Raw genomic sequence first — 288,358 nt, forward strand, 5'->3', positions numbered from 1 at the left:
GTCTAGATACACTGACGGAGGATGATGGGGGTTTGTGCTTTCTACTTAGCAAGAATGAAGTACAGTGCAAACAGCATAGAGAGTCCTGGAGCAAAATTACTCCTCCCCCTACCCTTGCTGCACCCCACAACCTTGGATTTTATTTTACAGTGGGTAAGTTTTAGCAGCAGAGATGCAAGAAGGCTGTTCTCCTGACTGATACTCCGATGACAAGGATGTTTTCCTGGGAAACCACATCTTTGAATGCTTTCTGTCTGAGACAGTCTTAAAAGGGAGGTCCCACTCGCCTTGGCAAAGCTAAGGGCTACCTGCTTCCAATGCTTTCTCTTTAGAAACACGCTATATTTTTACATTTGTTTCATGCAAAAAGCTAATGGATGTGCCAAAGGCAGGGCCAGATGTCATATCTGTGAGATAGGGCGTCCCATCCTAGTTCTGCCACTTCACCTTGTGTGAAGGCACACAGCAGACAGGTAGCATGAGCTTGCTAATAGGATCTGCTTCTTCCAGTGCCCCTACCAGGGGCCTTTTTCAATGTGTTTTGTACTGAATGGATGAGTGCCAGCCTGCACTAATGAGATCTCATGACTATTGCTGGTATCCAAATGGTGTCTTGTCATGAGGCAAGAGAACAATATTCAGATCTTCCTCCATTTGGCACAGAAATTCTGGCATGTAGGCTCCTTGTGCCTCTCTTGCTTAGCCCCAGATATTACTGTGAGATTTTGTAATTGCTGGGGTTGGTTTCATGTATGACACACTAAAACCAAGTAGCATCATCTGGCAGAAGGCAGTAGGCCAAGCAATTCTACAATTTCCAAACAATGCTGTCAGCATTTGCTGGCTTGTTCCAGCAGGATCTGAGACAGAGGTTAGCCCTCTTTTACCCTAGATGCAAGAAACCCAGCCAAAAACCTTGCTAGCTGTTCATTATCCATTTTTGAACGCACAGCCCTGTTGCCACGTTAAAGCACTCCAGCAAAAATGACGTGCCTGAGCATAATAAAATGACTCTGCAAAATGCTTGAAGCCCTTAAGCTACCTTTTAAAATATGCCTTTAGGTACTCTACATATTCAAACATTTCCCAGCTGTTTTGATTAGCTATTGATTAGTGTAGTCATTAAAAACTCTCCTGCTGAGTGTACAATTCGTATGTTTACATGTGTACCAAAATCTCATCAGCTATTACTTGATTATTTATTTTCAGTATTATTCATATTATCAACATATCAGTGTTATACTATAATCACCGCAGTTACTAATCGTGAAGTATACTTACTAATACTCACATCTACAACTTGGCCTTGCAGGTGTATTACCAGCATCCCTGTCACTGACCCAACACTTTCACTTGGGCTACACAGTTTGAACAATCAAGTTAACCCAGGATTACTTCTGTTCAGTTTCTACATTTAAAAATAACCTCCTCTTGGTTGGGGGCCGGGGGGGGGGGGGGGCCGGGGGGGGGGGGGGGGGGGCGGTGGTGGTGTAGTAGTAATCATTTGTTGATTTATGCCAAGAAAACCTTTTGGGCCCACATTCACCCTGCTGGCATTTTTGCCAAGCTGATATTCCTTTAGGGTGTCAGCACATTGCAATACATAACAATTTCTTAATAGCTTTGACATTTCTGACAGTAGCATGAATAAACTGAGTGTGTAGTTGGAGGGCGCGGGATAGCCTACTGCAGTCCAGTCCCTCTTCTCAGTGCTATTGCGCCTTTTTATCTAATGACTCACGTAGAAGTATTTATTGTAGCAGAGACCAGAAAAAACAAGAAATACCCCTCCACCCTGCTTAAGACAGTGACTTTATTACAGTACGAACTTCTCAGGCTTGCACCCCCTTGCATGCTCTCTCTCCACCCTTATAAATCCTTCATTTTTTGCTGCACAGACTGACAAGGTAGAAGAGATACAGAGTGTGCCCATCCAAGCATGGCCTGTGGTTTGGCACTCCTCAAGAGTGAGAGATGGAGGCAAAATCCCTTCCCGAGGGTAGGGCTGGACAAGAACATAGTTCTGCTGCTGCCCTGGTGAATGCTCTCACCCCAGGCAATAATGAAAAAGGCGCGTAATGCTACCACATCTGTATTTTCAACTATCCCACAGATAAACCAGCCCGGCAAAACAGGTTCTCCTGCAATGCTACGTGTCCCCCTGCCTACCTCTCAAATTGCTGAAGGCTTAGGAGCCTGAACCTTCTCAGTACATCCACAAACTCAAAGGATCTTTGCAAGCACTTCAGGAACTCCGCAGACCAAAGCAAAGGTGCTTGCAGGGTCAAATGGGTCTGTGTCTAGTATGTGGTCTAATTCCTGTCTGCAGCAAAGACTCCATAGTAGCTGGCCCCTAATCCCTTCCTGCACTGATGATCTAGGAACATGGAATGCTACAACACTGTGCAACTGGAAGAGAAAAAGGAAAAAACCAAACCTCCAAGGTCTTCATAGCCAGCACATATTCCTGCTTTCTGGGAGACAGCAATTAGGTGATTCCAGATGAAGCAGGCTAAAACATGAAAATAGGACCTTCTTCAGAAGAGTAATGGTACTAATGGATACACATATACACAAGGTCCTGCAAAAAGCTTTGTGCCTGGAAGACTCTCATAAAACTTCATATACCCACACACAGACTAAGAGAGGTAGCTAAATGAGTTGCACTGACTGCAGGAGCGAACAGCAGCCTGTCATCTGGACCTATGTTTTTGTCTACAGCTTTGAATACACAAATGTGTATTTAATACATACCGAAAGCTTGTTTTCTGGGGTGGATTTTTCTTTAAAATCTGTCTATATAACAATAGCTCATCATAAAAGGGAAGAAAGACTGTCCTTCTTGATGTACAGGGGAAGTACAAGAATAAATTTAAGATTCAGATGATGTCCAACTACTACTGCAATAAGAACACAGAACAATAAGAAAATTACTGAATGGAAAGTAATAATCCCATTTCTAATACAAAAACCAGGGCCACACTGAATGATAAAAATAATAATAATAATAAAAAAAAGAACTACCAGCTGTCTGTGCCAATAACCATCATCTTCTGTGCTCATTGAATGAGACAAAAGCCCTTTGGGGACCACAGACACACAGCATTTAATTATGTAATAGGATGTAACCTAGTAAAACGGGAGCGGAAGGACTTACAGAAATCACTGCAATAAATGCCCTCCCTCACCGATATTTGACAGCCTCCAGTAGCCTTTGACACCGCACACCAGCCAGCCTAGCTGCTGGGAAGAAACACCTCTAGAGCAGAGCTGGGCTGGCCCTGGGGGTGCCCACGTGGCTGCGGGCACAGCTGCTGGCTCCAGCGCAAGGTCAGTGCCAGCTGCCTGGGCAGGAGGCACCCGTGTGTCACATCTGCTGCAGTATTTGCAAAAGGAAGTATGAAGTCAAGGATAATGTTTGGCAGCACAAATGAGAGTGCAAGCACCTCTTGGTGATGCAACCTGGCAAAGCCTTACCATACGCTAAAGATAAATTTCAAATGGATTAATATCTTACGGAGAAATGGGAGAAACTTAGTGACCTCAGGGCATGCTTCAAGGCCTTGGTAAACTACTGTATGAAACAAACAAAACTAACTTCTCTGAGAACAAACCAGCCGATCCCTGGGGTAACATGTGGCCTATACATGTATTTAAAGGGAAAGGAAAATGGGCTTTAGCACATCCTTGACTGATACCATGTTTCCTGACAAACCAGCCCTCAGCTTCCTTTGCTGAAAGGCAGTCATGTACAGCAGCGCTGTCATGTGTCCTACTAGAAAAAAAGTCTTTCCAGGCAAGCAACCAGTTCAAGAATTTGAAAGTTTAAGTCATAGCTCTGGAGATGAGACCCGTATCTCCCCACAATTTGGAGGAGATATTACCAGACCATTTCCCATCCTTGGAGTCCTAGCAAGGAAAAACACTTACTTTTGGAAAGCTGATACACTTTATTCTTTGAGAGATGCTATATGTTCTTGGAAATACACATTCTTGGAAAGATAATACACCTTAATGTGATGGCATGGAAAGGGAGTCCAAAGGAGGGAGGGTAGAGCATCATGAAAGTCACTGATCACTGTCTGTCCAAGCACAAGAACACCGTGGCAAGTCAAGAAAAAATCTGATCAGCCATGCAACATAGAAAAGGACAAAATGGGCTACCAGGACAATAAAATTGCGATGCTTCTCTCATATTTCACTTTTTCCTGGGATCACACAATCCAACAGAGGCATGCAAATATCTGCAAGGACCAGAGGTGTAGCGTGGTATATTTGCCCTGCACATTGCTTTTGTGGGTTGGCAGGCTGGGAGTGCAGGTTAGACCCGTGTCTGGGGAACTGTTTCCTATCTAGTGAGCTCCAGTACTGCTTGAACTGGTTATCTTTTCTCTAGGAGACAAATGTCACTGCTAGACCTTGGCTAAATTCACAAGAAGGTCTTAAATATTTCAGCTTCTGAAAGTCAGGGCTCTTACAGGAGGGAGAGCACATGTGCACAGAAAGTGTGGGAAAAAGTGACTCTCTCAGGCTAGCACTAGGATAACTGGTCAGGTATGTCTGTAAATAAAGCAGCTGAAAAGCTTGACATCACAACTTACAGTTGAGAAGTGCAAGGCTCTATCAGCTTCTGGGCTGCAGCAGTATTTAGCAGACTTGAGTCTTCCTCAAGTTAGTTTAGACCTCCCGTTTGCCTATGCCCCGTTCACTGCCTCTGTGCAATGGTTGCTCTGTTGATTCAGTGTGACCCAGAGGAGAAACAGCACTCCAGTTTCACATTTCCAGTCTAAAGAAATCCCATGTTTCCTGTTTGCAGCTTGTTTTATTGCCACATCCCATATTATACCCAATATACGCTGTTGGTAGGTGCTTTGGGAGCAGGTAAGGAAGAGCACAGCCAACAACCAGAAACTTAACATAGGTGAGTACAACACCAAAACACTTTCTAATAAAAATTCTTACTGCAAGGCAGGCACAATTGTTCCCACTTGCTTTTATTCATCCAGCCTACTATGAAAATGGATCATCACCATAGCATAGTGAAATATGGGGAGTTCCCACAACATTACCCCTTACCTGCTCTGCCCATAAAAAGCCCTTTAAGCATTTACCACACTAGCTAGCATATGCATCAAAAAAACGACTACCAAGACTGATCTCCCTAAAGTCAGTCTCCTGCAAAGACAACATGGATTTGGGGCCATTCCCCCTTTGCAAGCACGTGCAACAGAAATGAAGTTAATGTTAGTTATATTGCCACAATCTATACCTAGGATGATACTTCCTGCCTCATAAAATTATGTTCTCCACTTAAGTCCCACTCAGTAAATCTGTTCAATAACCTAAAGGGTTTTCCCTAATGTCTCCATCTGCAAAATCTGGACTTGTACTTCACCCAGCAAGTTCAGTTGCAGTTCAGTGGGTACAGTCAGGTATAGGGTTGCTTAACATATGGTCTCTCAGCTGTAGATCCCAAGGTTTATAATGAGGATGACATGCCTCATCTGCCTCTAGTCCTGAAGAATCTGATCACTTTCTGAATAGCAGAATGCACCCAACACACTTCTGCCATGAAAAAAATAGGTTTATTTTATTTTTTTAATATAAGAGTTGCACAGTAAGCAAAGTAAATACTAGTTGTCATCTGGACACTTGTAGTCACTAACAGTGTTGAAATTATTTTCTCTACTTAATCACACAGCAGCTTTAGCTCATCTGTTGGTCTTGTGGACTTCCAGCGTTTCACTGACCTACCTCATCTTCAAAGAGCAGAGGCGTCCTGCCATCCAAACCTACAGCTGACTATAGGAAGCCCCATTTTGAACTGGCCATTTTCATTCCTTAGGACAAGGACCACACAGCAAAGCAAGCTTTTCCAGACTCCCTACAAGAAAACCAGCTCGTCCCTATCCATCTGTAAATTCCTGTGCTAGCCTAGGTTACAAACATAGGACAAAAGACCCGGCCATCAGGTAGCAAAGGGGCATGCTCACAGCCTTGGGCTGCCATTCAAACCCTTCCTTGACAGCTGGATAAACCCAGCAAGGATTAAGTACACTCAGCAGGGCCAGGAAACTAGCCTGGTCTGTGCGGCTGGTCTCCTCTTCAGTGCTGCTCTGACTTGGTCACAATTATTTCAGGCTTTGTTAACCAGGCGTGGGTCGATTTGACTTGCTCAGCAACAAGCTTAAAAAACAAATAATCCAATTAATGAAAGAAGCAGAGTGTAAAAGTGTTTGGAAAGGGTTAGGAAAACCAGGAGGAGCAGCTGGCACGTCCCTGGTGGGACGTCTCCCTCCAAACAAGGGCGCACAGAGGCCCCTTGTTAGCTCGGCGGGGACAGCAGCGTGGCTGCTCTTTGAACCCCGCAGTCCTCGGGACCGTGACATTTCACTGGGATTCAGAAAGCCAAGGCGGGGGGGACAAAGCCCCACACACCGTGCAGACATTGAGGCTTGCAGTTAAATAGGCTCCAGAGACAAACGCTAACATTTGCAACTGCTGCCCACTTCCGACCCGATGACAAGGTCTCAGCAAGGGCTTATATAAAACTTCCCTCCAGCCCATCAACCCAGCCTTCTTTAGGCAACAATAAAGAAATGTCAGAAGTGATTTAAGAGTATATCTTTAGCCCTGAAATGAGTGTTTGTGCTTAGGCTGAGAGGGGAGAGTGGGAAGAGGAAGATCGAAGAGCGTTCACAATTATTCACAGTGCAGCCGTGGAATATATGCGTAGGGCTATTCATTCAAAATGTTGTCGTTGATAATGGCATTCAGCTGCAGAAATCCCTAAATATCATTTAGAGAGAGAGAGGACGACTGCCCACCGGGAGTGATGAAAATTCAGGGCTTTGGCTCAAATTCCTTGCACCACTGCTCTACTCCTGGCCCTTGCTGTGTATAACCTCGCAGGTAAGAAGCCGTGTGACTGCAACAAACCCCAGTCAATGCTCTCCTTCAGAAAGGGTCATCACAAATATTAACCTGTGCGAATGCAGGGTGAAATCCCCCCAGCCCTGAATAATGGCTCAACTTTGGTGTTTGTGGCCACAGCAGTTTCGAGACATGGCCAGGTCTGTAAGGTTGGCTGTTGAGGCACCGAGGAGAACTCAAGGTCTCCCCCAACAGCTACGTTTGTTCCTGCCAGACCCAAGCAGCCAGGATCATGCCTGCATGCTCCCTACAGTGCTGAGAGAAGAAGAAACAGAGGGCATCAGAGGGGAAACATCTCTCCTTTCTCCACCATGCCCTTGCTTAGGTGTTTGTCTGTCCCTTGGAGCAGGGGCAGAAAAGGTCATCCCTTTTTATCCTGGAGATGTGGGACAGAAATCCTATTCCCTTGCAAGCAACAGCAAACCGACTAATTGTAACTCACAAAGATTTCATCCACAGCACCTCAAGACAAGGCCATGTCACAGAACAAGCAAAACGTATAGAGACAGCAGGACATCAAGGCCAACTGCTCGGGCACTGCAGGATAAGGTTAGTCCTTCTTATCAAAATTCTTGTGCATAAAACCGTTCTCAGACTTTTTGCAGGTTTGTAAATTAGAAACAATAGCCACACTGACAGCAGTAAATCACATACTCCCCAACAACAATTTATGGCATACAAACTCATGAAACATACACACGCCGTCTCTGCCATCCCACCGATGGGGTCTCTGGGACCCCTCTTGCTCCAAACTGTTGATTTCCACCCTGTACAATAATTGATGGCAGAAGCAATGATGTTGCATATCTTTTCTGAAATGCCAGACCAAGCACCGATATCTAGTTCCTAGGAACCATCTTTTTCATAGCAACTGACTCCATGGAGATTTGCTTGCACTGTCAGTTTCCTACAGACAGAACACCAAAGACATCATGGAACATTTTCAAAAACTCTTCCAAAAAAAAGAAAAATCAAGAGAGAGGTAAATGAAATCTAACACTTGTACGAGTTTCCTCAGTGCTGCTAAGTTCTAGATCACCCATTTTCTGAACACCGCTTGTTTGCATGTCATGGTTTGCACGCACTGCTCTTGCAGAGGAGCAGATGTAACGATGGAAAAAGCTGGTGTGCACAGGGACGTACTCAGTTTTCTTTTGAAATCCATTTATCTGTTGTCTTTCGTTTCTTGGATCTCTCAGTGGGCATCAGCCTGAGTTTATGCCCCTGACTCTGTGACCTTCAGAAAGTCCAGCCTTGAAAATGTGAAATAAGCTAAAGAGGGACTTTACTCAAAACTTCCTATAACCAGGCAGAGTTGTTTGGCAAACTGCAGCCCCCACGGTAACACCAATTCCTTCCTCCCCAGCATGTGGAAAGAAACAAACAGAGCAACAGACTGAAAGCAAACAATGACCTCAAATAAACCAAATATATTACCTGAAAATCAGTACTTGTTTCAATTTTCTTACCTATTCTTGTAAACTGAATTTTTATTAGAAGATAAAAGTTACTCATGCATTGAAAGAAAAAAAAAAAAAGAAAAAAAGAAACCTTGTAAACCATTAATTTTGTGAAGACCAAAGAAGTTAATTTTACAGCACCAGAAGCTTTAAAAAGTAATTTCCCCCCAGATCACCGACTGGTTAGCTGGACAGAAACAATTACAGTTAGCACTTGCAGGTTTCTTTAGAGGCTTTCCCATGCAAGGCCACAGAGGAGACAAAGTGAGTTTCTGACAGCATCCTCTTGGGCTTCTGAGCTCCTTTAAGTATCAATGCAGAGTGTATCTACAAGCCACCCCAACTCATGGCAAAGACAGCTCAATGGCAGAAAGCCTGTCAGGAGGACATGGTGGGAGGGGAGCTCAGCACACACAACAGGGGCTGACCAGGACCACTGCCTGAGGCACCCGGGGCCTCAACAGCCACGGCTCACGCCTGGCCAGGGCTCCCAGTACCAGCCCCACCACACCACAGCAAACAGCCAAGGCAGGCAGTGAGCTGCAACACCGGGTGGCACCTAACGTTTAACAGCACAGCTGACCCACCACGCTTACACGCTTCGCTAGCTCGCTCAGGAGGGGAACGCATCACTTTACATGGCGTTTACATTACTTCTCTTACACTGGTGTGAATTAGGATCACCTCCTCAGTACTCCCTGCAAGCACGTTACACAAGCACAACACGCTGGACATGTTTCTCCCTGGTCATAAATATCTCTCAGTTTCTCCCTGGTCATAAATGCCTTTCACTTTATGGTAAGGGACTCACAGAAACTACCAGCACTGAAGAGCATAAGACGAGCCCGGCACAGAGAGCTGAAAGCAGCTTTGGGCTGCTCTGCCTCGGTGAGCTCTCAGTGGAGACGCAGAAAGGGACCGGGATCCAGGCACACCAAAGCTGTAGCCGTAACTCCCCAAAATTAACACCACAGATGCCTCCCTCAGCCTTCCCCTGACCTTAGTTATTCCCTGGCCTTCTGCCTGGGACTCCCAAAGCCCTCCCGGGACGTGACATAAACCATTAGGATTTTGCAAAACCGAGCACTGACCTTAGCAGGCGGCGTGGCATTGCAGGGTGCCGGGTGCAGCAGCCAGGAACATTTCCCTCTCACCTGGTCCTGAGCAGCTCCTGCCCCAGCACATACATCTTCGCAGCACGTATCTGCAGAGCCCTGGGTGCCTCTAGGAGCCCTGAGGAACACGGGCATCCCTCAGCGGGCTGGGAAACCCACAGCCTGCCTGTCACATCTTTCTTGTGTTACTGGATTTGGAAAAGGTTATCGCCTCGTACGTCCCTGTCTCTTCTGACAGAAGCCACCAGCTCTCCAAGCTGCTTGTGGAGCTGTTTACGGAACTCCATCAATGCAAAGGGAGGAGGCCAGAGCTGGCCAACAGCAGCTTGCTTTGCTCAGGCTGGGGGGTGGGCTGGCCGGGCCAGCTGTGGGTGATAATGGGCAGCCAGCAGCTGGGGCCGGGGGTAGTCACCTCTCAGATGCCTCCTGTGGAGCAAGCCCTGGGAGACAGGCTCCTGGTCTTTCTACAGCCACGTGTCCTGTATGTTCAGTAACCCAAGTGACTTTTCAAAGCCGGTTCTGTGAGCTCTGTGTTTCTCAGCTTTCTTTTCTGCAAAAGCTGCTTTTCTTTCTTTTCTTCTGATACCTCACAAGAGCATGTGTGTAATTTAATTTTCATTGTTTGCCCTTCTTTGAAAAGAGCTTTGAGAACCTAAGGTGGAAAATGTCAATTATTAAAGTAGTTTGAAAGCATTTACAGTATTTTCCATAACATAAAACACCCTGAGGAGTTAGCAAGCATAAAATGTAGAGGCTTTCCTCTTACAATTCTTATGGAGATTTAATGCTGGCAATTATAAGAATACAAATGGTATTTCCAGCTTAACTGTGCTTGTGACTAAGCAATTTATTAGAAGTAATTTACTTAATTGGGGATCAAAATGCAGAGCTCACCTTATGATATATGGCTGTGGCACCGGAAGCAAGGGACAGAGCTTAGAGATTTATTTTTCTAATAAGATTTGAAGAGTTCTTTTTTTTTTTTCTTTTAAATGTAACAAAATAGCAGCATTTCTTCTCGAGGTTTGATATCAGAAAAGGATTTAAAATTGCACTGGATCTTCCTGTGGGCCTTCAAGGCATCACAGAAAAAAGATGGCTTTCCTTTGCTATTATATTTCTATATTACTGAGTTTATTTTTAATTGAATTGCTGAAGTGTGGAGTGATGTTTATGCGTGGTCTGTTTTCTGCTTTTTAAAGTGGAAATGAATCCTGAGAAAGTATAGATACAGGCTACTGCACTGCAGAACCTTGTGTCTACATCTTTCGTCCCTTAGGGTACATCTCATTGCTCTGTATGGCCGGAAATGCCCCAGACAACTTGATGCTTGGATGAAATGGCGGAAATGAGGAGTAAAAATGGTCATAGCAGTTCTTCACAGCCTGCACTCCCCAACCCTGACCCATTTGCATGTGCATTCCAATAGAAGCTGAATCCCAGTTATCCTGAGCAGGAGGAAGGGGTGTGGGTGTCCTGCCTGCAGCCCTGCCCCGCAGTCCCCTGCAGTGGCACAGCTGCTGCCACCTCAGTTGCCCTGGGTGGACAGCACTGTTTCCAACATCGGGCTGGCTCACACGCAGCAGAATTAAGTTTCTGAATGCCTTTTAGTGACTGACAGTAGCCTGGAGCTTCAATACTTTCACAGGACAACGGGCACCTTGGTGGCAACCAGCTGAACACCAGAAACACCATCTCTCCCATCCCACTGGAAGTGAGAGGAGGAGAGGGACAGGACAGGGATGAGGAGAAGAGCAAATGCCGGCATTTCTGCCAGTCCACTGGGGTCTGCGTGCCCAGGGAGGCCTTTGCACCACTCTACACCCTCCTTGTATCCACATCACAGGGCTCACAGGTGCAGTCCCCAGCACCTTCCCCCTGCCCCATTCCTCCAGCAGCATCCCGATTTTCCTCTCCCGCTTCCTCATTGCCTTCCCCCACTCTGCCAGCCCCCAGCACCAGGACCCTACAGTCTCTCTCCTTTCCTTCCAACTAAACTCAACCTTGCTGAAACACGGGACAGTCCATCTCTGCAATGCATATCATCCTCCAAGGAAGGTGTTGCCAGCACCTGGATCCACACAAAGAGAGGTTTATACAGGTGCAGCACCACACAGGAGTTTGGGGGACCCTGTGTATTCCCACCCCATGCTGGGATCCCCCATTCCTACACAGGCACTTGGGTATGCAACTCCGTTCCCCCTCTACCAGCTGGATCCCTCCTGGAAATTTTGCCTCGCTGGAGGCACACGGGTCTCTACAAGAACAGTGGGCAAGGAGACCCTAAAGGGGGGCCAAGCCACCACCACTTGACTGGGAGAGAGCAATGTAAACCCTTACACGGTGAGCCTGTGCACAGGGGCACATGCAGGGAGGCTTTTCATGAACTCTGGCAAATACATTTTGAAAGATACATACCAGTAAAGAAAAAACATTAATCCACCCATTAAACGCACTGGTAGTTCTGGCCCCGCTGCATGTTTGGACGCTTCTGCTTGCCAGAGCAGCACTCTGATTTCTGCGTGTTGCCTCCAGAAAAAACCTGCATTTTGAACAGACTTCAGTGCCGAGAGCCAAAGCTGGAGAAGACAAGGATAAGGGCACCACAGAGGGGATGCATTCAGTTGCTGGGAGGCAGCCATGAGGTCTCTACTGTGAAGTGGCTTTTACTGGCATCACCTACTTGCTCTGACACCTGATGCCCTACAGAGCATAAACAGAAAACACATCGGGAAAATAGTCAGGAAGAACAGACAGAAGGCTGTTACTGGGTTTACATTTTCCAGGCCTGATTTGCAGTGAATAGTTGAGCTTTACTGCCAATGTCAGGGGCACTGGGATCCAGAGTGAGACCCGGTATTCTTGGCAAACTGAATTCACAGTGGCAGTGATAGCACCTGGCTCACACTGGAATTACGCAGATAGGGAAAGTACGCTGAAAAAGCCATTTGTATTTCCTGAAAGCTGTGGTCCTCAGCTGCAGATTTCAGCACTGAATCCAGCACTGCTGAAACTTTCAATTAACAAAGAGTACTTTCCTAAAAAGATGACTTTACTCCTCATACAAGGAGCTTTATGCTGATGAATCAATCAGGTTTTACATGAGGTCGTACAGCAATGAAATATATCGCACATCCTGGGAAGACTCAATCCCCACCTACACTGGATTCGAGAAGAACAAAATCCATATGCTGCGCTTCCTACAGACCCAGTTCTGTTCAGTCACCATTCATTCTTGTTTGCAATAACTGCAAGTTCTGCCAAAAAATGGTTCTTAAAATTGATTTCCATTGTGGCAGCCTCTTGGTTTCTGATAGTGGACTGGAGGGTTGCAAATGTCACAGTCCACCTCTATAACATCATAACTTTTAAAGCTGGTTACACTCCTTAAGATTCAAAGCCCTGTGGCTATGAACAGAGCAAACTTCTCCCAAGCATCCACCCTTGTAATTTCCTCATCCCAAATGTGATGGAGGCTGTTCCAGCCTTGCATTTACTGTTTGCTTCATTTATGTTTCAACACAGCATTTGTGGCAGCTCTGTTCTAAATCTGGCATCGGGAATATGGGGCATAGGAGATATGGGTAGATTCAGCCTCATGGCAAAAATAATGAGGACTTCTTGATGCCCATGATAGCTCGCTGTTGTATTTCAAGTGCAAGTGCATCCTCCATCTGTTTTCTTTTTTCCTACAGCAATGTATCTCGAAACAATGAGAGGAAAGCAATACCTGAGCATCGCTGCTTTCTGCTGCAGTCCAAGATCTATAAGAAAACCCAGATGACTTGTTGGCCCTAACTAGCATTGCCTGCATGCCCACAGCTAATGCACTACACATTGAATCGCTCTCAGAGTATACAAACACTCTTCATAGATACTAGTAACTTCTGAGTTTGCTCAAATGCCTTATTAGATTCTCTTCTCAAGCCTGAGTACACTTTTCTTTATGTCTTTTGATTATTATAGAGGCAGACGAGGTCAAAAGTTTCCAAAAGTGACTGCCCAGAACTTACAGAAAAAAACACAATTAAAATCCACTCAAGTTAAAATGGTCACTTCTCAGTGAAAGGCTCAAGCTCTCCATGTATCAGTCACAGAAAAGGGTCTCTTTTCCCATTTCCCACTGTGAACCCTCATTTTTGAGCCTGCCCAGCTGGGACAGCAGGCTCCCAGGCAGACCCCATTCCCACACCATACTCTGCAGGAGATCCAGGGCAAGGGGCTTATCAGCTCTCGCTTGAACATTGCCTCCTGGCAAACCTGAAAAGGCTTATTTTGTCACCTTTTATCCCTCTTTTCCCTGTGGGGAGAACAAATGAAACGGGGACTTGGGGCTTACTGACAAAGCCCAGCTTCTCTACAGTCTCAGGAAACATGGCCATTGCCATCTTCACTGAGAAACACCCAGTGGGTCAAATTTACACAGTGTAAGTTTGGTATCCATCCATTTAAGCCAAGCATGCCAGCATTATGCATTCATTTGGCCCATGAGGTCTCCTCATTCATAAAAAGAAAAAATAGATGCTTGGCTACCCAGTTGCTCTGATTATTTAAAGAAGTTTCTGATGCTGGCAACAGCTACAGCATACATAATTCAGCCTCCGTACCTTTCTCGAACACAAGACAAACACATCAGTGTATTTTATATAAGCCTTCCAGGACATTGGTTATTTCATTTATATGAGGTCAATTTAGATGTAAGTGCTTTAAGCAGCCAAAGCCAAACAATGTTAACCCTCTCGTTGCCTTGCCACCCCAATTACACTTTAAACCTTCTACTGTGTTCTCAACATGCCTTGTTTTCTTCATGTATAAATTGTTTTCAAGCACAGATTACCTTAAGGTTAATAATACATAAGTTAATATTTGATTTCACAGAGTTTGCGAACGGCAGAAATTGAACTCCACTGCCACTTGTTAGGAGTTAACACTAACATGTGCAACCGCACTGCCTTTGGACAGAGCCATGTTGGACTCTTACAACTTGAGGAAGATTTTGCTCTCTGATGCCCGTGCTAGTATTTGTTGGAAAAGGCTTGAGGGTAATTGAGAGCAGAAAACTTGTTCCTTTCTGCTTAAGCACTTGGATGGGATTAGATGTGACATAGCTACATGTGATCTTGCAGAAATCACTTAATTTGTCTGTGCTTTCTGTCCTTATATGCAGAGTCAGGAGTTCATAGTACTGGCTTGCTAAGCCTGCGGTGGTCAGCTGAGAAGATACATTGAACAGTTTCTGGGTAATGATCACAAGCCAGTTAGCTCAGCCCTAGATCACTTTGATTCCTTATACATTTCCTACTTGCAACCTGCAGAGCAAATGATCTCACGGTTTTAAAAGCATGGCCCGCCGCCCCATGCCAGAAAAGCAGTGTCCGCCTTGGGTCCCACGAGTGGGACAAAGACCCGGTGTGTGAGAGACACTGAGCTTTCCCCCTAAAGATCTCCCAGCCAAAGTTCAGATTTCTTTAAATATTTTGCAGGCACATCTTGTTCTGTAACATAGAAGAAGATGATTTGCTTTGCCTATGCCTACACTGGCGGAGCCGGGAGTCAGTCCCTCCCGAGTGTTGAGGTGATGAGCAGGATGGGTTGTGCTGCAGCACACATCTGGTCCACAGGACGTGTGTACCCATCATCACTTTGCACAGAAATTTACAGCCTTTGAAGCCACCACCCTCAGCTTTTCCTTAGACATTGACCTACTACGTGGTAAAAGCTTTCTCTTCTCCTTTTTCTACAAAAGTTTGGCCTATTCATGTAAATCACTACAGAAAGGCCAGCTAGGATCAAAAGATTATGGGCCAAGTCAGTAATGAACTTGGACTGAATCTGGATACCTGAGTAAACTACACCTACCTCTGATGGTGCTCTAACAGTTGTGTTCGGTCATGTCATTGCCTGCCCTCGGCACAGGGGCCATGCCAGCTGGTGAGCATCACACTCAGAGCACCTGAATTTATTCGCCATTTCCAAAGAGATGAGGTTTCCTCTGTTTCATTTACTTGTGCATCACTGCGTGCAGATGGAGGGAAACACAAGGGATCTTACATTTTTGTGTCGGCTGAAACATGTAAGCCCACTAGTTATATTATAAGCAAAAGCTTTGTTAAAAAATGTTGAATTCAGATTGTAATGAGGATTAGATCAAGTGTGGTGAGCTTCCTTTCAGTGAAGTCAGATTTTCAGCTGTTACCAACATAGCCTTTACCCTGCTGTTACCCAAGGCAATGTTTTTAAACAAAAACTGTGCCTTGAAAGTTCTGCATGACAGATGATCTCAAAATGAAGATTTATTTAAGGGTCTGTGACTAAGGTCCATCAGCAAGTGTCTGGTCTTCCAGGTCTGCTGCTAACTCTGTTTGAAAACACCAAACCTTCATACTGAGTCTTGGCCAGATTATCTCCTCTGTCTGTGCTGACATTGCTTACACATATAATATCTCCCTCTTTCTGCCCTTTTATCTTCAAGAGTGAAGGTTACATCCAAGTAGATCATAATTCAATGCAGTCTCTAAATTTTTCTCAAAAATGAAGAACCTTCTCAAACTCTTTTTGAAACAAAAGTGTTTTGACTCTCCGGTCTTGTTCGTTAGCTGCTTCCTCAAGACTTTCAGGGGACAGGTTAGAGGTCTGTGTTCCTTTGCTTTCAGGCTCCATAGTACAGTGGCAACAAAGCTACTCTGCGTGTGGGTGCTGCCCAGATGGAAATGAATAAAGCAGCAGTTTCACTAAAATATTTTACTGATGATAGTTACTGAGCTGCTGCTGCTGTGGTGAACTGAGGCTGTAATACACATCAGCCTTACTTACTGGGTATGTATGTAATGTGTACATATCTATGTCACACAGTAGTAAAGACTATACCCCCTGAAATTTGTCAGCAGCCCTAAGTGCACATTCATTCATTTAATAATATTTTCAGTGGGCCCTGCTAAATCCTGCTTTAACTAACGAGCAAATGAAAATACAATATAGTAAAAATTACAAACTACCATCACAAACAGTACTACCAGTTAGCAGGAAACTCAAGTGGAGGAGGCCCCTGACTAGAAGCAATGGTGAGAGACATGAGCACGTGTAGATATGGAGCATTGCCCATCCCCTATAGACAACTGTGTTCAATACCTATTGTCTTCAAATTAGCGGCTTCCTGGCGGCGCAGTCACCTTTTTTTCTGAACAGATCTTTCCCTGTGGTAAATCCCAGCACTGAATTGGAGTCACACAACACGGTTCACCTCTTGCTTGTGCACTTTGTATTGCCAGCTCTTGGGTGGCGAGAAATTGCTTCTGTCAGGAAAGAGCAGAGGCGGCGGCACTCAGAAATGTTGTGATAAAAAGAGACAGCCAGTGCCCTCTTCAGTGTTTTGTTTTGATACTCTTCAGCTCTCCATTACGCACGGTAAAAAGAGACTGAATACCCTGGATAATGACAAACCTAGATAGTTTTGCTTTTTCTGTCCACTCAGTGTTTCTACTCTGCAGTTCCCGGGATGCTCGTTTCCAAGATCCCAGGTTAGCTCCTAGCCAGCGATGCAGATATATGCCAGCCCACTGCCAGCATCCCTGACCCCGAGCCCCAAGAGGTCCAAGATGGGAGAGCTCAGGTGGGTGCAGTGTGGAGTGGGCTGCGGCCGCTGCTGGGCTTCTGGAAGAGATAGAGCTGCGTTCACACACCACTGCATTTGAGCTAAGTCCTGCCAGGTCCACTCTGGCTCTTTGCCCTTGATACACTTTACCCACAAATTAGATAATTTGTCCATGGAAAATGAGAAATAGATCTATCAGCTTTTTCTTTTGTAAAACTACCACCCTGCAGCAGTAACAATGAAGCATGACCTCTGTGTAGGCGCTGTCGCTGTTACTTCAACACCTTGCCAACCATGTTCCAGGTGCCAACAGCTACATCCCTCAATGAGCTGACGTGGACACCAGAAGCTGAACTTTAGGACGTTTTGCCTGTGAGTATTTCTATCAGCATCTGCAGGTAAGGAGTTCTTGTGGGGAATTCAGCCTTCCACTAGCACCTGGAAACAACACACAGACCCTTAGCAGCAAAACTCCAACATTTAGATGTTTGCCCCCTAGCACCTATGTACCTTTAAACTTCCAGTCCTAAGGTTTTGGTCTTTTGCCCATGACTGTCTGAACAAACAAACTCCAAAAGCCTTATGAAAAGGGTGATGACATTCTGAAACTGTTAACCTGAGTTAATAAGACTCTGGGGTGCTTTTCTGTAGGTCTTCTAGGTGGATATGCTACCAGATTTGCTGTTTGGAGAGACTTTCTGCCAGTCCACTGCATTCTGCCTCACAAGGGATTACCATGGCAAGCCTGAACTTCTGTATTAAGAGAATCAGATTAATTACGGATCATTGTATCTTAGTAACACAGTCATGACTTCTTGATAAACTCTTGATACTGTACTGGTTATTGATATAAGGAAATGATGATAGAATCATGGAATAGGTTGGGTTGGAAGGGACCTTAAAGATCACCTAGTTCCACCCCCCCGCCAGGGGCAGGGACACCCCCCACCAGCCCAGGCTGCTCCCAGCCCCATCCAGCCTGGCCTTGAACGCTGCCAGGGATGGGGCAGCCACAGCTTCTCTGGGCAACCTGTGCCGGTGCCTCACCACCCTCACAGTAAAGAAATTCTTCTTATATCTAAAACCTACCCTCTTCAATTTTAAAGCCATTCCCCCTTGTTCTGTTGCTACAGGCCCTTGTAAAAAATCCTTCTCCAAGTGAGCTGTTACAGTTTCCCTAAGTGCTGAAGCAGAGATTCACAAATAACAGGTAATCAATGTCACTTAAACCCAGGTAATCACTTTCCCTTAAACCAAATGTATTTATGGGATTGTTAGATCAGAAGTAGGCAGGAACTACATGTCTTTCCAACGTGTCCTTTGAACTCAATCTCCTGTATTTATAGTACATTATTTTTTTTCATCAATAATGATCTTAGATAAAACAGTGTATGTTCGCTCATATATGTTATCTACACATGCATATGTTATCTACAGACTTCTGAATACCTAGTGGAATTGCAGATTACCGTTTGCATTCCAGCATCCTTAAATAAGATGCCAGCCCTTTCTGTAATAATCTTGTAAATGCTGTGATCTTGATTGCCTCGACAAAATTTTCTTCTTCAAGTTACCCAAGAATTTTAGGAGACCTGTGTACGGATAAAAATCAGCCATTGTTTGTATCTCATTTGGCCAGGTCACACCTAATGAGTGCTGGTTTAGGAGTCTTTGAGAGCATACGATCAAATTCCTGTACCCAGCTGATCAGAAAGACACCCGTGCTAACCCTCTTGTCATACTTGGACATCCCTCTGCCCAGACGCACAGCCTCCCTCTGTCACTAACCCTCTGACTTCAGGGAAACTGCTGAGGGAATACGATGCTATTCACATGAGTAAAAGCATCACCGCCTGTCTCTTCAAAAGCTATTTTTCCTCTTTAAATCTGACTTGCACCTAACTAATCTGGTATTTATAATCTTTAAAGCTGTGTAGTTTACTCCCGGCTGCTAGTTGTAGTTCTTTTACTACAATGCTGAACTGCACAGGGAGACTGAAAAAAGTTCGGTCAAAAGCCGAGCAAAGCTTCACTTCCCAAAAGAGGAAAAGTGGACATAACTGACAGGCTAGGGCAAAAGGAGCATAGAAATCCCACCAAAAATATGTGGGAGGGAACATATATTTAAAATAGGACCGCCTAATTCAGCTGCTAAATCAGTGTAAGGAGCTCTGTATGTCTGTGTGTGCGGGAGGGAGAGGGAGACAGAGGGAGGGAGAGACAGAGAGGGAGAGAGGAGCAGAGGGAGGGAGGGAGGGAGGGAGAGCAATGTGCCTTTCACAGAGCTGGGAGCTTGATGGGAATGTTTGATTAGCTCCTCTCTGAAAGAGAAAAGGTGTCCAGGCCTCCCTCTGCTGCCTGCCTCTGCTGCTGTAGAATAATGTTGGCTGGAGTTCGGGGTAAAGAAAAGCTTGGAAAAAATAGCACTTTCATACTGTGTGGAGAAAAGGAATAGAAAGTTGCACACCTCGAGTAAGGTAATTCTGATGTCATTTCTCTGCTATATTTATTTATGGGGGAGAGGGGAGAGTTGTTTTTTTGCCTGTTGGTAATAGTTAAATGTACTCACTGCTAAGAAACTCTAGGGACATAGTTTTTTGTTTAGCCTTCCAGCTGTGTGCATAGGGTCAAAGACCTAAGAAAGTGAAGACACAGATGTAAATGAAACTGTACTTTAAATTATATATACTTCATTAGGTATTTATAAAAGCATTAAACCCCTGCTGTTAAAGTGGGCACATATACTCACTGCATGAACAGCAAGGGCTTAACTATTTAATAAAGAATTGTGTAGATTAGTCACACATCGATAGATGTATATATGCCTACTGTTCAAATAGTGTGTAATAGGCAATGCAACTTGTTCCTCGGTTTAAAACAGTTTCGCCTTCAAGACTTCGTCTTTGTTCCTTTGATCAATAGGAAGGTGTGTGTTGTATCATTAATTAGCACTATCTGACACTAGGGAATGCTAATCGCCAAGGTACAAAATGGAAAATGGTACTATTCCAGTGATATGTATGCTTACGGTGTGAACTCCCTTGCTAGAGGGATAGATCCAGATGTATGACCAGTACAGTAGCCTAGATGCTATGTATCCCTTTGTGCTGAGTGCTTGTTTTGCTGGTGAGGCTCCAAAACTGAATAGCATTGTCAAGCCTGCCACAGCCGTTCAGCTCTGCGCAGAGATTAGAGTCTCGGTAAGTCTCTTCAAAATGCAACTTCTCTCAGGCTAGTACAAACATGAACCAAATGCCCCGAGCAAACTTTCAACTCTACTTAATATTTTGTTCCTAGAGTTTATGGGAAATACACCTCATCCAGAGCAAAAAAATTGCAGGTTACAGAGGCAGATCCTCCCTGGAGAACACTCCTTTTCCTCTAACCTCTCCAAAATTTGAACAAAACACCAAAAAGAATCAAGCACACACAAAGAAAAAGTAGTTTAGATAGCTTTTAAAATACACATGACTGAGAACAGCAATGTAGTCATATATACTTACAGCTTGTATTTTACCATATACATCCTAAAGTTAAAAACACCTGGTGTTTGACTACGCTCAAAGAATGTGTTTTCCTGTATCTGTAGTACCATGTTCCTCAGATTTTATTCAGTTTATCACTTGAATGACAGTCACGGCTGTAAGACTGGTCTCTTTCAGAGATGCAAAGGGAGCTCAAGCAAAAATAACTGCATTACACACGCACGTTACTTTTGGAATATTAAATTAGTATCTTATTTTAAAGAGACTTATTTTGCTTGCATGTTTTATCTAATCCTTGAAGTTGCTGGGGTTGTTCTCACTGGGATGACAGAGAAGACTTGCTGTCTTTTTGTTATTCAAGACATAAGAAATATTTTTTTAAAAAAAAAAAGAAAACTTGACTGTCCTGCCACTATAACTGAGTATTGCTTTGTGTTTCCACCTGTAGTAGAACTGTTACGTTCTTAAGTTGCTCACTACTTTATGTAAGACACTTCTCTCCCTAGTAGTATTTTTACACATGCCTAACCACTGGCAGGTTGAGCCAAGTAGTTTTACTAGCTAAACCAGGTTTCCTCACACTTGGGATGCAAGAAAACTATCCCATGTGGATTCTCTTGTGTCTAATAAGAATGAGATCCTACCAAAGTCTTTCCTTTCATGGAGACATTAACAAGGTGTTCCCTTTTCACCGTTACTTACTCCCTTCCACAGAAGTAGTAGTAGTAGGAAATAATCTTCACACTCCTTTTTGTCAAACTTGATTAATTGGAATATAGCTAAAAGGTGACTGCCTGAGCCACAGTGTGAGCAGACAAGCTGAAAAAAATGGGTTAATTACTTCATGTGAAATAACAGAATTATTTATTAATTCTGACCATTGCTTTTTAGAAAACATTGCTAAAAATAAACCACAAGTTTACATAACAGTGGCATCAAAGACTTCACTGTACCTACTCTGCCTGGAGAGTTTTTAACTTTTTCCTTTTCACCTCTGAGCCACAAATAAAGCTCTAGACAGAAAAAACTGCCCAGTAGCTTTACGTACTAACCCAGAACATGCATGTTCGAGTCTCCACTTTACCAAAGGTCTCCTAAATAATAATAGGTAAGTCATTTAGGGCACCTGGCTGAAATAAGCAATTAAAGTGATAGCTCAGTTTACTATCTGCAGCTATGACTGTGTTCCTCCTGCAACATCTTGTGGTTAAACACCTAGAAAAAAGTGCTGCAGCACTCATGAATATGAACTCCCTGTACAGAGGGAATGGCATGGGCATGGGCACACAGTCCCTCACGGAGCAGTGAGGCACATCTTGGCCCATTGCAATGGGTGGGGAGGCACTACCTTTTCTGGATGGGGGGGTGAAAAGCAGTAATCCAATATTTCCTGACAGCCCTGGGGCATGTTCTGGCCCCCTGAAGCTCTGAGGACTCCTCCAGCATGCTGCAACACCAGTTGAGGCTTAGACCTCTCATTCAGGGCTCCCAAAGTGGACATTGAACAGCTGTCAAGTCTTCCTTCTCAAAGCCCATCCATCATACAGGTCGTATCGGTCACTGTTGGAAAACAGAAACACAGAACAAAACAAAAATAAATGCAAAATTGAAGTTTGGGTGGGTTTTGGTTTGTTTGTTTTTTGTTTTTTTTAAGGAGAGAAAAATAATAGTCATAGTATGTGTGGTACATAAAGCCAGGGAGGATGCAGCTACAGCAGCCACAGGTCTGTCCTCCTCACCTTTCTCCTGTGTAGTTTTTTAGGCCAGAGTCAGAGAGAGAAATAGGTGCTTAACACCTACTTAGAGCACTTCAATTCCTCTTTTGAACTTGCTAGGGCACAAGGAGCCCCCTTGTCCCCTTGCTGGCCTGGGGTGCCTGTGCTAGAGCTCAGCTGGGACCTGGGACAATGCAGCCCCTGTTCGGCTGCTGTCACACAGAGACTATAATTATCTCTCTTCTAATGACCAGCCAGGCAAGATAACAGTTTTTATGCTATGTTTAGAAAACAATGTCTTACTACAAATTGACTGTTCATTGGCCTGTAAAAGAGCCTCTCTAACAGTCCCAGAGCAGCTGCCATTCTTTTGCCTCCCTGTTCCTTTATTTGCTGCACATTTCCCACTTGGAAAACTTGGATGAATGCTACTCAGCAGCACAGCCTCCCCCTGCCACAGAAGAGGCCTGGAGAGGTGCAGAAGTGCCTTATGAGTAAATTAAACTCGGACTGTCTGGCTCACCCCAGCCTGCATCGCCCTTGTGAGCCCTCTCAGCCCCCAACGCCAAGGGGCTGCAGGCACTGCTGCGAGTCCTGCGGAGGGGAGCAGCAAGGCTGCCTTTTCCTGGCTCCTGATAATGCCCTGAGGAAAGCAAGCTGCCACAAAAAGTGGGATGTGAAGGGACTTGCTACAGAGAGAAGAGGAGCACGTATTACTGATGGGCTTTTCTTCCAGTGCTGTGGCCCACAGACAAGTCGGGGATCTACTGAAATTACGTAGGCTCCTAAGGCATCTATGGGTAGCTATACTGGCCAGCTGAGACTGCAGCCTCTGTGCATCTGACCCTTGGCAGACACTGGGAGGTATCAGAAGTGGGCAATCCTGACAGCATGGCACTCATGGGTTAGCTACCCAAGTATTTGCTCTGAGCTCTGCAAACATTTTGTACCAAACTGTGCTGGGGCAGCTGTACATTTAGTGGTGTCTGAGGGCTGCTCCCACACCCTCTGCCAGTGCCCTGCCAGCAGAGAGCAGAGCCTGCTCCCTCTCCCTGCAGCCCGCTCACCCTCACCTCTCTTACCACCTTCTCTGAGCTGGCATCTCCGCTCTCCTCTGCAGCAGGACATCGCTGGGTTGCCTTTGGCTACCTTTCCTATTCAGACTCATTTTTCAGCACATGAGCCCCCTGGGAAAAGAAAAAAAAAACAAAAAAAAACCCCCAAAAAACCAGAAAGTGCTGATCAGAAAGAAAATTTCTCAATTACCTGGAATCAGCAATATTTCTCATGAAAATGTATTTTAATTAGAAAAAAATAACACCATCTGCAGCTTCTGCTTTCCTTTTTGAAGCAGAGCACCCAAATCTATAGCTTATATCCCAAACTGGATATATCCCAAACGTTTGCCTTCAGAAGCAGCTTCATTGAAATCATCTAGGTTTAAGCAGTTCTTAACCGGACGAGTTTTATTGTCAGGACTGAACTGGCTTTCTGGCACCCATTAAGTCCATCCTACCTTTGCTTTATCTCCAGAGCTTCAGAGTGCATTAAGAGGTCAATGGCACATTAAGAACATCATCTGCATCAGTTATCCTTAATGCATCTCATTCTACAGGTCATGCCATAGACATAGATATCAAAAATACTCTTAGTACAGTACCAACTTCCATTTTCAAACTGTTTTCAGCCTGTCACCCTGTAAAATAGCTCTGTAAATGTAACACATGTAGCACAGCAGCCAACAGTCTCTCAGCTAGCAGTGGGATTCATCTGAGAAAAAATGCATTAATTGCCAAGTGACAGCTTTACATGCGCCAAAATAACTGGGGAAATTCTGAATGAATTTGTGTAGCTTCATGCAGTCCTTTAATGTCCCCACCAGGATGAGCTGAGGATTTCCAGCACCTCCAGGCTTGTACATAAAACTGTGGAAATTTTTACTTCTCCACAATCATTCGTTTATAGGGAAGTTTGGATGTGGCCATCTGTGTGCTTCTTGATCTCCCTGCCAGGTTCCTTTAGGGATTCAGAAGCCTCCATTCTTTTTATTTTCCCCAGATACTTAGTTCACCCTTAAGTCTGTGGAACAAGGGTGAGACCTAGAGGAAACCTGGCAGCAGCACTGTGTATCCTGGCCCTGGTCACCTTCAGCGAGTCACAGTTAAAGGGTAATGGCTCCGTAACTCCGGGGGCTATTTTCACAGCTGCCAGCCACCTAAGGATGATGGGAACCCACCTTGCTCACCATGGTAGGGGGCCATCATTCTCATCTCTCTTGCAATGCATCTGCAGCACTCCAGCATCTTGCTCCGGGCTTGGTGGAGGAAGTTTTTGGACGTGAAGCATACGAAGAAAGAGATGCTGTTTGGAAATGAGGCTCAATGGGAAGGAGAGGAGTGTCCCGATGAGGGAGGGGAAATGTTAGAGAAGTTTAGAGTAGTTGTGATGGAACAACTTGCTAGCAAAGTCAAATACAGGCATCACACAAGTCAGACAAATCTTTTACCTTGCTTTGGGGGCAGTCTTTCTACCAAAAGCATCTCAAAACATGTGGTAATGTGGGATGTAAGGTCTCAGGCTTCCATGGTCTATGTCATCAATTCTCTATGGTGAAATAAGAAATGCATAAGTTAGGCAATAATTAGATTTGAAGTAGAAGCTCATATGGTAAACCCCTAAAGCAAAAGTACAGAACAAATTTCCTGAGCAGGGAAGTAGATTATGCAATATTGTCGTCTGCAGGTTTAGTTTTGTTTTAAAAACAAAAGACCATAAATTAAAAATTCCTGCTCCCAGTCCATGTGATAAGCAGTTTTCCTTTTTGATCTTGGGCTCTCAGAAACAGAATCCTGTGATTCATCTCTATGCCAAACCAGCAGGTTTTAAAAGCTTCTAATATGCAACATCAGTAAATCAGTGCCAGCCTGGTCCTGAGACACAGTTCTCAACAATTTCTGGCTGCCACTTACACTGTTGTGGTGTCCAGGACTGGGATCTGGAGGCCACTTTCTCTGGCACCATGTTTTGTAGCTCTTCAGGTTCCCTCCTAGGCACATTGACAGGCATGACTTGGGAAGCACAGCCATCCCTCATGCTGTCTGAATAACCCATATGCTAGAGAGCCCGCTCCTGCCAGTTGCCAAGGGCTGCCAAGACATGTGCCATAAGGCTGCACAGCTTGGCCCACACTATGTCAGCCCTGTCACCAGCACCTCCACCAACAGCATGTCTTCAGAAACCCAGCACTACCCATAATAGCCTCCTTCATAATGCTGGCACCCACGCAAACCCACAGCTTGCTTTCATCCCCAAAGCAGCATGGAGTCCCGAGATGTCTTCCGTACTCGTTAAAGAATGGAAACAGTACTCACAGGTCCACAGTTTTCAAATGGCTCCCCACAGGTGAGAGACCTCAGCCTGGACGTGCCTGTTGGGCTACAAGTGGCTGCAGACCTGCCCGGCGGGAGGGGCGCAGCTGCCGCGGCCTGTGACAAAGCCAAGGCAGCAACGGGCACGGGCCAGGGAGGTTAGGCTGGCACACCACCAAGGTGTGAGGCTCCATCCTCACCACAGCCTTTCACCATGAGACCTCGAGGAGCAGGACTCACTGCTGACCCAGGAGGAGGAGACAGGACAGACTTCCAAATCCAAAGATCTCTCTGGAGACAACAGCAGAAAAAGATCCAGCTTATCCACAGATTTATTCATCGACTGCCTGAAGGCTAGACTAGACTAAGGACAAGCTTTTGCTGTGCTCTGTGAGGAGTCTGAGACAGCACAGGTCTGGTGGGTGGCCTTAGGACCCCCTCACAGCTCAGACTAGCAGGACACGAATGCCACCTCCACTAGGAGATCCAGGTGTGCCTTTTGCACCTGGCTGCCACAACAGCTCACGCATATCCTCTGAGCATCCAAGTGGCACTTCTACATCCCATGCCTAAGGAAGAGGGCAGCCTGGATTCCACCTGCAGGGCATGGGATGGGGTGGCCACGCACAAGGTCCTGGGATGTGGGAGTTGAGCATCCTGCCCCTCGGCTGACCCTGCAAGGAAGCAAAGGTTTTGGAGGTTCCAGCAAGGCAGCACTAGATGACTGAGGGCCATAAGGCATTTGAGGGCTGTTTTCTGATTTACCTTTTGTAGCAACCTCCTTTGTAGCGTGGGTTGGTCTTCTCCAAACTAAAGGTATCAGAGAGATATCCAAGAGAGCTGGAGGGAAAGGTTCACAGGAAGGAATAATACAGTTAGTCAGGAAGAAACAGTATTTGTTGAAAATTATAAAATATATGAGGGGGGGTATGTTAAGCAGTGCAAGAAGCATGAGACTATCCCTTTTGCAGAGAACTATAATGCAAAACTGAAACTACTTTCTTAACTTTCTTTCACTGGTTTCCACCACAGGAGCAGATTCCAGCTTACCTTTTAAAAATGCTTTCTACATCTTGCTCGGTGCTTCCTGATTTGCTGAAGGTATTTTGTGTAAGATGCGTCCTTGATTAAGTTGTCATTACTGGACATCGATTAATTTCACCACTTACTGCCTTATTTCAAACCAGTGCCACATGCTATGGTAGTTCCAAATATATGTTTTTAATTACATATATTTTCTGCACACTTATCCAACCAGTCCATGCCTTTGGTATGAGGCATCAGTTGTCACACTAACTGCAGGAGATACTGAACTGATACAGGTTTTATGTGAGATGTATAAATTTATTAGCATGCTTAAGGATCAGTTTTGGTTTTGACCTAGACATGTAATGCAGGTTTGTAGTAAAGGGATACACGTAGCGTTAATAAGCAGAGCATAAACATCCTGAAGTTTCTCTAAATTTCTGCTCCTAAGTTTCTACCAAAAAAAAAAAAAAAAAAAAAAAAAGTGTCAAGTTTTGTTTCAACATGCTACAGAAATTCCAAAAAAAATCCCCAGGGTGATGTGCAGTTTCTTCAGTGCCTTTAACACAAATTCTTCACTTTTAGACCAAATATGTACCTTTGGGGGAATTCTGACACACTATAATAATTCTCAGTTTGCAGGCAGCACAATAGCATGGTTAGTCAGCACTCTTTTCCTTGTGCATCCAACCTGAGAAACCACGTATTGCACTTCAAAAAGTCACTTTGACTTGTTAAAACAATTTGTTGGAAAAAGCAAATGGTGCATTTTCTAAAAAGTGAAAGAAATGTGGCTACAAACCTCATGCCACAAAACTAGCCTAGCAGCTGGGCACCGCTGAATTGCGGGTACTTCCCTTTGCCCTTCAGTTTCTTGGGGGGATCGATGGTACCTGGCTGGGGTCTGGCTGATGTTAAACAGAAGTAGCTAAATTAGAAAGGGGGAAAGAAGTTCTCTGCAACAGTGAGCAAGCTCCAACGTGCAGAAAGAGCATGGGCTTGAGCCTGGGAGTGAGGGGGGCAGATACATGAGCAGACAAGAGCTGTGGTGGGGAGGAGGATGGAGGGAGGGAGTGCTCTGGACAGGGATTCACAGGTTTGAGCTAACAGTGATCCCCAATGAGCCATAAAAGCTGAGGATCAAAATGAAAAGAACCAATGCATGATACATTAACAGAAACCAGGAAAGTACAGCGTAATGACCCTCACAGAAATCATCGCCTGGATAGTCCAAATTATATTTTCTCTGTGAGTGGGTGACACATTCTAAATGTATCTCTTCCTCTGCTGGAAGGGGCAGGTCAGGCCAGCATAATTGATGGTTATCTTGCTGAGACAGATGAAAAAGTATAATCATTGCAGTTTTATTTAGGCTCTGAGAAAGGTCTGGCAAGTTAAATCACACTGTACTTTTAAATAAATTACCTTCTTCTGAAAGAGCTCTGTGGAAAGTAGAGAAATCATTCATCACTGTTACTTCAACCTTATGTTGGTTTAATTTCAGGGCACTGAATGAATACAAAATGAGCAGTGCAGGGCGGCTTGAGTATTTTTATTTGGCTCTAAATTGATGGGTATAACATCTTTTCATTATACCTACCTGAATGGAATTATTTTGGACTACATTCTTCTTGCAAATCTGCATATAAACATTTCTTAAGGCAGCTCTGAAAAAAAGGACTCCTGTGCCCAAAGTGCAACATAGGTAGAATTTAGGCGTCTGAATCCACCCATTCCTCACTTCAATGACTTGAGAGTGACTTGACAGGTACCCCCCAAGAGGTACTGGCTGCCAGCAGCCCCCCAGACCTCTTCTGAGTCAGGGACCTCATGCAGCAGAGCAGGCACCATTTAAAACATGATGTGGCAGCCACAATAATGAAAGCTTTTGTAATGGGGAGCAAGTGGTGAGAAAACAAGAGAAGTTATCATCAGGGATAACTGTATCTGGGCTGTCCGTGGCCTCAGAGAGTTTGAACCCATGCTTCCTTCACCACCAAAGATGTCCCCCCATCACCAGACTCCAGAGCACTAAAGACTGGGACAGCCCACATTCCCCGTGATGAAGCAGGACCCCCTGCAAGCAGGAATACCAAACGTGGCGTCTGAACGAAAGCATGTGAGAAGGGGACCTGACTTGCTGCCTGCCTGGGAGCACAGCAGAGCCAGCATCTGGCTTGACTCCTGGAAGGAGCACGTGTTTCACAGCAGCTTGCTACTGCATAAAAAGTAGAGTGAATTCAGGGAGAGGGAATGTCCTAGGAGCCTACACCCTTGGCTACATCCTACATCTTGGGGTCCCAGGAGCACAGTGGTCTCATTTCAGTAGGGAGGGGAGAATATGCCTGGGCATCCAGGGTGCCCTCAGGCATGGCACCCTCCCTCTCAAAAAAATCTCTTCAATCACTTTGTCGAGTGCCTACAAGGGCTGAGCCCTCTGTTCCCTCCGGGGTCACTCTGAACTCTTGGGGCATCCCCCAGGCAGAGGCCACAGCCTCTGAACTAGCTACCTCTGTAGAGCAGCGTGGTGTAAACCAGCACGTGTTTGAGAAATGGAGCACCGCCCAAGCCCTCAGCACCCATCTCTGAAGCAAAAGGCCTGAAAGACAAGGAAAAACTGTGGCAGCCATGCCCTGCTGCCCAAGGGGTCAGTACCGCGGGGGCAGAGGGCCACCACTGACCGCAGCCACAGAAAGCAGCTGGCAAACAGTCTGTAGGTACTGCCTAGGTGGTAAATAAAATTAGTCAAAACTAATAGCTCTGACTGTAATCCTAATGCTAGCTCAAAAGCGTAAAGTCCAGCATCCCATGCAAACAAGCTCACCCTTGCAAAATAGCACCTTGGATCTTACCTCTTGTTACCCAGCCTGGGATACTTACAGGGCAGTTAAGCCTCTGAAATGAAATGCAGTTATCAACTCGGCTTTTCTGGCTCAGCAGAACTCATTACCTGCCTTTTTAAAGTAAACAGCCACTTAAATATCTTTTTTTTTTTTTTTTTTAATGTACAGACTTTCAGGGCAGCACAGTGCACTGAGGGTACATCATTCCTTCCCTCTGACAAGAAAGGGGGTGAAGCTAAATCACGTGTGACAAGCATGAGCAATATTACCTAGCGCACACCAAAAGCAACAGCTATTGTACTGCCCAGCAAGGTACAATACCACGGGAACAGAGTCCAAGCATTAAGCAAAGAAAGGGTTAAACAATTTTTAATGAGAGACAAAAGAAATCTGAAATATTTTATTCTAGAAGATGCTGATTATCTCTTGTTTATCCAAGCCAGTTTACTCACACCTACACCAAGCCCACTTGGTTTCCCTATAAAGGGCACATATTTAACTCAACCCACAGTGTCTAGAGATCATGTTGTTAACTCCACCCGACTTGCTCGGACAGCTTTCAGACAAAGTCCTCTTCTGTTTTTTTATGGTGCCCGTGCTGCTGCGATATTACAACCCCTTGAGAAGGGGAACAATAACACACACTATTGTGGGACAAAGAGAGTACACAAATTAATTTCTGTGGCACAGGAGATTACAGGAGATAAACTGCTTACATCTGCAGAGACAAAGCACGTGGCACCAGCAAAGAATTTCGGTTTGCACGTGGAATGGAGAGCAGCGCCTTACACCAAAAATCAAGGACTTAAAACCTACACTTCCATCAGAAAATGTTATCGTTTGCCATACAGTGACAGTTTAGATGATTTAAACCATCTGTTTGTTTGTAGCATGTAGCAGCTTTCTCAGCTCTTTCTAAAAGTCAAGCTGCTAATAAAAGGTCAGCATAAAAAATTATACTTTAAATGCAGAAAGAATAGTTTTCTAACTCTATTTCTTCCCTAACATTCAAGGTTTTTCAAGTATTTGTGGTAGAGAAAAAGTAACTGACATTCTTTCAAACAGAACTTTGATTTTAAAAGGTAAAATAGGATCCACACTGGGAAGGAGGTGCTTCTTACTACATTTTTACTTGACTTAGCTGGGATTTAAGCACATGTTAATGTAATGCATATACTTAACTGCTTTTCTGGCATAAGGTAGTCTGAATGATACAGATGGGAAAATGTACTCTGATAAACAAATATCCAGCATAAAATTCCAGAGATTTAATACTGAATGGTCACTAGTTTCCAGTATTGACCAGGGCTGCAAATACTGCATTAATGGAAATCTGGTAAGGAGAAATCTCAGCGAAATCTCACACTCCAGACTAACCCAAAGTTGAAACATCTCTCTTTGTTTTGATGAGATCTATTCATTTGGTAAAGGAACAATAGCTTTGTGTTTAACAGCAAAGATTCATTCTTGATCTACAGATAGAACATCCTCAAACCTCCCAGTGGATCTACACAGACTAAAAAGCCTATTATGTGCATGGATTGGAGCCCTGCATTCCCCTTCCTTCCCAGAGGAACCAAAAACCTCAGTCTTATTCCAGGCTGTTGCTCCTTTTTATCAGTTTGAAGCAGCAGGTGCCATGCTAGCACACAGTATAAGAGATCTCGTACGGCTTAAATCAGGTGACTCCCTATGACTAAACCCAGTGAATGCACACAGACTTCCCACAATGGAAAGCTTGGAGCCTCTAAGCCAGACACTTAATGGTTGGCAGTGTAAATCCTCCAGCACTTTTCTCCATGTGACAGCCCAAGGTCTGAAAGCTACACAACCCCCCGTGAGACTGTTGCCACCAGAGGCATGTCACAGGATGTCTATGCATTTTTCATGGCAAGTTAGTGCCTAATATAGAAATTAATATAGTGGCAAAAATAAGTTTCTTTACTATTATGCTCTATTTCCATCAGGATGCTAATATAAACTGTACCAGCAAAAATAGAGTCCTCAACAAGATGCTTTCGGTGTAACTATGACACAGGAGGACTGTTTTAGGGAGATCACTAAGGAAAGATGTAGTACTACTAGGAAGTCATAGCATTAGTATGTCCTCGCATTTGAAGTTCTCTGACCGCAGCACAGAAGCAAAAAATTGGAGGTGCAGCTGGTCCATGTAAAAAGGGTTATAAATTATATAGGCCTAGAACTGGCTGAACTCAGTTTAGCCTAGCATGCCATTTTAGTCTTCCTCACTCAAGAAGCATGTGGCTTACTTGAAAAAGAAGAGCAATTAAAATAAAAAATGTGGAAACACTGTGTATGAAGACAGATTGCAGACTTTTTTCTCTCTCTCCTGTATCTGCCTTGTCAGCCTGAATTTCTTTCTGGGGCAGCTGAAACCCTGGTTCTGAGTACATGAAATGCTATGTGAAATCTGCCACCGTCATTTTTCCAGGAGGCAGATATCTTGTTTTTCCCTGATCACTTGCAGCTTTAACATTCCATGTATTTTCTTCCTTGATAGCAAGCTAGTTTTTATTTTAGTACAAATCTTCCCATTTATAGGCACGTAATCAGTTTCTTCGAAGACCAAGTTTATTTTGATCCTTGAGTTTTTCCTCTAAAACACACAAATATTTCCCCTTCTCAGGCTTTTTACTCTGATAATTGTCAAGCATCTTGTAGCATTTTAATGACTGAGATTTATTATGAGCATCCAGCCCAGGATTCCCTCAACAATCACCAAATAACTGCAAAAACAGCATGGGAGGTGATGCTGAGGAAGAGCTGAGAGGGGTTATCTCTGATAAGTTTGTGTTCTTGTAGCCTGGTCAAGAGCTTCAGGCATGGCAGGATCAGGAACCACATATGCAAATCCACAAAAAAATCCAGATGTTCTGACAGGATCCTCTTAATCTCAGGTGCTTGTGCGCATGTGCACAGGCACACACACATACATCCTCAGAAAATGGAAGAAAGATTCTTTACACAACATCCTTCAGGATTGAACAGATTTATGTTCCCCCCAACTTTATCACATTACATCATGCATTTTGATGTGCAGGCAATATGATTCTGTGACTATGTCTTAGAAAAGTAGCGAATGACCTTGAATAGCTGTCAGAACATGTCCATACCCATCATGCCCTCTCCTGCCACTGGTTTCAGAAATAAGTATGTGGAATGAAATCTCAGTATCCTAAGGCGAAAGGCAAATCTTGGACAGAAGTAAAACATTAGTCCATGGGAGTGCCACAGCCCATCTGCTCTGGGGACACCAGCTGCTCTACAAAGCATGAGAAAGAGGATGCAGTACGTGAGGACTGTGAAAGGTTAAAGAGTGTGCACAGTTCCTCTTCCCCCATAGTGTCACCTGTGATACCTTCAAATGCATCCTGATGTACTCTTCTTTTCCTTTTCAGTGCTCCTTAGTGACACATCCAGATTTTGCTTTACTCACCATGAAGGCCACAGTCATTGCAACCTTCTTCGGTAAGTACAGTCAACGTGCTGCAATTAGTAGTTTTGTGGGTTTGTACTTTCCTGTCCTGGCTGACCAGTGGCTGCTGGCTTCTTCTCTTCCCTTTGGACGCCATGGATGATGAAGCTTCCAATATCAGGTGGAGTAAGCCTTGGCACAGCTTTTCAGAAACAGGCTACCCAAACTTCTTGACTTTGGCATAGAAACAATAGTAATTACTTGCAGAGATCTCCAAGTCCATGACCATCTACATGCAGTCCGTATCAGATGGCACAACTGGGCCTGAAAAATGTAATCTAAAGAATCCTTCCAAAGAAAATTCAGCTGTTTCTTACATGGGAGCATCCCTATCCAATTTTATTCTGTGTTCTTGCTGTTTCAATGAACAGGAAGGTGCCAAAGGAAAAAGGCTAGAAATGTGTCTTATTTCTTTTCCTCTGGAAGTCAGACGGGATCTTGGTTTTTGGGAATGTGTAGAGACTCCAGAATTTGCAATTCATCTTACACAAACACTCTGGTTGACCAAGGATGATTTCTTAGTGTGCTTTACTTACATGTCTCCCTTTAATGGAAATGCAGCCACCATGTAGCCTAACTGTGCTGTACGACTTTAACTGTGATAATCCCAGGCAATATTCCCTCTAGCCAGGATCCTCAAGTCTGGCAGGGCAGCCATTCTCAGTTCAAATTCATAGCAACCTATGTAGTTCTTCTGCCTTTATTAAGAGACCAAATTACTTTCTCCACATTAAATTATGCCCTAACATTGCATGAGATTGGGCCTTCCCATTTTATTTTACACTGGTTCGCTCCTTTTCTTTCTAACTACGGTTTTGCCTTGGTTACACAGCTGCAGCAGTGACAAGAGGCCCCAATACTGCATCTATACATTGTCCCTTCAGACGCTGTGAGCCCGATTTTTCTTTTGAGCAAGCTCGAGGAGTGATTAAGTCTGCAAACTCTCTGCAACCAGTCTAGGGGAAGGAGAGCATAAAAGAAAGACATAAGACCACTGTTGCATGTACTAGTAAGATTAACTTAACAAATGACGATAGGATCAGCCAACACATTGTAGAGAGAGTTTCAACTCCCTCTGAAAGCTCAGACAAGGGAAAGGTGAATAGGACAGTCAAGATATTGGCAATGAAGTTACTAATTACCCATACTATAGTGCTTATAAAATACACACAGAGAACAAAGAGCTCTTGTATGTCATGCACTTAGCAAGCAAACCTAACGAGGTAAGCTACACACATATATTATGATGTATGTTTTAATGTAACAGTGTATGTGTCTTTTACTATTATACTTTTCAAATCCTAATTCTACTTACTGAAGAAAACCAGTGTCCTTGCTGGGACAGGATACTGGACATGCCACACTAGAACCTCATACGGTCTGTAACACTGCCCAGTATCCTACGCCTGCTACCAGCAGTGAGTGAAATGCCATAGTGCATGATTACAGGATAACTTCCCCACCAGGTTATTAAGAAGGATTTTTCTTTCCCTAACTTCCCAGTTGCTTTATGCACAGAGCATGCTGTCTCACCGACATCTCTATGACACCAATTACAAAGAGTTTCCACTGGTTGTGGAAATCCTGGAGCCTTTTGTGGTTTTCTGGACTACATGGACTAAATGGCATCTTTTGATAACGAGTTCCACAGATGAATGTGTGAGTTGAACTGATCTTTAATCGCCTTCAAAAAATTGCCCCGCAGTAGGTGCCATCTTGCCTGAAGTTAACCAACAAGTAGAAACCTCGCTGTGGCTGAAAACCTTCCCATTTCATTTTTTCAGCCTGTTGATTCAAATTTGGGAAATGTCATGCACAGGAGCTTGTGGTGACTGATGTTGATAGTCCCCCTTTTTCCTGATACTATCTTTTCTTTGTTTCAGGTGTGCTTCTTATGTGTACATATGCAGCTAAGGAAGCCACAAAGAAGATGAAAAAGTCTAAGCTATGTAAGTGGTCCCAGTAGAATTCTTGGCTGCTTTACAGCAGGCATGTCTGATGCATTTAAAAAGTGCAAAGTGAGGTTATATTCTGGTAAATTTTCACAATTGTCTGCAGAGACATTAACAGATTCTTTTGTGGAAATCAGATCACTAAGTGTGAGCTACTGACCGTGTGTAAAAGGGAAATGGTGTACTTCACTACTAGAATGTGTCTTCATATGTCATTAGGTACCACACCAGGATCTAAGCAAGTGCTAAGGTTTTCACAGAGAGAGAGAGATAAATACCTGAAATGGACCTGCTGTAACACAAAGTATTTGTAGCTGATTGGCATGAGACGAGTACTGCATGTCCTATGCAGTAGGATATACACATTTCAGCTATACTGCTGTAAGAGTATTTCTGTCCACAGACTATTTTACTCATTTAACTGACAAACAAACCTGCTGCAAGGTTGTGAACTCACACTTCAACCCCTTACTTAAATTGTACCCAGGAAATAGTTTTAACAATTAAGGACAAGATGATGGGCTGTGGCTGCAGCCTGACATTCTAGATGGCGCAGAGCTATAGGAGCACAGCAGGAGGCTTGGGAAGCACCCTGCCTCGTGTGTGCATAGTCTTTCCTGGTCCTGAATCACAGCCACCTCTTCCCCTACCCGCTCCTTCCCATATGTTAACCACAGCCTGGGTGACTACATTTCTTTCCCCCTCCAGCAAAGTGTCATGATGAGTACTTCCTTCAGAGAAGTAAATGCTGAAGGTCAGAAATATCCTCAGCTTCTTTACTTCATCCTTGGTTACAGCCACATGCCTAGGTATAGGAATTATTACATGTTAGACTGTAGATGCAGAACACATAGACACGTCCTGCATCCCAACACCATTGATATGAAGGTATAAGAGAAGGGCAACCCTGTCACTCAGTTACTCATTGCTTCATGACAAAATCACTCAGCTATGAAAACGTTCAATCTGACTTTACCAAGATTTTACACTCACAGATGTACCCCAGATCGATTGCGATGTCAAGGCGGGGAAGATAATCAATCCAGAATTCATTGCGAAATGCCCTCCTGGATGTCAAGATGTAAAATACCGTGTTTACGGCACAGACATTTATGCTTCCTTTTCCAGTGTGTGCAACGCCGCAATTCACAGGTGAGTGAGTTTAAATGAACAGGGCACTCAGACAAAACTGTGATTTCAGCGTAGGAAGCTCTCAGCTTTTCAAACCCTTTAAAGCTCCCACTGCCTTGTAGGTTTGATTGCAGGCTGCTGTTCTAGTAGAAAACCTGTGAGAAAGACTATGCGCGATGCAATGCATCCAGTTGAAATCCATCATATCTGAAGACATTTCTCAGCCTTTGGAGAAACATCTCAAGATATGCAGACCTTTCATTCATGCATAGAAAATTACTATTGTACTATGATTATTCAAGTGGAAGACAGGGATGGAGTTGCTGCTACTAATAAAACTTCAGAAAAAAATAAGCATCTCACCCATGATGAATACATATAACTCTCATACTTCTGGGATTGGTTTTGGTTCTCCAGATTTGAATTTAACTGTCCTTGACATCAAAGGCTGAGTAATGGGCTTTCCTATCACAGAAAAAAACACTGGGCAAGAAAATCTGTAATACAAATTTTACAGCACAAATTTTGCTGAGTTTTATTAGCCATGCAAAAACGTGCATAAAATTTTAATAGAGAATAGGCAGGATGCATTCAGCTGAAAATGCAGTAAGAGCTTATAAAGTCTAATGGATAATTTGACTTCATTTAGAGTCATTTGAGCTCCTGCAGTGCTTCCAGTTCTGCAAAATAGCTGGGGTCTTGTGTAAAGTTGAGTAGCTGAGGCTTTGGGACTTTATACCTTACCTCTGCACGGCGCAGCACACAGGTTGGCTGCCACCTCCTGGCTGCAGCTCTGCCTGCTCTGCCCCTGGCCGGGGAGATGACTGCCAGGTGACTGGCTTTCAAACAACAAATTCTCCCTTCAGATGCTAGTGCACAATGGAAACTGTTTGTCTCTGCACGCAGAGCTTGTCCCAAAGGGAAGCTGCAAAATACCGACAGAACTGCAATTTCCCCTGTAGCTCAAACGCTGGCTGCCTGCGTTGTTGCAGTGAGGGTTTCAGTTTTCCTTGTTTGCCAGCCAGCCGAGTTTGGCTTTGTGAGCTTAGGAGCTGCATTTCCACAGACAGTGAATTTCCTTTCCTTACAGTTATTTTACCGACAGCTTCTTGCAATCATCAGAGAAAGTTACAGCTCTAACATGTTCTTCACCATTACTCATTTTCCTGTACTGCCAGTCCTACCACCCCTCTAGAGCCAGGGTCGCTTCCTGGTTTGCCTGCTTTCCTAACAATGCCGCAGCAGGCTGCATACACTGGAACTGCATAACTGATACCTCCATTTCTCCCGAGATACTTGTTACTTCATATGTCAAACTCCACTTAATGTACACATGAAGCCTGCCAGGTTTTCTACAGCTTCCAGCAATATTGTGTTCAGTTTACTCCAGGCTGAGGTCAGAACCAAGCTTAGTATTTTGCAGAAAACATATCCTGGAACCCAAAGAAAACAATTCTTTACAGAAGAAAAAGTCAAGCAACTGGGAGGTTTCCCTCAAATTTGTATTTCTGTCACATGGTTGGTCCAAAAACTCCTCTAAGTACCTCTCCCTGTATCTTCAGCCATTCAATCAAGCCTGCAGGAATTTTAACGAAGGCAGTAGCTTGTTCTTGTGTGCAACTAGGTCAACCTTAAACACAGGACCAGTAGATCAGTGGGAAGAGCAAACAGATGCCGACAGCACTTTGTAACAAATGGCTCTTCTCTATGTGGAAGAAGCACATATATTTCTTAGCAGCAGACTCAGTAGTAGAGTCACAGCTCCACCACAGCCCCTGGTTTAAAGGTAAAAGTGAATGTTTCATACCTCTTGCATTGTTGAACAATTTCAAAGTTGTTTTGGCAGAATTTCTTCTTTCAGACACCATGTTTTCCCCTTGCAGTGGTATAATCGACAATGCAGGCGGGAAGATCCTCGTCCAGAAAGTTGCCGGCCACTCCGGTTACCGCGGGAGCTTCTCCAACGGGGTCCGGTCCCTGTCACTGCCACGCTGGAGGGAGTCCTTCCTTGTGTCAGGTACCGTGGTGGAGCGCCAGAGCCGCCAGCCCACCCTGGCTCTCCCCACTGCCCAACCAGCCCGGCAGCAATGGGAGAGCGGAAAGCAGCCCTCTCTTTTTAAAGAGCTGTGCTCAGTTCAGCCCAGTGTGGGTCTGAGCCCACTGCAGGAGGTGACAGGTGGTCTGGATTGACTTTCTGAGGGCACCTTAACTCCTGCTGTTGATGAGTAAAGTTTGAGCCTCAGTACTAACAGGGAGGTCTTCCTATTGCTCTTGGTTCTCCACCCTGGTAAGTAGTGCTGCTAAGGGAACTAACGGGCCCCATTGGCCATTTGAAGCATCCTCAGCCTGCATCCGAGCTCACATCTTCTGAAGCAATGTCTGACTTCTGTCAGCCCAACTCAAGCCACTTATAGCTGTATTTATGCAAGCCCTATATCAAGCAATTCAATTGTTGCATCCCAAGTATGTTATGAATTCTTCCCACCATTCTAAGCCAAAAAGTTTCGATATCTACTCAGTGCAGGGAAAGCCATCTTAAATTAATGCTCATTCCTTTTTTCTCCCCACAGTATATACAGCAGCTCACTTGCATTCAGTGACAATATTCACAGATTTTTTTAATTTCTTTTTAAATAGATTCCCTTTGCATCAGCTTCAGATTGTCTTACACCTACTTGCACTCATTCTACTTGTGTGAAAGGAGAGTCTAATTTACACTGCTTTACATACAATTTCTAAATCCAACTTCTTGGTGCATCCATACAGTAGGTCAGTTCTTGCTGGTCCACACTTTTGGAGGTTTAGGATAGGTACAACCAATAGACATTAGTTAACTATATCACTCCTGTAAAATTCAAAATCTCAAGCAACTGAACAGCCACTAAAAATAAAGAAACGTTCTTTTCATGTGAAAATTTGTGGACAGCAAAGGAGGTCTCAGAAACTGACCAAAACTAACTGTCATCTTCAGTTTGCATTAATATATTTGGATGGACTTTTTACAGCATTCTGCCATGGGTACACCACATTATGTGAAGGATTTATTTTGGATGAGTAGGAATTTCCTGGAATAGCCCAATTGCTACTTGTACTTGTTGTTGTTTTTCCCCCAACAACCAGCACATTGTAATTCTAGTACATAAATGGGAAATAAGGGGTTTTTACCTCAGCAGCTCTCAGTTGTTATCACATAAAACTGTAGGAATTTTTGATTTACAGTAGCAAATCTTTATTATTAATTAATGAGACATTATAAAAGACAGAGAAAGTTACAGGCACATGTAAAAGGAGATGATGAGAAACCTGGGTACGTGTATGATGAGATTTGTCCCTCATGCACTTAATTTTACACATGCTGAGTGCTCTCACTGATGTCAGTGGAACTACTTATTTTATAAACTAGCTCAAGAGTAAATCTAACATAATATATAACATGTATGCTATCATATTTAATCCATAAATAGGAAGTAAAGTGTCACTATACCTAATACAAATGGAATTTTAGAGAGAAATTTGCAAGACTAAAACCCCAGGAAGGTTGTGCTGTTCATCTCAGCAGCCTGAGGCTGAATGCAGACAGATCTCACTCTCAAAAAGAGATGAGTTGGGGTTTTTATTACAATTACGAGTCATAAAAAGACAGAGCTGCATAAAGCATTCCCCAATAAAAATACAAAGTCACCTAAGGCATTAATTTCAGGACAGCTTTAGAGCTTGAACGGAGCCCCCTATTCTCCAGCCAAATTCCCTTTCACAGACCAGACCCGTACACAATACGGTACCCTAGAAACGTGCCTAGTTTATTCCTAGTTAGGATATTGTCACCAAGAGTTTGTGATGTTTAAATTGTGAATGAGCATCTGCATAAAAAAGCACAGAAGCAGAATCCTCAGGAGATGCATGCGATGAAGTGGCTGATTTAGGGGCAGTGGGGAAGGAGTTCTGTGCCGGGGGATTAAAGCAGCCAGCACACCAGGAGGTACGCAAACACGCTGGTATTCGCTTTCAAGCACCGAAATGCCTTGGCACTCAGTTGAATGACTCCATTCAGCCTAGTGGGAGTTTTGCAGTTAGTGGGTTAAGAAAATAGAGTCCTAAACCTTTGGGTTTGCTAGTCACAAACAAGCGTGACAGGGTGAGCAGCCGCCACCCCATAGCTTGTACTTCAATGGCCAGAAGCTGAGGTTTTCAGCCCACATGTAAATCCATTTTTAAGTATGTTAAGCAAACTCCAACCTAGAAGTAACTTTCTCCAGACAGTGAAAAAGACATATTACCATTGCTCCAGAGAGCAGGGCCACATTCAGGTCAGGCCTCAGACCTACCTCTTGGTCACATATGAGATGCAAAATGCTGCTGATCAAAACCTCCAGAGACCAGGAGCAGCCAGCTTCTCCACACCGGTTAATTTGCACAGCAGCAGGCTTCAGGTGTGCATTAGAGATCAGATTAGCACAGAAATATCCTAAATTAAGATCAGATTAATACACCGTTGCTGCATCCATGTACCAACCACTCATATCAGACAATTTTGCCTCTGTTGGGGATAAAAAAATACATTTAGAAATAATCTGCAACCCCATAACATGTCCATCTTTCTACTACAATTGGCAGAAGAACTCCATAATCCTGCTTGGCTCCCAATCTCAGTTTTAGCTCAGGGGGAAGGTGATGTAAAAACCTGCTGCCCTTCTCTTAGGCCAGCTTCTGTGAGAGACCCAAGGGCAAGAAGGAAGCTCTTTCCAGCTTGTCCTTGCATGCAACCTTGCCAGCTCTGGTCTTTGGCCAATCTGTGCTGACTTCAGTGGAGCTGCTCTCAGTTTATACTACTATAAATGAGAAATGGGATAGATCCTTACATCAATGCCTTGTTAGTAACTCTAACTTCTTTATTTAGGGTTTTTTAATGGCATATGAAATTTCAGAGAGGAGTAAAACAAAGGAGATAGAGACATTAAAAGGGACAAAGGACAGTGCCTCTCCAGCTCTATGGCCATCCCTGCACATAGAGGACCAGTTTCTCCGGCATATACCCTTTGTGTGCCATCACAAACAGCCCCCAGTTGCCGGGAGCAGCTGTCTGTTGCAGCTAATTCTGTTCAGTGCTTTTGGTATCTGGATTAATAGCCCAGGATCACAACCGACATGCTCGCAGTGCCACATATACCTTCTTAAAGAGCCCACGTAGGGAATAAAGGAAAGCAAACCTAGCACCACCACCACAACAGGTTTTGCAGGAGGTGGAGGTAGATCTCACCTGAAGCGGTCCAGATGCATAACACAGAACAACATCTTGTAGAGACAGTCACCAGGGCCCAGAAGTCCTACATCCACCAACTCCTAGAGGCCAGAGCAGTCTTCCCTACACTGGGCTTCTCTGCAACACTTTTCATTCAGCGACATATGGCAATATAAAAACTGCCCCACAAAATGGAATTGCATGGCCACATGTACCAATAGAGATGGCATCTGCTGTAGCACTAAAAACATTTGTGGTTCAAATCGTAACTGGGAAACGTACCTCATTGTTTTAAGACAGGACCTTCATTTTAGATTTAAATATAGGTACCATATGTTCCCACACACAAGCACAGCCCACTTTCACTGTTATTACTGCAAAAGACTGTTGCCAGAAATGGCATCTTGCAAAAGTGAGGTCAGTGAAGAATGCTGCGTGCGTGATGAAATGAATCCCACATCAAACATACTTTCTAAGTCAACTGCATAGTCAGGCACTGGAAAAGGGTAGCCAGGGAAGCTGGGGATTTAAGTACAGGTTATGCAGATGTCCTTCAGAAATGGTCTCCTTATGCTTAACACCATTTGAGAGTAAAGAAATGAACTGACTGACTGCTTCAAATCCTTCCCAGGACTGTGTTTTCATGCTTTCTAACTTTTTTTAATAATGCTGGATTTAGGCATTGGTATTTTTAGAGGCATGGTTTTGAGATTCTGCCATCAGACAAAAGAAACCTTCAAGAAAATCAATTGGGCAGCAAGGAAGTGGAGTCTGATTCTGAACACATATGTTAGATGAGAATTTTATTGCAAGAAAACTTAGAATATTTTGTGATGCTTTCTAATGATTTTTTTTTAGAGGGCAAGCCAAGAAGAGGTGTGACATATCCATCAGCTCTTGAATATTCTTCTTCAAAAAGCACAGCTGTTAAATCAGGCAAGTAACAGTGACTGACTTTCCTTTACATCCGTTCACAACTATCTGTTGTAACTTCTTAGTTGTGTAATACAAAGATATAATTATTCAGTCAGCAGTTCACACATCCCTTAGTATCTCATGCATATCCCTTGTGGTATTTTTTTACATTAAGCATATGGAAATTATCCCAGACAATTTCTATTTTTTGGTCATACCAATTTTCACAGACTTCTGTTTCCAAGTTGTTTCCCCCTTGCTTTAAATCTGTTAGTACGATGTTGTACTGATTATGTGAAAGCATTTGAAGTTATACATGTTGACATTCTACTAATGTTACTCATGTTATCTGTTGGGATATTCAGTGTTGAGAATATAATAATAAATAGTAGTATGATCATAATGACACAGATAGCAATGCACAGCAGCTTTATCTAAGGATGATACAATAAGGAACTACTCTGTATAGCCATTTCGGTCAGCATCCTACTCTGTGAGACTCAACTCAGTTTAAATAATTCAGTTTTCAGAGGTTTTCCATCAAGTCTCACACCAGGTGGTAGTTGATATTCAAGTGCACATGAAGCGCCTCTGTCACTGAAATGACGCTTGTTTGTGCCCCCTGTAACAACTGCGTAATGTTCAGACTCTTCCTTGGGGGTGTGAATGAAAAAAAATGAATGTCTTATACTGCTACACACTTGTCTAACACAGCTCTTTCGCTGATTGCTTAGCCTGAGCCTTCCTGAGCTTATCCGTAAAATGTGGTCTAACAAAATGTGCTGTATCTTCTCCCTGAACTCAACTGCCTGTCAGTGGGTGCATCCATCCAAGGCCACACAGAGGTTACTTGGAATCCTGCTCTTCTCCTGTATATTATTGTTTGGTCCTTGGAAGCAAGGTACAGAGCTTTCCTCATCTTTAGGCTTTTACTTGCACAAAGGCAAATTTAAATCTGAAAGCTGTAGTTTTTCAGACTGGATATACATCACTCAAAGCCATGCCTTTAGTTTGCAGTATCTCTGCATTTACAAATAGATACAGAATCATATATATCTTGACCAGGCACACAGAAATTGCTGACCCAGATATCATGTGCTGTTAAAAGGGAGGCAATACCTTAGAAATCTTGTTTACTAAAGCCACATCTCACCATTCCCAAATGTACCCACGCTTGAAGTATCAGCCCAAATGCCTCACACCGGACCAGGGACAATCACAGCCAAGGTAGAGCTCAACAGGCTGCAAGCAGCAATTTCTTCCACCAGTGCTAAAACCCACATTATGTGAGAATCGGTGTAGAAGTGGGGAGCATCATTAAGTCACAACTCAGTCACGCAAACAAAATACTGAGCCTGTTCCTGCAGCAAACCAAAGACACAAGTGGCTTCCTTCACTTTGTTCCTGAATCACTGTGAATTACAACTCTAGGACCTTAGCAACAAAGACTGTATTCATGCAGAGAAAACCCAGGAGGATCAAAGGAGCAAACAATAACTGTTACATCAAACGCAGTGCCTGAGGGATGCCACCGCCTTGCTTTGCCCAGCCCTGTCCCACACATAGCAAAGAGATCTGACGGTCACAGTCCGTCTTCCCAAAGACGCACTTGACCCCCATCAGCCCTCCTTAGCCCTGCCACCTCAGCTGTACTCTGTTGGAAACAGCTTGTTCTTAAGATAAAACCCTCTGTAATATAGTGCTGGGGCCATCTTGTGACAGATGATTCCTACTCCTTTTTTAATTTTAAAAAAGCTACCTTTTTCTTCTCATTTAAATTATAGAGACCACATTGTGCACTTGGATACTTAAACTCATTGCCTGTAGGAAGTAAAGGCAGTCCTTCGAGGATTACACTCACTTTCTACCAGATTAGTGAAAAATGCTGCTTCACATCTGATCAGCTGTCAGAGATGCAGTTTTGGTCCTCATCGCTGGGACACTAGATATTCATAGTGCCTGACATTTCTTTAAATGCTGCTGGTGTTTACAGTGCTTCCCAAATGCTGGCCACAGCAAGAAAAACCTTCCCAAAATTGTTAACTATTCACAGCTGGTAAAACCAAGCAAAATATGTTGTTTTAAAAAAATCATACAAATTTTTAGGAAAGCATTAACCCTGGAGTAATTTCTCAAATAGGTCCACACTGCCAAAATAGCTAGAGAAGAGGAAAAAAAATGGAAGATCAAAATCCTCCAGTACTCATTCACACATAAAAGCAGGGGCAGATTCTGTTGCAGGGTAGCTGTAAATGCACTGTAATAAATGTTCCAAGTACTTTGACGACTTTGGGTCTTAGAAGAAAAAAAAAAAAAGGACCAAAAAAACCCCCTCCCTTTTCCTCCTAAGCCAGTCCGTGGCATTCAGGATGTGGCCCCGTGATGATCTGACAAAGTCAGGCAAGAAAGAACTACATCTGAATGTGAATTAGCGACTGAAATATTGCATGTTAGCTGGTATTCCCCACACACCCTATACACACCATGACCCTGATTCTCAGGACACGCTGCTGCTCAGAGGAAAATTCAACAACATGATGCATTAATCTTATCAGTATTGATTTATTAGTGGTAAAACCTCTTATTTATTGCTTACTTCAGAAATTCTATTGACATTAGCAGGGCAGTAAAAATACCTAAATTTGGTACTAAAAACAGAGTGGGAGTATGCTTTATAGAGGCACCCAGCCATCGCTTTTTCCTCACTTGGTGAGAAAGCTCTGGTTAGACTGACTGACCTACCTAATACCAGGTGAATAGGATGCCTTCCTCTGGGGAAGGATAATTTCTAAAAAAGGAGACTTTAAATTATTTTCTTCCAAAGCTGCCTTTCCTAATGTGCTTGATTTTTCTCAAGAGTCTAAAAAGCCAGAACAAGACCTAAAAGCTTTGAGGAGTGCAGATACCGCTAACGCACCAGAAAAAGCATCAGAACAAGGTATGGGTTGGGATCTCTGTGCTCTTTTATCCGTCCCAGTCTAAACTGCCTGCAGATACCTACGGGAGGCAGTTTGACACTGGTAGCACACAGCTTTACCTCCCCCATCCAGCCGCCTCTCTACAGCCTCTTTCCCACTAAACCAACCCCATTATGTGAGTGCCTGCAACAGTGCTTGAAGGGCATGTGCCAATTCAGAGAAGAAAGGGCAGCCTCATAGTTTAATTTCTGGCTGAGCTTTGGGTGAGCTCAGGTGTCATGAACTTCAAAGACCTGCATTACGGCTCTCGGCAATTTCCTATGCAGGGCATGTGCCGTGCAAACTCTTTGAAGATATTGTGAAGGAGATGGGCGCTCTGCCCACAGGAGCACTGGGAACGCTAGCTCTCAAAAGCCCTCCTCTTGTGTTAAAGGCTCCACCAGAAACCCAGTCAACATGTGCCAAGGCAACATCTTTTCTCTCCTCTTACTACGCTGCTTCCTTGGGGTTTCTCCTAATGCTGTTAGCTCCCAGCAAGGAAGCTCTGCTCTTTGCAGCCTAGGGTATAAAGCTGGCCGATGTGCCTGCTCCCCGTTCCAGCAGCACCACATTGCAGGGGAAGACTCACTGTGCCCTCTGCCTCCTTTCTTTTAGTGCAGCAGCGTGGAGCAGGGCACCGCTCAACCCAGAGCGAGCCATTCATACTGATTTTTTTCAGCTGAGCTGTTTTGTTTTTCTTCTGAGCTCTCTTTCAGCATTATCCCATTAAAACTGTCTGAGATCTGACTTCTTCACTGCCTAGCATTAGGTGGTAATTAATCCACCAGACAGTTTCATGATGATGCTTTCCAAAAGGAAAACATCCAGCAACAAAACACAAGCCTGTGTTGTGCAGCAGTGAATAGACCATTCCCTTTCGGTGTACACAGTGTGTCAGGCCATCCCTAGGGCTGTGGTCAGGGAGGAGAGGAACAAGACTGAGGCGAACATGGAGTATGTTTTAGGGCAGTGTTTTGTAGATAGATGGAGAAAATGACGGTGAAGTACCTTTTTTGAGACGATGACTTGAAAGAACTGCAAGCATGTTAACGATTTTGTATAAGGATATTTAGATGCAAATTTGCAACTAGAATTGTCTCTGTTCTCACAACAGATGATATATTTTAAAAGTAGAAGCAACTGTGAGATGAGTCAAAGTTAGATGAAAAAAGTACCTCCCAGGTGGTGCTCTCCCCAGGTTCCCTCAGCCAAAGCCAGGGCTCTGACCCTACCTGCACTCCCTTCTCTGGCTCTGGCCAGCTCCCTGAATCACATTTACCTAAAAGTTGTCTTTCTGCCAAAAGCATTTCAGTGCTGTGGTGGGCAATGCATGTTTTATTCTGGTCTGTGACTCAGAATGATCATCTTTTATTACCAGATGTCAGTCAATTTCTGTTTATATGGGCTTTCTAGCTACTTAATTACACTGAGAAAAGATGATGGCAAAACAGAAACTGCAACTGGCTGGTTGAACCATGTCTCAGAGGTCTGAGACATCTGTCAGGTTGATAGGTGTTCCTGGCCAAAGCAGAAAAGTCTAGGGGAATCACTAAGGCTGCAACAGGCTGCTGCAAGCACCCTCCGGAGAGCTAATACTGTGTCACACAGGCACCTGTGCTACACAGCCACACAGCAATGAAGGCACTAATGGCTCCACAGATGAGGATGCTTGCAGACATCCTGAGAACATCAGTGTCTGGGCAGCCTTAAACACTGAGCACTGTTAATGATGTGCTTCCGTGTGGGTCACACACCCAGCTGCAGTGATCATGTCAATGTTCCTACAGGGGACACAGTCCGCAAAGAGTATCAGACATCTCCAGCACCGACACCAGCTACACAAATGGCCACCACAACCCCAACCCCAACAACCACGACGACAGACCCTTCCACCACAACGCCAAAGCCAACCACAACACCTACAACAACCAGAACCACAACAGTTGCTTCTGCAGCGAAGACTAGACCTGGACTGCACAGGGTCAGAGATATAGGTCAGTAACATGTATGTCTGCATTGCTTTCCTCCCGACCTACAGCCTTCATAAAACGTAAGGAGCAAGACATGCAGCTGAATATACCATGATTTAATGGACTGTGAAATTCAGCAGTTCAGTGTAGAAATATTTGGAGTGGATTAAAAAATTGATTCTAGCAGACGGGCTGGAGTTAGAGTTGTGCCTTCAAGACACATAAAAAATTAGTGTATCTCACAAACACAAACATGTGAAGATTTTCCGAGATGAGAGTTCATCTGCAGTGAAACTATGGCTGGTCTTTATCTTTATATATAATATACTGGCATATAAATTGATTCATGTGGGAGTAAAAGCTCTCCAACCCTAAATGCTGTCACGATTTTCAGGTATAAGAATCCACAAATAGTTCTTTGATCCACATGTCTGGACTGAGAGTTCAACAAATAGGACAAGAGGCATTGCATTTTAGAATTAATTTTTTGATAACTTTCAATAAGTGAAAGTTGTAACATATTTTTTTGTAATGGCTTTGGGATTTTAAAGATTAAACACTGAAGGAGTTCTTACAATTTTTGAACACCTGGATTTTTTTAATCTTTCCTTCTCCATTTACTCTTATTCATTAACATTGGGAGTTTTTGGTTCAATAGCTGAAAATTAAAATCTCTTATTTTTAGGTTCTAGCAGTATCCACCCAGCATACTCATCTGTGGTAGCTGCAGCATCAAGTAAGTATGGTGAAGTAAGTATGCCACAAGGCACACAGTACAGTGTATTTTAAGGCAGAAATGATTCAATAACCTTTCAAGCCTCAGCAAACTCCATGACTGAATCCAAATCTGGATTTAAACTGAAAAACAGATGCCTGGCCTGAATGTCAGAGATGTTGATCACCCACAGCTCCAGGGAAACCTTTCTAGTGAATATATCTGCGCATTTCAGCCTTGATAAATGCTGGGTTTCACAACACTTGAGACAAAGCTTGTGCTGTTTGAATCATGTTTTCCTATTGCTTCCTTCTGTCTTATGCTCTCCAAGGGAGATTTGTTGTAAGACAAATGATGCAGAGGGCTGTACTGCCATTTAAGCTTAGTGATGAGAGCTCTGAAATGCCGACTTACATTAAACAAATGCTTTTCCAAAAACCTCAGGCTGTGGTTCTGAGCCTGGCATAAGTGTGATGTTATTCCTGGCATGCCACTCGTGTTATTGCCAGCAGAGTGGTAACAGCTCAGAGCTCTGCATCTCAGGCCAGAAGCTCACTCCCGTTCCAGCCCACAGCCTGCAATGCAAGTATTTAGAGGTGTTCTCCTCTACAACGTGTAATTGCTTAGCCGTGTGGTCAAGTAAAAGAGAATATTTTCAAATGTTTGCAAGTTTCTGGCCATGGGGATATGACTGCTTTTGAGTGAAAAGGGAGCCGGGCCTTCATTAGTTTTTATGCTCTGTTGCTATTTCTGAGTGCCTTGAGCTCACCTTTGTTCTCACATACAGAACTGCAGCTGTCCCTGCTGCCAAATAATTCAGAGCCAAGCACATGGCAAGGCAGGTATTTTTTGGGCAACTCAGGTCTTGAAGGAAAGCATCATTAAGTCATATTTAGCCATGAGCCCAGAATAAGGGCAACAGCTGGAAGGGTTAATATTACTGAGTCAGAAGTGCAGGGTTTACAGGGCGCATAATGGCAGGACCTACAGAAGTGCCAACACAATTCAAAGGGGTTTAAATTCAGTGGGAATCTGCATCATTTGGTACCTAATGTGCCTGTAAACCTGGCCCTGCTTGTTGCTTTCTTTTCTATTTCCTATTCCCACAGGCTGAGCACAGAAGATGACATTATCTTCTTTACTAGCAATTAGAAAACCCTCAAAAGGTTCCCTAGTCAGTGAGATGCATGTGGAGGGTAAAGTTCTGGCAACACTGAAATCAGTGGGAAGGTTGTATTTGTCTTTCATAAGACAAAACATTTAGCCAAAAAAAAAGGGTGGGTGTGTGTAAAAATACAAAAAGCACTCACTTTTTCAAGGCTTTCAGCAGTCACTTCATTGCAATTTGGATCCATCTTTCTTCAGAATTTTCTTTACTGATGTTCTAAACATAAATTAACTCTCAAAAGATTAAAGTCATCAGACTTAGGAACAGGTTATTGTGAGCTGAGCGGGTGGTGGAGAACTACTTCTGATTTCATGGACTTCATTTCTAGGACCATGTCCAAGATGTCTGTACTTAGTATCTGGCTTCCTGAATTCTCTTGATGTCTTCTTGATTCTGAAAGAGAAGAACTAGCTAAAAACCCCACAGAAAGTACAAATACAGTTTTGAAGCAATGACCATACACAAAGCAGTTTATCAGTTTGTCTCAGGAGCCTTTAGGACTGCCTCCAATTACTCAGGCCAGAGTTTCTGATGATGCCGTTGGTCTTAACCAGAGTTCGGCTTGACTGGACAAAACCAAACGTTCTCCCATCCGTCCTGGCTCACAGGGACTCACAGATCCACCTCTCACAAGGCATTGGTAGTCTGCCTGCAAAAGACACCTCAAAAGTAAATAGCTTTGAAATAGAGCACAGTCAGAATGAGCACAGCCATGGCTCCTGTTAGCTCAGACTTTTCCATTTCCAGCCACCGGTACTGGCAAATGTTCCCAGCAGCAAAAGAAAAGCAGGACTTGCAGATTAGGGCATTACAGCAGGGGCAAAACTCCTCTGTCCTAGCTCTTGCTGTTCTTCCCCCTTTATCTTCTGTTTGTCAAAGACACGGAAACAGAAAAAATCTGCTCCATTGCAGAACTCCTGCTTTAAAGACTTGACGTGGCAAAACTGCTTAATGAAACCCCCCTGATGCAACAAGCATGACATTTGACAGTTACTCCTATGCCCTACTAGCAAGTGCAGCACTTCACCAGTTCAGTGTGCGGTGAAGGACAGTCCTGAGGGGGAAGCGGCAATGGCAACAGGATTTGAAAGTGGATGCAAACTCTGTCCTGCTCTGCCACTTACCAGTACATGTTTTGATGGCTTTTGCCTCTTTCCAACAGCAGTTAATCAAGTACACTCCCAAGAGCCAAGAACTCACTTGCTCTCCACCATCCCAGCTCTTCAAGTAATCCTTTCTTGCACAGCTGCTTGGATCCTAGATGAGGATTCGGAGTAAATCCAGTGCTTCCATGATCACTGCCATTGTAAGCCATGTCATGATCCTCAGTGCCATGCTGAGGCACCGAGCTGGTAACCAAGCATCAGGCAGTGAGTGCCTGGGCATCCTCAGGCAAGGCGCTACCCTACACTCTCTGCCCACTCAATTCAATCAATGATTGCAGCTCTTTTCAGACAGGAACTCTCAGCTGGGCTCTGCCTACCACCGTACACTCTTTCATCCCCAGCTGCAACGTACTATAATAGTAAAAAGGAAAAAATGTGGAGAAAAAAAAAAAAGGCTGGGGAGACAACGGTAGTGTGTAAGTGCTAGAGAAAGCATTGAAAACTCTCCTCCAGCAGTGCCACACCACTGGGGCTCATGCCTTCAGGAAGCAATGGGTAAGGGCTCCATCCTCACACTAGGGAGAACAGCTAGCATTTATTTTTGGATACTGCCTTCCCCCGGCAAGTCAGCCCTGGCTACTTAGCCCATCAAAAGTGCTGACCAAGTCGCAGAAGGCCAGGCATGTTTTGTGCACAGAGTAGTTGCTCAAATCAGTTACCATCATTTGCAAGGGCCACTCCGAATTGCATTTCTCTCCGCTGTCCCCATCCTTTACTTTCTCCACACCTCTACACGCTCACTACAGGACTTGCTCCCAATCAAGGTTTCTCTACTCCACTGCTTTCATATCTGAGTTGGCTCTTGGGATTTACCTGGTGACTGTCCATCCCCAGTTTATTACAGACTTCTCCTAGTCCTGCCTCAGCCTCCAGCTTGCACAGAGCTCTGCTTTAATGAACACACATTCACGTGCTGCAGGCTCGCTGCCACATCAGATTTGAAGGAAGAACAAGCCTTGCAGACCATGGAAGTGCAGTTCCAACCTTTTCCCCTCTACCACCACTGTGCTTGCCCCAGCCAGCAAAAGCATGGCAGACACCAGCTTACTGCTGGGACAGTGGTAACACACCTCTGTTACCTCTTGTACAGCAAGAGGGAGCAGCCCCAAGGCCAGCACAGTCAAAAGGAGCTTAAAGAGAAAACCACTAACAAAACAAAACCATGGCTAACATGGGTGTGGAGGGTAGGGTTCATTCATTTCAAAAGTGACATAAAATACTTCTGATACTGAGCACATTTCTCTCTTACCCTCTTGTACTCCCTTTCTAGTGACCTTGTAAAGAGTGGTACATACACATTCAGGCTCAGTTGTGGCAAACCCAAAACAAGGCGAGCTCTCAAGCACAGAGTTAATTTTCTTCCACCTCTTTGGCACGTTCCAGTGTCCTGTGTGGAAAGCACGCCCTGCACAGCTCCATATAACACTGCTGCACAGACATTTTCCTCCACAGCCCAAAAACTCAGCCTGGGCTAGCTGTGGTCCATCCGGAGCCAGAGCTACAAGCTGACAGGGTTTAAAAACCTTGCCAGTTTTGGCAGATGAGCCTGTTTCCTTAAACAGGATCTTTTTAGCATCTTTTTGGAGTTTACAAGGTCTCTCACAACAGCTCCTAGAAATGCCATCAAAAGGCTTCCAGTGGTCTGTGAAGGTTCGAGTCTGGGTCAAACACGAGCTATCTGCTGTCACCTGATTTTGCAGTATCAAGTTCCCAAAGAGCAGCAAATCCTGTTTTCAGAGACAACCATTCCAAATGGTCTCATTTATGATACCTTACTGATAGAAATATCTCACTGGCCCCTGTTCAGCATTCACAAGAGTCAGATAGGACATTCCCACTGATTTCACCAGGCTTTGGAATTAATCTTTCTGGGAAAACTAATGAATAAAGGCTTGTTAAAGGATAAGTTTGTTAACAAGCTTCTTAAAATAATTAATGAAATGAAAGGCATGATTAAAGATGTGGTTTTCATCTGCAAATGCTTTGAACCTTTAGTATTTTTGAACAATGGGAATTTAATAACCCAGTCACCTTAAAAAAAGCGTTTTGTGTAGACAGTGGTGAAGACATTTCAGACACATGAATTCTCCCACATAATTTTTGTCATTGTCTCATTATTTACAGTCTGCCTGCTTGATTGTATCCAGTCACTCTCTGCAGAAAGGGTAGAATCTGGTGTGGGGGGCTGTTTTGGGTTTGGAACTTTATTCAGCCTTCCTCACACAACCAGCACAACTGGCTGCTACCGCAACAGAAATAAAACTTTGATAACCAGCGTGAGAGAAGGGAAGTTTTAAGGAAAAGCAAATCACAGTAACTACACACCTTTAAAATGCGACAAGAGACCTGTACAAGTAATATTTCTAACTGAAGGGATCGTTAACTAGGCTAACCTATATGACAGAGAGAGCAAGACAATCCTTTTTTACATGGGCTCAAAATATACCTTTTAACATCTGAGAAAGTATATTAATGAAAAGTCTCTATACATGAACCATTAACTCTGACAGCTATAAAATGAGACTCAGTGAAAAAGCCAGGTAGCAGTAGTCCTGAACCAAACGTGGTATAAATCACACTTTTCCATTTTGATGTCTACTCAGGACAGGTTCAGGCAGCACAAGGAAGAGGACAGAATACAGGTATGTCTTAAATTAATAATAGACTTGGATTCCTAGAATACTAGGAAACCTTGCATTTAAGTTCCATGTACTAACCAATATAATATTTTTAAAGCATTCAGGGGGACATCCACCTCTGCAAGTAACAGGAATATTTTACGACCCAATACAGGTAATTCCTTCTCTAATTGCTCCCTGTAGCTAGTTCCACCACTCACATCTACCAAATCATGCCGTAATGCACTGTTCTTCACTCCAAATCACATTCGTAGCATGGTGCAGTGAAAGCAGATATTACACTGGTTATTGCATGACAATTACGTAACTTTTAGGAAAACAATTAAACAAGGATAATTAAACTTAGAATTGTTCTCAACACAGTATTCTAAAACCATTTATAAAGGTCTTTTATAACATTTACTGTTGCAAAACGAGAGGGGAACTTTGTGTCTGCATTAGTTCGGGGATGAAGGCCTGACCCTGCAAGGAGACGGATATTCAGTCTCCAGGCCCTGAACACGATCAGCATCTCAGGACCCACTACCAGTTGTTCTAGTGCACCAGTGAATAGCTGCAATGTGCAGCACCTACTAACATTTAAACTCTTCAGCTTTTGCCAAACTCTTTCAGCTTTTAAATTCTTTTTTTTTTTTTTTTTTTTTAATCCATACTTTCCATCTTCCTTTTCCATTTGGTTTGAAAACATGTGCAGAAAGATAGTTGGGGGCCACCACATCCCTCGTGATTGTGCGTCTCTCTCCTTGTCTGCTAGCATGTAACCTCTTGCCTCTTTGTCAGATCACGCAGGTATTCAGCGTCAAGAGCCTGTTGCTGCCTTCCGGAGGGCTGCCGGCTCTCCAGCCCACCTGGGTGAGTACGATTGCTAGCAGCAGATTTTCTGCTCTCTCTGATAGTTTTAGCAACCCCAAATTAGCCCTCAAGCAGTACCGCCGATCTTTTCACATGTCCTGGAGGAGGACCAGGGCAAGCCTCCTGCACTGAATGTCAACTAGCAGCTTCCTGAATGCAAAAGGCATAAAGGCACAGCTCAGTAACTGGTGAGCTGTTGTTTCAGGCCGTGGGAATTAACATCTACCACAATGTTTGCAATTTTCCTTATTTGTTAGTCAAAACAAGAAACAAAAAACAACTCTGTGCAGCCTATCAGGTTTTCGATCGAGCTAAGTCTTCTGTTCCTGTTCCCGTTCCCAGGAGCCTCCAGGCTGACTGTGACCATAGAGGTCGCCTTTAATACTGAGGGTAAAACATCACCCGTACTTCCCTTCCTCCCTGGCTGCACAATTCACAATTCACCATCCTTCACCAGCAAGCAGCAGCGCCTTCAGTGGGTGCTCTGCAAGGCCACCAACAACTTCCCAGGGCCCCAGCATGCTCAGACCCCTAATGTCTGGACCAAGAGATGTGCTGGCTAATCCTCAGGCTAGCCGAATTTTGCCAAAGAAGCAGGGCAACATAGTGCTGAGTCTTGTTTACATCAGTTTGACCCCACCTAATTGCTTAAGGCACCTTAAGGTCACCCCAAAGGTGATTACAAAGCACAAATTTCCCATCATGAATGACACTGTTTTCTTCATCACAGAACAAGAAGAAATAAACGCACAAACACATACTTGCCATATTCTCAACGAGTCCTGATCTTTTTTCAGCCCAGGTTTTGGCAGTTCAGATGTCTTGCTTGCAAGCAGCCGATTTTTCTAATAATCAAAGGGAAATTCCTGAACAAGTCCTTGCTTTCTTGGAAAGGAGAGTTTATCTTGATCCTACCAAGCACCCGCAAGCTGCTCTGCAAACAGCAGCGATCAGTTCTGCGGGTTTGGCCGGGCTGTTGAGGAACGTCCCCTCAGCAGCTCAGGCTAGCAAAAGGGTGTGCTGGAAGAACAACCTCCCCGACACACCAATTGCCTGCGCAGCTTCTCGCTTCACATTCTTCAGAAGGTCCCAGCTCTTCCAAGCGCTTCACAAGGCACATTAACTCTCTTGAAATCCCTTATTCACTCAGCCCAGAATTTTTTTCAAGACAATTATATTGAAGAGCTGTGGTGGTGGTGTCTTAGGTTTTTTTTCTTTAAAGACCAGCCTTGGAGTATTTTAAAAGTCAACCCTTTATTTTTATGGGTGTCATCAAGTGGGGGAAAATAATAAAGAAAAAAAAGCTCTTGCAGTATCAATGCAATTTAGAGGAACACATCCAAAAGATCTAAAGAGACATATTTAAAATCATAAAAAAGATTAGTGCTTTGAAGGCAGTGATACGGTGCTCCTAAATATGGCTTGAAGTGTGTACATAAAGGTTTCCAGGTTTACTGATTTCCTTAAGCTCCTCATTGTTAGTAATAATTCACTGTATGAACTGACCTTTCTAAACTGAGTCAGAAATTTGTAATCGCCAGTAATTCCATTAATTTAAGTAATAATTTTTCTTCTCTTTCATGTTTGAAAGCAATGGAAACAGACTCGTGGAAATCTGGATTGAGCCTTTTTGACACAGGTAAATATTTAAAGCATCCAGTAACTAGTTTGGGAATAACTGGTTTCCATCACACACGGGAAAAGCTAAATCTATTCATCAGGCCCACGACACTGCTGATAACAATCTCATTTTAAGGAGTAATTACAGTATTTAAAATGAGACATGAGGCTTACATCTTAGTAGTTAAAATTATTTTGTGCCTGCATCAGTCTCAAGTTCCTGCCTAAAGCAGGAGCAGAACAGATGAGCTCTGGAAAGAGTTGTCAGCTATACTGCAGGAAAGGGGTTCTAGCTATATAAGAAGGTATTTTGGGAATGCCACACTTGTGATCGCAGCCTAGAGCTGAAATCAGCGAAGGAGAGGACAGATTATTCTGATGTCAATGTACTTAGGAAAGACAGTCACATAAGAAAAGGAGGATTTAAACTGAGTGTAAAGAATAATGAGATTCACAGAAGTTTTCTGACATTTTAACCTTAAAAACTGAAAGTATGGAGATAACATTTTTATAATTACTGGTGAGTGAGGGGAGGAAATCTCTACCTTGTAGCAGGTTCAGGTAGCGACAAGACCAAGACTTGTACAACCCTTAATTAGGATTCTACATGTTCAATATTTAAGTGACCACTTTCCCCAGGAACATTTAAAGCAGACTAGACAAAGCACAGGCCAACTCATAACAGGGTACTCTCTCACTAGGGGTTGGAACATCCAATATAAGTTTTGTTGCTGGAGAGAGCCGTGCTGGTGGCCCTTGTAAAGACCATTCCCTTGAACATTCTGCCTGCTTCAAAGCTGAGGCATGACTGATCCTTGCACTGGCTGCAATGAGCAGCGCAGCCCATATGCACTACCTTGCAAATCCAATGTCAGCAGTGGTGTCTGTTGAGTCCAAATTTGCATTGTCCCAAACATGAACAGACCTCCCTTCTTCAGCAGCAGTAGTCTGAGCCAGAGAGAGGAAGCATTTCTATCCTCTGTAGCTTAATCCATCACAGAGCTTATTTAGAAAAAGCTACAGCACTAGGGCCAGGGGTGCAGAGGGATATTTTGAGGCAGAAAATGACAAATTGCATTAAATGCAATGAGAGGCTGGGTGTGGGGGAAGGGATGTTGTATTAATAGTTTCTCAGCAACTGAAGCGCTTGCGTAGACTAGTGTGATAAAGTCTGATGAATTCAGATTGTCACTTCAAAGGAATGGTTTCTGGCATGGATGTAGTCACTGCTGTCTTGCTTAAATGAATGGGAAGTTTAATCAGCACCGACAGCTGTGACAATCAGTGAAGGGAACTTTAATTAGCATGGAGTAGACTGCCCATGCAGCAAGTTGAAATTCCCATGGCAATAACAACATTAAATTAGACTAGCGGAACAGGGAGGCCCATAGAGACTGACCACCTCCCCAATTAGTTGGGGAAGATTATTTGGCCGGTGACCTTATTGTTACACTAAGCACAAATCAGCAAGCTGACCCACAACCTTCAGGAACTGGTAATTGCACTGGCAGATAAAAATGAAAAGTGCTGCATCGCCTACACTTAGGTCTTCCACACCAACAAAGCTCATGTCAGCTCTATGCCTGGGTAAAGAATACTGACTTTATGAGACGAAGATAAAAGCATGAGGCAGATGTATAGGCAGCTTCCCTATACAATTTAGTTGCTAAAATGAATGGCACCTGTTAATATCTAATTTCACTACAGTGTTAAATCCACCTACTTTCTGTTCTGCAAATAAGGAAAGTTGGGGGAACTGCACATATGGGATACCAAGCTGGCATATGTGAGGTATGCGGTGCAGAGGCTGCAGGATGAAGCATGGCTTTGGTGTATTACTGGGGAACTGTTATGTGCCCGTGTATAATAAAGCCTGTACTGGAACATACACAGTCAGGAGGGCAAGGTGCCGACTATTTCAGATTTTAAAGAAAAAATCCCCACAGTCATTCGCATCCATGCTGTTGACAAAGACAGGTTATGTACGGGTCCAAGTCATTGCCTCCATTCTCTTTCTCTCTCTCTCTCTCTCTCTCCATATTGCCCATAACGTCTACATCAGATAAACCCACCATAAGCCAGTTCTGCCAGCAAAAAGAGCCATCTTGCCTGCCAGTCACCCTCTGCCCAGGCACCTGCATGGCTAGGGGGTGAGCTGCCTCAGGGAGCTTGTCCAGTCCATTGCTAACCTTTTTCTTTCTTCCCAGTTTAACTCTCCTCTTTCCCCCTCCTCCTTGCATCCCCCTGACACCAGGCAGGCGCAGGGGCTGGTGGCGAGGCAGAAGCAGGCAGGTTGCATCACCTGAAAAGTGTCTGTGGGACTGTGCCAGCAGGCATTTACACACAGGCAAAGCCAGGGCAAAGAGGTGGCATTGCCAAATCATACTGGCAAGCTTTTTCTCTCCTGGGTTTGGGAAGCTGTGGCTGCTTCTGGAGCGGCAGGGTCACCAGGCACGAGCGCACAGCCCAGGGCTACTTGGCCCTGCAGCCACCTCCTCCAAAATGCTCCCCTGCAGCTCCAGCTCCTTGGCTTCATTTTGCCTGGCTTGCTGAACCATCCTCCTTCACATCTCTCCAAGGAGCAGCCGCGGACACATGCCAGCCGAAGGCCAGAATTCGCTCTCCTCCTCTAACCCCGTCCTGTTTCCCCTCCCTGCACTGCTGCTGCCACTTGTGCCTCCCCAGGCCACACTTGTGCCCCTGCGTGCCTGAAGCCGCTGGGCACTCTCCCATCAAGTATTTTCAGTCAAACTGCTTCTCCGCCACCACTGCCCACAGTGCGTCACACGGCGGAGGGTTTACCGCCTGGGCGCAGCAGCTCACTCGTGCTGCGTGCCCTCCCTCCGGCCGCTGCGCGCCCTTCCTCGGGCCAACGGCAGGTTTGGCCCCGGCAGCCAGACTGTCAGGCCTGAGGCACACCAGAAACACTTGCTGCAGCAGATGTCCCTGGGCAGACAAAATTCCTACAGCGTCCTTCCCTCAAGCATTGTTTAGGGCTTTTGTTTTCCTGCAGGATGCAGGGGCTGTCACCCCTGCTCCAAAAACTTCAGCTGTCCTCAGCCAGGAGCCAGCACCCCGCCTCAGGCAGTGCTGCCCCAGCACCACCAGCCGCCTCTCCCTGCTGGCGTTCCCCCATGCCAGCGGACCTCCTGCGGGCCAGCCGTGCCGCCAGTGGTCTCTTCCCTGTTCCTCGGCTGGGATCTCATCCCAGGTGTGCAGAGGACGAGGAAGACGAGAGGCACAGGCCAGCAACGTGCTGGACAACGGCTCCAGGCAGCAGGGACAAAGCCAGCTGGAGCTGGGCTCACCAGCCCGCTTTCCAGCGGGGCCAGCCTGCTCTGGCAGCACAGGCCGGCTCCACTGACTGTGAGGCATTTGTGGCACCACAGGCAGTGCTGGAGTAGGGAGAGAGCCCCTGTGCCCTGTCCAGAAAGTGTCTGCTCCAAAGCACGGGCAGGAGCATAAGGAGGGCTCTGCATGGCACCACCTGCTCCCAGACAAAAAGCCACACCAGCTCTGCCAGTCACAGCCAGGGAAATTCTCACACAAAGAGATCACTAGCTCTTGCCATAAACAAAGTAGGGCTAGCCTTTGTGCCCTTGGCCTATTTCATTTATACACAACCCCACGGGCCCCTGTATGAGGCCGAGCCCAGCGCTCCAGCTAGCTCAGCGTCCTGTCTCTAGCGACAGGCAGCAGCAGATAGATGCCTGGGGATGAGCAAAGCAGAGGGAAGGCACGCAGCGCTGCTGTTAGCAGGTCTCTTTAGTCCCTGCAGTAGAAACTTACTTCACTGGCAGCTGAATCAAAAAATGAGAAGCCAAAGCAACCTTTCTGTCCTGCAAGGATGCTGCAGTGTGCCATAGCCTCCCAGCAGGGGATCCGGCATCAGGACAGCTTTACATTAAGCACTCTGTAGTTAGACTTAATACAAACTTGGCCACTCAACCAAAACAATGTGCAGCTTTCCGCATGCAGATGGAAGGACTCAGAGTAGTTGTATTTGTCCCTTATGAGGCATGGATCATTAGACATAAACTGGAATGGAAATGGAGGTGATGGAGGGAGCTGAGCTGGTATTTCTCCTCATTTTCTTGATTGTTTTCTGCATTATTATGGCTTGGACATTAATATCTTCAGCAACCAGCTTAGGCAGTGCAGGCACTCAGAGCTGTTACATCTCCTATCATATTTAGGTGGTGACCTTCATTGATGTCCCTTTGCCGCTTGCTCTCTTTACATACACTGATGCTCTCATGCTTGGCTTGCTCATGGTTGGCTGCTGTGGAAAGACAAACCCTGTGGCACCTAGTAACTTCTCATCTTTTTTCTATATTATGCTCACACTTTCTAAACGTACCTTTTTACTGTCTCTCTGAAGCCTGTAGTCTTTCCTCAACTTATTTGGTGATGAAGACTTAAGGAAGTCTTTTTTGGGTTTGGGGTTTTTTTATATATAAAAATTAATATGTAGTTTACAAAAAGAATAAGCCATTCTGATGTTCTTTTGACCAACTACTTCCTTGGTGAGTGTTCCATTTGGGGCTTGTCTGATCATTGCTCGCTCTCCTGTGGATTATCCCAGCTAAATCCCCTTAATCTTGTCATGCTGTACTGAAAAGAAACAGCTCTTTGCCCTTGCTCAGGAAGGAGATACTGTACTGTAGGAGTATCTCACCAGACGTTCAAGTCATGAGTGAAGTTCAGCATTTTCAAACCTTCTGACACCAGCCTGATGATGCCCTGCAAGTCAGTGCATCTCAAAAGGATATAAACTCACGTTCCCAAGGCTGCTACCATCTAAATATCTCAGGTGCAGCCTCAGCTAAAATCCACCAGTGACCCATGAGACTGTTTCTCATGACTTGACTGTAGCACTCTGCCACCATTTACCCCGTTTCTTTTGTGCTTTGCAAAACAACCCAGTCCTCCAGGAGCACCTGAGGAGCTGTAGCTTGCATTGCTTCCCCAGCTGTAATGCGGTGGGGCGAGCCGCTGCCCGCACCTTCCTCTCCAGACCGAGAAGCAACATGCTAAATCTCGTCTGCTTCAGACTTTGTGCAGCTTGTAAAGCACAGGTGAAGCACAGTGAGCCAGCGGGGTGGCAGCACTGGTTCTCTCGGGGCAAAGTGCTGGGAGATCACCACCCTGCACCACGGTCACCAGCCTCCACACTGGAGGAACCCTCTACTTGCCCATGCTGCTCTCAAGCCCTTGCAGCAAGGGGAATGACTCGCAAAGGGAAGTCAAAGTTGGTGCTTGGAGAGATTTTGGTGGCTCTTCCAGAGATGCCTCCACTCTTGTTTTAGTACAGAAGCAATGTAGGTGGAAAAAGATTAGCTCCAAGGATGTGCTCCCCATCCTCATTTCTCTCCCACATCAATCCTCAGGCCAGGGGGGACCCTGCAGCCACCCCATTGCCTGCTTCCTTCCAGAGTGAGGGCAGCCACCAAGCACACACCAATGGAGCCTTTCCTTTCTCTCTCTAGGCTTCAGTTCAAAGGAAGAATTGAATCCAAAGCCGCTGGAGTCCATCTCCCAGGGGAACCCAAGTACGTACTTCACAATTAATTTCATAATTAAGCAATATCATCTTATTAATTACACATTGCTAGAATGTATTCAAATGAAATAGCAAAAGATAAGTTTTCAAGAAAGCCTAAGAAACTCAAGCAATGCATTTTACCCTTGCAGAGGAACAGCAAGCTCTCTGCTGATCCCCCTCATACACATAATTGTTTTTTGCTTCTACAGGGAAGGAAATAACTGCCAAGATTTAGCTTACCTGGGCAGGGAGATGGTGGCTGCTCACCGCTACCTCTTCCCGGGCAGTATCAGCTCCACGTTCCTGGGGTGCAGAGCTTCACTCAAGGACTTTGGTGGTGGAGGACAGCAAACCAGCATGTTGCAGCCAGGGTTAGGTGCGCAAGCCTTGCTGACCAAAGCAGGCTCCCGGGGCTATGCTGAGTGCAGGCACCCTTCCCACAGCAGTAGGTGGGAGGGAAGAAACCACCTGAGCAAGGGACACGGCGCCTGCCACAGCAAGGAAAGAGGAGATGCACAGGGAGCATCAAGGATCCCTCGGTCTGGGGATGGAGGTGTAGGGTCCCCTGCTCTGAAAAGGAAATCTTCTGCAGCCCTTTGCAATTAAAGGCAGATTTGCTCATTAACTCATCTTCAGATGGGGCCCAGAGTAGAAGGAGAAAGAGAAAGCAAACTCTGAGTGGAGAGATGGGGTCATCTGCCGCCTCCCTCATGGGAAGACACCCTGGAGAAGGGGCTTCATCCTCCCACTGGTGCCTGGGTCCTCTCTTACCCATCCTCCAGCAGCTGAATGCCGTCTCTCACAGAACTGGCATTTCAAGGACTCTAAGTTGACTACTGAACCAAATGTCTATATATTCCCATACGGTCCTCCCAATACTTAAAAGTATTTTTTTACCTATCAAAGATGTAAAATACACCTAAAATTTATACAGAAATATGGGAAAGTAGAGAAGGGGAAGGATCTGTGCTACAGACCAAGCTGCCTGCAGGAAAGCAAGGCTCAGTGTAGCAGAGATGCAAGCAAGCACAGCTGTGTTTCCAGCAGTTGAATTTAGATAAGGCACACCAGAATCAAAACTCTCATCCTGCTGATACCTCTAGGACCATAAAAGCTATAACCCAGATCTTGCCTCCCCGCAAATCAGAAAGAGCTTAGCTACCTACAGAGCAACTTTAGCCTGTGCTCTTGCAGAGTCCTACTAATGTCCCGGCACCAAAATACTCCTGCTGTCTCAGTCCTCCCCAGAAATTAAGTCTGTATATAAGTGTATGTAAATCTTTGCATGCCCAGATCCTACTGGCTAACAAACTCCCCACTTTCCACACATAGACTACATGGTGAAGCTCCTTTTGAAGGACAGGAAATTCGGGAAAACTTGGCCGCTAATTGAGGTATTATTTGTTGTGGGTTCCCGGCCTAGCCTCACGATCTGCTGTGAATGAACACGGTTCTCAGTCACGCTTCTATAATTCAGCATTATTAGAATTAGAAAAACAGACAGCTACGGGAGAAAAAATTGAAAGTAATGAGATGGGAGGCAGTTGCATAAGCCAGTAAGAACAATTGGTGCTTTGTAGCCTTTGGGCTACCTAATCATTAAAACACACTATTTTGGACAGTCTGATTGGTAGGAGGCATCATCGGAGGGAAATGAAGAGATGGGGATGACCCGGACGCCAGAGGGGGAAAATGTTAATTAGCGCTCTAGTTAAGCCAAATTTTGATCCCGCTCCTGGTCGCAGTCCAACCGATGAATGTTTTACCACTAACTTGCAGAGACATAAAAGCAAGCTGACAGTGATGAAGACTGCATTCGCAAAGTGCAAAGATGAGGTTCAGCTGTGCAATTAGAGGGAAGAGTTTGTTTAGGTGTAGGCATAGCTTTTCTAGAATACTGCTTTCAGCTCAGAGAGGCATAACACAACAGCACACTGCTGTTAAGCCCACAAAAGTGTTACCAAGGAAAGCCCTGCAGTCTGTGCTCTGCAGGTGGCCAAACCACAAAATCCAAGGGTCACATCTGGCTATACAAACTCTCACCACCTCTGGGCTGTGAATAAAGCGGGCTGAGCCCAAGCCCAGGCTGCAGCTCTGAGGGCACAGGACAGGAGCCGGCTTGCTCCTGCACGGCTGACCTCTCCTCCATAGCCCCCAAACACCACGTTCCCAGATTGACCCCTGGGGACAGCTCCTTGCCCTTTTGTCACCCAGTCAGGCTTGGATGTTGTAGGGGAGAAAATCATGCCAAGGACCATGTTTACTAATAAGTAGGACAGACTTGAGCTGACAGCTGTGACTTGTCCTTGTGAAAGGCTTTTTGGTAGAGTTTGTGCAGCAGGACAAGTCACTGGGCGCACTTTTTAGGCCTTTGCTCCTCACAGGAAGCACAGCTATCAGAAAGGGCTAAACTTTTTTTCTGTTTGTGTGTCTCTTCTCAGATTGCAAGGTTGATTTGTCCTTCTTGATGGATGGGAGCTGGAGCATCGGTAAACGCCGCTTTCAGCTCCAGAAGCAGTTCCTCAGTAACATGGCTCAAGCCCTTAGCATTGGCAGCGCTGGTCCTCTGATGGGCATCATTCAGTACGGGTAAGAGCTTCTTGTGCAGCTGCTCCCCTTGCCGCAGGCCACGACTGCACACTCTGGCAGCTGTAGCTCTGCGGCTGACACACGGTTAAGGTCTCACTCCAGCTTTCACTCAGGAGCCAGATAGCACAGATGGGTCCTACAGCTTTTGTATTGTTGCATATGAAGCAAAAACTGACAGTTGCTCTCATTTCTTCTTCTAGTGATGACCCTTCCACAGAATTTAACCTAAACACTTATGCCAACTCCAAAGACCTAAGAAATGCCATCGAGAAAATCTCACAGAAAGGTGGACTTTCCAACGTGGGTAGGTGATGGGGCTGCTTGCATGTCCTCAGCTCGGGGAGGCTCCAGACCCTGGGTGGTACATACTCCTCACCGGGTGCGGAGGCTGTGACCGAGCAGTGGTCAGCGTTAGAGTACAGCTGGCGAGGGGGTACCACTCCCACCATGACCTGCCTGCGTTGGTCTGAGGCATTGCCACTCTGCCACAAGCAGACAGGATTTACCTTTCTCCTCGTGGGCAGGTGCCCCTGAGCCATCGGGGATCCTTGCTAACCCAGCCTGCCACCCCCAGCCCCTCTGGGGCACAAGGAGGGGGCAGATGGGGCTCTGCACAGGAGGGCTCAGAAGGCACTGGCACCGACAGCAGGAACCTCCCCTCCTGCTCGCACAGACACAGAAACCACTTTCTCCAGCTCTCAACAGGCCTCCAACTCTTTTTTTTTTTTTTTTCCCCCTACCTTTTCATGAGGTATTATCAGGCAGAGTGCTTCCAGACCTGTAACTCATCCTCATCTCTTCTTTTATTCCAGGGAAGGCACTTTCATTTGTTAACAAAAACTTCTTTTTGGATGCTAATGGAAACCGAGGTGGAGCTCCCAACGTGGTTGTAGTGATGGTGGACGGGTGGCCAACTGACCGAGTGGAAGAGGCCTCCAGGCTGGCTAGAGAATCAGGGATCAACATTTTTTTTGTCACTATTGAAGCAGCTGCTGAAAGTGAGAAGCAGAACGTTATCGAACCAAACTTTGTGGACAAGGTACTTACTGGGCTGGGCTATGGCCAAGAAGCTTGGCTCTGACTACATTCTCCAAGCTGTTTCATTTGGGGCATTTCCCTTTCCTTCTTACCACTTACGGTTATTTCTTGTTCTGCTGTCCTGCTTATACCATCTTGAGGTCTCCTGGGCAAAGAGCCAGACAGCAATGCTGAAGTCAGAAAGGGAATGAAGTCTGTCCTGGTTTGAGGCGCATCACAGAGCAAATGGCTTTTTAATGACTAAACGTTGGCACAAATCTGCAGTCCTATCGAGACAAGGTTTTCCAAATATACAGTAGCATGACAAAGCACAGTTGCAGCCTGAGCTTTCCACAAGCCTCCCTCTGTGCATCTCCCACCTGGCAAAGGCTGAGGAGCCCTGTCAGCCTAATGTCACTGTTGCATTTATGAACAGGTCCCATACATGCAAATGTTGGGACACTCCCAACACAGGCACAGCCCAGTTGTTCAGCTATACTGGGTAACTCAAAACATTTTGTTTCCACTGTTGATCTGATGCGGGTTATTTTTCTGTTGTTTGTTTCTGCTGCTATGGACTTCACGGTAGCTCTTGGAAAAAGAGTAAATCCCTGCCCTATGCAGCAAAAAAAGAGAACGCAAGCCTTGAACGTTTTGCATTTGGCACTAACACAGTAGCTGCCTGCTCAACAGTGCTTCAGGGCAACCTGGCACCCGGTTATCACAGGAGGTATCTAACAAGTGCTAGAACAGGCTGGGCTCAGGAAGCTGGGTCGAATTATCTGGTATTTTCAGAAAACAGATTCTCATCAGGGCTGTATCACTCTGCCATGAAATAATCTCCCATGAGTTTCAGAACTGCTCCAGAGCTGCACTGTCTCTGGTCAGCATTTAATTGGATTGCAGTCTCATTTACATGTAGTATTTTTAAAAGGACAAAGCTACAGTGAATCTCTGCAAACCTGCTAGGGACAGAAACGAGAGTGGGCCCAGAAAACAAAGGTAAAGAGGGAGCAGTGACTTGATACTGCTGCATCACAACACTAAAATAACATCAAGAGCAAACAAGATCAGGGCACCGTGAGGAGCCTAGACTGTAACTCCCTTGGAGCTGTTAGGCTTTATGCAAGTCAAGACCAAGCACCAAAAACCAGTGCCTCAGTCTTTCAAAACACTCAGATACACACACACAGAGCTGATCCATAAAGCCTAGCTTAACAAAATATTCTTACCTAGAGGCCAAAGGCATTAGCATTCACAAGGTGCTACAGCCAAGGGCAATTGATCCAGCCTGTCCCCATCACTCCCCCACCCCTTTGCTTGACTTCTCTCACTCCCTCTTCTGTACCACCTCTACTCCCTACCCACACCCACCTGACTTCCACTCACGCTGTAGAAGCCTCTGGCAGATCTACTCCCTACAAGTATTCAGTTTTAAAAATCAGTGTGGGTTGTTGGGTTCTTTTTTTTTTTCACTATTTGGCAGAGCCAGCACAATGGGGAAGCTTTATAAAATTTTTGCATTTTCACCAAAATTGCCCGGGTTTTTTTCTTCTTAGAAGGGTATGAGCCAAGGATAACCCAACTTCAGCCCCAGTTTTCAGTTCAAGATAGCAGGCAAAGGATTCCTTGTTGCCCTAAACAATCGGAGCTGAAGTTGCCACCTGGCAAACACACAGGCTCCCATAATGTCCACTGGAGCCACACTAGCAGCAGCTCGGTGATTTGGATGCTTTTTCTGCAAACAATATAACTCATCTAAAAAAGCTTGACAGGTAGCAACCTTGCTTATTACATTTCTTTCACTACTACAATATCAGCTCCATCCTACAGCTTTAAAAAAAAAAAAAAAAAAAAAGGCAGGAAAAACTGTCTCATTACACAAGTATTTGTGATGTTACGTTGACATCATTTCCCAGGGAAGCAGATGGTCATGGAGAAGAGGCCGGTTCGGACTCCAGCATTGCTCTTTCCAGGAGTCTATACTTACAATTTAGCTACATACTGAAACACACAGACTGAATGTTCATTGCACTCATCCCTGTGTTGCCTTGCAGGCAGTGTGCAGGACAAACGGTTTCTATTCCATCAATGTGCCCAGTTGGTTCAGCCTACACAAGGTGGTGCAGCCCCTAGTGAAGCGGGTCTGCGACACCGATCGGCTGGTTTGCAGCAAGACGTGCCTCAATTCAGCTGACATTGGTTTCGTAATTGACGGCTCCAGCAGCGTTGGCACCAGCAACTTCCGCACAGTTCTCCAGTTTGTAGCCAACATCAGTAAGGAGTTTGAGATTTCGGACACCGACACCCGCATCGGAGCCGTTCAGTACACCTACGAGCAAAGGCTCGAGTTCAGCTTTGACAAGTACAGCACAAAGCAGGACGTGCTGAGCGCTATCAAAAGGATCAGTTACTGGAGTGGTGGGACCAGCACGGGAGCAGCCATCAGCTACGCCTCAGAGCAGCTGTTCAGCAAATCCAAACCCAACAAAAGAAAGATCATGATTCTCATTACAGATGGCAGGTCTTATGACGATGTCAGAGTGCCAGCCATGGCAGCTCACCAAAATGGTAAGCTCTTCTATCACTGCCTGCTCTCCCTACATGCCTCAGCATTCATCCAGGTCAGAGAAATGCAGTTTGCTATGATCTGAATGCACCGGATGAAACTTTATGAAGGAAGAGTAGCACCTCACTCTGGGGTCTTGTTGAGCTCTAGTAAGACCAGCATCTGTTTGATATCTGAATGAGGAACTCGGGGAGGGGGTGGGGGGAGATAATAAAAAATAAATAAATAAAAAAAAATCACAGAAATCTAGCAAAATGCTACTATGTCTGGGAGATCTCAGGGGATTTCAACTGTCAGTAACATATGAAGCCTCCTCTGGCTTTCCAGTCAGGATAGACATACATCTTCCAACACACTTGTAAGATTATTCCATTGAAACAAGAACATGCTCAGGAGCCTATTGTTCAGATCCAGAGCAGAAGCTTTACTATTGTTTAAGCTTTTTTGCTGTTGGCAAAAGGTACTTGCACAAACTAGACATTTCCTCCAATTTGAAAATATCATTTTTATACAGAAAGAGAACACTGCAACTCACTGCCCACATCTTTGTGGCCTAGCAACTACATTTGCAGTATTGGTCTTAAATAAAACCAATTCAATGACAAATAACGCTGTTTCTAAACTCTGGGTTTCTTTCCAGGAGTTATAGCTTACTCCATTGGAATTGCTTGGGCAGCCCAAGACGAACTGGAAGCCATTGCCACAGACCCCGATAAGGAGCATTCCTTCTTTGTGGATGAATTTGACAACCTCTACCGTTTTGTCAACCAGCTCATCCAAAACATTTGCATAGAATTTAATTCCCAGCCACGGAACTGATGGACTTGAGCAAAGCGAGAGCCTTGGGCACCACGCTGAAGGCACACCATGTGCCACAGGAGTAATGCCAGCTCTCAGTTCAAGAAATACTGGAGGTGTTTTTCTCTGGCACTTTCCAGTCAGCAAGGTTGATTCCAGCTCTGTCCCTATGCATGATAACGCTCTGCGTAGACTGTTGATTGGTGTTGTTTTGTTTTGTTTTTTTTCTTTGCAGGCTTCAGAAACTCTGATTTGGATGGATAGTGAAAGAGGCAGTAAACATGGAGGAAATAACTGGACCTGTTTGAAAAGCTGCTTCTGATATAGAGCCCCAGCTTGTCTGATTCCAAACTCTGGGCACACACAAGCTCCTTTAAAATGTACCACCTGCTTCCTGAAGCGGCCAGGTCCCTTTCAGGGGGCAGCCATGCTGCTCAGCTCCTGTGGCAGCAGCACCTCCATGCGGCACTGCCCACCAGATGACAGACACCCAGGTTAAAGCTGAAATACCACTTTTTTAAAAAACTTTTTTTTTTTTGAGGGGGTGGGGAGCACAATACAAGTCAAATTTGAGTACCTTCTTAAAAAAGGGCACTCTCCATACAGCTGTCTTGCCAGTAAGTTAAACTTCAACTAGTGTAAACTCAAGCATTGAGTTTTATCCAAACCCAGAGACTGGAAAGCTGTGGGACCCTACAACTGTTTGTCAACCCCAATAAAGCCCTAAATCCACAAAGCAGCCAACACACAGGAACCGGAATGTACTCTCCTACAGCACTGCATTAATATTTGATTTTGAGAAGTGTCTCACCTCCTTAGCTCCCTTGCTCCGCTCTAACGCAGCTCAAGGCCTGCAGGGCCACAGGAGAGCTTCCAGGGCAGAGGAGACTCTTTGAGAAAAAACTGTGGGTTTAGATTGCTTGCAATTGGAAAAGCATTTGAAACCCATCGCCCTAGCGTTAAACCACAGCTCAGAACAGCTTACGGCAGTCTCGAGTGTGAGGAAAGCTATTCGAGAGCTATTAACAGGATTTAAGAGGGAATTATCTGAAGTTCTGTATTATACACTAGGAAAAGCAGCATTTTCAGCATTTACAGACACCGTCTCCCAAATTTGGGAGAGACGTCTGTTTTATGGATTAATTTCAAGATGAGCCTATTACAGCCCTGGCTTATTCAAAACACATGGTTGTCTCTTAAGTGAAGCACTAGCCATACCACTAGTCAGTAGGGGAGGACAGACACATTAAGAGGGCCAAAAGAATCGCACTTTAATTAGGAAGCAGCAGTTGCTGGTTATGTTTCCATCCAGTATAACATAAGAAAACATGTTAATTAAGCAAAGTAAGCAAAGTTATCAAAGGAAAGGGATGGAGTTTCACAGCCAATAAAAGCATGTGTGTTCCTACACTTTATGGCAATCAAAGCCACACTGCATCAGGTTTGTGGAACTGATAGGAAATAGGGAAGAAATTAAAACTCAAATTTCACATCTTATTCACAAACCAGACTTTTAATAGCATTTATAGTTTTAATAACCGTGACCCAGCATGTTTATTATTCACACAAAAATGTTAATTGAAGTAAATCGCCATAAGGGAGACTCCCTTCTGTCAACAAAAGTAGCACCATCTTTTAAATTGTTATGTTTGGAAATATGACTGCAGCAGCTGAAAAACTACCAATTAAGTAAATGTAATGCAAACTAATGAGAACAGCAGATTCTGCATGATCTCCCTGGTGCAGTAACAGAAGCCAGGCTGGGGTCCTCTCAAGAGGTTATCAAAACCAATCCTGGACAAAACAGCAGTTTCACACAGGAAAAATTCAGACCTTCCTCTTTAGAACAAACATTCAGTTCCAGATTTAACTGAACACCATCAATACAATGCTACCAGTACACAGAAGGCACAGGGCACTGCCAGCATCCAAAAAAGCAAAACAAAGACATGAAATATATTTGTATGCAGGGGTCTTAACATTAATCTGTGGTGCTGCACTTCCACAGCAACAGCCTCTTGGCTTGAAAAAAAGATAAAGACTGAGAATAGAGAGTTAGGTAGAAGCAGAGCAACGCCTGATACCCCCCCCCATCTCCTGACCCACCTCCCTTCACTACCCTTCCGCTGAAAGCAGAGGGATATTACATGGGCTGGACAAAACTCAAGACACACAAACTGAATTTACTGGGGACTTCAGTTCAGACACCAGATTTATTGTCTGAAAACTGTTTGCTTGGTTTTTAATTTGGGGCTAGCTGAGCAAGAGGCCTAAGTCTTAACATTTAGCTACTCTTAATATTGTGGTTTAATTTTTAATGCAACAGCTTACCACCGCATATTGTTTTCCATACTGGGCGCACTCTTGCGGCACGGCAGGCTGGTACTCTGCAGACTCCCCAATGTTTCACTTGTGCTCTGCCAAAAACACAGCACAGACGGCCGAAACATTAGGAACAGTTAGAGCCACATGTGTTCTTTAGGATAAGCATTGTAATTTCTTCCAAAAGCTTAAACCTCAAGCAATGACAGCGAGCTTTTAAATGCTCTTTCACAGGGAAGTTGCACAGCTATCTTCTGTGTCAAGCATTTACAAAGGGCGCTTCAGGGTTTGTTGTTGTTTAAATGGTTTCTCTTAAGTTTACAGAACTCTAGTGTTCGGTTCCCAATGTGCATTTTTATTAACTTCTTGGGATGACCTTGAAATTGCTCGATCTCAAAGACTGAAAGTGGTTTAGTGTTTAATCTGACTCATCTAAACTTAGATGTGCTATTCCTAAACACTGTAAACTTAAGCATAAGCCTCAAAACTTGTAAAAATACACCCTTCCATTAACAAAAGCAAGCACAGAACACACCTCTCTTAACCTTTACCTTTCATAGCAATCAAAATACTTGCTATCTAATTAAGTCTCTAAATACTGTTTTATTAAAAAACAAGATAACTTACGTATAAATCTTCATAAATGTTTGAGGGGGTGTATTTGTTGGAAGAACCAGAACTCCTTCTGTAACATATACAAGCTATTTTGAGCTTATCAATACAAATTGCTGTATCTTTTGCAATAAAATTGTCCCAAAGGCATATGCAGTACATATCATCTCATATGTGGTTATAAAATGCACACTAAATATGCCGTTTATGGCCATTTCCGTTTCTGAAATGCTGCTGAGGTTCTCGCTAGATTATGGAAGACTTAGCAAGGTTGGTAAAGCCCCAGGTTTTTTAATGTCATCCTTTTGGATGCTCAGCTGAAATAAAGTCTAAGAGTGAGCTAGCAGAGGCAGGACCACCAAAATACCTATCAGAGGTAGCAGTCATCGAAGCAGAGTCTAATGGCTGAAAGGCATCAAAATCGTATGTAGCTCCCCAAGCCTGCAAGATCACGTCCTCCTTGGAACCAGACTTGGAAGCTGAAAAGAATTAACATCATCTCTACACACTTTCTGATTCAAAAGAGGGTCTGGATGTCCAGACATTTGATGCTGGGCCACGTTAGTTTCAGATGTCTGTCCAGTGCAGCGGAACCTGCCGTCTGGGTGAGGCATCCAAAAGAGAAGGGCACCAACGGGTTGAACCTTGAGGCAGGCAGGCAGGCAGCCACAGCTGGGACTGCCTGAACTAGTCTCTGGATACACAGCCTAACGTGGGGTGTCGGATCACCCTCTCCCTAGGAAACAAGCATCTTTGCACTCGAGTTGGGCTGGGGCTTACCATTGCTCGGCAATCACGACAGACGTCCATGCTCCGGAAGCCGTGGGAGAGCTCAATGACAGCACCTCTGGCCCCCAGCTCCAGCATTAGCTACTCACATTCCAGGTGAACAACCAAATTCAATTCGAAGTTCAACCACCTCTTCAGAGAGAGGTAACTCAAAAGTCCTGTTCCCAGCAGTACCTTACCTTGCTGGTCCAGAGGTGGGACACTCAGCACCCCTGCTGTCACTGTGCCCCCCCGCACAGGAGGGATCACCTGCTCTGTGCACCCTCCTGCTCCTCACCGCTGCTGCTTTGCAGGTTCAGCAAGAGGAGGGTTTCCCCATGGCGGTTGCTGAATTTTGCTTTTCTGACAGGGGGGCAGGCGAGCTTCCCCCTCCTCCTCATGGTCCTCCCCCCATGGCTCACCAGCACATGAGGGGAACCGTACCAGTAACCAGGAAAAGGTCTGGGGTTAAGCAAGCAGATGGGACCAACCCAATCTAAATGTTCTTAGTGGATTTAACACCCTACCTGTAAACTCCACAGAAAAGTATCCACTTGGTATTATTATCTACACAAATTATCTACTTGGCAAGTCAAAGCAAGCAGTAAATAGCAGAAATATCACATAGACACCAAACACTAAAAGTTAGTCATCTGTGGTATACATACCTTAAAATACTTCATGGTTGAAAAAAAGTCACTCCCTATCATTCTTCTAGTTATTTTTCTCTGCCCACGAGCAACATTACGGAAACAAAAAACCACCACCTTTTCCCATTCCCATTTCAGTTTGAGAAGTCTGAGTAGCAGGTCATCTACATTTGCTAAATCACATTTGCAGGTGTACCTCTATATAGCTGAGCACCGCAAATTCCTCAAAATAGTTTGGGTTTTGTTTTGGGGTTGTTTTCCCCCTTGTTAAAAACTTAAACTGGAGGGCAATACAGGTTTTAGCACTGCATCAGCTACATCACTCACATTCAGCTGTCAGTCATACTGAAAGGCAAGAGACGCTAGTTTTTTCTTAATACCAGTTTCTGATACCCCTTCTCTGATTTCTAATACAAGCTCTGATAATGCAGCTCAAGGACTCCAACACTCACTCATAGAAATGACTTTTTAACCACAAAGAGAAACGGTAGTTGAAAGTTTCACCATACGGCTGAAGAGAATATAGTCACTTTTCTCACACTCAAACCATTATGGAGACGTGTCTTGTTCATAGGCAAACCCGTAAGGATGCTAGGAAGGTCTCCCATGTGGAAGGGTCACTCCTACATCATTCATGAAATCATCTTTCTCCCTGCCTCAGGAATGTTCTGCCTCCAGAGAGTCAGCAGAAGACTGGGGCGAATGCAATTGTATTGTCATTTCACAAAGCAATTCCTCCTTTCCTGTGAGGAGGGAAGACCAGTAGGACTAAATCAGAAAGGTTATTTTACCTACCATGAAGAAGAGATGAGAACTTTGCCTATCCCACCTACAAGCTTAGGAAAAACAGGATGGACTCGCTAACAAGTTGTTCTGCTCAGTGCTGTGTAGGTTCCCATACCACCCCCTCAACAGTGCTGTTCTGAGCATCTTCCTGTAGCAACGCGACTACCATCTGTGGTGTGCGGTTTGCCTCCCTCATCATCTCCCCAAGGGCAGAACCACGTGCTTATTTTTACATTAAATGAATGTTCTCCCCAGGAAGCGCACCATGTCTCGCTGCGATCAATGCGCCGCCGAGACAGCGGCACCGTACCCGCTCTGCGGATCTGTTCAGCCCAGGCACGCAGTCCCCAGTGTCTTCATAAGCGCACAGAAAGATATAGGGTGCCAGCAGTGCCAGGGCAGCAGAGCAGTTCAAAACCAAGACCTATGGGGAACAGAAAAACTGAGACGCTACTGTGAAAGGTAGCACGTCGCAGTGTTCAAAAGGAAGTTCTCATGCAGTTACTTCATGCCCTTCCAAATGCACATCTACTTGTCCTAGTCAGAGCGCGCTCCTCCCCCCCAGTACACACTCTGAGACCACACACGTCTTGGGATAAAGCATGGAATTAGGAACACAATACAAAATGTTGAAAAATAGTATTTATTAGCACCCCATTTACATAATTATATGGTACAAATGACACTTAGTTGCTGCTGTAACATTAAATAAAGCTGCTCTTAAAAACCATTGCTTACTTCTGGAAGTCCACGTGATTTTGCTCAGCACAGGATGCGGGTACAGTATGCAGCTACCCCACTCCACTACTGTCATACCAACACAAATACCGGCATGGTTACCTCGATGTGGTCTCATTTTAAACAGCACACTAACATAAGCAGATCTATATAATTGTAATGACAAAATATTTACTTGACTTACTCAGGAAAGTGAATGTAGCTTTAAATATAACCTATCCAAGAAGTTTCACTAAATATGAATTGCAGTAAAAAGAGAAAATTCAGGGCTGCAATTTTGACACTCAAAAATATATACTGGCGTATTTCAAAATAATCTCTCTCAGAATTTTCTATCTTTTATATTTTAGATATTTATCCAGGATTTTAAACTACCAAATTTTAGTAAGAAGTTTAATATTAAAGTGTTTGAAGAAACATTTTCATTTAAAGAAAAAATTTATACTTTTTATAATAAATGCTTGCTTATCAAATCTTTGGAGAACGAATCACTTTTTTCACTTTTCTCACGTCCCGTGATTAAGAAGCCTTTCTGAAATCATGAAATACATTCAATTTATGGATGCTTACTCCCAAGTAAAACTATTTCCTTCACAAGTTAGAAAACAGAGCATCTCACTTAAAAAAAAATTCACTTTTGTACAACAGTAGCATTTAAACAAGGTAACTAGGTGGTACTGAAATTGTGACACAGCCTTGTACTGAGCCATACACAGAAACTGACAAGCAGACTATTACTCAACAAGAAGGTATTTCTCATTTGGATCCACCACTTTGCAAGACACTTGAAGCCCAGCACTGTTGTTTCAGAGTAGTTATTCAAAACTGCGTGCAAAATCACAACCTCAGAATAATTCTGAAGGGGAGTCTTAATTCCCTTTAGTTGTTTATGTATCAGTCACAGTAGCCTTTTCCTATCAACTATGTGTCATGGAAGTGACCCAGAACAGAAGAGAAGCAACTGTAATTATTGACATTTAAGTGGTTATCACCTGTGGCATCTTCTCCAAAAGAAAACTGACAGGTAACTCTGAGTTCAATAGTTATTCTTGTACAGAAGAGGAAAAAAGTATATTAATATAAGCAACAAAAAAAGCCTTCCAACATATGGTCCAAAAGGCAAAAAAAAAAAGTTTTTTTAACCTGACAGTTTCTTTTAAAAGAAGCCAATTGAAGATATTTATATGAAATACAATACGAAATGAAATGTTGACAATGTCAACAGAAAATCTTACAGCAACAATAGCCTTCTCATCACGGATTTTCTTCTACAAGTTTTTTCAGATGCATGATTCAAGGAATACATAGCACAAGGCCGCTTTTCAGTCTGCTTGAGCTATAAAGGTACAAGAAATTATTAGCTAACATGCTCAGTTTTCATTTCCAGAAAAAGTGCTAACACATATGAGACAGTTTTCAAAACCTATGCATGTTTGTAAATGTCTGACTGCAAGGAAACAATTCTAGGAGCCATACATCTGAAAACAAGCTACATTCAAAAAGCACTATATCTTGATGACAAGAAGAATAAAAAAATAAATTCTTAATGGAAAAATATTAGCTTGAAGTCCATAATTTATCCCTTATACAATGTTTTTGGCTGCTTTTAATAAGTAATCCAAAAATAATGAAAATATTTGGTTTGGCAACAAGTTATCCCTTCCCTTTCAGAACAGTACAAATCCAGCTCCATTAATTTTTTCTCAACTTCCCTGTCCAATCCTACGGTGCGAGGACCAAGAGTTTCTTGAAATAGCAAGGAAGTAATTTTGGGAGCCTGCAGTTCAAACTGAGGGAATGCAAGTAGACTGGGCTCGAGGACCATGTCAACAGAAGGTTTTCAGCAGCTTAAAAACACAGGTGCAGGCATGGTTTAAACGTGGGTGTGATCTCCCAGGATCACAGCATGGCTTGGCAGCATGAGCAGGGCGAAACTAACGCACAGTATAACCCAGACTTGATCAGGAAGAAAGCTGGGCTAAAAAGCATTTGTTATTATGCAGTGTCTTTTTAGCTCAGCCATAGTTTGGATTTTGTCATCTAGCAACAAATTTGACAATGAACCAGCTGAGAACCACAAATTGTGCTGTTCAACTGGGCTTACACCTTCTACAGGGGAATTTAGATTCTCTAAAACATCCTAAATGATACAGCACTTCTTAAGGTCTCACAACAGACTACAGAACAGCAAAATTAAGTTAGCAGGTGGGGTAAGACAGAACTCAGTAGAATTAAAGGAACTGGGAATAAGGAGGTACAAATCTGCTTTTTGGTGGTGGGAGGGGTAGGACTGAAGCTGAAACACCATCACACTTCAAAAAATAGTCTAAGAGAAAATCCATAGTCCTTTATGAAATCAACCCTGCAGTGAGACTTCACTGCAGACGAGATTTTAAGATTTTCAGAAAATATAGCCTAAAGGAGGATTTAAGTGGAAAGTTAATAAACAAGCATCAAAAGAATAGATAACCTGAACAACATTAGGTGCAGGCAGAGTCATCATTAGGAAGGTCTGATGTAAAGCCACCCTCCCTCTTGGGATTAGTCCCATCAGCTGAACCAGAGCACTTGTCTGAGCAAGGAGTATTTACACAAAGGTCATCCTAGTTCCCCCCATTCCCCAGGTGTTTGTTGATTTGTTCTACCGTATATTAATATTATCTTTTACAATATGGGTTATTTCTTGTAAAACACCCCCTCAATAGCTGGACATATGGACACTGTGGTTTCCAGCAGTTTCTCTGCTGCTCAGTAGAAACATTGTGGAGGTTTTGACTAACAGTTTACAGGCCATTCATTTCAGTAACGGTGCCGTCCCTAAGCTTCAAGACACTGATGACACAAGAATCAAGACTGTTCGCCTATTGTAACCCCCTTCAACTGAATACATTGTAAGGTTTAGATAAAATATTCTCATCACCTTCATATCCTTATGGAAAAAGGGAGCTTCCTGAAACATCTGAGTAGGTTTTTCAGGGAAATCTTTGCTTTGCCTCTGTCACTCAATACTAACAGCTATGCCAAGCATCTCTATGATGCTCACAAACAGCAGATGCCCAAGAAAACTCAAATTACCATGTCAAAGACTGCAACATCTCATACAAACTGATTTACCATATGTGTTTTACTATCATATTCCGATTTCTTCATTCTTTAACAGTGTAGTCCAAAACAATTTCTACTACACAGCCATAAATTTCAGAATGTTTTTAGATGCTGTATTACAAGCAGCAACATGTTTTCACAATGACTTTCATGACTTATCAGCTCATCCATTAGAAAACTGAAAGACACATGTGCTAAGTGAGTCACAAATTACCTGGAACCTCTGATCCCATTCACATCCCATTTGTGTGAGAAAGTACTGAAGGATCATTTTTTATAGAATGGGCTATTTAATGTGAAGTGAATCATACAGATGACACTGTATGTAATACATATTAAATATGCAGATTATGACTGAAGGGGAAAAAAAAAGATAATAAAAACGAGAAACAAGCCTGAAATTCTACTCTGCTTCCCAAATTTTTGACTTTGGTTCAATATTAATGAACATCATGAAACAAAGCCTTAGTCCTGCAATTTTGTTTTTAAATAACTGTTTATCTAGAAGCAAAAGAGTAGTACCACTACAGTGTCCGAGGAACTTACGGTCATATAACTAGGTCCCCAACATGAAGACTACGTTACTAGAAGAGTTCCTAGAGTTTAAGTAATATGCTATTACAAATCTTTTGCCATGTCCTCATCTAAAGTGACACAATTTCAAAATCTGAACAATCTCCACTTTGTTCTTTACTTTGACACAAGTGCACAATTTGGAATCCGAATGGATTCTAGATTTTATCCTTCATATAACCTGCACCGAATGGATCAATGAATAAATCTGAAGAATCATTATGGGAAAGCCTCACCACACTTGCTACTCTAACCTTTTAATGTTGTCCTTTGCAATACCATCAGGCTAAACTCTGCACTGCTCCCCAGCCAAATTCTCCTGTGATAACAACAGTCACATGGAGGGCACATCGGTTCTGGCCATTTAACCTACCATCTATCTCCTACAGAGTTCAGCAAATGGTCTCCCTGCTTCCCTCACTGTTCAGCACACAATCCAAATGACCACTGCCTACAAATAATCTCATTTGCAGATCCTCCCATGCTGTAGGAATTACTCCTTAGACTGCAAGCCTGATGCTTTCAGCAAAGAGGACTCCAAGAAGAACACTGCTACGGTCCCTCACAGGGATAACCACAATGGCTCGTTTTTCTTCCTCAACTCAACCCACATTGCTAGGCTTTACCAGGTTTACTAGGTATTTCACACAGGTGTTAAGTAGGCTCCCTAGGACAGTCTGCAAAGACACTGCCAAACCACAGCCTGCAAACGTGTCCAAACGCACATTTTGAAAGGCATTAAAAAAAAAAAAAAATCCCAAACTTGCATATCTAATAGTTCTGCCCATCTTAAAATTTTTGTTTCCTTTGGGATCGACTAATGCTTCTGCCAATCAAACATTGCTCAAACGACACATCAGTTTATGGAATTATGCTGCTCCCCAAAATTACAGCATTAAAATGCAAAGAAGGAAGGGGCGAAAGGGCACACATCTGTGATCAAACAGGTGTAGTGAAAAAGGTCGTGTAACTATGTCCTTTATCTCTTACAGATTTATTCAAAAGGACAAGTTTCTGGTTTCTTTAAATGCACAACTGCAAAATGGTGCTATATGACCTAATCACAAAGCTGTACAGTGAACATCACACACTTACTCAAAACGCATTACATACGGGACTGCTTTAACATAATGTTACTTGAAAATATACCGCCGAAAAAAACCCCATAACCTACAGTATGTGGCATGTAGTTCTAGACATTTCTTGCTAAAGAACATATTTGATCAAAATGAAGGTGAATGAGATCCCAAAATATTCAATGGGTGATCTCTTACAAGTAATAAAATCTTTTACATGGTATGACAAAAGTTTTCTCATTGAGGCACAAAAATAAATGCAGACATGAGAATGTTGTAAGAGTGAAGAGAATGTTTTCCACAATATAATTACATCTAGAGCTTCTTCCAGGCTACTTCAAATAATTTTGTGCAAGCATTTTGGTAACTGAATCAAATATATGAAAGCAAACAGCACAGTAAATAAAATGAGACTATTTAAACCTAGCAGACCGATTTTCAACATACAGAAGGTCTGAAAATTCTCCCATTAAATTAGTTAGTAAAACCAAAATCAGCAGCACACGCTAACATATACAAAAAAATTATATGAGTTAACCATTTAAAAGTGTACCATGTAAATTAGATACGGGAAAAACAGTAATGGTAAAATGCCATATACTGATGTTGCGCAAACATGCTTTTTTTGCAATAATAAGCTTTAGGTCCAGTTTTGCTTACATCTTCAACAGATGTACATATCATATTCATGAAAGTTACCAATTACATTGAACCAGGAAAAACTGCACATAAAAGGGGAAAAAATAAAAATAATTTAGTGCCCTCAGAGATCAAAACTTTGAAGCTTTTAAAACCAGGATAATTATGAAACAGGAATTCAGTATCTAGCTGCAAAAGAATCATATTCTTCACAATATATTGAAAGTGAAGAAGAAACAAAGCTCAAAGTTTTTTAAAATAGTTGGCAAAAACAAAGGAATACAATATAGGTTTGTGAGATGGCAGCCAGAAGACCAGAAGTTTGGTCTTCCTACACAAAAGCATCACGTCACAGAGGGAAAAAACCCCCAACCAAACAAAAGCCACACTTTTAACAGATAACCTTCAGCTACGTCCAACAAATCATGTATGTGGAATGGTGTTATGGGTGTTATGGAGAACTGAGCTAAAAAGCTGAAAACAAAACACAAAAAAAATGTGTAAAAAGAGCGGAGAGAAAAATAGTTTGAAGAAAGTGAAAAGGGAGGCTACAGCTAGAATCACTGCATGCATGCAGGTTCCAAATTACAAAGACAATGAGCAATATGTATAATGGCACAAAACATGGCTTGGAATACTGGCGTGAAGTTACAAAAAGGAAATAGCAAACATAATGTAAATCCTCCTGTCAGTGAGACATTATGTTTGAAAGGAAGCCTCATTGTTTAAAACATACATAAAACCTCACTGGCCAAGACAATATTAAAATGCACAAGTCTACAACCCTGCTTTAGCAAGCAGATGGACTAGATAACCTAAATAATTTTTTCATCCCTAATTCCTAAAATGATGATCAGAAGATCTGACAGGCTCATGCACAATACCCTGCAGTCCTACACTTATGTGAGCAAGTACAGTAAAAAGACATTGACATCAATTATGAAGACCAGCACAAAAATATATATACTCCACAACCTCTTTGTAAGGCTACATTAGTTTTGTTTTGTTTTTTAAAGGCACCTCATCCTCTAGCTATTGCCAGCTTAAAAAAAAAAATAAGAATCACTTTTCAGTTTGAGCATGAGCTCAATAGTGAGAAGAAAACATCTTTCAATTCACATTTGAACAGCCACTTCTTACATTCCAATTGTAATCAGAACGACAGTCTTTAAAACCAAGCATGCTGGCCTATTAGTTTTATGTACAGCAATTTAAACAACTGTAACTACATATTGTACTGTGTAAGCAAAAGCACAACATTCATTTCATACTCACACCATTATCCTTTGTATACACAAACTCAAGAGAACTCTTAATACTAAAACATTAAAATGCACCCATGGAGTCTTCCCTTACTAGACACATTTAATACATGTTTACAGTATATATACACATATATAATATACATAACTTTTAGAACTTTTCAAATAAATCTTTGTAATTTCCTCTTCAAAAAGAAATAAAATAATGACACTGAAAGAATATGAATCAAGTACACAGAACTCTCACAAAGTTGAATGCTCAGTTTTGCAGCCAAGTTTCCCCCTTTCTATCATAACCAAAACACTTTATAAAAACTAAATAATCTGAATTACTATTGCAGTCATCTGTTTCATGGTGAAAGTTCTAATCTTATCTATGGAAATATATTGTGTATCAATATCATGAAGTGACGTATCTGAATATTCTGAGCAATAAAAGGTATTCCAGGATACTTTAGCAGTAACTATTATGCGTCGTAGGCTCAAACAGCATAGGTCAATCTTTTATTCTAAATAACATAAGTTGTTTTAAACTCTGAGATCAGCTTCAAATGTGGTCCCATCCCCAAATGCCACTCTCAAACCAACACAGTCAAACCCTACGTTGGTATCTTCCAACAATTCCTTTTTAAAAAGTGTCAGTTTAAAGGTAAAGATTAATTTATCGTTTCCAGTCTTAACCTCAGGCTGGTATATGGACAAGTTGCATTGGGTTCTTTCCTACTCACATCAGCACCAGAAATCATCTCCAGCAGAAATCCTGCCTTCCATTCACATTAGAGGAAAACACCAACTTCAGGCTTATGAGCAGTAGTAACTCTGATGATGACACGTAATAGAAAAGAATCCACTCACCTTCCTTTAAGAAGGGAAAAAAAAGACTAAATGATCGGATTAAAAGCTCTTTGCCATTCAAATCAGAGCAGCTCTTAACACATAAAGCACATCTGTTGAGTAATTAAAAGAAACACTCATTCTTCAGGTAGCCTAATCAATGGCATAATATACCCAGTGAAGCAGACAAGTTAAGGTCCCGCAAATGATGAAGCTGGGAAATACCTCTAGAAATAGCAGAATCTCTCAGACTGATGGAACTTTGCATAGTTCCAACCTATTGCACTAGCAAGACTCATACAAAGCATCAGGTATTGGTTTAATCTTCAAAAGAAGTATTTCACTGTTATCCTTAATGCCCAGAATAATATCCTTTTTTAGCAGGAACAGAAAGAGGAGATGAACATTTGATAGTTAAATTGTCGGACAGCTTCTTTGGAAAGCTTTGTGATAATTTCTTGTGCCAGATCTTCAAGAATAAACAGCATTATAAATCTGAATAAGTTAAATCTGCTACTACAGTACATACAGACTGCTTCAGTCTGTTGTTAATTGGGACTAGACTAAAGGCTCAGCTTCTAGCCACACACTAATAAAGTCTCTTAAAAATGGTGGGGTTTTTTGCAAACTAAATATTTACTGTATAAGACAGAAGATGTAACAAAAACTTTACTGCATTTTAACTTTAGTAATTTGCTTTCCTTTAATTGCATGTATCTTAGGCTAGCAGCCAGGTGGCTAAGATTAACTATCTGCTACTGCTCTCTGAACAAGATCTACTTTATTAATACCAAAAGGATGACAAAGTGCCTCTCGCATGACACAGTAGTAGGCATGTGAAGTGACACTTCTTCCAGGTGATTTAAGTACATTAAGATTCCTCAATGAGAAGCATTCTAGGAAGTTTCCCTCTTTTCCTACTCCCTGATGCAATTAGACCCCTTCTTTCCAGTACTCCATTTTATTAATAGAGAATACATAGACCTAGTTTCACCCAAGGCCTGCCTGGACGAAAATTCACACCCTCTGAAATAAAAGCATTTCTTTTGTTTTTTAACTATTTGAAACTGAGAGATTCCAAGCTCTCAGCACCAGCTGAGCTCACAGAAACCAGAACAAACGTCAATTTAGAAAACAGCACCCTGCAAAACTAAACACTTACAAACATTCTCTGAATTGTAGGGCAGGATAAGACCACTCATGCCCTCCTCTTTTGTGCAGCTGGTTAAATATATACAAAGCTAGAGTTGAAAGGGAAGCACTCTGTCATACAAACACCTTAGCCAGGGCATCTGCTCCTGCACTGGCAATATAACATTTGGAGGGGTGGAATGCCACATCATGAATGGACTCATCAAACTTTTTGCGATGAGCAGTAAATTCTTGGATGCAGGTCTTGCTTTCAAGATTCCACAAGCGAATGGAACAGTCATGACCTAAAGAAAGGGGAAACAGTTTTCTTTATAATTCTTATCTCTGCCATCATTATGAGAAAAAGAAAATGAAATCTGAATATACTTACTGCCAGACATCAAATACAAGCCATTAGGATCAACAGCTAAACTTGTAACTGCATCTAAGTGAGCTACCATGGAGTGGATCAGTTTTCCTTTGAAAGAAAAGATTTATTATTTAGGTTATTTTCTGTAACTTATTCTGTTACCTGTATTCACTGCTTAAATACTACTACAGCTCATAAATCCAAGATCTTGTCCCATGATTGAATCATTAAAACTATGTAAGAAGTCATTCTTTTAATGTTTACAGTATCAGGAGAGCCACAGTACCAATATCGCCAACTTTGTTAAACCTTTTTTTTAATGTCTGCAAAACCACCACGAAGCTGCAATCACTGTGCATTTTAAATATCTGCCCCTTAAGAGAACTAAGCAAGTTCAGGAGTAAGATATTGACTGGGAAGGAAGGCAGGAGATGAGTATACTAATAAGCAATGAGTATGAACTACATAAGAATATGGGATAATTTTAGTCAACTCAGAGAGAACTAATGTTCTATGACAGGTTTTTATAATTACAGTAATGATTTCATGTTAAAAATAAGCAAACCTTGAGTCAAATGTGCGGTGTTTTGTTGCAGAAGATAATAAACCAGAAAAAACCCCGAACAGCCATTTCCTCTACTATTTATTACTGAACTACAACATTAAACAAATCAGCTATTTTCAGCTTTTTCTTCAGCTTCCATTGGGTCCTTTCACCTCTTCTTATTTAACATACATCTGGGGAGCGGCAAACTTAAAATCAACAAAAACACTGAAAGATCTAAATTTAACTTTTAAGACAGCGTGACCTGGAAGCAGAAGTCACAAACTGAAGATGATCAAGACTCCCAGTCAGAACACCAGATTAACACTACCGTTCCTGTCAAAAACTCCTTTAAACCCTAAAAGATTCATAATAATGCATTTCAGTGTGACTCTCACTACAAAGCAGAAAAAGTATTATAAGCTGTCCAGCTGTTTCTGCAGAATTGAAAGATTTGGAGAAATACAGGGGATCAAATTGAGAACAATGCCTACAAGGGAACTTCTACCTCCAAGCCATCAGAGGCAGAGGTCTTGGAAGCCCTAGAGGAGTGCCAGAGCTTCCTGCCCTCAGATCAAAATAACACAGACAACACAACACAAGAAACATGAACATAAGCTCATAAAGACTTTGAAAAAGCTTCCTTTTATGTTCAATATTGATAACCCCTATACATAAGGCATTTTAATAAAATGGACAGAGAACAATGCAGGCTCCTAATCGTTGTGCCAATAAAGTTTAAGAGGGCTGGCAATCTTTGGGCTCTACTGGTGATGAGAGATTCCTGTTTGGGAGGGTATCAAATTCTTGACATCCCTCAGCATTTCTGTGAATAATATTAATCATAATGAAATTCTGTTTATGTTATACAGCTGCTATGACTAAGACCTGCTGAAAACATGCATACCTGTATTGTTGTCGTAGAATTTGATGTGTCTGTCTTCATGAGCAGTGATACTAATTGGAAGAGTTGGATGGCTGATGACCTTGTTTATCTGACAGGAGGAACTGACTGCTAAGAAAAAACCCACATATATCAATACACGCAAATTGCTAAGTTCTTTGAAAAACTGCTACTAAGAAATAAATATGTAATCAATCTTATTTGCAAAATAGTTCTTACCTTTATATAACGAAAACTCTCAGCTAGCACCTTCTGTAATGTGGTTTACTCTAAAAAACTTCCCAAATTACACACACAAAGAGGCATATATAAACCATATGTGAGTGTGAACACAAATAATGTTGAACAGTTTTAGAGGCACACATCAGGCAAGAATGTAAAGCCAAAACCTGAGTGAAAATACCTTCTTTGCACTTTCCCACCTCCTCTTGACAAGCCAAACTTTTCACAATGTACTGACAGTGTGGAAAGTTAACACTGCAGACAGTGTATGTTTCCTAGCAAACAAGATCCCATGCCCTCACCCTCACAAAGCAAAACCCACATACTATGACTTGATATATATGGAATAAAATTCTTACGAAAGAAAAGGTTGCTAGACTATTCATGAGAGCCATTTTCCTAGCCTTCAAGAATCTTGAAATATCATATATTCACACATAGAGAAAAAAGTCTATTATTTTCATTAAAAATCTAGGCATTGCTGTGATGCACTGACTAGGGCAAGAGTGGTCTTAAAAGGCGTAGATTGCCACAAAACCACAAATAGCCACTCCACAGAACATCAAAATATTTTATTTTATAATAATAACTTTGTATATATTTTAATGATAATAATAATTTATAATAATAATTTGTAATTAAGTGTTATTCTTTCATGTGGGAGTTGAATGTATTTAGTTAAACGGCTGCCAAAGAACACTCACATTATCTAATCAGAATTCTTACTACAATAAATAAAATAGAATACTACTATAGGATTACTTGCTACTAAGGTGGTAAAGACTTCAAGTCACATATGAACCATCAATTAATGTCAGCATCCACAGGACACTAAAATTATGGAAGTGTAAATTAAGGAAAAAATACACAGAAATTAATAAACGTTCCTAAAATTACATGAGACTGCATGTGCTAGCCATCCTCAGTTTTAGAATGCCAAGCAGAGTGAGGCTTATACTGAACAGTGGAGTCCCTAAGTGGTGCTGGTAGGTCATTCTGGGTGACTCATTCTTCCTCTTGCCTAGTTTTTGTAGAATTATTTTTTTTTTAATATGTGTAAGCTTTACAGTACTGTTACATAACTAAAGATACTGAACAGGGACTGCTAGTTGCCATACCGTGGTCTCATTTTCTTAAAAGAATATTACTGAATTACAATAAGGAGGAGGTAGTGAAAAAAAACATAGATTTTTATTTTTTTTTTAAATGTACTTTGCACTGAATAGAAATAACTGATTTAGGACTGTTTTTTTCAGACAAAGATGTGAGAAATCCTGCACAGTAAGAAATAATATAAAGACGAAAGATGTCTCCTTACCTTCCCTCTTACAAAATGACATTTAATTATTTTAAAACAGAGAGGCAAAGCCAATAAAAAGGCTTACTCCCTTTTAAATATATAATTAAATAGTAGAATTCAGTGACACAAAACTTTTAACAAGAAAACTATCAAATTTGAAGAAAAACTGAATTTTTAGATTGTTGTCAGGTTACCATTTTGGCATGAATATGAAACCTCATGCTTCAGCTCATTCTGGTCTCTTTTTCCCTGTGCCAGGATAAAATAATTTACTGATAGCAGGCTCCTTATAGTTTCCTCTAAAACTTCTGATACTGGTCACTTAGATGATCCACGGCATTATATGGGACTTTGTGAATACCCTTCCACCAGAGCTTTGTTTTTCTCCTACACAGAGAACTTCAACCAACTAAAGCCAATTGCAAATGAGCCGAACGTATATAAAACTTAGAAAAGGGATACTTCTGAGGAAAAATAAAAAAGGATCTATACACAGACTCCCAAATTTTTAGTACATTCAGCTTCAGATTTTCCTGATATTACCTCTATCTTGCAATTTTGAACTGAAAACAAGAATGGAAACTGAAGCTGAAAAGATCACTGGGCTGTATTAAAGAAACCTTGTGCTTTCCCTTGCACTATTGTGTACCTTGAAGAGGTACTCAGACAGTGTGGACTCATTTCTTTTACCTGCTTTCAAAAGTATGTGCATTCTCCTGTTACTGAAATACCCATAAGGTCTGCTGTAGTAGTAATAATTTACTGTTACATCTTGAAACACAGCTTGTAATGTAATTCCTGCTATAATTTATCATGACACTGCCAAACTGTTTGGAAACACCAAAAAGACTATCAACAGTATCAGCCTTAAACAAGCAAATTTTTGGAGGGTTTTTGGTTTTTTTCTGATACATACTAGTATCCACGCTTGACTCCAAAGTAAGAATTTGTTGCCGTGTTTCCATGTTAAAAATGCTAGTGTGTCCACTGTTAAATGATGCTACCATGAGGCTTGGGTCACTGCTCACAAGATCTACCGACGAAGGGATTCCCATTTCTAGAAAACAATGCAGAAAGCATTTCTGTAAGGTTTAGTTGGTGTAAAGAAAACAAAACAAACAAACAAAACCAGTAAGCACTTTAATATTAAAAATGCCATGGCTATGAAAGAAATGTTACATTTTAAAATCTGCATTACGCCAATCTAAATAGATTGCCCTGTATGATCGCTATTTTAATCATATTTTTCTGATATTCATACCAACAACATTCTTTCTAAGATGCTGTATCTGGAACTGCAGCTGGACAGAAATCTACTTTGAAATTAAGAAAGTAAGAACTACATGGCCCCTTTTCCTTCCTTTAACTGTAAGAGCAATTCTCAGACAAACCTCCACTGCATCAAGTAAACGACAGAAAACTGAAGCAGTAAAACCATTTACATGACAGATATTAACATTATTATTAGCCTGGGCAAATTCAGACCTTAAAAAAACCCCAAAACCTTCCAGGTGCAAATTTTACAGGCTGACATTGTCAGCATGGTAACTTACATTAATACATTATAAACTTGTATTACAATGCCTTGTCCATCCTGCCTATTATAGTACATATCTGATCTCCTTACACTGTAGCTATCTGAACACTACAGGAGAGAAGGCCAAACCAGCAGAGCTTGGGTACAGAAAATCCCTTAAAATTTTCCTCCTGAAATGTCCTGTTTGTCACCCACTATGTGAAAGAGCACCACCTGCTGCAACAGATGCCAGGAGGAAAAGGAGGAAGAGGTACAGAGACAGACACTGAACATTAAGCAACCTAATGTCCATGGATGCAGATAATGCAGGAATATTATCACCTCTCTCTAAACCTAAGATTCATGGGAGAAACATGTTTCTGGGACACACAACCTCAGGAATGTTGCTCAGGAACAGTGGTACTTATCTACAGGTACTCCAAAAAAGCCAGAAAGGACTGATGTGAGAAGAAAACATACTGTTTCTGAAGTGGCCTTTTCTACTACTGCCATGCCTGCTTATCTGCAGCTTCCTGGCAAGCCTACAGTGGTTAATCTAAAGGACTTAAAATGATGACTGCTAAGGTTCTCACTAAATCACAGGAAAACTCCATTCCAAAGGACCATCTTTGATGGAGAATCTTTGACTTTCACAGCTGGGTTTCATTCCAGTTTGGAATATAAAAAAACCAAGATCAGCTCTGTGAGGCAACACTATGCTGTCTTCCCACCTAATTTAATTTAAAAAAACAAAAACAAAACAAAGAAAAAAAAAAAACCAAACAAAAAAAACCCCAACCACACCACCACTGTCAGGAAGTTTTCAAAGTAGACAGGTAGGCAAGCTGGCAGTGAACCAGTTATGCTTTCCACAGAACCTTGTAGACCTTTGGAAACATAGTACTGCAAGAACTAAAAAGTATGAAACATTTCTATCTTGCTCAGTGTATTTTAACTAACAAGTAGTGGCAGATCTGACCTGCTTTATGCCACAATTCAATAAGCCTGTTCAATGACGCTGAAGTTTATTTTGTCTCAAAGTTGTTCTGAAGAGCCAAGGAACTGTCTTAGTTCATGGGGTTGCCTTTAGGGACAGTGCCAAACTCCCTTAGAGTTAATGGTAACAGGCTCATTCTAGAGCACTTAAGACCACAACTTCAAGAAATTAGGCTCTAAATAGTAGGATTTTGATTTGTGCATGACATTTCAGTAAGTAAACCCAACAGAGTAAGCTTTTTCAACTACCAGTGTTTTAGATGTCTAGAAACAGCTTTTTATTCTGGACAAACCAAAAGCAAGGGTCTAATCGAAACTCAGTTTGAATCCAAACTATGGAGTTGAAACATTACACTCAATGGTTCTAGTAGCATGAGCAGATCATCTGCAACAGTTGGCTTTTAAGATGTATGTGATTGTCTCCTTGCATGGAGGTACCTATTCAGCTCGTGACAAAGAAGCAGGGATCCAAAACTCTTCCCCCCAAAACAGTCAGAAGATAAAAAATCCAGCAAAACAAACGAGAAATATTCCTATTCAGTAGCCAAAACTACAGCAGTCTGAACAGCAATGATTATGAATGTTAAGGTAGGGCAGCTTTCCGTACCTTGACTATCATTAAATATATTGAGAGCTGGAGCAATTTCTGTAGCTTTCCACAAACGTATAGTGCCGTCTGCTGAACAGGACAGCAAACGCTGGTGTGCTCCACTGTAAACCAGACCCCATACTGCATCCGTATGGCCTACAAAAGCACCTCTTAGAACAGAAGGATCTGTGAAAAAACCACAACAAACCACTTTTCAAAAAAGAATTTGAATTAAGTCAACAGCTGTAGCTTGGTCTGTGTTTATGGACCAACTTTAAGAAGGTAGTCCATAAAAATCCCAAGACCAATCAGGTCGTATCAATATAGAATTCTCAGTTATTCTTGCATGAAGATGCTTGAATTCATCAGCATTCAGTCATCCAGTTTACAACTAGATAGAACAGAACAATGTTTCATCAGAAGGGACAGTATCAAAGTTGGCAAAACACATTTTGATTTTAAAATTCCCTTTCAAACAGCCATTAATGGCACATCAGTCCCTTTTTTCCAAAAGCCAACTTAGAGGCCAACCACATCTGAAGCTACGAGAAGTGAAAAATGTTTTAAAACACGGCCACAAGGCTGACACCCACTGTGATCTGGTAAACCTTACCAAACAGGGCCTTTTTAGCTGTTTGCAGACAACATTAACAGCTTTGGTCTCAGACTATACAACCTCTTTCTATCTCAACTTTACAGAGATTTGTCAAAGAAAAGAACATTAAAATAAACATTTGCTGGACTTGCCAAGTATCAAGCTTAGTTCTGTACTTTTCAGCCTAGTGGTTTCTCAAAATTGCAGTGAGATCAAGGCCTTATTTAAGAAAATGACAAATTTATCTTCTCATCAGCCAGCATCAGTATTAAAACAAAAATTTAATTAAAGTAATTGAAGTCAAGTTTCAATTTTCTCTTTTAAATTTTCAAAGAAGCATTAGCTACAAATTATACTATTTTAGCCACGTAACATTGACGTCACTAAATGTATCACTTCACTGGCGTGAGTGACAGCAACATACCGTAAGAGTCATAGGGGTCGATGTTTGGGTTGGTTGTGTTCCAGCCATGGATGAGGCCATCCGTTCCCCCACTGTAACACTGTTCACCATTACTGCTCATCACCACACAGAGCACTGGTCCACTGGAAGAACCCCCACCAAAGAAACATTGACTATTAACATATTCATTATGTGAAAAGCAACGTTAATGAAATCTTCACATTTTCCTCTCAGACACAATTCACTTGCTGCATGGACTGCAACAAAAATCATGCATAGTCAGATCATATGCTACACTTCCTACAAAAAACCTCCACAATATTTGATAGTGTAACTATTAACAGGACAATTTACTCATTATGTACGTGAAATATGAGTGTGTCACACTTCTGAACTATAGGCTTTGTTATTTTGCATAAACAGATTTTTTTCCTTTTCTGAAGTCCTAAAGCTCTTTCATGAAATTGATTCAGTAGATTTAAATTCACTGCAAACGGCTTTACTTTGTAGATGCATATATCTGACAAAATGGCAAGAGCTGCAACGATGAACACAACACATAATGGAATTTGAACTGTATAATCTCTATGTTTTTCTTTTTAAAACTGTGGTGTGCCTAGTTCCAGGCATAAATAATTACACAGAAAGAAGGTGAACATATGCAGATATTTTAAATAACATGGGAATTAAAAGCATCACATGAAATCACTAGTTGACAAGGTGGAAATTACCTTTAAAAAAAATTCTGTGTCTTTAAAACTCATATAATTCTTAAAATATGATTTCTCAGGAAATACTCACTTATGTGCTCTGAAGGTATATATTGGCTCTACATCAAGAGAAGCACTCCTAAATGAAATACAAGAAAATGTTAACATGTCTATGATCTCACACAATGCCTTACAAAAACATGTCAGAATTGCTAAATTCTTAAAGTCACTGCTACATCTTTTTAAGTGTTTCGCCCACAACTCTTAACGAGATTTTTCATATGTCTAGGAATTCTTTCAATTCTTTCAAAATATGATAGGATTTGTTGGTTTGGGTTTTTGTTTTTAAAAAAAAAATCCAAAGTCCACAGCCTCTCACAGTTCAATCAAGCCAGTAAGTACATACACCAATCGTGGGGAAGGAATGGAGGGCCATCAATATCACATGGAATATGTCGTTAAATGTACCAAATCCCTACCACAGCAAAGGAGCTTATGACAACTTGGTTTTGTATCAATGCTGTAGCACAGTTACAAACCACTTCAAAAACTGCTGCTCTGGACTACCAGTCTGGGGGTTGTTCCAGACTGTAGGACGATCCCAGGCTTTTCCCAGTCCTCCTAAAAGGCATGATGTACTCCCTTATCATACTAGCCCCACTATGAATTTGCTCTCATTTCTGCAAATCCCCAGCAACATGCAAGAGAGCGTACAAAGGAACCTAGCAACATCTCAAAGTTTAAAGCTGTACAGACGTTATATGCATACATGTGTATACAAGTATATGCATATATATATAAAAATGCATTTTTATACATTTATGTACACATGCAAGCACATTAATAGGCCACATCCAAATGTTTTGACTAGTAAATTAATTTGTCATGTTATCTACAAAGAAAATATAAAAAAGTGAATGGCTTTCATTTTCACAAGCAGAACACATTCACAAACACACACAGGATTTCCTCTGGCACTCTTTGTCTGCACCCTTCTCTAAGAGCTTCTTTTCCTACTCTTACATTCAAGGAACAATTTCCATTAACTGCAAGGGCCATTCAGTGAAGTGGCATCCAAGGTTATGAAGAAGAAAAAAAAATGTTTCTTGAAACAAAACAAAAAAAATCTTACTTTTTTGCTGGGGCTGTTTTTTGTAAATTCCACATTTTTAATGTATGGTCCTCTGAAGCTGTTATTAAGACTGGTTCAACTGGATGAAAAGCGAGACCTCTTATTCCATCAAAGTGACTTCTTAATGTGAATTTGGGGTTCCAAGTCTTTCTCAATGCATCCTTATTGTTTCCTATCTAATAAAAAAAAAAATGCCAAACTTGTAATTAATGAGGAAGGCACAAGAAAAGGAAAAAAAATCAGAAATTTAGTTTGGCATTTTCAGATGTCAAATTAACTCACACACTTTTCCTAACAACTCGCTCTCGATTAACGTCCATTTAACGATGATCAGACAATGTAAAATGAGAATAATGTATTCCCCAAAAGCAACAAGTAATGTCATGTCCACAGTAATACATTCTGTGCAAATCTGAGATACTCCACGTTTGTTAAGTTACGCAATTTAAAAGCTGAAAAATAACTTTCTGACTGATACTGCTGTGAACTCAGTTCGGTGTTTTAAATTTGATCCATATCCACTGGCTCATTCATTAACACGGGGCCTGACTCAACCAAGCTGTGGTCCCTGAATATCCAAAGTACCACTGACATGGCACGTCTGAAGCAAAGACCTAAGAGAAACAGAGAAATGTCTAGCAGCACAGAAAGGACATGCCTAACTTACTCACCTAAGGCAACCCAAGCTCTGTAATAACGCAAGACAAGTAAAGCTTGCCAGAAAAATTAAAAAGACCAAAAAGAAAAAAAGGGAAAAAAGGACTTGGCTACATACTAAGGATATAACTGGCAAGCAATAAGCTATCATATATACCGACACAATTATTTTGCAATGAATGCATTTTAGCAGATCCAAAAAGAAAGCCCTTAAATAACAGTTATTTCAACATTGCTCCTCTGAACAAATGTTGATGTAAAATGCTGAACAGACTTTTATCACTCTGTCAGTCAACACTGCCACAGTTAAATTTACCCTACCATACCCACTGCTGATGGTGGTTATGGAAAAACAGGAAAACAAATCATTGTAACTCAAATATTGATGATTTCATATGTTGAAAGCTACAGATAATCCCAAATAAATTAGTATCTTTACTGCAAAGGAGAGATGATTGTTTTGAGCCACCTGAAGTATCTACAATTGTATTCTGGAATGGTGGCAGCGGGAGGTTTAAAAACAGAAATGCTTTTTCTGTTTTGTTACTTCTGGATTTAATAATGAAAATGTGCTTCAATTAAGAGGTTCTATAGATTTTAAACAATGAGAAAGAAGTTACAACAAACAACAGGTTTAGTCTCATCGTATTTCTTAGTAATGACTCACTGCCTTGCTCAGGGAGGCAAGTCAGTTTCTTTGCCAGTTTACTGAGCTGAGCTGGCTCAACAAGGGAACAGACAAATGCTTGAGCTGGTGCAAGGATGGGGCAGGACTGTGATTTTAGCAGCTCTGGCAGATGTTCTGCAGATTGGCCAAGTAAGTCTTGACAAAAAGGGTACAAGATGCACAGAGTATTCACATATATCTGGAGAGGCATTTGGTTGCCTCAACACAGGCATGTAATGCCAATTAGGTAGTGGAGGGGGACCCTGCCTGCCCTGCAGCCGCCATACCAGCAGCACAGGTCCTCTGTCACATCTGCGAGACTCACAAAGACACCTCAGATGGCCTAACAGCACATGCCAGTTCTGGCAGGACAATATTCTCCATTTGCTTCTCATTCAGTCAAAGATGTTCTTCCAAAGGAGTCCAAGTTTATAAATTGGGAAGTAGATGGAGGGCAGTCCCAGACAGCAGACCAGCAGCAGAGGTGGAAACAGATCCTAGCTGGGACGCACCACCATCACTCCTCTTCACCCACCAGACCCCCACAAGCTCTCACAAGCTGGGTTACTAACACAGCAGCCAGCCCCTTTCCCTCTCTCCCCACTGAAATACAACAGTGAGGTAGTCTGAGACTTGAAAAGCAGCTGGGGGGCAGGGGGGATGGGTGGGGGTCCGAATATGTTCAACCCCTAAATTAACACCTGATCTGGATTTGCCACTAATAGTAATATTTGTGACTATACAGACAACTTGAAAACTCCAAAGACAGCAATGATATGTAGGTAGGATTATGGACACTTCTCTTGCTCAAAGTTGCAGGAAATCAAGCAAGTCTACTGCAAAGTCCAAAACCTCCAAGGCAGTACATAACATTAAATGTAATTATTTTGTAGTTCAGATACTGCAATGCACAGTACTCAGTCTTTTATAATTTTATGAAGCTTCTTAACCTACCCAGGAAGACTAGGGAAAAAACCAGAACCAACCAAAGTGAACACTTGTTAAAACAACATATAAAGGAAGGAAAAAGAAAAGATAAAACATAAGAGTGTATTGGCTAGCAATCTGGGAAACTTCATGGAAATATCATTTAGACAGTCTAAAAAACTTACCCACAAAAGGAACATTTTCTCTTTCAAGTAATAAACTGATAATCTCCATTACCAAGTGAAAAGCATTCTTTAATTTACACAGAGCCAAAGCAACATGTAAAAAAAAGCCCTGAGAAATGAGGTAGGCTAATGCTGCCATGTTTTAGAACAAAATAATCTAGTAAAAATGTTAGTGGGACAAAAGGGACAAAATAGGAAAGTATCTGCAGCTCTTGAGAGCAAATACATCTAGAGACAGATTCACATGAATCTTTCAACTTTTTCAGTGTCAATTTTGAATCATATGGAGAATAAAAAAGCACACTAAATTTCCACCAATCCTACCCGATTCACATTTGGCAGCTGGAAGAAGGTATGAAGTAGTCCAAAATAAAAACAGATTAAATTATTTTGTAAGTTAAACTTCCAGTGAAATCTGTAGTGGAAAAACTAACCTTTCATTTTGCTTCAATAAAGAGCACAGTGACAAGAGCTAAGAGCTTTGTAAACAATTTTTTCTTTTTTTAATTGTCAACACTAGAAAAAGGTAAGAGCTGAGGGATAAGCATCACTATGAATTCCTGATCACAGGACTTCATAGAAGCATTTAACAAGTGAACAAACAGAAGTTAATATTCTCAACCATGCAGAACAGGATAGAAGTGGATAAAAAATGCTACATTCCGTAAATGAAAGCTCTTAGTTTGGGATATGGAGACATGGACAAACACAATAGTTTATATGAAGACTTGAACAATGAAATCAAGCACTGAAAGCATTCGGGTATTAAGGCCTTGCAGAGATAGTTTAGGTTTGTCATGTCCTCTGACTTTAAACATTCAGCATCTAAGTTTTAGGTGTAACTGTAAAAGAAAGGAAATGTATACATCATCTTACCCCTTTTTGGAGACAAAGTTAGGGAAGATTAGCAAAAAAAATTAAGAGCTGAGCCCAAATTAGGAGATAATGCTAAAATACTGAATTTTAGCAGAGATGTTCTGTATCACTACAATCTTGACGATCCACAACACATCACATGCCCAGAAACTTGCTGTAGTAGCAGAGCATATCTCTGCAGTGTCACTCTCAAAACATGTGTAAACTTCTAACAAGTATGTAATTTATTGTTTTACAAGTACATACAAAGGTAGAACTTCAAAGTAAGGACCTGCAGGTTATTATTTCTGAAATCTCAGATTTGATTTGTGGAAGTAAAATCCCAGATGGTGATTACTTGAGTCAGATCTGCTGAAAAGCAGGATTCCTCCACAATACACAACTCTAAAAAAATCATGTCTGAAATTCCTTAATCTTGACAGAGCTGGGCAATGCAATTTGAAATTCCTTAATCTTGACAGAGCTGGGCAATGCAATTGCAAGATTAATCTGAAGTTGACAGATCACCAAGGAGCAGACAATTAAATACCTAAGTATCTTTTCCCAAGAAATACAGACAAAAATTCTGTATGACTGCAAGGAAGCAATTTTAAGAAACATTTTTCATAAAAAGTGAAAGGAAAAGAAGCCACAGGCTACACAAATAGTCACAGAAGTGTTGGCCACAAGAGCCTCCTAAAAACTCTCTGGGCCAGCTTCCCATTTGAAATGAGACTATTGCCCACACCAGGTACTGTAAGCCAAGTCTTCAAACGTCTTGCAGCAGAAGGATTCCAGTATCTCTGGGCAACTTGCTTTGGTACCACCTCCTATGTAACACTTTTTTCCCTAATGTCCAACCTTGACCTCCTGAGCCATAATTTTCTATTGTCTCCTCTTGTTTTAACACCTGGCAGTATGGAGAAGCTTGGCTCTGTCATCCTTGTAAGCACCCTTCCAGTATCTGTAGGCTGCTATTTGAGCACCCCTTAGCCTCCTAACAACTGAACAGGACTAGCTCCCTTAGCATCTCCTCATCAGTCACATGCTACTGGACTTTCCAATTTCTCTACAACCCTCCTGAAGTGGAGGGGCCCAAAACTGTGTACAGGTATGGCCCCACCAGCCCCACAGAGGGGGCATTAACTTCCCCTCAGTCTGCTGGCCTTGCTACTCCTAATTTTGATTATCGTCACTGGGGTTACAAGTACCCAGCTGTATGACTACCACTAATTACATTTACTGTTAACTATTTGAATAACATGGCAAACAAATAAGAGAGGGGCTTGCACAGAGCTTGAAGGCTGCTGTGTACAGGAAGGACAGATATGTCAAGTAAAAATTCGTGACACCCTCTGTCAGCATAATTTCAACAGGAAAATGTCTTCTGCTGAGCCTACACACACGTAACTTGCATCTGCCTTCTGCAAGTAGACAGTAGGACCTTGAGTTGCCATTAATAACCACTTACATCATAAGTCAGCGAATCTGCCTCATTGGCTACTGTAAGGCCTGCCAGTTCTCCAAGACCCAGCTCATTTTCAAGAGCTTCATCTGTTCCCATAATGAAAGATTTCCCTGAAGAAGGAGGGAATGTTAAAGCTTCCACTGCAAGAAAACAAAATAAAAAAATCCTGAAACATGGTTTTATACAATGCTGATTAATAAAAGCATGTTTCTTACTTCCAAAATACTAAACATCTCTCAAGTAGCTGAGGGCAAAAAGATATAAAAAGATGCATAAAAAGCAGTGGTTCTAAAGATAATCACTGTACTTACCCATCAACAGTATCTTCTGAACATAATACTTACACTTCAGGTATGCACAACTCAAAACAGTAAAAGTAATTAGCCACAGGAGAGAAGACTACACTACCATTCACCCGTATCTACTGCAAACGTAACACAGAAAGCTCAGGCTCTTCCCCAAATCTGCTACAAAACAGGCAAATAGGCTCTGGAGAAGTAGCAAAAATTAAGACAGTTGGTGGGAGCAGCTGGACTCTTCCTTCCTAACACCATATCCACACACATTCAAAAGCATGTCTAGAATGAAGCTGTTGACATGCACTCCAACCTCACAATATGACTGGAAGCTGACAGTTCATCACTTCTTGTAAAATCAGTTTAACTACCAAATAGGTTAGTCAGCACTGAATTCCAGGTTTTTCCTAGCAGTATCCAAACTTAATAGTTCACTTACAGTTCCTATACAATGTCTACAGGAGCTCCAGTCACTGTAACAAACAGATCCATAGGCAGATTCGCTAGGAATGGGAGGATCGAAGGCTAAGAGGAGCACAGCCCACACACACCACACAAGACTGATCAAGTGCAAGATAACTCGAAAGGAGTTGTGCCTTTACCAGCTTCCCTGTACAACGGCTCTCCAAGTCCATACATCACAAAAGGGGGGGGACTGAACAGATGAAAAGGTGTTATATTCTGGACACAAGAGACTTCACTCAATTTTATACATATTTTGTCTCAAATCAAAAGAACTTTTCAGTAAACTACAATTTTTTCCCCTTCTACCTCCATTGTAAATACAAGCCTTGGAAAATACTGTTGCTACCAGGCAGAGAGAAAAGGAAACACCATCTCATTCTCAGTGTCTTATTTAGTATAACAGCACCAACACCAAGTTAAACCCACGCAAACTATGGTTTACAATGAATAGGCTGATCTGTTCAGGCTGCTTCCCTCTTGTCCCAAAGGCAGCAGGTTCAGATGCTATTCAATCCCCCTCCAGTCCAGCTGGACTCACTACTGAGTGTCCTGCTTGCTTTCTATTACTTTTTACATAAAAATAAAAGCCCTTCAAGTTCTGCCACTTGCTTAGGTCTCTTAGTTATTACCTTTTAATCACAAACTTCTCTTACCTTCTTCACCCTGAGGTGTAAACTACCGTTCTCTTTTTTCTCTCTTTTGAATTTACAGTGTAATATTCTACATGCAATACATACTGGGCATAACATTTTAGAAACAAAAAATATCATAGAGTCTCAGATTTATAAAGGAGTAACACAGCTAATAGTTTGTAATACTGAACTTAGACTGATAACAATCAACTGTCCTCTTCTGTTTTTGTGAGAGTCCATCTGAGTCTCCAAATTAAAAACCACATAACTGAAAGGACATGAAAATAGAACGGTGCTAATATGGCTCTCAGTATATGTGAGAAAAGTTGGATAGGAAACACTCAACAAAGAATTCCTCCACTTCTCAAAGCGTTGCTAAGTTACCCCCTTCTTTCATAAAGAAAATCACTGAGCATGTAGGAAATAGAACTACTGAGATCTTCAGTAACTATGCCACACGCCAGGGCTTTTTATGCATCTTAATTATAATTTGGCCAACCTACTTTTTCACACTCATTGAAAGACTGCTAAGTGAAACCCATGTTTTGCTCATTTTTCAAAAGACATATTTACCAGTTAAATAAAAAGCATGATATGATCTTCTACAAATTAATATAGCCTCATACGTTTATTTTATTATGCTACATATTACAACAGCAATTCAAAACGTTGAATCAAATAGATGATTTAGCAACTTTCAGACATAATACTAATGAAGGTAACCACATGCCTCATTGCAAAGATGTGTGGCTTTCCATACTTGGACTCGCCACTATGAGATTATTTTTTTTTAATTTTTGGAACACATTATGGAAATGAATACACCGGCAAGCTCTAAGTTGTTCCATATGATTCACTACATAATCACCGCGTGCATTTAAAAGCTATACCTAGCCACTTCTGTTTACCGGCAGAGCCTCTATCTTTGCGCTTAAAAAAAGAATGCATACATAATGTGTGTGTTTCTGTATGTATATATATACATATACACTTGAAATTATGTTCATGGGGAGAAAACAGATGCTGTTATGTCCCGAGAGTTTATGTTCCACACTTGCCTGGGGACAAATAAAAGTGAGTGACTTAAGAAGCTCATATTACGAAGCCATCAAGTGCCAAATGAGTTTTTACCATCATATTCAAAGGTATTCAGCCAAGACTTTATCTAGGTAGGTGTCTTGACCTTAATAATAGTGACTGGAGGGAATGAAAGGGAATGCCATTTATCACACTTAAGGCAGAACTCATAATGCTGAATCAGTATCTGTAAAGTGCCTGGGAAGTCTTAGGGGATAACCTTTAAGCAGAAGTAACTATAAACATCATTTACAAAGATGTATGCATATTTTTGATATCTACCTTCATCCGTCCTGTTTATCTCATGTTCAATGAGCCTTGAGCTACTGGGCCTAGAAGAAGGTGCAACAGATGGCTGTAATGAAGGAAGGTCATCAACATCTCTCAAGTTTGCAAGCATATCTTGCAGCTTTGACCTGTTGGGCCCTAACCGGAAAAAAAAAAACCAACAAAAAATTAAATGGTTTATGCATAGTTCATGACGGCACCACTTGTATCAGATATGCTACAGCAGCACATGCAACAATGGATCCTACCTTGCATTATAATGTTACCACAGAAAAAATAATGAGCACCTATTTTCAGAAGTAACTAATCATCCAGCATGAAATGAATTTCTTGAAAACAAAGTGATAGAAGCAACTGAGAATTGTGAACACATAATTTTCCCCACATTTATAAACTCAAACTGCTACTTGAATGGGATGCTGAAGAATGCCTCCAACTGAGTCACACTGAATATTAGAATATTTACTTTTCCAAAACAAGAGCTGACATTTGTGAATATTTTAAAATTTTGCATCAGGTACTTTGTGCAGTATATTCTTATGACAACGTGATTATTTTAAATTTATTTGTGCAGTAGTGTAGTATTGTGAACTATATAATACAAAAAGTTATATTAAAATATAAATGCAACTGGATTCACTGGCCTACTTCCTGAAGCTACATATGGTGAAGACCCATGCCCTTCTTGACACTTACCTGTGCTTTGCTCCATCATTTTCCCACATCCCTGTTTTGACTGTTTTATATAGGATTGAGGCTGAAACATATCTTCGGTAGTTTTTCCTGTTGTAAGTTTAATTAAGAATGGGAAAATGTCTTACCCATAGTCCATTATGTTTTCTCCTAGACCAGTAAATAATACAGCTATTTTTAAGCAGCTTTAACACAGAAGTGTACTCTAATATATGTATTCTCTCATAAAACCATTCTATGATTCTATTCTCTTATTACTTCACAGGAGTGTTTACTACAGCCTTGCAAAATCGTAAGTTTACTAATGCAGTTGCAAACTCTACTTTGTCCACCCTAACCATAATGACTGACAATAAACTATATTGTATTTAACTCGTCTGTCACAAAAATATTACTTGATTCAGGAAAACAGTAAGTAGGATTTTGCAAGATTGTTTTACTATAGTATCTGATTTATAAAAACAGTATTTTACTTAGTAGCACTTCAGTGTCTAATCATCACTTATGATGACAATAAAGTCACAGAATCAAACTTTGTACAATTCAATGTCAAGATATTTAGTCCCTTCTTTTTCCCCCAGACTTCCTTCCTCACATTCTTCTTCACTACGTGCAACATCATGAATAGCTGAAAACAGGCTATGATTCTTCCTGGGGTTTCTGCACTGATGCTCTTCCAATGATGGTTTGTCCATGGAAAGATGCTTAATTTCTGTGCTGCAGTAAACCATTTAATCTCCCAAGATCAAACTAATCAAAATCAATCCAAAAGGTACTGTAGAATGTACTGAGCAGTAGTTATCTTCATGAAGGAGCACTGGATGTCCAAGTGCTGCCCTACATCAGGAATTTTTCTCATAAATATATAAAACATGTTCCAATAGTATCTATGTCTATATTAACAATTAAATATTGTTTTATTATAAAAAATAAGAAGCACTCAACAGCTGTTCAAGAGTGTAATTTCAACAGTTTGATTAAATAATTTCTGCTAAGTTAACCCAACAGCTATTTACCCTGAACTACATAGCATGTCTGTGTATTTTAAAAAAAACAGACAAATTACAAAAATCAATTTCACTGAATTTGTGTATTGGTATGCCCTCTCTATCTTAACTACAAAGAAATTTAGAATCAATTCTGTGAAATACGCATACTTTAATTGGTCAGCTCGGCTTCTTTCCAGACTTGCAATTTATTTCCAGTAACTTAGATTATCCCAAAGATGACCAAAACATCACTTGAAAAATTTAAAGTATGGTAGCGATTTACGTTTTTTTGTAAAAAAAAAAAAAAGAAAAAAGAAAAAAAAAAGGAGGTTTAGTTTGTGTATTTGATGGCATAATTTCAGCAATATAACCAACTGCTGAGCAGCAGCTTATCACAGTATCAATACAAAAAGTAACAAAACAAGCCAGCCTCAACGATGTGAGGATCTGACACCTTTTGCATGTCCCTTTAGAAGTGAGAATTTCCTTGGTATTCATAAGCATCTTCCCACAAAGGGAGAAACATCTCTCAAATTTCTTACTAGTCTACATGCAATATTATTAATTTACATCATTCACACATGAATCCAAAATATGGCTAGATGTTTAAAATATAGCTGTGAATACAGTGCTTTATTTTAAACACTTCATCCAAATTCAAGAAGTTTTAAGTTTTACTTATCAAAAAACATTGATTTTACAAAATAGATTTGTATTTCAAGAAAGGTAACAAAAATATAATACAGGGCTAGAAACTGTACTTCAGATACTGATCACAGGTTTTTGTACGAATAACAATATCCAACATTTTTAAAGGCTAGTCCCACAGGTATGAAAGTCAATAATTAAATCCTATGATTTACAAATAAACTGATGGTCAGAGTTGCTTCCTATTTCGAGCCCTGCATAACAAATTATGATGACAGCATGACTTTCATGTTGTAAATGTTAAGTATAAACAGGGGTAGAAATTAACCTGTTTTCTCCCTCTGTCATCTAATAGGACACTCAAGACAGTTTCTGTTTTGGTTTTGGTTTTTTCTTTTATTTATTTACATACCAGACTTTAACTCTTCCTGTGAAACTGGCATGTTTCCAGCTAAGAAAGGGTTCTGAAGTCCTCTATATTAAAGTGTGAACTATTAAACCAATGTATTTTACAATTTAAGTTTCTGAATAACAAAAGTATAATCCATATTCAAAGCAAGGATTTTTCATTAATCCAACACGTGGTTGGAAGAAGTTATATCTAATCCAACTATTTATACGGTAACTTGATTGACTTATTAATTTCAACCCCTGAGAACTGGTGAACAGGAAAGCAGTCAGGAGCAGCAAAGTAAAAGAGTAAGTAATTTTAGGAAAACATTGAAAGAGAGATAGAATTAAGGGTGTGAAAGATGTGAGATTTATGATTTTAAGGTGCAATGTTTTCCACTTACTCTTCACCCCCTTTTTCCCCTTGCGCTCCTTTTTGTATTGTTCCTTGAGTTTGGTTATTACTCCCTGGTCGACATTCCAAGCTTCAGGCATGAGACACTGGTCTTCCTTTTCTAAACAAAGTGAAACAAATGAAACATCCTTTTTCAATAATGTCACCAAGTGATCTCCACTGAAGGAGGTAACAGCTGCTGTCAATGGCATTTTGTCTTTTATTTTAAACAGACAGAAATAGCACCAAGCTTGTGAAAGCTGTAAAACTGCTACTCACATTCCAGTTCTATTTGCTCAGAATTTTATTAACAAAAAATTTCACATGCCTAATTTCAATAACCAAGCACATAGCTGTTCATAAATGTAAGCAACATTAATTATATAATAAATCAGGACACACTTTTTAGCTTTTTCTTTTCTCCAGGGAATTATTATATCTGGAAGCAGCAGCTATGTTACTGGTCAACAAAACTTTACAACTCAGATGTTGCGTTACTACATTTCAAATTTTCATTTCATTGTCCTTGTGCTATGTTGTCATTTACACAAATCAGTAGCACATTTAAATCATTTTGGAACACAGTATACATGTCACCAAGGCTTGAATAAAATCTTAAAGCACTGAAGCCATGAAATTTCACAAAAAGGGGAAGGTGTGAGTTAGCTGTCTTTGAAAAAATACACAAAACATTTCAACATGTCTAATGAAAAAAAAAATCCCCACTTTTATTTTTATAAACATTTCTTAAATTGTTTCCTCTGTGACATGATACAGAGAAGAATTATTCTTCCAATAGTGTGGTATCTGGAGATTTGAACAAAATGTGTTATGTGAGTTCAAATCTTCAAGTCATTTTTCCATATATGGGGAGACTGTACTAAGGCAGCTTCAAAAAATAATTTGCAAGAGGAGGGAGGTAATACAACTTTTTACATATTTGTTTTCATGACCACTACAGCTACAATTTTTCTTGAAATGCATCAGCTTTTTGCTTTGTTTTTATCATTAAAATCTGAAATTAATTCCTTTCAGACCAAGTTTGCTTTGTACATCAATAAACTATTCTGGACCTTTTAAAATACAAACAAGAATAAACTTATCCTCAGACTAACATGCAGAAAGATCATTAAACGTCTGTAGAGGAAGCACACTATCAATCACAGTCTGAAGGAGCCACTATGATTGGACAGAAGATCTAAAACCAGACATGGGTTATTATGGGGACTGACTTGTTAGGAGTTAACTATGCTGAGAAAGACCTAGGGATCCTCCACCAACATCAAACCGAACAAGAGTCAGCAGCACACTGCTGCACTAAAGGCAATCAACCGTCCTGGGCTGTAGTAACAAAAATGTAACTAGGAGGGTGAGGGAAGCGATTATTCCCCTGTTTGGCACTTATACTGGGTAACCTTTAAGTATAATGCTAATTACCTAGTACTGGCGTAGCATAGCGAGTCCAGGGGAACCACTAAGATGGTCAAGGACAAGCTACAAGGAGGGGCTGAGACTACTGCCAGTGTTCAGCGATGGCAGAAGAGGCGTTTGTGCTGCTTACAACTATCAGACGGGCAGGTGTGGAGAAGACACTCTGCTCGGACTTGCATCACAGAAGGACAAAAGGATTTTTTACCGTTAAGGAGAGCCAAATACCAGAATACTGCCCCTGAGAGTTTATGGGAGCTCCCTTCTTGGAAGGTAGTCAAAACTTCACAAGAAGGCAGCCAGAGTAAACTGCTGCACATGGACCTGAGCAGGAGGTTGGACTAGATGATCTCTCCCTCCTGTGAGCCCCAGTCATGATCCTATACTCATGAGTGACAGATTAAATACCCGAAGTCTTGAGGCATTAGTCTTTTTGCAGCAGCTATGAAAAGAGAGAGGTATTACTAAGCTAAAGACTCTAAAAAAGATGGTCTGTGGGCTAAAACATGTCCTCTTCATACATATACCCAAGTAAGTACCACTAATGATCAAAAATTGTGTAAAGAACTCCAAAAAGGTATCAGAAAATCACTCCTGAGACAGGTACATATTCTTTCTAGGACCAGGTTACAAGTTTTAATCATGGTTTTCCTCCGTAGCTAGACAAGATTTTTTGTGCTCCTCCAACAAAAAGTTTAACTAGATTTATATTAGATTGTATTGTTGCCAGGAAAATACTTAATATATTCATTTTCTACAGACTTTCCCAGGATGCTTCCTGCATGTCCCACAGGTTCTCTTCAACTTCACAAGTAGATCCTGAACTACTACCGTGCAAGTGCTTTATAGTTCAAAAATTATCTGAACACTCCTGAGGACCTTTCAAGCCAATGGGTTCCACAGATTACGGCAACTGATCAGTAATGCTTGGGATCCAAAATAGAACAGGGACTCCCTCTGTTTGCTTCTATTCTCACTACACAACATCACTGTTATATGCTACGTTTAACAGTTTCATTTAATCAAAAAATGTTAATCAAATTAACATACGTAATTCATAATGGCAGCTCCCTGATCTTTTATAAAGTTACCATAAAAGACACAGGTTGTGAAACAAGTAACTGAAAAACATGAATATCTAACTCAAAAAAACCCCATTAATATTTCTAGAAATGAAAATACTATTTTCCATGACAATTCAGTTTTAATGTTAGGCTTCTGCTCATTTGTACTCAGCTGTCATCAATGAAAGTAAAAATAGATCCAGAGTGTGAATTTAAGAACAAAAAAAGCTTCTGTTGACTTACTAACATTTTGGTGACAATAACCAACAGCTACACTTACCAAGCACAAACAAATAAATTTTAATATTAAAGAGAAGTATCAGAACAACCTAATAAAAACATTTTTCATAAAAAGAGTAACATTCCTAAATTTGTTTGATCAACAGAATACTGATCAGTACATATAGATACAGAATGCTGTATCTAATAATATTGAAACACATTCTCTCAAGCAGAGAGCCTACACCACACTGAACAATAATCTGGAGTCCAACCAACAGCTGGACACAGCTTCAGCAAAATACAGCATCTTGGAGCTGTAAACTCACGTGAGAACCACAGTGCTATGGCTTCTTTGTCTGTCAAGGTTTCGGTTTCATTATAAAGCTCAATTATTTTCTACTTATCTTCCATAGCTCTCTGTGTCCACTTCTGTTTAAGACTTTCCAGAGCAGCTTTAGGAGGAAACAACTCCCCATCAAGATATTTAACTAGTTCTCTTCCTTATTCTCTTCCCTATGCAGCGGGTTTATGCAGAATAATTATGTCAAGGTAAAGCGGATGATGGCATTTTGGGTTGCAGGACATGAACTCCAAAAGGACAGAGAGTAGTTTGTGAAATGCCTCTCTGACTTGAGGGCTTAAAGATATATTATTCTGATAAATTATTAAAAAAAATCTGAGCAACTGAATAGTTCATATTTCCCAAATTGCTAGCACACAATAAACGTACAGCTAATTCAGTCTTTATGATTCACATTACTCTCTGTATCAAAATAGGAGAGCGCTAAGATGATGAAGTAACTCATGTCGTAATTGTAAAATACAGATTTATCAGAGTCCTTCATTAGCACCGGTCACTGGAAAAGCACACTGAAATTCCACTCATAAAATTCAAATTCTACCTGCCTTATTAATAAAGAAAAGGAAAAAGACAATGACCAGAAGCAGAAACCTTGAAGAATCCTTACATTAAAGCAATATACAGAAAAATGAGAATATTATGTTAAGAAGACTTCAGTCTGCCAATTATTTACTTTAAGAATACTTAAAAAGTGCTGTGATTGTGATAGAGATCTCAATCAATCTATCACTAAAAATATATTCTTAGCACCTTCCCCACCCCCCGGTACAATCCATTAAATTTCCTTACCCCAGTCTGTTCCATCTCCTGAACTTCTTGATTCCCCATCACCTTCATCTGAGGTAACCAAAAAGTCAAACTCTTTCAAAGCTTCTTCTGTGTCTCTGTCTTCACTGCTGTCAGATAGCACTCTTTTTCTTACAATCTGAAAAGTCAGGAAGGAGAGGAAGAAAAGCTGAATTAAGTTACACATGCATCTTTATACTTAGCAGTAGTCTTCTATGCAAAATCCTAACAGGAAGGTGAAGAAGCAGAAAAGTATACATTAATAAGCAAATCTGAAATAAGCATACAGACTTTGCTCAAATTTCTAAGTCAAAATGAAATCTGTCTGTAGATCTTTCTTCCTGTGATCACCAACAATCACTTGATAATGAATCTACACTGACCTAGATTGCTATTTTTTTTTCAATATCAGAAAAGTACAAACTTTCTCTTAATACAGGTTAAAAAACCCACACAAAAGCAACAAAACCCCCCGAATGCTGTAGAAAGGACTTCAGCAAAACCAGACTCACTCTGCTTGTCTGAAAATAGCTTTTTTAACTCCCACCTCTGAAACCACTCTACATGTGGACCAAAAGACAAGTCTAGGAAAAAACCCCAAACATATCTGATGAGCTAATTCGCTTAGCTTTGGCAAAAATAATTCCATCCTGAACAATTCCTCAGATATTACTGTTATTTAAACATGTTTAAACTGCATTTCCCTTTCAAATTCAAAAGCAAATTTGGTTTAAAAAAAATCACCAAATTTTGGTAAAACATATGTTTTAAGGACCTCGTTGTATGCTTTCTGCAATAAATTTACTTTTCCCTCAATAATCAAACTTGATGCTTTGCAGTTATTTGACTAACAAGTTGGTTGATGCAATGATACATGAAATCTGAGGCATAAATTTTACTTCTACAGAGAAAGAAAAATTACATTCATCACAATATTTTGACTCGGAGCCTTGCTAAGGGACAGTTTGAAAAGACCTCAAGTAAGCCAACATCCCACAGTTCATGAGGATGAACGACTGTTTCTTCTAAATACAATGAGCGAATTTCAAAACTAAAAGCAATTCTAAATGTCAAGTTTCATTCCTTCAGCAGGTTTACTGAACATACTGTTCAGTAACATACAGATGATTTTACAAAAGTTTCAGACATTAGCTTACAGCCCATGAATGACAGGAACAAGTTTCCAAAGATCCTTTTTAAAAGCTCTTTTAAAACTGATGGGGTTTTAGGTGTTTATTCTTAGAACTGGTCATAGAAACAATCACATTATCATAACACTTATCTGCTTCAGTCCTCAGAAAACACAACTCATTAAATAAATACTAATTTTGAAAAGAAGATAAAATTGAGAACTGATTGTATAGATCTATTTTATGTGATCATATGGACAAATCATATAGCAAAGTATAGATCATGAGGGAGCTTCAGGTATTCGGCTGAATAATCAATCAAAAACGTCTATTAACCATAAGTTAAAGAGTTCCAGTTATACTTTCTCTTCCTTCCACAAGCTATTTAAAAAGAAATGTGCTATTTCAGTTCTGTACCCTAGAAGGATAAATTTCTAAATGTCCTTTTAAATATCAATAGATTTATAAAAATATTCAAGAAACAACACATTTTTGACATGCAACATGACATACAATACCTTAAAACTAAGCTGATACTGTAAAAAAAGGACATCTGCTATCTTAGAAATTGTGTATCCAATATGTATCAAAAATATTAGGCAGTATAGAACAGCAGAAAGACAATTTTTAAAAAAATTAATCTGTCACTGAAAACTTAAAGCAATGAAGATAGCAAAGCTTAACTTGTTGCACAAACCCAGAAATGCATATGTAATTCCTCTTATGCACACATGCTTGGACAGACCATCATAAAGATGCACTAATGATTTGCACGTGTACATACACAGTCATATACTTTGCATATAGGCATCTCATTAATCTCACTTTTTCTGTTCTTCGTAACTTTTTCAATTATTTTTTCCACTCACTGTTGCGGTATCAATGATTGTTTTCTCTCTTCCTTCAATATCTTCCTCATCTTCCTCATCACTAAAGTCTGCAGCTGCATTTTCAAGAAACTTGAAGGTCTCTAGCAGAGAGGCAGAGTCAGTCAATTCAGGTTTCCTAAACAACAACAACAACCACCACCATGAGTCAAAAGAAATCGTAACAGTCACTTTTGCAATTACCAGTCTGTTCTGTATTATCATGCCCAACAACACATGAGACTCAAATAAGCCTGCAGGTAAAAATGGAATATTACAGATAAAAACGTTTGTGGATTAAATAACTAAACACCCGTAAACTATCTTATTAGAACCAACTCCTCATTCAACTGCAATTACCAGGACAGATGCTTTAATTTTTTATTTCAAAAGCATTTTAAAGCAACATTCATCCGATACATCCCCAAAAGCAACAGCAATAATGATACACCATCACTTAAAGCCACAGCAACAAGGACATGAGTTACAGCTACTAAGTTGGCCTCCCACATGTACATCAGGGTGCAGAAAATCTTTGCTGCTGCGTTCTGATGCTCCTCACCTTGCTGGGAAGCATCAAACTCCAGATCTATTATTCATTAACATTTGAGACACGGTAAATTTGCCACTATAAAACCAGACAATGGGAAAATATAATTGATAACTAAATAACGTTTGCCTAGACATTAACATTAAACAAAGAAAGAGGTGAAGACTAGATAAAATTACAGCTGCACTGGCACAGATTCAGGCACTGCCTCAGAACAGGAAGCGTAAGGGCTGCTTTATTAACAACTGAAGAGGAAGAAGCCAAGAAGCAAGACTGTAACCACTATTAAAACTCTGATGAAAGTACAATTAAAGCAATCCTAAAATTAACAATAGACACCATGTTTTCTGTGCAGAAGATGCACTTCTCCATCAATCCCTCAAAGATCAAGTGCTGGGAAAAAATTACACCCTTTGAATTGTAATGATTACTTCCAGTAAAACCTTGTACATTCTTTGTATGACTTTACAGCAGTAAAGACAAGCTTTATTGTTTTCTTACCTTTAATCAGGAGTCTGTTTTTCATAGTTCATCACTAAATGCACGTCATCTTGATTTTCACAACCACTGAAACAATAGAAGTCTCTCCCTCTCCTTTCATAGTTGTAGCTCTAGATCATCTTGCATAGTCACCCTTAGTATGAGCAAGGGCCTCGCTAGTGCTACATTTTGCTTCTGCTATGACCCATTTCAAAAGGTTCAGTCAACTAACAAGCCTATATAGTTACACCTTTTAAACTCCCTGCAGTGTAAACACCTCCATCCATCACCCACTTACTCCAGTGTTTCCTCGTAACACTTTTCAAAGGTTTAATACAGGAAATATCCAAGGGCAAAAGCTCCAATATGTAATAAGGTGTGATAAGCAGCACCATTCCTTCTTTATGCAGTCTCTGCTCAAGCAGTTCTATGCTTACATGACAATAATTAGTAAGAGTGGCTTCTTCATAGCCCAGATGTCTGGATCTCATTAAGACAATTTGCTGTTCTACCTTTTTTTCATTTACTCATCTTTACAGCCCAAAAATACCAACAGAGATTTCACTTGCCATTAGAAATTCCACATACACAGCACCATAATATCCGTGATGTACAATATGTCTTCGTGGTCACTAGCTTTACTGAGAACACTCCTACCTTCCCATATCTTATCTTAGCTAGGAACAGGATCAAACACGTTTCCAGTCTGCCTTGCTTCCTACAGTATTTTGACCCTCTTGTGACTATGACAAACCTGAAAGCACTCTAGTATTTTTCTTTTTCCTTAAGTAATCACTACTTTTATGGCCTATAATGCCTCATGAATCTGTAGGAATAATGTACATTTTCACAGAATCCTATGGTACCATTATTTTGCCAATTCCAACACACAAATCTTAATAAGACAAAACTTGTAATGTGCTTCACTTGACTAACTTCTTGATTTTCAGCAAATTTTGTGTGTCCTGTTCGACTTCTAGTAGACTGAATCATCCAATCACAACTGTATTTCTAGTTTTTTCCTCTCTATTATGTTGTGTAAAAATCTGCCATGCAAAATCTTGGCTGCTAGTTGTTATTAGCCATTATCAGACAGGCTACAGTAAATGGCAACATATGAACTATGAACATATGAAAACAGAACATAAAATTTTTATCAATTTTGTTATTGATAAATTGTTATATGTTTATAATTGTTATATATTTATATTGATAAATATGTTATATGTTTATAATAACATAAATGAATTTGTTATTACGAGACAGATATCTTTCAACAGTACAAGTATTTGCAGTAATTCATACCTAGATTTGGTTCTGTATTAATTTGATCTTAAATCATGCGCTCTTACTCTGAAGTTCAAAGTGACTACTGAAAAAGGTGGTTATATCTTTTTTAACTGGTCTGAATTCAACTATCATATTAATTATTACATACTTTAGTGGGCAGGATATATACATAATTGTATATCTCTGTGTGCACAGGGAGGTAAAAGACATCTCATGCACTGGAAAACACAGTAGTTTACAACTTATTTCAAAACTCCTGCACTGTACAAAAACGTACAAAGTCAGCATTGCACCACAGAAGATTATTTGTGCTAAGGCACAACTTTCAAGAAAGAATTCATAAGAACCCAAAAAAAGAAAATAGAAGTGATAGAATATTTAAACTATTTAAAGGTTCTACATGGAAAAGAAGCTTCGCACTGACAAACTGGTTGATTTGCTATATTGTACCCCAAAACACTTCAGCAGTCAAATCAAAAGTAACTCAACAATTTAGCTATTTTTCATTTATATACATTTCATCCTTTATCAGCATATAAATATAATATATTTTAGATATTACTGTCAGCATGAATACTTAGGAATACTGTAAAATATACTTAAGAGAATGTCTCGCCTTTTATGTTATGTGCTTTGATGGCAATTTGAAGCTTGCTTGTTTCATTATTTTCCATCTGTTTAGTTCACAAAGCAACATAAAAAGGCAGAAATGGCAAAAGTAAATCCAGAGATAGGGTAGTACAATAAATTACTTTAAATTCCATTTTAGAATAACACACACATTTTCCAGGGCTTTTGTGGTCTAGAATACTTTTCATCAAATTAATGGGTGAGAACAACAGAATGGAGTGCCAAAGCAGGAGACTGATACATTAACTGTAGTATTACAGGCAAGACTATAGCAAGGTTCAGGACCTGTTGAAAATAAAAGGAGACCAAAAACCCAGAAAAGGTCTCAAAAAGGACAATTCCTCTTTAGTGAACTTTCCTAGATCAAAACATTTATAAGAGAGAACATAATTTTCAAAGAGTACAAGAACTGAGAAGTGTTCCCTTTTCCTTCTTCACCAGCCTGTAAAGTTTTCTGTAAAGAAAACTGCTGGGGAAAAAGAATCCAGTAACCCCAGACAGCAGGACCAGCTACAGGGGTATCAAAGCAGAGAGCATAGAGTAAACCAGATTTTGGCAGGACTTCCTCAACCCTGTACTCCTCAGCTGCTTGTTCTGAGTCTCTTTCCCACTGCTCTTTCCTCAATCATACTCTGCAACAGCACCCTTACATGGTTTTCTCCCCAGCACCTAACCTTGCCTTCTTTCCTTGAGGGTTTCATCCCAGTTGACCTACCACTTCCTAACCTCATTTAAATAATAATAATGATAATAACAACAACAACATTTAAGCAATATGACATCTTCTATCAGATACTGATGCTGTTAAACTCTGCCTTACATCCTCCTCTCCAGTAGCCTTATCCAATTAGACAGGAAAGTGTTGGGGGCAGAGAGACTACCTGCTGCTCGTGTCTGCAGATGAATAACTACAGCAGGACCAACTGCTAGTCACAAGTATAGCAAGTACAGCAGGCAGTGCCAGAAAGTAAAATATAGCTACGCTAACACTGCTGGGTCTTCCATCTTACTACTAACGGAGGAGTAGCATGAATATTACTCTTCACACACGGAATCTCTGATCCCCAAAGATAAGAAACTTTTTCCTGTTTAAAACACATAATTCTTGTTACAAATGGGCTGGTAATAAAGTACTTACCTCCCTTAAAGCAACATAAACCTGAAATTAGATAAATATTTTTCTCCTCTGAAGAAGTTGCCAGAATTTTCTGCAGCTGTGACTGCTCTGAAAATCTCATCCTAACTTGTATTTACTTCAGATTTGTCTTAACTCCTTGGCCCCTGTAAGACTAAAAATAATATCATCTTCCCATGAAACTTAAGAAATATGATTTGTGGATATTCCACATGTACTATTTAAAACAAGCATGGCTCTCACTGGGCCTCAGGGAGCCACACAGCCCACTCTTCATTTTCTGCCCTACAGTGACACAGATCAAGACAAGTATTTTGTGTAAAAATTCAGTTGGCCCAGACATTGCAATATGAGCGGCTTTACAAAATGTATAGTGTTCAATTAGCTCTCAACATTAAATATTCAGGATCTTAACATAAATCCAGCTTCTTACTGACTGAAAAGGAGAAACCATAACCTACAGGAAAGGTGAAGTTTTTATGTGGAAACTAAACCAGCACATTGATGGTACCTCTCCTGCTCCAAACATGATTCAGGCATTTCAGATTGCAAAGTCAAGTTTAACTCAGACCAAAGCCACATTACAGACATGTATTTTCTTTGTAACCAACACATTCAGTATTTTTATCATTACCTTTTCCTCTGTTGTTAATGACTCTTGGGTGACTGTGGTCAGGTCCAGGGAGACCTTCATAAACTTCTCCCATGAACTACCCAACCACAAGGGCATTAACTGCCTCGGTCCTACTCGCTCCCCCAAAGGAAGAAGTAGAGGGTTTTTTTGTTTGTTTTATCCAAGACATACACAAGTTATCTTAAATAAAACCAGATTTTATTGATAAATTCAGAAGTAGGAAGAAATACCACAGTAAAATTAAATAAACACAAGTTCAGCTCAGGCTGAGAAACGTTTCTGGGGGCCTGTACAGGAAAAAAAGCCTGTTGTGACCCAGCATTCAAAGAGCCATTCTAGCGTACTCTTTCTTGAGCCATTTTCTTTGGCTCAGTTTCCTCCTGCTACCAAAACATGCTACTGCAAGGTCATAAGTTTTATTAATTCCCCATAGAATTTAGTTTTGTGTTTTAACACAGTCTTTTCAATGCGGCTAGTTGAGTTCTTTCGAACTGGACGTAGTAAATAAACGCATGCAGATTCAAATGTATTCTTTTCTGAGGACTGTCTTTCAGAACAGTTTGCTAAATCTTCAATACTGTGCAAAATCTGTCACAATGCAGCACAGAAAATATCAGACTAATAATGTATAAAACTATGGAACACATAAAATAATCAAAATTTACACACAAGGAACACAAGGCAGGCTAGACTGTCATAACCTTTGAAACCCCTTATGAATTCACACCACACAATGCAAGAACCAGTGCAATACATATTACAACTGGTAAGCAACACTTACAAAATGGTTTGGATGTAAATTGGAATCGCGGAGGAATGCCATTTAAAAAGGAAAGGCCAATTCTCTTACCAAATCTAATCAGATAACTATGTGAAATAAACAAGCTTTTTAAAGAATAGAAATAAAAAATAAATTCAACGTTTGAAGAATCAAAGTAACCTATAAGTTATTTCCCCAGTCACCGCCCCTCTCTTTGCTTCTCCCTTTCCCACCGCACAACTTCTCTGTTTCTTACTCCCCATTCCTTCTGTATCATGAGTCTTACGTGAAATTTCCAAGAAGCATCCCTCAAACCCTTAAGCCATAGATCTGTGCCAATGAAATGAAAACAGTTAACAGTGGTCCATTGGTAATACTTTCTTCACACAAAACCCCAATTAATCTTCCCCCGCTACTGCTGCTTTAATGCATCTGTTAAAAGTGTCCAGGTCTGGCCTAAATCAGTTACCTTTGAAATGCCTGTTAGGTCACTGCAAGATGGAGGCAGGAACAAACAGGTAAAAGGTGAAAAAAATCAGTAAAGGGAATAAGGCAATTAGATCTTGGATTTTTTTCTTTTTGCAATTCAGTATTTTAGTCTCACATACTATTTTGGACATCTTTTTCATGGCAAATGTTACCTCAGGTTTTTAAATTTAGAGATATTTTCCCAAATAAACCATTTTATAAGCTAGTCAACACACAACATTTGTCAGCCAGTATGCAGCATTTTCATTACACGGGTCAGTGTTAATAGGATTTAGAGATGCAGAAGTTATTATTCAAAGCCTTCTGGTACAGAAAGACATTCATTCGCTGAAATGTCAGCTGGAATGGTTTGTTGTACATCAAAAAGATAAGGTCTTCAAAATGTTTAATTTTAATCTTTAAAAACATCTTTGGATTTGCTCTCAAATGTTGAGGTTTGATGCCTTTTTGCTCATGTAAAGTATAAGCAGTGGAAGCCACATGCAGGTCAACAGAAAAAAAACCCTGGGCAGTAGATCAGTTTCAGAGAGAGACTGATATATCATTCAGGATAATTTTTTCTTTTAAAAGTTTCTATTCTCTATTTAAACATAGTTCTAATAACCAAACCCTTAGCAAGAACTTAGATAATTTATCTATATTGGTTTTTACATATACACACATCCCTATATATATGTGTGTGTATATACCTGGTATACCCTCATTCCTTTCCAGTTCTATTCCTTTATTATATTTGCTTCCACTCACATCAAATAGCAGTCAAATACACACCCTGAAGAAGGTAAACTAATTGGACTGTTTAGGTTTCAGTCAGCAAGATAAAGCTATTAAAAATGAGGTAATAAGTGAACCCCAGATACTTAAATTCTTTCACATTTTCAAGGCTACAAGTGACATTTGCAGGCAAGCTTTCATTTTTGTTTCAATTTTCTGGGGGAAAGGACCCATTTCTTTCACTCCAGGTGTTAAGAATTCCAATCATTATTATGAAGTTATTATTTTAGTATCTATTTTTGAGTCCAATCATGCCAAGTGGTACTTATCTTTTGTAATGCAAGTGAGCTGATTGAAGAAACTGAAAACAGATTCTCTTAAATTCCATGACATAAGTGGAAACAGGACTATATTTATCTCAGATTGTCATATTAACATTTCGTTTATGGAATCAGAATCTTGCAGGGTGCATTCAAAATCCACATGATGTCTTGAGTGCTAAAGTTTTCAAAAGGATCTGTACGTCAGCAAATAAATAGGCAATGTAAGAATACAAAGTTTGGCCACAGATGTACCAGCTAGTAACACATATCAGCTGAGGCTACTTCACCTAACAGAGTATGAAGAGAAACCAATTTTGCTTTAAGACTTTCAGACAACAGTAGCTTGTTCATCACTGTATCAAAAGAAGAAAAAAAACCCAAAGGGGGGGGGGGGGGGGGGGGGGGGCTTCTCTGACATCACTGCAGGCCTTTAAGATAAACAAAATTAAGCTGAAAGGTATGAGAGACCAGATGACAATCTTCTAAAACGACTGGAGCTTAGCAAGTTACGTATTGTCTCCTGCAAATAAATATTATTGTCTTGAGTATTTGCACTACACTAACTACTGTATGCTTCTACATACTAAAGCAAACAGCAGCAACTTTATAATAATCAACCCAAACATTCTCACCAGCCTTTCCTATAAAAAGGTTCAACTTGCTGTTGGTACCACAGCACTGAGTGTCCAAACCCCAGCTGTTGAAGTAGGTGTAACTGGTATAACAGACAGCAAGTTATAACTGGTGTAACAGACAACTCATAAAAATCTGTAGAAGATGTAGTGAGCACTCAGCAGAAGAGAAACATCCTCTCTACCCACCACAAAGTACACACTTCACACATCCCTGGGGTCAGAGGAAAAATGCCAGGACTTACCCTTAAAACAATCAAAGGCACTTCCAAAAAATAAAAATGAAATAAAATTTTAAAAGAGAGAGTAGAGAAGTGTGGGCATCTGCTGTTGTCAGTACAGTCACAGGTAGATCTGAGAGATTGCCGAGTAGCAGCAACAAGCACTATACACAGATCAATGGGCTTACACAGAACCTGTGCTAAAATCAAACCATGCTGAGAAGTACAGCAGCTTTTCCATTCTTTTACTGGAATTCTCCCAGTACCAATTTGTTTTGTTCTCTACCACTTTCATTTCACTGAGAAAGTATTGGTTGGTTACCAATGACAGTCAAAACAACGGAAGTTTTGTTTCCTGTTTCTGTTTCCCCCTTCTCTCCTCCCGGAGGGGTAACCATATGGCAGCATAAAAGCATCAAATACTAGGTTTTTTCATTTTCTTTGGGACTTATCACATGAGTGTCCAGTTGTACAGCAGGCCATTCAGCCAATCTGTTCTTTCTGCAATTTACATCGCTATATTGAGAAATCTTTAAGGAATTGTAAAGCTAATGTGCCTTCTATTTTCCTGTTCCTGAAATGCATCATTGTATCCATTTTCCTTCTGTTTTTCACTGTGCTGTTTTCCCCTCTATTGCATATTATCTTCATCACATTCACTCACATTCTTTCCAAACTGCTAATGATTTGTCTTCATTGTTTCTCTCACAAGCTTTCTCTTTATTCAGTTCCCATACTCCACTTCTCACATTCTTCCTTCCATGTAAACATTTTTCTAAGTGTCAGACTTAAAATCCAGTCTCAGCTGGGTCCACAATATTATGCAGTTCTTCCAAGATCAAACAAATCAAATGTTCCATGAGTTGTGTTTTCTCTCTAGCAGAGGTATTCCTTGTTAGACTAGATTAATTTCCATGCATTACATTTTGTCCAGCACTCTGCTCTTCAAATGTAACTAAAACATCTTCAGGCTGACCACTAGCCTCAGCCTTGCTAGAAGACATTTGACATCAATGTTCATTAAATGTTTTGAACCACAAAATTTGCTGAACTGTGCTGGCTCGAGCAGTTCACAGGCTTCTGCAGTGACAGCAAAGCCTTCTCTTTCAAGGAGTTTTACTGTACATGTATAGCCACAGAGCACCTTCCCATCTGCATTTTAATTTGCAACTGTCCCAATTTCTGGTGGTCCTGGCACCCATGCACATAAGTCCTTAAACTTCCTGGTACTGTGCTACAGTTTTGGTCAGTTTCTTGTTCTTCCAGTCTCTCACCATAACTTTCCTCCTCTACCACTACCAAACTGCGGGCACTTGTTCATTGCACGCCTTCCAACCATACAAGCTTTCTGTGGCCCCAGTCCTCGTCTCACTTTACATGCATGCTAGAAATAACAAGAGGCTGCTAAAAGAACTGCCAGTCCTTTTGCCCTCCCAGTAAGCAGCCTAGCACAGGCAAGGTTACTTCGAAGAGTGCCCCTACCTTGACTGTGAGCCAGAATCTAGCTGAGCCACCTAAATTTTTCCCAGTTCTGCCAACCGGTTAGAAAAAAGTTGAATTAAGTTTTCAAACACTAAGTAAGAATTCCAGTTGGGATCAGCAGCAAGATCCACGTGCCTTAAATCTTAGTCACCTATTCGAAGCCAATACTCTTCAAAAAGAAGCTGTTCTATACATGTTTAAGTAATGCTGACAATAGATGAGGCAGTTAACAGGTAAGTATGAGCTATTCAAGAATAACATTTCATCTCATTTCTGATTTTGCATTTGCCATAAAGCAGCACTTCAAAATCGCAGAGGCAAGCAACGATGGAGCTGGGAGCAGGTGAACAGTGCCACATGCCATAGAAACAGTGAGGTTGTCCTGGTTTCTACTGGGATACAGTTAATTTTCTTCTCAATAGCTGGTACAATGCTGTGGTTTGAATTTAGTATGAGAATAATGTTCATAACACATTGATGTTTTTAGTTATTGATAAGTAATGTTTATACTAAGTCATGGACTCTTCAGTTTCATGGGCCCTGCCAGCAAGAAGGCTGGAGGGGCATGGGAAATTGGGAGGGGACACAGCGAGGACAGCTGACCTGAACTAGCCAAAGGGATACTCCATAACACAGATCATCATGCTCAGTATATAAAGCTGGGGGAATAAGGAGGAAGAGGGGAGACATTCGGAATCAACGGCGTTTGCCTTCCCAAGTAACCATTACACGGGATGGAGCTTTGCTTTCCTGGAGATGGCCAAACACTTGCCTGCTGATGGGAAGGGGTAAACCAGCTCCTTGTTTTGCTTTGCTTGCGTGTGCAGCTTTTGCTTTACCTATTGAACTGTCTTTACCTCAAGCCATGAATTTTCTCACTTTTATTCTTCCAGTTCTCTCCCCCATACCACCAGGGGGGAATAAGCAAGTGGCTGCATGGTGCTTATTAGTTGCTGGCCGGAGTTAAACCATGATAGAGGTGTTAACTTTTTACAGTATCTAATAGCACAAGATGATAGAGCTGTTAAATAATAGGCAGTCTCTGCCAGGAAGAAAGCCACAAAATGCTTCCTGCACAGGAAATTGAAAAGGATGGTCTGAAAGCATACTTGAAACACCCAGAAGAATCACAACATTGAAAGCTAGTCCTGTACTGATTGACCAAAGAATTTGAGTCAAATCCCAATCTTTCCCTCTCAGTGAGGGAGAACTCAGCAGACATACACAAACTCAGAATCACCTGTGAAGACTAATGTGATTATGTTGAATAAGATCTGCAGAAAATTCTTCCACTGTAAAACCCTGGAGTCACTTCTTGCACATCATGTTTCAGAATGCTCCCCCTAAGCTTTCTAATACAGTCTGCCATCTTACGCATCACAAGTGAGATGAAAACAGTTTCTCAAAGGATGCAGCCTGACCAGCCTTGCAGCTGGCAAGCTTGCAGAGCCACAATGGAAGGGAGCTCATTTTTCTCCATCAGTAAGTATGCTCAGCGACAGGGTAGACTACAAAGTGTTAAACCTAATATCAGATCTACCTAGAAAGCAAGAAGGCAGGAAATAAATGCAAGTGTATCCAAAACTGCTATATCAAAACCACTGGGCAACCACTTTGTCCATCAAATAACTACCTTATAAATATATCCATCTGTTTCAAAACCAAAGTAAAAATATTTCAATAAATTTTGAAGTGTAAGAGGAGCTTTATTTACCCACTTCCCTTGAAAAGAAGTGACCCCTTCACCAGCAATTGAACTAAAATTGTTATTGTAATCTATCAAGCATTCCTTGTTCTTCAATAACAAAGCTGCTGTACATAAACGACACAGCTTGCCTACTACATAGCAGCACAATATATATTAGTAGCTTGTGGGTTTTCTTATACATGCAAATTTTCCATCTCACTGGAAAATTTCATTTTCATCTGAATTTAATTACATAATAATGAACTTCTGCCCTTACATAACTTGTTGGCCTGAAGTTGCTGCAGCTATCTGCCAAGTATAATGAAATTTTACAAATGCTTTTTAAGAGAGAATGTGTCATATAACAGTATTAGACCTTAGGAGAAAAAAAAAAAAAAGTTGATTTTTGCCACATCAGCTTAGAAAAGGAAAAGAGATGGAGAATCTTTGAGGAATGCTGTGCTTGCTGATGCACCAGAAACTACTGGGAACACTACCTCATGTACTGTTCAAAAACTTTTGCATCACTTTCATAATTTTTCAAGTTCTGTAACTAAAATATCTTAAACAAGAACAGATTGTAGTCCTGAAGCCTCTACACTTAAGTTTCATATGTAACATTTTTTTTATTTATTTATTAAACACTGCATGGAAAAGAGAAGAAAACAGAAAAAAGCCTCTTACATTTTCAATGTTACTTAAAAGCAAAAGTAAGCACAAGCTTTTAGTCTCCATGGCTGACTTTTCATAATATTAGAAAAATTGAAAAAGAGAAACTAATACCTTGCTTTTCAGTCACATTTACACACGTATATCCACTAGTGGAAAATCAAAAACTTACAGGAATCAGATGTTAACAAGTGACTTTGTTTTTCAGATCCAGTCAAAAAATCCTATACTGCATACAGATAATCATGTCACAGTCAGCACAGACGAGAAGAGCAAAGCCTGTAATCGATACAGTAGTTTCCAACAATACAAATAAACTGCTAACTTGAAACAATGCTGACCTCTAACCACTTAGCAATCATATCTCAAAGAGGCTTAATTTGACTTTTTGCTGCATCCAACTGAAAAAAAACTCATGGTGCTTTTAAACTTTGATTCTTACCAGTTACTTCCATGCTTATTGCTTAATGTAATAAAATTAGTTAGAATTGCTCTAATATCCAACTAGGGAAAAAATCCTGAAATTTTCTCAGTAAACAAAAATTTGTTCTACAACATTAAGTGCACTTATGCAGAAAGATAACAATGTTGTCTTGATGCTTACCCAATCATTGCGTTTTCTTTAATCTGGCCTTCTGTGCCATTTACCATTGGCTCTTGATTTCTGTTTTCCTTCTCTGAAGCATCACTCGAGAGGCCCAATAAAGCTCGTACTCGTTTTGACTTCACATCCAGTATCGTGTCAGTGTAGCCCACTTCTTGCAGATACCTGTAGGAACAGAACTCATGCTAATCTTCAATGCACATCTCACTTCATCAGAACAGTAAATGAAAACTGTTCCCTAAACTCATCTTCAACCCCTTAGCTTAGCAAAGTATAGTGTTGTCCTAATGAAACATGCTTATAAATCATCCTGTACCAGCTGCAGAGGAATCGCCTCTTGCAGTACCAGCCTCTACAGTCACTGGGGAGGAAAAAAAAAAAAAAAAAAAAAAAAAAATCAAAGAGCCTAGCAGTCAGAGGTTATACAATACGTTATTCATTCATTTACTAAAATGGATGGAAAAGCATTTTCAATTAAAATATTTATAACTGGCTTATAAAAGTCACCATAGTTGCATGTACCACATGGTCATTTTATTCTTCAACACATGGAAACTACACATGAAACCTTACAAGAAGTATCAGATATGTTCCTTATGCAAGCATTATCAGAAGCATAGAAAACAGAGAGTATTAAAACAACTTCTGTAGCTGTAGCTACTAGTAAGACTTGTTATAACGCATTAGGTTTGACAAAATCTTTGTCTTGCCTTTTCCTTATTCTGCAATGGACCTTCGAAATATTGATTTGTCTTGCATATAAGGGCTGGGCAGCAAGAATCCAGGACTAGCTTCTATGAAAATCTCAAGGTCTACACTTGGCTCTTTCATCAACATGCCATATTGCCTTTGGGAGAAACACGGGAAAATAATGAAGGGGGGGTGGGGGTAGAAGTAAAAATTGGTCTCTGCCCTCTCCTTTAGAATATGGAGTTAATACCACTCTCTTCTCTGGAGCACCGGCCTGATTAAATGGTCAATATTGTAGAGGACTCTGAAGAAGGGAAATGCTACTTTACAGTAACAACTGTTACAAATTAAAGGACATGCAGTAGGAGAGAAATACTGGTTGTTGACTACACAAAAATTAAACAAGTCACCTAGGCAAAACAGAGTCCGTCAGTAATACGCACTCTGTATTCAGTACTGTGACATTTGCTTATGAGCTGCGCTGAAAAGGAATTACTCGTCTTCATAATCATTGTTCCAAATCAAGACCGCTTATTTACACTTATTCAATATACATGTGAAGATTTGAGCTCTTGTAAAAGAAAAGCATGTACCATCCAACAGACATATTTAATTTTTGTGTACTTCCTTGTAAAAAGGTCCTTTAATGTAAGCTCCAGACTGTTTTTACTGTCTCCTCTCATTTAAGCCTCTGTAACACACCAAAAAAACATTAGAAAGCAAGAGTTTTGCTAGCTGATTAGAAGATCTTAGAATCTAACTACCAGCACATGGGACAAAGCAAACACATGAAAAAACTGACAGCAACACTCTGATAAGAGGTCTTCAAGCAACTTCTTCAATTCAAATCCAGGGTTGTTACCAAGGCAAAAAAAAACCCCCTACATAAAACTGTGACCAAGTATTTTGAAAATTAATTCATTATGACCATAACTCAAAAACTAGTTTAGATTAACAGCTATTTGCTTCATTGAGATGAACTGAGAATTAAAATCTAGTCTTCTGGATATTAAGTCTTTTCTGCACCACAAGCAGGCTAAAATAAAATATACCCTGCTCCAACACCAGTTATTTTTATTTTACATAGCTCTTAACAGAATTACTTGTGTGTGTTGGCTTTTAATTGCAAAAAGAATTGCAAGGTGTCACGACCTACTGTTCTCCCAAGCAGATTGTTTTACTACACTCAGTGAAAGAAAAGCAAAGGAGATTAGGTGTTTGTGATTTGACAAAGCTTCTCATCTGAAGTTCTGAAGTATTAAAATTTTTCAAAAACCTATCCAAAAGTAGGGCAGAAGTTGAATAAACTTCATCACACATACTAACTTTTCTTGAAAGAGAAATCTAACAAAAACAACAACAAAAATCAAATACCACCATCATCACATTTCATTACTAGATTCCTTCCCTTGCATTTGTTATTCGGGTTCTTTTTTCAACACTTACTGTCTTAGCAGCTGTCGTCCTTGTTTCCATATTAGCTGACTGTTTTGTTCTGGCTGAATCTCTGTCTCATTCCCTTCATCTGGAAAAGATTATTTAATTACAAACGTTTTTTCTTTACCCTGCTTTTTAAAAAGATGCCCATCCACTTGAAAAGGCAAATGTAATTTGTCTTAAAATGAATAGGAAGAGTTTAATAACAGAATAAAAGATTCAAAGTGCCAATAAACAATCAAGAGAGAAAAAAATGCACATAACATGTAACTGTAGTACTACATACACATAAAGATTGTCACGTACATTCTACTGTACAAGAGCAAGTTCCACTGATCATCAGTGTCTTCCCTTCTGTCTCATATCCAAAAGCCCCATCTTACTGCTTTTTCTTTCAGGCCACATAATCACACAGACAATTTGGAGTTCCATTTTTGCATTAACCTTCCAATATATCTGCTGCTCACAATTTAAGTTTGAATACAAACAACTTTATCTGCTAACAATATCAAATGCAACTGCAGCATGTTATCTATTTACAACTTACTGTCCAAGCAACTTCCTTAATATTTGACTATTCAACATAAAACCAAGACCTACTCACATCAAATTTAAATTCATCCATATTTGTATTAGTTTTGTGGAAGGGAAAAAAATACAACAAGGGTTATTTGTTTATTTTTTAACCTGAAAAGCTGTTGAAAAATTTTCACTACATTTTCCAGAACCATAAATTTGTACCCAAAGAGCATTAGTCCAAGAAAATCCACAAAAACAACAAAAAAAAAAAAGTGGCTGTTCTGGTGAGAAACCTATCTGAATTCTGGCAACAACAGCTATAAATTTATTCCATATATAGCTTCATACTACATTATGGTGGGGTTTTCTTTCCTGTCCTCCAGGAGATACATAATTATATGCCTCACAAGATAAAAGATCTTGGTTTATTATCTATGAAAGCCTCTACAAAACTTGAAACTCTTGCGGTTCAAACACTGAAGAATGAACAACCTTCTTGCGTAAATAAAAATTAAGAACCAGAAAAACCTGTGGTATAATCCTCTGAGTAACTTGATAGGTGATGTGGGAAAGCTGCTGTCCTTACCGGGAAGTCATTTACCTTTAAAGAACTGAAATGAGACCACACACAAAAAAACTGTCACCCACCCAAAGAAGCTATAAAAGACGATTCAGAATTCACATGCAAGGAGAGCCATATGAATTGTCTGCGTCTCGAATTCACAAATCCATTCAACAGCAACCACAGGAAATAATCAATTGCATAATGATTTTCTGACAACAACTGAACACAGCTGGACCCAACGCACAGCTACCAAAGCTCAGTCTATAAGAATTAAAACATGACTGAGGGCAAACCCGCGTGAAAATTCCCTTCTTCCAAAGGCACTATTAAGTACATCTACAGGCAAGAATTCTCTTTTGCTTAGCACCCTCAAAACTGATGACCACTAGTGGTAACAGTGGTTTACAGATGAGAATGAAGGGACTCACATTATAAGCAAATAATAGCAGAATATACCACAAGCAATTTTTTTTAAATTTTTTTTTTTTTAAAAGCATCCCTTTATCAGGAGATTGAACGCTACTGATTCTCCAAGAGATCATAAAGAAAACCATCAACAGCGACCCATTTGGAAGAACTAGAAACACTTCCACATTTTTTCCTGAGGGGCCAGCAAAAACGAGGGCTGGGGTCAGGGGCACACAGAAGACAGGGACATCTAAGTATCTATCAAAGGCAACTCCAAAGGAGCATGATAACAAAGTTTCTATTGTAAGTGTGTATCTTTAATCAGTCCAGATTTGATATAGAACAAAAGTGCACGTTCCTGACAGCTACACACATAGAATGCAACGGGCTAAATCAGGATAGTGGAACTGTAAAAAAAGATAATTCCACTAATGTTCACTTTGCAGAAGTAATGCACTGGCTGTGGCTCTGCTGGGCAAGCCAGGCCTTGCTCTACATTCCCTAGCCGGAAACTGGAGCAACATGCTGTAGCTGCATCCTGAGAAATCACAAAAACCAAGGATGTCTATGATCTTGGTATGATCACAACAAAGTTTACTAGTGTTCCAGATACAGACTGGGGTCTTCCAGTTAGTAACACCAAATTAAACTATTGCTTCAGTTAAGGAAATAACTTTGATAATAATGTGAAATAATATTTCACAAAAATTCATTATATCTTGCACAAGAAAAGCCTGGTGCAAAGTTTAATCAGTTTGTACAGGGTTGGATTTTTTGTTCCTTTGGGGTTTTTTAATGACCTTCTGAATTCAAGAAGATAAGAATTAGCTATGACAGTAACCCAGACCATCCTTTCCACAAACCAAGCGTCAGAGCTGAGGTCTGCAGATCTTCTATAGTTTTCCTTTATATAGAGGCGGTTCTAGTTTCATCGCTGTAGTAGGAGCATCAGGGGACAGAGATACAAAAATCATCACCTCCTGCTTCTCCCTTCAAGGTCTTGACCTATAACCAGATCTCTGTACAGACACACACACTTGTGTTTTTTCTTTTTAGGAAAGGATAGGGAGAGAGAGAGGGGGATGAAAGGAAGTGATTTACATTCTTAATTCCTCAAGTTTAGTGTTTAAAACTGTTTGTGTGAAGTAGAAGATGCAACCTCTAGAAAAAAAAAAAATCAACTTTCCAGAGACCAAGGTGAGAAACTGTCCTCTCGCAGCACAGTGCTGAAGTTAGTTGTATGCACTTCCAATGACCATGGGAATTTTGTAACTAGATTTCCCACTCTCAAACTCTCAGTTATGTCTAATATGCACTTTTCATTATTTTTCTCCCAGAATAGCATCAAGGTGATTGAACAAAAAATTATTTATTATAAACTTAATATCTTTTGTACATTAACTTTTTATTTAGAAGATTTATTCAAAGATAAAATGATTCCGTAATTATAAATCTAGTATCTCTTGTGTTCCAAAACATCCATGCACATTACTAAGGTAGAGAAAACTTATTCTCTCCAGGAGAAGTTTGTTGGTTTGGTTTTTTTTAAAATCTAAACTAATTTCAGAGCATTAGCATGTATTTTTGATTTTACGAGAGTAAAACACAGTCTTTATTAGTTATCTCTATTCCCACTCTTCCTTTAAGTGGCTTATTTTATCCACACTATCATGCCAGCATTTGCACAAACCACAGTTCAGCTTTTATGCCAGTAATGAACTGATTATTAATAAATTCTTACCGGAATCATAGTTTGGTGGCTTCATATCTCCCTGATTCAGTTCTGTGCCATATTTTAATTTGTGATATTTAGCTCTGAAAGTAAAAAAAAAAACAGAAAACACACACAAAACGATTAGCACACTAGCACATTTAAAGGGTATCTCTAAGCATATAAATGTCACCTGTCCACTTGAAAAGCCACTCCTTTCTACTAGACTAGGAACAAAACAAAAAAAGTAATTTCAGGACTTCATATATGTAGTTTTGCTTAATTGTTTTTTCCAAGGTTGACATGTAATTGCAAAGTGAATACTGATGAAAAACAGGGATCAGCAGACTGCAGATTTTGTAAAATATTCTTGCTACAGAAAAGGTTCCTTCCCTGTGGACATGGGCTACTCTCTGCTTCCCCCCTCCATCCCACTTTTTGTTTTTCCTTTTAGCCATCACTACAAAACATTCTTATTATCCATCTCAGTTCAGTGCCCTCTACCTTGTATTTCATATTGTCAGCTCAATTAAGTAAACCTTAGTTTTATTCTTCAAAATGCTGTGCTTTCCAACAGCATCAGGCCCTTGGAAATAACTACTCTAAATGAGAATTAGCACTGACAGCAGCCCATCTATACCAGTTTTTCTTAAAGCTGCTAGATCTGCCACTTGACCAAGTCCAAAAATGGAGACCTCCCTTCAAAAAATGCTTTGCCTACCGAAGGCCCACTATAATAAACCCCACCAAGCACGATATATGATGACAATAAGAATAGCTAGAAGAAAAAGGGAAATGCTTTTTAATTTGAAAAGCTTCATCCTACACAATCAGTGTCTATAGACTTTTAAACAGACAAAATAATGTCACAGTAGTACAGCATTAAAATGCACCTATAAGTTTTTAAAGATCCATTAGAGTAGCCTTGTAATACAGTAAGAGAGAAAACGAGGCAAGGAAAGCATTAGCCAGTTTTTCAATCTGTTCCCCCCTTCTCTCACGCTCACTGTAACTTTTGTCTCTACAGTTGTTTTCTGCCAAACATGAAAATTTAGATGAGTCAAAAAAAACTGATTCCCCATAAAGTTTTGTAGACAAACATAACTGGGTGGAAAAGCAGCACTTATACTAACTAGTTCCTACCCTGAATGAAAGGCAGGGAAGAAATCAGGCAATGATGGCCTTGCAGCCTGGCAGTAGCAAGATGACCAAATAGCACACAACACACACGCAGCTCCAACTCAAACGTACAGAGCTAGGTGTAAAGTGGCAAGATACAGGCTACAAAAGACAGAAAGAAAAAAGGAAAAAACGTCCCAGCCCTCATATACCAACATTAGCTTCATTAGCTCCACTACTCGCAAGGGAACCCTCACTTAAAATTTGGTTTTAAAAACGTGAATGGGTGTAACACTTCATGTATGAGGCAAGTCTCACTAAGCTTGGATGACTGTATCAAGAATGACTGTAGATAATGCTTCCAGGTTACCTGCACCTCTCGATTGCTTCTCAGACATCGTCACCACATTACTGTTTTCTTTTACTCCTAACAAAATGGTGCTAAGGGAAGTATTGCTTCGTAGTTCTTAGGCTTCAGTATCAACAGTACTAGTTTCCTACTAATCCACCTGCATTTTAATTATAATAAACATTTAATTCTGGATGAGAAGGATAAGAGCACCGTGAAGAAATGCCCCTTAGGTGTAGCAACAAAGAGAGATGAAGGAACTGACTTCCACCTCAAAAGCTACAGCAGTAAGCTCTAACTCAGATGAGCAGCAAGCAGCAAGGAAAGGAGAAAGGATGCACTGGAAATGTATTAACAGCCATAAGTGAAGGATAAACATTTTGGTTGATACACAAAAGAATTACTACGAATAGAATGAAATTGAAGCTGCACACTCAATCAAAACATTTATCTTTCCTTTCTCGGTTATCTGTTTCCTACACCTCACTGGCAGAGAGATGCTACCTTGGTAAAACAACTGAATTTCATTATTATTAAATACCGATGCTAAGTAATACTTTTCCCCCTACCATCACTACTAAAAATGACTAATCAAAAACTAAGAAATACTCTATTTCGTTACTAACCTACCTCACCAACTTTAAACACTACACTGTCAAAAATTTCCAAGTCTTATGCAGTCATCAATTCAAGTGATCCTAATGTTTAATCCATTTTGATTTGACTTCATAAGTGAGCAAATACTAATACTCTAATTTGGATTAGTGACCTATACTGTGCTCTACTCAATTCGAGCAAATAATTTCAGTTAGTTTTGTGGGATGGCAAAACTAACTGAGGCATTTGCTTTTAGCTCATGGATCTTATATAAAAGTTTCATTATGCTCTATGCTTTCACAAATTTTCTTATCAAAGTTTTGTCAGTAATTTCACCCCAAGAACCAAAGTAAACTGTTCGCTAGGTTAACTGAAAGGATCATTCCATGTATCCTTCCTGTACCTCGGATCTCTCTCCTGTTCTCCAAAATCAATTTTTCAAAAATTCTGCCTCCATTTTTTTTTAAATTCAGTATATTTATTTCAACCTGTTATATCTGTGTATGCTCATTTTTAAAAACTCTTTCCTTCTTAAATCAACAGTAATATTCTTTTCTTCTTATTCAAGATTTTCCCCCTCCTTAAGGGCATTATAAAATCAGTTCAGCAAAGCAAGATTATTCATTCTATCCACACTCTAAACTATTAGTAGTAGGTATTTTTAACTGGTTCCTCCTCATAACACAACCGTTTTTAAAGCCTTTGTTATTCTTCTTTATTTCAAGAGGATAACCTAGATTACATGGTCTTGTACACCACTGGCCCTTAAATTTGTTTTCAGGCCAAGCTGGACTAGGTTTCCATCTTTCAGAAGATTTAACTTTGTATATCACAAGCAGAGACCAGTAAAAATACAGATACATCAGAAGAATCATGTCCTAACAAAAGACAGGTAATTGAAGAGCTGACAATCCCAAAAAGCAATCCTTATTTTGAATATTGCTGGCAAAGTTAAAAACAAAAAGACATAGACCTTTACCTGCATAAAATGGCAAAACACCTAATGCCAAACTCAAACCGGAATTAATTACAATCAAATAGTATAACTTCAGGTATCTGAGCAAGGCACCAGTTAGATGTGAAACAGGAACATGAATATCACGTCAGAGTACTTGAACCAGTGAACTCACTTTCAGCTATGGTCAGCTTCTAAAGTTCAGAGGCATATCCTTTAAAAAATAAAATAATCAGTACAGCTAGCTAACAGTCCATCAAGGAAGTATTTTCTACACATCTTCAGGCAGCAAGTATGAGATTTATTATTAGAAACTGACTTACGGCACAGCTGAAAATGTCATAGGTATGAAAGGCAAGCTTACTCTTTCTAAAGCGTACTAAGGGCTGAACGGAACTCAGACTCCAAGACTAGAAGGGAGAGCCTTGACCATTCAGTTACACATACTGCAATCAAAGGCCATGAAACTTCTCACAAGACACTTAGTTCTCTTCTATACAAGTTCTGAATATAGCTTATTCCCTTTGCATGTTTATATTTAATCTGTTTCTACAATAACAGAGTATCTCCTGCCCACCACTCATGCTTAATTTCTCTGCTTTTTCAGAAATCACACAGTCCACTTACTAAGAGCTTTAAACTGGCCCTCTGCAATTCACATTGAACTCTAGATCATACATCACAGCAGTGATAATATTATCAAAGAAAAGAACAAATGTCTTTTTTTCTGTAAATAAAGATAAAGAAAAACCAAAGTTTCTCCAACCTTTGTTATCATCTGGTCAAAAACAAGGACAGTGGTTTTGTGGCAGGGGAAGGAGGAAGGAAATAAATGACAAAGATGAGTCTTTATTATCTGAAACTTGTTCAACTTGGATGATTTACCTTCCATTTTGAAAATTACATCTGAATTATTAACAGCATGCAGAGACTGAAATATGACTTGAAAATAACTAGCTAAAGGATACAACTTAATTGCAGGTATTTTTCAGCTGAACACTAGCCTTCAGGTTGTTTGGAAGAAAGCTGTTTTGTGGATATGGAACTATGTTACCAGCTAGATGCCCTTACTCCGGTAAGTATGAAAATTACCACTGCTCTGGCTTTCGCACTTCATCGCACAGTTCTCCTTTCTTGATTAGCAGCATTTCTTTAAACTGTATGTCTTCTATGCAAACAGTGCTTGGAGACATTCAACATGGCTGCCACAACACTTCAAGAGTTGCTTATGAAAATGCTAAAAGCTTTCATCCTTCTAAACTTCCTAAGACTAAGAGCAGTGAAATTTTTCTGAATACTTCACACAGAAACAAGTTTGATCCCGATCAAAAAAGGCCACTATTTCTTGGAAATATCTGTTGCCAGACCTGAAGCATCTGATCCAGCTGTGCTGAGGGAGCCTGCCAAAACATCCGTAGAAGATCTGGGAGCTGCCGCCAAACCAAGAGACATAAACAAGAATCACTGCCAGGAACAGCATGGCGAGATATTCTACCCAGGGGAGAAGGCGCCAGCCTTATGCTGATCAGACACACTAGTGCAGAAAACAACATAAAATTAAATCAAGTGTTTCTAGAGACATGGCTGAAGAGTCCAGTTCTTTGGTTGAAATATGTTAAGACAGGAAATGAGCTAGACTAAATGAAATAGGACATGTACTTGAGAGAAACAGTATTACATTTCAGCTAGCTCCTGAAAATCCAGGGGAAACAACGCAATTTACTGGTGATGGAGCAAGTATTGACAAAGTCATAAAAAGTAACCCTCAATTGTCAACAGCTTCACACTGCAATCTACTGGATGTTGGCAAAACTACATCAAAACGGCTGTTGAACAAATGATAGTGCTTAACTATTATCTACCTCCTTCTTAGCTCTTTGCTATTTAGTGTATTAAGACTCTTCAGCAGAAATAACTGGGTTTCCTATACATGCAACAAAAGGTAATCTTACAATTACTAACATGAAGACCAAACATTAAAAAACATTGTCATAAAAACATGACAATCCATAAGTAAAAATAATTTTCTACCTCATGCCATGAAATAGAGAACAATGACAATGCTTCCAAAGTTACTTATTTACAGTAAACTTTGAAAACATTCAGTTGATAAAAGGAATGCTGAACACCCACTATACAGGAACAGCAGCTCACAGTATATACCTGAGAAAAACAATGTCGCTCATCACTTCTTGAGGGCATTGCAAAGATGGACTACTCTGGGCCACAATTTCATATTCTGTCCCATTACTCATAACTGATTTTATCTAGCTAAGGAAGAAATGGTACACTGCAAGGCATGGGCAGAAATGAAGGAACACACAATGCTTCCCTGCCCCCTCCCACCTGCAAACTCCCCCTAACTTGATGGAAAATGTTTTCCTCCTACCTTGTAGGATCTCATTTTCCAGCTCTTGAGACCCCAGTGGAAAAAGCCAGCATCCCAACTGACTACTGCCTGACCTGGCCAATGGTTGATTTAGGAAAATGCTGGGAAAGACAGCAATGCTTCCAGTCTCAGTATGTTGCCATTCTTCTAAGTATCAAGCAAGAATACTTGCTGGGAGACATTTCCAGCAGACTGTTTCTACCTAACTGACAAATAATTCTGCCGTTTAAAACCTCAAACTCTTATAAATAGCTGTCTCCAGCACACACCATTCACAAGCATCACATTTATTTTGAAAACCATTGCACACCTATACTGAAACTGTCAAACTAGACTGATCAACTAATTGTAGCCTATAACCTGAGTAACCTAGGCTAGTATCATACACTGCAAAAAAAATGCAAGAGATACAAACACATTTCTGCAAAAACTGCTAGTAAGAAACCACCGGGTGTTTTTTCCTAATCCTGACAGTGACTGCTGCATTAAGATTTAAATGTCTTAATTTAGGTGGATTTTACTGAATGCAACTGGGGGGGCACTTTCACTATCCATATAGAAGTTTGATTTTTGATTATTTCTTTTAGTCTTATAAAGCTTCTCTGATAGCACATGGAAATGTATTTACACAGTGATAATTTTAGATAAATTGCTAATTTTTCTGGGTTATGAACATGAAGTATTAGAGATATCCCTAAGTAATCAGGAATGGCTCCTTTAGTTTTGAAATACAAGAAATCTTACTGAATTTATACAATTTAGAGCATATCTTTAACTGCACAAGAACATATTCCATTGCTTCTGTCCTCTTAAAGTGACTCTAATCTTCATAATCATGCCTCAAGTATAAGCCTTTCTACAGCTATAAACTACAATCTCCATTATACATACATTTGATATTTTTCCGTGCTATCTGATGTAGCATCAGTACCGTAGCAAGCTCTGGGCAAAAAGGGTATCTGCCCTAAGCATTCTTCTGAGAACTCCCCAAAGGAGAAGCAAGTATGCCAGAGCCCCGAGGCAGCTGCGGGCCAGGAAACTGGCTGCAGCTCCACGCTAGCAGATGAATTGGTTGCTACTGGAAAGAGCCAAACTGGATGGTGCAAGGCATGTCTCATGAACTAAAGCAGCCCATGTAAGATGAGCAAATCTAAATGCAATAGAGTGATGTACAACTACTAGTGTCCTTTTTAAATAATCTAGCAGCAATACCTTATTCCTCATTTGCGTATTTTTATATTTCTAATCTTATTTCTACTAATACAAACTATTTAAAAGGTTTATTTTAGCAATAATTTATTAAAAAGAAGTAGGAATTACCTAATAGGAAAATAGTATGTAAGCAATGATTGCTTTGCAGTAGTATCACAGATAGTCTCTGGTCAAGAATTTTAAAAGATATTATACTAATAAAAAAATTTTTAAAACTCAGCTTGCCCTAAAACACATCAGGTGAACAGACCAACTTCTGGAAACATGATAAAAAAACCCAATTTGTCTGCCTCAAAGATTAGACTAACAGGAAAGTATATGCAAGAATAAAAAGTTAAAGCAGATTGAGAACTTCTGCTGAAATGCCCGCGAACAAAGAAACAGATAGTTCATTAACCGGTAAACAAGTATTTTTTCACTCCTCACACAATTAGCCTCCAGAAGATATCCCTGTAGAGTCTATCATACTGAGAAGATTAAAATTTTAGCAAGACTCAAAACTAGTAATTTTTCATGATTTCAGTTGTCAGACATTATTAAACAAAGCTACTACTTTCAACAAAAAAGAGAACTCACTGTAATTCTGGGGTATAATCTATATAGTCAGGTGGAATTTTACCAAGGAAAAAGTAGTCATCATTGATCAACCATGGATTTTATTTGCACGGCTTTGGTGCCATACTATGTTAGCTATTTTTACTGTAACACAGACATTTAGACTATCAGATTTATTTAGTATAACAGTATTTGTAAATTTGAGAACTGAATATATACAGAAGAAATATTTCCTGTTATGTCAAACACAAAGGAAAAAGAAAGTATTGGTCTCCAGAATTTTTTCATCACGTACTCATCACTGAAGTAGCGTACCTTTCCTGTTTAAGCGCATATTCCAGCATTTTGATTCTTCGCACTAGATCCTTCTTCAGATTTTCTTGTCCTTTCCTTTCACCTTGAAGAAAGGCGATCTGGGCCTGCAACAGGAAGTGTTCAGTTTAGAATCTGCTTCCTCAAAACCATTCAGCATAGCTCTTATGTGTGTGTGTCTCTCCAAGTTATTTTAAAAGTCATTTGTACAGTGCAAAAGAAACTGGCTTACTGTGCTTCATAAACATTAAATGCTTACACAAAACACAGCATAGATAAGCCTTCTAAACTGCATGCTCATTACAGATCCCCCCCCCCAAAAAAAAAGATAAGAAATAAAGCAATTTTACTTTGTTTGTCAGAGTTTATTTCCTCTATTGGCTAAATATTCAAAAAAGCATAAGGAATAGATAAAATAAACATACAAAAAGCCTTCAGCAGACAAAAACATTTACCAACAATAAGCAGGAGAAGATGATTAAAGTATTTCTGCTCACTAACTGAAGTAGTATATAATTAGTGTACTGTTTTATAGATACATGTTAGATACATGATACTAGTCAAAGAACTGAAGTACAGCATGTTCAGCTAAAAGAAAAATAAAACCCTGTTTGTAGTACAGTGCCAAGTGTTAATTATAATACTTAGTAAAATAGGTTAAAGAAAGGTCTCCAGAAATACTGTAATTGAGAGAGAAAAAAATGGAAAACAGGGAAAGGTATTTTGGTGAGAGAGATGAGAAGAGAAATGGTATAGAAGTAAATAAAAGTCAAGTGTAAAACAGACACGTAACCTTTATTGACTTCCAGCAGAGAATAAGTACTTAGTTGCCTGTGAAAAATCTCCTTTAAATAGAAAATCATGATTCATACAGATATTGATCCCTAATCATAAAGGTAGAACTACCTGCTTTTTTACCTCATGCTCAAATCATAATTTGATCAAATTGTAAGAGGCAGGTTCTTGTGCTCTCTCAACTCATGAATACACTTAGACAAAAATACCTACGGGCAGTCAACATCTCCTGCCTTGGCCTCACCCCATTGCATGCCACCTGCCGTTTCCAGGATGGGAAGCTTTCTGCCACCTTTGCAGCTAGAGCCTCCAAGGATCTCATCTGCCTCCTGAGAGGCACCAACTGGGTCAAAGGCAACTGGTCTAGACCATCAGAATGCGAAGACCAGGAAGCCTTTTAATTTATATAAATGCCCGCTGCAGTTCTATACGCAGTGTGCTCTGTAGGTACTGCAGTCTGCACCAATCTCTAGGGAAAGCCAGGGAGTAATAAGCAGGAGCATCCTCTCCTCCCCTGCCACAACCCTGCAAGCAGTCCCCAGATATTTTAGTTAATGGAGACAGATGCTTCTAAAGAGTAACACCTCTGACTTCAGATTTTTACACCAAGGTGAAAAAAACAGTGTTTCTAAATGCCATTTTCTCTGCACCAACTAGAAAGAGAATGCACACAACAAACTCGCTTGAATTTTGGAGATCAGGCATGATGAATCTTACTTCAAAAGGCCATTTGCTGGTGGCCGGCTATAGCAGCTGCTCTAAAACATGACGCCAGCTGACATAACTTCATTGCTTAAGTGCAACCACTAAACAGCTTGACAGACACCTGAAGAATCCCTAACCACCAGTCACCAACTAGAGCAGCCAGTTTATGACGACTGAAAAACACTGGCTGCTCTCCAGTGAAGTTGATCTTCACCTTCAACGGGGGAATTGCATTTGACTGCCAAAAAACCCTCAGCTGAATCAAAAGGAGGGCCTCTCACTCTGGCATCAAGCTTCTCCCCACTTAACACTCAAACTGGGATGAACAAAAAGCTAGAACTGAATTCTGATGTTTGTTTTATGCTCAGGTTTAGGGAAAGGCACAGAAGAAAAATTCTGATGCTGGAGTCAGCATTTCCTACCCTGAAGAATGTAACTACAAGAAACACGTCAACTCAACCAGGTCACCATCCCTCTCAGTAACAACAAGAACACCTCAAGCACATACGACTTGGTTCGCAGTAACTGGACAGTGCACTGCCACTCTGATTTCTCTCTCCCTGCCTCCAAATAGGCCCAGCAGAAATAAACAAGTGCCCTTCTAGCCAAAAAGTGAGAGGATATCAAAGCACACTATTAAAAATAGTAGAATGTGACATAAATGTGCATTCTGTTGGAATGAAGAAGATCATCCAATGCCATCGGGTCACAAGCTGAAGTGATCTATGATGCGACCTGCTGTCTAAAAGCAATTTCTAGCTAAGAATGCACTGACTGAACAGGCTGGAATGAAGCATTTTTACCCAGCAGGTTGATAAAGGACAGCCAGTAATGGCCTGGCTCATGCACTGCTTTACTACAAAGGTCAAACCAGCACTGCCATGCTAACAATTGAGGTTAAAGTCATCTTCCACTGGTGACAGCCTAAACAAAGGAAAAAAATGCAACTTCTCAGAGGTTTTGACAGCCTACATTTGTATGAGAGAAAGAATAAATGAATTTCATTAAGAAAAATCATACGACACGTCTTTCACATGAAAATGAGCAGAGTCACGTTTCTGATACCTGGCAGGCCTGGCTCCTTGACTTGTCTGACTAACCATTTGAGAACCAAAATTCCAAACTGTCACAAGAAGCTTCTTAGGCCCATAAAAATCACATAAATATTGTTCTTAATTCTACCTCTGGAGCTGAAGCATCTACATCTTATGATTCAACATGAAGGAAAAGTATTGTTGCTCTCCCTCCTCAGCGCCACTGGCAGGCTGCATGTATTACATACATATTGCACAAGAAGGAAGAACACTGGAAGAAATAGTAACTAATTCTTTGCACATCTTTTATTGTCAGTGGTATGCCAGTGCTCCTAGTGATGTCTTAAAACTTTTCTTTTTCCTGGACTTCCAAGATATCCTTGTGTTTCTTACTCAAAAAGCATGCAGCAACAAAAGAGTAGAATTCAAAGGCAGTCTCTCCAGTCCTACGTAAGCTTATTGCCGGGATCTTTTAAGGTTATTATATACTTTACAAAGCAGTAGTTTCACTGGCGAATCAAGAAGCAGACAAGTGCACCAGAGGGCCTGAGAACAATTTCCCTGTCTCCCTGGAGGCTGTGCAGTTTCTAGCATAGCTTGTTCATGTTTCTCTTCTGAGTAGCATCCTTACACCCAATACTCATTATTTTTGAGAAATTCTAGCTCTGAAAATGAGAACACTTACATTTGTCATTTTGATAATATACAAAAAGTAAGAAGAATAATCCCTCCTTTTCCCACAGGATGTTAGCAACCTTTAGCCCTCATTTATGTAAGTACTGGATAATTACAATTAAGTTAGCCTCAATGGACAACAAAACATCAGTTATATATGTAAGCTCAAATTTTATTTAAGAAATTCTTAATGATAATATCCAGGTTTATTTGTAATGCACATAAGGTCAGCATTAAAGTAATAACTGAAATTTTATACGAACATTAATACTGACACAATCCATATGTCATAAGCAGATTTCATTCTTTACAATGTTTGGCAATTAACTGAAAATATGCAGAGGAACCTAAATGTTAATGCCATAAATGAAACAATTTGTAGTATAAATTAAAACTGAATAAATTAGTACACTGAGTTTAAATATTCATCTAAAACGATGAATGATGAGATCTAGCAGCATTTTCTCAGTCTCTAGAACATAACAGTGATAACTCTAGGATCACTGTTTCCAGTCAAAATATTTAGCCAACACCTGTCTAAATGTCTGTGCAAACATTTGAAGTGTAAGAGGTCTGGGTTTAAACATGATGAGAAATGTAACCGAACTGTATGACTGCAGTTTTATCATTTGGATGTAAACAACAGAAATTTATCAGTAGATTGAGATTCCACAGTCCATTTCCCAAGGTTGCAGCTTTAGCACAAGTCAAACCTGAAGCAGACTACCTGAGGGAGTAGGAGAGCAAAGGATCGCTTCCCACTTCGAATAATCTGCAACACTGTTCTACACTTGTGCTTTGGCCACTCCTGGCAAGGTTTGCCAAAAATTTCAAGAATTCACAAACAGGCCCAACAAACAGGTTCTGTGACAACTGACCTTCTAGCTAATAAGGTTAAAATGCATCAAGTTGTAAGCACGTCATTGCAAACCTCTAAACTGCCTGTAGGGATCACGCAAAAACTCTGTTCCTTGCCTTACGGGTGGGGCGCATCGTCTCCATAAAGCACTCAGCCCCACTGGCTCTGCAGTGAGGAATCAAGGCAGCACACGCCTCAAGTTTATTCCAGGCTAAATGCTACAAGTTACTGTATTACAGCTCAACTGTGAAATTACAATGCAGAGAGTCAGGAGGGAAAAAAACCCAACCAACCAATCACCAACCAACCAGCCAACAAAACAAAAAAAATACCAAAAAACAAAACCACCACCTCCTCCCCCACAAAAACTACCAAAAAACAACAAACCAACAAGAGAATACTGGGAAGAGAGATGCCTGGAACAGTCTATTTCAGCCACAATTGTACACTCCAGTATGTTTTTTTTCCACTGTACCTCATTATAGTTACTAGTATTACCAACTGCAACAAAACTTACAAGTTTCCTGCACATCCGGTCTAAATTAATAGCACTGTAGCCATCTTAACTATTCCACTTCTTCACCAGAAGTTTTAAAATAACATTCATTCTTATGTTAAAAGAAAAAAATTATGGCCCACAAGATCGCCGTTTTAAGAAACTCCCCAAAAGACTCTAAGATCCACACTGAAGTGGAAAAAAGCGTGAGGCAAAGTTTTAGGTAGCACTGGGTTAGAAACAACTTTTTTTAAAATGCTGTTGACTTCCTAATAGAGGTTTAGCAGCTGTAAAAATATAATCAAATAATGAAATTGCATCTTAATAAGTCTGGATTTTAGCGATGTTTACAAAAAGTAAACTGAAATTTACACTTCCTGGAATCAGCACCCAGAATGACAGGGATGCTGAGAATTATTATCATACCTCCACACCTTTTTAGACTGACATCTTGACATTACAAAGATATATTTTTTTTTAATCTCTTGCTGTTTTAACAGAAAATTTCTGATATTTTTAAATTTTTAACAAAAAAATTCTTTAGAAAGAAACAATACCACAGCTGCTAGACAAATGATGCAAGTTTAGTATCAACTTCTACCAGTGCCTGAATTTTACAGCTACTTCAAATTAAAAGATGCTCTTTTTTTTAAATTCTTAAGACTCACGAACTATAAAAAGCTTCTCCATTCTTTTCTTTAAAATATTTATGTTAATATTTCAAAGTAAACAAATTTATGAGTACTTGATGGTCAACAGGCACCATCTGACAACGTAAGAGCTACTAAGACACACAGTTCTGTACATACTGCTTTCATAACTCAAAAAACAAGGCCTTCACAGGTTGAGAGAAAGAGAACAAAGGAGGGGGAAAACTGCAAGAGATGTATTGCAAAAAATATGTAGATAGCTAAAATAACTAAATATACTATAAAGATTAATCAGCTTGGAACAGTTGTGCTAACTGATCTACCAAGATCAGCCAGAAGGATTCTGCAGGCTCAGTATTTTAGATTATAGTTGGCTCACTCAAGTGCTACATATTTAAGTATTTTTGTAAATAAGCGTAGGTATGCCTGGAGAGTGAGAGGAGGAGATAAAAAACAGGTACAGGGGGACGGGGGAAGGGAAATATCCGTGATCTAGTACAACTGGCAAACACCTTCTCAGGCACCATACTTAACATCGCAACACACACCTACCAGCAGTCCACGCCAAGAGAGGCTAGGAAGCTTTTATAAGCGCCTGTAGCCATTTGAGATAACACAAACCTGAAGTGGGGTCACAGGCTGCAAGGAGTGGCAGGCACTGAGGCGTATTTAGCTTCACCCCACACAGAAGTGCTTCAGCCTATTTATCACCTGAACCTCATGCTGGACCGATAGCGCCTCGTGGCATTAACACACAGCACAATCTGCTACGGGCGAATTATTTTTGCTGGACTTCTTAGAGATGTGCTGGCATCAGAGCTGAGCCCTGAAAAAAGTAAGCCACCCACAAGAGATGAAAGATCTAGCTTACGGTAAAAAAAGATGGTTGAAAAAGCCATTTACTTACATCCTCATCTCTTTGGAAAGATTGTTCGAAAAACAATTTCTTATCAGTGAATTCAAAAGTCCTAACAGATCACCCAGAATAAAAAATTATTTAGCAATGTATTCCTGGCAATACCTTGATTACTAATTGAAGCATCTTAACCAACAGGATTGACTTTTCTTTCTGCAGTTTGAAGTATTTTACTGGGCAGATCTCCATTCAGATAGCCAGTCTTTCTTTTATCCACTCTTCAGTGCTGCCTATCATTGTTCTAAGTGCAAACATCAAAATACTTGCTGAGTTAGCCAAGCAACATATATTCAACTTATTTAATCATTCTTCATAGATAAAAATTTTCTCTAATCCTCCAGCCATTTTTGTAGTTAAAAAAACCACTTAAGTCCTGAGCGTTAACTTTTTTTTTTTTTTTTGCTTTTGAGTCCCAGGAGCATGTTCCGTGTAGACTGATGTAAGGACAAAAAGAGAGCAAGTTTTAAACGTGATAGAATTCTATAGGCAACATTGCAATGACATCCCACAAAATAATCGCATGTTATGAGCTGGACTCCAAATTGCAAATGCTCAAATATAATTCCTTTCCCCTTGCTGTACAAGAAAGGCAGAAATGCAGCAACAGCAGTCAGCACCAGGACTGATAAATAGACTTATGGCCCACATTTACACTGAGACAACGGAAGTTCACAGGCTGAATGAATCACTTGGGGTATAGCAAGACAAGGGAGAACAAATCTGGAGATTTTTAGATTTGGCTTTGGTAACAAAAAGGCATAAACCAGACTTGACCACACAAGCATTTGCAAAAGCAATCGGTACACTCCCGTTTCTCTCTCCTACAATCAGGAGCAGGTACTCTTTGTATTCAAGCATGCACAACCACCCTGAACTAAAGCATCAAGTGAAACAGATACAAAAATAACTTGGTTTTGTTCTCACCTCCTGTTTACAAACTTGGATATGAGTATCGCGCATGCCATTTTTGTTCCGATGCTTTTGCAATCCTGCCCTATGTGACTGCCCTAAAGGGAAACATATTCCTGGCTAAGAGCAGAAAAAATGCAGTCTTTCCACACTGCAATCTTTAACTTCTTTGTTGCTGGATTATTTTCAAAATATTCAATGTTAGTTAGCATATAGCAAACTCTTTTCAAATAGGAAAATACTATCTTCTACATGAATCCATCCACAGGCCCATACAGAACAGGCCAGCATGATAAAGTGAACTTTTGTTTTCACATTTCAGTGTTTTCACTTCTAGTGTATTGTTGGCAAAGGTTGGACCCTGAGCACTCTCAAGTGATTCAGAAGATCCGTTTCCAGTATCTAAGTATTTCTCAGCATATTAAAACAAAACATAACGATCCATCTATTTCTAAGTCAGTTCTTGCCACTTTCTAGCTAAGGAACTTGGAAAGCAGGACTTGACAAGGCTGGCAGCCTTGTAAAGCCAAATATATGATCAATACCTATTGTCTCAGAAAACTGTCTATGGATATTAATTCTAGTTCAGGCTTCACATTTGTACAGCCTTACTTCTTTCAGTATTAAATTAAGATGAACGAAAGGTCTATGGAGATGCATGTAATCTTCCTTGGGGAATATTACACAGCCTGTTCTAGAACCAGTAAATGAAGTTTCAGTGTCTACTGAAACATCGATAAAGGTTGAGTTATATTTGCAATCTGTTGTTCACACAGTGCAAAGTTATTTACTCCAGATGCAATGAAACTGTTAGGAGCAAAGACCTTCAACAGAAAAGGACAGTTACAATTTGAGTGGGACAGAGAGATACTAATTTAAATTATAAACATGCAGTAGGAAAGACACAATAGGATGTTTCACCATACGCTAACCTGACATCAAAAAACCCAAAGTTTTCCACCTAGAATGTAACATCTTACTCCATTTTTACTTAATTCAATGATTCTATAGCAACTCATGAAAATCAGAAAATCATCTTCTTTCTTAAAACACAACTTTCTGTGAAAAGTAAGCTTTAAAGACCCCTTGGAGACAATGTAATGTTGCAAAACTCTTGTCTGTTCATGCTTCCTCAATATTTACAACAGCGCTTTCCTAAAAAGAGTCAGGCCCATTTAAGAAATACGTTTTCATTACACTCAAACTAAATTACACGTTTAGCAGATTTGAGAAAATGGGAAAATCAAATGCTGGGAAATTCTTGGATCATTTATGCAATTTAATAAGAAAAAACAAAACAAAAAAAAAAAACAAACACAAAAAAACAAGACAACCCCCCAAACAAAACAAAAAAAACCCCCGAAGAACCAGTCTCATCACTTCATATTTACATTTTATTTCTCTACAAAAGCTAGAAATTTCTACAGTGCAGCTCTTTCATCACTCAGCATTTACTCCTACTAGTCCTCCCAGCTTAAATAAAACAAGCCATGACAGTTTATCAATAGGTGTATTGGGATTAGCTGGCAAACATGCACATAAGCAAACAGGAAAGAAGAGTACAGAAGCTTCTCTTCTCTGCTTCGCATGAATTTGGCAACTAGAAAGTTTGCTAAAAAAAACATAGCAAAAGAAAAGATATCTGGTAGTCGCCAAGACCCATTTAGCATCACTTTTCCCAACTAAACACGCCTCATTATTGTGAACATGGCTTATTTTCTTCCGCCTTTTGATTCATCTGAAGCATTTAAAACAATGAAGTTGAAAATATTGCCTTTCTGGGGTAGTGGGGAATTTAACATTAATCACTGCTTTCTTTGTAATATTTGCCTTATGGGAAAAAATATTTATTGAAGATTTCTACAGCACTTCTGCCAATTCACAGAACATATCAAAGATTCAATCCATAGCATACTTGAAAATCTTACCAAAATCTTCTTCAAATTGTATTTTATCTTCCATTTTATTGGCCAACCCAAATCTTTAGTTTTCCATTAACTAAATAAGTGATTTCATCAACTCACTGTTCATTACTTTTTCTCTGAACAGCCTTCTCAGATTATCCAGCTATCAGAATGATTTTTAACTAGAAACTTAATCCAGTAAGAGGACCGTTATCTAAAAGCCAACAAACTGTAAATATCAACTATTTCTGAATCAAGTAACAAATGTCCTAAACCAGACTATAAATAGCCACAGCCATCTGTCTTATTTGCCCCTTCTCCTCATTACTTCAACTTGTCTATCTCCAAGGGCACTATCTTACCACGTAGCACGCCCAGTTTCACCGCCTGCCTCTTGCCTCGGAAAAGTAGCAGAAAAGGGGCAGATCCCCACCTGTGCGTGACCCCCCTCCCCGGTAGAGCTAGCATTACTAACTCTCACTTCCATAACCAGCCTCAAGTGCTTATCTGTTACTTCCATCACATTCCTTCTATTACAGTTTGTTATCATTTAACTACATTCTATCTCATTTAATTGACTCTTACCCTATCATTTGGGGAGTGTTTTTTTCTTTTGGCACCATCTTACAAGGAGTATTTTTAACAAAACTGTGGAATGACAAGCACTTTATATCCACCCATTCTCCGTAATTTCCTTGCAAACCACTTCAAAGGAAAGTTTACCCAGGAAATATCATTTTAATGTAACCCTATCAATTCCCACTATTCCAAAGCAGTCTACTACTCTAAAGAAAGAGTCATCAGAAGAAATGAAAACCTTAGCAGCAAAGAAGACAAGAGCTAGAACACTCCTTAGCAGCATACAGGGTGTCTATAAACACAGTTACATAGAGCATAGTAGTTTGTTGCAAATTAGAACATTTGTGAAATGCAGAGAAATGCCAAAGTCTGCAAATCAGCATTTTTGCCAGAAAAAAAATGTTTGTCAGAAGCAAAACTTTCCCCAGCAACATATGCATTGCTTGCAAAGACAAAATTTCGAGTCAAAACAAAAGCCATACACACACAAGCGCCTTCCAAGCTCATACAGCTGAGAAGCAGCAGAACTCAACAGCTCTGTCGCTTGCTGGGACAAGGACCTGCACCAGCAGCCCTCGACTCTGCAGAGGTCCCAGCCATGGGGGCAGAGTCTCCATTGCTCTCTCCCAGGGATGGCAGATGGCTAGTTAAAAGGGAAATAACTTCCACAACAGAGAATTCACCCCCAACCAATCAGAAGACGTACAGTTAAGGCAAGACACCAACATAGGAGGCAGTTCAAACCCTGCTTGCCTCAAGCAAAAATACGAATTTCAGTGCCCTGCATATGTATTTGACAAACCCTTGGCTATTTTGGGATGGGCTTGCCCAATACATAATGACAACTCTGAAATGCCTCGGAAACACAGTCCAGAAAAATGCAGAATGAAAGAAACCCGAAGATTAAAATGCTTGCAGAATAGGAAACCCTTTCTTGTCAACTCTTCCAAGCAGCTGCTAGACCAACCTAAGAAAAGGAAAATTACTCATTTCTGAAAAGATATGAAAATAAATGATAATGCTATAAAGCACAGTTTGTGAATACTAAAGTGAGGGTTTATAATGTTACTATTTATTCTAATGAATTACTTCACAGGGCATCACGAAAGTTTATTAGGATAATTTTTCAATCTGCAGATTTCAAAGTAGCATAAACAGAGAGCAAGCATCAAAAGTGAAATATGTAATTAGCATATAAGCATCTAGGGGAAACCCGTATGAATCTGTTTTCATTCTCACCTGAAATACACAGCGTATTCATGATACTTGCATAGATACAAACATTTAAGTCCTCTTTCACCCTGAATAAGGAACATTATATAATAGAGGCAACAATAATTTCAAAGGCTCAAGAAAAAGTAATTAGAAAATCAGAGTAAACATGAATACTTGCCACGGAAAACCAAACACAAGCACCTGATAGGAAGAAAAACCTTGGAAAGAAGTAGTAGACCAGTAACTAAGAACAAAGAGTAAGCTGCCAGGCCTGCTAACTCACACACATTATAAACTTGGGGGTGTGTCACCCAAGTAAGCATCACATAATGCAACAGAAAGGTACTCTACCCAAGTATCACATTTAGTTCCACACAATTAATTACAAGGAAAAGAAAAAGAGAAAATAAAAAGAAGCCCAGAGGGGAAGAAAAGGAATACGGGAAATCACAGTGGGACTGACTGACAAGGGTTTTTTTGGAAAGAAGGTATAGCTTAACTAACCACAATTACAGAGCCAAAGACAAGCACAGTAATACTGTGGCACAAAGTGTCTCAAATTTTTAAGTATCATGGCATGTAAGAAACTGGAGATTAAAAAAGAAGTAAATCTACCTCTGAAAACAAGATGAATTGCAGAAAACATTTATAGGATACTAAGATGACCATATAAAATCAGTCCTCCGCCACAGAGCCTCCCAGAAGAGCAGATAACACTGACACTTCCACTGGATAGAAGACTAGTAAAGTACAATCAGAAGCACTGCATCTTTATCTCAAGAGAGAGAAACTGCCCGACCTCAAGCTTCCATTATTCTGTTAAACATTTCCAAATATATAGGCCAACAAAAGTCTTCAGAAGGAGCACAGAACCAGTTTTTAATTAATACTGCTCATCCTTCAGCTGTACATGTTCAATTTCTAAAACCCATCCTGTAGTTGCTGAATGCCTAACACAAACCTCTCACAGGGATCAAAGACCACTCAACTGCAAATGGTCACAGCAGATGTAACGCCTGATGTCTATAGAAACAGCCAAGAATTTTGCACCTTTCTGAACATGACTCTGCAGCAGATAAATGCTGTTACAGCTCATGGCAATGCCAGCCACAGCTAATTATAACTTTATTGAGATGTTTTGGCAAGAGCCAAAGGCATTCAAGCAAACAAACTGTAATCGGGTTATATTCCCAGTTCTGCCACTGATGACACATGACTTTGGCAAATAGTTGTAATACTCTTACTTCTTTCCTCCTGTCTCATCCATTACACTTAACAAGCTTTTGAGGGATACTTGGGGGAGGAGGGGGAAGAAGGGATGGCATGTTAGCCTCTGTTGAAGGGCATTGCAAATATGCGAAGTGTTATTACTATTAAAGCACTGGCAGAATTTCTTAAACCCTGTGAAACAGATTTTCTTCTCCAAAGCAATTTTTGAGATCTGTATCAGCTATGAAAAAATGTCAAAATATCCACCTGATATACGACATGTGATGTTCTTATATACAGCTAAGCTAGTTACCTTCTACATAGTACTTACTGGATGTAGTGAATAGAAACACGATTCAGTTACTAATGAATTTTTCACTGCATCATTGAAGTTAAAATAAAAATTGCTCTCTTGTCCTCATGACCACTTCCTTTAAATTTCTACAAGGGAGCCCTCAACCAACGCCACATCTGCCACTCTCCTTAGAGCGGTTGTTTGATGTTACCATAGGAAGTATAATTTAAAAGGTGACTTCCCTAGTAATTAAAAAAAAAAAAACCCAACCAACCAAAACCCAGAGGAGTGGTTCGTATTGCTAAACATGCACAAGACTCTCTTGACAAAGACGGTACTTTCAAGGAAAGAGAAAGAAAAGAGATGGCCAGGAAGCAAGAGACAAAGGAGACCTAAAAAGGAAACCAAGCAGGCACTTTTCAGTCACAAACATGGCCAACTTAACAACCAAACAGCAGGCTGCCGATAACGTGGACAGCGTTAAGGCTTACAACAGAGATTTTCTCGTAAACAAAGCCAAAGAGGAACGAAGGTTGCGTTACACTAGAGTTAACGTAACGTGCCCACTGCTGAAGTACCTGGCAGCCATGGCCCTAGGCCTGCGGTTCACAAGTTCTTCAACCACAAGATCCCCATCAGCCCTCTAACGCATCAAAGAGCTCTATCAACCGCACCGCTCTCCCAGCGGAACCACCGCATAACGCGCCCCGGGGTCCCAGAGGAGCTGCCCCGGTCCCGCAGGGGGCTGCGAGCCAGCCCGAGGGCCGGGGGGCGCCGCCGGCCGCGCAGCTCGCCGGAGGCGGTTTTTAGCAGCGGGTTGTGAAAGTGGGGACAAGTTTACGCGGCCGGCCCTGCAGGGGCACCCGGAACGCCCCGCAGAGGCAGCCAGAGCGGCGCGGCGGGCAGGGCTCCCCCAGGGCCGGCCGCCATGTCACGCCCCTCCGCCCGGCCGCGGCGGGGGGCGGCCGCCCTCTGAGGGGCCGGGAAATGGCCCGCGGCGGGGCCGGCCGGCCGCTCCCTCACGGGGAAGGGACTAGGGGAAGCCAGGGCAGCGGATACAGCCGCAGGGCCGGCGTCCCCCAGCGCAGCGCGGCCGGAGGGGAGCGGCCGCCGGAGCGGGGAGGGGGGTGAAGGAGGTCGCGGGTGTTACCTGCAGCTCCGCCCGCTCCGCCTCCCACTCGGCGCGCTCCGCCTCGAAGCGGCCCCACTCGTGCTGCAGGAAATGCAGGATGCCCGGCACGCTGTACTGAGCCCGGGCCGCCGACACCGGTGCGGCGGCTCCGGAGGCCGAGACCCCCCCGCCGCCGCCGGCGCCTCCCGCCGCCGCCGCAGCGGCCGCTGCCGCCGCCGCCTCGCCCGGCTCCAGCCCCGGCCCGCCCGCCGGCGGCGGCAGAAGCAGAGCGTTGTTGTTGTTGTTGTTGCTGAAGAAAACGCCGGGACCCGCTTGCTCGTCCATGGCCGGGCCGGGTCCGCCGCGCTCCCCGCCGCCGCCGCCGCCGCCCCCTCCGCGAGCCGCCGCCCGCACCCAGCCGCGTCCCGGCAGCAGCAACAACCTGGGCGCGTCCCGCCCGCCGTCACCGCCTGACAGCCGCCCCCGCCGGCTGCTACGGCGGCCCGGCCGGGACAGCGCCAGAGCGCGGTTCGCCCGGCCCCTCCCGCGGCATTCTGGGAAGCGTAGTTGCCTGGGGCCGCCGCGGCGGGAGGGCGTCCCCCCGTCCCGTTCCTCCGCCGCGCTGCCCTCACCTCCAGGGGCGGCGCTGCAGCAAGCCAGCCCGTTCCCGGGGCGGGCCGCGGCAGGGGCTGCTGGCAACGCACCCCGGGGCCGGCCGGCCGGGAGGCGGCAGGGAGCGGCCCCGGCTGCGCCCGCGGAGCCGCGGCAGCGCAGGTGAACCGCCATCGCCCCCTCAGCGCAGGATGTGAGGGGCCCCGGCCCGCCGGCAGCCCGCCCTGGGGACAGGAACGGGGCAGGGGTCTCGCAGCAGCGCCCCAAACCCGGGTCAAGCCCAGCCCTTCTACCCTGCGCTTTTCTGTATCGGGCCTGTGCTGAGCTGCACCCGGGGTCGAAGCACCGGAAACTCTTAAATCCATCCCAAGGCTAGAGGGTTTTCTTGAAAAAATCATTAGAAATGCTGAAAAGGAGACCAAACCAACATTTTTAGGAATTACCATGCAGCCTTTTCTGTGAGGAAATTGGGAAAACAAAACACTTGGAGGTAGGAGGGCCAGGCCCTGGCTGGCGGGTGCAAGCTGCCAGCAGCACTGCCCTCCCCTACCTCTCCCACAGGCACGGAAAGGCAAAGCCAGGCTTGCTTTCCACGCTACCCACACACTGACACCAGAGGCTTGCTGCAGACACACAGCCAGCACCACCGAGAGGCTTTAGGACAGGCTGGGTGTCAGCGGGGTGTGAGCTATGGGGCAGGGTGCTGTGGGTGCCCAGCGTGGGCCCCGCACCCCTCACCGTGCCCCGGGAGCCGTGGGTGCTGCTGGCTCACGTGGCGCTTCCCAGTCCCTTGGCTGCTCTGGAACCGTGCTCGGCGCTCCTCACCCTGCCCTCGCTGGTGGGCAACCTCTTCCCGCTTTTAAAGAGGGAAAGACAGCTAAGGAAGGTTATGGAAAGTGCCAGAGAGCGGGGAGGAACAGGAGGGAAAACAGAGATGAGGGGCCGTGCTCTGGGGGACCTGGGCAGGGAACGCGGGTAGAGCAGGGCTCACCCAGAAAGGAAGGAAATGGCAGCGAGAGAGGAAAGACGTGGAGGGGAAATGGAGCAAACAAGCTTCATAAAAAAAGCACATTAAAAAGGCCACTAACAAGATGAAAAGGAGGGTGACAAAGAACAATAAGGACTATGGGCATTTCAAGTTATTTCAGTTTTTTTAATCAAATTAAATTCAATGCCAAAATACTATGTAAAACCACATGGTTATACCTTTAGTATCAGAAACAAGCACAGAAGCAAATGAGGACTAAACTGGGGAAGGATGTATACAAATGAAGTTGTGCATGTTGTATACACGCAGCATACAAAGAAAAACCTCTCCCTTCTCTATCCCTCTACATCTACCTAGTACTATTTTCCATTCCACTTCTTTTTCTACCAGCGACTTAGTTATGCTTGATTGCTACACACACACACACCCCTGCCCCCACTTTTCCGAGTTTTCAGACATCTTGTAAACTACAGTCTAATCAAAACATAAAAAGAACTGAGATAAAAATTAAGGTAAATAAAACCTGATTATAGACAAAAAAAATTCCCACAAGTTGTTCAAAGTTTCCATCGAAGTCACTAGACTACCTGGGGGGGGAATCTACAACAGGGTATAAAGTTATTTTCTTAGTTTTACTTGCAAAATTTTTGTGTTCAGTTTTGTACTGAAAATGTTTCCTTAACGCTTTCTTTCAAACGTATAGCTTTGTAATGCTGGAAACACTAGAAAGTGGAAATATTTTAATCAATTTAATTCCTGCTACACATACAATGACAAAAAAAGTAGTGAAATTACTTTCCTTTTCACGTACGGCATGTTGTTTTTACTTCCACATGTATCTTTACTCCTGTAGGCCAATGGAGCAGGACTTGGAAGTTAACATCTTTATGAAAACAAAAAAAGCTGAAAGATTAGAGTACACACCACTTGTTCTGTCCTCACTTTAGTACTGAAATATTCACTGTGAAATAAAAGCTTTTCAGATTTTATGTTAAATATTTTGCACACACCAGATGCAATAGGGCGAAAGAGCAATGTCTTGTCCTCCATTTTGCATAGGTACTCAAAGGGTCTTACAGGAAAAGAGAGACTAAAGTCAAGTGACTAGACAAAAATAACAATCTACAAATATTTCAACCAACTATTAACCATATTCAATTCTATGTACTATCCCTTTGTTATATTTGAGTTGAAGAAGTTGGTTTTATAATTGAAATTATAGTTGAAATACGCTGGTTTTATAAAGTATCCAGAAAAACATGAGAGAAAACTCAACAGGCCTACCTGAGGCTTCTAGTTACATGGCTTCTTTCTATAAAGCAAAATGTATAGAAAGATCCCAAGAGAAGCCCATAAATTCCAACAGCAGTGTCAAAAAGTTCATGTCAGTCAGTCTTGCATACACAAGAAAATACGTGGTTCTGCGCTCGTGCCAATAGGAAGGGTGAAGTCTGGCGGCACCCAGCTACCAGGAGTCACTGGCCCTGTGCGGCAAGGCTAGCGCAGCGCGTGAGCTCTAAGCTCCAAAATCAGCGGACTCACTCCGATGTGACGTGAGCCACGTGCTTTTCAAAAAAGAAAAACCTGGTAACGGAAAGGAAAACTGGAGGAGCCTGGCTCTCGCTTGTGTGCTGCTCCCTTAGTACCTGTGCAAAGCACTCCGTAATTTGGCTCAGCCAAATTTATCAAGGACTACAGGTAAGATCTATCCACTGAGACTAAAATCTTGCAGGAAGATTAAATACCTAGGAATCTGGACAAAGAGCAGAGCACTGAATCATCATATTCAACCAGCGTCTGGCAGAATAGGAAGACTGCTAACACACAGCATTTCACAAGGGCCAAACTCTACACCTACAAAAATGCAGATAGCAGGCAGTTCTCTATAAACTCAATTTCCAATGCATTCTTTAAAATTTATCTTAGAAGAGATAGGGGATTAGATTCTTTGCATCCTTTATTAATTTTCAAGCATGAAAACGGATCTGAAAGAAATATACACAACATAAATAAGGACAACTCATTAAGACAGCATGCTTGATCGTTCACCTTGAGAAAGGCTGAAAATTTTCAGTTCTTTGTTTTTTTTTCATGCAAGCTGAAATGATCTACAAACTCTGACAATCCCCTTCCCTACTTTGTTTTTAAAAGGAAAAAGTGCATACTTCTACACTTGAAATTCTCCATGGTACATGGTAAGTACTTCGTAACAGCTTCCCCTCTTCCCTCCGTAGCCACTGTGTTGGTGTGTTGGCACAATGGTAGGATAACAATCACCAGATTTCAAAAACCACTCAAAGGTTTGGGGTAGCTCTTAAAAATAAATAAAATTATTTAGTCAAAGAGAGAATAGGGTTTTTTGGTGGATAATTTATAACACAAATTCATAAATATGATCACATTCAATTTCCTAAAAATCTATACAAATAATAGTAACATCACTTCCCTTGTAATGCATGGATTTCAAGTAATTACACAAAGCTCCATTAGACAGCCTTTCACATACAAATTACACAAAATTACAGACATATATGCAGTAACACATCGGGGACAATGTAATGCTTCTGACTACTTAATGGTCCAAAAATAATAGAAGTAATTCAAAAAAAGCTGGTTTTCAGTTTAATTGTTGGGGTGGAATGTACTGTGGGTGGTGGTTGCCCAGCAGCTGCTTTTGCTTTGCTGGCCTGACTTGCTCGGACTGCAGTTTCTAGCCGTGTTTTTAATTCAGGAGCAGCTCCCATTACTGTCTTGAAAGCATGTGGGTAAAGTGGACCAATGTGCATTAGATTCTGAAGTGCAAATTCATGAAGATCCTTAGATGCTGTAGATGCAGAAGCAAAGGCATTTTCATTCAGTAAATAGGAGATCAAAGTGGGAACAAGAAGGGCAAGCAGCTGGACTCCTAAAAGCAAAAGGGAAAAAAAAAAGGTAATAACCGTATCAGAGAAGAAAACAAAAGAAAATTAATTTTATCCGTTACTAGACTGATAAAGAGTAATTTTTTTTTCAGAATTGTAATTAAAAAGTGATCAAATAAAAACCAACTGAAATGTAAATAGTTTCCTCTCCTTTGGTCACTCAAATCTTTCATATCGGGATTGTGTTTCAAATTTCCTCCTGACACTTCTTTAAAGATGCTTTTACACCATCTGATTGCAGATCATTGATAAAGAGATCGTAAGATGCAGAGTGCCTACCATATGAAAGGATTTCAAAGCACTTTTCAGGCAGACAGAAACATTATTCAATTCAATCTGAGTATCAGCTTCCCCAGTGTGCATAACAGAACTGCCATCGTAACAGAACCGCTATCGGTACAAAGTGTTGACGAAAAAGTCAAGGACAATCATTCTCCATTCTGGAAGGCTCCAATCCAAAAACCAAGCACTGCAGCTCTGCTTGGGCTAGCATGACCTGATGAGGCCACAGCCCAAAATGGCACAGGGATGAAAAGGGTTTATCTTCGAAACAAAAAAGCAGCTGATCTTAAGCCACAGGGCTAATTTTTTTTATCTAGCAAGGATACAAGTATGCCTTCAAAATGCATAATACGTGAATTGCAAATGTTAAGCTCAAAGAACTTAAACACTAATGGTAACTCATTTATCTAAGATTTTTTACATTATTGGACTATTACTGATTTTCCCCTAAAGGTTTTGACTAAATTCATACTCATGAGGTCATTGCCTCCAGTCAGCATAAGCAAAAATCAGCTGTTTTGTTTCCTCATTCACTTCAGTTACTCTCCCATTTTACATGTGTTTCAAACAACTGTGCCAGAAGCAGAATGGGGCTCAAGAGTGTTTTATCATCAATGAAGAGAAATACCAACAGGGGGTATGGTGGGGGTGGGGGGCAGGGGGAAGAGGACAGGGCCAGAGGACAATGACGATGAGAGACAAAAATCCCCCACAAAAACTGTAGTATTTTTACAAGGAATTTTATCAGCGTTTAAAGCCAAGTGTCTGCAGGCTAAGCCTTCAGAAAATGCATTGTTTCAGTTAAAGAATAACTGATTTTAAAGATAAAGTATGAGCACTGTATTCTACCTACTGAAGCAAACAGGAGGTTCCACCTACAATCAAGATATTCTGACCAGTATAATTCAATTTCTTTGGATTTTTAGATAAACTTTGTTGAGCCAGTAGAAACAACCTGATAAAAGTGATGAGTCTGCTAAAATAAATAAAAGTTAACAATGGGAAAAAGTAAATTTAAACGGTGTGAACTACTCATTTCCAAACAGAAGAAAACATCACTCACTACAACAGTTCGTGGCTAGAAAGTTTTTTCCTGCAATCACCAGCAACGAAAAAGCTACCGCATATCATACTGTATGTGCTATATGAATCCACCTATATAAAAGTTCTAGTACTAGAATTACAAAAGCACGTTGCACAGGCATGTTCTATTTGTGACTGTGCCATCAAGTTCCTTATGCAGGAGTTCTAATGTTCAATATTCCGTTTTAGCATTACATATTTCTCTAGAAAAACTAAATACTTACTATTCTGCTCCTCACCAAGGGCAACCAACGTTTCAAGGACTTTAATTCCTTCCTGGACTGCCAACAGCTCCAGGTTGTTGTTCGGGCGGCTCCTTTCCACAGCTTTCAACTTCTCAACCATGATAGGGGCCAATGAATGAATATATGGAGTTGACAGGGCACGATTGGTGTGTTGGAACACAGAAAGCAGAAGCTGGTAACACTTGGCTTGAACCTAATCAAATCAAGGTAAATAGATCGTCCTGAAAGTTATTTGTTAACTCAGGGAATCCTAATAAACTCTTATCTATGTATGTGAGATACACGTAATACCAAGGGAAAAAGAAAAAAAGAAAAAAAAAATATGGCTAAAGGGGAAGGAAACATACTGACTAAGAGGAAAGCAGCAAGACAGCCCATCTGCTAAAATAATATTAATCCAGTTTTCAGTAAAAGGAAGGCCAGTTAGAAAGAACATGCAGGTACTACATAGCAGTAACAATATGAACTCAGAGAAAATAAAGGTATAGTTGATGTCATTAGTCACACAGGTCCACAGAGGACTACATCTTTCAGTCTCAGAACTACCAGCACTAATAGTAGATGTACCTGCAAAATCATGAAATTTTTTTTCGGAAGCTATTCCAATCTCAGAAGGGTAAAATAGCCCATAAAAATGACTCAATTCGAAGTAATCTTATTGCTTAAACATAAGCCAAGGCCGTAGCCAAAAGTGGCAGGCCTGTCCATTCTTCCTTCTCATGCTCCTTCTTGTGCTGGTGGTGGCATAGGAGTAATGTGCCCATACTGTGAGCTGGATCACAGGAACCCTTTTCTTGTCTCCCATTTTCTTTTTCCCCTCCTCCCTCTCTTCTCCAGAAAGCAGGCATTATTAAAGTCAATATTTGGGAAAATGACTCACTGATTATCTTCTTTAGATAAAGTTACAAATTCATTTTATATGGGTGTACAAAGATCTTCCTCCAAAATCCCACACAAATAATCCAGAACCTTTGAAACAGTAAAGTCCCACAAGAAATATGAGGATAAAACACTGCACATGCTTTCAAATTGCACTCAAGTCCGAACAGGATGAGTTACTGAGCGCGTGCTGAACAGAAACATTCTAGAGGAAGTATTACTGAACACAATGATCTGTGAGGAGTTCTGGGGGTGACTGGAAACACAGATGTATAGATAAAAATACTGAATAAAAATGACAGAGCATAAATACTAATAGTAAGAAAATAAAAGTTATGCAGCTCAGGTCACTGTTAATTCACTGGTATATGGCTGCAAGTTTTCTATACAACTCAATTTTTAAGGCCTGAACTAGTAACACTTCTAATACTATTTGTATGCTTTCTAACAGAGCTCCACAGAACAACATTTTCTCCTAATGCCTTACTCTGCATCATCTTCAACCTGCTTCAACAAATCATTCCTCTATCTCTCCATACCAGTCCAAATAATTCCCTTCCCTTTCTATGTTCTTTTAAATTTACTCCTTATTACCTGGTAAGATTATTAGCCTTCGAAATAAGGAGTAAAAATCTCTTTTCTTTGATGCAAGTACAATTCAAGTAAGTCTCACAACTGCATCTGACAGCAGAATTTCATCTGAGCTTCCTTTATTCCATCTATATAATATAAAACTTTTGAATATTCTGCATTCACAGAAGTCTATAAAAACTCCTATGAGATAAAATCAGGGCTTCTCCAAAGCGTAAGGCACCCTCTCATGTAAAACTTACCCATTATCATTGAGAGACACAGATCTCTCAACTGAGCTCCCTTGTTGGGACAGAATGGAATTGAGGTCACTAGCCTTCCAGTTATTACTATACATGGGATCTCACCTTTCAGACTTTTGCAGGTGGTAAGAGCTTTAAATCAAAATGCTCCTGTATTTCTTACAATGCAGTATTTCTTTAGAAGAGTTATTTCCATAATCAGTTCAATGCTTTTAGTACTATCAGTATAATGCTTTTGTTACAAACAGGTGTCTAATTACTGCCCCAACGATTGGTTTATATTTAAAAAACTAGAATGAACACACAAGTATTATAGAGTATATGTTCCGCACATCAGCAAGGACAGTGGAAACAATTGGCTGCCATCAAAGCATTCTCTGTGAATTACAAAAATAGTGGCAAGTTCCAGCTCACTGACAGCTTTCCAGCAGGGTGGTGGGCAAAACCGTACATCCCCCACTGTTCATGTGTTTATACAGAGCCTAGGGAGAGTATGACATAAAGCTTTCTGCTTAATACAACTGACGTAAAATTTTAAGCAGCTTTCCACCCAAAGTCAGGCTTCAGAAGGTTTTCACCGAAGTCAGGCTTCAGAACCAACTGAATTTTATGTCCACAACTGGAAAATACGAGCCTGGCCACAGAGAAGAATTACTGATCTAAACAGCATTTTAAATGCCTCACGGGTGACCCTAAACACATCAGCATTTCTCGCATTTTTTTTTTCTTCTCAGGAATCTCTGCAGCACTTACTGGTAGAAACGGCACGGATTTTTCTTTTTAGCTCCCACCCGCAGATCTGTACACCCACTCAAACAAATGGATGTGTACATGGCTGGAACAGTTCTGCTTAACTATACAGTGCATTAGCCTGCTTGAGCAAAATCAGTCTACAACTTTTAACTTCCCTCTTGGGTGAGAAAATAATTTAGAAGATAATTCATAAAGACAAACCAAAGGGCACAAGTGAAATCAGGAGACAAATGATTCACAGTCTGTAGATGTTGATGATGACCACAAAACTAACTTTTTGCACTCAAACCGAATTTTGTATTAACATGTAAAATAAGCACAGGTTTTGCACAAACAAATATAAAATTAATCAGAAATGTGGGCTGTAATTTTATCTATGGAAAAAGGGGGTTAGTTTGTATTATAAAAAGATCAGCATTAATGTACAAATGCCACCACGCTGTGGTAACCAACCTTTTCATTTGCTAACATTCCACATAGCAAAGATATTTTTTTTTCATTTGTAAAAAGCGGTAAGTCAAGAACCTGGCACAAGGTCAGGAACACAAATTATCTAGAAGCACTTGGTTTGGGCTGTTCTGCTCACTAAAGAGTTTCTATAATGCACTGTTGAAAATTCTACTTATTTTGACAAGCAGTATCTGTCTCTGAAGTGAAGACATCACAAAGCATTCACGAAATATGGTAGATATATAAATTAGTTTTCATCAGCTATATATCATTATTATATATATCCTGTAGCATTATCTTACCCAAGGATCACAGGAATTCAGTGCACTTTTAAATCTGTTCATACATCCGTTTTGTAAAGACTGCACTCCAATTATTTCAGTGCTTGCTGACCAAAGGAACAGAGCAATAGCTGTAAGTATGCTTACTTCATCAAGAATAGGCTTAGAGGCTTCTGAAAAACAAAAACAAATACACTGGTAGCTTACTCCAGAAATGGTTTAGAATTTATTTAGTAAAAGCCAGTAAACACAGATCAACTCACAACGAGGAAATAAACGTACTTGACATTACTTGCAACTGCATACAAATATGCATCTACTTATTACAGAATCACTTTATCATTATTGACTGTGACTGACAAAAAGCTGAGAAACTCTATTCTAATAGGTTTTTTAATAAAGTTAAACCTTCTGAAACTTAAATATCAAGGAAAAAACATGCACACTTTCTCCAACCAAGTAATATTTTTTATTTTCAATGTGTAAACAAGGGAGGAAAAACGTATTTTTTAGATTCTTTCCCCACTAAAAATATACATTGCTTCCCCCTCTCCTTGCTCTCTGCAGCTGATACAGCAGAGTAAGAAACTGATATCCAGCACGGCAACAACTTTTACTTAACATGAGGTTTCACACTGCAGACTAACTGCTCTGACAGCTCTGTATCACCAGTTAAGAACAGTCCTACTTCAACCTTTCCTGCTTTTCAGATAGTCTGTATTTGCCACTGTCATCCTTTTTTTCCTTGCGCAAACTCTCATTCATGAATTTACATCAACAGGGAAAAAAAGTTGTATTTATAGATACTTCTTATTTTTTTAACGTGTGTGTGTATATAAAAGTATTGTTCTGCTGGATTTGTTGGCCAGATTGGTTCTGCTCCCCCTTGAGAGGCACAAAGACACAGCAGATACACAGTCAGCAAAAAGTAAAACAGCATGACTGCCCTTTACAGATGTCAGCTAGGCACACTCAATTTGCTTAGCCATGATGTGAAACCTCACTTCAAAAAACTACTCCAAGCATTTTAAGTGACAATTTAAAAAGAAAATTTAAATTTGTTTAAATTTTATTGAATTATGAAACTTGAAATCATAGCTAGTAGACCTTGCTTAGATTCTTCTGTGTGTGATGCGTCCCACTCCACAGAGGACTGGAAAAGGAAAACATACACTCTTGCAAGGAACTGAGAAAGATTTCGGAAGTCTGCAAAAAAAGCCTAAAGCAAGTTATGTTTCTGGAAAGAGGGACTGGGAAACCTTTGCAGTAACAAAAGGCTGGAAGACAAGAGCTGATGTGACAAATCAAACTAGAAGTTTGACTTGGTTAACACAAATCTACTGATCCTTCCCCTTCAGACATTTTCAGGATCATTTGTGATTACCTACTCACTCCCTATCTCTCACATGAGTAACTCCATTCAAGCCTCTCTTCATTCTCTCTATAGATGGCTCCTCGGGGATGTAATGGGATGTTTTTTGGCTGAACCACCATTATGTAAATGACAAATCTTTGTGTCTCTGTTTTTCTAACTACACAGCTGAGACTGTACATCTTTCTTGCTTTTTGAAGGGCAAGGCAAAGTACAAATGTGAACCAAGAGAAGTAGTCTGCAGTTCTCTAAAGAGACACAGTAGACATCCTGCTGGTGAGCAACAGTTTTTTTTTGGCAGGAGTAGAATTTTTTCTCACCACTGAAAGCTTGTAACGGTATTGTGAATATCCTACTCCAGTATGAACCTGGCCACAATTATCCCTTGCTGTCTTCACACTCACTCCCTTTAACACTCACTGTCATTAAGACTATATAAATCGTGTCAGCAAACACTTAAAAGACACACTGATTGCCATTTTTCTTGAGGTTTAATACAAAGTGTCAAGTCCCATGTACAGTACTGAATAATTACAGTTTCAGTAAAGACACCAGTTTCCCTACAAACACTGTTTTGGCAACTAAAATCTCCTTTCCTTTAAGCTATGGGGAGAGGAAAGGATGGGTGGAAATTATAGTTTGCTCAGGCTTTGCCAACATGTCTGGAGTTGCCAACAGTCACAGAAATTGAAGCATAGTCCAGGAAGTGAAGTGAATTCAGTTTGGAACACCTTTAGATTTTACTTGTGAAACATTCAGCAGATGTCAAAAAGACTGATCAATACCAGAAGGCAGATTTCCAAGTTCCAGAAACAAGTCACTAGCTGAAACTATGAAGACTGGTAAGGTCAGCCTCAGGAAAATGTAAAGCATGAAATAATCACATCAGAACAGTGTTCAAAATGGAAGAGGAAAGTCTGAACTAGTACAGAAAAATACCCTACGGAAAGGACCTTAGCAGTGGCAGGCTGCAAGGTGAGTTGCAAAAGGCAGAATTTATGACAGGAGGTTGTGATCGACATGGTCTGTTTTCTTTGACAAACAAGGACAAATCTGGGACAGGAGTCTTTTCTTAAAGCCAGTGCTGCGCTTGTCTTCAACACAACCTATTAAGTAACTGATCAGTTATGCTCCGTGCACTCAGGTCTTTCTCCCATTTCAATTTTACAAGCAATTCATCACTGCTTATAATCCACAACACTCAGCTATGAAGCCTATTAAATTACAGGCAGATAAAATACTTGCCTTTTCATTACAGCAAACCCCAGTTCTCTTTAATTTTAACTCTCCTGCACTGGGAGACCACTTACCAGGTTGAGAGTATTCCAAGATAGATGCCAGAGTGCTGCGGATAAGACCTGTCCATTGTTTCTGAGTTTCATCAGTCTTGACTGTTGGAAGAGTGACAATAGTTTTTATCCCTTGAAGAGCCGCACTGACTGGAGGTGGGACCTGATTATCTGCCGATTTTACTGCTGTTTCTTTCAATACTCTTGTAATCAGAAATAGGATAGTGGGTAAGATAGTCATACATCCTAACAAAAAATAATAATAAAAAAAAGACAAAATAGAATTTCTTAAGTTAATTTCAACAATTGTGGTAGTTAACCTCTTTGGCTTTCCCAATATGGATAGATATGGCTTGGAGACAAAGGAGATACCAAGATAAACTGCAATTCAGGTAACAAGTAATACATGCCATTCAATATTTTATCGCCAAATTCATTCACCAGTACTACTAAGTGTATTGTAACACAAGTCATACAAACAAACACTTAAAATGTCACTGTCAATTCAGGAATGACCAATCAGCTATTGAAGATTTGCCCTACATGGCACGTGATGCATGGTATGTATCACATTGAACCCATCCAGGCTGTTAAGTATCTTAAAACAGGATCTGCCTATCACTAGGGTGCTATAAGGTAAACAACAGTAACAGGTCTGGAAACAAGTATTCAAACCAAGTCATGGCACTTTCCAAGGAAGCTGGTATGGTACAAGCCCCAGAAGCAAAGTAAGAAATTTATCTGTGTCTCTCACATCCTGGGCAAAAGCTGTAGCTGACTGGCTATTCTACAAAGGAGATAAAATCATTCTCCTACTGCACTGATTTTCTGAAGAAATCAACGCCTATCTGTATGTTTTGTGCAGCCAGTCCTGCAGATGCAAGTTCCACGTACTCAAGAAATACTCGTCAGGTAACACATAACCTGGCTTTAGACACATGGGAACTTTATTAGAATGAGTTTCAATAATACATGCAGACTTTAATCCCCTGTAGGACTGAAGAAAGGGCGCTGTTTGGTTTAGGCATCTAATATCAATCTACAGGTTATGTCAGACAGTCAAGTCTGTTTCCATGTCTTTTCTGTGCCTCATTTTCTCCCATCTGGAAACACAAATCCCTCCATTTTCCTGCTTCTGGGAATTCTGCAAGGATAAATACGCTAAATGCAATAACAATGAATGGAAAGGACTGCTCGAGGTCATTTAGTCCAACCCCCTTTTTCAAAGCAGCAGTTCCTCTAGATCAGACTGCCCAGGATCTTGTCCAATGGGGGCTGCACGATGCTCATATTTTAAATAGAGAGGAAGAAATAAAAAACCCCACTTCATCACAGAAAGCGATGAATTCTCTTTGTTCACAGTTTCACTTACACCCAAAGGCTGAATTACAAAAAATGTTTGTGCATATACTATCCCCACCTCCCTACAGCTATTAGCTGGCTGCATCTTCTGGATGAGGAAAAATCCCAGCTCCAGCAGTCCCTGTAGCCTAACAATGGTTTCTGAGCTACTGTCACTGGCCACTTGCCAAACACTGAGAGTCATGCCTCCACTTCAGTCAACAGAAGTAGTACTGTTACTCTTTTTACCCACTCTCCTTTCTTGTCACTGCCCGTCCTACCCCCACCCCCACCCCCCCAAAAAAAGGCCGGGGGAGAAAGGAAAGAGAATAAGGAATCCAATATAAACAGTGCAGGACTCCAGATCAGCTAAAAATCAACCATTTTTTAAAGAACTGTAAGACACAGATTGTCTGTTTGAAGGCAGCCCATGTTGTGTCCTGAGCATGACTTTGTCCAGATACATTATTTACCATGCATCTCATTAAGGGACCAACCTCTAAAATGTTTTCTCTACTTCAGTGTGTGAAACTTCCCAGAGATCCATGAGACAACTCTTAAGCAATTTGTTCTCTGAAAAGCAAAACTCAAAGAGCACAGCTTCCCAAGCAATTGTGTCCTTTACCCCTGAACTCCACTCAAGTGCAATTACCCTAGTTTACACATATCCTTTGTGACAGTCTCCCTGGGCAGAAGAAAGCTCCATTTAGTTTAGAGTCACATTTGGGATGACTGACAGCCAACGGCTGCAAAACCAAGTGGACCACAGCTGAATTGTGCTTTTTTTTCTTCAGTAGGATTTTCCCTTTTCATCCAGCTGCTGCTTTTCATGAACTTCTCAGGAATTTAACTATCTCTGAGATGTCTGTGGTTTTTCGTAATATGATTAAAATTGGCAAGAAGTTTCAAAATCATGAAAAAAGGGAAAAAAACAACAATAAAATCATAGTGATATAAAGCCCACTTCCTCAGCAAACCTGCAGTACATATGCAAATTTAGACTCAACTTCCTTCAGGTTGCTCAGTGGAAAAGCTTGAATTCTTAAGTTTATTTTAGAACCTAAACATATTTTTCAATAGATGACCCGTAAAGTACCCCATTAAAATATATTTACACTTTGCTCTTAGCATCATATGCGTACTACATTTCCCCTACAGTAACCACTCATACATACTTTGTCACGATACCTTACCTGCTGGAGAACACAGAGAAGGCAGGTCAGACAGTATAGTAACAGTGGCAGCCACAAGACGAGCACTGTCCTCAGAGAGGTGGGACTTGGCAGCAACGTGACTTGGAGAATCTGACACTTTTGAACTCAGATGGGGCATATGCCGTACTAGGATAAACATGAGCAATTCCATGGCCGCAAAGACCAGAGACTTTCCAGGCACAAGACCACCACTCTCACCTCCCTCTCCTAAAGCAAGAGGATTTTCTTTTTCCTGAATATCATCTTCATCTGAAAAAAAGGAAAGAAATGTCTAAGGCAGCTGAAAGAAATCCCACACCAAAGATTACATGTAACGCTCTTCAAAAAAGAAGCGAAAAATCAGAAGAAAAACTTGCTTCGCAGTAAGATACGACAAACATGGCTCATGTCAAGCTATATGATTTAGCTAGAATGACTTAAAGGGGTTTCAAATGCTTTAGAAGTATTGTGATTGCAACAATACTTAATAAAAATCCTTCCAGAAATAGAAGAAAAAAAGAAGTAGTAACACTTACAGAAAATAAAAATGCAGCAATTATTTTGCTTCTTTAAAACTGATTGTAAAATTAACAGCAATAACTGCCAAGTAAATAGGCATGGTATTTTTTTTTATTATTTAATAGATATTAATTAAATGTTCCACCCTGCAAAATCTTGTTTCACCCTAAATTGATTATGAAATAAGAGAACAGAAGAGCATTGTAGGATTCTATGTCTGAGTTCATGATTTCAGAGTATTCAGTTCAAAAAGTCTCTCTTTTGAATGGCAGCTTGGCCAGCTGCAGTCTTTCCTTCTCCCATTAAAGAGCAACAGAGATTCAGTAAGTCAGAGCTGGCCTGCACCACCCCTATGGAGCCCTTATGAATTTAAATGATTAGTAGTGTTATATCACATTCACTGATTTGAAAAATGCAACTTACTGGGCCTACAGTAAACAATTCTATTAATTCATAAGAAGGAACAGAGCTTGCATTTTTAGCTGTGCTGGTTCCTCAAGCTCCAGCAAAATCCTCTCTCTGTTTTTATGCAGAAAATGGGCAAAAGCTAACAGTTGTGTTGTTGGTTTTTTTTCTCAACAGTATATTGTGCCAGACTAAGATGGTAGTTTTCCTTAGCAAGAGAATATTCTCTGGGTTTTACCCTACTACTTCCAGGTAAAAGAAAACATGGCAGATCTAACCTAACCATATACCAATGAATTACCTGCCAGGCTGCCACTTGGAAACTAAACTTCCTGGCAAAGATGGAAACAGTAAATCCAATGTAAGATTTTAAAAGAAATGGTACATGGACGATTGAGCAGGGAGATGCTCTGTTAAAAAGGAAGAGGTTACTTAAAAGCAAAAGTAGCTTTCAGACTGATGCTAATACCTGTGTCAAGGATATTCTTATATAACATCGAAATAAAGTAATGAAATACGCTGATGAAAAGCTTAAGCAAAACTGCCAGAAGCTGAAATATCATATGAGAAGAAGCAGGGATAAAAGAAGGAGGAATTCATTTTACTAAAGTTCAGTAAAGGGCAAGTAGAGGAACCGGATCTATGTGTATCAACTCATCAGAGAATCTCAGAAAAAATTAAGTTGAAAAGGACATACATAAGTCATCCAAGTCCAATCTCCTGTTCAAAACAGGGCCAACATGAAAGCTAGGGCAGGTTGCTCAGGGCTGATCTAGTTTTGAGTCTCCAAGCATGGAGATGCCACAACATCCCTGGGCACCTGTTCTGCCACTGCACCACTCCCACGGTGACAAATTTTTTCCTTGTATCCCATCTGGATTTCCATTGCTGCAACTTGTGTCTGTTGCCTCCTGTCCTTTCAGTATAGTCTGGATTGTTCTACTCGTTAAATCTCCTTTAAGAAGGGGGATTGCTAGTCTATCCTACGTTAACCCTCTCTTCTGCAGACTAAACTAGTTCAGCTCTCAGCCTCTCCTCGTGTGTCACATACTTCACCACCCTAAGCAGCTTAGTGGACCTCCACTGGACTTCCTTTGTTGACAACTCTTACTCAAGAGGAGGGTGAAGGGTGAAGAAAAGTCGACACTGCTCCAGATGCATCTTCACAAGCTCAAGTTGAAAGGACAATCATCTCTCTTTATCTACTGGCCATGCTTTTCTAATGCAGCCCAGTTATTCCATCCCAGATCCAAGATACTGCATTTGTCTTTGCTGAACTTCAGCAGGTTCTCGGTCCTGCAGCTCAAGATTCCCCTGAAAGGCAGCACTGCCCTCCAGTGTATCCACCACTTGTACAATTTGTTATCATCCATAAATTTGCTGTCCTATCATCCAGGTCATTATTGATGATGTTTAACAGTAGCAGACCCAATACTGAACTCTGAACGAATCCCAGGTGCAACCAGCTGCCAGTTAAGACTCAAATCACTGAACTCAATTCAAGCACTGCAGCCCAGCCAGTCATTCTCCATCTCTCCAATATGACAATGGTATTATGGGGTACTGAGTCAAAAGCCTTGCAAAAGTCAAGGTAAACAATATCCACCACTCCCCCTTCACCCAAAGCCAGTTATTTCATCACAGAGGGTAATTAGGCATTATTTTTCCTTGGTAAGTCTGTGCTCACTGTTTCAAATCACGTTCTTCTACTTCAGGTACTCCGAAGTGGTTTCCAAGAGAAGTTACTCCAAATCTTTCAACATACGCTGTAGGCTTACTGGCATGATATCCCAAACCCCACCCCACATCTTTGCTTACTGAAAGTTAAGACCTAGCATCTATTTTTTGCCATTCACTGGAAAGCTTTCTTGAGCACCAAAGCTTTTCAAAGATGACTACAGCAGCCTTAGTGTCATCAGTCAGCTCCCACAGATATACCCCATCTGGTCCCAGGGCACGTCCAGCTTTTACCTAAGCAGTCCCTAACCTGATGCTCATCTACTTTAAGTGGATTCTCTCCCCTGAAGTTGCTCACTAGACTCAGAGACACAGGAGGACTAAGCAAAGGAAAACGCAGTGCCTCAGCTTTTCCCCCCTCAACGTGTTTTGTCATTACATCACCCGATCCATTCAGCAGCTTGTTCAAACTTCCTTGGGTTTTTTGCTGCTTTTATAGATACATAAAAACCCTTCTTGTCACACTTGACATTCACCACCAGTCTCAGCTCCAGCCAAATTGTGATCTTCCTAATTCCACTTCTCCAAACCTGCGCAAACGTCTTCAGTAGTCTTCCTGGGCAGTTTGCCCCCCCTTCCACAATCCATACTCTTCCTTGTTATATTTGAGATTGATCAGGAGTTCCCCTTCAGCTAAGTCAGCCTCCTGCCATGCTTATTTAGCATCCTGCACTTTTGGATGAACTGGTTTTTGTCACCGAAGATGAACCATGTCTTTTTCCTTTGCCTGCCTAGGAAGCTTACCCCAAGATGTCCTTTGTAAACTCCCTGCACAAGCCCAAGTCTGTCAAGTCAGGACAAAGCTTTTGCTCTGCTGCCTGCTTTCTTCACTTCCTTATGATCGTGAACTTCACAATCTCACAGCTGCTACAGCCACAGCTACCATCACCCTTCACAACCACTTCTTCTGTATTAGCAAGGAGCAGACCCACTGAGCACCTCCCTTATTTGGGCTGTCCAGCATGCAGGCTGAAAAAAATCCTGTGCCTAATATACTTCTGAAAGCTTCAGTTTGTTAGCATCCTGTAGTGTTGCCCTTCCAGCCCATGTCTGGGTGGTAAGAGTCTCTTGGGAGATTCCCACAGCTTGTGATTGGAAGGCTTCTTCCAAGTTGGTTTAATATGGCCTTCACCCACCTCCTCTTCTTGATTAGGCAGTCTGCGGCAAACAAGAAAAGAGTTCCTAACTGGTATCACCCTTTACTTCCTCTTAGTGCTATCAGTTTTGAGCTATCAAAGACGGACGGCTGGCCCTACCTACCCTGACAGCTTGTTCCTCTTCTCTTGCCAGATCTCTACAGTGTTCTCCAACCGGACTTCTGGAGATAAAGCCTTTTGTTGTGGAAGTCACAACCTTGCAGCTTCTACCTTTATGCAAGTCTCGTCCTCCAGGGCTGTATTTTCAGCATAGCCTATGGCCGTCCCTCCTTCCACGGCACATGGGGTTTGGGCTCCTGAACCTGCAGGATCTCTATGAAGAGCGTGTCATTCTTCCATTTGCCTTTCCTGACACTACACAGTGTGCTCAACTTCACATCTCACAGGTAAGGCAAATGTCACCTTCAGCTCTGGCTGCACAGAGAAGCACCTGGAAAACAGTCACATCAGGATTTTCGTCTGAATTTCAAGCCAGCTCATTAGACCTCTGATGTGCCAGAGGTGATTGTTGCTCGGTCAGCAGATTGTGTCTTGCTGTATGTCACTGCCATCATTATGCTGACTCTACCAGTCTTGTATAGTCTTGAGCAGCACTTCTGGGCGGCATGAGCATGCTTTTCCATGCCAACTGCCTTGCTCCTGTTTGCACACCCTGTTCCAAGAGCTCCTGGTTGCTGACAATGTCCTGAATGTCAGTGAAGTAAGAACCCAGATGCAAGTCAGCTCCACTTCCTGGCAAAATCTCCTGGACAGGTAACTTTTCACACTGGTTCCAGTAGCAGTTCAATCACCCCATGAATGTTAGTTGTGCCAGGGATGTGTACCACAAGACCCTACACTGGGGGCTGAACCACTAAACTTCACAAAAAAGGTCAATGAAATGCTAAGGAGGCAGTCAATAGAGAAACATCAATGAAACTGAGCAAGGTATTAGTGAGACCTGAAGTAGTGTGCTGGGTATTACTTTCATATTCACAAAAAATGAGTGAAAAGCATGACATGAAGAGAATTAACCTCTAGAATGATCAGAGGAAGAAAACCTACTTTTTACAAGAGTTAGGAATCAGCAGGTAGGATTATGAATACATCAAAAGTGTCTGTGGAATACACAGCATTTTCCTCCTCAGTGTAACCATACTCTAATATATTTGAGTTCCTTTCCCAATATGAAAACCTGTTGCTTATTTACTCTGCAAAGCAAGCCGTGTTTTCAAAATCTTACTTAGGGTGTTCCTTTTTTCCTGCAAATAATCTTGAGCTGCTCTTACTATCTGCTGGACAACTCCTGTAACCAGTAGCTGGACAGAAGGAGGATCCCAGGTCAGGAGGAGTCGGTGAAGCACACTCAAGAGTTCAACACCAAGGAGCTTGAGCAAAACAAAATACATATTAGAAAAATTAATTAGGACTTAACAATTCCTAATTGTTATGTCACTTGCATATGATGAGCAAATATTTTTCTCACACAAAAATAATTACAGGTTTTGTAATCATCGCAGATGAAAGACCAAGACCTAGAAAAAGCTGATTGTTACAACATGCTCATACAGTACCTGATCCTCTGCAATATGGATCCTGGCACAAGGGGAATCCAATAAAGTATGAAGTGCTTGTAAACAAGATGTAACATGCTCAACAGGCTCCTCAGGTCTTGGGGAACACAGAAACTGTATACTAACACCTGAAAAGAACAATAATTAAAAAGAATGTTCACGTCATCCTAAAATCAAGTTTGCTTTTTTAAAATTTCTCTAAGTATAGGCAGGTTCTTAACAACTTTAGAAAGACACAAGTTCCTCTCAATTATTCTTCCCTCAAAGGAAAAGAGTTTATGTATTAGAAATAGAATTGTTTTTGCTTTCTCTTCTGTATCATGTCTTCCCCAAAACTGGGGGAAAAAAATAATAAACAGTGACAGCAACCAACTTCAGAGTACTAAATGGAAATTCATACTTGGTTCTAAAGATCTGTAAGTCAGACTTATGAATCCTTCAATTGTAAACTGAGTTTTATTTTATTGAACTCTTTTAAAAATGTAAAGATAACTGAGATAAAGTCAAGCCTCAAAAATTATGCAATATTCATATTATACATATGGCAATCTAAATCTGGTTTTAAATATCTGTAATCTCAGAAAACTGTTGGCATTCCTCAGAATAAGTGATCACATCCTCCTCTTAAAACTGTTAAATAGCAACAAAAGGAAACAGTGAGTGCTATTCACTGATGTAAAAGTTACTCCACATGTCTTGTCAAAATATCGGTCTCTACTGAAATGTGTTTTTCTGAGGGTGTGTATTTTAATTAACCTTACAGCTTTTGTGTCTTTGAAGCATAACATTTTGTATCCTCTGAACTATATTACAGTGTAGAACAGTTCCTACTCTGTTTATTCAATTACATGAATAAACTAGATAAACAACTTGTCTATAAAAATCACAGTAACGACACCGACAAATACTCTGTCAAAGCTATAAAGAACACTAGAAGCAGAGAGATAGAGAGGAGGAGACAGAGATATGTTGAAACATTACTGTCCAGACACATGATGCATTTTAAACTTCCTAGATTTCAAGCAAAGTATCTTTTCTTATTCCCATACCATTTCGTACCATAACGTGCTGCTACTGAACTCTAAACTTGTAACTCTTACCCAAAATTAAGTGCATTCGATCTTTGTTTATCTCCAGTAAAGATTTAGTGGTAGGTGGAGTTCCAGGTGTCTGGTTTAACGTAATGGACATGGCACGTTTCTGTGCATTGGGTATGGCTGCAGCAGTCTCTTCTGTTGACTCTGAAGCATTAAATCCTGTGCTGTTTAGCCAAAGTGCCACTGCATGTAGTATGGGAGCCCAGGAGTTTCGGTAATGCAGTCTAGCTGTATCTATTGTTTCTGGAGTGTAAAATGCTCCCCCTGTTAAGATTAACAAAGCAAAGTTCTGAAATTCTCTGCAAATTATAGACAAAAAGCATGTACTCTTAATTTATTATTTTATTTACTTCAGGTGTGTTTGATCATGTACGTATTCAGATGTAATGCAGTGCGGTCCAATTCTCCTTGTGAAGGAACAACATTACTACTTCTCGCAAGAAAGTGCAACGGCCACAATGGAACAGTAAGCAGAATGCAAGAAAAGCAGGCAAAATCAACAGGTTTTGCAGCATTTTTCATATACAACACTTATTCTTAACTCAGTAAAATATTGTAAGACAGCACCCACTCTAATCTCAAGGGCTATGTTTTTCTTATAGTAAACCTTTTCTTGTATTTGATATCAAAGTATTAGAGGTATAAAAGTATTCTTAATTCTACAAAGACATAGCTTTAATGATCTCTGACCCAGATAAAGAACATCTTCATTGCAGATTGGAAGGGGAATCATTGAAGACTGAAGACGCAAACTTCAAACATACATTCCTATTACACATAGACAGAAATCTATCACTTGCATAAAAAACGTGCCTGCCAAGTAACTTATGGAATAATTCTGAAGTCTCAGCTAAGGGTTTCTTTCTGTTTTTCACACCACCACAAGAAGAAATTCCAGTGCTTACCATCTGGTGGAAGCTGGGTAGCAAATTCAGCTGGTAAAGTTAAAAGAGCATAATCTTTCAGTGCAGCTAGCCAGAGACGGCTAAGTGCAGGCAGCTCAGGCTGTACAAGTGTTATCAAACTGTCTGGTGGCAATTCGTCTACGGTACCAAAATCATCCTCATCCTCCTCTGTGCTCTTTGAAACACGCTTTGGTTTGGTCTCTGCTTCTTTCTTGATTTTCATGGCAACCACATACACCTAGAAGAAAAACAGATATGAAAGTACATGCTGCAAGATCCTAAAAAGAAAAAAAAAAAAAGCAGCCTTGCCCAAAGTAACAGAATTCCATACAAGGAAGCCTTACCAGAAAATTAGTGGGAAAAAGAGATTTGCAATACTTAAATTTTACTTAAATATTTTTTCTTTTACTTCTACTAGTATATAACACTTAAGAGGCATAAATGGCACTTTCCTAAAACAATCTGGCTACACACTCTTTTTCTTAAGAAGTGTTAATTACTGCTGATCTACACAGCCATACTGATTTAGTTAGATCAATGCATCCTTATTGCAAAGATTTCTTTGACCTACATTAGATAATTGCCACTTTTTGGGAGCAGATTAGGCAACATGAAGGCATGAAAATGGCTTTAAACGTGTTACATGAATACAAGAACATTATATGTTTGCCTTTGATAGACGCTATGAGAGGATAAAAGGATTTTCAAAAACTTAGATAAATATGGGAATAAGCAGAAATATCAGAAAAATACAGTAAAAATACGCATTTTTAGAAAAGAAATAGGGCAGAACTAAGTGTCATCACACAACAGATGCTCAATATGCTCAATACCAAAGCTGAAAATTACAGTATGGGGTGATTACCATTACACTGCTGAAATGTTAATACTTTCCTTTGTAATTTCAAAAGTAACTTTCACGGAAATTTAATGAAAAAACCCCACAACACAAACCTTTAAGCACTACACTAAGAGAAACAAAAATACCATTTGTGTAGTTATATGTAGAGCTCTATAACGTACAAGTAACATTCCAGGAATCCAGACAACATAAGTAATACTAATTCTGTCTTTTGTAAATACTTGGAGATTTCTGATATTCCAGGTATTTCCTACCAATAGCTACATTAAACCCATCATTTATTACAAACAATTTGACAAACTCATAGTTATTTAACTGCAATATTTTCCCAGAATATATTTTAAGGTTGTTTGGGTTTTTTTGTTTTTGTTTGTTTGGTTTGGGTTTTTTTTTTTTAATTTTAAAAGCAGTAAGATGGGATGGAAAATCAAAATCTGATAGGGTGTGAGTGTATTTAATAGAGAGAAGTGCAGTAAAATCCAGCAAAACAAAGAACAACCAAGCCTCACTGTAAATATGGATCAACAGAATGGCAGAAAGGGACAGAGAAAGATACAGAGATGAAAACATCCCAGGAGTGGTATTGCAATAGGTAAGGAGGAGGGCAGGTGCAAGGCTCACTGCACAGCCAGTGAGGTCTGAGGCTGCTCTTACGCTGCAAAATCTTTTCAGACTTCTAAAGCTTTAATGGTCAGTATTTACCTCAGCCCACGCTTTCAGAACTGCAAGTTTTTCCATAGTAGTCGCACTCTCTCGGTAAAGCTGGCTAGAAGATCCCTTTCCTGCTTGCACTTTATCCAGGGAAGAGACAAGAAGGTTGTGAACTCGACGGAGATCATTCAGGTCACTTACAACCCCACTTCCTATCCAAGCGCTACATACCTAGACAACAAAGTTTAGAATAATTCTAAACTAGCAAGAAAACCAACAACCTTAAAAAAGAAAAATAATAAATAATAATAAAAACCCCCAACACCGAAAACAACCACCACAAAACCACTTAGCAGCTCTCTTCCTGCTTAATATAAAAACATTCTGAGGTTTTCTTTTTTTTTCCTCCCCATCCATGGTAGCAGAATTGCTCAGCTGAGCTGTTACAAAGGCTGCGTTTGCAAAGCATATTACAATGAAATTTAATAGATACATGGAAAATATTTTAAATAGTTTTTTAATCCTCCATAAAGAGGTAATAACAATGTTTTAATTCTGTTCCCAAGTGTCTGGTCAAATCATTCAAGTCATTGCATTCACTGTGAAGAATCACAGCAATCAATACAAGTACATCTTTAAAACCTCACATCTCTCAAATTACATACTAAGGCTCCATACTAATGAGAAGCTTTCAAGATCTAGAAATGTGTGAAATAAAAATCTTTAAACAACTGGGCTCTGACCTGGAACCATCAGGTCTAGATCTAGAACAATCAACAAGAGACATGGTGGACAGACAGTTGGATGTCTCCCCACTTTTCATTTTAATTAAATGGACTGAAAGAGGTACTTAAAATACAAACATCATACAGATCAGCTGCTCCTATCTAATGCTATACATTGGCATTCATCCTCTGAAACATTTTCACGCCCAGGCATAATGCAGGCAAAAAAATAATTCTGGTGCAGCTGCTTTTCTACAATAGAAAAAGGGACAACCTCTTTCAGAAGAGCTGCTTTGATTCTGGTGGTGATTCCACAAAGATGAGGAACAGAAGCAAAAAAACCCACAGAACTCAAAGCAGTTCAGGTTTTACAAAGGTTTTTTTTCATGACATTTTTGTCCTATCTCCAATTTATTCGTTTTGCTTTTAGAGAACCAGTTCCATGAAAGCCTTTGGGGAAGGGCCTTTTATGATCTAGAATGATGGACATACTTAAAATAAACACAAAAAGTATCCCAAAGGTGCACCAGACCAGGCTGCTGAAAATCTGTCACAAATCCTTAATTCATTTACAGTAGGGCTAAGACCAGCTTCGCTCTCGCTGCTGGGCAAGTCAACAGATGTTTCAGTAATGACACAAAACTGTAGCAACACCAAACTCATCCAGTGCAGCTCATCTCCATCCATGTAACTTCTAGAGAGTTAAATTCCCAAACCTCAGCTCCAACCATTTGACCCTGTAAGTGCACACATCCACTTTGAAACTGGTTGAACAGGAAGATGTTGACAAGTTATAAGGAGTGTGCATGTTTTCACACAAATTGCTTCATCTAGCTTTAAATGCACAGAAACATTCTGTAAGGTGAGATGAACATATTCTTTCCTATGTATAGGTACCAAATTATGCCCTATTTGATCTATCCTTACAATTTTTGCTGGAAATGGAGAGTATAACACAACACAAAATCACGGTTCTGCTGGACCAAGATTTACTAAACAAAACTCACATACACCAAGTTATAATTTTAAAACTGATGTTTGTTCCCTAAAAGGACTTCTGCACTTCTGAGGAACAAAATATATTACTAGGCGATTCCAAAGCTGTTGCAAAAACATCACAGCTTAGTAGGTTTACAAAATTTGGCAGCCCTTTGCTGCTACTTCTCTTCTGCATCCTTCTTTGAAAGTGAAGGAAAAACAATTTGGCTTATACTATCTGAACATTTTCCTCTGTACCTGGCAGGCCTTTGCAATTATATCAGATGGTGTATCTTGGGAAAAAGCTGGCCTCAGAGCAGCTCCAACCTGTTGATAGAAAGAAAAATTCCAGAACAACAGTAACACAGCATTCTTCATCTTGCCCTGTTTAAGGCTAAAGCACATATACAGAACAAGCAAGACAAGATTGCCAATTTTGGCATTATAGTTACACCCCAAGCTTATCCTTGAGGTCTAGCAGCCATTTGCAATAGCATTCCTTAAACAAAAAAATTGTAAACCAGTGTTTTCCTGCCTGCCCACTGCCTTTTTAAGCCTCAATTACCTTTGTCAAATATGTGGTATTATATCTTCCTTCTGTTAATGAGTAACTTTTTAATCGTTAAAGTATTATGGGTGCAATTTATGCTAAGGCTCAAGAAGCCAATGACTTTTTGATGTGCAAAGGATGTGAAATGAAATGCTTATAGTTGGATTTGCCTCAAGTTCCCAAAATGACAAAAAAGCCTTTTAGGCAGCTGTTATAAGGCAGCATTTTTCTGAAACAAAAGGAACCAAGTCAAAGAGAGAGAAGCAATGGTTACAGCACTACAGAAGGAAAAAGAAAAAGGCAGGAAGTGAAAAGGATGAAAGCTGCCTTTAAAAAGCACTTGCAAAGATTTAGAAAACACAGTGAAGACAAAAGACATGAAAAAGTTAAGCTATCCAACAACATAAATCAGTAATACCCCAAAATAAATCTTCCAGCTTCCAGCTTCCCATTCCTATACTTTTGTAGTCTTCATTTAAACTGAATTCCCAAGAAAATTAATTCCCAAGAAAACAGATTTATTAGGTTCAATCTGGAACTCGATCAGCATTATTTCCCAATTCCTAACTCTACAAATGAAATGCTACTCTTGCCAAAAGTGAAATGTAACTTGTAATATTTGGCTTTCAAGAATCAATAGCCACTGAGTTTTCACTTTTGTCAGCTACTAAATTGCAATACATAGGAGAGATACAAAATAAATTTAAGAGGTAAATAAAGTGTCTCTTCAGTACATTTTCACACACAAAACTCTCTTCATAGGTCTTTTGAAGTTACAAAATGCTCTCAAAGCTAATACTGTCATATTGGCATAAATATACAATTTCTGAACTTATAAAGGAGGTCTCACATTAGCCTGATACTGCTCCAGTATCACATGGCCTGGAAACTCTGGCTCAGGAACCGATGCAAATTTCTTGATAATATCTTCAAGAGCTTGAAGACCCGCCATTCGTAACTGGTTGCTGTGATCAGTTGCAGCCATGAATGCCATTCGAATAAGGTCAGAGAGATGGAGTACTAAGAAGTCATCTTAGAACAAACCAGAAAGGACTATTTAGTAACTTAACAGATAGCTAACATCACAGCTATTTGTATCAGTTTCCCCTTTGACACGTACAAATTCTACCTATTCTTTTTTAAAGGTCCACATTTAGGGTATGGAAGAAGGCAGAAAAGCATGTAACCTATTTTTCTGTCTTCCCCCAACGCACTTTAAAGTGATACAAGGGCTTTTATTCCTAAGCGAACCTTAAAAATCAAGCACAAGTTTGAAACAAAATGCAATACATGATACAGAAAAATTGCATTTAATAGAGTATGTAAACGTGGCTGAGTAGCTTAGAAGAGATCAGAACACTTAGTAAAGCTAATTTCAGTGAACACCAAAAACCTACAGGAAACCTTCACGGCAGTGCCTGCTCAAGTCCTGTGCTTATAGTGACCTCTGCTGATAAAGCAAAACCTCGTGAAGTTTAAAAACCTAAAGACCGAGTATGCCTCTAGTTCTCCTCCCAAAAGCCACATCCGAGGCCGTAAGCAAGCAGCACACAAGACACAGAAAAGAAAATACATAACTCGGTAACATTTCTGAAAAGATTATTCTTCTCTATTTATTCATTTAATTCCTTTCCTTACTTTCAATTTGAATTTACCAGATGTTGTACAACTAATACAAAAATAAATTATTCGAAAACACAACATCCAGTGTGACTAACAAAAGCCACAAATTACAAACCCCCAAAATACAAAAGCTCTACATATTTTCAAGTCTCAAGGTAAAAAATGAAAAGTTTTAGCTAGAAAATAAACTTTTCGACGCATGTCGGTAATGGATGACTGGAAACGACTTAAAAACTACAAAGACATAAAGTCTGCACTTACTTTTTCAGACCATCACAGATGTTAGTAAAATTTAGATATTTTGGAAGTTGAAGTTGGGGGAGTAGAAGTTTGCTGAGTTTTCCTTTTTACAATCATACCAAAACACATCAAGTTTGCTTTCAATAAATTCAGAGAAATAAATTCTCAGGACTATAACATGCAGTCCTCTGCTGGATCCTATAAGTGGCAGTTATTTCATCATTTCCTCTATAATACAACGCCATCTCAAAATAAACTTTCCCCAAACTCTTCTTAGTCTCCCAATAGTGACCTCAGCCTCAAATCAAGTCAGAAACAAGATTCTCAAAAACCAATGCACGGTGCTAGAACCAAACTGCATCAAAGCAACACAAGCAAAGTCTTGATGAGTCTCCATATCACGACAGACACCCTTAACAACATAGACACTAAAATCCATTACTACCATGCACTCTAGGATGCTCATGATATTCAGCCTACATACAGAAAGTCTTCATGAGTGCTACACGGGTGAAAGCAAACAATCATTATGTACTAACAACCAATACACACAGACAACTCAAGGACAGAAACCCCCCACTAAATGCTAGAAACTTGTTTCTTCACAAAACGACTATGTCATCTCTGAACTCTCAATTTTGATCCTGTAACTCATAAAAGTATCTTCAATGCGTAAACTTTAAAACTAACATTCATCACTCTCATGGATACCAAAAGAATGAACTTCATAAAGCAGCTGGGTCCACGTTTTATTATAACTCTCTCCCACATCCCTCTCTCCTCAACCAATGCCACAGCAATAATCACCTGGCCTTATCTCTTTTATTCTTTCCTAGCATCCCTTTGGTCTAGAGATGCTAAAATAATCTCTGAAGTCCATTTCATCATTATGTTATAACTCAGAAACTGTTCCCAGCCCACCCTTCACCAGCAGTTTACTGCTTCTATTTCAGACTGGAGAAAAGGTTTACAAATCTAAGGGGTGTTTTTCCTCAACAGATCAGTCTGTTGGAAGTTATATTCTCCAGCAAACCTCATTCTTTGTGTTCACGCTACAGTAACTAGAGCAGTTACACAACTACAGTTTTATTGACTTTTGTTGGCTTTTTCTTTCCTCTGGTTTTAACCATTTGAATGAAAGGTAACTGCTCATATTTTTCCTTGGTTGTGTAATGTTAAGCTGTAAAAGAGGTGTCAAAAATTTAATTAAATTAAAAATTAAAAACAAAACTAAAACATGCACATTCTGTAATTACTTTTGGGGTTTTTAAGCCTGGCTGAACGAGCCAGTGCCAGATCGAAGTGTGCCTTGTTCGCATTCTCACACAGCATGATAACTCGACACAGACAGTCTGCTGCAAACACACGAGTTGCCCAACGGGGTGCTACAGAAGGCTTGGATTTGTCCTCTTCACCCAAGGTGGTAAACATGGTATCATCATCCATCTCATCCTTCTTCTCCAATTCCTCATCCTTCCCTCCTCCCAAGGGAGCAGCAGTGCTCATGTCTACAACAGAGAACAATTAAAAAATGTTGAAAGGCACAGGAATATCAGTAAAAGAAATGTTTTTCACCTCTAATCTGGGCTATATTACCCTTTATTTGGTTTAAATGATAAAAAATAAATTCCTCTGACGTTAATTCTCCACAGATACCAACTATAGCTGAATCCCATATCTAAACTTCTCAACCTTGAAAATTAACCTATTAAACTGCCAACGAACAGGTTATGGAAAATACCAGGCTCATAATCGAAGAATCAGCTTAGCTTTGACTATTCAGCTCTCATTTCAAGTAAAAGCTAGAGTGCATGTTAAACTGAAACAAAACTACAAAGCTCCATGCCATGGAACAGATATGCAGCCAAGTAGGCAATTTATGGCACCCACAAATGTGCTTAACATTCAAAAAATTCTTTTCCCTAAATGCGGCTGTGAGACTTCATTTCAGAAAATAAAATTACTTCAGGGATCACATTAAAAAACCCAAAATCCAAACAGAGACAAAAAACAACTCACTAAACATGGATATACACTTCTACTATTCAGAACTAGAACATAAAATGTCAGTAACAAGTTCTAAATCAGCAAAATGCCAAGATACTGACAAAAATTACTCTGGCAATAATTAGAGGAAAGAGAATGAGAAGAAATTATTATAAGCCTAACCCACCCCAACTAAGGCATGCTTTTTAGAAAGTCTAAATTTAAACAGCTGAAGAGCCAACACATTCAATAAAGAAAGAGGCTATGGCAAATCAAACAGTGATGATGCCAATTCACAAGAGTGTTTTGAGAAGGCAACCAGGTCCTTATGTAGCTGATTTGTAAATTTCTGCTTAAAAGGCAAACCAGGTTTTGTTCATATGCCAGTTAGTTGAATCAAAAGGAGTTCAAAATGAAGCTGCTGCCTTAAAAGTACAGCTGACAGAAATTTATTTAAATATGGTTCTCTCAGAGATTATTTCACCTACTAATAAACAGATAAGAGATTGGACAATCATGTTACAATCTTTAAAACCTATCCCACATGAAATAAGAAAAGCGCATGCCGACTTCCAACTTGGTAAATGAAGTCTTTCTCACTGGGCAGATATATGGTAACTACACTCCATAAAAGGAGTCATTGGTAGCATTACGCATCAGTAAATGTAAAGCTGGCAGCTATAAAGAGCTTTAGGATGAACTCACAGTATGCCAATAAACAAGTATAAATGCAAGGGAAATGAGCAGAATCTGCATCACACCATCCTACAAGCTGAAAAACAGAAGTAAGGTCTCAGAGGACAAGATCTGCACAAGCCACCCTGCAAAGCTGAACAACAAGCAAAAGTTTCATCACATCAGTAACTCAAAAATCTCATAAAAGAAGGCTCAGAGTATGTACAACACTCTTCTTTCTGTACCATCCTGATGTTTAAAGGGTGAAAAGACTATATGTCTGCTTTCACCAAGATATTGAAAAGTCAGAGTAATAATCACACTGCTGCTCTGCTGGAAATCCTACTTGAAGGCAGCTAACTTTTTAATCTTAAAAGTGATATTCTAAATCTTCATATAACACTGATGATTTCTTCTTTCTAAGGAAGTTTTAGAGTACTATAATCAAAGTTTGATATACAATAGAAGTTATGTCTTAATTAGAATTAGACAAGCTCCAAACAAATATTGGCAGAAGACGTTAATACTAAGGACGTACTGTTGCTTATGTGAACACCACAGAACTCTTACCGCTGGAAGCTGCAAGGACATCCTTACAAAGCATTAGCCAGTGAGAAAGGTTTTCTACTGCCAGCGATGAAAGCATATGTCCCAGAGTATCGTGTATGTCTGAGCACAACTTCCGATCAGTCTCCCGATCCAACATTCCAAAAAGAACACCTTCGAGGCCTGTCTCTGTTATATTAACCCCCTGATGTCGGGAATGAGCATCTCGTCGAGCACCAGCTCCTGGTGCAAAAGGATTAGTATCTGCAAAATCATAATGAGAAATCTCTTCTGAAATCAGGAGCTCAGTTTTAAAATTAGGAATAACAGACTAGAATTGAACATTGCATATTTGCGTGTGTATAGTTCAGGCCGTGATACACCAAATCGTTACCAATTTCTTCTGAATTAACACTAGAACGATTTTAATGCAGCAATTAATTTATTTCCTGCAAGGCAAATAACACCCCCTAGTACTACTACTCCCTCCCCTCCAATCTCTCTCTCTTCAAGGTATATACACCCCATGAGTTTATAAAAACCCTTAATAGTATTGGACTCTAAAGAATCTTTCCAGAGACAGTCTTAACTGATGTGATTGAGTATCAGTAAGCTCATAATTTTATATTTGTGTGAAGACTGTGCTGACCACCACTGTTGAGCCTCCTGTTTTCAGAACAAAACGGTATGTGCACGAATTGAACCAACCAGCAAAGTCCACAGGCTTTGCAGACATGCTACCAACAGAATACACAACCAGGTATCTCAATCAAACAGCATACAATTAAGTTAATTTTCAAAAGAGCAAGACCTAAAACACCAGAAAAACTGTAAAATGTTTCCACTGAGTTCCCTATTTGATTGCCACTCTTAATGAGACAAAAAAGTTTAAGTCTGAACTTTACAAAAAGTTAAATTCTAAGTGAAATTCAAGACGTAAGCAGTGGTGTGGCCAGAAGTTATTGGAGCTGGAAGGGACAGTTTTAGGGTTTTTTTTCTGTTGTTGGGGGGCAGGGATTGTTGGGGTCTGAAGGCAAACCACACATACACAGCCATATGTGCACTCAACTGTTACAAAAAGGCCACATGAAAGAAATAACTTACTGATGCCACTGTTCTCTTTGTCTCCAGCATTTCTCGCTAAGCTCATGGCATATTCACATACTTCTGCTGCTTCCCTCTGAGCAAGTTGTCGTAAACATGCAACTGCAGCCCGGCGAAGCAGCAAGTGGGAGCTGCACAAATGAACCTAAAAATCAGTACCATGACAGGTGAGTGAGCTGCTGCACCCCCGTATCAATAAATCAGCGCTGCTAAGGATTAACAGCATTCTACTTTTCAATTATATGCCCATGTGTGTGAGATGCTGTGTACCAAGCTCTTTACAAGATCTTGAAAGTTCACAAGTAAGCACTTTTTTATAATGTATAAATATAAAATAAAGCTGACATATACAGAGCTGACAGTTGTTATCTGGTTAAAGAGATAAGAGCTTAAATATTGGAACTACTGTGCCAGTGTGATTTAGAGTAATTATACTTCCCAATCTGTTACACTCTTCAGTACTACTCAACCTTATACTCTGCCATAGCTGTAAATCTCATTCTTTCAAACAAAAAGCCATCATCAGTTGCAACACACATCACAGCTATCATAAAAACTTTTATTTCCAACTTGGAACAGAATTTATAGAGTAAGTTTTTATAACTGCCTCTCAATAAGACAGCTTCAGATTTCTTTGCTAACCAACACTGGCTTTGAATTCCTTTTGAAACACCTCAAGTACAAGCAAATATTTTTCTTATAGAAGAATTGTGCATGGTCCCTATTTTCCTGAGAGGAAGTAACTGCACAGAGAACTCTATGTTTTTCCATATTGGAAGAGATGAAGAGTGCTCTTTAAGAAACTCCGATTCTTTATTTACCCTGGGGAATTTGTTTTTAATAAACCAAATACACATTTGCTTTCTCGGTATTAGGTTATTATGTGGATGGAAATTGCTTTTCTAAATGAAAGGTTTGTATAGTTTATAAAGCATTTTAACAGTAGATCTTTATTCCACGTATAAATATACAAGATTTTAGTCCTGAAAAAACAAGCGGACTTTAAAAGAACCTCTAAATATCACACTGAGGTTGTTCTAATGGAACTAAAACACAGAACATTTGCAGGATTTAATTAATGGAAAGAGTATTCCCTGTTCTAAGTACAAAACCAACAACTAGTGGTTATGAAGCCAATGTAGGAAGAAGAAATGAAACTACATTGTGCAAACTGTGTGGTTTAATTTTGATACCTGGCATTAATTCCACTCCAAAGTGAGTTAGAAAGCAATAGAGTTTGCTAATGGGGCAGGTAAGGCAGACCTTGCCTACATACCTATGCATTTGCAGCATAAAGAAACACAGAAGACAATTCAGAGGAAACCTTGTTAAACTAAGTATGACTTGGAAGTAAGGAATATGAGAAAAGGCAAGGAAAATAGTTTTTGTTTAGCAGAGGACCGTAAAGGTACAGGAAAGAGGCAGCAGAAAACCCTGGGAAAAGTTTTCAAAACCACGCTAGTCACTCCCGCAAGGACTTCCTTGTCTGTACTATTATCCACTGGTACTTACAGAGTAAACGGCTGCAGGGATTGTTCGTCATGTTGCACACAGTATTCATACAGAAGGGCCTATCGACTTTTGAGTACGTTACACCCTTTTAATGCAAAATTTTGTGAGACAGCTCTGGGAACACACTGCACTCCCAGGACTGCTGCAGGGGTCAGTGTGAGGGGGGGAAGCACGTGACAATGACAAGGGGACGCCCTAAGAGAAGTCTGGATGGCAGACTAAGAAAAAGGTCCAGTGTTGATGTAAACGGGATCGCACTCCTTCAGGTAACACAGAACCACCAATTCCACAAAGAATGACAGAAAGAACTTTGAAAAACATCCAACAGACATTAGGCAGAAGCTTTTCAAATTTCTCAGTATTGGACTGCTGAACCATTACTGGTTAAAAAACAGTAATGGTAAAAATAGAGAAAAAACAAACAAAAACCCACCAAAATGCACACCCACACACAACACCTTTCCTCTTATAGTCATATTTGGCATGTTTGGGTTCTAGCCTCTGCCTCACTTCCAGGCTTAAGCCAGGATTTGCTGACAGGACACTAATGGAGGGAAAAAGCAATGCTAACAGCAGCAGCACAAGAATTTGAATGTCAGCATCTACTATGCTGACAGTGGTAAAATAAATCCAAAATCTCCTACCTTTCCCCAACTCACTCACTCCTCTCTGTGTGTGCAATCAGTTGGAGAGAACAGAGCATTCAACATCTTTTTACTCAGTCAGTTTATATATAAATGCTTGCAATCTTGTGCTGTCTAGGGTGAAAGAGAATCTGACCCTATGACTTCAATTTGGGCAGCATTCTGAAAACATCTAAAATGGCTTGGGGACAGACATCCTTTTCTTGCCCTCCAGTGTTTTTGCAAATCTGACTTGCTTATTACATATTTGCTTATTACATATACATATTACATCTTTGACATCTTGCTAAATACTTCTGTCCTCTGCTAAGCGCATACGTGAAACTTTGAGGGACAAAAAGGATGCATTTTATACTCACACAAAGACTGGGAACCAGACTGGACAGGTTGACATGCCGTGGCGCAAACATATGAAGCTGCTGCAGACAGGATATGGCAGCTGCCTGAACAAGCGAGTCTGAATGATCTTGTGTGATTGCACATCCCACCAAACAGGAAGAACGAATTGTTGAAATTGTAGCTCCATTACCTAATGATGTAATACAATATCCTTAACAGAGCAAAATTTTTGTATGACAACTGTAGACTTTAAACCTTTGAGAAACAAGAATTTTTAATGCTTCAAAGTTCACAGATTAACATGCATCTTTTCTGAATTTTAATTCCGCACATTAGTATCTACACAACTTCACAGAAACACTACAGAGTGTTTCAATACCTCTTTTTTTAGCTCAGTTAAACCATGTCCTGTCCAAATGAAGTTTTGGATCAATTCTGATCTTCGGTCAGAAATATTTTAAGATTATCTTCCCAGCACATGAAAACAGTAAAATATCTCAATTTAAATTCTGAAAGTCTCTTTCATTCTATACACATGGGCAACTTTCATGCACTGAACCACCTCCTAAAATGTCAGGTAATACTTAAGCAAGCACACATGTATACAGGTGATTTTATTTAGCTCCATTAGATGAGCTGCACTGCTTTAATAGGACAAGCATTCAAAAGAACAGTATTTAATTTGAAAAATAATTCCATCCTGTATTTTAAGAATTAACCTGCATCAGGTTTATAAAAAGAAATCTTGAATTATAGAAGAATCTAATTTTCAGAAGACATTCTATGTACACTGTTATTTTAAAAGTTAATGATACTCCAGATCAAAATGTTAACACACAGCAAGCAGATACATAAGTTCAATTAAACCATCTAGAAATTTTTCATAACTAGAAATTTAAGTCCAGTTATTTAGAGTTAAAATTTCACTATTGGCTGGCTCTCTGGCACTGCAGCAAAGATGATCCTATACATATTCCTTCCCAGTAAGACAAAGTCACAATTTGTGTTTCTGCTGAGACACAGAATTTCAGACACAGTATTTGGCATGACAAGATCTTATTCTCTACAGTAAGGTACAGTGATTAAGAATACCAAGAACAAATAGAATGAGTTATAGTTTCACAATATTATCAATTATGTCAAACTTGAGCTCTTGCCATCAGTTAAAAATAAAATCAACAGGTATTGAAAAAATGGAGGAAAAAATCTTGCCTCTGCCCACCACAAAAATATACATAGCAAAATATGCAGCAAGGGTGTTTTTCATCCTTTATCTACCATGCAAATTCACCATTAGCCAGAACACCATACATCACTGCAACTTCTTTATACAAATCTTAAACTGCAGTCAAAAAAGCACCAAGCAGTCAAGAAGGATCATAAGCGAGGTCGCCTGCAGGACTGTAACTGAATTTGTCAACATTGCCCCCTGCTCCACCTGCAACTACAACAAACAAATTTATTTTCTTTCATTTAAGATTGCAATTTGTTATCTTTATACAAGTTAGAGTTGTCTGGTTTGTTTTTTCAAATTCCCACTAACCTTGCAGCTCAGGCCCAACAGTAGTTATTATAGCTCCAAGACATCGGCCTAAGCATTGATGTACTTCTGTATGTGATGGTGGAACAGTTAAGAGCAGAGTAAGAACTAGAGAAAGCGTTGGCTCCACATATCCACGGTACATTGGTCCACTAGAATCTACTATCAAGGCAAGTGAATGGAGAGACCAGGTCTATCAAAAAAACAAAGGAGTGTTTTTCAGTAATACATTTAGGAAATTTAAACAATTTTGTATGCAGACTGAACCTAGCTCTGTATGTCCTTGCTTAAACATTTCTAGTTAGCTACTCTGACTCCAGAAGTGTTTCAAAGCTCTCAGGATCTCAAGCAATCATCTGGGAGTTTAAATATCTCTAGCACACTCTTTGGCTATCAGCAGTTTGGGGGATAACAGAGATTAAAATGATTAAGAATCTGTGCAAAAAAATGGTTAAGCACTTTGAGAAGAAAAATAAAAAATGAAATGGCACACCCACTTTAAAAAACAGGAAAAAAGAAGAGTAACTCTTAAGACAGGAGGAAGAAAGAATCATTCCACTGTAAAACTAGATGTAGAGCCTGAAACAGTTGTTGACAAAGTTCTTAGTGGGGAGTGCCTTTGACATTCCAGTAGAAACTGATTTTGATGTCAAGTTGAAAGGTTCACAAGCATTTCCTAATTAATTTTCTTATTAGAGGGTGCAAGAGAAGAAAGCAATGCTGTTCACTATGTCAGCATACTATCGGATAAGGAAAAAAAAAAGGTGAAAGATCAAACTATTTCAGTTGCAAGATTAGTAAATAACAGAAGAGCAAAATAATTTATTGCAATTGTCAAAGCAGGAAGTGAGTGGACAGTCTTTTTGGTCACTGATACTTCACAGGAAATAAATTCCCAACAGACCTGCATCAGCTATCTCTCCATAACGTGCTACTAAATGATCTAATTTCAGAATTTTTTTCCATTAAATATGTGATGCAATTGTGTGAAAAGACTAAGTTAAAAGAACATTACAGCTACAAAGCCAGACTCTTAGGAATGAGTTAGAAAACCTGCCTTTAAGACTGCTGCTTTTAAATCCGCTCTGATGCAACCCAAACCCCATAAGCACTAGCAATCACGTAACTATTTCTACAGTCCTAACCACATGGTAGCACCTTACAGCTTATCCTTTCATTCTTGCAAATTTCGATTGCTTGTATTCCCATACAGTTTCTCTGTATCCACACTGATCCAGTGAGGGACGAGGTTTAAAAGTTTAGCTTTTCATGGTGGTCTGGTGTCATACTCTCAACAGAAGATAAGGTAGGCATGCAAGTTTCACCTGGGCTTCCCCTTTATACTTCACATATTTTTTTCATAAAGCAGTAACCCTTTCCATTTTGTTTTTTAAATGAACCGTACACAATTTTATGCCTCAGAATTGCGTACTCATACATGAAGAATTTATGTATGCAACCTGAATTTTGTCTTACCTTAAATTAAGGAAATCTGAAAGAGATTTTAAATTGTATTTATAATCTTTTAAACATTCTCTCCAAACAAAACCAGGCTTGTGTTCCCAAGTGATAAGCTTGAGTATTTTGATTTATTTTTTGTATTGCTCTGATGAAAAGTAGTAAGAAGATACGCTAGTACCTGTTCTCTCAAGTTAACAATTTAAATCAAGGTGGTAGTATGATTCTGTATAGTCACTGAATTAACAGGACCACTTGCAACCACCTCCCTGACAGTAAGATTACATTTTAATTGCAGCATGCAGCACGTATTTGGGATTTTGTACTGTAAGAATTTATAAGGAAAGTTCTGCTTGCGTCACACTCCCTGGCACGAGCTACAGTCATATGATTTGGCTTACACGTGACAATCTCTATTAAAGAACATCTGAACAGATAATTTAGTTTTAATACTGAACATTTTAAAGTAGTTCTGTGTTGATTGCGTTTTTTACCTGGACTTCAGGTGAGGTTCCATCTTGTGCCAAAGCCAAGAGAATACTGACACTAGTTTTCAGATGCTGTCCAGAACCTATCCCACCAACGTATCGATGGAGACAGCCCAGAGCCAAAGAATGGCCCGTTCTTGATACAACATCTCGAGCAGATTTTAACCTATCAAAGTTTAAATAAAATGAAATAATGTTATTCACTAACTTTGTAACAAAGAACCCTTCAAGTACCAGAACAGTGCAAAACCAGAATTTTGCAAGCCATCTTACAAGATCTTTAGAAGCCTTAACAACAAAAGCAAAACCAATGTACTTAATCTATATTGCTATCAAGATTGATAACATATAAGGCAAGTGAAAAAAAAAAAAAGATATTTTAATTGTAATTTTTTTCTTCCTAGTCAGAACTTGACATTTTAGATAAAGAAGAGTTTTGGAAGTGAAAGAATATAGGAAAAACATCTAGTGTTTACCAATGTTTCACAGCAGACTAATTTAAGAATCAGACCCCTGCAGTGAAAAGGAATCAAGAATGGAAAAATAGCAACATATATTGAGAAATTACAAAGTACTCCACAGCTACATCTTCCACTGCAAAGTCAACTGAGTAAATTTTTAATACAGCTGTTTCCTTCTACAGTTGAGTTCTATGACTCTTACAATAATTTTGCTTTTTAAATAGTGCTTTACTAATGAAACTAAACCAGAATGAATAGTATTCTGCTTGACCTAGTTGTATGAAGCAGTGACTTGTTGAGCATTTTCCACAATACTTCTGATTCCGAATGCACATTACATACGTAACTTTTTAATTAAAAATTTCTCAGGGAGTGGGAAAAAGACAGAAAAGAAGGATATCTTAATTGGAACAAAGATATTTTTTTCGTGCTTGTCTGCATCTGAAAGGCAAGCATGCTCTTAGCCACAAGTGAACAAAAAAGTAGATGCAAATCTCAAATTTACCTGACAGTGTCAACAGACCGGCAACATTAACAACTCAGATCCTACATGAGAAACTATGGAAATAATCCCAGTAATAGAAATCCAAGGAAAGACAGGAAAGATTATGTACTTTATTACAAGATGAAATGATGGGAAAATCTGAATTACCCAGAGGTAGGAGAGTGGGACCGAAGCTATGTGCGTGCAGCTTGGCCAGCCAAAAACATGGGCTGCAGCCCTGAGACAGGTGCATTCTGATTGACAGATAGGCTGATGTCTTAAATTTAAGCCAAAAACTGGAAAACATACTGTCTTGTACATCTACCAGTCATCTTTCTACAGACCTAAGATTAACAGAATATGGAAAAAAATTATGGGCCAGTAGATAAATCAATATGTAAAGAGGATGTTTTGATGAAACAGAACCCCTATCACACAATTCATATTACAGACATACTTGGTGTAAACTGCTTTTATCCACCTGAAGCAGTTTAGTCATCTTGAAGTAACCCATCAAAAACTATTCTTTGGTATCATTTCACACCCCAAGTAGTTTAACAACTCAGCTTTTATTCCTGGAAGAATCATGTGAACTAAATCAAAAAGAGAAGATCTGAGGATCTGTTAGATCTACACAATCATTGCAATCAAAGCATGAAGAGAATAACCAATATGGTATTTAGTAGAGGAATCTTCCAAACCACGTTAAATTGTATTTTTATTCCCTTTTCTGAATCAAAACCAACTTACTTATCAAAACTGTACTGAGCCATTCTAGCAATGAAAGAGGCTTCTCCAACCACTTGAGCCATTCTGCCGAGAGCTTCACCTGCTGCACATCTCAGAATCGGGTTAGGATTATCGAGGGCACCCATGACCAGCGTCAGAGCAGATTTGCGGACTTCTTCTGGTCCTAATGTGCTTTTATTTTCAGCTAAACCCTACATGAAAAAAAAACATTCCAAATCAGGGGAGAAAAGGAAAATATAAGAGCAGTTTTGCTGTACTTGAGATTCTCAAATAAAAATTATGCACTTTATTTTTTTCAATTATTTATCCTAAAATAGACTGGTTGAAAACATTAAAACACAGAATCAACAATACACTTAGTCTTACATTTGCCAACACTCTACCTATTTCACACACAGAAAGAGCTCTTGCACCAGTCTTTTTTAATCAAATGCATTACAGGGCTATATGCACCCTAGTGCTACTGAATCTGAGCTAACTTTACACAGATACCCTAGGAAAAAAAAAGAGAAGCTTTAAAACCAAACTGCAACATCTCTTTCTGTCAGACAGAAAAACCCCAGCTCAGTTATGTTTCTGCAAGAATCACTTAAATCAAAGACATTCTTGTTAAAGTATTTTTTTCCTTAATAATCACATCTTTGCAAACGTTTATACAGCCTGTTCCATGAACATTCTACAGAACAGTAACACTAAACTGCTCCTACAGCTTCCTTGGTTCCCACATGTCATTAACAGTACATCACCTTTCACTACAGATTTCAAGAAGTCTTTTACTTTGGGAAAAATAATTAAACACACGTGAAGTACAAACACGGCATGTATTATAGAGGAAGAAGTTGATGGCTCTACCACAGATTCTCATTTCCTGTTCTGAAATCCTTGTTTCAGCTCAATTTTGACAATTCTTTGGCCATTTGGCATGACACAGGACATTCCAGGCATCTACCTCAGAATCTACTTTTCAACTTGTAGCAATGTGGTTCACATTTCTAAGAACAAAGCAAGGAAGAAAGGTGCTGTTTTGCCAATGTATTTTGCCTATCAACCAAGGACAAAGAACCCCAGTAATAATTAGCTTAAACTAGGCAGCCAGTATTTTTATGGCAAAATTCAGACAGGAAGAAAATCATCCGATCTTTAATTGCAGGCTGGCACTTCTAGAAGCGTAGCTTCCTCAGCACAGAGGACTTAATGGTGCCCTGAAGATGAAGAAGGATGACAATGACAGATGTTGTCCAAAAGACTCATGAACGGGACAGTACATGAAACAGTGACAAAACTAGAAATGCCTCAAGAAATTTGACTAGTAGAAAGAAAATCCTATGCTCTAAGACACTGTCCCACAAAGCCTCGAGGCAATGCAAGTCACTGAAACCAAGTATTTCTCAGGAATATTATTCGTGACTTGGTGTCGCTTCCTGACTTGACAGCATGAGTTCGGATTTCCAAGTGTAGATGGAGAACACAGAGCTGTAACTGAAGTCAGTGGGACTGGAGATAAGCATCTAGAATTCTATGCAGCAGTATGGAGTTTTAAGAAGAAAAAATTAAGACCTCCAAAATGGAAACCCACATCTATTTTTATTTCCATGAGCCTCATCTGCACAATACTCTCTGACATGAGGGGATTTTTGAGTACATGGGACAAAGTACTTAAACCCGTAAGTACACTGCAAATAAAATTACAGAATTGAAAAAGAAAAAAAGACAGTCTGTATACTATAGAATGCCGATTCATCTGTTCTCTGTACTGACACATGCAGGCAAGACCTCACACTAAGATCTGAAAAATTTCAATTTTGGTATTTTCAAACTTTTGAATGCTGAAGTGGTAACTTTAGTAAGGTTCTTCTAACTTTCTATGAAATACAAATCGATGAACCAAGCTGCTGAACTGTGGCATCCATTGTAAGTTTACAAGTTTTACCTTCAAGGCACTAAGAACAGCAGTAAAGATATTTAGCTGCACAGCTTGCTGGCGAACACCTTTAGCCTGTTTGACACATTCAGCAAAGTGATCCAACATCTGTAATCTAAAAGAAAGGAAAGGATATAATTTAAGTGATATCATTGCAAAACACAAACTAACACACATCTGGCAAAAAACCCACACACAACAAAAGGTCGTTTTAAACTCAGTCACAGAATTTATGGAATGTATGCTTCAGGGGCTGCAGAAGGTATTCACTTTAGGTAGAAAGGGCAGAGTTATTCTGAATGTCCCTCTGCTGGTTCTTTTAGCTCATCCACAAATGTTTATTATTCCTTTTGAAGAAAACACCACCAAGAGGAAGTGAATCTTCAGATACATTTGGCTGTATAACTAGAAAGCTATGAGCATAAGTGCAGAAAAATGTTGCCTCTCTGTTAGCATTCAAAATAGTGTTACCCTCTATATTCCTATTATTTTTCCTACTGTTTTCCCAATTTAACCTCCATTTTCCCCCCATGTAACCATGCCAGAATGTGTTACTGGGAGCAGGAGTACTTCCTAGAGGATACCAAGAACAGAAGTATAATGAATACTCTGTATTCTCAACTACTCGGCAGTTCCGCAGCCAAATCCTTCCATAGCCAACAACAGATATAGATTAAGCTGAATTACTGCAAGCTGGCCTCAAATCTATCCTGCGCTCACTGCACACTGAGACTGACTGCTAGGAAAAAACTGCTCCCATCTGGATTGCACTGAAGGATAATTTTACTTTGAAATGCATCTTAGAGCTGCTTTCACTCTGTGCTCAGTAACAAATTGGCTGAATAAACTGAATGACTAAAGTAGTCCTGACAACCCAAAACTCTGCAAAGGTAATGTGGAACACAAAGGAAAATAAGCTGAATTCCATTCCCTCTTTTTCATGATGCAGAAAATCATTTGTTGAGTATAAATCAGATTGTCTTATTCATGGAACACAGATGGAATTCAAGGGATGCCACTGCTACATTTTGAAGGCTGATTTGAAGTTAATTGCAGTGGATATTTGTGCAGGAAATTTTGGTTGCAGAGATATTACTGCTGTCAAATGCAGTAGGAGGAGAGAAACATCTAATCTCCACCTCTGAACCCTAATCGTCAAAACTGATAAAACTCAGGAAATCATCTTATTTCTAAGCTGAGTAAACATATCCTGGAATCCTGAGCCACAATGTTCAGAGCCACAGAGGTCAAATACTGAACTCTGAATTCAAAGACAGTTGGTATCAAAGTAGATACCTACTTCAAGGAAACAAAAATTGAAACATAATACTATCCAGAGAACAAGGCATTAGATTCTGAAATGGAATGCTGATATAAACTGACCTGTGTTTGTAAGAAACATGAGGAAAAACCACACCAAAGAGAGCCACAGATGCATCGATGACAGATACTCCTAAAGGAAGGGGACCAGGTACAGCTTCACCAGCAGGGATGCGCAAATAAATAGAAGATGGATCATGTTCCAAAGCACCACTTCCAGATGCACTGTTTGGCTGAAGCTGCAAAATGCCACATGAGTACCTCTGAACATACCTTTGCACACAGAATTTGGAACTAGAGATAACCAAAACATGTATGCAGTAGCTTAAAATAGCTTACAAAGACCTGAATGCAACTGCAGTGTCCCTATGCATACACACACTAGCATTTACAGGGCCAGTAAATCCCAGAGGGTCAAAGCAGTTAAAAGCTGGAAAAATGCACAAACTGTCACTCCTGGTAGTAAGAGATGGAAATCAGAGAAAAGCAGAGGAATTCTGGTACTAATAGTAGCTTCTAAATCACTGACTATGAAGTGACATTTCAGAAAAAAGGTTATTTGTTCAGTGTCTGAGCATTGAGTCACAATACAGCACATGAAACGATCGGTTTGGGCTCTAATGACTCCCTACACAGAAAGATTCAGAAACAGTACTAAAATTATTAACAATCTTATCATCATGAAAATACTTCTTAACCATCATTCTTTCAGGAAACACAATTATCTGTTCTCTCTGAAGAAAAACTTAGTTTCATAACTTGTTAATTATTCAATCATGAAACAAAATTAGAATCTAGTAGCTCTGTATTCTTCTTAAAAGGTCAGAAAACAGAGCAAACATTTGACGAGACCTCCATATCACTAAAAAATAAAACATGACCAAGCACAAGAAATCCCTGTGATGCACTACAGGGCTTCAGTTACCAACAGTGACAGTTTTACAGATTAGAAGGGTTCTTTTATTTAAAAAAAAACAAAAGAAACAAAAAAAAAAAAAAACAGGGGTGGGCAGTGTCCCAAAAAGCTCTGTGGATTGAAGGCTGCACTGAAAGTCTACTATGTCCACCACAACAAACGAGGGATGTTTATAAACCCCTTTCTTTTGCTTTGACCTGCTGATCGTTTCTCAGAAACAGTTTCCCCTTGGTTTCTCATACTTGATATCAGTCTTGGCTTTTGGATCTGCTCAGTCAAGACAGCTGCCTTCTGAGAAACCTTGCCATTATTAGACAGGCTGTGGCAGAACAGGCGTTTTCGGCCCCTCCCTTCTTACACCAAGAAATTTCCGAGAAGCCAATTTGCAAAGTTTATGATGGCACAGCTCAGCAAATGCTCAGAAAAGCTAGTTGTCTAGGGAATACAGTTCACTGAGAATTCAAAAATCAGAACAGCATTATGAAGACAGAGATACATTGGTGGATATACCCAGACAGACAAACTTTTTTTATTTTTCTCCCCATGTCATTACATCGTGAAATATATGAGAGTAAAAGGCTTGAAAAGAGGCAGCCAGCCCCTTCATAGTCTCACAAATTAGGAAAGTAAAGAGAAGGCTATTACCAGATAGTTTCCTAAATCATTTAGCATTAACAAATTGTTTCCTATGCTACATTCCTTCTCCAAGGGCCATATGAAAAATGGTAACTAGATCAATATTTACTAGTTGATCTGAAAAAAATTTATTGAGAGACCTCCATAGCAATACTTGTTTCCTTTTTTAAGTTTTTAGTTCCTGTTGCAAAGACCCACCCTTTTTTAGAAATGCACCAAATTCCTTGTAATGCCAACACAATTGCATCAATGCTTCCAAATGAAACGTGAGATTTCATACTACACCTATAAAACCAGCTACATCTTGTTTTGCTATAAGACTGTTTGCAATACTTATATTTTGACAACCGTTTCACTTCAACCAAGGGAAGTAAGAGAACAACTGCTAGGCTAGGACGATCAGGGCGGGGCAGCACAGGGAGTGTTGTTTTGTTTTACAGAAATTAAGTTACTTCACTAACCACAACCATATGAGTAGCGTTATGCAATTTGTATCTCAGCTATAGGCAGTTTTTAATCAAAACACTACACTGCAGATGGAAGGACTCACATCTAACACACTGCTGAAGTAAGACTGAAAACAAGGCATGAAGTTTCAGTTTTAGAGGGCTTCCCCTGCACACACATCACACAGACAGTGCAGATAATTCATTATTCTTCCAGTTTTTTATTACCTGATCTTCAATTGACTTATGATCCGTTTCCTGCAGCCAAGAGCCAAGAAGAACACTATCATCATAATGACAAAGAGACCTTAGGAGCGATGTGGTTGTATTAGCAGAGTTGTCTGTCAAAGTAAATTCTGCTACCAGCTCTCGAAGGAGCGCATTAAATGATCCTAAAAGGATGGACATTAAAAAGAATCATTGCTGCTTATCCAAAACCTTTCAGCTAGCAATCAGAAGTTACAAATCAAAGCATGTACCATTACCTCGATTTTACAGGTAGCAAACAGAGAAGTAAACCTGACAAGACTAAAGTTGACAGCAAGGCTTCAAACAGAACCCTGGGCTCCCAATTCCCAAACCAGTATTCCAAACCAACAGACAGCCATCCCTTCCAGGATGACAATCCAGATCTTGCAAAAATTTGCTCATCCACATGATCATGTAATTTAATGAATTAACAAAAACAAGCAAAACCCCAAAAGCTAATCATTCAGATCATGTGACAGTGCCCAGCAATTTAATAATAATAGCATAAAACCGTCTAATAGATCAAATCGTGTTTAAAAAACAAAACAAAAGAAAACCAAAAACAGAAACCAAAACTAAACCTTCATTCTCACATCCGCCCTTTGAGTATACTTAGAAATAATGCTGTCCATCTTTGAAGTAACAATGACACAAAACACATAAATTTGAGCTCAGAACATGATCTCCATACTTTCCCATATCTCTCAATCCTATAAACAGGACTGAAACTTTTATACTTCAAGTGTTAACCTAATATTTTGCAATATTCATACTCTGTAGTTAGACTGTCATGATGACATACAGAAGATGAGTAATTTAGAACAAGACTCTTGGAGATTCCTAGTATTCTCCTTTGAATCTTACATCTGCTTCAAAGGCAAGCATCAAAAATAAATCAAAAGGAGTAAGTAGAGTTTTTACTTTAATAAAAATTGTTAAAAAATTATATACCTTCATAGGTCTTCGGAGGTAACAAAGCCAATATATCATAAAGTCTTAAACGGACCATAGCTGCACTAGCTTTGAGATGAGCTCCATGGGCTTTAATTACTGACGGAATGCTATAGAATCAAAAGAGAAAAGAGACAACCAGAAGTACCACAGTTACTGAAGAGTATTTTCAGATTTCTTTTCACAAGATACATCTCTAGCCAAGACAAGAAAGCAGTGTTCAGAGAACTACTCTGAGAACGTTACTCAATTATCAGTACATTTTCAGAGGTAACTACAGAGCAAACATCTTTTTTTTTTTTTCTCCTAAAAAACACACACTGCTGTAAATCAGAGACATACTTCCTCAGAAGCAACTCCTATTTTAATCGGAGTAGGGGGGGACACGGACTGGGGGAGACGAGACAGCAAACCGTAAAACCCAACCCAAAACTGTGCATTTTCTTCTATTCTGTAAAATGTTGAACATCTTTTCATTAGTACATTTCATACAAGGAGAGTTTATTGTTTAACATCTACTATACAAGTATCTTAGTTTTCTCATTTCTTGCACAAGGATAAGCAAACCATGAATTCAAAAGCTCACTGAACTGAAAATCCAAAACACAGCTAACAAAAGTTACCACGGCAGGCCCTTCAGCACAGACTATGCAATAAAATACTTTTACAAAGCTAATGACCATAAACATTTTTTTCATATTTTTTTTTCCAACACGGACAAGCAGCAACAGTACTAGGTCAGAATACGAATAAAAACAAATTAGTTCTAGTATTGGAGGTCCAGGAAAAGACAAAAGGGAATAAAGGGCAAAACCTGCCTACTTACTGCGACATCATTGTCATGGCACATTCTATGGGTGTCATCAATTTCCTGATCACATCCTCAGTAAGGAGCTCAGGGCAGTGAGCAACAAAACTTCTCATAGCTAGTAAAAAAATAGTTTAAATTAAAATTTTATTGAAACAAACAAATATAAAGCATGAGCAAGATACAGATCCTAAGAGAACATCAAAAAAGCAGCAATTAAAAATATTATTCAGAGATTGTGTGACATGCCCATAAAACTATATGCCAAAACCAGGTCAAATAAACGAAAATCTGACACATCTTACTCATTTTCAAAGAAAGAAGGGAAGTTACAGGAGTTCTCTATAATCCTTGGGATATTTGCTTTGGTTTACTGCACACTTGTAATCTCCAAGTTTGAAATTCTTACCACACAGAGCTCCAGCGCGGCCTTCCAGCGTTACTTGCCAAGTAAAAGAATCTCCTCTTGCCTTCTCTGCTTCCAGTTCCTTCAGAGAACGTGGAAACACATTTCGCCATAGCAGCAACATCTTAGGCAGATGATACCGAACAACAGAAGGACCTATGTTAAAAAAGAAAGTGACTGTATAATAAAAACCTGTATTTAACTGTGTGAAAAAGCTGCCATGAAGGCTTTTGCTCTTTAAGCTATTTTTCTCCTATTTCACTTCTCTACTTTTCTCCCTACCTGAACACTGAAAAACAAAGGAAAACCTTTCTCATTTCTAGGTTGAAAGTACAGCAAATAAATACTATAGGTAAGTCTGTCTGTTGATATCTGTACTAAAAATAGGAAACTGGCAATTCTATACATTGTCATGCATATATGTAACCACTGCCAACTGTCTTTTTACTATCTTTTTATTCTGACTTCTAATTTTTTTTAATATTACTATTTTGAAGGCAAGCTCACTGATAGTTACTGATGAGGTAACTAGTTTAATGGTCAAGTTTAAAGAAAACTTCTGAAAAAGCTCAAGAAGATCCAGCGCAAGAGCATTAAAAACACATTGAAGGACAACCAAAAAGGCTACACTTGGAAAAACATGACAATGAGCTGGCAAAAAGAGCGACAATTTAGAGAAACAAGATGAAACACAAAATGCTATTTGCTAAGAGATCCAAATACTGCAGAATGCATCAGAACTTTATCATATTTTCCAGTTAAAAAAAATACCCAAACAAAAAACCCACTATTGCTGCAAAATTCAAGGCTATCCTTCTAACTTCTCAAAATATAGCTTCTGATATTTCTGTGATGGCAGATATGAACACGAGGCTGGCTTTTTTAAAAGACAACTGAATGCCTTTTAAACTGGTAACGCTTCTAATCAGTACTGTTGCCTATCAAGAACCCACATGCAACTTGTTGGACTACTAATTACATTTTATTTACAGACCATTTCTGCTGTACCACAGTACTGAGGAAGGAAGACTATGGGCATTTTTCCCTTTTCATAGAATGACTAAAGGCTGGGCTTCCAAAAACAGAGCAGAAAATTTTCTTTCTTCCGCTATCCTTCAGATTACATGAACATTAATACTTCACTTCTTCCCAGCATAAACAACACTGCTGATACAATGCACTAACATTGTTTCCCTTGGTATAAAATACTCTTGTGCTAGATAATGGACTAATTATATGTAGAGACCATTTGCCAGAGCGGATAATCAGAAAAGTTGGACAAGCATTAAAATAAAACAAAATGCAACCATTCTTACAAACCTAAAGTCATAAGTGCTCCAAGTAAAAGCCATCCAGCTTGAGTCCGCTGCAAGGAGAGTCTGCTGTTTTGTGCAGCAGTTCGTAACAAATCCTCAGCAATACTGACCACCATCTGCAGCAATGACAAAAACCAATGTTTTTTACAAAATATAAATGAAACCACTGCAAGCTACTGCTACACATCCACCTTTACAGACTATGAAGATATTTTCAAATCATTTAAACTGACCTTCCATAAAGAATGAATGCAGATTACATTTCAAGCAGATGATCAGTGTTTCGCATATGACAACACAGACAATAATACTCTTTTCAACAATTACACATTAATATGCCAAACAAGAATGCAAATTTGAAAAAGAGGAAAAAACCTGGTAAATATTGCGACTGAAATTCTACAAATGTACGCTCTGGTCATTGCTCTCTTGCTAGGCATAAAGCATTATTGAAATTGAACTTAACTCATTACCATGTCACAGATTTTGCAAAGCTATTAGTTCTAGATAAAAAGGTATCTTTCATACACTCACAGATGAAACACTCATTATCTCACCTTTCCTTTGGCATGAGGAATACCTAAGGGACACTGATGCACACCGCCTAACAAAGCAGCCATTGCAAAACTGTAGCCACTAACAGCCTCAGGGGAGGTCTTCAGATTGTTGAGTCTTTCTGCACATCTATCTAGAAATGGAGTCAACTGAAAAGGCAATGCCACGGCCACACACCGCAAGCACCATGCAGCAGCAAGTCGAGCAGCCATGCTGGGATGAAGAAGGACTGAAGTTACTGTCTCCAACAGACCTACAGAAAAGAGAGTTTACAGTCTTAAAGTTATGATGTGCTCTTTAATATACGCAGACAAGTAAACTGAATTAATGCTAGACAGGCACCATGAAAGTTAAAAAAGAATTAAAAGTACTTGAATTTTATGACTTTGCCCTTTTCTTTACGGAAAGACAGACATATTACTCCACATCAGGTTTTTCCAGCAAAGCTGGAGCTGCCAGAGCCATACCACTGATTTCTACTACTCAAACAACTGAAAAGAGGCACTAACCCTACACAGGCGAACAGACACGGGATGAGGCGATTCCTACAACCTGCCCACCTTTTACAGATTGCCAATAACAGAGCAACAGTAAGACTAATTGTTGGTTTTGCTTTGCGTTGTAGACAAGCACATGCTATAGATGTCACTGACTGCCGTACTCCACTTGTGACACAGTGCTGTCTCCCTTGCACCGTTACTACCTAGTACACTTTCCGAACCTCCATGCCTAGCTAACCCCACTTTCTAACCGTGAGCTCTTCAGTCCAACTTGTTTCCACACCACCTTCCTTCGTCCAGATCTCTAACTTTGCAAACTCCTACTCTGAAGCTCCCACTGCTGCCTTATCTCTTGCTTTCTTTGTAACTAGTGAACAACTTCTACCTGCTTACTTCATAGCAGCTAGCAGAAACACCACTGAGATACAGTCCCCTCTGTTCTTACAGAGCACAGCAGCCAGAAGGAATAGACACCAGCAGAGTCTCCCCTATCCCATAGCTGGGGCAAAATCAGTATGAGAAGAATGTCATATGCATCAAGACAACAATCCACATAACTAAACGTCTAAAGGAGCCTGCACCTCTACTGTAAAAAAACCATAGGCATCCAAACTGAAAAAAAACTTAAAACGGCAACACTACACTACAAACATGGATTCAGATGTTAAACAAGAAGAAAATCCCAACAAACCCTAGTCAACTTAACCCCAATAACCAGCTTTTTAAAATGGGACTATCCACAGCTTCATCTTGACAAAATACTCTTAAGCTCCCCACAGAAATTTGATATCTGAAGGCAATACAATTTTCCAGGAGCAAATACTTCAGACCTCATATAGAAAACCAAGGTATTTCCTATAAAACTATTGTCAGAACCAAATCAATGCAAAAATCACAACTTTACAGCTTTCATCAGCCTAAAAAAAGAGCTTCAGACAGTCTTCGATCAAAACAATTAATACTTTGTCAAACTTTAGTTCAAGCTAGAGTACTGAACACAACGAGCTGGACAAATATAGCTACCTGGGAAGTACTACAGGAAGTGCCAGTTTCATCAACTTATCTTACATATTAATTTTTTATTTAACTAGGTTTAATAATATTTCATAATCATTGCTCAAATGTCTAATTTAAACAATTTAAATTTATTTGCATACCAATAGAGGGTTCTTGTATAAGAGGAGATGCAGTGGCATTTAGACTCTGAACGAGGCTACCCAGTTCCTGGAGGGCACACACCATTACATGCTGGCTTGCAGCAACATCAGCAGCTCCTGATTTATTTTCACTGTTAGCATCATTCACTACTGCTTCTGCAGAAAAGAAAACAGAAGTATCCTGCTTAACTACCATTTGAATCACACCTGAACATATACAGGATAGAAAGACAGTTTAGTTTTGACATCAATCTTACATTAAAACAAAAGCCCATGTTTGGCCATAGTAGGAACTCGCAAAGCAAACACATTTTGAAAAGAAAGAGTTTTACAAGTATCAGCCAAACACTATCATCCAAAGGCCATGAAAAAACAGATGCCCAGCAGTTACTACGGACAGCAGTGTGCTAAGAGGTAGGATTGATAATACAACACAGCAAAAGCAAGTATACACATATACAGCATGTGTGGATTGTATGTATGCCCAGTAACTAAAAGTAAAATCTTGACATATCTAGGTTCTGCATACAAATTTGCATGTACATCTATGGAATAAAACTAAAAACAAACAAAAAACAACCAAACCCAGTAAATAATTAATCACAACCTCTAATCATCTTAAAGATATCCAATTAAGTTCCTAGATCTCACTGTAGATTCTTTCTCCTATACAATATCCCAGAAAAAGTAAATGTCACTTCAAAGAGAAAGGACTTTAGTATCCGCTTAATGTTTATATGTCTACTACAATTTTTTTTCCTGGAAGTAATACTTACTGTTATCAGAACCCTTTTAAGGTTCTATATCTACCCTATCAAAACAGACCTACCCTATCAAAAAAAAGTTATGAGAAGAACCTGCAAAAGTTTCAAAATCAATTCCATTTCCGTATGTTAAACATTACTTAAAACTCAAATTAGATGGCAGCAGCAGCAAAGAGGAAGAAAAAGCTGTTTGGTAAATGCATTGTTGTGAAATTCCAGTTTACTTTCTCAATCTCTAGCTCCAACTAACTCATTTCATAAGAAACAAATGCCAACACAGTTTTGTCAGTCCTCTTAGTGATTACATATTCTGCAAAGGGGTCATATTTATCTTCTCTAATTCCAGTTTTCACATTACACCTTTATTTGTCGCCTGCAAAATCCAACTGGGTATTAGTACAGGGGGGATACAAGGACCTACAAGATACTGACATACAAGATCTTCAACACTGGTAGTGAAGAACTCTGCAACTTTCAATACAACCTATCCCAAGATAGACTGCAAACACACACCGTTTTCCCCATTTTCGTTCCAAGCAAATGCAATGTCAAAACAAGCCAGTTGTACACAATCACTTTTCAGGTAGAACCTACATTTTGGATATCATATTTCAAACAGAAAGCAGCTGAATCATCTTTTACCACCACAACAAAATTACTCCTCACGGTAGAAGAAAGCTGGAAAAGGGCTGATCCAGTATAATGACAGTAACTTTCCATTGGTCTCAAATACAGAAAAATGGTTCTCACCCACTGCCTTCATTTGTTTGCCAATAGCTTGACATATATCTTTGGCAGCTGCGATCTGTGCTTTCTCCCCAAGTAAGCTGCCCACAGTGGCTCTCAGGATAAAGGACACACATCTTCGAGAGTAAACTGCATCCACATGGGTCTGAGTAGCACGGGGATGGGAGACCAGGTCAAGTACATGCGACAAAAATGTAGCAAAGTTGCGTTCCAACCACTGACCTCCTAATGTTGTAACAAAGACAACGTAGGCCTGCAAATGCAGAAATTAGGTACAGATCCAATTAAAACAGAAACGAAAGACTAAATTCAGTCACCAAAGACTAAAGACTACAGTTATACTCATGCATAAAGCAGTACAGTAGCAATATCAGCTAGTAATAAGCAACCCTAATGAGGCTAAGGAGGAGGAATCAATCCATTAGCCAGGTTTTCGTCACTGAAGCTAAACTGTTGCCAGTGCCAAGTGTAGCACCTATACTGCAACATACACTGTGAACTGCAAAAGACACTTTGGATGACAGCAAGACAAACCAGTTCATTGCTCTAAGTATGTTTCTTTCTAAAAAATTTAAGTGCATAATGTCAATATCAGCAGCAACACGAATGTGTTCTAATTCACAATGAAAGCTGGGCATTTTTGCCGAGTTCACTTGAAAAAGGCTGAGAAAAATAAAGAGTTTCACAAAATACCCTACAGTCAAAAAACTCTGGATTCTGGCAAGTTATTGCAGCATATTGAAATATATGTCAGAGTCAGAATGCCTGAATTTGAAAAGATGCTGCTGTTACCTTTCTGAAGCTCCACCTTTCACAGGTGGAGCTTTCACATTCAGCGGATTTCACCTACTCAAGACAGACATATGGAGAGAAGCAACAGTTTAACAAATCAGGGCTGCAAACTTTACCCAGCAGCTGAAAAAGAGAGCCAGCAAACACAAAAGGACAACACTGCATCCTCTCTAGAAAGAAATTAAATTTAAATATGGAGCTAAAGTCTAAACGTACTAAGTTTTCAAATACTTTTGCAAATTAATCCCACCTAATATACACTGATCAAACAAACTTTCCTTAGCAAGTATCTTAATCTATCATCACTGCACATAATAATAAAAGAAAGTAGCTTAGGTGAATGACATGGCATGTACATCTCACAAAACAGGCAAGTCAAACTAGACTTGTGAGTTAATTTACAAGCAAAGAACAGAAGCGTGCATTTTTCCTACAAAAGGGTTACATTTATGTATAAATGTCACTTTATTAATATTTTTAAAAATTAAAGCTTATGACAAACCTGGGTAACACCAACTCGCACTTCCCTATTGACAGATACTCCAACTTTTAACATCTCTCCACCACTCTTTAGGAAACCAGATCCTCCTCGCAGAAATCCTGTGGCCATGAGCTCCAAGACCTCCTCAAGCGTGGCTCTCTTCACATTCTGTCGCATCACTTTTGCGAAAAGACAAGTAACCATTTAATCCCGAAGTTCCCAACAATACAAGCAATGATCTTGAAACCAGGCTCAGCAATTCAACTGTCTTGCAAACACAGATCCAGCCAACATTTCAGGCAACAGCTTGTTTTCATGCTTAAAAAATAACCTACTTTTCCTAGGTGATTTTAATAGTTTGCTCTCTCTTTCTCTGTATTACTACAACAGGGATTCTGCACTTTTTATTCTTTTTAGTTTACCGTTCATAAAACCAAACAATCTACCTAAAAGCCTCCATCTACCAGAATAACGACGTAGCATGCAACACTGTCACGTAACTGAAGGTGCAGTTTGTCCAACTGGAAATGGAATCCAGAAAGACTTGTACCTGTAGCTTGTTTTGGTATCAGTGCTGTAGCCATGACTGTTCCCAAAAGCTTTGACACTGCAACTCGCACACCATAGTTCGAGTTTTCCAGAGCTTTAAAGCACAGTGTTGCAACATTCTCTAGTTCAGCAGTCCACATAAACACTGCTTCATTCTGTAATTCCAGCAGACACTGTAGGAAAAAAAAAATAAAAAAAGACTTGCTGAGAACCAATGGAGACCATCCTGACCTTTTATCTAAGTATCACTGTAACTGTCAGGTTATTCAGCAAATACTTTAATATTTTAAGAATAAATTTACACACACACACATACACACTCTCCCATTTACTCAGTAACTTAGCTGAGTAAACAATCAGAAGACTCATGGAATAGGTAACTACTTAAAGAAAATTTTTAAATAAAAGAGAAAAGGACACCAAAAGAACTATGTTATCAAAAACCTTTCTCACTGAAGCTAACAGCTAATATATTCTACCTCATATTTGTTTATATGTTTGGGGAAGACAGTACTACAGTACCTCTGTTTACAAAAAAATAAGTCAAATGTCTCAGCCTTCAGTGTGAATTAGGACTCACCTTGCCCAAGTAATTATCAAATTTCCTGTAATAAACAACAGGTCACAGTTCAACTGCAGGTACTACACAGTCACAGCACAAGAATTTCTAAAACTGGTGAGAAACACACCCACCTTAGCCACTGCACATCGTACAGCCATAGATCTGTCCGTCAACAGAGATCGGGCATTCTTATAAATGTCACGGTGACAAGAAGCTGCTGCTCCTCCAAGCCCATTTAGGACTTTCTGTAAACTCATCAGAATCTCACTGCGGCCCTGAGACTGCACAGACACACAAAAAAATGTTTATGCAAAAATGTGGTCACAGCACTTCTGTCAAGACCCAGGTGCATAATTCTGCATTTTCCTGCTTCTGTGCAGGAGTACTTTTGGAAACATTGGTAATGTAGTTCCCTGAAGTCATACACAACCGATACCTAGCTTGTTTTAGATAGCATTAAGCACTATACACAGCTTTACTAAAACCACCTCAGCTGTCACATAAATTAAGATGAACAAGGGAATCCAATAAAACTGGGCCCAGCCAAGATACTCCTGTCCTGCCCCACCATTTACCTGCTGCAGCCCCAGGGAAAAAAGGAAAACACAGTTGATATGAGAGAACAGGAAACCCAAATAGTCAACAGCTTCCTACTACACCTGCACAAAGGCAGGTAATTAAGAGTTTACAGCACACAAAAAAAACCCAAAACCAACCCAAACAAACAAAAAAACCAACCCAAACTAACAACAAAAAAACCCACACTGTATCCTGCTTCATAAAGATGGACAGTAACATCAAAGGTCAAAGATACAAAGTAACATCTTTGTTGCAAAACTTAGGTATTTGTTTTTAAACAACTGAATGTTTATTCAGGGTACACCAGCAGAAATTCTAATGCTGTAGTTAGAAGTGGTACATACAACCATTTTGCAATTTTAATCACTGATGCCACTACAAAGCAACTACCGTAATATTCATGTGACAAAACTCTCAACTCTCTGCACTAAAAATACATACACATGTTTACCTTGACATTAACTATGTAAGCGATTAGCATTTTTCTAGGTACACGGCAAACAATCCAGCCATTTTGGCAAACACTTTTGGACGAAGCAGGTTGCAGTTTAAATGGAATCAAAACCACATATATAAAATAATCTGAACTTACCTCTGCACTTTTCAGAGACTTCAAAAGATTATTCACTGTTTCCGGAAAAGAACTTCCCAGCATTCTACCCATTTTTTCATAAAATGCTCCAACACATGCCACCGCAGCCCTATGAAAAAAAGAGACATTAATTGGCATACTCTTCTTCTCTATCATCTACACGGAGACAAATAATTAAATAGAAATGTATGTTTTAATCATCATTGATGAATAATAATCTATTTATTATTATCCACTAGTTATACTGGATGTTTAACGCTGTGCATTTAATATTTTTTTTTTGTTTGCAAAAGAAGTAACAGAAGATTTATAGCTTCTAAGAACACAGATGTATTTGATTGGGTATTATTACAGGACCTACACACATAGTGAAAAATTCTGGAGAAGACAAGTATATGCCGAAATCTCTGCAAGATTAGGGTTTTGTGTTTCAATAAACCGTTCCTTTTCCAAGCACCTGCAAGATAACCCCTACCCTTTAAAATACCCTTAATATATCATTTCTGTAGATACTGAATGATGGGGGGGGGGGGGGGGGAAGGTGTCAAGCCTAAGAACTTAAAATGCATAAATTATCGCATAACACAACAAAGTTTGTAGGCACTGTAAAAATCACTGGATCCATATACAGTTATATACCCATTTTCCTTGCTCTGCCATTTGAGATGAGGAATGTTTAAGTAAAGCCATACTGCAGTTACAGACACAAACTGCTCCAGGACAGTCACAGAAGCTGCTCCTGAAAACGTGTGCTTTTTCATTACAAAGCAACAAAGGCTTTTTTTAAACCTGAAATTCTTGGGTAAACAACTTTTTAGCAAAGCTATTTGTTAGAAACCCATTACAGCCTACCCCTTAACGGGCACGTCCCCTACACAAACATCAAAAACCGAAGTTTGAAGGCATACAGGAAAAACCTTCTGGACTACCACTTTGAGTGGGTAGCATAAGTTTCAGAGCATGTTATCGTATAAAACCTTTCCCACTTATACAAGTTCCTCAAAGATTCAAATAAAAGGAGGACAGTATCTGCCCAAACGGTGACTATTTCAGATCTTGTTAAATCCCATTGTTATGATAACACCTGAAGGCAAGCCCAAACCGGGGTTCACTAGACACTGTGAGCACACAAAGCAGTATATATGGGAAAGTACTAAAAACACTTCCAGGGGAAGCTGGTTTTGGCATTAACCAAATTCCTACCAGTGAGATTGCTCCTATAAATAAAGACAAACTGGATCGCACATACATACGCACAAACATCCAAGTATACAGACTCTCTCAGAGAGACTTGTGCAATATATCACAGCAGGGGAATATAAATAGGCAACATCTGCTGGGAAAAAAGAACCTGAACTGTTGGTTACAATCCTCTAGGCAAAGATAATGCTCTTGTTTGACAATCTAGAGGTTCCATCTTAAATGGGGTACCTGAGCACAATCAGCACTAACCCCACTGGTGGAATTTCTTCATTGCACCACTTCATCAACTGTTACCTTTTCATTGACATAAGCATGCAAAAAAGCATAAGATAGTCCCTTGCTTACAGAAAAGCTTCTCACTTTCAGATATCCATGTATATGTCACCTTTGAGTCCTGCCCTTCACAATCTCAATTCTGCTCTTTCCTCTGCTGTATCAAGCACATATGAACTCCAAATAAGCATGCAAAATATAAGTAAACATAACATGCACATATACAGGCAGACTTTTCTGCAACATCCAGGATCACTTTGCTTAAAAAACATTCCCATTTCTCTAACGATATTCAACATACAGTTTTGTGGGCAGGTAGGCCGCAGTATCATCCTTGCTCTTGATGATATCATTACACTTGTCAAGCGTCTGAAAAACAGTAAACGTGTCTCCAATGCTGTAGAGAGCAGCAAGGTTTTTTGCTAGTAGTTTTCGTGTAGGTGGCCCAGGGGAACTGCTGATGAGTCCCGTTAGCTGTTCTACAAGTTTCTTCTGTTTTTCCTTGACATCTGTCTGTTAACGGACCAAAAATATATAAAATAAGAAAAGTCATTTGATCTTGCGTCTTGCCTTCAACACCCAGAAATACCTACAAGAGACTGAAGTAAACCTTACACCACTCCCACTTGTATGTCATTCAGCAAACTGCTTGTCTCGCAGAGACGTGGGATACATTCTGTAACAGCAGAGACATGCTAAATGCTCAGAATTAGCTGTTACCTTATTGATTTTTTGCTTTGAAAAAATACTTACTAAAAATACAGTAATACCTGCCTAGAACATCTTTTAATCCTCTTTACCATCAAGAATCCCTACTCTGGGAGGGAAGGTTTTGTCTTCCAAATATTTACAACAATGAAGAACTCAAACCAAGCTATCTATTATATAACAGAGTTATACTGACCGCCTACTAGCTGTCAACTTTCTCTAGCATGAAATTAATACAAATGTTTTAGAAAGAAAGGCAAAAAACCATAAAATTACCTTGTTAGCAGCTACCAGCACTTTATCCAAAAATCTTAACCACTCAAAGATAAAGACCGGTCTCTTTGCTTCTGTGATTTGAGCTAATGCTTCCTCATTCAGTAACAAACTGTGAGCCAGCTCCATGACTGGTTAAATTCCAGTTTTATTGTAAATTTGTGTAGCAACTCTAAAATCAGAATGTAAATATTAGTATATAGTACAAAGCTTTGGAAATCAAATGAAAATATGCAGATGAAATCTATAGATTACGGTATCGTGATGACAGCCTTGCTCAGACTTGTCTTAGCTAAGCAGTTCCGGGTACATCCATTAGTATTTCAGGGAACAGAATGGTTAATTGTAAAAAGAGCACCCACAGGCAACTTCAGGTGCTAACTCTTAGCCAAGAAAAATACATTGGAGCCCCTGTTTAAAGAAATAAAACACCAAACCACACACAAGAGATAAAGGAGTCATCTCACTGTCTCCTTGTACATAAAACAGAATAAGGATTGTCCCTAATCAAGACCCTTGACCGCACTCCCAAAGCTTGGGCACAAACCCGGCCACCTTCTCAACACCTTCAATGGACAAGGTGTTGAGATGGACAGAAGGAGATGAGCCTATCACAAGTAGGAATTTCCACCCATCACAAATCTGAGAGAGGCTGGAACACGGCAGCAGTTGACATCACTCAGCTACGACCTCCAGATCCCACTGCCCTTCCTTTAAGTGCTGGACAAATAAGCGCGCTAAAACCCGGCAAGCCTTACGTGCGACAGCCTGGTATACAAGGCAGAAGCCAAACGCCTGCGTGTGTCCCCACCAGGCAAAACGCTACAGATCAAACAGTGGAGCTCCTGCTCCAACAGGGGGTAGCAACAAAGCACTACCAAAAGCACGCTATCAGTGTGAGCAAACACTCCGCAGACAACTTAACCTTAGCAAACCACATTTAAACAAAGTGTAGCAGTTCAACGCAGAACAGATAGGAAAAATAACTAAAAATCACAAAGTTAAGTCAACCATGCTCAGCAAAAAGAAACCCAAAAAGCAAGAAAACCCAACCCCAAATCCCGAATGCAGCAATGCTGAAACTAGGATCTCGGGCAAAACAGAAAAAGCAAGCAACTAAGGAGTATGATGTAAGACGTCATCTTTCAACAGCTGCACCGCTCCACTTGTGCTCTCAAGTGCTCACAGCTGCTTCCTCACTCATGGTCAAACCCAACAAATCTAAAGTCAAGTGAAGTGATTTAATTTTTTTTTTTTAAACGGCCCCCAGATTAGACAGTAGTAAAGGGTGGCATTAATACTGTAACTGTATTATGGTTCTAAATATACCTTAATGATTCAGTACCGATGAAACTAAAGCATCACAATGTCTGTAGTACTAAGCATGCTCCCTGCTCTTTGGTACTTTGCATTGTAGTATTTTTCACTGTGCATCTCTCTGGTGACAGATCAGCAGCAGTGGAAGAGCCACATACAGAAACGCATATAGCCCTCGCCTGACACCTCCAAAGGCATCTTCTGGCTTTTCCAGGTTACAAAGAACTGAGGAGGCGCTGCCTGTCCATAATGCACAGGCACATCGCTTCAAAACACCTTTACATGAGAGCAGAGAGAAACGCAACGACTGACAACACTATGGCCCCTTGGCTATCACCCCAGAGCTCTACTCTGCTCGTCACCCGCACCGCACAGGAGTGCCGTATGACAGCACAGCTCATCGCTCTTTTTCCTCCCCAGGTAAGTTTTAATTTTCCCCCAGCCTTTAGAGCCACAGACCCCTTGTCCACCTTCCACACACTCCCTCTGCGTCTGGGAAACACAAGCTCTGAGCAACCACACCTGCGCGTACTTCAGCCGCGCCACTGAAGCACACACATGAAAACCCAGCGACACGAAGGCTGAGCGCCCGGCACGCAGCGGCCGGCCCAGAGCCCACCCACGCCGGCCAAAGGCTCGCTCCGAATCCGAGCGGAAAACACCTGCCAGGTTCCACTGATGCTGGCGAGGGCCGGGGCTCCCTGTGCAGCTACGAGCAGTAAATACCGCGTCACCCCCCCACAGGGCGCGGGGCAACCGCCCGCCAGAGCCAACCCGCCCCCACCGAGCTCTGTCAGAGCGTTACGGAAGGAGAACGTTCAGGTGCGCGACGGCTCCCCTCCACCTCCAGCCGGCGCTCGCCGGGCAGCCCTTCCGCCGGCTGAACTCGGGCACGTCCAGGCGCAGCGGCGCCCTCCTGAGAGGCCGCACCAGGTGAGGCGGCGGCTCCGTGCCCGGGCCGGCTCCCTCCGGCGCCGGTCAGGGCCCCCCGCGCCCGCCGCCGGCCCAGGGCCCGCCCCGCAGCCAGGCACGGCCGGCACCGCCCGCCCGCCGCCGTTAGCGGCTCCTACCGTGCGGCGGCCGCGTCCCGCCAGCTGCGGGCCGCGCCACGCGTGACAGCGCGGCCCCCCGGGGGGAGGGGGCGGGACACGGACACGGACACGGACACGCGCGGGCACGCGCCGCCGCCCGCGCCCCCTCAGCCGCCGCGCCCGCGCCGCCCCAGCCCGCACGGCGAGGAGCCCCCCCCGCCGCGGGCCCATCCCCGGCGGGCCCGGCTGCGTCCGGCACGGCCCGGGGCGGGCCCGGCCGGCAGGAGGGGCCCGGCGGCAGGAGCGGCTTGGCCCCCCGGCCCGGCGCCGGCCCCACGCACCTGGGCAGCGCGGCGGCGGCCGCGGCAGGAAGCGGGAGGCGCGCAGGCGCCGGCGGGCGGGGGCGGCCCTGGCCGTGCGCAGGCGCCGCCAGCCGAGCGGGCCGGGCCGGGCCGGGTGGGTGCGGGGGCTCCTCCCGCCGGGTCCTCCCGCAGCCCCCGCGCTCCGCTGCGGCTCCGCGGGGGTCGAGGGGCGGCCGGCGGCAGCGGAGCCCGGCAGAACGCGCCGCGGGGAAGCGGGACGGGGCGGCCTGGCCCGGCCCCGCGTGTCCGTCCCGCAGCCCCGCCGCGCGGCCTTTCCCCTCTGAAAGCGGGTTCCGCAGCTCGGGTAGCGTGCGGAGAAATAACATCGGTGATAACGCGTATTGGCGGTGTTTATAGGAAACATGGAGGAAGATGAAGAGGAAGACTACATGTCTGATTTATTTATTAAGTAAGTAGGCGGCGCCTTTTTTCTCTCTGAAGCGATTGTAACCGCGCGGAGCCCCCGCCCGCTGACGGGCTGCCCCGCTACCTTACAGGCAGGACGTGCGGCCGGGCCTGCCCATGGTGAGGCGGGTGAGGGAGGCTATGCAGAAAGAAGAAAAACAAAAAGAAGCCAACGAGAGGAACAGACAGAAGAGCGTAAAAGAAGAAGAAAAAGAGAGACGCGATTTGGTGTTGAAAAGTGCATTGGGTACTGAGAACAAAGGCTTCGCGTTGCTCCAGAAGATGGGCTACAAGAGCGGCCAGGCCCTTGGCAAAAGCGGTAAGCTTGTCACTGCAAGTGCATGCCTGGCTTTCTATTTTACAGACTCTGGCTGCCACTTCATTTGGAGACAGGGTCAATAAGTGCCTTTCCAAGAGCTCTGGCATTGCTGAACTGTGAATGTGTTGTGGCGGAACAAAAGATGAGAGCAAATCTCTAAAAACTGAAATAAAAATGCTACGGACTATCAAGAGATGTGAGGGAAGCAGCAGTACTTGCTGCTCAGTAAATGTTCTTCTACACGTGCATGCCTACAGGAATTGCACTAAGGGTGTTTTGATGGTCTCGTAAAGCTAATAGCATTCCAAAAAAGTCAGCCCCTTTCTTCGGGTTTATAGTTGGATTAAGAAGTGGTGCACACTGGCCTACCTTTATGAAGTCTTAATAAATGGAGTAAAATCAGTAAAACAAAGCATCAGTAACTGCAGTGCCAGTTCAGCCTCTCGCAGATAATCGGCAAATGAACTGGCCAAGAGAGATTCTTTTGATTCTTCATCTTTGTCAAGTTGTGAGATTCTAGAATGACAAGTGCTCCAGAAGGCTGTAACAAAGCAGTCTTTATCACAGGTAGGCTATACCTGTCAAGTCAACACATTTTTGTTTCAGTTGGGTAGCATCCTGAAAATAGTATATAGCAACCCAGCAGACAAGCCAAAAAAAAAAAGAGGGAGTTCCAGTTCAGCTGGGTCATTTGTAATGTACTAAATGGACATTGATTTAGGGTTTTTTGACTTCTGAGCAATAAAATCACAAGAAAATGTCTGTATTTAATGGCAAAAGCAGCTTGCCTACTTGATTACACTGCAGAAATCATAGTTTGAGAAGGACCTGGCTTCTTAAATTGGCCTGTTTTTTCCCCCACAGGAGAAGGCATTGTTGAACCTATTCCTTTGAACATAAAAACAGGTTTGTTATACTTCCTAATTTACTTAGTTTGGGGTATCAGAGCTTCTCAACTGCTTACATTCATCTTTTGAACTTACATAGGCAGAAGCGGGCTTGGTCACGAGGAATTAAAAAAGCGAAAAGCTGAAGAAAAACTGGAAAACTATAGGCAAAAGCTTCATATGAAAAAACAAGCAAATGAACAAGCTGCAGATCAGTTCAGGTAAAATGATGTTACTGATATTCCAACCAGTGTCTAAACTACTATTCTTTTTATGCTTCAAGTTTGGTTATTCTTTTGAATGAGAGGTAAGAGTTGAAATACAGAGTAATTGTTTCTCAGTTCTAAAGCAAAAGTAGATAAACACTGTAATGCTAAAGGTGTGTGCTGCATCATTTATTTTTGTTCATGTTAATAATGCAAATAATATACATACTAACTTTTTACAAGTCATTTGCAGCTGTTTAAATCTGAGAACCATGTCATCTTTTTTAATATAAAATCCACAGATAATCCTGAGCGATGTTGCTACAGTTGTAAAAATCAGGGTAAACGTGTTTACATTTTGTTGTTTATATTGTCTCCTTATTTGCTTGTTACACGTGGAGATAGAAAGCCTAGGGAAGACTATCTTTTACAGATGTTTAGTGAACCACTTTTGTATGTCTTATGAAAATCTGATGAAGAAAGTGTCCAGTGTAGTGTGATCAAAAAACCACTGTCTTGAAGGTATAATTCCCAAGAAACACGTGTGCTCCCACAGAAACAGATGTCAGAAGAACTTCTTAACTTCAACATTGTCCTGGTCTGGAAGAATTAGTAGGGCTAGAATCTTAGATGTTCTATTTCAGAAAAACTTATTGACTATAATGCATCTCACTGTTCATCTACCTGCTTATTTTAGCTATCTACTTTTTCTTAACAGAATAAGATTCAAAACGAAACAAGAAGAACGTAAGATGGAAGGGGACCTCCGAAGAAGCCAGAGGGCCTGCCAGCAATTAGATATGCAAAAAGTGAGACACATTTTTGGGGGTTAGAAGGAAGGTTTAGGTTGGAGATACAGGGTACAAACAAAGTAGTCATTCAATTCTTGGAAGTTCTCAAAAATTGTGGGATAACTGGCCTGAGGTCTTGATGTTTGGCAACACTTCAGTCCTCTTAAAATATTTCAAAGTGTATGTTTGCACCATTAGGATATTTGAAGGTGTACACCTACCTCATAGTAGCTTACGTGAGGACCGGTGTTCATTTGCATCACCAGAGCTCACCTGGTTTTGCTCCTGCATTTTTGTGGTTACTTTTGAGCTGTTCGCATATCTTTCAGTAACCGACGTCACACCACCCTAACTGACGGTGCTGTTTGCCTCCAGTGAGGGAGCAACATTATCACAGAATGGTTGATGTTGGATAGGGCTCTGGAGGTCATCTTGTCCAAGCCTCCTGCTTAAGCAGGGTCACCCACAGCAGGTTGTCCAGGACCATGTCCAGACAGCTCTTGAGTATCTCCAAGGATAGGGATCATCATGGAGGGAATCAGCAGATTCACCAAAGAAGCATTTAAACAAAAAAACAAACCCAAAATGAGGTACCTTCCACCTGCAAGGAGTAACATGGGTAAAAGCAGTGAACTACTGTAATTTTTGCCACTTGAAAACTTCAAGTGTATTTCTTTTCTCTGTTAGCCTGTTGGAGGTTAATACTGCCCCACAAGTTCTGCTAAGATTGTTTGATACTCTTTAATCTGCTTCATAGGAAGTTGGCTGAATTAATTCAGATCTCTGTGTTGATTCTTCTTCCTTTAACTTCACTTGAAGGGGATTAGGAGGCGCTGTGTGATCTCTTGACTGAATAACTGGGGGCAGCATGACTTCAGCTGATAAAAAAGCCTATCTGATCACAGCCTTGGTGTGAGATTATGTGGCTGTGTAGCCTTACACATACTGAATGTAGATGAAATAGAACCTTATATTAGCATGCATTTACTTGTTTTAAAAAAGTGAATAGTGCTTCTTGTGGACCACTGTACTTAGTCTCCCACTACATCTTTAGTGATTCTTGGTTATACTATGCAGGAAAGTTTTAAAACCTAACATCTCATCTATTAGAAATTGGTTTTATCAAGCATCTTACAAGAAAACCTACAATGGCAGATAATTTTCATCTAAATGCTTTATTATTTAAGGATATTGATGTTCCCAAGGAGACTTGGTATTGGCTAGAACCTGAAGAGGAAGATGACAAGGATGAGGAAGATAAGGAAGATGAATGCACAAGCTCAGATTTAAGCGTAAGCTCTGCAACTAAATTACTGCTTGATTCAGAAGTAAATTTAATATTCCTCTTAAAAGTATGTATACATATACACATAAAGGATATATGTATACATGTCACTGTCTAAGCTGTAGTGAATGGCCTCTATGCAATCTTAGACAGTGATTTTTATAGCAGTTATGTGATAAAATATAAAACATTAAGCCACTGATTTATTGCTTCTCTGTTTTGAAGCTGATCTTTGGAAAAAGTAGCCTAGAAATTAATTCTAAACATTTTGTGTCTTAGCCAAGACATGCAAGATCACATATTTGATCAAAGTAATTTGCTTTTGAGTTTTAATTTTTGGTGCCTCATCTCATGTATTGGACTCATTTTTTTGAATTGCTGAGTAATTTCTGAAACCGCTTCACAGATTATCTTGAGATGGGACACTGGAAATTCACTTTTTTTTGAGAACTAATTATACAGCTGTTGTTAGCTTTATGGATTTGATTTGCATAGATTAGGTCTGAACAACTTCACAAAAAAAATCATATACTTGAAATAAGGTAGCTGGGTCATATTTTTAGCACTCTTTTTCAGTGCAGGTTTATTAGCTGAAAAGAAGGATGAGCAAGCAACAGCCATTAACTTTCTGGAGATCGTGAATTCCTGTGCCATTTGGGAAACTTCATGCCTTACTGAGTATTGTGTAGCTTTTACGTAGCAAAAGGTTAAACAATGTATTTTAGCAAAGCTGGTAGCTCTAGAAGGGTTTTGTGTCACATGAGCCCCAGATCTTTGCATACCTGTACATATCTCTAGGTATCAGAAAAGCTACGCATCCTGACTGCCTATCTGAGAGAAGAGCACTTTTATTGCATTTGGTGTGGAACAACCTATGAAGGTGAGAGCAAAGCTGTCTTCTAAGTGTTGTACTTATGCAGCTAGACTTAAATAGTACAATATATCCTTTGTTTCTCTTACTGCAGTCTTTTAAATCTACATAGCAAATTTTCCTTCCAGGCTGCTGGGTTTTGCACAATACCCAAAGAGGGTAGAATTTGCGTTCACTGTTCTAAAACAAAGCTTGGAATTAATAACTTGCAAATCTTCTTGAATTCTATGTGACCTCCTTTACATGGATTCTTCCGATAATTCTAGCAACATTTTTTCCCTCCTGTGAGCTGGTATTACTCGCTTTTTCTCTGCTTATCCTGTAGATTCTGAAGATTTATCGTCAAACTGCCCTGGAGACAGTGCTGCAGATCACGACTAAAGCCTTTCTGAAGGAAGGAGTCCTAGATAAGTATGTGTAGTTCATAGTATCTTTTAGAAGGTTTGGAGCTGTGCCCTACTGAAGAATTCACACCAAAGTATGCAGAAGAATAGTAAACTCACATTTCTGAAGCATCTTACGGATTTTCTGCCTGATGCGCAATTTAATAGGAATTCAAACTTTGCCTTTATAATTGAACTACTTTAATTCAAGTTAAATTAGAGAAGCAGGTTAAGCCTTCCATCCTCTTTGGTTATGCCCTGCCCAACTGAACGAAATCAGCTGATAATAAAATTCAGGTTTGAGTAAGGGAATAAATACTGGCTAGTTACTCTGTTCTACAATGTTACACAGTTTCTTTTCATCCTTACGTAGATGACTAAACATCAGACTTTTTTACACTGATGTTATTTGAATCAATATTCTGTTGTATCTAAAGATGCATATTTTGCATAACTAAATAGTACCAGTTCATGTTGTTGGGATTTTTTAATATAGAAAATACATTTTAATAGACCTTTTATTTTTAGGGAACAATAGTTGCTACTGTAAACGGTCACTAATAGAAACGTACTGCTGAAGTATACAGATACTATGGGGGGGAAAAAAAAGTATCAAAACCTCACTATTACTTAACGGTAGGAATATTACGGTATTAGGGTGCTCCGTCCAGGAACTATAAAGGATATTCAGCCAAAGTCTGTCACAGTAATGTTCATATTGTAAAGTAGTTTTATGGGCAAAAGGGAAAAGGAAATTCAACTAGTGGTATTTTATCTGTGTCAAGATACCATTTCTCACAGATCTTGACCACTGCAAGGAAATACTAATTAGCCCAGGATAGTGCAATGCCCTATGTATCACAGCCAGGGATCATGTTAGGAAAGCCAAAGCCCTGATAAAATTAAATCCAGCCAGGGATGTCAAGGGCAACAAGAAAAGCTTCTGTAGGTACATCAGAGATAAAAGTAAGATTAGGGAAAATGTGGGCCCTATCCAGAAAGAAACAGGAAGCCTGGTTACCCAGGACACAGGAAAGGCTGAGGTACTCACGTGACTTTTTTTGCCTTGGTCTTCAGCGGCACATGCTCCAGCCACACTGCCCAAGTTGCAGAAGGCAAAGGTAGGGACTGGGAGAAGGAATAACTGCCCACTGTAGATCAGGTTCAAGACCATCTGAGGAACCTGAAGGTGCACAAGACCATGGGACCTGATGCAATGCATTGGCAGGTTGCGGGGGAGCCAGCAAATGAAGTTGTTAAGCTACTCAAATTACGGGTGTTCAGCCTGGAGAAGAGAAGGCTCTGGGAAGACCCTATAGCAGCCTTCCAGTGCCTAAAGGGGGCCCTCAGGAAAGCTGGAGAGGGACTTTGTACAAGGGCCTGTAGCGACAGGACAAGGGGGAATGGCCTTAAACTGGAAGAGGGTAGGTTTAGATTAGATATAAGGAAGAAAGTCTTTACTGTGAGGGTGGTGAGGCACCGGCACAGGTTGCCCAGAGAAGCTGCGTCTGCCCCATCCCTGGCAGCGTTCAAGGCCAGGCTGGATGGGGCTTGGAGCAGCCTGGGCTGGTGGGGGGTGTCCCTGCCCCTGGCAGGGGGTTGGACCAACAGAAACTATTCCGTGATTCTGTATTTGTAATTTATGGTGGGGGGAGGGGGAGAACACAAACAACTTCAGGCCTTACAAAAGGATGTAAAATCAGATTTTTATTTAGCAACACATGTTTGCAGCACATGAGCAATGATTTCCATAAGAATATAAAAATCACTATGCATTAATTTATATTACTCTTTTTATCCAAGCACCCACTTTACCCCATGTAACATTTCAGAAAATGCGTACAGTATTTTACTGCACATAGTGCCTATTTTTCTGCTTAGAAGTATCTGCTCATTTTTTCCTTTATGGAGTTAGGTGGGCTCCACACTAATGAACAGTTTGAGAAGATACAGCTCAAGCACAAACATCTGAAGCACCAGTGTGCCTGTTTCTTCTTCCTGCTCCCGACCACCCCACACACAATTCTTCCAGTCCAGGCAAGTCTGAACTCTTGGAAGTATATAACTAGAAAGAGTAACAAGTAAACTGCTGTTACCTTTCAGGGGGCTGAAAGTAAGGCCATCAAAAGTGTTCAGTGTGCTCATTAAATATTAGAACAATGGATTAAATCCTAGGAGTATGGGAGAGAGTTTATGGTGCACTCTCAGCACAGGATTTCAAATGGTGACTGCTGCAGACACTGGAAGAATTGTGGTGTATTAAGAGCAGCTTAAGTGTTCCTTTCAGAAAAAAACCTCCAACCCTTCAAAACCTAAGGTTTTCAAAAATCTAGAACAACTATAACTAGATTTCCTAGAAGCTGAATGTTTCACATGCAAATTCAAATGCTTACTTTAAAAGTATGTATTTTAACATACTGAAGGTGCTATGTGTTCAACAGCTGGTAAGGTTCAACAGAGGTAAGAAAGTTTACCTTAAAGAACTGAAATTAAGTGAAGAATAACCCACACCTATTCTTAATATCTCTTACACCAAAATTAGTCTTGGTAGTGGTGGGAGCAGTCTAGTAATTATTGAAAACATCACTGAACAAATCAGAAAGGTTTGAGTCACATACCAGAAGATGGCACTTCTTCTATGGAAAGCGGTAGGTAACCTCAGCTGATGATGCTTGCAGCACACATTAAGAGCATGGATACAGGGAGGGATTTGCCACAGGCCAGTTGTGCTCAACATCAACTTAATATTCTAAGAGACAAGGACTAGGTTTTGTACAATATTTTGTACAGTATAGTTCAGCTCATCCACAACCTGTGTTTCCAGGTAAAAACAGCAAGTGATCGCTTGCAGAAGTACGCTGTCCTGATCCACAGCTGAAGTGCGTGGATGGTGATGTGACCCTTCTGGCTGATGAGCTCCTCAATGGCAGGAAGGCAAAACACCAAGGAAAAGACCTGTCTTAAGTCTTGCAGTTGCTTTTGGCTTTCAGTTTGAAGAGACATCAAACTGGATTTAAACAGTCTTGAAAGCCTTTTAAAAGCGCATTTACTGAGTATGAGTTTCACGTGAGTTGGTTTTAACAGCAGATTTAAAAAACTTCAGTATTTCAGATGCAGAGTATCTTGCTGAAGCCTGTTTTGAAAGCATCTTTTTGATTATGGGTGCCTGCAGAAAGAAAGTAGTGTCAATAAATTACTTTTTTATAAGTAAATAAACTGAAGTAATTATTAAAATCTCATACCTTTGTTAGAAATTGGTTGGTGAAGCCCTCTGGAAGTTGACCTTTTCTAACATCATGCCATATCTGAAATTCATATAAGCGAACAGTTGCAGTATGTTTTTATTTATTATATTTTGCATCTCACTGTGATCCATATAGTTTACGGAAGTAATCAAAATACAATCTACAAAAAAGCCAAGACTTCAAAAAAGAAAGTAACTGTAAATAGTTTGAAAGTTTTTTCTATTTAGTCGTACTGTGTTTTGGGTTTATGTTTTTCATCAACTGTTGTCCCTTTTTAAGCTTAAAAGCTTCACACTCTGTGCTTGTTTCAGCAATCCTCTCTCTCTATTTGAGAACCATTACCCTTCTCTCCCTAATTTAAAAGTAGTGGGTTTATATCCTCATACCCCATTAAAATAAAAAAATGCAAGATTATTGAATTTCCTACTTTGGATGCTACTCTTTGCAAGCCAAGCAGGTATGCTCCCTCCCTTTTACCTTGTTCTGTGCCACACGCTTATTTCTGTGTCACAACACACTACATGGAGTTCAAAGCAACTACCATACAGAGGATTTCTAATTGTATGCTTCAGAAACCCTTACTGGGTAACAACTAAGACCATCCTAGGACTTTCCATGCATATGACTTCCCCACCTGCCTACAGACACAAGATTTTTATACTTTAAGGAAACAAAACTCAATAATTCATCCTGCCCTTGTGACTGTAAACGCTGTGGACACATTTGCACAGTTGGCTGTCAGCAGGAACAAGACAGCTTAACAAATACTACAGCGTAGCTCAAGAGAAGTCTGCAGGTCCCTTGATGATGAAAAAAGATCCTGAACCAATTTGTACTAGGTATAACTCACTCAAACTGCAAACCTGCCAGTCAGGCAGACACATTGTTACGGTTTTCTCACCTTGGCAGAAGGCCCACGCTAACTGTTCAAGAGCTTCTGGGTCCAGCAGTGTACCTTAGCTTACAATTACTTTGAACAAGGTACTGGGCAGCTACCTCGCTGTCCTACAAATACATAGGTTTGAGCATACAAGTTGCACTAATAATGTACAAAGTACCAAGAAAAAGCAAGAGACACATAAAAGATCTTCAAAAGAAATTTAGGTAACACTCATTTTCTTTTTGAAGTAACATCTTTTTCAATTAAAGCTACATATTCTAAATCACACTTGTTTTCAGTTTGGGAAACTGTGGGTGGTTTGCCTTGACAGAAACTTTGTTCTTGGGCCACCGTGCGGTGAAGATGGGAGCATGGCAGAGACAAAACTCTCACATTCTAAAATGAGAAAAATATTCCCTTCAAATACTCTGATGAAACAAAAAGATTTATCAGAAACCTTTGATCTTTTTTGCTAGACATTATTCTTTAGCATGCTCAGGCTTTAATGTCAGTAGGACATAAGTGAAATAAACCCAGTAATACTTCTTTTCTTCAGTTGCTACATTTCAACCAAGCTGTGATGACTTACCAGCCTTTCAGAAACGAATCAAATGGAAAATGTAGATAGAGGCAGTACTCTAGATACACAGATTCCTTCTAGCACACAGTCAGCATGCAATACCAGCAGCAAGGCAAAACAATGACAGACTTTTTTTTTTACCTTTTTTTTTTTTTAAAGATTACATACCTTAGTTTTCTCATGGCAACTGTACGCTGCGAGAATTTCAAACCAAATTAATCCCAGTGCATAAATATCTACTTCCTTTCCATAGCTGTCCCCAAACTACAAAGATTAGAAAAACACAGGTGTGAAATCCAACTGGACATCCTTAAAGCAAAATTATTATGTCACATTAAACACACTGAAATTAAGACTTCTACAGACCTATACCGATAATGCATGCCAGTATCTCTGTCACAAATAATAAACCAAAGGACTCTAATGCCACACTTAACAGAGGTCCTGAATTCAAACTGAAATACATGGCTGGCAGCCTGGCTTTGCAAGAGCATTCCTTACAGCATGCAGTGTCGGACCCTGCGGGCTAGCACAGCAAGATAAAACCAACCACACTTGCAGAGAGCTTTCTCTACAACATAGTTACCCACTTACACACTCATACCAGGGAACTTTAGGCAACTGGGTTTAGTGCCGAGATTAGGATTGAGAACATTCAGTGCTGAGTTTATAATGCCAATCTAGCAGGATAATTACCTGTTCTGGTGCCATATATGATTTTGTTCCTCTGTTCTCAGTCAGAGTCTCATTTGCCGCAGAAGTCACAAGACCGAAGTCACCTATTTTTATTTTATCTTCACGTGATATGAATAGATTCTGAGGCTATACATATATATTTAAAAAAAAAAACAAACACCAAATGACCAAGGTTTCTTGTCAAGCATAATCAGCCACATGTGTTCCCCATAAAGTTTTATAATTATTCACAAAAATTAGCATTAAGAAACTGATGGGGTGGGAAACAGAAAAAAGCGCAACTGATTTTTAAAAACAAACTACATTCAAAGTAGTATACGCCACAGTAACTGCAACTTCTTTTTCCCAACCAGTTTAGCCATAACAGTATCATGCTCCAGTGCTCTTCAAATACATCGTGCATGTAACATTTCATATCCAGAAGTGGGTTTTAGTCTTCAGTCCTAGCCCTGGGATTTGATATACATGGGCAAAGCATTTAGGCTCACATGGAATTTCACTCAAATCATAGTTTCTCCCAGGCACAGCAGGATTAGCTGTGCTAAGTCAACTGCAGGATTAAGGCTTAATACAGGCACCCCATCTTTTAAGTTTTCATTGAACTTCCCATTTTTAAACTGGACAAAGTCATAAGCAACTAAAAATAGAATTATACGTATTTGGATGAAGTTCCCCAAAGAAGACAAACTACATTTTTGAACATTACCGAAACAAAACCAAATAGCCTTATGCTATTGTTTGTGCAAAGAAGCTCCAGTGGTCTGTGAGGCCAGGAGAGACTGAATATTTAACAGGAAGACCTCTGTGTCAGGAATGCCCCGTGAAGTTCTTCTGTTGAAGTTCAACCGCGTCCACGCAGATTTAATACAGCACCTATACCTGGCTACGCTATGTGAAGGCTCTTCATGCCAGGCACAAGTGGGACTCATCTCAGCTTGAACCTAACCTGCAGCTTTGATTCTGGGCCACAGAGATCTCGGCTGGCCAAGCATCTAAATAGACAGCAAGTCGAAGTGAGAAGGAAAGCTCCCACATTCAAATGCAGGCAGACAAGTTAACAGGGCTTGGAAGCAGGCTGCAGCCAGATGCCACGGGTAAGGGACTGGGGCAGCAGAATCACAGGAACAGCGAAAAGCAGAGACTGAGCTGAGATGGAAATAAAGAGGGACTGAAGGAGCAAGAAAATACAAAGCACAGAGAGTAGGAAGAGCTAAGAATTGAGGGCTGAGAAGGCACTTCCTGGGCCTCTTTTTCCCAGGCACCTAGAGAAAATGGTGTCCCTTTGTGGTTCATTCCAGTTACTGTAGCAATAAGCCTGCTAGAAAAGCTGTGGAAGATACAAAGACTCTACCAGCGGGCAGTGACCATGAACCAGAACTACACTGTGAATGGAAAACGCTAAGATTTCTACCTGTGGCTCAAGAAGTCCATAAACTTTAGGCTACTGGAAGTTTTGAGAAGAAGGGAATATGCATTAAGGACATATCACTGTGTCACCTCTCAGCTCTAATACTCTCTAGGTGTCTGGAATTAGCCGCTATATGAAAAGAACAGCATCCTAGATCTGCATTTAATGTCACCCACTACAGCCGTTCTTAGGAACGCCACGGCATGATGACTTTTTCCCAAAGCAAGTGATTTAAAATGCTGTAAGCAACATTATAGCTGGCATATGAAGCCCTGAAGGCTTGAAACTTTGTCCTTTTTAATCTTTATATTGAAATAAAATCTTACAATTGTGCACTTGTAGAGATTGAAATTCTACCCAAAAAAGTAGCATTCAAATATTTGTACGCGTACGTGGTATAAGAGCAAGTAGAATGTATAAGTGTAAGGGATAAACTATCCCTTTACAATATGGCAAAAGCAAACTTCCTAGACTCAACTTATCACTTTCTTCTAATTATTTTATGAGGTAAAGTTAGTATTTCTTTTTCTAATAGGTAGTCTTGTGACCAGTAACACATAGTACACTGAAAATGCCTGTTAACTGATGGCTACTGATTTTTTGTACTACTGCATTCTGAGATCCTCCAGTTTACCTTCCAACTTTTATCCTAAAGTTGGAAGTTCAGCCAGTTGCTGAAAAATAATTAATCACTAGCAATATCAGAAAAGGCATGCTACTAGGGTACATAATAGACTAAACAAAGACTAGAATGATTTTACATTTTTTGAAATATCCATAAGTACTACTTATCTAATTTTTTTTATTACCTATCCTACTCACCTTGAGGTCTCGATGAATTAACCCTTCAGAATGAATATATTTCACTCCTTCCAGTATTTGTAAAAATTTGTTTTGTGCCATCTCATGATACTTTCGGTCTTGTCTATTCTTTTCAATCCAGTTGTCCAGTGTCCCTTGTTCACAGAATTCCATTTGAATGAAAAGACAGAGAACTTCATCTGACTTCTGCCTGCAAAACAAAACCACATACCACACTGAAAATGGCAAGATACAATTCCTCACAAGCCACACATGATTCTCAAATTCCTCTTCTTTAAAAAAAACCCAAACTTTCTGTTAATTAATTATTATTAATTTTGGAGTTCCACCAAAAAAAGTCTGCAAGTCCCTTGATTTTGAAAAAAGATCCTAGACCAATTTGTACTTGATATAAATAAATTAAACTGCAAACCAAAGAATCCCTGCTCAGTTGCTACATACCCCTGGAATATTCCTAATGTTTTGTTTGTTTCCTTGATCACATTGAAAGTTTCCTAAGTGCCCAAATTCCACTCCCTTCACAGCTAAAGTTATGTCCTATACAGGAAGAAATAGCACCGTTCTTGGCTCCCATCTCGCCCTCTAGGAACTGCTGCAAGTCCCTGGCAGGTATTCTCTACTCCACTGAACAAGCACAGCATTAGGCTCCCTCTCGGACCCAGAGCGGTCACGTTCTTTCAAACTGTCCCTTCAAGAAGGTAGTGCAGTGACCATCTTTGACATCAGTCTGTGACTTAGAGAAACCCCTCTGGCAGCTGGAAATTTGGATTAAATATATTCACCCACCTGACAGCCTCACACTTTCCAGAAGAGTTCCCTCACCATCAGCCCATAGGACGGGCTGAGGCTAGAGATGGTCTAGCGGAGCGGAAGGACAACATGAAGAGGAGGCGGCATCCCTTTTTCCTACTTGTGCTGTACAATCTGAGTGCCCTGGAATAAAGCCACTGAAAATGCACCAAGTGGCTCAGCACTCTGCAGCCTTGAGGTCAGGGCACTAAACGGAATTCCAGGCTGGGACCTCAGCTTTGAGGACTTTTTTTTCTGTCTTTTACCCAATAACCGTACAATATAAAGTGCATAAGTGATATTGAGACTCCAACATATTAATGGTTGGGTTTTGACATGAGACTTTTTTACCCCATTTTATTCCTCATTTACTGAGCACACTGGACAGAAACCATGCCAATCATAATTTTGAATCCATTAATATTTTATGGCTCTGTGTAAGTGTGGCAACCCATTTGAAGGGTATGAGTTTACAGTTAGTGAAAAAAGCTTACCACAGAAGCTTTGAAAAGTTAATAATCTAAAAGCCTTAGTGTTGAAAGACTACCTCTAAATTAAAAAGCATTCTATTTTGTATTTCTGTTATCAACAACCAAAACTGTTTCAGGCATCATGGTTAAAATGCTAACTAAAGACAGTTAAATTTGAGAGCTACTGGCTCACCAGTACTTATTAAATAAAAGGATAAAAAGGAAACTTCCAGTCACAAATGTGGCAGTCAGCTGCCAGATGATTTTTTCATTTCTGCTGCTAATTCTAGCCCAAATTCTGAGTTCTATGTTCTTACACTCCTGTATAGATTCAGCAAGTTCTGTACATTGAGAGAGAGAAGATAAAATTACATAGTGTACCTTATTCATCAAGGAAAAGATATAAATATACTTAATTATATATGACCTGCTGCTGAGAAGTACTGTGCCTTTTTTCTTAACATTAAATATGTAAGTATGTGCATTTATATTTGTATAATGACTTATAACCAATCATCAGCCTTTCTTTTTACAATACAAAGTTAATTATGGCAAACATGTTTGAGTGCAAACTACTATCTTGTAGTTACCTTGAGTCTGGATAAGTTACATGGTCAAACCCTTTCCAGCTACAATAATACCGTACTATGTTCTCGTGGTCAAGTCTTGCAAGTTCTTTTACTTCACGCTTTACATTCCTGTTTGGGGGCGGGGGGAAGAAAACACAAAACAAATGGCATTTTCCTATAAAAATGTAATACTAAATTAAATAAAAGTCATGGTATCAGGTAGCAATATCACACAGTTTATATTAATTTAGAAAAAGAATATAATATTCTCCTTCACACAAGTTCAAAACTGAGTTACAAATTCTGTAGGGTTTCTTTCATCTATGTGCTCAATTACTGTAAGTGCAAAAATATTTCAGCCATATTTTAAATGAAAGCCCCGCTCAAAAAAAGCCAAAAAAACCCAGATAGTTGCAATACATAATTATATTAAGGTTGGTCAGGCATCATTTCCCCTTGATGAATCCGTGTTGACTGCTCCTGATAACCCTCTTTTCCTCCACATGCTTAGAGATGACCTCCAGGATGTCATCCGACATTCCATCACCTTTCCAGGGATGGAGGTGAGGCTGACGAGCCTGTGGTTTCCTGGGTCCTCCTTCTTGCCCTTTTTCAAGACTGGAGTGACATTGTCTTTCCTCCAGTCCTCAGGCACCTCTTCTGTTCTCCATGACCTTTCAAAGATGATGGAGAGTGGCTCGGCAATAACATCTGCCAGCTGCCTCAGCACCCAGGGGTGCCTCCCATTGGGGCCCGTGGATTTGTTCATGTTAAGTTTGCCTAAATGATCTTCAACCTGATTCTCCTCATCCAAAGGGAAATCTTCCTTTCTCCAGACCTCCCCTCTTGCCTCCAGGGTCTAGGATACGTGAGGGCCAGCCTTGGCAGTGAAGACTGAAGCAAAGGTGGCATTCAGTAACTTTGCCTTCCCTGTGTCCTTTGTCACTAGGGCACCACCCTCATTCAGCAGTGGGCCCACATTTTCCCCAGTCATCCTTTTCCTGCTGGTGTACTTGAAGAAGTCCTTCTTGTTGTCCTTGACATCCCTCACCAGGTTTAATTCCAAATGGACCTTAGCCTTCCTCGTCACATCCCTGCACGTTCTGACAAAGTACCTATATTCCTCAAGTAGCCTGTCCCTTTTTACCGCATTCTGTAAAACGTTCCATTTGAGTTTTCCCAGAAGCTCCCTGCTCATCCATGCACATCTCCTGCCCCCTTTCCTTGATTTCCTGCTCACAGGGATGCACCAGTCTTGAGCTTGGAAGAAGCGATGCTTGAATATTAGCCAGCTCTCTTGGATCGCCCTACCATCTAGAGCCCTAACCCATGGGTGATATATAAAGCTTTCTCCAATTACAAACCACAAAATGTATTACTTTCATTTTTCTCTATTTTCCCTAATTATAGTCTAATTATGCATTACTGATATGTAAATTTCCACTGTCAATTAACCTGTCAAAAGTAATAGTACTGCTTCCGATTTTTTATTATTGCCAAGTTTTCTTCAGACACATTTTGCAATATGAATAACTAGAGCATTAGCGTGTTCAGGAAAAGTAGAACTCACTTAAACAAATCTACTTTTTTACAGCTGCATTTAAAATTATTCCAGTGCATGCAAAAATTAACAAAGTTGCATGCCATTTTCAGCTTCATTTGGAAACAAAGAAAACAGTTCACCAGAAAGAAGGGACAATTAATAGTGAAAACTGCTTAAATGCTCCTAGTATTATTAGAGACAAAACAAAGTACTGAAATCTTGACAAAGGTTGTCCTAAAATAGGAACCAGAAGTAAACATACAGTACTTACTTTGTGAAGTGAACTCGTTTGACTGCATAGGTTCTCTCATCAAGCTTTGCTGTTGCTTTGAAAACATTCCCAAAACCGCCTTCACCAATACATTCTATATTTGTAAAGGTCTCAAGAAGTCTTAAAAAAAAAAAAAAAAATCATAAAACTTCAGTATACTTAACACTAAATTTACAAGATATATGACTTCAGTATACTTAACACTAAATTTACAAGATATATGAATGATATTGACAGTTCTAATACATCTGCTAAAATATCATTCTGCAGGAATCACCCAGCACCTATACCACCCAAATCATAGTCTGGAAGATTAGAAAACCAAGGGAAACACAGCCTTGAAAGCATGTAGCGCCATCTCACACCTTCACACAAATGACTTTCAGTTGTAAACATTAAATACCATTGCATGTCAGTTGCTATACTATATTTGAAATTTCCAGAAAAAGAAAAACTAGTATCTCAAATACCAATTTTCTTTGGAAGTTATTTTAACAGCAGTACTTTCCTACATTTTATTGTAAATAAGAAAACAAATCTAGACCACTGCATATTGTAATTGCCGTAAAGATCTTATTAAAAAAAAAATCCCTCCTTACCTTTTATTGACAGTGTATGGACTTCCATTCTTCTCACTGGTATTTGTGTCCAAGTCTGGCACACTTTCATCTGAATCTGACATCTTTTCCTCCTCTTCCTTGTTTCTTGCATTATCAAAATTAGCTGCCAATTTTCTTTAACAAGGATAAAAGCGAAACTTATAATGAGCAGTTTTTCTAATACGTGACAAAAGAAAAGAAATGTACCTCCCAGTAGCAGCATTTCTTTGCTAGATACAGAAACACTGAAATGGTTTGCAATACAGTTTATGGGAGACAGCAACCCAGAAATAAACACATACCTTTTGGGTTTCAGGGCAGAACTTTGTGCGTGTCTCTACATGAAAAACAGAGAAAACCTAATTAAGACATTCTGGATATTTTCACTATACTTTAAAACGTGTTTAAAGTTTAAACACATTTGTTTAAAACGTGTCTGAGAACGTATCTAGGAATCATCTATAAATGCGTTCATAGCTTACATAACCAATGTAATAAGAATGAAACCATATCTTAGCTTAAGATTTTTCACATATGCTATGTATGACATCATCATTCTTCCCACAGAAAAACAGGATCTTCATCTGCTGCCTTTCCTTGGCAGTACTGCCCCCCTGGTCAACAGTACATCAGGTGGGTCCACAGTACAGAAATAAATGAGTATTTTAACTCATTTATTAATTAACTCATTTATTAATAAGTTAACAGTAAGAAAGTACTGAATATTCTTAGGAAAAACACACATGTTTTCTAGTGATTAGTGGGTAAAGGAACAAATTGATACTATACCTGAGAACGTGAAGGGTTTTCACATACTGCCATGTTTTTCATTTTTCCTACCAACTTTGCAGATGAGTCTTCAAAGCAAATACTGCTGTTACTAAAAAATAATAGACTAGTTTTAGGTGAAAGTAACACAATCATAAACAAAATTATTGCCATAAGAAAAAATACATAGCTTTCAAAAGCAAACCGTGAAAAACCACTAACAATTGTGACTGATTTAAACTACAAAACTTTATGCTGGAAAGCTAATAAAACAGTAAATTTTGTAATACACTCCTCTATTTCTATGATATCACAATATCTAGATATCTATATGATACTTATTCTACTATATCATTTAATTAAATAGGTTAAATACAGATGTTTATTTTAAGGCAGTGCAGCCACCTCTAGCGTTGTATGTACCAGCTTACTTTACAGTCGCACAAAGAATACAAAAGAAGTGGTAGTGGCACTACAGTCAAATTAACTGCTGGCTTCAAAAGGCTTGACCTAGAGTTCCTAAACCACAAATGAAAATTTATATGCATGTTTTTTTTTTCTTCCACTAAGAAAATCTTCCCTTCGGTGGAAGTGACTATTTATGGAGAATGAAAGAGGGGAAAAAAAAAAAGGGGGGGAAAAAAAAGTAGAAGAAACAAGCAGAATGTGGAACAGAGGAATGTACAGAAATTTAATTATACTGAGTTTACACGAGTGTCACAATAGGAAAACAAGTGTTAAAAATGGCATGAAATAATGCTGCTGAATGAGGTAGGTTATTCTGTTGACATCGCAGTAAAAATGCTTCTGAAAGAACTACTCATGGCAAAATATAAATATATCAGAAAGTTCTAAAATTATTATAAGCTAACCCATAAGGGCTCAAATTAAATTGCACAAGTAAAGCAAATGTTGCTCTGAAATCTAAAAAATATAAGCTCAAATTAAATGGCTTTATACTGGAATAAATAAACTATGACAGATTTTAATTAGAGCTAGATCACATGACCCTCTAAGATTCGTAAATACATTTTGTGATCACATTACCAGTGAACCCAACTTACCTCAAGCCAGACTGAGTTGGCACTTGAGGGGAATTACTATGTTCAGTAAATGTAGAATTGTTATTAGTTTTTTCAAATCCTCTCTGGAAAAAAAAAACAACAACAAGAATTGTTAAAAAAAATCACGTAAAAAAAATAAATCCCTCCTGCAAAAGATGCCATCCAAAGAGGGGGGAGGGAAGATGACAGGGTCTCTAAGTGGAAGTTGTTAACCACACTGAACATTCAAAACCTTGCAGATAGAGGAGTGAAACACAGGGCCCTGTCACAGTGAGCATTTTCCCACCCATACTGAGACTACGTAGACACATTTGCAAAGTTGAGTCTGGGATCTATTAAAAATCAAGATGAGTAACAATTACAGGCAAATGTTTTCATTGTTTACTGCATATGCATTTGCCTATGTGGAAAACAAGATATATGTAGGCTTTGGTATATGTAATTGGCAGAACTGAAAATCTGAGTCTGTACAAAAAGACATTCAGTGTCTTCAGTGTGAAAACTGCAAAACCTGGATTACTAAATCAGGGTCATCTAAAAAAATTAATCCTAAACACGCAGTAGAGGTTCTCCCCCCCCCCCCCCCCATTTCATAAGAGCATAAATGTAACATTAAAAGCAACACCTACAATTGTTACAAACCATAACCTGACACAAAGTGAATAAAACTTAAGAGTTTGTTTCAGTGACAGCCAAACAAAAACTTTTTTGTTTTGTTCAGGAGTACTGGGCCTTTACTACTTTTTGCTTGTTACATTTTGGTTTTTTACTCAGGCATCACTGCGAATTAATAAAAATTAAAACCCAACCAAAACAACCCACCCCAAATTTAGAATTGCCCCAGAGGTCCTGCTTCAGGTAGTAAGTTTCAGACTGTAATGAAAATGCAAATACCCAAAAGCTCTTAACACAGGAAGATAGTAAGGAAGGATCCTAGAGCTATAACAGGCCATTAATTACACAGTTAACTTAAAAACAACAATAAAAGCAGCACTAAACAGCCAAATAATGAAAAAAGTACTTAAAAAAAAGAAGATTTCTTTCCTCCCCCATAATGTCCTTCTTCCCTTTAAACTATACTTAATTAAGTTAGTTCATATGTACTGTTCTATGCATTTCAGAAGTGGGTTTGGATCTCTGTTAGAATTGTGATAGCTTTTTTACACATATGGAAATAAAACTGCCAACATGAAGATTACAGCTTTGCTCTCCAGAGGATGGTGTTAGCAATTGCTTTGCTAGACTCTGCCTTGGAAGACTACAGAAGGCAAGTCCTGTTGATTCTCACTCCTGCTTTTGCCTTTCTCACATTTCACAACAAATTTTTGATCCAACAGAAGGCAGCAAGAGATATATGTTCGTAGCCAGTCAGCTCAACAACACTTCATGTGGGACACAATCAGTATATTAAGAGTATTCAGGATTCAGTAATTTTTAATATATGCGCATCCTTGAATGACAACGTATCGGTCCATATTCTGAAATACACAGAAATATCAACTATGATATTTTTTTAAATCCTGTACTTAAATATAAAACCACAAAAATTTTACCAACAGAATCCTGTAGCCCAACCAACCCACCAAAATATGGATTCTTTCCCTCTTAAGTGGAATCCATGGAATGTGTTTTAAATACAATGAAGAAACCTATTCAAAGATTGAAGATACAAGAATTAAACTTATGTCTTAAGGCTAAATATAGCACATACTATATGAATGCCTTGCTTATCGAGCTCCTCAATCGCTTGCTTTGCAGCAGCTTGTTTTGCAGCAGCTAGAGAAGTTCCAGTGCCACTTCCATACACAAAACCACTAACTGTACAGCTACAGAAAAATCTGTAAAATACAACAAGGAGTAAAGTCTTACATCACAAATGACAAGTCATAATTTAATGATTTTAAACACTTCAGTCAACTGACATTACAGAATAGAAATCTGAAATACACATTTTCAGGACAGTATTTCCAATATACATTTTTATCAAATTAATAGTGGTAGATAAGTAGTTTGACATGCCTTCAAGACAATCAATTTTCAGAGAGTGAATATTTAGCCCTTTTCTAAGGTTGAACTCCTTAAAGCCATTATATCATATGCACCCACAATCACAAATTAGCTGCAGTCTAGGTTTTAAAAGAGCTGGTTTTGCAGGAGAAGAGAGGAGCAGTTTTCCAGCAGATACTGTCAGGAGAGTTAAAATACCTAGCTATTCTTTATCATCCCTCAGCTCTCAACTGGAACATTTCTACAACTCACTGGCTGCGATACATACAGGAGACACAAACAGGCTCTCCTTGGCGCTTGGTTCCTAGGAGTCTCCAAAATACATGCAGAGAGGTCCACAAAGGGGCCAGAGCTGCAACTGAGCTAACTGACAGTTTGTCAAACCGTAACTACCATTTTATCATCACTCCATCCATCTCTTCTCCCAGCTAAACAAACTCAGCCCTCTTAGCCTCTCCTCCTATGCTGTACCCACCAACTCCATAACCACCTCAATGGCCCTCCACTGGATTCTCTCCAGACTACCTCCAAACCTTCACTGCATTTCTAAAGATTCACCTAACACTACTCAGGGTAACTAACTGTAGTGTTAGTAAACACAAAGGAGTATTAAAAGCAAGTACAAAGACAAAGTACTTCTTACATGGGAGTATGGGCATTTCCAGTACGGCTTTTGTTAGGATAATCAACTATTTGCAATGTTCTTTGTGAATACACATTTAGTAGGCTAACATAGTCGACGTTTGGTGCGGATGATAAGGTCACTTGATTTGTCATTGATTCTGCAGCTTGCACACTTGAAGGACTCTCTAGCTACAAAACAAACAACATAGGTAACTTAAGCTTAATAAATAAATAAATATAAACCATAGACAAGATCTAACATAGCTGCAAGGTTTGTCAGCTTTTCAAAATATCTTTAAGAACCCCCAAGTTTGCATTAACAGAGTTCCTTGTGGCAAAGGACAGACATCTCAACCCAGAATTACTACATTTTGAATTTCCAAAGAAATGTAAATCCAGTTTTTCAAGTATTGTACCAATATCTTAACAACATATCACCATGTATCCTCCCACCTCTTTTAGGAAAAGACGGGAAATGAGCTGTGAAATGTGTCATCAAAAAAAAGCAAATGCTGCCTTCTGAACTTTCTCACAGCCTGACCACAGCCAAGAAAAAGGATGGCAGCACGATGCTGCTGACTCTACCATTAGCAAGGGCTGCAAACGCTCCTATGGGTGTACAAGAGGGGAAGCAAGACTTCTCAGCTATCTCATCATTAGGCAGCATTAATAACATATTAGCAAACATGCAGCAATTGTGTTAAAGTAACGATGATGACACAATAAAAAGCATATGGAAACAGGGAAGGAAAGATTTCACTCAAAAGGTGCTAAGAAGCATTCAGCATCAAAAAGAAAAATTAAGAATAGATACCACAAAACACGTGGCAGAAAACAGAGCAGCAAAATTCAAACCTAAATGAAATCACCTATACCATAGAGACTACAATGACAAGAAAATGAAGATCAATCAGATCACGTGAAAGTAAGCAATTTAATGAGCAGAGTGGCAACAGACACACTGAACAACACTCTGCAAATGTTTTGAAGACATCAAATTACTGAACAGTTGTCTACATGAAAAAAAAGCACTGTTCACTATGGATATACCAAGGCACCTTATCAAAGGCAAATTTCCTCATCCTTCCTATAAGAGCTGAGGAGGATACTCTTGATATTACATACCAATACTGTAGTAGAACAATAAGGAAAATAGTTCGGTAAGAAGTAGAAAAGCATGAATAAGCCAAAATAAAGACAAGTTAAATAATCAGAAACTCTTCCAAATTAAACTATTTTATTGGCTACTTTTAGAGACTCACCCTCAACCTTTATTAGCAAAAAAGCCACTCAACCAAAACAAACAAACAAAAAAAAAAAACCCCACCAAACAATTCTACAGTTTATTCACCTGTTTCTCAAGCATTTTTTCCTCAAGCATTTTTTTCTCAACCATTTCCCAGGTTATTTTTGCTGCTGCTGCTTTCGCTTCCTTCTTGGTTTTACCAGAGCCTGTACCATATACATCATCATTTAATTTAATCGAAACCGTGAACCTGCAATGAAAGAAACTTTTCTGTAACGTTGTTACGTTTTGTCCTATATATACTTAATAACCTTCTCAGATTCAACTTTCATTTTATTATCTACAAAGCACTGTAAGTTAACTGTGGAGATATTTTAAGTATTCATGTGGTTTTATTACATCTAATTCCCAATTACTGTAATTTGTTAGTAAAAATAGTTTTTAAATGTTTCCATTCCAGTCATGTACTTTACTAGTTCTAACAGTATTTATTTGTCTTAAATAATGGAATGATGTCAGGAATTCGCTTTTTTGATTATTCCAGCTTCACTCACGATGCCCCTTCAGTTAAACATTTGCGTGGAAAACAATGGAGACGCAGAATAATGCTTGAAGTCACTGCATAAGAAAGCCTTAACAAGGGATCTTAAGGAGATAAACAGTAGGACAAGGCACACCACAGTGCCACACACTCTACCCACAGGAAATAGTGTACAAAAACCAAAACAAAACATGAAAGAAAGATTGTTCTTTGGGAAAGGGTTTGTTAGCCAACCCATATCTAAGCCCTGAATACTACACACATTCAACTGTGACATTCCATCCTAAATTCATCATTTTATTCAAGCATGCTGAGAAAATCTGCAGTCTAAGTCTCAATGACCCATGAGTTAATTATCTGAGTTGAGGATTATCTGAATGAGTGTTACATGACTTGGTCCCAAACATACAGTCACGCTTACCCACCACAGACCCCAAGTTAATAAGCACTTCCCAGACTTGACAGGTTTAGGCAGGACTGGCCTGGTTGTCCACAGTGTTCCCAGCCCAAGAAAGTGCTCTCTCAACCTTTTTACATCGCGTTCAGCACTAACCCAGCCAGACATTGAAGTGCAAGCAGCTACAGCACCAAAACCAGGATAGGACAGGAGGAGATGACAGGAGGTATCTCTGCATCATGCCTCGGACAACTACTGGAGGGACCACTTATGATATGGGACACAGCACAGAAGAGTTAGGGAGTGAGCTCAGGACCAGGAGTTGCCAATGCATCCCATCAGCAGGTGGAGTACTGGGAAAGAGCGCCACAAGGGCGCCGAAGGTTTACAGCATTCATCGCTGTAGCCAGAGACTGTACAGCGTACTCCTGGGAACAGCTCAAGTTATCCAGGATTTTCCTAGGTATCGGTCACACCTCCCATTGCTTACAGATACAAAAGAATGGGTTGAATTATATTTCTGAATGTAGCATATCACACAGAAAAAAGAAAAAAAAATTTAAAAGTGCAATAAATGGGATAAATGAGTAAATTTGAAATGTGCATAAATACTGCTAGTACCATGCTGTCACTTTTGAAGCATGAAGATCTAGCTGTGTGACCACAGCTGTGGCCGTTACTGCAATAAGCGTTACCTTTTCATATTACATGAGCCACATGGGGAAAAAAATAAGGTAACAGATAATACTTATTAATTTATTCTGGGACTATAGTCAGGTCTGAGAATAAGTCTGCACAGACAGTGCTGGCTGGCAAGATGGAAGACATTAAAAGAAACATACTAATTATTAGCATAAGGCTTGTCTTCATGTAAACTAGCAAAAATTTTTAAAAAAATCATACAAGGAAACATCACAGGTCTTGAGTACCTATAATCTCTGACACGGGGAAAAAAATGGCAAAACACCATATTTGTGTACAAAATAAAACATATTCCATTACCTGTAATTGCCTCTAAAGTAAAAACAAAACAGCTTAAGCAAAAGACCCTTTTCTTGTAACAGATGTTCAAAAATTAACTATACATAAAACATATTGGTACCAAATCAATTAATATACACCCAACCTTTATGGTTAAAAATTAACAACATAAGTCACAAATAATTTCCATGCTCTGTAAAACTAGAAGAAAATCAAAGCACTTAAGCTAGCATAGACCATAAACTGAAATAATTGCTGCAACTTCCTGAGAGGTTGCGTGGCAGATGCGTAACATACTGATAGTTGCATACAGTACCAGGTACATCACTGTTGCTTTCTGAAAAAGGGCCATCAATTCTGAAATAAATTCTCTCCTCAAAGTCCACCGCATGACACCCTCCTCACCCACCTACCACTCAATTTATAGTTTCAACCAGCTCTCCTGACACATCCATGCTTTCAGCAGACTGACTTTTGCCGTACGCTGTACTCAGCTCACCCACTGCGGGAAGAGTCCCGATGTTTATTGACGCGCAGAGTGAACTTACAGAGGATCATGATCCTGGCCGTCCATCCTGACATCGACACAAGACAGTATAAGTTTCCGCTTTTGACAGTAATGGTTGAGCCTCTCCATGGGCTCCCGCCGTTCCATTTCGACACAGTCTCAGATCTGCAAAGCAAAATTCAGAGACATGTCTGGGCCTCCAGGTGCAGCACAGCGGCAGCCCCAGCACTGGCAGACCGCTGCTGTGAAACGACATAGAAAACTGTGCCATGCAAAATTAATTCTGATTTCTAATTCAAGTGCTTAACCTGCAACTGTTTTTGAAGACTTACTGCTTGGAACAACAGTTCTGGAAAGAGAGAATTTGGTAACTAGAAAATTGCTTAGCAGATTTCTTGGCAGAAAAGGCTGAACCATTCACCGAAAACCTGTGAAGTAACAAACACGCAAACACGGTAACGCTTCTCCAGACGGAACGAGACGCAATGGACTCGGTTCCTTCAGGGCGCACCGCTCCCGGCGGGCACACACCGCTCCCGGCCGCAGCGCACCGCTCCCCGCGGCGCCGCCCGCCGGGCCGAGCAGCGCGCACCGCAGTCGAGCCCGGCCGCAGCGCGGGTCGGCCTGGGCTGCCCGCCCCGCCGGGCCCGCACGGCCCCCCCGCCGTTACCTGCGAGCCGCGGCAGCGCCCCAGGACCCCCAGCAGCCGGCACGGCACGGCACGGCACGGCACGGCGGTACGGGCGGCTCGCAGGCACCGCCCCGGTTTCGCTTCTCGCAGCACCGTCCGCGCCGGCTGGAAGCGAAACCGAAAGGGCGGGACGCGGGAGTGGGCGGGAAGCGGGAATGGGCGGGAAGCGGGAATGGGCGGGAAGCGGGACGCGGGCGTGGGGCGGCGGCCACCGCCGAGGAGCGGTCCTGCGGCCATGGCGGCCCCCGCAGGGAGCGGGCCCGGCCCGGTGCCGCGGGGCTGCCACGGTGTCAGCTTACGATCCGGGGATCGTTAGGTGGAAAAGGCCTTAAAGACCATCGGGACTAACCGCTGACCCAGGGCTGCCAAGCCGCTACCGAACCACTGAGCGCCGCATCCAGTGTGTTCTGAACACCCCCAGGGATGGTGACTCCACCACCTCCCCGTGCAGCCCATTCCAGCGCCTGACCACCCTTTCAGGGAAGAACTTTTTCCTACCATCCCATCCAAACCTCCCCTGGGGCAGCTTGAGGCCGTTCCCTCCTGTCCTGTCCCCCATCACCTGGGAGAAGGGACCGACCCCCCTGCCCACAGCCCCTGCCAGGAGCTGCAGAGAGCGATAAGGTCCCCCCTGAGCCGCCCCCTCTCCAGGCCAACCCCCCCCAGGTCCCTCAGCCGCCCCCCGTGAGCCTGGTGCTCCAGCCCCGTCCCCAGCCCCTGCCCGGCTCTGGACACGCTCCAGCCCCTCAGCGTCCCCCCTGCAGTGAGGGGCCTGAAACACCCCAGGGTGCGAGGTGCAGAGGGCAGCAGGGCACACACGTTGGTTCTCAGAGATGTGTCCCACACTCACAGCATTAGCCCACCAGCACACGTCCCTGACTAGCCCTTACCTTTTTGTTACAAATTACACAGGGCAGCTACAGAAACCACATGCTACAGCTCATCCATAGGGACAGCACAGAGGAGTGATGCACCCAGCTTTTCCCAAATACATCCAAATATTGTTTTTAGTAGCCCTTTTCCCTCTCTAGCTAGCTGGTCAGCACTCATATCCCCTATGAAGTGTGACAGAATAACTAGAGCTCCAAATGTTCTTGGTGTTCGTACCAGTATCCCACTACCCTGCAATACTGTGACAGTTTTAACTTCAGCAGCTTCCCAAAGAAATTAATTCCAAACCATAGTTAGGGCACATAATGAAAAGCATTTCCTGCTATACATCTTGAATTTTCAACTCTGTTGCTGTCCTTTTGGTTGGTATTATTTTATTGCATCCCATTGTTGCTGTCCTTTTGGTTGGTATTATTTTATTGCATCCCATTTTAATCTGAGTTTTTCTTCAGCCCTTAAACACCTTCTCTACCCTTTCAGTTCTACATCTGTGTGAATTCTTTAAGGAGGTGATCAGTAAGCACTAGTCATTCCAAATAAAGCTGTACCACTAATGTAAATTCAGAAAAAAAACCCTCAAAACAACATATTTTTTAACATGGTGATTCATCACACTCCTAAATTGGTAAGAGCTGGTTTTACAAAGGCAATCTTCTACTCTTAGAGATCACATACATAGTGAATCTAGAAAAGTAAAAAAGAAAAAAATGTAACTTAAGTGTTTTTTTCGTTCCAGCCTAGATTATCTGCATTTATCAGAATGGAATGTTGTTAGTCAATCCACTCAGATCTCTGCTTCAATTCTGTATCCGAAAGATTCTAGTAAAGATACGTATCTTATAAAATCTTTTAGGACATTTACTTTCCGATTACGACCTCTCTGACCAACTGTCAAAGAAAGCACAAAGACTACTGTTATGTAAACGTACCTTTTCCAAAAGGTACACATGGGATCCACTGCTCACTGACTGGAACACAGGGCTGTCTGAAACAGATGCCATCTTCTCTTAAGTGGAGAGAATCCTAGGAACAGCTATTTTTAATCACTTCTGTCTGTTTAAATTCTGAAAAACAGTAATTCAGTAGAGGCACATAAAATCCACATGCCTAACACCTTTTCCATTTTATCAAATGGAAGCAGCACATTTTATTACAGGTCAACTAGAGCAACTTTATTAGAACTCCTCCAATGCCCTTAACTACAGGATCCTTAGCCACGGCTGTTGCTCCTCAGAGTCCCCCCCTCTCCGTAAACGCCTGCCTTCTGCAGTTTTACTTGCCCTACGCCAGGTTCTTTGGCATGATTTTTTTCTGGCCTTGTGTGACCTTCTTTCATCAATGAAGTAGATTGCCATCAAAGGTGCAGGTTTCAGAACCGAAAGGCCTGGAGTGAACTTCCCATTCCTCTGGCAAGATACAAAGCTTCCTCCAGCTTTGTGAACGGCATTGAACTATTAATGTCTGATCAATGTTATTAAACAGAAATCAAACCAATGGAATTTCCTTGCTGGCTGATTAAAAACGAAAAAGAAAGATACTGCGTTTATCAAAACATGTCAAAGCACAGTAGGAATATTACTTGAGCAATCAAGTTAAATGCTTTTTAACTGCCGTTGAACTTTGCCCTGAGGAACGTGACGTGTTCTGATGCAGCAGCGGGCATGCACGCCTGCAGAACTGGTTCTGTCACACCTTTCAGATTCATTCACCCTAGAAAATATTGGCCTTCGGAATATCAGATATCCAATTGCCGTTGTATTACCTGACCCCCCCCAACGTGGCAGTATTGACAGTGGAGCCATTGGCTTTGACTTGTACTACAAACAAGCCATCCTGGTGCTGGGATATGGCTCTAGACCAAACCTAAGGAAAATAAATGTGCTGAGATTTTATATTCTCTGTATCTGCCAGACCTACGGCCCCGGGTAGCTGCTTGGCTGCATTTCAACAGGTATTTGCAAACCATACCCATTCGGAGAAAGGAAAAAAAAAAAAAAAAAAACCCACCAAAGGCCTCCCCGCAAAAAAACGCGTTCCGCCGCCCTCGTCTTCACGCAGGGCCCGCCGCGGCTCCTGTTCCCCTCGCGGTGAGAAACCGTGACCCCCCGCCGCAGCCCCCACGGGTCCGGGCAGGGCCCTGTGCGACTTCAACCCGCGCTTTACGGCAGGAGGCCGCGGCGCCCGCCTCCCGCCTCCGCCCGCCGCCTCACGGGCCGCCCCGCGCCGCCCCGCCCCCGGGCGAGGCCCCGCCCAGCGCCGGCGCTGGGCGGGGCCTCGCCCGGGGGCGGGGCGGCGCGGGGCGGCGGCGGCGGCGGTCGGGGCGCTCCCTCCGCCCCGGCGGCTCGGCCGTTACAGCGGGGCGGCTCTGGCGAGAGAGGCGGTGCCATGGGGGTGCACGGCGTCAAGGCGGTGTTCTTCGACTTGGACAACACGCTGATCGACACGGCGGCGGCCGGGCGGCGCGCCATCGAGGAGGTACTGCCCCCGTTCCCTCACGGGGCCTGCGGCCGCGGGCCCTCCCGGTCCGGCGGCCGCGGCTCCCGCTCCCCTTCCCGGCTGGCGCGGTGGCCGGTGACGGCCGGGCGGGCCCTGTGGGCGCTGCGCGCTGACGGGAGCGCCCTGTGTGTTGAAGGTGATAAGCGCCCTGCAGGCCAAGCACCACTGCGGTGAGGGGGAGGCCCGCGCCATTTGCGAGAAGGTGCAGGCCAAGCTGCTGAGGGAGTGCCACGATCCCGCCAAGATGTGTATCACCGACCTGCGGATCTCCCACTGGGAGGAGGCGATCCAGGAGACCGTCGGCGGGGAGGCGAACCGCAACCTGGCCGCCGAGTGCTATTTCTTGTGGAAAACCACCCGCCTGCAGCACCTCACGCTGCCCGAGGACACGCGGGACATGCTCACCGAGCTGCGCAAGCGGGTCCGCCTGCTGCTTCTCACCAACGGCGACAAGCAGACGCAGAGGGAGAAGATCGAGGCCTGCGCCTGCCAGCCTTACTTCGATGCCATCGTTGTGGGAGGAGAGCAGAAAGAAGAGAAACCGGCGCCATCCATATTTTATTACTCCTGTGATCTCCTGGGGGTGCAGCCCGCCGAGTGTGTTATGGTTGGTGACTCTCTAGATACAGATATTCAAGGAGGCCTCAATGCTGGCTTGAAAGCAACTGTCTGGTTGAACAAGGCGATGACTGCCCCAGTAGATATCTCCCCAGTACCTCATTATATTATTTCTTCTGTTCTGGATCTTCCAGCAGTTTTACAGAAGATGGAGCACAACATTAATTCTAAGTTAGAAACTGACCACGTGGCTAGTAATAATGGAGCACCTTGATGGTTCCAGCATACAACCCAGAGACGCGCTGAGCTGTTGTTAGGTGACTCACACTCTGTTAAAAAAATTGACCCTAGGATTTTGAACTCGTGCACGGTATGCTTTCTTAAACAGCAGATGGATGAATAAGAGCACAGTTGTCAGTGAAAACAGGGTAGAAACAATGAATTAGATTAATTGAAAAGATGCAAGTGCAGTTAATTTAAAACGACTGCCTCTGTCTGGAAATTATTTTGACAGACTGTGGCTAAAGTCTATCTGTCTCTGACCTAAGTGGCCAGTCTCTTGTTTTTATAGTGGAAAAGGAAATTTGAATGTTTTGATCTTTCACATGCTTTGCTGACTTACAAGTTTAACACAACCTTCAGTTCAAACCTTGTTTGCAGTGTGTAAAAGAAGGTGAGGAAGAGAGTGCGGTACAACCTGGTAAATCTGTGTAATTGATCTGCAGTTTATCTCAGGAACTGGAGTGAATTTTGATGTCTCTAAACCCAGCATTTATTATGTATCAGACCATTAGCAAATGCTCTACCTTTGATCTTTTTTCAAGTTTTAGATTTTTTTTCAGACTTTGCAGTGACTTTTATGGAATCTGTACCTTTTGCCAGAAGTACTTAAATGTACATTAAAAATTCGTGTAGGGGACCATTTATCAGAGGGACTCAACGGCAAAGTTTTTACTTTATATTATCTTGGTGCTTATTGCAGATATGCAGTATACTTGTAACTCAGATTCTGATTTTTGTTGGAATGTAATTGATAAGACAGATATTTTCACTGGTCTTACTGTACTGTCAGACTCTTTAAAAGTTAATATTGTTCTGTCTGATTTTATGAGTGAATTTTAACCAGACTTTCTGGAGAAACTCTTCTTGGCCTTGCTCACGTATGTGACTCTTCAGATTCAACTGCCGAATCAGTGCTTTTTTGGACTGTTTTAACAGCACTGCTATACAATCCCTCCTTACTCCAGTGTCTACATGAATTTCATGTTATTTATTCTGGAGAAAATACGAGCTAGTTGTTTGTAAATGGCTTTCATGACTCTCTTCCAGGAAATAGGAAAATTATGTTATACGTATTACAGTACTGTGTACAGCTTTATAACGTGTATGTGCTGTTTCCACTAGATGCAGGAGACAACTTTATAAACCCAAAGATTTCCCTTTCCCAGATCTTTATCTTTTTATAATTTATTTTTTCCATACTTCGTATTCTTACTATATAATGGGAAGGTATTCACATATTAAATGGAAATGTAAACACTTGTTGGAAAACCTGTGTTTTTCAAAACTTGTTTGCTATATATACATTGGGCTGAATGTCTGACCATATATAAGCAATCAAATACTATATTTTAGAATAAATCCATGACAGTTCTTTTGAGAACAGGGATATTGAAGTGCTGGCAGAAGAGTGTCTGGCACATGGGCAGCAATAAAAGATCAGCAAAAAGTGCAGAAACCTACCAGGAAACGAGTGTGTAGGAGGAATCCTATATACAAGAAAGGTTCCTTTGTTTAACTTGACATGAGTTTAAAGTAATGTAGTTAAGTTTTGCATAGGATGACATGCTCACCTTGGAAGAGGCTATTACTCATCTGGGTTAAATTATTTGGCGAAGAGTTTAGGTTGCATCAGAATATGTTGCTCCTACATTGGGTGGGTGGGGGAGAGGAAGCGCTAAAATTTGAATCACTTTCATCCAACTGTCCCTTAAAAATGGTGCAGCAGTCCAGGTTCTTCACGTTATCTAGCCAAGAGCTTTGAGATCAATCGGGATCAATGAAGAGAGCAGAGGCAGGCCCCAGCTGGAGCTTTAAGGAAAGGGGCGTATGCTAAAAATGATCCAGTGACACTGCTACAGTAAGTTGCCACGTGTAACATGAGCCAGTGGGACTCACTTAACACACCTTTGTTACTTAAGTAAGAGTCTGAAGATTTTATTTTGCATTTGGAAGAGCATGAAAATGGTCACTGGTTTAGCTGATGAGCAGAGTGTTGCTAATAGCAACCTTATAACCAAGGGCTGAGAAAAAATAGTAGATCATCAAGCCTGTAGAAATGTATCCCAAAAGTTTAGGTGAATCCCCGAAAAGATAATGTATTTGAAGTAATCTGTTTTAACCGTACTGTCTGATAACAAAGCAACAACTTCACTTACAACAGCATCCCAAAGGAGCCACCAGTGTAACTGCGTTGTTTGCACAGCATCAGGGTAGTAGAGCTTAGGTCAGAATAAGGTTTCTGATACAGCTGAGATTTAAAATAACAAATAGTAATAATTTGCAATTCTGTCTGTGGGCTGGAAGAATATATATATATATATATGCGCCAGGTTACCATTTTTTAATGTAAGTTGAGGCTCGTATTCTCTTGCCACTGCGTCATTCTGAAGTGGGACTGCTTATCATACAAAGGGTCTCTTGTTTTAGAAGAGACTGCTCTTTGATTTGCACATGGCCAGCTGTTTTCTTACAACTATGAATCTATTAAAAACCACTGTAACTGAACACTCAGGTGATAGTGTGGTCTGCAGAGGCCACACCCGAGTATATTTTTTCCATTACTGAGTACTGTACCAGGCTGGATGTGACTACTAGTGTCCAGGTAGGGCAGTGGTGGTGTGGTGCTTCTACAAAACAAGAAACAGTAGAAGGGATTTCTCTACCTAGGGTTCTTCTTAGAAACCATTACCCAGTAACTGGATGAGGAATACGGAGTATTTCTAAATACTGAAGATGTTTTTCTTGGATGGAGCTCTTACAGAAAGCCTAATGAAAAGTAATTATATTTAACAAAATGGAAACATAAATGTAGTGATGGGATAATTTTTACATCAGAAGCAGGAATAAATCAATAAAACAGTCTATATTGAGTTCCAGTTAAGTTCTGATTTTGCTTAGTCTTATGCTCTGTTAGCTTTGTTGTCTAGTTTCAATTGTATTGCCAAAACACCTAAATAAAAAGAGGAAAAAGAAATTCCATCTATATTTTTAAAACCCTTTTCTTTTCCCAGATAAATATTACCTCCTGAGGTTAATCTATAGTAATTTTGATTTTAGTGAAATGAACTGAAACAATAGTTTAATACCAGTTGTATTTTAGTTCTTGATTTAAAATAACCCATGTACTAGTCTAATAAAATATTTTGTTTATAAAAGATTTCTTTTAATGCTCTGTATTACTGTGGATAACTAAGTTGTGACCAGGTTTACAATAAAGGGCAAGAGTTCTGTTGGTTTTTTAAAATAGCACAGAATTAGGCCTCAAAATCTGTGACCTCACGTTTAGATGTGGTGACTGGGTGTAGTTTCCATCCTTCCAAACAGAGGCTGGAACATAATTATGTGTTTATGAAGCTTCTTGGCCGGACTGTATTGAATTTCTAGCTGCAGTTCAGTGCTAGTTGAACCTGACTTGCTAATCCAAATGCCAGCTCAGATACACCTATGTGTCCTGACTTTGTGGCACTGGCTGCTGCAGCAGCATAAGAACAGACTGCAAAGCAGATAAAATAAATTTTGTAATCTCAAGTCCAGGGAACCCATTTCAGCGGGTTGTGCATGCACAAAGCCGTATCTGAGCTATTGCTACACTGGCCTCTGTGTAATGCAGGAGAGGGGAGAGTGGAAGGTTGCTCACCTCATGGCGCTCTCAGCCGCAGAAACACAAGCTGTCTGTCCCCTGATAGTTTTCCATTGGGTCATGGAACAAATTGTCCATCTTCTGGATCTGCTGAGATAGATGGAGAGAGATGAAAAGGAACTTAAAGGTACTCTAGAGCAGGGTAGGGTGAGCATGTAAAGGGAGGCGGGGGCGGGTGAAGGGGGGCTCAGCCTCTAAGATGGGCGCTGGGCTGTGCCAGCTAGCTGACTGAAGTATCACAGATCTGCACAGCACAGCATCTCTGTTTGTGTTGAGGAAGCTTTGTATGTGTAAGGCATTTACCTGGACAGTGACAGCCTCAGAAACAAGGCCATTTGAAAAAAAATCAGCACAAAGTTAAGAGTTCTTATAAGGTGACCCAAATGTCTTATACAGGAGATAAGTACGTTTCATTAGAATACTGAGTTAATGCAAAGAGGTAAGAAGTTTGGATGGGCTAACAGCTAAAGGTTTTCGTATTTCCTGAAACACCCCCAGCTAACCTGAACCAGTTCTATTTGTCCTTTCTTCTGAAGTTTCTGTTACTTGACAACAGCAGTAATAGGGCTTTGAAATAAATAGAAGTAGTGTGATCCATCACAGCAATTTCTCCTGTTCACATATGTAGCGTTTCTTTTTTCAACTTCATCTCTAAAATGTGGAGGGGTTTACTCCCAGGTAATCTTGAGGCCTTTAAATGAAATTTTAAATCCTATCTTAATTCTATCCTAACAAAACTCATCACCTGGAAATCATTTGAGAAGTACAACAAACAGAACCGCAATGTATCTCTGCTGTATGTAGCAGTATACTGTTCTTTTGTGCAGCTTTTACTATCAGCCTTGCAGTGGGATTGTCTCCATTATAACTCGCTTTCTAGATCACGCTGTGCACATACAAGAGACATAACAATGCAGAGATGATGTCAGCTGTGTCTAAAGCAAAAACTGCAACTTTCTGCCTATGTTGCAAGGGACCTAGACACAGAGAATCACGTTGCCTGCCTCCATATAGCATATTTTGACCTTTTATTCCATCTATTAAAACCAAGGTTGCATGAGAGCCTTCTGCTGAACAGCCCCCAATAAATCATGGTGCTAATATATGAAATTTCAGTCCTTTAGAAAAGTCAACACCCAACCAAAGACTGGATGATAACTTCGCACAGGGTCTAATTTAACATAGGAAAATGTTGCCATTTACATCAGCAGAACCGCACAAGGTGAAGTAAGGTTTGTATGCTCATTTCTATAAGGTCCCCTGCAAGTGACTCCTCCCTCAGCTAGTTGATGTCCATCATCTAGTTCAGTGGTTGCATTTCCCTGTCTTTCTGAATCACAACGATATCTAGCATTTGGGATGAAGTTTGCAGAGGACCACAATAAAAGGTAATCAAGAGAGCCAGCTTTTGCAGCAAGATCATGTTCAGTACATACATTTAGTACCAGCTGCTTCGCAGCCGTATGCTGCAAGCATGTGTTTGGGCTGTGTTTGTTTTGAATGGCCTTTCCTCCAAAGAAAGTTCCATTCACGTCATACAGACTAGGCAAATTTCTTAATTTGTTAAAAAAGAAAAACGAAAAATGGGAAAGGGGGGAGACTCCAGACAAAATCCTCTGTTGGTCACCTATAGATATCAAGGTTTATAAGGCACGGTTAAAATACCAAATCTGAGATAATTTTCTGCAGGTTTCAAAATAAATGTTCATGATTAGTTGGCTTAAGAAGTGAATGTTGTGAGGAAAACAAAACACTACTCATCAGTTCAACAGTTTCCCTGTGCCTGTTCAGTCCATTATCACCGGCTGTCATCATTTCTCTGTCAACTGTATTCAAGAACAACTTTGTCACACTGAGAAAATCCAACTTCGATGTATTTTGGAAATAACATTATTAGGCAACATGGAAGAAACTATGTACATTAACTTCAACTACATTTTAATATGCATTTTATGTAAAGTATTTAATGTTTTAATGCATATATGTTAAGTTCTTTTTGTATTTTTCCCTGGAAAAGTTTATTTTGCTTTACCATCAATATTGCAAAAATGCAGTAAAATACAGGGCCAGTAAGGTAGAGATGTATCTGAGTATGTATGACTGTGGTCATCTAACAGCTACGCTTTAGATCAAGAGTTTAGGAAATTTTTTTTTTGCTTCTCAGTGATTCTAGGAAGTCAGAATAATTATGGCTCTGTTTCTCCAGAAATGAAGCCGGAAATCATGAAGATGAAGTGGAAAGCATTTCAATTTACCTTGCTTTCCAGTCAAAATCCAGCCTGGTGAGCATCAGATAAGCCAATTTTTATTTACTTTTGTTTTTGCTGAGTCTGCTCAATAGTACTGCATTCAGGCAGATGTGGGAAGACCATTTTCCCAAGGCAGTGATCAGTGTAATGGAAAGGTCCAACAGAAAGTGAAATCATGATGTCACAATACATCAGCTACTCAAATGTGTATTTTATTAGTTCTTCTACTATGCAAGTATTAAGAATCTTGGTAAATTCTTCTCTGTTATTCTTTTCATGAATTAGGCCAAGTTTCCTCAAAGTTACCCTGCTGTTTTCATCAGAGCACTAATGTGTTATAGGTCTGTCTGTTGGATAAAGTCAGGATTAACCATTTGCATTTGTGCTACTGGTTGGGTGGTCTTTGCTGTGACCAATGTGGCCCGTTAAATCTCACTGGGGTTAGGATTTATCAGGAAGTCTGCAGTGGATGGACTGACAGCCTTTGTTTTCCAAACCGTTGATGCCTTCCATTGTGTTTTGTTTCAGACATTTAAATGAGAAGGGTCCTGAATGTTCCAAGTCCTTTTTTCCTTTCAGGAAGAAAATGCATAAATGACACAAACAGCTTGTTTATTTTTCTTTCAGTAAATGTAACTGGGTAAAAATACTTTTTTGCTTCCACACCTCTCATCTGAAAGTATTTTAAAAGGTACTTTTATATATATGTGTGTATATATATATACACACATATATATGTTGATGTCTAAACTACTTTGATATATTTGTTATCTTTATCCTGTTACTTTGTCAAATGTTATATGCATTTAAAAACTGCTACTGCTGCAGCCAGAGGTTCACCTTAATATTGTATTATTATAGTTTCACACTGTATTCCTATGCTGTATCTCAAAATGAAAATAAGCCTCTACCTTAGAGATGTTTTACTTTGAGATAAATCTACCTAGTTGACAATTTCTTTTGGTTTATTTTGAATACTGTGCCCCCTGCTTAACGATGTTCTGTCAACCCCAACCACTTCCTATTTGTTTTTTCTGTACAGCAGCAGTATTTGTGCATATTTGCAGGGTGAGCAGCATGCAACAGATGCACACAAAATGCAGGCAAAAAACCCTTTGGCTTCTAATAGTTTCTGCGTTAGGATTTGCATTCCTGACATTTTACAGGACTTGGCAGCTTTTAGGTTGACTTAATAGCCTGCTCTGCAGCTTAAGTTCTGTCAGCAGTGAATGATGAGCAAAGAAGATGCTTCTGGATACTACATAATGATTTTATAATATGCTGCCAGGAAGAATTGTAATTGGCCTGGATTCTCCATTTTAGTGCCACAGCACAACTGTTCAGGTATCAGCAGGTTCATGCTGGCATAAAGCACCTTAAGGATATTCAAAAATAGGCCTCAGTGTTTTTCTATTTCTATTTTTTATTACCAAGGACCAGTGCTATATTTGGGATTGGATGCACTTGCTCTATAACAGGGTTTGGTTATGAAAACAGCTTTTTTTTCTATATTGCTGAGTGCTAAAGCAATGTCCTTAAGGAGTCACAGCGCTGCTGATAAGCTTCCCATTCCACATTAAAAGGTGCAAATGTATTTTAGGATAATTTTGGGGTGGCTAATTTAGAAGTGAAGAAAGAGAAAATTAAAGTTGAATAATAGGAGCATTTCTTGATTACAAGGAGTTAGTGTCGGGAGTAGGGCCAAAAAGAAACTACTATCTGGGTATTTAAAAATTTATTATACTCACAGTTGCTCATCTAAGTTTTTTAAAATCCTTTCAGTATTTTTATATATTTTAAAATAAATCAGTAACAAGAATAATGCAATTAGTAGTCTGCTGGAGACTTCATTCTCATTTTCAGTGTTTCCTCAGCAGGTGGCATTAGAGGTTTGTCAGATGTAGATACAAGCACAGTTTGTAGTTGTTTTTTTTATCCTGTTCTCATTCTTTTTCTCCATCACTGTTTCAAAAATAAACCATACCTGATACCCATAAATTAGGTCAGAGCAGTCTTCTTTTCACTTCACATTACACTCCAGACATCACAAATTATTAGATCCTGTTTTAATAGGTATTGTAAAGAAGAGGTTTTGATCTAGGTGAATAAGCATCTTGATTTTAAATATGAGGATCTGTGGCATATATTGCAGACTGCACAACAGTCAGTTGAAATAGGGTATGACTAAGAGGATCTGCAAACAGTATGTCATAACATCATGGTCCCAAACAAAATCCAGCCTTCTAAGGTACTGGTGCACTGTGCTTGAGCTGAATTTGATTTATATCATGTAGGTATTGGATTTATTTAAGACAAAAGGATTATTTTTTTTCTGGAGCTGATGCTGCAGTAGCATCTTTATGATTTCAAAATTCTCCCGATGAACTCCTCTTTCTAGAGGTAACACACTAGCGCTTTATTTCTATGACCTCGTGTAAAAGATTATCATAAGCTGTTACCTACATCTTGTTTTTCTCACTCAGCGGAGTCCTTGGCTGCATCCCCAGCCCAGCAAGTCAAGCCATGGTTCTAAAGTCAGCACCCCCGTTCCTATTCGGGCACCTGACGACCTGGGCTGATCTTCATTCACGAACCCAGGGACATTCTGTTTAGCATCTCCCCCTGGCTACCGGCTTGAATTTTGGCGTTCAGTGATTGCTTTCGGGCCCGGCGTGAGGAAGCCTTGAACGCAGGCAGGAATTTCTGCTGCATCGTCCCTCCCAGTTCAGCAGGTGGCAGTTGAGGATCAGTTTTCAGCAGAACCAGCCCACAGGCTGCAACACCTCGGGACGACTGCAGTAGCACATCTCTGCACCCCAGTAATGACATTGACCTTCAGAGCACAGAAAAAGTGATCAGCACCTGCTGTGGGCTTCTGCATTTCAGAAACTTGTACCACAACGTATAGGGCTCACCAGCGCACCTTATACAGCATATGTCTGGCATCATCAGAGGTACGGTGTGGTGTGTGGGCAGGATGACTGCCCAGCCTGCATGCTGTGGGTCTCTGTGTGCTGCTGTTGAGCCATCTGCAGCTCCAGGGCTGCCAGATTCCCAGCAGCACGGCTGGACCTGCTGCTACTGCTCCAATCGACCACAGCAGGAAAGTGGATGAAAATCCCCAGGTTTTGTTCTGACAGAATTTATAAGATGACAAAGAGAACGTGCCCAGAGAGATCAAGGGTGCTCCCACTGTGAGGTACAGAAATACTGCTGTCTCCACCTCAGCAGAGAGGGAATCTGACTCAGAAAACCAGAGTGACCTGCTGATAGCCACACAGCAAGCTTGGGATGGAGATGGGGCTCACAACCAGATAGTCTGGCCCCAGATAGTGGCCTTGCCCATGGAACATGAGGCAAAGCCTCCTCTGAAGCTCTCCAAGGCCTAGGACAACAGCACGGTGGCAGTTCTGTCTGTATAATGAGAATAAACAGTGCAGCACTGGAGCCGTTGGGAATGGTCACTTGCACTTAGCAGCTCTGCTCACCTGAGAGCGTGGCTATGCAGAAGTATCGCTGCACGGAAGCACCTGACAAGTAATTGAAAATTAGGGTACATACTCAAAACAACTCAATTCTGTGCTGGTTGTCTGTTTTCTCCTGAAAGCACCTGGAATGTTTTAGGGCTTTCTCGATAGGCCTAGTGTTAATGAGAGGTCTTTCTCCAGTAATGTTATCAGATGTTTGCACAGAGAAAATGCCCTTACACAATCCCCAGGATCTTTCCTTGATGCTTAGAAGGCAGGATGCTGCATTGCCGAAGTGACTGCCTGTTTGACACACACACCAGATGTGGGATTGCAATGATTTGAAAAGATCCTTGTGCCTTACTCAGGCCAGAATGACACATAATACCAAAACTTTCATGCTAAAAGTCCAGAAGAGTTAGTGTAAATGATCAGTGCAGCTTTGACCACTGAGATTGTAAACGGCTCTGTCACAAGGCTGACTAGGAATTATGTGCCTCATGCCCTATTTGCTACCCTCCTTTCCCTTTCCCTGTCCATCCAGCTTCCCTTTCTTGTTTTATCCACTTTTCAGGATATGTTTGTTAAGCTCTGTTGGGCAAACAGCCTTACCACAAGTTTCTACAGTGCCTAGCATAAGATAAACCCAGGAGGTTGGCCAGTGCCTCACGCCCAAAGGAAGCGCAGCTAATAATTGTTGTTTTAGTGAATAATATTTCTTCATTATGCAATGAAAAGCAGACCTCTTAAAAGCCTCAGTGCTTTCCCATGCACCAAAGACAGCATATTTAGAAGGTAAAAAGGCTAAAACAACGTGCCTGCAGATTTTCACAGGTCATACCAGAGAAATAACTGGGATTTGTCCGGTTCTTACTTGCTGCTCTCTGGCTCAGACTCCAGTTGTGCTTTCACTGGGGTGGATAGAGAGGAACTCTGTTAAGAGCAAAGCATGTATGACTAAGGTAAGTAGTGGAAAATTATGGCCTGCTGCTTGTGAAGTAACTGCTATCACATGTCCTTGACAAACTTTTTAGCTAATGTCTGTTACCTCACTGTAGTGAAGCAAACCAGGGGTGATGTCCTCTCCTACAGATCAAAGTCAGTGGGAATTCCCTTTGAGCAAAAGTAGCAGCTGTTACCTGTGAGAGGCTGGGGGATCATCTTTACCTGGAATTTCCCAAGACAAAACCCATAGCTGCTGGCAGGTATGTGTCAGCATGCGGCAGTCTGGCGTGCAGAAAATGAACATGGTATGTAGAACAGTGAGCGCTTTAACCTGAACGCTGCTGGGAGGAAAGTGGAGAAATCCTGGGCAGTGATGCCCCAGAATCTCTGCAGATGAGCACAAGGCAATCGGGAATCACATCAACATCAGGAAACAGGGACATCCTAGATGTTAAATGAATAATTTATTCCCACAGCACATTTTGACTGCCAGAGTATAAATGGCTTCAGAAAGATTAAACCAATTTGCAGAGGATGCATCCAAAATAATATGCTGAACAGAACGGCCTGCATACAGCTTATGCCTTGGAAGTCTCTACCACACCAATGGCCACAGCTAGAACTGGTTACTAGGGAAAGGAGCAGCCTAGAAAATGCCTCACTGCCTATCCTCCTCCTCAGTCACCTACCGCATGCCACCCCTGCAGGCAGCATGCTAGACTGACTTACTGCGCTGGCCCCCAACAGATGTTCTCATACAATATTCCACCAACACCGCCCAAATCTCAAGAAAATATCCCCAGAATTAAGATAAAATTTATATAATTTGCATATAGCTTGCATCTTTTATTTAGAAAAGGTCATGATATGAGCTTCTTACACCTTGTAAACAAATACCTCAAAAAATGAGGCAAAATGTGCAGGTGTTTCAGATACAATCACTGTGCCCACTGGTACCTACTACCTTCATTACCTCCCAGCTTCCAACTGAAACCTGGAGGAAAGTGTTCTCAAACACATTTTTGGGACCTGCCTAGTTCACCCAACACATAAAATCTCCATAACAGTAATAAAAATATTCCATGGAACTACATGGCCTGAAGAAAACACCTGAGAGAAGTCATACAGAAAGAAACATCTCACCCCTACCTTACTACAACACTGTAATGCATGTCCTGAATTGAGAATTAAGTATAGCACTCCCCTTCTCTGTGTGAGGATACTTCCTTCAGCCAGTACTCACTGTTTTGCAAATATAATCACTGCTCTCCTTGTATTCTTTTAAGCAGCATTTGTTATGTCCAGTATGTTTCCAGGGATGGGGCATCTACCACCTCTCTCGACAACCTGTTCCAGTGTTTCACTACCCTCACTGCAAAAAATTTTCGTCCTTATATCTAGTCTAAATCTAACCTCTTTTAGTTTAGATCCATTACACTTGTCCTATTGCACCAGGCCCTGATGAGTCTGTCCCTATCTTTCTCATAGGCCCCCTGTAAGTACTGGAAGGCTGCGATAAGGTCTCCCTGGAGCCGTCTCTTCCCCAAGCTGAACAACCCCAGCTCTCTCAGCCTGTCTTCACAGAAATGTTCCAGCCCTCTGATAATTTGTGTGGCCCTCCTCTGGACTTGCTTCAACAGTTCCATGTCCTTATGCTGGGGACCCCAAAGCTAGACACAGTACTCCAGGTGGGGCTCACCAGAGCAGAGTAGCTGGGCAGAATGAACCGCCTCGACCTGCCAGCCACGCTGCTTTTGATACAGCCCGGGATACGGTTGCCTTTCTGGGCTGCGAGCGCACACTGCTGCCTCGTGTCCAGATTTTCATCCACCAGCACCCCAAATCCTCAGCCGGGCTGCTCTCAATCCCCTCGTCCCCCAGCCTCTATTGGTACCGGGGGGATTGCTCCAACCCAGGTGCAGGACCTTGCACTTGGCCTTGCTGAACCTCATGAGGTTCACATGGGCCCACTTTTTGAGCTGGTCCAGGTCGCTCCGGATGGCACCTTGTCCCTCAGGCATGTCAATCCACCACTTAGCTTGGTGTCATCTGCAAACTTGCTGAGGGTGCGCTTAATCCTACTGTCTGTGCCATTGATGAAGATATTAAAGAGTACTGGGCCCAGTACAGACCCCTGGGGGACACCACTTACTGGTCTCCACCTAGACATCATTGACCACCACCCTCTGGATGAAACCATCCAACCAATTCCTCATCCACCAAACGGTCCAGCATCAAATCTGTATCTCACCAATTTATAGAGAAGGTTGTTGTGGAGGACTGTGTCAAAGGCCTTACAAAAGTCCAGATAGATGACATACATAGTATACAAGGTACTGCTGATGATCAGAGCCAGAAATAAGAATTTTTTAAAATATTGCTTTAAAAGAATGTATTTCTATAAGTGGACACAAACATTTACTTCTCTAAATGTGGAATTACTGGATTTTACTTTGCCCTGGGAAGAAGTTCTGAGCAAAGCTATGCACTGCACAAGTTTCAGTCTAAAACCAGCTCTCACAAAGCAAGGGAGCCCCTGCGAGCCTGCAAAGTTTTCGATGTGTGCCAGCACCATCGTCTGCTCTCAGGTTTGAGTTAGGTTTGTACCTTAGTACCCTGTTTAAGCAGAGCCTCAGTGATTGCGTATGTGATAAGCACAAGCACATGCAACTGCATTTGGCCCCCGCACCCTGTTCATTGATACAGCTCTGATCATCTTCATATATTTTTTAAACATACACAGGGACCTTTTTACTCCTCCTATTCTCCTCCAGTGCCTACAAATATGTTTCCACTGAGCTTTTCCAACAGCTTCTTCCTAGAGAGGCTAGCCACCTTTCCCAGGCTGTATATTCCTCAGGGCTAAATTGTATTAGAAGTTTTTTGTATCAATTCTTTAGAAAAAAATGCAGAAACTAACAAAAAACAGCACTTGTGAATTAGATCTGTCATTATAATACCAGCTAATCATATAGTAAGCAATCCTTCATCTTAATGAACAGCACTAGGTATATTGCTACATACTATATTAAGCATAAACCACAAATAGATGATATCATGTTGATGAATAAACAAAATATCTATTATTTCTAGCATCAAATATAAGCAGGTGTGTTTGTCAGTCTCTGTTTGGTGTAAGACTATGTGCCAGAAGTTCTCTGGAAATATTGACACTTTCACATATATCATATTTTTAATTTGGTCACTGTAACTATCTCAAAATTAGTTTCCCCAGACCCCTGTCAAAGCTTACGAGTCCAATTTTGTGTGCTTGCGACACAATGATTCAGCAGTTATGGCTTAAACACCTTTTTTTGCATACAGAAAAATCAGTTCCTTGCCACTGCCAGGCTAAACAAACTGTGGCTTCTTTCCAGAAAAAAAGAAAGGAATTCCTTATTTGAACCCAAGATGCTGTTGTAAGTTATCTTAATGAGGTGGTTAGTCTTCAGCACTCGTTTTTTAATTATGTGGAGGAATCCTCTCAGACCTAGTGAAATGGCATAGTAGGATATTAATCTGGGCTAGAAAAATCCAATTATCAGAAACAAGAGGGCAGCTTTTCTAAACAACATCCATTACATTCTGCAGGATCCCAGTTTTAATTAAAACAAACAAAGCTCTGGTGTTCTGTGCACAAAGAAGGACTCCAAACTTTCCAGTCTGGTTCAGGCTCAGCTGCCAGTTCTGTTTTCCCTTGGCTTTATCTATATTCAAAGTCATACCAATTTAACTCTCAAGCAGTTTTTAATCACATTTAATGAAATAGATGCTAACTGCTGCAGAAATGCACTTAATTTGATTTAAACAAGGTTTATATCGCCTAGTTAATTGAGTTTATCGCCACCTTCAACTGGTATATATAACTTTTAAAACTGAATAAAGAGTGTCCTCAGATTATATAACTAAATTTAAATTACATAGCATAATTCTGAAGGTAAACGTCACCCATGTTAGGTAACCCCGGTTTTGGGAGAGGGCTGAGGCAGCCACAATCTCCATGGAAGACCAAAAGGAGAACTCCACAAATCACTAGCTGGTGGCTGGGGATCATCAGGGCATAGGTTTGCACCGAGAGTCACTCCTTGTGCTGTGAAACCATAGCTGGACAGGAATTTAATGTGCTGTGAATGTACTCAGGATGATGTTTCAGTGAGTAACAAATAAATGATCTGCATTCTGTATTAAAAGGAATAGGTAAAATATTAAATGAAACCAGTGTGCCATGATAGCATAGCTGCAAAGACAGTTGTTTTCAAAAGCTGACAGACACTTCTGGTTTATACACCAGAAATAAAAATGAAGATATGTGCACATTCAATTATACCTGGCCTAAGTAGAGATGGTCCTGACCCAAAGGAGCAGGAGTTCTAAGTAAATGAATTGCATAAGGCAAAATTCAGTGATTTATAAAACAATAGCTTTTCAGGGATGAAGTGGCCCCATTGGTGACAGAATACCTTATTCCGATGGATGCTTTCTTCTGCTAAAATAGCAAAATAACTTCCTTATCCCAGACACAAGCAAATCTCATATTCTGAGATCTTAAACTAAACGGCTTGTTCTCCCACAACTTGTTGATAATATATCATCCAACTTAGCTAAACAGATCCAGCCACAAGCAAAGAGAGACCTAAAAAGGATGTCTATTTTAAAAGAATTTTGAAGCTGTGGGTCATGAAAATCTAATCTGTTTTTAAAGAAAATGATGATGTGATTATTATTAACAAGCTTTTTGCCCTTGCCTGTTCAACCACAAAGCAATCTCAAATGTTTTTGCCTGTATTTGGAATTCCCCCTCTATCAGCAACTCTGCTTACTCCTTTAAATAACCCATTTTCATTGCAATCACGACACTATTTGTTGGATCCAACAGACGGGACAAAAGACCTACTGCAATATATTGAAACAGCAGATAATTGTGGTGAAAGAAGCTGCACAAATGAACAGCAAAGGAGTTTCATTTAGCAAATTCAGTGTGTCCAGACCACTCACAGTATGATGTCTCCATATCCCAGGTCACAGATGAAGCGGATCCTGTTTTATTTTGGGGCTCTGATCACCTGATTACCTACATTGCGTATGTTTTCATTTGCTGCTGGGCTTCAGACTAGGAGAAAACAGCTAGTTCCATTGGTGGCAAAGCCCAAGCATTTTTCTCTGGAGATCAGCAACAGTGCATATTAGTTAGCTAACTAATTAGTTTGCTAGCTAACTATATTAATTAATAGCTGCTAAAAGACATTCTTCAGGCTCAGCTGTCACCAGGCTGAAAAGAGCACACCAGTTCCTATGTCTTTCACCCCACACCAAGAGGAGGGTGGCCCAAGCTCAGTGTCCCAAGATGGGGCACAGATTTACAGCTCCTCCACAGTAACTGAAAGCTGCATTTACCGTTCCTCTTTCTTTGTAGTATTAAACTTTGACTTGATTGGGAAGTCTAAATGTCACAGGTGAGATCTGAACTGGTTTCAGCTAGAATAGCCTCACTGGAGACAGGAAAGCTTTGCTGGTGTATGTCAGCTGAGCATCTGAGCAAGCTTCCATGGTAGGGATGTCTCTTCAAGTTCATAGTATGCCCAGCTGGAGAAGAAAAATCTTGTTTCATCGTCTTTTCTCTCTTTCTTTCTTCCTTTGTTTCAACACCCCTGCCTCCCTGTCCCCTGATCATTTGGGTGGTTTTTTTGCCTTTGGCAATGGCACTGCAGGAATTACCACTGCAAGTCAGAAGAACAGTCTGCTAAGTCCACTCCCCTTTCCCCAGAGCTGGCAATACCAGGTGGTTTGGAGGACAAGGTAGGAGTCAGCAGTTCCCATCACGCTGGCGAATGCTCAGTTGAGGATGCAGTGAAGTGAGAGGACACGGAGCCCTTATACACGGGTAGATTATTTCAACTCTCTGTATTACTTTTTTTTTTTTATCGAAGTACCTGGTTTGATTTTGGATTTTAATAGTTCTGTCCATTAATTCTATTCTTAGAGTTCTTTAGCAAACTAAGATGCATTTTAGCATTTCCTGTGTATATGCACTGTAAAAGTAATTATCTCATGAATATTTTTAAATACCTTCATGTAATTCTTTTAGGAAAAGATGCTGAGCTGATTTCTGAACCATACTCAGTTGTCTATATCTGTACTAACTCACCTTGCACATACCTCCTTTTCAAACTCTAGGTAATATTGTCTTCTCTACTTTTACTTCAGATGAAAGGCTCTTAATTTCCCTTACTACTTTTATTATTCTTTTTTTCCATCTGTCTTATGTTCCAATTAAGATTCTCATTATTGAACTCCCTATTTCTAGTCCTCTTTCTTGATTTTTCCTAGTTCTATTTTGGTGAAGTCCTGAAAAAAAAAAAAGTCTCTGAAATACCTAATTACATAAAGGTGAGGATAATGCAGAGACTCTTACACGCTGGTGTGATTTACCCAGCTTGGAGAAGTTAGCATTTTCTGAGAATACACTTTGAAGCGGCTAAGTTTCATGGGAAAATTGAAAGAACTTAATTACATTGGAGTACAATACCATGTTGCCACCCTTACCATCATATTTAATAACACAAATCTGTTTAATAGGTTTTGTCGTAGAAATTATTGAAGTGTTGCATCACTTTTAGATCTGAGCAATTTTTTAGATGTCTTATTTATAAAAAAATGCAGTCTCAAGTCTAACAGTTGGGAGAAGATTTGAGAATGCTGATTACATCTGGGAAACATTTTAGAAGATTTGTTTTCCAAAGCAAACTCTGAAGTTGAATTTGACTAAATTATATTTAAGAAGTAAGAGTTGTTGAACCAACATATTTCATCCACTGTGAAGGCATTGTGCCTTCATTTTTCCTGCCCAGCCAAAGAATTTAGAAACCAGTCATTCACACATTGCTAATCTCTTCTCTCCAGGCTAGTAAACACTTAAGAAAAACTACATTATGACAACAAAAAGCAAGTGAGTAGTTCATAGACTGTAGACTACAAATGATTCAGAAGGACATGGAAAGTGGTCCCCACCTTGTGCTGTTAGATAAAAGCATGCTGGCAAAATGGTTCCTCTCTTTCACTCCCACAACATCATTGTGGGGTGACCAGTGGCCATTAATCCAAAAAATCCTTGAGAAGCACTAAGTCCCCCCCAGATGCCTGTTTTGCCAAAGGGAGAAGTTTTCATCCCAGTGTTATCACCAAGATGCTCCTTAATCTCCTCAGGCTCACATGACTTTCCCGATAACAGGAAAGCACACCACAAGGATAACCAAAGATCATCATGCCCACTTGAAGAGCCAGACTGAGTGATCTCCCGAGAAAGGGACAGCCTGCCTTAGGACCTTTTCATCTTAGGAAGGCAGTACTATTTTTCACTGGTTTAATGATGATGATTACTAGTACTGCTATTATTATTACTACTACTATTATTTCATTCACTTTATACCCACGCTATGGCCTGCTGCAGGCTGAAGAGCCCACAGGAGGGGAGCCAATGCAGGGGAAGAGCCAAGGTCCCTGCCCCTCACGGTCACCTGCACCCCAGGGCAGGCATGTCGCTGGGACTTGGACAGTGCCTACTCCTGGGCTAGCACCCAAATTTCAGGGAAGCCCCAAACCTTCCCTCCACCAGGGCTTTGTTTTGGAGGCAGGGCTGAGGGTTCCTTGGTTGCAGGCACCCAGACAATAAGGCTGGTTAATGCACAGGCTGTATATTTAATTTCCCATGGGAGTGTTGCTGCTGAGGGAGCATTGTACAGGCAGATATGGCAGAGCTATTGCCAAGGCTTATTTAATTTAATTGCAGTGCCTCATTACTGACAAACATCCATTCCAGTGCATGAAAGGTGTAGGCTATTTTATAGAGTGCCTTATGGCTCTCATTTATGTGCTCCCAAGTTTGATCTCACTAGGTATTTGAACTAGATGCCATCAGACACCAACAAATGCTTATTACATATGAAGGAAGGCCAAGCAGAAGGTGGGAAATTTTTGGAACAGTACCTTAGCTGAAACTAAACAGGAAAACTGAAACAATAATATGTGCAAGCTATATGTATGTATGTGTGTGTACATGTATATATACACACCCCATATCTATATGGAAAGATTCAGTAATTAAACATAATTTATTTTTACAACTGGCCACATCAAAGCTGGGTTTTGCTAAAACACTTTGGCTTTGCAAGGCCACTGGGTGCTATAGTGGTCCTTTTCTTTGTCAAATGCTTGTCACAGAGGGATCATACCACTGAATGAAACTTAAAATTTAGGAGTAGGAGAACTCTTCCAAGGAGCACACTGTCACAGCTTCTTACTGCATAGTCCATGGCAGGGAACAGTAATGATGGACTATCTACTTCCCTGCTGGTTTATGACCACTGAAGTATGGTTACACAGCTAACAGTGTCATTGTTCAAAACCATTTTGGAATAAAATATGTACCTGCAATTTTGAACTCACTTTACCCTTCTCTACGGGCCTTGTAGGGGCTATGAAAATCCCAGGTTTTGAGTATCAGCTAGACCCCAGCCACGCTCAAACACTGTGCTCATGCTCTCAAGACCACAGCAGCGCCAAACTGACCGAAGCTCCTAAGGATGGCAAACCCTTGGTCTGCCACACATCAGATTTCCTGCCTCTCTCTTCTGCTTAACATGATGGAGGTAAAAAAAGCACACACTGCAGGGCATTAAAAAAAATAAAACCACAGGTACAGCCAACCTGCATCCTACTGGTGATACAAGAAGGTCTTTTATCAGAAGTACTATTAGTAAAGAGTGAAATAAATATTTGAAGGAGTGTTTTGGATTTACTGAAGTGTAATTAAAAGCAGGAGACTAGAGTACTAGCAGCAATGCTATGAGTCTCCCTAGCAAATTGCCTGCACGTGCATACAGTGAGCTAACGAAGTAGCCCATATGTTTTAATGCTGTTAGCAGAGATGGGCAATAGAGCAGTAATCTGGGGAACAGGGTTAAGCTGAATGGGGAGAGGAGGAAAGGTTTTGTACAAGCCAGGATTTCATTAGAGTATTTGGTATGTCACATGAATCTTACTGAAAGATATATGTGAACAGGTTCGAGAGTATCTATGGCAAGGTAGATTCAAACTAGCTGAAAGTGATTAGGCAGGATATTTTACAGACCCAACAGGACAGACACAGCATGGCTGGAAGAGAAGAGGAAGCAGCAAGCGGCCAGGAGCAGGCACTGCCCACAGCCGCAGGCATGAGTGCCACACACCCACAGCTGCCAGCAAGGGAACGCCACGGGCTCTGGGAGAGCCCAGGATGGCTAGGAAAACAAGTGACCAATCCAGACTAGCTATCAGAGTGGGGGGAACGAGTGGGGCCTCACTGGCATCTGTGAGCAGAGCTGAAATTGGGGAGAGGAGGTGACAAGGAAGGCCCCTGGGCTACAAAGACCCCTGGTGCTCTTCCACTACAGCTGATTCTCACTTGGGTGCCTGGGAAAGCCCTGCACCCTGTGCCATTGATCCTTCTGCCGCAGGGGAGGGGGAATAGGAAAGCTATTTCCACACTTGGGTGTCAGATCTGGCCCACAAGACAGAGTCCCAGCTGCTGTGTCACTAGCACGGAGATGTGAGAACAACCTCTGCTTCCAGCAGTTTTTGCTTATTGCACAGAGGAGCTCTGAGATTCCTGGCACTGCTCTTTTGCAGATGTTTCATGGCACGTACCTCATGCCCCAGCACCTCACAGACTATCTCACAGTGGGTGTAAAACACCTACTTAGCTGATGGCAACTAGTGTCTTTCTTCTCACACACCTTTTTACATTCTAACAGCCCACCTCACACCATGTCATCTGGCTCTCTCCAGTTACAAGGTGGGCATCCAGCCGTCAGCTCACCCTTGTGTGTCATCCCACCAAGAGCATGTAACAGGCAGCTGCCTCTCCCACAAAGCCTGAAGCACAAAGGGGTGAGTTTCTCAGGTGGGAGTTGAGGGATGGAGGGATTAAGCGAGGTGCTGAGACAAAAAACACGTCAACGCTTGCAACAGGACTCCAGCTTTGGCTGGAGTTCAGGAAGAAAAGGAGAGTTTATGACCTTTGGAAGAAGGGGAAGGCAACTCAGGAGGACTACAAGGATATAATGAGATTATGCAGGGAGAAATCTTTACCTCAGTCTTTAATAGCAAACCCAGTTGTTCCTCAGGTACCCAGCCCCCTGAACTCGAAGACAGGAACCAGGAGCAGAACGAAGTCCCCATAATCCAAGGGAAATGGTCACTAATCTGCTACATCACTTAGACACACACAAGTCTATGGCACCAGATGGCATCCATGTAAGGGTACTGAGGGAGGTGGCAGAAGTGCTCACCAAGTCACTTTCAATCATTTATCAGCAGTCCTGGCTAACTGGAGAGGTCCCAGAAGACTGCAGGTTAGCCAGTGTGATGCCCATCTACAGGAAGGGCCAGAAGAAGGATCCATGGAACTAGAGGCCTGTCAGCCTGACCTCAGTGCTGGGGAAGGTTATGGAGCAGATCAGCCTGAGTGCCATCACGTGGCACGTGCAGGACAAGCAGGCAATAAGGCCCAGCCAGCATGAGTTTGAGAAAGGCAGGTCCTGCTTGACAAACCTGATCTTCTATGACAAGGTGACACACTTAGTGGATGAGGGAAAGGATGCAGATGTTGTCTACCTACACCTTAGTAAAGACTTTGACACCATTTCCCACCAAACTGTCCTGGAGAAACTGGCTGCCCATGGCTTGGATGTGTGTACTTTTCGCTGGGTAAGAAGCTGCCCGGCCGCCCAGCCCAGAGAGCGGTGGGGACTGGAGTTACACCCCGCTGGCGGCCGGTCACCAGTGGTGTTCCCCAGGGCCCAGTACTGGGGCCAGTTCTGTTTATCGCTGATGAGGGGATCGAGCGCACCCTCAGCCAGTTCCCAGCTGCCCCCAGGCTGGGGGAGCGCTGACCTGCTGGGGGGCAGGAGGCTCTGCAGGGGGGTCTGGGCAGGCCGGGCCGATGGGGTGAGGTTCCACAGGGCTCAGTGCCGGGCCCTGCCCGAGGGTCACACCAGCCCCCCGCAGCTGCAGGCTGGGGCAGGGGCTGGGAACTGCCCGGCGGGGAAGGGCCCTCAGCACTGGTGGGGCCACATCTCGCACCCTGGGGTGTTTCAGGCCCCTCACTGCAGGGGGGACGCTGAGGGGCTGGAGCGTGTCCAGAGCCGGGCAGGGGCTGGGGACGGGGCTGGAGCACCAGGCTCACGGGGGGCGGCTGAGGGACCTGGGGGGGGTTGGCCTGGAGAGGGGGCGGCTCAGGGGGGACCTTATCGCTCTCTGCAGCTCCTGGCAGGGGCTGTGGGCAGGGGGGTCGGTCCCTTCTCCCAGGTGATGGGGGACAGCACAGGAGGGAACGGCCTCAAGCTGCCCCAGGGGAGGTTTGGATGGCATAGTAGGAAAAAGTTCTTCCCTGAAAGGGTGGTCAGGCGCTGGAATGGGCTGCACGGGGAGGTGGTGGAGTCACCATCCCTGGGGGTATTGAAAAGGCCTGTAGATGTGGCACTTAGAGACGTGGTTTAGTGGCAGCTTGGCAACCCTGGGTCAGTGGTTGACCTTGATGATCTTAAAGGTCTTTCCCAACCTAAACAATTCTATGATTCTATGATTTTATGTCTCGGCCTTAGTTTTACAGAGGTGCAGGAGTGGCCATGAACCCACCTAAGCAGTTTTCTTCCTTCTCCTAGCCCCTGGCAAGGGGACAGGACAACTCCCCTGTCCTTTAGGTTTTTAAAGCATCTCTCTAGTCACACCCCTGTCCCTCTTTCCCACTCCCCTCTTGCCTTTTTATCCTGTCTCTGCTCTCCTTTCCTATAACCAACCTGCCTTTTCCTCTCACCTGGCCCCATCTTTTCTCTCCCTTTCCTCATGCTGCCTCCTTCCTTCACAGTCTTCTTTCCCATCTTCACTCCTGAATACCTCAGCCCCTCTGGGGGAGAAGGATTGGGGTCAGACTGCTGATGACGAGCTGGGCCATGTGCCATCATCCCAATTGCCACCATCTCACTCCCAGCGTTGGTGGCACCAGCTGCTGTGCTGAGGAAATGGCAGCACTGAAATCCTGCATTGCCCACAGCCACACCTCTCCCAAGCCCAAGGACGACGGCAGAAGACACCTTGTTCTTGCTACCAGCCTACAGCATAATCACAGCTGTGTATTTTTCTCTCAAAATAAATAACAAAGGCTGTCCAAGCCCCAGGGCCCCTCACTGGTGGTCCAGGGGATCAGGGGAGGTGCTGCTGAGTTCCTGAGCACTTCAGTTTTTGGCAGTGGCAGGTGAAACATGTCAGCCACAGCAGGGTACGGAGTGCAGCTGAAAATGGGTACCTTTCCTTTTATCCCCAGGGAGCAGAGCACAAAGGGCACTGGGAGGAGTTGGGGGTCCTCTCAGGTGGCACAGGGGAGTGAACCTGCCCTGCACCTGCCAGCAGCATCACCCTATGGCCAGCAAGCACCTGCCCAGGGGTTTCACCTGACAGTTTATTCACCCCTTTCCTGAAGGTCAGAGAGAGGTACACACCTCAACACTCTCCTGACTCACCAGTAAGACTTGGGACAGGCTCTGCCCTGGTGAACCCATCACATCAGCAAAAAGTGTTCAGCTACATAATCAAGATGCCCTGCTCTACCAGTCATTAGTACCACTGGTTTTAGAGTTGAGTAAGCCATTAGTTTCTCCCAGAAATATCACTTTCCCTTGGTAGCTTTCCAGGCTAACGTTGCCAAAGCCTTCCTGGATGGTACAGGTAACACCCTTTCTCTTTTATCTTCATTTTATGTTCCCAGGCAAAGCTGTGAGCTGGGGACAGCTCCCTGGGTGTGATGCCACTGTCAGCAGGACCAAAGCTTGCACAGACTTTCTTTCCTCCCCCAAAGCCTAGCTCTAATCCTCAGCAAAAAGCTGTAGTCCAATTTACAGCATATTTTCTCATTTTAAATAGCTGGAACGTCAAGTCCTTCTGCAAGACTCACACCATTACAAACCAATGATACATAACGCAATAACAGTGCCAGCTCATAACATAAACACCCAAAGCAGAAAAACATTTTTTCCTCAAAAGCATTTGTCCTTTTCACGGATGGGACAGGCTTTAAGATTCCCTGTCCTTTTAAAAAAATCACACATAAAAATATGAGAAAGCACCTGCAAAACATAGTGCTGTGTTAGGGTGCACATATTCCTAAACTTGTCCTGGCCCTCGATAAGACAGGCACAATGGGAGAACTTGATGCATTTTCTTGTTCCCTGTTTGATCAGTATTTGACAATTTAACTTCCTAAATCCTTTTCCTTCACTCATTACAATGCTCCTGCTCTCCAGTTCTTCCCATTAACACCCTCTCGTAACAGCCCAGGGCTGACCTTGGCTTTTGAATCCAAGGACAGGACTCTTATCATCAGGCATTTACCAACAGATGAGAAAAGAAACACTGAATCCCAGCTTCACATACTCCTTCCAAGGAAACATTACTGTTTCCCAGCTAAATGAGACCACAGTCACATGTGGGCCAGACCTGGCTTCCACTCCAGTCTAGGGGAATTAATTTGCCCAAGTAACTTCACTGGTCCTGGTTCTGTGATAACTGCATTTAATTTCATTTTCATGGATATGAGGGTTTGCTCCAGGTGACTTGCAACAGGTGGCAAAATAACCTCATGCAGTATAAAAAGGTGGGGCAAAATACCTGCATTCTAAGTCCAGTCCTTTGTGTGATGGTTCATCCCAGATATCGTCCCAAACCTGCCATTAGAGTCTGTTACATAAACAACATTTAAGAGCGTGAGCATTAGCGGAGACGTTAGTCAATTTAGAGCATGGTAGCTGCAGTAGCCCATTTGCTTTCTCACCAAAAGAACCTAAAGCATATTTTAAACAGACATATCACTGTTTCCTAATATCACATTTAATTAGAACAGATAAATTAAATTACTTCCTTTGCCTGTATGGCATAAAAATCCTGTATAATTACAGAAGAGAAGGCCGTCCTGCAGGCCATTTTGTGGCATTATAACTGTGCTGATTCACCTGATCTTGAGCCAAGCTCCACTTTCATCTTCTAAATCTTGTTCTAGGTTGAAGAACAGCCAAACACACCCAGTTGGACAGTGTACATTAGGCTTCCCACTATTCAGTATAAAAGGGAAATAAAGTTTAAGTTACTTTTCTGACATAGGGGTTGCTTTTTCAATAGTAAACTACTGTGGTCTGTACGATCCATAACTGTTTAATGAAAAAAGAGAAGAGGGGAGGGAACATCACTAGGCAATTTTTTTAATGCATTTTATTACTTAACAGGCAAGGAGATTTTTTTGGGGTCAGGAAACACTATTGCTCTAGTTGCCACAGAATGTCCCTACAGCCCTGATGATGATTCTACTAACTTTCAGCTGTGACTGCAAACAGTGTCCGAACCAGGACTGACCAAAAGGCTTGATCCTGGTTTCAAATGTCCATCACAAACCTGCAGAGACATGAGCTCTGGGCTCCTGGTCAGCAGCTGAGACCTTCAGTTTCCATCCATGCCTGAGCAATGGTCTGTGCCTGGCAGAAACATGAGTGCTGGAGACTTTCTCACCTAATTGTCATTAATTATTTATAATTATTTATAATTGACATTTGCTAAACTTGGCTGACTTCAGCTTTGAGAAACTAAATCTTGTTCTGCCTTTATCAGTGAGATTAGGAAGCCCAATAGTTTCAGGTATCCTCCCGTCCCCTGTCCCCTTCGCATGCACACTCAGACTCTAATTGAATTACCTTTTCCCTTTCTCTGCAATTAGCCAAATGAACTGTGCCAGTCAGCCTCCCATTCCCCAAACCACTGCTCTCTCCCCAGCTCTTTGCAGCCGGCCCCGGCCCGGGGCAGACAATGATGGCAGGGGAAGCTGCTGTGGCTTTGCCCTCCTGTTCCATCCCACACTCATGGTGCTGGGGTGCTCAGCACCCTGCAGCCCCCATGGGCATCTCCCTGGACACAGGCACCCTTAACATGAACTTCCTTCAGTACAAACCTTCTGAGCACCCCCAGAAGCGATATGAACCCCTTGGTCCAGGCTTTCCTGCTGCCTGGTTGCTCCGATCACACCAAAGGAGCCACAATGCACTTTCCCCCCTGTGGCCTCCCTTAGCTGTTAATTCTTATTCCTCTGACTTTTGTGCTATCTGCAATTGTGTTTTCAGTCAGAGAGCAGCTAGTGTTTCTTCCATATCACTGGTGAATTCCAGCCAGCCTTTTCATGTGACTCGTTCCCTGTGAAACACATTTTACCAAAATCCCCTGTGGGCTGGTAATTCCCTACTAACACTTTGTGATCCCTTCAGGCAAGTTAATTCAGCAGATGACTTCTTGACTACTGTCTTTCAGGCACTGATTGCAACAGTTAATCCCATAGGGCCTAGATCCACATCTGATTTCTTTAGAGCAGGCTTCCTTTATCCAAACCCATGTTTTTCCCTTTAATTGGAAATTGAATCATGGAATCTATCTTTAATTGGAAATCTTCAGCAGAAGACAGCGTATACATGAGTGGCATGGCATTGGCACGTTCCCACTGTACTTGGGTGGATCAGCCTTGTGGATGTCCTTGCTGTGTGTCCTACAAAGAAGTCTGGGGTGACTTCTTTGACAAGGGGTGGTCAGCCCCCCCAAGGCAAGGTAGGCAGGCCCAGGTGTATTAGACAGAAGCCACATCGGCCTTTGCATGCAGTCTTTTTATCTGTTTTCTATAACTTTTACACCCAGAAACTATCCTGAGTCTTCAAAGGATCAGTCCTATGGTTTTGCTTCTTATCTTAGTGAAATTCACAGGATTTTTTTTTTTCCTTGTCAGGCACAAGTCTCAACCCTAGCAGAAAGGCAGACAGACCTTCTGTGAAATCTCGGAGGAAATCCTGGTTGAACAAAAGCAATCAGAACTATCAAAAAGAGTAATCAACGAGAAAGTGTTTATGTTTATGGATGACGTTGCTTTTCCCCGCCTAAAAGAAAGGACAAACTAGAAATTATGGGAGTTCATTAAATCTTCTTCCTATCCTGTATTTTCAGGGGTGAACACTGAAGCACTGCAGTCTCGATTTATGCCAGGGAACTGGTTAGTTTCCAGTCTCACCCACAGGACCATGGTGAGCACTGACTTTCTACTCAATGTAGCCACTTCTACCTGCTACCATTCTAGAGGTTCAGTGAAGAAAGTGAAATACAGTTTCCCTGGGAGATGGAGCTGAACGTCATGCACCATATCCTGCAATTTCAGAATTGGCAAGTGTTGCATGCTCCCTTTGCTTCCGCTAGACTGGCTAACCACAGAATTATACAATATCATAGGCATGGAGGATGCAGTGTACAAAGAATGAATACACAGCAAATATGAGAGTATTTGGTGGTAGTGCCATAACTGGTAGACAAAGGAGGGCAACAAGAAGCCATAACCAAACCAGATGCTTTCTGCAGCACATGGTGACTCTCAGTGTTGGGAGCAAGTGAACAGTGAATGGTGACTGGATAATCATTTGGTTATGTAAATCCTGTATTTCTGCAGGTTTCACACCTGAAGACCTGCAATGAATCTTCTCATTTCCTCACAAGTCCAATCACCAATGACAAGAACAACTTTCTTCTCTGCCCATGACCTTAGTTGAGATCTAAAGCTGCAACCATTTCAGGGTTCCTAAACCTATAATGAATCAAAAGCAAACTTCATAGACAGAAATACACCCTGTAATGCCTGGTTATTGAAGAGATAAAGAAACCAGTTTCTTTGCCAGTATCCCATGCATGTCGGAACTTAATAATAATATGTTTTGATCTACCAGCCTGCTATGTTGACATACTGAAACAAAAAAATGATTCCACTCAGCCAAAACCACGTATCTTGGCAGTCTACATCCTGAAAGACAACAAAGACATACTCTAAAAACTTGGCAACTGTCCTGGCACGCTACACCTTGGGCTTAGCAAGGCAGTCACGCTATGCTAGCTCTGGTTTTACCATAATGCAATAACACAATGGGAAATTCTGGCGTTTTGGTCCTGAACACATTGTCTCTGCTGGCTTTCAGAAGCTGCTTCAGAAGCAAGGCAATTCCCTCAGCTAGGAAGTCGTGCTCCTTCCTGTAATCCACTCCTGGTGAATGAAAGGTGTTAAATGGAGTAAAATACTTAGTGTCTACTGTAACTCCCTTTCTCTTATTTGCCTATTCACTATGGTAGGTGTTTTCTAAGACCTGAATAATTGCACCATGAACATAACACCTGCACACCTCTATTTAAACATGGACCAAAAAATTAAGATATCAGATTCACTGGGGGGTCCTGGAAACAGGTTGACAGATGTCTCTACCCTTGGTGAAAAGACACTGTACTAGCATGTTTCTAGTGGGATACTAGGCCGGAGGAGAGCAAAGGAGAGAAAATGGAGGAGACTGGGGTATTAGGAGGGGCTTGGGCAATTTCCAGACAGGAGGCAGTAATCAAATATTATTTCTTATGGATGGACTGTGATACCCAAATTAAAAAGTCATTGCTCTAATTGCATAGAAGGGGAACTAGTCACCTCTCAGGTTAGCTTTATTTATTCTAACACAATGCTGGAAGCACCAGAGCTATGTTAATCTGTGCAACATCAGAATGTGGCCTTATTCTGCAGAATGATGGCTATGAAAACATTAAATCAGCTTTTAAGGGCTTGAGAAAATGTAAAGAATATAAATATAAAGAGAGGTCTTGAGAAAATATGAAGAACCATTATAACACAATGCATCTTACCTCTTTGGGCTAAAGCCAGTGCATAAGCAGTGTACTGCACCAAAGGAACGGTGCTGATTAATACTGGTAGATGCAAAAATCAGTTGTTTCACTGAAGATGAAAAAAAAACCAAACCAAAACCCCAAACATTTCAAAAGTGATCAGGGAACCATCAGAAAAGCAAATCTGACATCTACACAGGCAAACATCGGAAATGTTCTCAAGAGCACAGCTAGTAGACACATGGATAAATACAGTGTATTGATGAAAAGCTGTAGCATTTCTACAAAGTGAAGTCATATATCGCAAATCGACTAGAGTTATCTGGAGGCAACAAACATGCAAATAAACCAGATCTCACTGATACTGTCTAACTGGGTTTCTAAAAGACATTTGAAGCAGGTCATTCACAGAAGGCTCTTAATGAGATTAAACATCTAGAAAATGAAAGAAAGAGAGGCTCTTCAGATGGATAAAGGCCGTTAAAAGTTAAGGAATAACCAGGGAATAATGTGATGGTTGTAAAGATATTCATCTTCTCACAGTCTTTTCTTCCACACCCAAAATATACTGAAACCTGTTCTGATGACAGATCAAACTTTGTACCTGTCTTTGGCAAGGATTGGCTAACAGTAAACCAATGATCCTATCCTCAGTGTTAGCAGGAGTTGTCAAGCAAGCAACTATGCAATCAGTTTGAAAATAGTTAGAAGACATCAACAAAACTAAAGATGATCAGCATGGGTATCTGAAGAACAGAGTCTCTGGCTTGGTGGATAAGTTGGAAGCATTAGATACAGATACTTCTTGACTTCAGTAAGGTTTTTAGTAGCATCACACGATACTCACTAAAGCAAGTTAATGGAGTTGGTATAAACATAACGGGCCCAACTGGTTGAAAAAACACTTTGAAGGAGCACTTCTCAGGAGTTTTGTGTCTACCTTTATGTGTGCTCCTGCAAGGGCCTTTTCTGAGCAGAGCTGCAATCAATATTCCATTGAACAGCTTAGAGGACAGAGGAGAGTGGGCTGAAAGGTAACACACCATGATGGAAGGTTTTTACAGCATTTTGGAGAATGAGACGAGAATTCAAACTGAATGTGAGGAATCAGAAAGACCAAGAACCAAACAAGGATAACATTCAGTAATGACAGTGCACAGTGCAATGCTTGGGAAAGAAAAATCAAATGAGATTAGATAGTAACCTTCCAATGGATTGCTTCCAGTTAAGAGAAGATTATGATAAATTTCTTTCCATGGCCACTCAGAGAAAAAAGAAGAAATTATCTTAATTTGCAGCAAAGAAGATTTAATCTGGATGTTGGGAAAAAAATCACCTTTTTGATTGGAGTCCTAAACTAGTGGAACAGACTCATTAGGGGTGCTGGAAGTTTTCAGAAATCCATTGAACAAACCCTTTTAGGGAATGCCTAAATGCAGTTCATCCTCTCTTGACAAGAAGACTTGACACAGATCTTCTCTAACGGCTCTTCCAACCACCTTCTTCTGAGTCTGCATTTTCATTTTTAAGTAGTGGCTCTTTGTTTCTGAAGTTATATATATATGTTCACCACTTTTCATTCACACTGAGATTGAGTCAACTTTACCCACAGTAATAGCTGGCCCATATGTTACATGCTTCACTAATGTATATATCACTGTTACTATATTTGCTGTTCTCATCTTGGCCAAATAACATGCAGGCCTTGCATCCTCTACCAATAGTTCTTCTACCATCCACTAGTAAGCAAGGAAATGAGTATGAAAGGTGATGATTCCACAGTATCTGCTGCCTGCGCTGTGATACTGCCTACAGGCTATAACTGACAATCCACCAAATGAGTACAGCCCGTGTGAATCACTGTTACAAGGCGTTCAGTACATTTACAGTTCCATGCACCCCTATAAAATCACATCATGGTTGCCAAGAAAATGTTTCTAAGCTTTAAAGATATTTTTTTCCACTTACTGGAGGGAAACAATAGTCTAACAAAAATTAATTCATACTGTGAAGTTTTGCTCAACGTTTTGTGACAACTGGTAAGAAACCTCTTGATATACTGTGTGGCATCTGTACAGAACAGATTATGCTCCATACAAATAGGAAACAGATGTCTTCTAAGTGAAAGTATAAATTCTAATCTCAGTCATTACATGCTGACTTTTTCTCTTCCCCCACAGAAATCTCTTTTTTAGGTTTTCATTTTCTTTTTTAAATTACACTATTTTCATTACTGATTGCTACAGAATATTTTGTGAAAGACAGGGTTGGTTTTTTTTCCCCCAAAGTAAATATGAAGTTCTTGTTAAGTGAAAATATAACTTTACCGTATAAAAACCCCTTAAGATAGCACATTAACCTACCCGAATGACCATGTCAGCTACTACCATCAATATTTATTCACCCAACACACACTTTCTGTTTTTCTTCACAGGCCAGGCATCGGAGAACAGGCACAGAGGCAATACCTGTAGTATCTCTGCTTGTCCTGTGTTAGGTCTTGTGACAAGTGCAACATCAACTCATTCACAGACGGGGCCTCTAAGCATTGGCTGCTGTTAGGAGATGGCATCCAGAGAATACAGTGCTGCCCTTACATGGAACATACAGCAATGGAAAGAAGAAAAAACCTCAGAAGATTAAAGGAAAACATTTTAAAGTATCTATCAGAGACAAATTGACATGAGCGCTAGAATAAGAAGATGCTGAAACAAAAGGAGGGCATAAAACCAGAGTAATAATAATAATAATAATAAATGTACCAGTAACATATGGTAAATTAATTTCTTTCATTGCTCGTCTGATTGTCCTAAGGCAGGAATCTGTCACTAGAGAGTAGAATTAATAACGTCAGTCAGGCATAGCCCAATACCTCTGTGCCTGATTTAATGTGCTATAGGAGGCAGGGACAGCTGGATTCCCTTGCAATTTTCAGTGAAACACTAAGGAAACCTAGATGGTTTTCATCCAGATGTGTTCAGATGTGAAATTTATGAGTTTAGGTGGAACACATCTGAAACTCAATGGTTTTTCATGGTATAAAGCCTTCTATCTCATTTTGGCTAGACTTGCCTTGGAGATTTTGCATTAATCCCAGCCCATGAACCAGGGCAACACTAGTGGGTGTGAACCCGGAGGAACCATCCAAGTAGAAAATAGTTTTCATGAAAACCCAAACCACCTCATTTTGTGCAGTTCTGCTTTATTTCAACAATTTTTGGTTTAAGAGATTAGGCAGGTGGCTAAAAACCTGCTGGTCTCATGCCTCCTGGTCTGCAGACACTTTCCAAAGGAGAGAAATTATGTTTGAATCCCAGTTCCATCGTGCACCCTGCAACACACAGGCTATCAGCCAATGCAGCAGTTGTGCAAATGGACTCCTGCCCATTAAAAGTCTACAAAGATGTGCAGCTCATGCCAAGTCATGAATTTACCCAGTGATAAAATGGTGAGTGTCTTTATGGCTTAGTTTTGTACTGAGTTTTTTGGTTTTTTTTTTTACCTGAAAAAAATTTAATGTATTAGGACATTCTGCCTCTGAATAGAACATATTTTAAGAAACACACAGTGTGGGAATCTGCAATGTGCTCATCTTCTCCCAAAAGGGGAGAAGATGAGCAGAGATGGCTTTGACATGTCGTTATACCCTCTGGATGCAACATTGCTCCAGCAGTCCAAGTGAATCCTCACAGGCACTGCAAGGTGCCCTAAATCACCACTCTTGCAAAGGTTCCCATGGCCAGGTTTGGGAAAGCATTGGACTTGATGATCCTAAAGGTATTTTACAGCCTAAACAATTCTATGACACCACCTTGCCATCTTAATTCCTGACCGGCATTGTCATCCCTCTTCCTTTTCAAAGCCATTAGATCCCCTTTATAAATCTCTGTCCCCCTCAACCAAAGCACAAACCCGTACATTCTTTGGTTTCTGGATAATACCGCTGTGAAGGTGAGTATTTTGGTCCGCTACACATAACTGTAATGCAAAGTGATATTCATATCCTTATCAGATGAATGGAGTACAATGGGTGTTGTCTTTCTGGACAGCCAACAATGGCAGAAATGTATTCACAAGATAATCTGATTATGTTTCTCATAGTGGACCAAGTATTCAGTTATGTGCTTACTTCTATTTAAACTTGTATTGTTCATGAAAGACACTAGAAAACAATTTTATTTAACATCTGTACTAACAACCTCTGAGAACTGAGAAACAGTACAATGGGAGCATAGAAAAGAAATGGGAAGACAGTAAATCAATAGGCTTACTTTCTCACTCAAATTCAAATATTTACATTTGTGGGATTAATGGAAATGTTGGCTTTCTGTTGGGTGAATACCATTCATATACATGGTTCATGAAATGAAGACGACCGGGAATATGTGATGGGAGAAGAGATGTGAAAAACAAGGACTGGTATAGAGGTGCAAGTTGAATATGTAATTGCAGTCCAGATGCCACAGTGGAGGGACCTTGTAGCAGAGCAGATGATGGATACTCCTATGTTTTGCTGAACTCACAGAGAGGGCTGTAGCCTGGGCAGAAATGCAGCAACGTTTCATAACTGCAGTGTTGGCAATTTTATAGTCCTGCTTAGTCTGTTTAAATGTGGTAGGTTCCTGATTATATTACGTTATTATGCCTCAGCCAGGTGATTGTCAACTCTGATCCTATAATGGCAACTTTGCTTAACCTGAAAATACCTTACACAAGATAACCAGCCTCAGCTGCTCCCTTTTAGTTAGAAAAGCCTTGCAGATGCCTGATGCTGCACTTATGGACTTGTCCTGGCAATTTCTCATGAGTACAGTTTTGTAAACAAATGTATTCAAATACTCATATACAAAGGAAGGTGACCTTTGTCTTCTAAACTTGATTTCCAGGAGCAAGTCTTCAGGCCATTGGATGGGGCTGGATGGGTAGGAGAGGATCACTGTGGGGTCTCCTGCTGGCAGTGCAGATCAGAGGTGGGGAGCAAGAGCACTGCTCCCCTCATCTCCCCACTGTATCTGCACTTGTTTGCAGTGCTGAAGAGTTTTTTACAACAGTGGTGCCAGTGATACAGTTAGTAAGAAATCTGGGCCTTGGATGGATGCAGGAATATATAAATAAGCAAAGAAATGAGAAGGAGTAAAAGAAAAAGCAAGAGGGACTTTTGTTTTTTGTATGTTTTCCCTGGATCTTCTTTGGACTGTTTGCCTTCTCTCTCTGAAATTATTTGGGTGAACTGGTGACTCCACGATGTTTATTACTTTAATTACTAACGAACCGTGCAGATGAAATTTACTGAATAAGGCTGTAGACAGATGTACTCTGCAGATCGTCATGCACAATGGTAAATTTGGGAAAAGAGCAAGATCTTACTTACCACATTTAATTGGGCATAGACCAGAAGGACTCAGGAATTTATGGCAAATGTTTTCATTCATTAAAAAAAAAAAGATGTTTCTGATTTGTAAATTATTAGCTTAATTCAATTTAAATCACGTCTCCAGGAGCACCTTGGAGTCATCATTGCTTCCAGATCTTGACTTATTTGAGGGATGTCCAGAGGAGGGAAGAGTGGAAGTCAAGAGCAGTGCAGAATAAAGCACACTGCACATTGGATAAAAAATACTGATTCATGGTTTTTTAGCAGCTGGTGGCCCGTGGGGGAAGCATAGTAGAAGCACAGAAGATAAGGATTCCCCATGATCCCCAAATGGACCATAAAAGGCAAGTGAAACTGCCAAAGGCCCAAGAAACAGAGGCAACTGCTGCCTGGCTCCTAGTCATGGGGAGAAGTTGTTCAATGTGGCTACCTCTTCCCTGTACCCAGTCTTTACAAAGTAAAAAGATTCTTGCAAGGAATGAACTTCGAACTAGTCATTAGCAGAATTCATTTGTCTTCTCTCCTTCAACAAACTGCATCAGATCTGCTTGTGCAAGAGGAAAACAGAGCAGTAACAAGGCACAGCTCTAAGTGGCAATCTGAGGGTGCAAACAACTGCGGAGCTGCAAGCCTTCTTCAGGGGGCTGGCAGAGGGAGAAAGGGGGAGTGCAGATGTCGCATGGGAAAGGTCTGTGCCAAGTGACCCCACGCTCCAAGTTTCTTTTTTTTTTTTTTTTTAATCCCAGTAAAAATCCCTCAGATGTTGGCATTTTCTAGACAGAAATTACTCTCTTTGTGTTGGGTTTAGACTATAATACCAATTACAGGCCCATTTGAATGCCCATGGGAAGTCTTTTCATTGGCTTCATTGCTCTTTGGTTATTATTCTCTGTATTCTCATCCCATTGTCAGCTTCTTGCTGATAAATACATGATAGAAATAATTATTGATACCTGTAGTGTGGCCAAATGGGAAGTACCTAAGAAAGCTGTGTTCCTGACAGTAGGTAGCCTCTTCTGAAATGATACATTCTGTGATTTTGAAGCAAGACTAATAAGTGAATGTCCTAGCTAATGAGACCGTCTTCACCAGCCAAAAGCATCGTGTCATTAATGGAGTTACATAATGTGAATAACCTTAAATACAAAGCACTAAAACCTTTCCTCATCCAATACCCTGCATGACACCAGACACAGAATTAGGCTCCTTTCCCCTTGGCAGAGGACTGGCAAAAGCGCCACGTTTTTCACAGCCACCTTTAGTCCCAACAGGCAGAGCTCAGGAAATGCTGCAGAGGATTGCTTCCTGGCTTACTTAAATATTGGACTTTTTGCCAGTCACGGTTCGTTGGATCTTGCTGGGTGCCCTGGTCTGCGGAGCTGCCTGGCGTCATTATGCACGAAAAATCAACAAAGGGAGCTCAGCTGGCTTCAAAGGACGCGGGACCCACAGCCAGGGCCAAGGGAGGCTGACAAAGAGCGAGGAAAAGTCAGGCTCCAGTAACTTCTAATGACAGCTCTTGTTAGGGTTAAAAAAACAACTCAGCCATCGTGCTGTGATTCAATCTGAAGGGGAGCCCATCACCCTTGCCGCTACAGGTCGCAGCACTGCGAAAGAGGCTGTTATGCTCAAAATTAATCATTCAGAGCTACGGCAAAAGGCAGGCAATGCCAAGCCGAGATGCAAAACTCACTGGTGCCTGCCAGATCGGAGAATGATTACTGCCACTTCTGCCATCTCATCCTGCTTGAAGGATCCCGCCTTGCCTATCAAATTACATTTTTGTTCTAAGTGGGAAAAAAGCAAGTTGTTTCAGCAGAGTCTGTCTTCGTCCCCTTCCCAGGCCCCCTAATCAGCCCCTGGAGTAATACACTGACTGATGCAGATGGACACTTCAAATAGCACTAGCTGAAAAAGTCACAAATAAATTATCGTCCTTTATTTGTCCCATTTCTTCGTATTTCTTTGGCTAACAGAAAAGAAGGCTTAACATTTTAGAAAACTCCTATCAACCTATCCTACTTTAACTGGAAATAAAAAACACTGAAGCAAAAATCAGCAGTCAGTACAGGTAGGAACCAACGGAGGAGGATTCCCAAGCCTTTGAAACTCTTCAGGAATGCCATATACTTGATCTTTTTTTCTCATCAGTTGCACCCACATGAGGCCTTGGATACCTCTCTGGCTTTAAGAGCATTGTGTCTGCCAACATCACGGACAAAATCTGTCCCAGTCTTAGCATGTTGGCCACATCTGTGATCTACTGAGGGTGACCTCTCCTCCTCATTCACCTCTCAGTAACTTTCCTGTGTCAAGAATGCGCCATGTTCTCATTAGGTGAGTGAGACAGACTGAAAACCCAGCTGTTGATGCTTGGTTTCTTCTGAGCAGTATTTAATTTACTATGATTTGTGCTACAATAGCTCCTGAAAGCCCCAGTGGAGACACGGATCCTGGGATGACATGGGCTATGCATGAGGTACAGCTACACACCCTGAAATTTTACAGGCTAAAATAAAAAGACAAACAACTCGGATGTCATTGCAGACAAAGGAACTCACATATGAAACTAAACAGTCCCAGTGGGAGAAAGAGTTGCTTGGGTCCGTGGATAAGATGGGCAGAAATTCACCCCTCGAGAATATCAGTATAAAATGTGAGGTTAGAACAACATCAATTACCATATAAGTAATAATTTAAATGACATCTATTTAATCTGTGCCTCATTTAAAATCAGAATAGCCCATCTATTTCAGTGGTTGGGTATCTTCCTTACCGGCTGGATTTCTGCTGTACTACTGGTAGAGTAACGTTCACAGTGAGTTTTACCCTGAGTTCCTGTTTCTCAGGCACTTTAATTCTGTAAAACAGCTCTTTGTGCTAGTTGTCTTGAACTTACAATAGCTTCACATCAAGAATTCAGAGCTATTACATGACTGTTATTTTAATGTCATTTGTGTATTCAGTTGCACAGAATTATAAAATGTAATTATGAGAAAGGGTTTAAAGAATTTATGTGTAAGACATTTCACAGTCATTAGCAACCTCAGCAAAGCCCTGTTGGACCAGCATAGCAAGACAGAGAGAAATGTTCCTATTTTTCTAGTGCTCTGGAGTGTTTTTCCCATTTGTTGATTCTAGAAATTTTGTCAAATGAAAACTACCTCCAGGAGCATGGGAAATCGCCCTAAAGTTACATCCATACACTGCAGAGGAAAAAACCCCATGATCCCGCACAATAAATCATTTTCCATTTCATTTCAATATGCAATTGTATGACAGCACACTGGGGAAAATGGAAATGCAATGGTATCACAGCTGCACATGGGCACATCGGCAGGAGGACAAACCCAAGACAATACCGAGTTCAGAAGTTCAGATCCAGCACAGGGTTATAAAAGCTGAATTACAACCTTTGCTGGACTCGAATCCTTAAAGCAACTCCCTTCTCCCTGCCCCCTGCCACATACACACACACAGTGTTTTACAGCAGAATAACTGAGGTGCTTAGAAATTACAGACTTCAAGCATGAGTATTTCTGCCCCTTCCTCACTATTTTGGTAACTTAGAAGAATCATGAACTTCCTCTTTCCCTCCTGATTATGGGAGTCGCAAAAGACACAGCACACCAGATTTTCAATAATTTTCTGTCCTACTTTTTAGCATAATAGCAACATCATGGCAGTAGCATGATGCACTGACACATAATGATAGCTTTGTTTGCAGGAATAAAAAATTCCACAAAATAAACATACCTCTTAGTGCATGTAGAGAAAAAAAACTATTGGATTTAATGTCTCAGGATGAGAAAAATCAACATTTAACCCAAGGTGCTTATCAGGTTTGGATGGAAGCACCACTCCTAACCTCAAATGGCTGTCAGGCTGGCTGGGAGAGTTGGGAGAAGAGCTGTGGAGAACATGTGGGGTTGAGCACCTCCTGCAAACTTATGCACTTTCATTGGCCAGCAAACCGCCCATCTCAAGGAACACCACCTCAGCTAGGGTAAGGCTTTGTAAGGGTCTTCACACCGCTAAGTCTATTTGTAGGAAATGGAGCTCCCTGGGGTCTGATGCCCACCCTCTCCTCCACACACACTTCCTGGTTTCAGCTGGGACAGAGCTAATTTTCTTCCCAGTAGCTGCTACAGTGCTGTGTTTTGGGTTTGGGATAAGAATGATGTTGATGACGAAGTGGTGGGTGTATTTGTTGCCAGGTAGTGTTTATACTAAGCCAAGGACTTTTCAATTTCTCATGCCCCGCCAGCGAGAGGGCTGGAGGGACACAAGGAATTGGGAGGGGACACAGCCAGGACAGCTGACCCAAACTGGCCGAAGGGATATGCCATACCGTATGACATCATGCTCAGTATATAAACTGGGGAGAGTTAGCCGGCAGGGGGGTCACTACTTGGGGACTGGCTGGGCATTGGTCAACAGGTGGTGAGCAATTGTACTGTGCATCACTTGTTTGGGGTTTTTTTCCCTTGAGTTTTATTTCTTTTTCTCTTTTTGTTATCTCCCTTTTCATTACAATTATTACTAGTACTGTTCGTATTAACGTTAGTTTTACTTTATTTCAATTATTACATTGTTCTTATCTCAGCCCATAGGTGATACCTTTTTTTTTTGGTTCCAGTTCTCCACCCCACCCAACCCGGGGAGAGGGGCAGTGAGTGAGCTGCATGGTACTTAGTTGCTGGCTGGGGTTAAACCACAACACCCGCTCAACAGTTCAGAGCAAGCAGAGCCATGACAGGAATCTTCCCTGATTCTTGTTTTAATCACTGGTCCTGGGTTTCTTTGCTGTTTAAATGCAGAACAGAGTCTGCAGCAGGAAGAAGCTGTGGGGAGAGGACAAGGGTGCCCTATGCATCTTCTGGGAGGGCTCCTGCCTGCCACAGCTGAAACCACGGAGATTTTTGTGGGACTTCAGCAAAGGAACAGACCTGAAGGGGAAGGCAAAGGAAGACGGTGCAGGGATTTAGCAACATGGTAGTTTTGTTGCTGTGGCTTGTTTCTGGGCTCCTTTCTGATGGTGATCCAAGGGAACTGCCAGAAGGTCAGCGGATGTGTGCTGAAGGGCTTTATTGGCACCTAGTTGGTGCTGTATGCAGCAGGTCTCTAATTTGTTTTTGGTTGCTATTTTCCTAAAGAGCGTACCCTTTTGTATCCGAGAACCTAAAATTAGGCTCTTAAATCTGAATGTAAGCCCTTAAATAAAGGTTGCCAAACATTTTAGTGGGATTTGGCAGCACCTGGGCTATTACTGAATCTCTCATTGCAGGCAACATCCCACTGCAATATGACTGTGTACTATTAACACAATGGATTTCACAGCAGCCATGAACTCCATCACAACCCAGGGGAATGAGCCAAATCCAATATCCACCAGACCCCTGTCTCACAAGAGATATCCATCACAATCTGGCCAAAAGCACTGCAACAATTACATTTCATTGTGATTTAGCAGAAGGGATTGAACAAAAGAGTTCTTGAAATAAAGTCACTGAAATCTGCTTTCTTCAACACACCTTACACAAATCTTTTTCCTCAAAAATTTATCTTTCTTTTCTTATCTTTAAAAATCACTAGAACTGTAGCTCCCCTCTTTTAACCTATGGCCATTTCTCACTCTTTTGGTTGAGTCACCATGATCTCATGCCATTCCAGCATCATTTCACTACAAGCAAAATCCATGTACCAATTCCTGTATTCCGTTCTCCTCTTTGCCTAGATTTTTCTAAAACACTTCTATAATTACACAATCACCTACAAAAAACTCATAAAAAGCACTTGGAAAACCTATTTCTTTCCAGTAGGGAAAGGAAATAGCTTTTGCTACTCTTCCAGTTATGTTGGCTGCTACAGTGATACGGTCCCCATAGGAGGCTGGGTAGATAGGTTTTGCTGTGGGCTTATTGCATTGCCCATGATTTCCACCCAGAGGACCTGGAACAAACAAAAATCATAACCCTGTCCTCCCATCCTTCTCAAACAGTATCTGAGAGTAGAAAAGAACACTTACTTGTCCTTTTTAAAATGATATTTTAATTACTCATGTCATGCCTCAGCAAAATGGCTAGCCTTTTGTTAAAATGGAGCTTAATTGCATTACGGAGCCTTCATGGGACCCTCGCACATAAAGCGCTTTTCTTCAGACTTTCAAGACCTAAATTTGCAGTTGGCTCCTGACCAGCGCACTCGAGCAGATAGGCACGTAGGTAGCGGGCAGACCCCGTGTTGATGAAGTAATCATAGTTGACTGCCTCGCCTGTGCTATTCCACAAATATGCCCGCAAACAAAAATTGGACATGCATGTTGATTTTCATTTTGAATTCATTCAAAAAAAAAAAAAAAAAAAAAAAAAAAGCCCTTGGTATGTCAGAAAGCATGGAGACACCTTCACGGACTGTTGGCTACGCCTCAGCAAAGCTTTACAACAGTCTATTAGACAAAAAAAAAAGAGACTGATGCAGATACCTTAATAAGCATCGCATCTGTGAGGTCATCGGGATATTTCAAACAACTTTCAGCTCTCATTAGTTTAGCGGTTGCCACAAGCATGTCCTTATCTTTTGTAACTTTTGCAGCCAAACTTCCTGGGAAAGCCTCTGAGCTGGGTGACATTCTTACCCATGGGTCATTCTGCAGTAATGAGCCACCAATTTATGGGTCCTCTGCACTCTCGGGCAGTATATGTTTATATTAACCTTTCATGTTGTGAATTCTTTCCTCTATCTGTGTAATTCTCTGGCTTCTACCATGCAAATCTCATTATTCCTAATAGGCTGCAATTAGGATCTCCAAGCTGTTGATCACAGTCATTTGAAACAGCAAAGGGCATTTTCCAAGGATAAGTGCTTTTTCTGCTATACTAATGATGGAATGTGTAACAGAGACTATGTCTGAAAAGTAGTAGTGAATAATAGAGTTGCAGACTAATGGGAATCTTTAACTCTCTGGTTTTGTACCTTCAGTTAACACAGAAGGTATAGCAGTCTATTGCTTCAAGTAAAACACTCTGTACAACGTTGCATGGAAATGAGATTTACGATTTTTCAAGTCTGCTAGGCCTGAATGAGTAAATGGGTATTTATTACAATTTCTTACAGTTTTATGCACTTGAAAGAGATAAAGCAGGTTCATCAGCACTTGCCCACATGCTAGGTCTTTATCACACTAATGAGTACCTCTTTGAAGAGGATGTTGTAATGCTGTTTTCTTTTTTAAGAACTCCCATGTCTGTATTCAGAAATTGTTGGACTGAAACATACTGCTTCTTAAGGTGCAAGAGGGTAATTTCCGCAGTCCTTATTCAGATCTTTCTTTTGGCTGCTGCTTTTTTCTCAGTTTTGTGTGGAGAACACGGGTGGAAAAGGAGAACTGGTGAAGCACTAGTAGCAGATGGATGCAGTATGATGACGCAAGAAGAGATGCCAATTTACCTGCACAGCCTTAAAAGATAAAACCAAAACTTGTGAATAGGATGGAAAAAAGCAAGTACAGCCCCAGGAATGACCAAAAGTGTGTGTGCATGTGCATGTTTGGAAGGGTGTCTGTCCGAATCAAGATGAAGGGACAAGTATGATGTGGGGAAGAAAGTGAAAAAAGGAGACTTTTTGCAGTGTTTCAGGGGTGGGATAGCCAACAGTTGGACTACAGTTTCGGTGGGAAGGCTGAAGTAGCATAAAAATAGAGAAGAGATTACAAAAAAAAGGCCTGAATAGAAGCAGGGCAAATGGAGAGTAAGTCATCAAGGAATACCATGATCTGAAAAGCCTGAGGCCGGGCAGGGCAATGGTGAAGGTTAGGAAGGACAGAGAAGGATGGGAGAGATGGATTTCACACTCGGAGGTATAAAGCTATATTCTGATGACATTTTATATTCCAACTATCTTTGTTTTGGTCTGCTGCAAATTAAACATAAGGTTTATTTCCTCCATTATTAACCTTCCTTTCCCAGCACTGTGCGTCAGCTCCCTTGACACATACAACAGCCTTTTCAAAGCAAGTAGAAAATGTTTATGAGGTTCCAAATGACCTGAGTAAGGAGAGGAAAACTCTCATGTCTCAGCTACCCACTGACTGCGTGGGCCCTTCTGCCTTCCCATAGATCCCCATCAAAATTAATAAAACCTGAAAAAAGTCTGTTAGGAAGCATCACTCAGATCATATTCACATGACCAGGAAGAGCCTTGAGTTTGGATGTACCTAGTTCTGCAGGTTTGATAACAATTTCTCTCATTTCCTTCTTGATGTCTACCTAACATACTAATTTTATTCTGCATTGCCTATTTACAGTTTACAGTAGACACCAGCAATGGCTTTTTTGTTGGTACTTTCCATAACCACCCTTTCACACAAAGGTTTCATTGGAGCTGCACAAACAATCCGCTTTCCCAGGCAGGCTGGCTTCTAGGTTTCTCCCTTTACTCTTTCTGTGCTCCCTTACAAATCTTATAAAATACAATCTTTAAGCACAACACTAATCATATGCTTCATGAAATTTATCTGTATTTTCCTGTTGGTTTTCACCTTTACAACCTGTGCATTCGGGTGGAGTCAGTATGGTTTTCCTTTCACTGTTCCATAAAATTGGAGTAGCTCACGCATATTTGAAAAGGGAATTTCAACAACATTAAAAATTCTTCCCTGTCTCAGAAATAAATGCTATTGTAGGTTAAACGCTGTGTTTTCCTGGTGCAAACTTGATGCAATTCAGAACAGACAATTGAAATGTACTGTTGGACCAAAAAAAAGTGAGGTAAGGAAGAGAGGTTAAATAGCCAGTCCTGGGCAATGAGAACCAAATGCAAATAGTAGCCAATGTTTTCCAAAGAACTCCTTTTATATATCCAAAGATATATAAAAACAGCATTTGCAACCAAAAAAGGCATATGAGATTGAAGATTTGTGTATGTTTTAAAATCCTGAACTACCACACACAAACCATTCATGAAACACAAACCTTTTGCTGTGGATGTCCTCCAAAGATGTCACCTTCCCTGTATTTTGTGATATGGAATATTAACTTTTGGAACTGACAGAAGCACAGACATCTAGGAGGAGAGCAAATTTAAGTCAAACATTCTAATCAGGTCTTGGTCTCCTCTCTTCAAAAGGCTTTATAGGACTTGCAATAAAAGCAGAGGGTAATGTTTTAGGCCGTTAAGATAGCAATATTTCTTTTATTTATTTGAACTAATATATCTCAGACTGATAATTTACAGCATCATGGTAACCGTTCTGTGGAACCAGGTTAAACAATGTAACTTAGTGCTTTCAGTGACAATTTAATGTCAGGTTGTCAATAATCAGTCCACTCATCCCAGTTATTTGGAAAGCAACTAATGTGTAAGACACCCTTTCCCTCTGTTTCCTTGAAGCTCCCAGAGATGCAATAAAGGCAGCTTTGCCTCCAGGAGCCTGGCGTAGCCTCACACGCTGCCAGCCATCTCCATCTGCGAGGGCACACAAACACTGCGTGGTTCTAACTCCACAAAGTGTTGACCTCAAGATGCAGGTACGTGCTTAGTGATACAAAGACCTACACAACTGTAAAAAAATGTAAAGCAAATAAGATTATCAGGAAGAACAACTGCTGTCAGAAACCTGACTTTATACTCTGTAAGATAAACAAAAACAGTATTGATGGGTAATTACTGGCCCTCCTGTGCCCATCATAGATTAATTACTGTATTGTAGAGTTATTTTGAGGGCAGACATAGCATACGTCTCAATGTGGTAGCTTAAATATGGGTGTTTAGAGGCATCTGAGATGTCCTGATCTCTTTGACCCAGATGCCGCCCAGAAGATTATTTGTGTCCGTAGATACTGTGTCATTTTTGTCTGTCCTTCACAGATATCTCATATCCACATGTATGAGAAATTAATTATTCAAGAATTGACTAGCAAATTCCCAGGGCATCTAACAGCCAAAGAATTTGCAGGGCAATACCCCACTGGCTCAGAGGCCTGCTCATAATCAGGCAATGAAAGTTACCATGACATGAAGAGACATATTCAGCAGGCAGTAGTCTAGATTTAGTAGTCTAGCAAACGACAAGAAAGCAGAGAGAACACTCAAAACACTTCGGTCACCACGAGCCCTGCCACAAGGGTGAGAAGGGACCCAGCCCACCCATCACCCCTTTTGCCCTCGGAACATCCTTGTCTGCAAACAGGGAACCGCGCGCAATGCATGAAGTGATGGAGAACCTGCCTCACACCTGGACAACCTCTTCAGTTTCTTAACTCCAGACGCACCTTTCCTCCCTTAGGAGATCATCAAATGAAGGAGATGCCAAGGCTGAAGCTGGGCCTGAGTTAGCAGCATATCAATTACTCCTCAGTAACCGCCTGTGGTTATGTGGTCTTACTCCGTGGTACCCACAGGAAATGCAAAGTACTTCTCCCTCCCAGGAGCCTATGCAATACAGCACAGGGAAACAGCGCAATCATGACCTACCATTTCTGGCCAGCTGACCTACCGCCACAGCAATTTGTTTGCCCACGTAGACCTAATGGAAACCTAGAGCATGCTAAAATACCAGCATGAAAACAAGATAAATTTCCATCAGATTGTCATCAGACCGATTTTAATCTTAATCTTTCCGGGCTAAACAATCACTTCTGCTGAGGGTTCCAGATGGGATAAAAAGAATGCAAAGAGCAGTCTAATCAGCATGACAGAAAGGGAGCAGAGCCTTGTTTTCTACTATTTGAAACCCAGCCAATGAGTCATTTAATCTGCAGCAACATGTATAGTACCAGTAGCTTGTAAATTAGATGATTAATATAAATTTTAAAACTTCTTTTTTAAGATGTAAAGTTGCAGATAGTTTCCTGTAGGCAGGTGGAACACCACCTCTGGCAACATCCAAATTGTCTGAAAGAATTAAGCATCAAATTTCTTTCAGCAACCTGTGTAAGTACTTGGCCAATTTCAGTAGATACAATCTCACTAATAATATTTCTTGCAGTTGTTTTTGGTTAGATCTTTTTAAGGTTTTGTTTTGGAAATCAACTGAAATAAAGAGAGATGTTTTAAAAAATTAGATCCCCTCTTTTTCCAAATATTTACTTTTCTCTCCATATCTAACTAAGCTTGTATTGTAATAACTCTGTGTTTTCTAAGCTGGAAAGGTGCTTCATGCCTAATCAGTAGGTGATGATGTTTTTTTCCCTGCTTTCTACTTATAAAGAAATTCTCCATAAAGGGAGATACCAGGAAAAAAACCCACAGAGAGGTAAGCCACAGAAAAGCAGCTACGTAAGCTTCACTCTTTCAGCCTGTATCCCCCATTTACCTTTAATAGACTCAGAGCAGATATTTAAAATAAACCAAACTAAAAGACTCATGAAGTGCACGCATGTGCTCACGCTGCCTGGGCTGAAGCAGTCTCTGCCACACACAGACAGGCCTTGGCACCCAGGGGAGAAGAGGGGTGAGGACATGAGGAGCTTCAAGCTTTTGCAATTTTAGTTAGATTAGTGAGAGCAAAATACTGCCGGCAGATCCTGGGGACAAAGCACCGAACCATTTGCCTGTGCAGCTGTGTGTGGGTGCCAGGCTGTGCTGGAGGAGCACGGCCTCGCTGGTGGGACGGGTAGAGGGCAGTGCTCCACATGCAGGGTGGGCTCCCTTGTCACTCACTTTCAGAAAGGTCAGGAAAGTTTGTCCCCAAACTAATACAAGACACGGTTTTTCCCTCAGCTCACCTCACTAGTATTCCACTTCCAAAGGGCTATTTGTAAAACTGTCATTACAGGATTTGGTAGTATCTTTAATCTAGGTTATTTTAACTGAGATCTTGGCATGGAAAAGCAGCCATAGTCTGAGCACAATTCAAATCCAACTGAAACTCCTGGAAAGACTCCTGCTGGGTTCAGTGCACTTCTAGACAGAATGAAATATCTTATGCCAACGTGTTACAAACCATGGTTGCAAAGTGCCAACAGAGACAGGTTGCCTTCACACTGGACCAAAATGAGGGCAGTGCAAGCACCTCATGTAAAAAGTATGTAAGGGCTTGTATTGTGCAAATATTCTCTTTTTCCAGGTTAACTTAAAGACCCATTTGGAGAAACTTACAGGGTTGCCAACAGTTTCTAGCATTATCCCACATTTCTACAGATTCAAATTGATATCTCTGCTACATTAAATAAAACTGAATAAAGTTTTGTTTAAAGTAGTAAAACATTTGTAAAATAAATTGAACTGTGGCGTTTTCATTATCTTTCTTAACTGTTCAAATTTCCCAGCTCTCTCCTCTCCCATGCAGCAGATATCCCACTTTTTAAACATTTGTTCCAGCACTAACTGCACTGACTTTACTATGGTGATTCCGTTTCTGCTGTGGTTGAAATTGCTGTGGTGACTTTACTGTAAGGGTCACTGAGGATGCACGCAAAAAAAAAAAGAAAGGAAAAAAAAAAAAGGAAGCCAAGCGTAAATTAGCCTCTACTTCTGCAAATATTTCTGTACAGATGGATGCATGTACAGAAGTGATCTCACTGAAGTCAATGGGATGAAACACCAATGCAAAGGATATAGGTAAGTGCCTACGGTAAGGTACCTAAGTAAGCTTCCACAGCCAACAGATAAGTTTGATGTAACTGGGGAGGTAGGAGTGTGGACAGACCCTGGAGGCACCTAATGATAGCACGTGCTCTTCAGAGTTTCTTGCTGCAAGCACAGTTAAATTATTTTTATTAATGCTACGGCTGAACACCCTGTAGGTTGGAGAATACGGATTCAGTGTCAGCTGTGGAACAGCAACCTTCACAAAGAGGCTGAGTGAGGTCTGCCCTGAAGAAAGGCAGCTCTCTGCTTAACCAGTTATAAACTAATTCACATGAAGTGGCACAAAATTAAAGTCCCTCTGCAACAGTGAACCTGTTTCATGACTGTCTCAAGTTCATTACAGCAGGTTTTAATTTGTATGCAAAAGACCACATTTGATGAGCTTGCTGCCAATTAAGATTAGTTTTAGAGAACATGTTGTTTAATTTCAAACCTCACGGGTTCAAGGAAGAGAGGGCAAGCCCTGAATGAATACAGATGGGAGACTCCCAACAGTGTTGGCATGCAGCAAGAAACAAAACATTTGTCTGCAGACAGGCATCCCGGAATGACACAGCCGAGTGGGGACAAGATGTCCCTGCCCTCCCTTGTCTGGGCTGCCACCTCCTGGTTTGCGAGAGCCCTCCTGAACCTTTCAGTCTCCATGAGCTCAACTAGTGTCAGCAAACCCAAGTAATTTCAACTGAAAGAGTCCTAGGAGGGGACACACACACACACATTTTACACACACACATTTTGCAGGAGGTGGGGGCTGCAGCCAGCCCCCGACGGTGCAGACTGGCCACAAGCTACATCTGGGGATACTGCACAACAGCGAGCCTTGCTCCTGAAGACCATTGAAACCTTGGTACTGGCAGGCTTTTCATCCAAAACTTTGCTTTCCATGCAGATATTTAGAATTTTTTAAATTATTTTAAAGTATTTTTGAAAGTGTCACTTTCCTGGCAGGGTTACATCAAAGACAGGGCAGGCTGCATACACTACAAAGTCACAGAGCAGCAAGCCGGGAGCACCCCAGGCTCAGAAGCTGCCAAAGGGAAGGAGCTGCTGGCAGGTTTTAACAGGCTCCCTCCAACGGAGATTTTTAATAAGCAGAAAACACCACAGCAATAAAAATGTAATGTGCTAACCTGAGGTAAGCTTGAGAATGAGCTTCCCGAGGAAACCTTGCTGTTGATCTTCAGAGAGGCACAACCTATGCCTTATCCCAATCTATCTGGCCTGCCAGCTACCAAGCCTGTTGGCACAGGTTTTATCCTGTCCTTAACTACAAATCTTAACCATCAAATTAAAATTAATTAAAAAAAAGCTAGGTGAGTTATTGCTAGTGATTCTTAGAGGCGATGACAGTGTACCCTATGAAATAGGCACACATTACACTGGATCCTGCCATCTACACTGCATTATACTGAACACAATGAGGTATTTCTCATTATTACCTGCCGAGAAAAAATAAGGGTGTTTCCAGCAACAGCAATATTATTGCTTGTGTCACAGATGAGTAAAGTCTCAGTTACAATGGTATGTAAACTTCTTGCTCTCTGTGTGTTCAGGGAAGATGAATTCCATCTGAGATAATCAGTGAAGGGCCACTAAGATGGTAAGAGAATGGTAATGCATGATGCAAGAGAACACTGAAGGACTTTATCCTTCAAAATTAAAACTGAGATAATATGTCGCAGCTATTTAATACCCAAAGGTGAGCACTATGGCAGAAGAAGATCCAGCCAAGCTGACTATCAGGAAAGCACCCCAGAGCAGCCTGCCTGTTAGAGCAGTGAAAGCAAACAACCTAACCTAGGAATTAAACTTATTTTGTTTTTTACAGGCTTTAAGTGAAATGTCTGGGAGTTTATTATGTACAAAAATCAAAAAGGTCCCTCCCTTTCTCAGTTCTTATATCTTACGAATTGCCGCACTGTGGCACTATGTCAGCAGCATTTCCCAGCTCTGCCACACTGCCTTCTGTGTGTTGCACATTATTAAAATGCAGAATCCTCTGGCTTCTGGTAACATGGTTAGCCAAGGTGACTGGCACAGTAGTGACAGGCAAGCGATGATAACTCTCCTGTAGTTAAGCTGCAAATTACTGACCTATAGTCCCTTACACTGAAAGGAGAATGCTGTGGCATGTTATATTAATATAGCTCCATATTTCTTAAACTATCAGGGAGAAAAGCACTGCTTTCTGCTGTACACATTTTAAGAAATTTAGTTGTTAAAATCATTTAAAATATTCATTAAACAATATCAGTAGATTTAGAGAAGGGTAAAATGTAATTATATGGGAAGCCTGTACTCTTGGTCTGTCCATAAAAAAGCAGATACTAATTTTCTGGAAGAAGCAAAAAAACTGATATGAAAATTCTTGGTAGTGCTTTCTAACCATATCTCCAAATTTGCTCATATCTTAAATGCCTTGCTAAGAAGAGTGCAAAGGTGGTTAGCACAGTAACAGTGATCAAGAGATAAAAACTACTGTATGGCAAATTAGGGATCAAGGCTAGCACATATGAGGCGAGACAAGAGTCCTGATGGGATCTATCTTGTCAGGACTGATAAATAACAAAACTGCCAATGAATTGGACCTGAGTCACAATAATGATTTGAATTTTACGATATTTTTATATACATAATGGTATTTAGAAAATGCATTTGTCTGCTGGTTTGATAGTCCAGTTTTTTTCTGAAACCAGAAAAACTGAAACTTACTAAACACAAAAGGGAAGGGAAGAAACTGACATCCACATATCATCAGGATGTAGAATAAATATTATGGGACTGTAAAACTGAATTTAGCAATAGCAATGCTACATTGGCTGAAATAAAATGCTCACAAACAAACTATTTTAAAACACATTAGGATAAATGGCTTTCTCAGAACAGCTCTGTTTGCCAGTTATTAGATATTGTTTTAGTCCTCAGTATGACAAGTTTTGTGAGAGATCTCTTTGATTTATAAAACACTTGTTGCAAAATCCCATCTATAAACAAACAAATTTATTGCAACTTAAGCTGCAATTGCTCTATTATACAGTCAGTTCTGATTAACCTCACCATAATCTGTTACATCAGTTTATTGTATCACAAGCAGACACGGGTTTCTTCTCATGAGAACAAAGTAATGGATACGGGGAATGAAGACCGTTGTTTTTAAGGCTGTAAACTGTTCTAATGCAGCACAAACCACCAACAACAAGAATGAGAACTATGGATCCATGAACATTGTGGATTTTGTTGACCTAGGCAATAGTAAAGCCTTTGACACCATTTCACACAGCATTCTCCTGGAGGAACTGTCTGGCTTGGATGTGTGTACTTTTCGCTGGGTAAGAAGCTGCCCGGCCGCCCAGCCCAGAGAGTGGTGGTGAATGGAGTTACACCCCGCTGGCGGCCGGTCACCAGTGGTGTTCCCCAGGGCCCAGTACTGGGGCCAGTTCTGTTTATCGCTGATGAGGGGATCGAGCGCACCCTCAGCCAGTTCCCAGCTGCCCCCAGGCTGGGGGAGCGCTGACCTGCTGGGGGGCAGGAGGCTCTGCAGGGGGGTCTGGGCAGGCCGGGCCGATGGGGTGAGGTTCCACAGGGCTCAGTGCCGGGCCCTGCCCGAGGGTCACACCAGCCCCCCGCAGCTGCAGGCTGGGGCAGGGGCTGGGAACTGCCCGGCGGGGAAGGGCCCTCAGCACTGGTGGGGCCACATCTCGCACCCTGGGGTGTTTCAGGCCCCTCACTGCAGGGGGGACGCTGAGGGGCTGGAGCGTGTCCAGAGCCGGGCAGGGGCTGGGGACGGGGCTGGAGCACCAGGCTCACGGGGGGCGGCTGAGGGACCTGGGGGGGGTTGGCCTGGAGAGGGGGCGGCTCAGGGGGGACCTTATCGCTCTCTGCAGCTCCTGGCAGGGGCTGTGGGCAGGGGGGTCGGTCCCTTCTCCCAGGTGATGGGGGACAGCACAGGAGGGAACGGCCTCAAGCTGCCCCAGGGGAGGTTTGGATGGGATAGTAGGAAAAAGTTCTTCCCTGAAAGGGTGGTCAGGCGCTGGAATGGGCTGCATGGGGAGGTGGTGGTCACCATCCCTGGGGGTATTGAAAAGGCCTGTAGATGTGGCACTTAGAGACGTGGTTTAGTGGCAGCTTGGCAACCCTGGGTCAGTGGTTGACCTTGACGATCTTAAAGGTCTTTCCCAACCTAAACAATTCTATGATTTTGGTACTGGCCTAAAACAAGCACTGGCATTCTTCTCAGAAAGAAAATCCCCCATTACAACACCTTGTCCAGTATCAGTTTAATAGCCTCTCCACTACTCACTGTAATGGCAAAGCTTCCACTTTCCAACCTCCATCACCCAGGCAGGCAGCATGGAAAGCTTAGTTTAATCATTTCCCCTTGTTGTTTAAACAGGTTAAGTAGATTTCATTTTTGCCAAATACTTTACATGGAATAAATCATTCGGGAGCACGGACAGTTACGCTGAAAGAATTAATTTCTGCATGACAACACCTGTCATCACTTTTCCATTGCATCAAAAAATAGATCTCAAAGACAGCTACAATTGAATTAAGTTAGTCTCTTATTTACAAAGCAAAAATTAACTGTGCTTCTAAAAACTTCAAATATTTTGTTTGATGGCTAATGTTAGAAGGAAATAAAACAATTTTAAGAATGAAAAAGAAGGCAGTCTGAAATGCCTCACTGTGGTTTGTTGAGTATTTTTTTCCCACGTGACAAAGCAA

General features: G+C 41.1%; 6 protein-coding genes and 1 long non-coding RNA gene across 22 annotated transcripts; 3 read left to right on the forward strand and 4 right to left on the reverse strand.

Moving 5' to 3' along the window:
- Positions 1–19,344: 19,344 nt before the first annotated feature.
- Positions 19,345–72,498, forward strand: VIT (vitrin). Of its 2 annotated transcripts, XM_027805296.2 has the most exons (19): positions 19,345–19,576; positions 32,956–33,025; positions 34,916–34,981; positions 35,980–36,136; positions 37,999–38,132; positions 42,213–42,290; positions 45,127–45,207; positions 47,014–47,220; positions 47,882–47,932; positions 52,849–52,887; positions 52,982–53,038; positions 53,665–53,736; positions 55,328–55,375; positions 60,846–60,908; positions 63,343–63,490; positions 63,691–63,794; positions 64,303–64,529; positions 66,565–67,078; positions 67,717–72,498. In XM_027805296.2, exons 2-19 carry the CDS (start codon positions 32,995–32,997, stop codon positions 67,893–67,895), a joined length of 2,256 nt encoding a protein of 751 aa, XP_027661097.1. In that variant the 5' UTR covers positions 19,345–19,576; positions 32,956–32,994; the 3' UTR covers positions 67,896–72,498. The 2 variants fall into 2 exon arrangements, with proteins under 2 accessions (XP_027661097.1, XP_055581463.1); XM_055725488.1 differs by lacking the exon at positions 45,127–45,207.
- LOC114015812 (uncharacterized) lies at positions 21,402–24,901 on the reverse strand. Its single transcript, XR_003559947.2, has 4 exons — positions 24,806–24,901; positions 24,536–24,676; positions 23,373–23,486; positions 21,402–22,144 (listed from the first exon to the last, which is right to left on the reverse strand). It is a non-coding gene; the product is annotated as an uncharacterized LOC114015812 (long non-coding RNA).
- A 1,141-nt stretch (positions 72,499–73,639) lies between the features above and the next one.
- STRN (striatin) lies at positions 73,640–147,085 on the reverse strand. Of its 4 annotated transcripts, none has more exons than XM_055725484.1 (19): positions 146,649–147,085; positions 133,261–133,364; positions 125,800–125,873; positions 122,576–122,654; positions 120,440–120,604; positions 108,143–108,278; positions 106,147–106,282; positions 102,293–102,403; positions 99,865–99,951; positions 99,163–99,306; positions 96,414–96,550; positions 91,652–91,827; positions 90,611–90,658; positions 89,831–89,952; positions 88,830–88,997; positions 86,627–86,767; positions 84,192–84,296; positions 82,762–82,848; positions 73,640–82,675 (listed from the first exon to the last, which is right to left on the reverse strand). In XM_055725484.1, exons 1-19 carry the CDS (start codon positions 146,952–146,954, stop codon positions 82,506–82,508), a joined length of 2,496 nt encoding a protein of 831 aa, XP_055581459.1. In that variant the 5' UTR covers positions 146,955–147,085; the 3' UTR covers positions 73,640–82,505. The 4 variants fall into 4 exon arrangements, with proteins under 4 accessions (XP_055581459.1, XP_055581458.1, XP_055581461.1 ...); XM_055725483.1 differs by having other exon boundaries at positions 84,192–84,299; positions 146,649–147,084; XM_055725486.1 differs by lacking the exon at positions 99,865–99,951 and having other exon boundaries at positions 146,649–147,083.
- Positions 147,086–148,353: 1,268 nt separating this feature from the next.
- On the reverse strand, positions 148,354–207,624 carry HEATR5B (HEAT repeat containing 5B). Of its 6 annotated transcripts, none has more exons than XM_055726149.1 (36): positions 207,514–207,624; positions 204,828–204,996; positions 204,145–204,356; positions 202,368–202,476; positions 201,328–201,477; positions 200,636–200,807; positions 200,107–200,264; positions 198,816–199,065; positions 197,302–197,457; positions 195,647–195,897; positions 195,094–195,205; positions 193,777–193,929; positions 193,386–193,485; positions 192,560–192,669; positions 191,588–191,751; positions 189,425–189,600; positions 188,051–188,156; positions 186,121–186,311; positions 184,432–184,591; positions 182,483–182,672; positions 180,960–181,129; positions 178,445–178,589; positions 177,365–177,604; positions 175,390–175,641; positions 173,121–173,302; positions 171,979–172,047; positions 170,069–170,248; positions 168,505–168,742; positions 167,603–167,863; positions 166,503–166,630; positions 166,172–166,316; positions 161,132–161,401; positions 158,619–158,843; positions 155,958–156,109; positions 152,720–152,933; positions 148,354–151,114 (listed from the first exon to the last, which is right to left on the reverse strand). In XM_055726149.1, exons 2-36 carry the CDS (start codon positions 204,951–204,953, stop codon positions 150,810–150,812), a joined length of 6,222 nt encoding a protein of 2,073 aa, XP_055582124.1. In that variant the 5' UTR covers positions 204,954–204,996; positions 207,514–207,624; the 3' UTR covers positions 148,354–150,809. The 6 variants fall into 6 exon arrangements, with proteins under 6 accessions (XP_055582124.1, XP_055582125.1, XP_055582126.1 ...); XM_055726150.1 differs by lacking the exon at positions 207,514–207,624 and adding an exon at positions 207,212–207,385; XM_055726151.1 differs by lacking the exon at positions 207,514–207,624 and adding an exon at positions 205,080–206,846.
- Positions 207,625–207,814: 190 nt separating this feature from the next.
- GPATCH11 (G-patch domain containing 11) lies at positions 207,815–215,920 on the forward strand. 2 transcript variants are annotated; one of them, XM_055726157.1, is made up of 9 exons: positions 207,815–207,943; positions 208,032–208,258; positions 209,123–209,164; positions 209,246–209,366; positions 210,070–210,160; positions 211,330–211,434; positions 212,226–212,307; positions 212,624–212,709; positions 213,759–215,920. In XM_055726157.1, the coding sequence occupies exons 1-8, from the start codon at positions 207,897–207,899 to the stop codon at positions 212,677–212,679; spliced, it is 771 nt and encodes a 256-aa protein (XP_055582132.1). In that variant the 5' UTR covers positions 207,815–207,896; the 3' UTR covers positions 212,680–212,709; positions 213,759–215,920. The 2 variants fall into 2 exon arrangements, with proteins under 2 accessions (XP_055582132.1, XP_005439134.1); XM_005439077.4 differs by having other exon boundaries at positions 215,506–215,920.
- On the reverse strand, positions 214,374–236,421 carry EIF2AK2 (eukaryotic translation initiation factor 2 alpha kinase 2). Of its 6 annotated transcripts, none has more exons than XM_014279872.3 (17): positions 236,279–236,421; positions 235,201–235,335; positions 232,730–232,854; positions 230,368–230,512; positions 229,036–229,205; positions 228,097–228,223; positions 226,386–226,468; positions 225,343–225,433; positions 224,856–224,890; positions 224,554–224,688; positions 223,955–224,074; positions 222,162–222,269; positions 220,313–220,502; positions 218,083–218,208; positions 217,555–217,650; positions 215,924–215,986; positions 214,374–215,847 (listed from the first exon to the last, which is right to left on the reverse strand). In XM_014279872.3, exons 3-17 carry the CDS (start codon positions 232,834–232,836, stop codon positions 215,728–215,730), a joined length of 1,716 nt encoding a protein of 571 aa, XP_014135347.1. In that variant the 5' UTR covers positions 232,837–232,854; positions 235,201–235,335; positions 236,279–236,421; the 3' UTR covers positions 214,374–215,727. The 6 variants fall into 6 exon arrangements, with proteins under 6 accessions (XP_014135347.1, XP_055582128.1, XP_055582127.1 ...); XM_055726153.1 differs by lacking the exon at positions 236,279–236,421 and adding an exon at positions 236,240–236,254; XM_055726152.1 differs by lacking the exons at positions 235,201–235,335; positions 236,279–236,421 and adding an exon at positions 233,360–233,503.
- Positions 236,422–236,555: 134 nt separating this feature from the next.
- NANP (N-acetylneuraminic acid phosphatase) lies at positions 236,556–240,762 on the forward strand. Its single transcript, XM_055725948.1, has 2 exons — positions 236,556–236,746; positions 236,904–240,762. The coding sequence occupies exons 1-2, from the start codon at positions 236,657–236,659 to the stop codon at positions 237,597–237,599; spliced, it is 786 nt and encodes a 261-aa protein (XP_055581923.1). The 5' UTR covers positions 236,556–236,656; the 3' UTR covers positions 237,600–240,762.
- The last annotated feature ends 47,596 nt before the right edge of the window (positions 240,763–288,358 follow it).

Source organism: Falco cherrug, chromosome 13 (genome assembly GCF_023634085.1).
Source record: "Falco cherrug isolate bFalChe1 chromosome 13, bFalChe1.pri, whole genome shotgun sequence".
Lineage (NCBI taxonomy): Eukaryota > Metazoa > Chordata > Aves > Falconiformes > Falconidae > Falco > Falco cherrug.

Bases quoted from the DNA above. Each gene is read 5' to 3' on its own strand.
- VIT (XM_027805296.2), top strand. From the start codon at position 32,995: ATGAAGGCCACAGTCATTGCAACCTTCTTCG. The intron at 53,039-53,664 runs GTAATTCCTTCT...CCTCTTTGTCAG, and splicing joins TATTTTACGACCCAATACAG to ATCACGCAGGTATTCAGCGT. The intron at 64,530-66,564 runs GTACTTACTGGG...GTTGCCTTGCAG, and splicing joins AACCAAACTTTGTGGACAAG to GCAGTGTGCAGGACAAACGG.
- STRN (XM_055725483.1), bottom strand. From the start codon at position 146,954: ATGGACGAGCAAGCGGGTCCCGGCGTTTTCTTCAGCAACAACAACAAC. The intron at 99,952-102,292 runs GTAAGTGGAAAA...AACTTACAACAG, and splicing joins GGGGAAAAAGGGGGTGAAGA to GAAAAACTACCGAAGATATG. The intron at 90,659-91,651 runs GTAAGATTTTTT...TATTTCATTTAG, and splicing joins AAAACAGCCCCAGCAAAAAA to GAGTGCTTCTCTTGATGTAG.
- HEATR5B (XM_055726149.1), bottom strand. From the start codon at position 204,953: ATGGAGCTGGCTCACAGTTTGTTACTGAATGAGGAAGCATTAGCTCAA. The intron at 199,066-200,106 runs GTTTGTCATAAG...CTGCATTTGCAG, and splicing joins TGCGAGTTGGTGTTACCCAG to GCCTACGTTGTCTTTGTTAC. The intron at 161,402-166,171 runs GTAAGATTTTGA...CCTTTTTTTCAG, and splicing joins GGAAAAAAGGAACACCCTAA to ATGAAGATGATATTCAGGAA.
- GPATCH11 (XM_055726157.1), top strand. From the start codon at position 207,897: ATGGAGGAAGATGAAGAGGAAGACTACATGTCTGATTTATTTATTAA. The intron at 207,944-208,031 runs GTAAGTAGGCGG...GCTACCTTACAG, and splicing joins ATGTCTGATTTATTTATTAA to GCAGGACGTGCGGCCGGGCC. The intron at 208,259-209,122 runs GTAAGCTTGTCA...TTTCCCCCACAG, and splicing joins CCAGGCCCTTGGCAAAAGCG to GAGAAGGCATTGTTGAACCT.
- EIF2AK2 (XM_014279872.3), bottom strand. From the start codon at position 232,836: ATGGAACGGCGGGAGCCCATGGAGAGGCTCAACCATTACTGTCAAAAG. The intron at 230,513-232,729 runs GTAAGTTCACTC...CTTTCATTGCAG, and splicing joins GGCCAGGATCATGATCCTCT to GTTCACGGTTTCGATTAAAT. The intron at 215,987-217,554 runs GTATGTAATCTT...TATGAATTTCAG, and splicing joins GTTGCCATGAGAAAACTAAG to ATATGGCATGATGTTAGAAA.
- NANP (XM_055725948.1), top strand. From the start codon at position 236,657: ATGGGGGTGCACGGCGTCAAGGCGGTGTTCTTCGACTTGGACAACACG. The intron at 236,747-236,903 runs GTACTGCCCCCG...TGTGTGTTGAAG, and splicing joins GGCGGCGCGCCATCGAGGAG to GTGATAAGCGCCCTGCAGGC.